The 288358-nt window shown below is 40.5% G+C and overlaps 10 protein-coding genes, 1 long non-coding RNA gene and 2 other non-coding genes across 25 annotated transcripts; 8 read left to right on the forward strand and 5 right to left on the reverse strand.

Annotated features, from left to right (window-relative positions):
* Window positions 1–42688: 42688 nt before the first annotated feature.
* On the forward strand, window positions 42689–69860 carry DRP2 (dystrophin related protein 2). The gene is made up of 21 exons (XM_031671490.2): window positions 42689–42840; window positions 44410–44566; window positions 46207–46327; window positions 47950–48218; window positions 48608–48754; window positions 49207–49285; window positions 51058–51118; window positions 51433–51494; window positions 52953–53027; window positions 53935–54136; window positions 54355–54440; window positions 56118–56275; window positions 56616–56782; window positions 58598–58709; window positions 60552–60688; window positions 61034–61099; window positions 61349–61414; window positions 62276–62419; window positions 64051–64288; window positions 65429–65549; window positions 65874–69860. Exons 1-21 carry the CDS (start codon window positions 42794–42796, stop codon window positions 65996–65998), a joined length of 2640 nt encoding a protein of 879 aa, XP_031527350.2. The 5' UTR covers window positions 42689–42793; the 3' UTR covers window positions 65999–69860.
* A 2305-nt stretch (window positions 69861–72165) lies between these two features.
* On the forward strand, window positions 72166–72238 carry TRNAK-CUU (transfer RNA lysine (anticodon CUU)). The gene has a single exon. It is a non-coding gene; the product is annotated as a tRNA-Lys (tRNA).
* A 1656-nt stretch (window positions 72239–73894) lies between these two features.
* Window positions 73895–91456, reverse strand: TAF7L (TATA-box binding protein associated factor 7 like). 2 transcript variants are annotated; one of them, XM_072956061.1, is made up of 13 exons: window positions 91107–91456; window positions 87744–87811; window positions 86839–86917; window positions 85371–85504; window positions 84591–84714; window positions 84291–84346; window positions 81879–81920; window positions 80949–81096; window positions 80501–80614; window positions 79855–80067; window positions 79539–79651; window positions 78258–78317; window positions 73895–74742 (listed from the first exon to the last, which is right to left on the reverse strand). In XM_072956061.1, exons 1-13 carry the CDS (start codon window positions 91435–91437, stop codon window positions 74698–74700), a joined length of 1527 nt encoding a protein of 508 aa, XP_072812162.1. In that variant the 5' UTR covers window positions 91438–91456; the 3' UTR covers window positions 73895–74697. The 2 variants fall into 2 exon arrangements, with proteins under 2 accessions (XP_072812162.1, XP_031527352.1); XM_031671492.2 differs by lacking the exon at window positions 91107–91456 and adding an exon at window positions 90411–90532.
* A 20844-nt stretch (window positions 91457–112300) lies between these two features.
* TIMM8A (translocase of inner mitochondrial membrane 8A) lies at window positions 112301–115284 on the reverse strand. Its single transcript, XM_006210268.3, has 2 exons — window positions 115035–115284; window positions 112301–113355 (listed from the first exon to the last, which is right to left on the reverse strand). Exons 1-2 carry the CDS (start codon window positions 115164–115166, stop codon window positions 113194–113196), a joined length of 294 nt encoding a protein of 97 aa, XP_006210330.1. The 5' UTR covers window positions 115167–115284; the 3' UTR covers window positions 112301–113193.
* Window positions 115285–115957: 673 nt separating this feature from the next.
* On the reverse strand, window positions 115958–144144 carry BTK (Bruton tyrosine kinase). The gene is made up of 19 exons (XM_006210269.3): window positions 144014–144144; window positions 135918–136084; window positions 135282–135380; window positions 133353–133421; window positions 131778–131859; window positions 126190–126318; window positions 125810–125877; window positions 124799–124986; window positions 124308–124370; window positions 123659–123713; window positions 123298–123377; window positions 122992–123119; window positions 122103–122177; window positions 121429–121600; window positions 120691–120907; window positions 119612–119676; window positions 118888–119006; window positions 118219–118376; window positions 115958–116440 (listed from the first exon to the last, which is right to left on the reverse strand). The coding sequence occupies exons 2-19, from the start codon at window positions 136056–136058 to the stop codon at window positions 116369–116371; spliced, it is 1980 nt and encodes a 659-aa protein (XP_006210331.1). The 5' UTR covers window positions 136059–136084; window positions 144014–144144; the 3' UTR covers window positions 115958–116368.
* Window positions 144145–147402: 3258 nt separating this feature from the next.
* Window positions 147403–150158, forward strand: RPL36A (ribosomal protein L36a). Its single transcript, XM_006210270.4, has 5 exons — window positions 147403–147460; window positions 147872–147977; window positions 148186–148253; window positions 149579–149701; window positions 150079–150158. The coding sequence occupies exons 1-5, from the start codon at window positions 147458–147460 to the stop codon at window positions 150097–150099; spliced, it is 321 nt and encodes a 106-aa protein (XP_006210332.2). The 5' UTR covers window positions 147403–147457; the 3' UTR covers window positions 150100–150158.
* Window positions 150159–152046: 1888 nt separating this feature from the next.
* On the reverse strand, window positions 152047–159988 carry GLA (galactosidase alpha). The gene is made up of 7 exons (XM_006210271.4): window positions 159620–159988; window positions 156931–157105; window positions 155707–155884; window positions 155046–155137; window positions 153461–153622; window positions 153047–153244; window positions 152047–152679 (listed from the first exon to the last, which is right to left on the reverse strand). The coding sequence occupies exons 1-7, from the start codon at window positions 159811–159813 to the stop codon at window positions 152389–152391; spliced, it is 1290 nt and encodes a 429-aa protein (XP_006210333.1). The 5' UTR covers window positions 159814–159988; the 3' UTR covers window positions 152047–152388.
* Window positions 159989–160138: 150 nt separating this feature from the next.
* HNRNPH2 (heterogeneous nuclear ribonucleoprotein H2) lies at window positions 160139–166015 on the forward strand. Of its 3 annotated transcripts, none has more exons than XM_006210272.4 (2): window positions 160139–160270; window positions 163762–166015. In XM_006210272.4, the coding sequence occupies exon 2, from the start codon at window positions 163815–163817 to the stop codon at window positions 165162–165164; it is 1350 nt and encodes a 449-aa protein (XP_006210334.1). In that variant the 5' UTR covers window positions 160139–160270; window positions 163762–163814; the 3' UTR covers window positions 165165–166015. The 3 variants fall into 3 exon arrangements, with proteins under 3 accessions (XP_006210334.1, XP_015099911.1, XP_072812183.1); XM_015244425.3 differs by having other exon boundaries at window positions 160155–160258; XM_072956082.1 differs by lacking the exon at window positions 160139–160270 and adding an exon at window positions 161611–162931.
* Window positions 166016–169069: 3054 nt separating this feature from the next.
* Window positions 169070–192118, forward strand: LOC140692002 (uncharacterized). Of its 2 annotated transcripts, XR_012067601.1 has the most exons (4): window positions 169070–169100; window positions 181843–181910; window positions 189686–189900; window positions 191939–192118. It is a non-coding gene; the product is annotated as an uncharacterized lncRNA (long non-coding RNA). The 2 variants fall into 2 exon arrangements; XR_012067600.1 differs by lacking the exon at window positions 191939–192118 and having other exon boundaries at window positions 189686–190027.
* On the reverse strand, window positions 172982–173055 carry TRNAL-UAG (transfer RNA leucine (anticodon UAG)). Its single transcript has one exon. It is a non-coding gene; the product is annotated as a tRNA-Leu (tRNA).
* Window positions 192119–205450: 13332 nt separating the features above from the next.
* ARMCX1 (armadillo repeat containing X-linked 1) lies at window positions 205451–244687 on the forward strand. Of its 9 annotated transcripts, XM_072956884.1 has the most exons (10): window positions 205451–205595; window positions 206098–206167; window positions 206912–206989; window positions 207324–207407; window positions 207693–207783; window positions 208127–208263; window positions 217340–217521; window positions 227946–228081; window positions 241543–241645; window positions 242787–244687. In XM_072956884.1, exon 10 carries the CDS (start codon window positions 242920–242922, stop codon window positions 244288–244290), a length of 1371 nt encoding a protein of 456 aa, XP_072812985.1. In that variant the 5' UTR covers window positions 205451–205595; window positions 206098–206167; window positions 206912–206989; window positions 207324–207407; window positions 207693–207783; window positions 208127–208263; window positions 217340–217521; window positions 227946–228081; window positions 241543–241645; window positions 242787–242919; the 3' UTR covers window positions 244291–244687. The 9 variants fall into 9 exon arrangements, with proteins under 9 accessions (XP_072812985.1, XP_072812983.1, XP_072812982.1 ...); XM_072956882.1 differs by lacking the exons at window positions 207693–207783; window positions 208127–208263 and adding an exon at window positions 242424–242538; XM_072956881.1 differs by lacking the exons at window positions 207693–207783; window positions 208127–208263.
* On the forward strand, window positions 208272–215428 carry ARMCX4 (armadillo repeat containing X-linked 4). The gene has a single exon (XM_072956880.1). The coding sequence runs from the start codon at window positions 208272–208274 to the stop codon at window positions 215094–215096; it is 6825 nt and encodes a 2274-aa protein (XP_072812981.1). The 3' UTR covers window positions 215097–215428.
* A 16598-nt stretch (window positions 244688–261285) lies between the features above and the next one.
* Window positions 261286–263657, forward strand: LOC102546060 (armadillo repeat containing X-linked 6). The gene is made up of 2 exons (XM_006219657.4): window positions 261286–261316; window positions 262482–263657. Exons 1-2 carry the CDS (start codon window positions 261286–261288, stop codon window positions 263036–263038), a joined length of 588 nt encoding a protein of 195 aa, XP_006219719.4. The 3' UTR covers window positions 263039–263657.
* The last annotated feature ends 24701 nt before the right edge of the window (window positions 263658–288358 follow it).

A 288358-nucleotide genomic window follows, 5' to 3' on the forward strand; every position in this document is an offset into this window, starting at 1 on the left:
CTGTTTTGGAAAAGGCTGAGATGAGTAATCTTAACGATCTCATGTTTGCATACTAATTACCTTAATTGTATAATAACGAATTTGGAAAAAATATAGTCATAAAATCATTATTTACTTCTCTTCTGTCTCATACCTTATCCTCTTCCAATCTAGGAAATTAGGAACACGCAAAGAGAATTTTCTGTGGTAATTTTGCAGCTATCAAGTATTTTTAAGAATTTTTAAAGGTAAATACCAGATTTACATAATTATTTGAGATATTTTAGGGTCAGCAAGGAAAACAGAATGCTGGAATAATTTTCTGAAGTACAGATAGATAAGTGGGAGTAGGTTACTAAATTGTGAGTAAAAATTGCCATAGTATTCTTTCTATTAAAAAAGTTTTGATCAATTTTAGAGGCATTTACATATTTTTCTACCAAGAATAAAATATATAATGTAGCTATAGTGGCTGTTTTCAAACGAATAAAGCCCAAGTGGATTTCTAACAAAACATTTAGTTAATTTCCCCTATTCCTGAATGAAGATACAGCCAGAGTAAATGATATTTTAAATAGAATTGGGACTTTTTCATGTTTTTAACTGGATAATCTTAAAAAATTATTAATCTATTTAGTTTGGTGAGAATTGTAAAAATTAGGATTATTTCAATTATTTAACCCAGTTTATAAGATGCTCTTAGAAAATCTAAGTCGTGTTTAGAATTTTGTGTTACTGCAGAATCTAGGCTAGCCTACCATCTCCCCCTGCTGGACGTTTACCCCACTACAAGAAATTAAGAATTCAATCTCTGCTATCTAGCCTCTGCAGGCGGAGAAAGAGTAGGAAAAATGAGTGTGTTGAGTTGAATGGGGAACTAGAATACAATTCTTCTGATTTCTGCCCTTCCAGACTTCAAAGTTCCATTTCCCTAGTGTTTGGAAATGAATTGAGTTTCCCTCAGCTTGAGGATTCTTGGCCTATGACTAAGAGTCTCGGGGTCAGACAGTAATTGAGTCTTGCTGGGATTTATACTTCTCGAAAAACCCTACCCCTATTAGCCATTTACATAAGAGCAGACATACTGGCTAATAACTACATTAGCTCTTTTTAGCTTAGATCTCAGATTTTTCTTGCCATTAGTGAGGATTAAATTTTTTTCTTAGCATTTTGTGTCTTATTCTGTCACCAATAGGTTTAACTATGACAATTTAAATGTTTCATATTTTGCATTTTTGTGTTATTAGGTTTCTTTATGAACTTCGTAAGACTAGACTTGGTAAGATGACTTTTTTTTTGGTAAGAACTTTTTCATTACCCAAAAAGAAAACTTCACGCCTGTTAAGCAGTTGCTCCTCAATTTCCCCCTTTTCCCAGCCCGATATGCTGGATATTTCATGTAAATAGAATCATAGGATATGCTGCCTTTTGGGTCTGACCACTTTCATATGCATAATGATTTCAACATTTATGCAACATGTATCAGTACTTCATTCCTTTTTGTGACTGAATAATATTCCATTGTATGTACACACCACATTTTGTTTATCTATTTATCAGTTGATGGACATTTGAGTTGTTTCCACCTTTGGCTATTGCAGATAATGCTACTATGAACATTCACCTATACGAATTTTTATTTTAACACCTGTGTTTCAGTTCTTTAGGGTGTATACCTAGGAATAGAATTGCAAGGTCATATGGTAATTATAAGTTTAACTTATTGAGGAACTGCCAAACTGTTTTCCAAAGTGCACCGTTTTTCATTCTCGTTAGCAATGTATGAGGGCTCCATTTTTTCCACATCTTTGCTAATAATTGTTATTTTTTATTTTTAAAAATGATAGCCATGATAGTGGGTGTGAAGTGGTATTTCATTGTGGATTTGATTTTCATTTACCTAATGACATGATGGTGAACATCTTTTTGTGTCTTGTTGGACATTGTGTATCTTTTTTGGAGAAGTGCCTATTTGAGTCCTTTGCTCTTTTTTAAATTAGGTTGTTTGTCTTCTTGTTGTTTAATTGTAAGACTTCTTTATATAGTCTGAATTCAAGATGCTTATCACATATATGTATGATTTGCAAATAAAGGTTTGCCTTTACACTTTCTTGATAGTGCCTCTTAATGAACAAAATTTAAAAATTTTTGATGAAGTCCAATCTATTTTATCATTGGTTGGTTGTGCTTTAGTTGTGATGTCTAAGAAACTGTTGCCTAATCAAAGGTCATTAGAATTTACATCATTGTTTTCTTCTAAGAATTTTATAGTCCTAGCTTTTGTGTTTAGATCTTTTATCCATTTTGAGTTAATTTTTATACTGTGCGAGTTAGAGGTTCAAATTCATTTTTTCATGTGGAGATAGACATTTGTCCCAACATCATTTATTAAAAAGGCTTTTATTTCCTCCATTGAGTTGTTCTGGTGTCCTTGTCAAAAATCAGTTGGCTATAGAAGTATGTTGAAGTTTATTTGTTGACTTTCAGTTCGGTTCCAATGCTCTTTATGTCTGTTCTTATGTCAGTATCACATTGTCTTGATTAGTGTAGCTTTGTGGTAAGTTTTCAGGTGTAAAAGTTCCAACATTTTTCTTCTTTTTCAATATTGTTTGGCTATTTTGAGTCCTTTACATTTACATATGAAGTTTAGAATTAGCTGGTCAATATCTGTAAAGAAAGGTAATTGGAATTTTGATAGGGAATGCACTGAAACTGTAGATTAGTTTGGAGAGTAGTGCCATTGTAACAACTTTAGGTCTTCTGATCCACGAATACCAGATGTCTTTCCATCAATTTAGGTCTGCTTTACTTAATTTCAAAAATGTTTTGTAGTTTTTAGTGTGGAAGTCTTGAATTTCTTTTGTTAAATGTATTCCTAAGTATTTTATTCTTTTTGATTCTATTATAAATGGAATTATTTTCTTAATTTCATTTTTCATTGTTCATTACAAGGATATAGAAGTACAGTGTATCTTGTTTTTTGTTATTAATTAATTAATTAATTTATTTATTTATTTTTACTGAAACTTTGACCTCCCTGTTCCTCCTCCATTCCAGTCCCTGGCAATAGCATTATATTTTCTGCTTTGAAGAATTTGACTATTTTAGATTCCTTATAGATATCATGCAGTGTTTGTCCTGTGCCTGGCTTATTTCAGTTAGAATAATACCCTCCAGGTTCACCCATGTTGTCATAAATGGCAGAATTCCCTTATTTTTTGGCTAATATTCCATATTTTCTTTATTAATTCATCAATTAATAGACATTTAGGTTGCTATTGTGAATAATAGTGCAATGAACGTGGAAGTGCAGTTATCTCCTCAAGATCCTGATTTCAGTTCCTTTGAATATCTACCCAGAAGTGGGATTGCTGGATCATACAGTAATTGTATTTTTTTAAATTTGAAGAACCTCCATACTGTTTTCTACAGTGGCTGCACCAATTTACATACCCACTAACAATTTCCAAGGGCCGTCTTTTCTCCATATCCTTGACAATGCTTGTTATTTTGGGTTTTTTGAGGGGGGAGGGTGAGTTAATAGCCATCCTAAAAGGTGTGAGGTGATATCCCACTGTGATTTTGATTTGCATTTCCCTGATGATTGGTGATATTAAGCACGTTTACATGGTTTTTTGTTGTTGTAGGGAGGGTTTTGATTACTGAGTCAGTGTCCTTACTTATTATTGGTTTGTGTAGAATTTTCTATTTCTTCATGATTCAGTCTTGGTTGTATGTTTCTAGGAATTTATCTGTTTCTTCTGGAATATCCAGTTTGTTGCCATATAATTGTTTATGGCAATCTTTATGATCCTACATATTTCTGTGTATCAGTTGTCATGTCTCTTCTTTCATATCTGATTTTACTTGAGTCTTGTCTATTTTTTCTTTTTGTAGCTAAAAGTTTATTTTGTTCATCTTTTCAAAAAACAATTCTTAGTTTTGTAGATCTTTTCTATTATTTTTCTGGTCTGTATTTTATTTATTTTTACTCTAATCTTTGTTATTTACTTTCTTCTGCTAACTTTGGGCTTAGTTTGTTCTTCCTTTTCTGAGATCTGTATGCCTATTACCTGACATACAGATGGTGTGAATCCTCCCAAATCCATTGCCATTTGGTGCTGCTGACAGAACGAAAGCTAAATGGTGTGGTAGTCAGATCTTCAGGTTTATGGAGCTGTTTCTGGGTCTATAGCTAGGGCTTTGGTAGGCAAGTCAGCAGCCTGAGTACAGGCTGATCTTCTCAAAACAGCTCTCTGCAATCTTAGACTGTACCAGGCTTTCACAGTCTCTTACTTGGAACCTACAGCTCCCACAAAGGCACTTTTGTCTGTAGATAGGTGCCAAATTGATGTTGAGGGGGAATATGAGCTAAGAACATCTTAAGTGGCCATCTAGCTGATATCACTCCTCCCATTGCTATATTTGACTGTCATGACACAAATATCACACTGTCTTAGTTACTGTAGCATTCTAAGACAAGCCTTGATATCTAATAGTGAAAGCCCTCCAGCTTTGTTGTTGTTGAAGATTGCTTTGGTTCTTCTAAGACCTTTGCACTTCCATGTAGATTATAGAATCATCTTGTTGATTTCTACAACAAAACTAGTTGGCATGTTTATTGAGCTGGTATTGAGTCTATGTATCAATTTAGGTAAAATTAATATATTAAAAGTAATGAGTTTTTTTAATCCATGAATGTAGTATATCAAGCCATTTATTTAGCTTTTCTTTTTAATTTTAAGGCTATTTTTTTTAGAGCAGTTTGGTTTACAACAAATTTGGAGAGAGCCTCTGCTCCCACACATGCACAGCTTCCCATATGATCACCATCCCTCACCAGAATGGTATATTTAGCTTTTTAAAAAATTTTCAGCAATATTTTATAATTTTCTGTCTTCTGCAACTTTTAAATAACATTTTTATTTCTATTTTGTCTTTTCATTTTCTCTAACCTCAAAAAGAAATACCCAAACACATCTATTTGGTTTTTCTATTAGATGTGAATTTTTCTTAAGTATTCTGTTTTTTCTCCATCTCTATTTTCCCCCAACACATAGGTACAATAAGGTATTGTACTATGGCTAATGGTAAATTGAGAGAGGTATAATTGAAATCATTGTACTTGTATTATTACAAATGACTGAAATTCTCCACCAAAATCTTTAGAATTTGAAGGCTGTGAGAAAGCCTTTTGATCCTACTGTTAACATCAGTTTCCATATCCCTTTCTTCAGTACGCTTAGGTTAGCGGAATAAACTTTAGCAATAATTTGGTTATCAGTCTCTGCAATTACTGTTTAAGCAACGCCTTTAGTCCTTTGGCCAGTCTATAAAACGAAAACCTCTGGTAGTGTATTTAGTGAGGTGGTAGATTAGAAGAGGCTTTTTTTTAGCAAAATTTTGACCTGAGGGCCTAATGTATAATGGTACCCTTTTGTGTTTATTCAACATTCATAAAATTAACTCCCTCTCTAGAGGTTAATTCTTATTATATCTTTAATTCTGTTCAGAATCTCATCAGGAAAATTTTAGGAGTCTCATTTCTGAAAAATTATTCAGACTAAACCCTGGTTTAGAACTTCAGTCTGATTCTTCTAAGAGTTCTTTGAAACCTTGTTATTTTTATTTTTTAAAAATTTTAATTAAAATTTTTGATTCATAATAATAAACGATCCATTTATTTATATTATTTTCTAAGGTTTATGTACAATGTTATATTTTTACTTCTGTATACCCTATAACGTGCTCACCACCAAAAATTTAGTTTCCATTTGTCACCATACAGTTGATCCCCTTTACCCGTTTTGCCCTTCATCCTGCCCCTCCTCCTCTGGTACTCACTACTCTCTTTTCTGTATCTGCGTATTTGTTTTTGTTTTAAACCTTGTTTTTTTTTTTATAGCTCATCTTCTAGTTTAGTGCACCTTGGACTTTATGAAGTGCATTATTTACTTTGTCTCGTTTGAATTTTATAACTCTGTAAAGCAGATAGCATTTGCACACACACACACACACACACACACAGATGATCCAAGAAATTTCATCTGTCTTTTTCCTCTAACTTCATATATTTGGGGTAGCTTTTTGGTTAGAAAAATTCTCAACATTACCTATTATAGGAATTTATTTTTAAGAGTAATATAATGTAAAACTCAAATGGCATCCTAATTTTCCAACTCAGAGGTCTTCACGTTATTTAGTTTCTGTGATTCATATGGTCAGTATCTTCTACAGTTCCTAGCCTATCTTTCCTATTGATTTGACTCTGTTTGCTCCAGTCGAAAAGTCTCTCTCGACAGAAAGTTTGCAGAGAATGCTGAGATGAGGATCATTTCTATAACTATTTTATTGCATTTGAAAACCCTGAACTCAGGCAACTAGCCATGCAGTTCACTTAAGTTTATCCATATTTAGATAGGCTGCTATGGTCTGCTGATCTGACCAAATTATCACCAAGAACTTTACGGGATGGTAAGGACAAGAATATAGTGACAAGATGGCTGAAATATACTTATTTATACCATCTACCTATTGGTCCTAAAGTACAGAGAATAAGTTCAATTCCTCTTTTATATGGTAGCTTAAAAAAAAAACTCTTAAGGACGGCTGTGGCTCCTTTTCTTCTATGCCCAAAGCCTTCTCTTTTTCCAGACAGGTATAAACAACTAGACCTTTAATGCCTCGGACATCCTTCAAGCAGGACTTCTAGTTCACTGATATGTTACCTAACTTACCTACTTTATTAATATATCCTGAAATCACACTATGTTTGGTAGCCATGTTTGTTCATACAATAGAATATTATACAGCAATGAAATGTATAAATTATTACAGTTTCTTGTTTCAGAATTGGTGAATTTCACAAATATAATGTTGAGTTAAAGAACCCAGACACAGAAGAATAACTATTTTTATTAAATGTATAACAGTTAAAAAACAGAAAAACTAAACCATTTATGTTCAGGTATACATGCTTAGGTGGTAAAGCTATAAAGAAAGATGTGGACATGATTCTCATAAAAGTCAGGTTGATGGTTACTTTTGCTGAAGAGAGAGGACTTAGTGATTGGCAGAAGGATTCAGGGGGTGCTGGTAATGTTCTGTTTCATGATCTGGGTGCTGATTACATGGCTGATTCTTGGTAAACCATTGAGCTGTGTGGTTCTGTGTGTTCATTTTTCTGTGTGTGTTATTCTTTACAATACAAAAAGTTTTTAAATTTTTATTTATTTATATTTTCCAGTTTTATTGAGACATAATTGACATACAGCACTGTATAAGTTTAAAGTGTACAACATAATGATATGACTTACATCATGAAATGATTACATTGTCTCATATAGATTCAACTTTAAAGAAATAAAGAAATAGAAAAAAAATTTTCCTTGTGATGAGAACTCAGGATTTACTCTCTTAACAACTTTCATACAGCAGGGTTAATTATCTTTATCATGCTGTACATTATATCCATAGTACTTAATTTATCTTATGAGTAGAACTTTGTACCTTTTGACTACCTTCATCTAATCCCCTCCCCCCACCTCTGGTGGTCACAAATCTGATCTTTTTCTATGAGTTTGATTGTTTGTTTTTGAAGTGTAATTGACCAACAACACTATGTTAGCTCCTCTTACATAACATAGTGATTCACTATTTCTGTACATTTCAAAATGATCATCAGAAGTCTAGTTACCATCTGTCACCATACTAAGATATTACATAATTATTGAGTATATTCCCCACACTGTATATTTCATACCCATGACTAATTTATTTTGTAACTGAAAGTTTGTATTTCTTAATCTCCCTCACCTATTTCTCTCCTTCCCCCACCAACCCCCAAAGTTTTTGTTTTAAGTACAATGTTTTGCCAGTTTCAGTCTTCTAATGCTATACCTGTAACCATCAGTTTCTCAAAGATCATTGATAGGGCTCCTATAGTCTCATCTTTAAATTCTTCGGAGCTTTAGGTTCCATCCAGGTAAAAAGAAATTACTCTTGATGTTTCAAACATGAAACTTAATTTAAAAAAGAATTAGTTACAAAGATTTAGAAAGGAATTGCAGAGCAAAATGGAGAGACATCACAATCACTTCTAGCTCTGCCAAAGCAGTATCACCTTAACCAGGGCTAGAAACTACTGTTGCTGCCACCACAGCTGTTAACTACGACCCATCAGAGCCAAAAGCAGGAAGCATCTTTCTTCCTCCACCTTCTGATCTCCTGTCACTGCCTCTTATTGGCAGACCCCAACAGCAAGTTGGGAAGAGAGCCTGGGAAATGCACAAATTATAGAATGGTAGGAGTAGAGTTGAGGGGCAATGATAGGTCCCTAGAATTTAATTTTTACAGATTGTTGCAATGTTGTTTTAAGTCTTGCTTAATTCATCTTTGGATATAATATTCATAGCAGTAATCATTCTACATTTCCAGACCAATGAATAATTTTCTAACATAGAGAAAAATAGATACTAATTCTGCATTTTCTATTCCATTCTTTAAAGTTTGAGTATCTGGAAGCGTTGAATAAAAACTTGACTTAGTAATATAGTGGTTAAGAGAGTGGACTCTGAGGCTAGATTGCCTAGTTTAGAATCTAGACTCTGCTATATTCTAGGTGTGTGGTCTTGGGCAAGTTATTTAATCTTTCTGGGTCTCAGGTTTCTTATCTGTAAAACATGGGCAATAATATCACCTTCCTTTCAAGATTGTTATGAGAATTATATGAATTAGTACTTAGAATAGTGCTTAGTATAAAATGATCACTTGATAAGTGTTAACCATTATTATTACTACTTCTTCACCCACTTTACCACCATTAAGTTCTAATATGGAAAAGGCAATCAACTTTCATTGTTTCTACACCCAGTTAGTTTTGAAGGAAACATTTTGCTTAACATGATAGCAGATGGACTCAGGATTCTTTGCCTAGCAATTTTCCTTTGAAGTAAAAATATTTAATCAAGAAGATGCTGAGAATTTACAGGGAGGAGTTGTGAGACGGAGAAAATAGTTAACTTTGTTCTTGTTAATGGTTGCCATTGATATATATTGTCAGAAAAACATACCAAATGAAAGAAAAACTGACAATTCAGTGACTAGACACTAAGAAAAAAGGGAAAGGGAAGCATTGGAAAAGAAATGGGAGTAGGATGTCTTGTTAAGTACCTTTCTATTGCAAACAGAAGAAGGATTTGCTCCTGGAGATCAAGTGTAGTGATAAAGATGTCTGTGGGTTCTATACTTAACAGTAGAAGAGTTCTAGGATGGACATTTAGAGTTAAAAGAAAAAATACCCAGCCATCACTTAGGATGAATTTCAGAATATTTCATCATAAGCCTACAGTTACTAAAATCCTATGATCAATAATATTCCTAATTTTTAAAACATCTAAACGAGTATATTCAACCTTTTAAAGAGAAACTCAGATCTACAGAAGATGTAGATTAAGGCTGAGTCATCTAGGTTAGTTTCTCTGAATGCTTGTCTTAGGTGGAAAAATTTGTTAGACTCAATGGTAGTATGACTAGGAAAGAAACCTCAATCCTACAACATGAGCTAGTTTACCTATGAGAACTTTTTTCAGACACAGGGTGGAATGAATAAAGTGTTCTGATTATCTCTTGTTGTGTAACCAACCACTGCAAAGTTAAAATTTTTGTCTCTTCACGTTTTGTGGGTTAACTAGGCTCAGCTGGGCAATTCTTGACTGGGATTAGAGTCATCAAAGGCTCGATAGTACTGGATGTTCAAGGTGGCTCATTCATATCACTAGTGGCTGATAGTGGCTGTGGGCTAGGAACTCAGCTGGGGCTGTCAACTGGAGCACCTGCCTGTGCCTGCTCCGTGTAGCCTGGGCTTATCACAATATAATAGCTGGGTTCTGCAAGGGAGTGGTCCAAATGACCCAGGTAGAGGTTGTAAGACTTCTTCTGACCTCGCCTCAGCATTCGCACAGTCACTTTTACCTATTGGTTAAAAGAAAGTCACAAGACCTGTCAAGATTCAAGGGGAAGGGAAGGATATGGAAGAGGTCACATAGGGTGTGAATACACAGAGACATGGGCTCACTGGGGTCCCACCAGGGAAGAAAAGACAGTAATGTCTACATTTTGGCTTGTACAGAAGAGTCAAAGCAAGAAAGAAATAGAATGAAATTATACCACTGAGGAATTACTGGGGAATATCCAGCATGGGAAAAAGAGCAAAGGAAATTAAGTTTTGTGTGTCTACTGTGAGTAGGCACTGTACAAAGATGAATAAAATATGGTCAGCCCCCTCCAGGAGTTAAGGTCTTTTGGGTGAATATTTTGAAAATATCTCCTTCCTAGTGGTTTGTATTGTGTGTGAGGTGGGGGTGGCAGTTGAATGTTAACACATAAACAGTGGTTTTATTTTATCTTTTATTCAAGAGGGAGACTTGTTGGCAGGGACTTAGTCATAAATGCCTTTTGTGCTGAGCGAAGGAATTCAAACTGATACTAAATGGTATGAGGAACCACAACAGGTATTAAACAGAGGAGTAACATGATCAGATGTGGGTTTTCAGAAAGCAAGAAGACCAACTAAGAGGCTTTTGCTGCAGTTAAGGTTAAGATGGGGCCTGAATCAAGGCAGTACCTATAAAAATAGACAGACAGATTAGAAAGATTCAAAGAAGTAGACTCAATATCAGACTTGTGACTTGTGTATAGCAGTATGTTATTAGCCCATTAGGTTTCTGACTTAAGCTATTAGGTAAATAAAATGGTACTGTTCACTGAGTTTGGTTTAATCAAAGTCCTTTGATTGCAAACAGCAAAAAAATTAAAATTAAAATTAAAAACAAAGACTCCAACTGAAACTTAAACAACAACAAGAAACAAACAAATGGAATTCATTGGAAGGATACAGGTAGGATAGGTCACAACTGAAGGAAGAGCTGAGCTACCAGAACTTAAAAAGGATACGATCGCAACTGTGGATTTCTGTGCAGCAGGAAATTGTGAATGTCTCTTAAGGGTGCTGTCATTAGGTAACCAAACCCTAGCCAACTTTCATCTTCATATTCACTTGACATTTAGATTCCTAAGAGAGAGAATTCGATCTTGCTTGGATCGCACGCCCACCGCTGCAGTGGGGACGTGGAGATACTGTGATTCATAATTCCATAAGAACCAATGGAATGAGGGAGGGCCAGTTTCCCTAAAGAATGATGCATGCTTTTTCCAGAAGCAGGGTCAATAGGATGTTAGGCAGACAAATGTCTACTCAGGGGAGCAGGATGTGGGGGAAGGGTGGTTGTGTGGAACGGAGCTTTGGGGAAGAAGTACTCAGTTTGAAGCATGTTGAGTCTGAGATGCCTATGAAAAACTCCAAAAGTTACAGTCAGTAGGTGTATTTAAAATGCAGATAACAATAGTTGCTCCCTCATTGTGTTGTGGAAATTAAATGAGTTATTGCATGTAAAGTATTTAGAATAGATGCTGACCCATAGAAGACTCAATACATGTTAGTTTCTACTATTATTACATGGTCATCCTCCCAGAAAGTATTTATTGAATACGTACTACGTCCTAGATACTGCACTAGATGTCTAGGGTTGTCGTGAGAATGAAATTAAGACGATACATATAAAACAATTGACACAGTTTCCCCTATGGATCTAAGCTGAGAGGTAAAGATCTATTGAGCAGAGAACGCACCCTGCTGGTTAGTAAGGGTAAAGAAAGAGTGAAAATAATTAAAAAAAAAAATCAAACACAGGTTTAACTATGTGATTTCACTTACAGTATAACCTTGAGCAATTACTTAGCCTCTGCTAACCTCAATTTTCTCATCGTAAAAATGGGATAATATGAACTACCTCCCAGGCTTACAGTAAAAAAATAAATACCATAATGGACATACTATACAACATAGAAGATACTCAATACATATTTGTAAAATTAACAAATATTTTTCTTATTTCCCATTGCATTCCTAATGTCACAAGTAAATAAAGAAAGGAGGAAGCAGAATATGAAGATCCTCAGGAAAAGATATTTCTTATTTTAATAATTTTTTTTCTTTTTAAAAAATTTTTATTGAAGTGTAATTGATTTACAATGTTAGTTTCAGGTGTACGGCAAAGTGATTCCGTTATACATATGCACATACATATATATTTTCTTTTCAGATTCTTTTCCATTATAGGTTATTACAAGAAATTGAATACAGTTCCCTGTGCGATACAGTAATCTTGTTGTTTATCTATTTTATATGTAGTACTTAGTGTCTGTTAATCCCCAACTCCTAATTTATCTCTCCCTGCCAATGAAAAGATATTTCTGAGGCTGGTTAGTAATATTGCTGTAAAACCCTGGCAAGAAATCCCTCACCAGCCCCACAGAAAAACTCTCATCAGAGAAAAATCCTCCACCATAGATCTCTCATGTGGAGCCTCTTTTTACTCCTATTTCTTCCTTTTGTCCTACTAGGTCTTATTTCTGAAAAAAAAAATAGTAATTCCAATATAAATATTAGGATCAGTCCTCAGTTATTCAACAATTGTTTAATGATCCTGTACTTGTGTATTGGTCAGCTCAGGCTACTATAACAAAATACCATAGACTGGGTGGCTTAAACCCAGACTATTTTCTGGAGGCTGGCAAGTCCAAAATCAAGGTGCTGACCAATTAAGCTTCTGGTGAGAGTTCTCTTCCTGGTTTGCAGTTGGCTACCATCTTGTTCTGCCCTCACATAGACTTCCCTCAGTGCATGTGAATGGAGAGAAAGACAGGCAGAGGAGGGGTGGGGGAGTCTGGTCTCTTTTACTTTTCTTAGAAGGACACTAATCCCATTGGATCAGGGCCGTATGCTTATCATCTCATCTAACCTCAGTCACCTCTGAAAAAGTCCTGTCTCCAAATACAGTCACCTCTGCATTTTGGGAGGACACATTCAATCTATAACACTGTGTATAGGCACATTGATAGACTAGAGTTAGAAAGATAAAAGAGAAAAGGTCCCTGCCATGGTTTGTCTCCACAGCACACATGTATAGTATAGCAGAGTGGTTCTGAAATCACACAGGCTTGAATCTGAGTCCCAGCTGTATGCCCTTTTATAAGTTAACCAACTCGTATCTCATTTCTCTTATTTGCAAAATGAAGAAAACAAGAATACTTCATTTATTCACTTTAAAGATATTTCTTCTGCCCAAGGCAATCTACAGATTTAATGCAATCCCTATCCAATTACCCAGGACATATTTCACAGAACTAGAACAAATCATAATAAAATTTATATGGAACCATCAAAGACCTAGAATTGCTAAAGCATTACTGAAGAGAAAGAAAGAGGCTGGAGGAATAACTCTCCCAGACTTCAGACAATACTATAGAGCTACAGTCATCAAGACAGCATGGTATTGGTACCAAAACAGACATATAGACCAATGGAACAGAATAGAGAGCCCAGAAATGAACCCACAAACCTTTGGTCAACTCATCTTCGACAAAGGAGGCAAGAATATACAATGGAATAAAGACAGTCTCTTCAGCAAATGGTGTTGGGAAAACTGGACAGCAGCATGTAAAACAATGAAGCTAGAACACACCCTTACACCATATACAAAAATAAACTCAAAATGGATTAAAGACTTAAACATAAGACAAGATACAATAAACCTCCTAGAGGAAAACATAGGCAAAACATTATCTGACATACATTTCAAAACTTTTCTCCTAGAAGAAATAAAAGCAAGAATAAACAAATGGGACCTAATGAAACTTACAAGCTTCTGCAGAGCAAAGGAAACCAGAAATAAAACAAGAAGAAAACCTACGGAATGGGAGAAAATTTTTGCAAGTGAAACCGACAAAGGCTTGATCTCCAAAATATATAAGCAGCTCATACGACTCAATAAGAAAAAAATAAACAACCCAATCCAAAAATGGGCAGAAGACCTAAACAAGCAACTCTCCAAGGAAGACATACAAATGATCAAAAAGCACATGAAAAAATGTTCAATATCACTAATTATCAGAGAAATGCAAATCAAAACTACAATGAGGTATCACCTCACACCAGTCAGAATGGCCGTCATTCAAAAATCCACAAATGACAAATGCTGGAGAGGCTGTGGAGAAAGGGGAAACCTCCTACACTGCTGGTGGGAATGCAGTTTGGTGCAGCCACTATGGAAAACAGTGTGGAGATTCCTCAAAAGACTAGGAATAGACTTACCATATGACCCAGGAATCCCACTCCTGGGCTTGTACCCAGAAGGAAATCTACTTCAGGATGACACCTGCACCCCAATGTTCATAGCAGCACTATTTACAATAGCCAAAACATGGAAACAACCTAAATGTCCATCAACAGGTGACTGGATAAAGAAGAGGTGGTATATTTATACAATGGAATACTACTCAGCCATAAAAACCGACAACATAATGCCATTTGCAGCAACATGGATGCTCCTAGAGAATGTCATTCTAAGTGAAGTAAGCCAGAAAGAGAAAGAAAAATACCATATGAGATCGCTCATATGTGGAATCTAAAAAACAAAAACAAACAAAAACAAAGCATAAATACAGGACAGAAATAGACTCATGGACAGAGAATACAGACTTGTGGTTACCGGGGGGGGGGGGGGTAGAGGGTGGGAAGGGATAAACTGGGATTTCAAAATTGTAGAATAGATAAACAAGATTACACTGTATAGCACAGGGAAATATACACAAAATGTTATGATAAATCACAGAGAAAAAAATGTGACAATGAGTGTGTATATGTCCATGAATGACTGAAAAATTGTGCTGAACACTGGAATTTGACACAACACTGTAAAATGATTATGAATCAATAAAAAATGTAAAAAAAAATAAAGATATTTCTTGTGCAACTACTATTTGTCAACCCATAGGGTTGTGGTGTAGCTGAAAGATCATAAAAATACATAATGTGCTCAGCAAAATATAAATATTCCATTAATGTGAGTTATTGTTTTAAGGCAGAGCCTCACTGAAAATAGAATTCCAAGGCTAGGACTTCCAACTCACATGTCTAAAAGGAAAATTCTAATTCTCTTACCTCTTAGTCCTTCCCCACCCCAGACCAAATGACAAACAAAGTCTGTTTTTCTTCCTGGTTTCCCTTTCTCCATTAACTTAACATCTAGGACTTATCCAAATGAGGCATGTCCATCACCTTTGATGTTTTCTCTCTTCCCCTACATTGAATTGGTCACTTCCTAGTGGTATGCTGGCTCACACTGGGTTGAGAGTGCCGACTGAGCACACCTCTTCCTAACTCCACATCCAATGACGTCTAGCTGGTAGCTTGAAATCAGCCATGGGGAAATAATTACACGGAAATCAACAAGCCCTCTAAATCAGGGTTCTTCCCCCCCCTTTTCTTTTCCTGGAGAGTCAGTTGTTTACTGCTTCGTAGTATGTTCAAATCTGCCACGTTTCAGTTCCCACTGCCACTGCCACTGCCCTAGACATGGCTCTCATTTCTTAGCTAGCCCTTTGCTAGCGCCTCCTCAATGGTCTCTTTACCTCTGCCTATAAAGCCTCCTTACTTCCACAGAGCTCTCTTGGTAAACGTGGACTGGATTGTGCTTTATCTACTTAGACACCCCATTGCCTGGAGTAGTAATCCACCCCCTTAACCTGGCACTCAATGCCCTTCACGTTCGGCCCCACCCTACTTTGTTCCAGTCTTTTGGGCATCATTCTCACTTCACTGCTACCTTCCACTGCAGCCCCGCTCAGCTGTTCTTGAACTATTCACTTTCTTAAACCCGCCATGCCCTTACATACCTCTTCACCCTTGGTCTTGTCACTCTTTCAGCCTGGAATGCCCTGCTCTGCCTGGTGATCAGTTTAAATATCATCCCCTCTTAGCAGTCTCATAGACTCTTTCCCCTTGTGGTCAGAATTCGTTTCTTAGTCACTGAGCTTCTCCAAGAGGAGGAAAAGGTGATAAAAAGTCCTAGTAATAGCAGTAGGAGCAAGCTTTCAATAACTAGAGATCCTTCGGGTAGCTTGGCTCTTGGTAGATTTGAACAGAAAAAAAGACTAGACACTGTGGGTGCTAAACGTGGCTCATCTCTGGGAGGGTCAGGAAGTATAACCAGATATTCATGTGGCTGGAAGGGGCTGTCTCTTGGCTTTCAGCAGAACTACACCTAACCCACCCCGACCAGCAGAGGAGAACTTTTTGAGAACGTTTTGTAGAAGAGAAAAATAATCCTAGAAAATTACTTGCCTTGCCTGGTCCCTCCCCCTCACTGTGAGGCTTCTTACCCTCAGTGGGAGGTGTGAGGAACTTGGACACAGGAACCTGGAGAGTGTACTGATGTGTGGGTTTGTGGCTCCTTGGAGCTCTGGGTTCATTCTGCTCAGTCTGCCATTGCCCTGGTTCCTGCACAACGAGATTGTTCACAAATGGCTGTTCACCACCCCCACGGTTTCTGAGGTTCAGCCCTTCGGGAGTGGAAAACAAAAACAGGGCCTTCAAATGGCAAAGGAACTTGAGAGGAAACAGCAGAGCCGGCACAGGAATGCCCAGTGATGCTAACCCAATGATGTGTATGCCCTTGGGGCCCACCAGCCCTTCCCTGGGAGGGCCAGAGACATTTCACTGGGTTTGTTATTGTTTAAAGACTATGGATGGCCAGTCCAATGAGAGACTAGTGCAACAGAGAATATAAGCATAGAATTTTATACAGTTCTGGCTGCCGTCCTATAACAAACAGAAGTGCCCATGCATGGTTTTATGTCACTGTGTGAATTGAGTTAGTGCAGCTGTTACCATTGTACTCTCCAATCTGGAGACCAGTTACAGGCAGAAAATGCGGACTATTTTTCCACTGCAGTTTAATCACAGTTTGGAAGTAGGAAGTTCATTTGTTGCTTCTTTTGTATTCCTTACAATGCTCAGCACTACTGTGCACAGAGTAGATGCTCAATAAACATGAAAGTCAGGCATGGGGTTAAAGACTCCTGCTTGACAGCCATTAGCATGGTCAAAACAGTATTCTCACCTTCACTTCCTTTTGAGCCTTGTCCCAGCAAAAGACCCTCTACCCAGTCAAGGTCATCCTAAATCAATCCTCTCCTCAGTTAGCTCATCAGTTGGATATTCTCACCACCATATTTTGCCTTTTTTGGGGATCAATTGAGGTACCCCAACTCACAGGACTAATCCAACAAAAGTGCTACTGGGAGAAAGTTGGAATAATTTGTTAGGTTCCGGGCTTTTCACCTAACAGTCACTTCCCTAAGTCTGCATTGGGCTCTTTGTTGTATGATAGAAAACAGGACGGGCAGAAGCTTGGTTGTGTTAGTAGGAATCATTTATCCCAGAGCAGGATTTATTGATGTTCAATAATTTCCTGTTTGGTGTTAATATTCTACAGTAGTGCAACATGTGGCTTTCTGGCATCCAAGTGTCATTTCTATGTTACCTCCTCCAATCACAACACCTTTCCTACCACTCTTCTCAGCATATGCTTCTTCCCCAGAGCAGTTACAGCAGTGGGCCCATGAAACTGGCCAAAGGGCTGTAAAATTTTACTCCTGTTCATTGATCCCTGATGGATATGGTCTGATCCTGCATGAATAGCAACATTAGCTAGCGTTTATTGAAAATTTCCCATGCACCAGGCAATGTGCTAGGCACTTCCTGTATGAATCTCATTTCATCCCCATGTCTACCCTATGGCATGAGTAATTTTATTATTTTCATTTTGCCCAGAGAGCAACTAAAGTCAGTAAGCAGACATTAGAGTCAGAATTTGAGCCCAGGAAGTTGGCCTTTCTGTGCTGGTAACCACTATGCTATTACTACTCTGAAATATTAAAATTAGTAAGGGCTCAATAAGTATTTGAAGAAATAAATAAATGAGTAGAGGTCTCTATTTTCCAAAGGGCTTCCTCCAAGGCCTCCCTCAGGCAGAATCATGTGTTTTTACAAAGCCCTGGCCCATTGCTCAGAGCTGGGTTTAGACAGATGGTTGAGGCCAATTAGGTTGTGCTTGACTTTTTCAAGCACAATTGAATTGCACTTCAGAAAAGTAGAGAGCAGTTCAAAAGTGAAATTACCTTCTCTGGTCTGTTGAAGATGAGTTAGCTGTGCTCAGGCAGACCACTTACTCTTAGCTTCTCTCAGGAGAAAGTCTTGGGACCTGGGGAGTAGGTACCCCAAACCCACATCCTTAATAGCTGCAGTTTTCTCATGGGTTGAAGGGGGCATAAGAGAGGGAGGACACACAGAACTTCATTCTGATAACGTAATTTCTTCATGTGCCCTGCTCTGGGTCCAAGTGACAGAAACCTTACCTGGCAAGCATTGTACAGAAGCTGGTGCTTGAACTTCTTGATCCCAAGAATGTTCTGGAACATTTCATAGAGTTGCTGTTTGCTCAGAATCAGCTCGGAAGCTGCACTGACCGTCATCCTGGCCTGCTGCTTCCTGGTGTCCTCCTCCCTGAGGTAAATGGCATCAAACCTGGCTGTCCAGGAACTCAGCACCGTCTTCTTGCTGAGATCATCAGTCTCAGGCAGGCTGCGCACCCTTTTCTCAATGTGCTTCTTGAAGACCACCTGAGAGTCGTCAGTGGGGCAGCCCCCACTCTGCACCACGCAGGCCACACGGTCGCTCTTCAGGAACACCTCATAGTAACGCTCATAGGTTGTCTCTCCGTTATGAGATGGGAGCAACCTCTCTGGCTTGGTTCTATTTCCTAAGCAAAATACTGAATCAAAGTGCTTCTAAGATTGCACAGGCTCTCTGGAGGCTTGGCTTGTTGCAAGCATTATCTCCAGAAGTTGGGAAGTACTGATGCAAAGATGTGTAATGGGAATAATTCAGGTAAAATGGTAGATTAAGGAGAGGGCAATGAGGACCTACTGGAATAGGATTTGGTTGTTGTTGGTAAGCAGATTGCAATTATTATTTATAATTCACTTGAGAATTACAGTATATCTCTAAGAGCCTTATCCCCTGCTCTTATAACTGTTTCCAAGAAGACTCTGGATTCATGCTGTGGCTGGGTAGGGGTGGAAGCCAGGCTGCTCTGTTGATGTTTGGGGCTGCTTAGCACTGTATTTTGAGAGCACTGCATCTGGTTTGCCCTGATTCTCCTGCGTACGTCCATTGCCTTATTATAGTGCTTCTCTCATTCTACTTTGTAGTTGTTTGAGTAGATGACTGACTCCCCTAATAAACAGAAAGTGTGGCTTAGTCATCTTTGTGTCTTGGTTTGGTGTTGGAAATGTTTTACATAATAGACCCTCCCTGATGTGCCCTCTGACCCCAGGAAACAAATCAATTCTAGCTGATCTCAGTCCTGGATGGTCTAATAGGCAGATCAAGCATATGGTTAGGAAACCAGCTAAATAGAGGCATTAAAGTTTTTTTTAGAAGAACTGGATATTTGATATTTCAAAAAAGGCTTGACACAGTGAAATACAACTTCATACCCTATAGGATGGCTATAGTCAAAAAGAGAGACAATAACAAATATTGGTATGGTCAGAATGTAAAATGGTACAGCCACTTTGATAAACAGTCTGGTAGTTCCTCAAAAGTTAAACACAGAGTTACCATCTAACCCAGCAATTCCATTCCTAGGTATATAAAGAATTGAGAACATATGTCCATACAAAAACTGGTACACACAGGTTAATAGCAACAGTACTCATAATAGCCAAAAAGTGGAAATAACCCAAATGTCTACCAACTGATGAATGAAGAAACAAAATGGGTTATATCCATACAAGGGAATATTATTCAGCCATAAAAAGGAATGAAGTGCTGATACATGCTACAACAAGGAAGAACCTTGATAACATTATGCTGAGTGAAAGACACCAGACACAAAAGATATAAAACATATTGTAGGATTCCTTTTATGTAAAACATCCAGAATAGGAAAATCTACATAGACCAGAAGTAGATTAGTGGTTGCCTATGGCTGGGAGGGAGTGAGGGAAATAGGGAGTATCTGATACGGGGATTGTTTTAGGGGAGAGAGTGATGAAAATATTCTAAAATCGATCTTGGTGATGGTTGTACAACTTTGAATATACTAAATGCCTTTGAATTGTAGGCTTTAAAAAATGAATTGTATGGCAACAAAAATGAATTGCAGTAGTCATTATGGGAAAGATCAGATTTTGTTGAACCATTTTATGCTTAGTTTACAGGTTAGTATTATTTTTTATTTTGAATGATATATGGGCATATAGGGTTTGTAACATTATGTCTGTGGTACTTGGGGTTTCTAAGTGTCTTGATCTGAACTTGCTGGACTCTAGCTGCCTGTCACACATCACAGTGAAGCTTTCTCTCTGCTTTCCCCTTCAGCATGATTTTCCCTGTATCCCATACCTGTCTGGTGATGAGAATGAAAGTGATGAACTAATGAGTATAATGTATAGTGACTGAAGATAGCACTTACATTTTGACAGATGCCTTAACCTGAAGTAAGTGTTTAGTAGGGAATTACAAACCTCATAGCAGGGCCAGCAGGGGAAATCATTTTGATTAGTTATAGCATTTCAGTCCTCTCAAATCATACCAAGTAGATATCTACCAAGTCTATTCACCCTTAGAAGACTGAATTTAAAAGTGACTTTAAGCAGGGACCAGTATGGTAGCTCTGCGTTTGATTGGTTATTGGCCAGAGAATGTGGTGTGAGGCATCCTCTTAACATGAATAGATTCTCACCTTGAAGTTTTCACTTTGCCTCTGTCAAGTAAATATCTTGCCTGTCTTGCAAGATGTCTAGAGCTCACTACTCAGTATAAAGGATAGACAGCTCTTGTCTATTAGGCCCAGGATTGCTTTACATTCCAAAATAACTTCAGGATTTAAAGGCATCCCTGAAAGGGGCCTCTACCTGTTGGTGGCCACGGTACTTGCCAGATGATATGTCAGTGTGTGCTCTCCAGTGCAACAAGAAATGGTCATTTCTAGGAGGTGCCCTATTTGGAATATTGAGGTCCTGCCTGAAAGGAGAGAAGTGAGGAGAGCATCAACATTGAAGTCAAATGAATTGGGGATGGGATTCCAGCTTGCGTGTCATACTAGCTTTATGAACTTGAATAAGTTACTTAACATCTCCGGGATGCAGGTTTTTTTTTTAACATTTTTTTTTATTGAGTTACAGTCATTTTACAATGTTGTGTCAATTAGATGCAGGTTTTTTTGTGTGTGTAGAGTTGGGAAAAATAATCTTTACCTTGCCTAGTTGTTGTGAGCGTTACAGGAGGTAACAACTGTCAAGTGCCTTGCACTGTGTTTGGCATAGAGGCTGAGCTCCAAAAATGTTAGTTCCCTCCTCCTCTCAATGAAGTTATCGGCAAGAAATGCCCGACTTGCCCCAGCAACCTAAACACAGTGAAAGTACAAATCAGCAGCAGCTCTCGTTCACCTAGAAAACCAGTAATTCTTATTGTGGTGTGCATCCTATCCTAGAATCTCTTATGTGAAGGTTGTTATGTGTGTATGTTACCTTCTGGACTGGAAGAAGGATGAGAAGGTTGATAATGTGAAGGATGGTGAATAAGAGTCTGACTGCTTTGTTGGTGTGTCTACTTAAAGCGCTATAGTATCTGATCTGTCATGGAAACGGGGAGCTAATTACATTCCTGGCTTGGCTTCCTTAGATGCTAAAATTTGCTCTGTGTCTTTATGTCTTCTGCAGATAGGAGAACCACCAGGACCTTGAAGCAATGGAAATAATAATCTCTTGCATTTGAATAGCCCTTTATAATTTCAATATATTCCACATGTATTCATATTCATTATCCTGTTTGACTCTCAACTGAATCAAGTGAACAGGGTAGATATTACCCTCTTTCTGGTGAAGAAAACAAAAACCCCAAGGCTCAAAAAGAACAGCAGTTTAGTAGCAAAACTTGTACTAGAACCTTTGTCTTCTGACTCCTAATTCAGTGCTCCTGCCACTATACCACTTTTACTGGAGCTTGAATGGTTTGAATCTAAATGGAATAGATTTAAAAACATAAATAGAACATAATATTTGGTTATATAACATCCCAGCTGCTGGGTCTGGCTTAGCAGAAACTTGAAAACCAGCAGAAGAGGGTGGGAGGCAACCAAGTGTGTCAGATGAGCTCCACATTTTGAGTATGCTCAGAACATTGACTGGGACAACACTGATTCTTCAACCCTGGTCGACCGTGGCTTCGCCTTATTCCTTATCGACTCTAATGACAAAATCTAGCCTTTTCAGCCAGTGTACCCTACATTCCTAACAAATTCCTCCAGCTTACCTCTCCATTTCCTCCATATCACACACACTTGGTGACACTCCCTCCCTCCTACTGTCTGACCCATTCTCACATCCCAACTTCTCCTGAGGCATTTCACCTCTGTCTGCCCCTTGACTTAACCCTTTCAGTTTTGCTGCATGAAATCCCCATTCATTGGAACCGATCTCTGCAACATAAAACAATGTGGCAAAAACACTCTGCAAATAACTGGCAAAGGTGTATTATTCTTTTCCTCTGCATTTTCTTAGTGCTGCTTTTTACTTCCCAGTCATACCTGAAACCTGAGAATTCTTTGCCCTGATGATGTGACGTCCCTCCAAACTTTCTCCAACTTGTTGGTAAATCTCGACCTGGTTGTGTGTGTGAGGTGGGTTGCTGTGGGCGGGGGCCTTTCTCTAGTGGGGAAACAGTCTTCCCACCTCCCAGCTCACAGAAGTCAGCAAACTTCCGGCTCCTCACATGTTTTTAGACAGCAGGGGAATGTGTCATAAGCAAGGAAAAGATTGAAGATAAAAGCGAGAGAAAGACCAAAATTTATGGGGAAGGTCCCAGAGGAGATAGGAAGAGGTGTGAGGTCATGAGCCGAGGTATTGACCTTGGTGAGGAAAAAGGCGGTGGGAGGGTTCCTTTGTCAAGAGATGATGGAAGGGGAAGAAGACTGGAAGAAATTCTGAGGTAGAGAAGACTTCTACAGGGATAACATCCACCTTCTCAGCCAAACAAGAACAGAGGTTATTTGCTGAGGTAAGTGGGCTTGGGTTGGGTGTCTGAGAAGAGTAGGAATGATCTGAAATAGTACTTTTGGTAAACATGGTCAGGGAGCCAATGAACAAGGCTGTAGAATGACAATGCAAATTACCTACACCACCTCTCCCCAGGACAAAAAAGCTATTCAGGGTTTATTTCCCTTTCAGCAACTCATCAAGTAGTAAAGCTAGGAAGAAATGATAAAAAGGAAAGGATAATTTGAGGAAGACCCATTAGGGGTGGGGGCAATGTTCTGCTCTCACCACCAAATGCCCCCTCAGGCCCGCATCTGATGAGGACTACAGCTGCCTCCTACCAGGTGTCCAGACTTCCAGCCTTCCTCCCCTCTAATTCATCCTTTGTTGCATGCGATTGTATTTATGTTTCATGAGTTATAGCCATTAGGCTATAAGCAACTTGAAGGCAGTTTCCAAGTTTTCTCTGTGCCCCTGGGGTCTAGCTGGGGTCTAGCACAGCATGCAGCAGGCATGCAGTAATTGTTCTTTGCAAATGTTGGCGAGGATGTGGAGAAAAGGGAACCCTAGTACACTGTTGATGGGATTGTAAATTGATGTAGCCACTATGGAAAACAGTATGAAGGATCCTCAAAAAACTAAAAATAGAACTACCAAATGATCCAGCAATCCCACTCCTGGGTATATATCTGAAGGAAACAAAAACACTAATTAGAAAAGATACACGCACCCTGGTGTTCATAGCAGCACTATTTACAATAGCCAAGACATGGAAGCTTCCTAAGTGCTCGTCAACAGATGATTGGATAAAGAAGATGTGGTACACACACACACAGACACACACACACACACAGGAATATTATGCAACCATAAAAAGGATGAAATAATACCATTTGCAGCAACATGGATAAACTTAGAGAATATTACACTTAGTGAAATATATCAGAGAGAGACAAATATTGTATGTTATCACTTGTATGTATATGGAGTCTAAAAAATAAAACAAAGTAGTGAATATAACAGAACAGAAACAGACTTAGAGAACTTAGTGGTTACTGGTGGGGAAGGGAAGCAGGAGGGGCAACATAGAGCTTGGGGATTAAGAGACAGAAACTACTATATGTAAAATAAATAAATAACAAGGATATATTTTACAGCAGAACCATTATTTTGTAATAATTTTAAATGGAGTATAACCTATGAAGAAATTTAATCACTGTGTTGTACACCTGAAATATTGTAAATCAACTACACTTCAAGTTTCAAAAATTGTCCTTTCAATGAAAGCCACTAGAATGATATTTCTAAAACATAAATGTGACAGTGTGGCTTCCCTGCTTGGGGAAAAAAAATACAAAAATGCAAATGCCCCTTAGTGTGGTGTTCTAGAGCCTCCGGGTGTGCTTCCAAAGCTTCATCTCCTGCCCCCTCCTCCCGTTTCCCACCTGTAACCCTGCCTTAACTTAGTCACACTGAGGTAGTACCTATAGTCCCTTAGCAAGCCGTGCTCTCTCAGCATTTTTGCACAGGCTTTCTCTTTGCCTGAAATGCCCCACATGTTCTTGTTCACTTAGCAAGGTCCTGTTCAGTAATGCTAGGGTGGGTCTCAAACATCCTCCTGAAGCTTACCAGGGTGGAGCTACAATCAAAGCTTCTGGCCTGACCTCCTTTGATCTTTCTTTGCTCTCTTCAGGAAAATAGTTGAAGCTAGCCTCTGTACTTGCTCCAGTTTGTCCTGATGTCTCGTGGGTGAAAATTAGTCTCCCCGGGGTTTAAATGTCAGAGTGAACTTTTCTATCGAGTTGTGATGTTAAGCAAAGATGTTACCTCTCCTGAAACACAACTAGAGACTCTTAATCCATCCTGACAACCTCCAGGAAACAAAAAACAAACCATCCTCTTCCAAGTACCCCAGAAGACCAGTAACAGTAAGGAATGTACCTTTGGTAACTTATGGGATGGCACCCACTGAAAAGCCCCAGGAGCCAAACAGGTAATTTAAAAAAATGTTTTCTTTATTGAAGTATAGTCAGTTTACAGTGTTGTGTCCATTTCTGGTGTGGAGTATAATGTTTCAGTCATACATATACATACATATATTCCTTTTCATATTATTTTTCATTATAGGCTACTATAAGATGTTGAATATAGGTCCCTATGCTATACAATATAAACTTACTGTTACCTATTTTATATATAGTAGTTAGTATCTGCAAATCTCAAACTCCCAATTTATCCCTTCCCATCCACCTTTCCCCCGGTTACCATAAGTTTGTTCTCTGTGGCTGTGAGTCTGTCTGTTTTATAAATAAGTTCATTTGTGTCCTTTTTTAAGATTCCACATATTAGTGATATCATATGGTATTTTTCTTTCTTTTTCGGGCTTACTTCACTTATAAGGATGATCTCCAGGTCCATCCATGTTGCTGCAAGTGGCATTATTTTATTCTTTGTTATGGCTGAGTAGTATTCCATTGTGTGTGTGTGTGTGTTTATACACATACACACATACACACACACACACACACATATATCTCACATCTTTTTTATCCAGTTATCTAAACAGGTAATATAAATCAGAGTACAGAGGGCAGTGTGCGGACCATAACAAACTGGAGAGCTCCACCCCACATCATCTCAAGGTCAAGGTCATTTGTCTTTTCCCTTTTATACTCCATTCATAGCTAAAGGGAAGGGAGACATTTTGAGTAGAGGAAATAGCCTGAGAAAAGGCACAAAGGATTAGAAAAACTATCGAGGGAATTCTTCAGCCCTTGTTACGTTTGTCTCAATGAACTACTTAGGCCTGACATCTGATCAGGCCACTACGAGATGGATGGAGGCTGTATAGCATAATGGTTAATCACGCAGGCATTGCTCAGAGAGACCTAGGGTAAGTCTTGGCTCCATAATGCATTAGCTGTGCGACCTTGGGCAAGTCATGTAACCTCACTTTGTCTATGAAGTGGGGGTAATAATAGAAGCTATTTTTAATCTGCTATGAGGATGAAATGCACTAATAACGTGTGCAAAGCACTTCAGACAGTGCCTAGCCTGGAGTAAATGTTCAATAATGTTAGCCATTATTATAATCTACTAATTAAATCTTAGGTGTTGATAGCTGATAATAGCTTAATGTTTTTTGTCTTGTTGGTAATATTCTCACTTTTCACAGGAGCTCTTAGTGCCTTAAGCAAAGCAAAGAAACGAGGAAGGGAGGACATTTCCACCATGGTCGGGTCAGTGGGAGAGAGATTTGGGGAAAGACGTTGTTGTACGCCTCAAAACAAACTCTGAGGCTTTATTTTCCTGAAGGCTGGTATTCTCTTTTTGTACCTGCAGCCTGAATGCTTTGTCTAGAGATAGACAAAGAAAAGTAAAGGAGGGTTCCAAGTGCTCCTTGTGATCTGAGCAAGTCCAAGGGCAGTCAAAGTAGGGAGCAAATACCCATCCAGTTCACTCTCCTGCCTCCTTCTAAACTCAGACTCTGGGCTCGGCGGGCCGGCAAGCTGGCGAGCTGGTCCCAGGCTTGAGCAGTGAGTCAGGTCCCCAAGTGTTTGGTGTGTGTTCTGTGCTGTGCCAGCCCAGAGGAGTTCTCAGAGTGTTCCTCTGGTCTTTCTTCTGGCCAACTCCCCCCTCCAAGTCATTCTGAGTCAGTTGTGAAGGACTCCTGGGGCCCTGGGTCTGGATGGTGCTGAGAAAGCCAGCACGCTGCCAGGGCTAAGACTGGGGCCGACTCGGCCAGGCCTGGGCTGGGCTGGGGAGCTCAGAAATGCTCAGTTGGGGGTGTGTAGATTGAGAAGCCGGATGTGCTTCCAAACCCCCTTAGGCAATCAAAGGCCCTTTCTGGGCCTGCCTGGGGGCCTGGCTGCTGCTGCTTTGGCCAGGCAGGAGGGGCCCCTCCCAAAGCTCTGAAAGCCTAGCTTGGGGGAGGGAGCAATTGGTTCCCATTTTGTTTGCTTGTTTTAAAGAAGAGATCAGACCTTATGGCTAACCTTTTACTGAAACCAGCAGCTTAAGTTTTTACCATTTTATCTCAAAAGAAAACACATACATGCTAGTTATTTCCTAGCTGAGGGTTTTCCGTAACAATGATGATGATGGTGATAATAATTCTCAGCCTCTGTAGAAACTTTGTAAACACTAGTCCCAAGTCCTTTGGGCCAGGAAGTATTCTCTCTCCTAAATTCCAGTGCCATCAAAGCTTATAGAGTTTTTAGAGGCAAATCTGTGAAGTTAAGCAACCCACCTAAACCAATCTGTTACTCTCGCTCATACACACCCTGTTCTCACAAATGGAGAGAGGAAAGAAGAATGCTTCTCTTATCCTTTGCCCTAGCCTGGAGCTGCTGGGGCTTTGAGTATGAGTATGTTTGTGTAGGAGGATGGGGATGGGGGCTTCCTGGCTGCTATCCATCCATCTGTCCATCCATCCATCCATCCATCCATCCATTCAACTTACTCAACAAGTATTTTTTGAGTTAATGTACTGTGTGCTGGGCACTCTGTAAAGGGATATAATCCCCTCCATCTCTATAGTGGCTTCTCCCAGGTCTCTCAGCATGTTTGGATTTCCTACCCTCTCCTCTTTAACAGGAGTGACAGTTAAAGGAGTGAGGGCTGGGATGGACAGAGGAAAGGAGAGTGACAGTGGTAGCTGCTGAGGGGAGGCATGGAGGAGCTGTATTTTCTCAAATCATTCAAGGTCCATTTTGGTTCCCTCACTGTCCTCATTGTCTATACATGTAGATCTAAGAGGAGGTGAGGATGGAACTCACTGGTGACTGGCAGACTGCCCTGGGCCCAAGACTGTACCTTGGGTACCAGTGACGATTCTAGAGCAGAGTGTTTCAGCCTCTAACACAGAAACTGAATCCTGGACTGGCTACCGAGGGGCCCTGCCAGCTGCTGGCTCTGAAGTTGGCTTTGGCTCTGGGTTGGATCTGTGGAAGTTGGGGCCCAGGCTCCTAGCTCAGCAGCTTGTATTGATCTCCCAGCCTCTTTTGTCTCCTCCTTCCCAGTGGAAGCCTCTCCCCCTCTCCCCCTCTGCCTCTCAGCCTCTTCCGCTTTCCTCCTCTGCTTCTAATGAATTGAAATCTCTGAGAGCCGCCAAAGCTCTGGTAGTTTGACAAAACTGTCCTTGCTCTTTCTGCATTTGCCCAGTCAAGGGTATCTCTGCCTGAGTTCGGAGGGAGCGATGCTGTGAGCCCTGGTGATATGATGGCATAGCAACACAGAACGGCTGGGAGAGGGGAGGAGGAGCAGAAGGAGGGCAGGGAGGTGGGGGAGACGGAGGGAGAGTGTGCACACAGCAGCTGTCGGCATCCCTGTCTCAGGGACTTCTTTGCTGATTCACAGAGGCAGCCTAGCCCCGGCCACCCAGCTCCCAGTTGCCGCCTGCTCCTCAGACTTGCCGGAATCAGAAGGTAGGCCACAGAGAAATGATTTCCAAGCCTCGCCCTTTTTCAGCCGGCTAAGGGGAAATGACTGAGGGAAGGGAAGCTCCAGAGGTACTCTGTGTGCGCCTGTGTGTGAGCCCGTGTGTGTGTGTGTCTGTGTGTGTTTGTGTGTGTGCACCTGCCTGCCTGCCTGCCGTCTGCTTGTGCCTTTGGGGGGGAAACTTGCATTAAAAAATGCCCATAATGAAGTAGCCACCGCTTGGATTTGTAGAAGGGAAAAAAAAGATACCCAGGAATAGAAACTCCAGCCAATCTGAGCAACTATGGTCTAAAAATGAATAAGAGGAAGGTCCATAGTTTGCAGCTTTGAGAAGAGAGGGGCATTTATATATTTACTTGTTTATTTATTTATGTCTGTTCTCAATGACATGCTTTTTGTCCACGGATGGCTTTCCCAGCGGGAGGGAAGCAAAGGGGTGTGGAAAGCCTTGGCTGAAAAGGAAGGAGAGAGGAAACCAGGACCTCGGAGCAGGCTTCCTGAACAAATGAGTGTCTGGCCAGCAGACCGGACACAGGAGCGCTTCCCTGGAGTAACCCAGGCTCTGACCTAGGAGCCCGGGGCTGAAGCGCATCCTAATCTCTGCATTTACTTCCTGGCTCAGTCCGGCTTCCCTGTTGCAGTTTTCCCCTTGCTGCTTCCCTCGATTTCCTTTCTAGCCTCTGTAACCAAGAGGCACCTCTCCACTCTTGAGAGCAGAGCTGGGAGAGCTTTGAAATGGGGCTTTTGCCCCTCGTGGAATCCAATACCCCTTTCCTTCTGCTCTCCTCACCTTTCCCCAGCATCAGGCCCAATGCCCCAGTCTGGTAAGTGAGCCTGAGGCTGTGTGGGGAGTTCAGGCTTATTCTGCCTTTGGGAGGGAGGGGGAGCCAGGCCTCATAGGTGTTGAGGTCGGGGTTGGGCACAGGGCTGGGCGGAGTGGGGTAGAGAAAGAGGAGCAGCAGCTGCGGCGTCTGCCTGCTTCCACCGAGAGCCTGGTGCCTGGTGCCTGGAAAAGAACATACTTTCCTCTTATGTTTTCTTTTTGATTGTTCAAAGGAACAAAAAGCTTTAAAAATCTCTATGTTGAGTTCACCTTAGTGCCTTACTTTTCCGAAGGAATCTTTGTTTCTAGATGAAAGGACCTCAGGTAAATCACCTTTTAAAAGGCCCTGTGGGAGCCACAAACCCCAGGAGATTTCCCCTCTGGGATTTGGATGGGGAGACAGTTCCAGAGAACCTTGGGACCTTCTAAGGAACCCCTCACCCCAAAAGGCCACGCTGTCAGGGGAAGCGATGAGTGTCCTGTCCCTGAAAGAAGACGAAGCCCTCTTTTCCTGGGTGGGCTGGCCTCAGCTCTGCAGTCCTGCCTCCTGCAAACCAGTGCTGGAGGATGAAGGCACTTAGATGGGGCTCCTCTTCTTGTGAGAGTGGTCCTCCCAGGCTGTCTGCCCTGAGCTCCGGTCCAGAGCACCCTTCAGCTCCACAATCACCCAAAGGAGGGAGGCACAGCTTGAAGCAGCAAACTTAGCAAAGGCCCAAGAGCCAGATGCGGAGAGCACATCTGGGATGCAGCACTTCTAATCATAGGTACTCAGAAGTTTCTAATGTTAAATCCACAGTGTCAGCTGGGATGGGCTCTCACTCACGAAGCCCAAAAAACACAGCCTTCTAAATTGGCCAGGGACACTCCCTCAAAGGAAACCCACTCTATGGAAGTTATACTAGGAAACTATTCTCCTCTCTTACAAAGAATTCTAAACATACATCAGCAACTGAACAAGTAAGCGAGATAAATCCTTCTAGGACGACATTTACCAAATGGATGTTTCACAGAACACTGTTCTGAGAGAATGTTAATAGATTCTGTTTTAAAATAAGGAATGGTGGTGGGGCGGGGTGACTTCTATGGTCCAAATAATTTTTTGAAAACACTTCGTAACTGAATTCTCCTCTTGGAGAGTCAGAATGTATGTAAGTGTAAATAAAGCTGTTTAATTTTGACGACCCAGTGTATCCCAAATGGATTTGACCAGGGAACACTCTTCTCCGTGGAAAAAAAAGTTAGCATCTTGCATACACAGTTTTAGGAAGTGCTGTTTATAAACTTAAAAAATAATCGAATCCAGTTTTTAAAATCACAATACATTTTTAAGCGTGAAAAAATTGAGAGGTTAATGAAATTGTCCTTTTTAATATCTGAGAGAGTGGAACCTTACCTCCTGATTCTCAGTTCCCTGTGCCCAGTTGTGGCTTCTCTAACAAGTTCCCTCCTGAGAAACTAGTCCCAGGAAAATGAAGTAGGTTTAAGGAATAATCCTGTCTTTTTGAGTGAGACATTTGTATCATATCCATTTCTTTAGTTCTTTTGTTATATCCGAAAATTATGAATTTCCCTTTCAGCGTGGGATTTGTTACATTCTTTAAAACATTGAGTTATGAAAATTTTTAGACATTCAAAGAGGTATAAAGAATAATAGAATGAAAATCAGGATACCTACCCACCACCCAGCTTAAGAAAAAACATCATCAGTAGAGTTGAAACCTTCTGTCTCTCCTTCTGTGATTAAAACTCCCCCCTTTCTTCCTTCCAAAGTAACCAGTCTCTGTGGATTTTGTGTTTATTATTCTCATGCATTTATTTTTACTTTTACTACATATGTATGTGTCTTTAAGCAGCATATGCCACTGCTTTATGTATTTTAAAAATGCATATCGGTGGTATATATTCTTCTCCAGGTTGTTTTTTTCTAGTCAATGTTATATTTGTGAAATTCATCCATGTTGTGACATGTGGCTCTAGTTCATTCATTTTTCACTATTGTATAGCATTCCATTTAATGAATATGCTATGATTTATTTATCCATTCTTCTGTTTATGGACATTTAGGCTATTTCCAATTTTGGATTCACAGTTAGGGCCACTATGATCATTCCTGTGTAGATAGTCTTATGTGACTATATACCTAGGAGGGACTGGTCCCATCAAAGGGTATGAGAATTTTCACCTTTGGGAGATAACTGTCAAATTGCTCTCCAAAATGGTTTACTAACTTATACTCCCACCGATGTATTGCATTAATTGGTTCTTAGAATAAAATTCTCCTCGTGAGAATACATCTCTGATTTTTTTTTCCCTCACTGGAAAATAAATTTTATTTCTCAAAGTTTCTTAACAGCTACCTTCTCAGGAACACATTTCATTGCTTCCGTTTGTAAATGAGCGGGTTGGCCTAGATAATCTCTGAGGTCCCTACCAGCTTGACAATCTGTGTTCCCATGATTTATTCATTAAGTGAGAGCATCTGGAGCAGAACCTTGGTTTTTGGCTACATTGCAGGAATTATTTTAGGAGCACATAACAAGGATCAGTACAAATGAAATGTATGTCTTGTCTCTTAGTGCCATGCTGTTAGGTAGAAAGGCAGTGCAGTGTGTTGCCTTGGATTGAAGAGAGGAATCTCTAGCTCACGGAAAGGAGTCTTCTTTTCACTGCCCTGCTCTTTCCCATGCCTCTTGTGATTTAGAAGTCTTCCCTATTTATTTTTTTCTTCCAAGAATAATAAATGCTTGTTGTAAAAAATTATATATATATGTGTGTGTGTATATATATATATACACACACACACAAAGTGTATAAAGTCAAAAGGAAAGTCCTGCTCATACAACTCTAGAAGCAATGTTACTGAACAGTTTTGTGCATCCTTGCAGACTTGCTTTCTGTGCATACACAGAAAGAAAAAGGTTTTTTACAACACTGGATTTCTACCAGACATATGAATTCTGACACTTGTCTTTTTTTAACCTAAAATATATATCTTAGACATCTGTTCAAATCAGTGAGTACAGACCTATCTCTTTCTTTTTAACAGCTATGTAATATTCCTTTGTGTGAGTGGCTACAGTAATAGAAAAGATTTGAGTACCTACTAGATGTCAGAAACTATGAATTAACTCCTTACAACAAGGCTATGAAGTAGGTCTTTTCGTTATCCCCGCTTTACAGATGCAGGGACTGAAGCATGGAAGTCAGGGAGCTTGTCCAAACCTGTGCTGATAGGTGGCGGAGCCAGGATGCAAACCCGAGCGTGCTGGCTCTGAGCCCACGCCCTTCACTGTCAAACGGTGCCACCTCTCCGACACAGTCCACTTAACCAGTCCCTCGCTGATGGACATTTGAGTTGATTGCAGAGTTTTGCAATTGCAAACAATACTGCAGCAGACACCCTAGTCCAACTTCTGCAAGTATTTCTGTAGGATTGGTTCCTAGACTTCTCCATTTTATAGGTGGAAAGAGCTTATCCATGCATCCAAAAAAAAAAATTTACTGAGCTCTAAGGCACTGGGGAAGCTCTGAGGTCAGAGTAGGAGAGCTGACCAGAATTTTACTTCTCAGATGTCCTGGGAAGGTCATTTAAATGCTCTGTAAGATTTGCCAGCTGGGTGACACCCCAGAATCACTGCATCCTGTCTGTTCTTAATTGCTTGTGTCTTTGCCTGGTGGTGGCACATCTGAGTTGGCACTTGGGCTCCCAGCTGGCGGGCCACAGCCAGAAATCTTCTCTACTTTCCAGGTGTCAGTGACCACAATGCCTCAGAGTCTGGGTTCTAGAATTTACAGAGGCAGAATAGTGTAGCTTTGAGGAACTTGTATTGTGGGACACACCTGCCTGGATATTAATCCCAACTAGTTCCTCACCTCATATTCACAGTATCACTTTGAACAAGTTACTTACTGTCTCTGTGCCACCGTGTTCTTATCAGCATAATACAGACAACAATAATAACTACTTACTAGTGTTGTCTTGAGGATTAAATGACTTGATATATACAGACGGACTAGTTACTATGTGTGAAATGTGGAATACAGTAACTTTTAACTGTTATTATTTATTTGGTTATGGAAAAGCTGCTATGCCAATCTTTCCAAAAAACAGTTGAAGATGCCCATGGCACTGGGGTGAGGAGTAGGGAAGGAGGGAGAAAGTAGCTGTTAAATAGCAAATATATTTATATGGTTCAAAATTCAAAAGGTACAAAAGGATAGTCAGTAAAAACTTCATCTTATATTGGCGACATGGGACTTTTCTGGGTGTGAGTAATTATTCTATTTCTCAGTCCAAGCAGTGATTATATGGAGATTCGCTTTATAATAATTCAGTATATTTTACACATATGTTTTATGCACTTTTTGTAAGTTATATTTAAGTTTTTGAAAAGAGGGAAAATAAGGAAAAATCCCAAAGGAATATTTTTAATAGCTGTATAGAATTCCATTATATGGATGCACCATTATTTATTTATTTAGGTTATTTGCAGTTTTTTGCCATTTCAAGCTTCAAATAGTAAAGTTCCATATACATCAGTTCACATAAATGCAAGTAAATATGTGTGTCCAAAGCCTTACTCTTCATGCCTCCTGGGCTTTGTACCTCCAAAGTTGAGAACCTGTACACCTACCTAATTGGAGTTCAATTCAATACATCAAATCAGTTTGTGTCTCTTAATCCCATACCTCTATCTCGCCTCTTCCCAATTACGTCTCGCCACTGGTAACCACTAGTTTTTTTCTCTAGATTTGTGAGTCTCTTTCCATTTTGTTATACACATTTGTTTTATTTTTTAGATTCCACATATAAGTGATAACATAGAGTATTTGTCTATGGATAAAATATATGAGCAATAAGGGTATTTTGTAGAGCACAGGGAAATATAGCCATTAGTTTGTAATAACTTTAAATGGAGTATAAAAATACTGAATCACTATGTTGTACACCTGAAACTAATATGATATTGTAAATCAACTATACTTTAATTTAAAAGATCAAGTCAGGAAACATTTACTGAGTGCCTGTTCTGTGTCTGGTTCTGTGTCAAAAAAAAAAAAACGTAGGATTGAAATAAGTATCCGGCCCGGACCTTGTCCTCCGTGAGCCAACAACCTTGCTTTTGTGCTGGAATCCTGATATTTCCCACACATTTTTAAAGCTTTTATCTCTGCCCAAGAGAAACAGTGAATCCTCCTGGAGGGGCCTGTGTGTGATTTTGAGAACCAAGAAAAAAGTATTCTTAGTGGGAAAAAGCCATAGCTTAGTATCTAGCAGGATCCCTAGAGGAGAGCACAAAAGAGTTAGTGACACCCCAAAAACATCCTCCACACTACTTTGTGTGTCCAAATCTTCTCTGTCACCTTAGCTCAAAAACATCTCTTCTGTAAATACCTCTGAAATCCCTCCGACTTGAAGTAAAGAGTTTCTGCTCTTATAGCATGATTTCTGTGGCCCATGTAAGGTATGAATCATTTTCTCCCTTAAGTGATACTTTTTTTGTTTAGCTGTCTTATTCCTTATGCTTGACCAACTCACCTCCAATTCCTCACAGCCTCTGCAAGTTAAAAAGGGAAATAAGAAGAGAATCAATATGTGTAGGTAGTAATTTGGGATAGGATGGAGATAACTAAAGAGGCAGAAAGAAGAATCTTTGTGTAGAGCAAAGAGCAGTGGCCAGGGGTCAGGAGGAACAGGTTCACTTGTGTCTCAACATTTTCATCTGTCAGATGGGATCATGATTCTTGCTGGGAGAACCTTATCAGGTTGTACTGAGGATCAAGACAGGCAGTATAGCAGACTACAAAAGCATGCTATAGAAATACAGGGAATGCTAGCGTTTTGATGCGTGGCAACTGTTTAACATTTTACAGCTTAGCAAACCAAGGTCTAGAGAGGTGAAATGACGTGAGGTTACAGTCAATGACAAAGTCTGAAAATAGCAGAGGATAGTTATGCTAGGACCAGAATGATCTGAATTCTCTGATTCCTGGGTTTGTTGTATTTTTGTTTTGTGAAGTGTCAACCTGACATCAGGCCGGTAGAGGAATAAGAAGGAAGGAAGTTAATCTGTAGAAATGTGAACCTCAAAAGAGAAAAAGTTTATGAAAGAAGAAATACAACTGGCCACTAAAAATGTAAAGAAAAAGTTAAGCACTTCTAGTAATTAAGGAAATACAAAGTAGTCTTTAAGATGCCATCCTCACTTATAAAACTGGAAAAAATACTTTAAAAATAAGAGTACTCACTGTTGGCAAGTGTGCTGGGAAACTGTCACTCTCATACATTGCTGGTGGTAGTATAAAGTGATCTGACTTTTTCCTAGGGCAATTTAGAAGTATGTATCACAAGTCTGAAATTGGCTCATACCTTTTGATCCAGGAATTCTCCCTTCTAGGAGATTATCCTAAGGAAAGAATCACAAATATGCATAAGGCTGGCAAAATAAATTATGACATATCCATTCAGTAAAATAATATACAACAATAACTGCATGTAACATTTATTTAACAGTGTACTATTGCCAGACACTGTGCTAAGTCACCTTAAAACATTTTAAATTTTAATCATTAGAACAAGTCTTTGAGGATAGTCATCCTTATGTTACAGATGAACACACTGAAGCTCAGAGAGGTTAACTTGCCCCAGGCCACACTGTTAATAGGTTGAATAGTGTGGGTTTCACCCTATGTCTGTCTGATGCCAAAGCCCATGGCCTCAATCATAGCAGTCTACCATCCTTGCAGCCATTAGAAATCATGTTTTAGAGAAATAGTGATATTATAAACTGATCATCATATAAATGGCAAATAAAAAAAAGCATGATACAAAATACATATATATATAATATGATGACAATTTTATTTCCAAAGTGTATGTATATATTTTTCATAGAAAAACTACTGTAAGGTTCAGACCTGTTAGTAATCTCTTGGTAGTAGTACTATTGATTATTTTTATTTTCAGTTGTGAGTTTCTGTATTTTCAGTTTTTCTATAAAGAATATGCATTACTTCTATAATCAGCAAAAATTAAAATATGAATATAAAAAAGGTCTGAAAACAAGCCTTTCCTAGCCTTCATACTTACAACATGTCCATAGCAATACTTCAGTTTTGATCTGAGTGATTAATTCTTTTATGTTGGTGTTGGATCAGAGGGGATCCCTCTTTTCAACCATTCTTTGGGGGAATCTCTTTGGGGATGAGAAACTATGTAGCTGTGTGATCTCCAGGGACTTTGACTACAATAAAGTGTCATTCAAACCATAGATTTTTGCACCTTAGTGATCTGTAATAGTCCCCAATCTTGGGAGCGCGGACCCATGAGGAGGAGGGAAGTGTGCTTAATGCAAGGAGTCCACAGATCTTTAAATGTGTAAGTGTTTTTCTCACTCTGTAGGTACAGCTACTATGTAGGTGTGAGTGGGTGAAGTGAGATATTTTTATTTTTATTTTAAGAAGGGGCCCTTATACCTAAAATGTTGGGAACCACTGAAATAGAGACCAAACATGTTAACAACTTAACCATCAGCATCAGGAATCGAAGATGCTCACTTCCTGCTGTTTGGATCAGGGTTTGCATGTCTCTACCCAGCACTAAAAGATAACACTTTGATCATTTTCAAGCATTGTCTTAGCCATCCATTCCCATCAACTTTGGATACATTCACTAAACTGTCCATTGCTTTGGACATTTAATTTTTTCACTCATATCTTTCCTAAGCGTAGCTCTTGACATCAAAAACTGAACATGCCTCAAGCATAGCTTATTACAGAACATGGCCCTCATCCTCTACTACACCAAGTTTGCTTCTTCTCCTGTCTTCCCTCTCTTGCTGTTGGCAGCATTATCTACCCAGCTCCCAAATTAGAAATCTTTGACTCCTTCACCTCCCTCGCCCTTCACACCCAAGTGATCACAGAGCCCAGTGAATTTTACCCCTTCAGTGTATCTCAAAGCCATCTTCTCTGCTCCTTCCTCACCGCAACTGCCTGCCTGTTAGAACAGCTTCTCAATGGGTTCTTCCCTTGGGAGAATCACTCCACAAGGCAGCCAGAGGGCTCTTTCAAAATTGCAAATCTGGTCGTGTCACTACCCTGCTTAAAATCTTCAGTGCCTCCCTATTGTCTACAAGATAAAGCCTAGAATCCTCTGCTTATCATTCAAGACATGACCCAATCTGGCCACAGCCTCATCTGCTCCTCCCCACAAGGCACCTACCTTATATTCTGGTCACACTGTACATTTATTTTTGCGCTGTTTGAAGTGGTCTCTTTTGTTTTATTTTCTCTGCCTGATGACAATCCGATTTCTCTTTCATGACTCACCTCAAGCATATTTCCTCTAGGGAGACTTTTCCTGTCATGACCAGGTAGAACTCACCTCATCCATCCCTTCACTCCATGCCATAGATACTTCTATTATCAATGCAAGTAACACTTTCTGGCTTGATTTTCCCCATGTCTGTTCTCTTTGTGTGTGAACTCCTCAGGCACAGGCACCATGTCTTTTTCATCTCTGTGCCTCCTAAACTCTAGCCATACTGAACTTACTGTTCTCTGAACATGCTGTGCTTTTTTTGTGCGTGTGACATCTGCCTTTGCACAGGTGGGTCCTTCTGCTTGGAAGGCATTTCTCCCTTTTCCCCCTTCTCTGCACAGGAAAACATCTACCTGTCCTTCAAGACTCATCTCAAATACAGTCTGTCTGAAAACATTGTACATTCCCAGATAGAGTTAGTTCTTCTACACTCTGTGCTCCCCCGGCCTTTTGGTCAAACCTCGATTATAGCATTTGCCGCAGAAGTGTTTTATTATCATTATCAGCTTACCTGACTGCCCCCCTCCATCTCCCACACCCCATCCCCAGGCTGTGAGATCTCAGGCAGCGTATTGTCTTTGTGTCTCTAGCACAAAGCACAATAGAGAAACAATAACTACTTCCTTGATCAATAATTATATCAAGTCTTTTATGGTACATGATGGCCTGGGAAAAGCTATTGGGTAGGTCTGTAAGCTTTGAATTCTTATTTCCATAACTGGTCAAGGCACCTCTGTGTTAGTGCTGGATTTACAGACCTTCTTCTAGATTTTGACTTTAAATCTCTCTTTGTTACTATTCCAGGTGCCTATGTTCAACGGTTGGTGCACTGCTCATCCTCACCCCTCCATGAGCCTTGATTCTGATGCAACCTATGGTCATGCAGGGATGCCCTTACACCCTCCCACGATGTCATGAATGGCGGGCAGCTGACCTCTTCCATCACAGCAGCAGCCTCAGAAGCACCTGCCCCCAGGTAAGAGGCTGATAGCAAAAGAAAGACCTGTGTAAACAGGGTGGACACAGGATCTGTGTGTGATCTTGTGTGTATCCATGCTTCTGAAGGCTCAGGGATGCTCTCCACATACAAAAAACCCTTTGGATAGCACGAGGCTTCCTCTGGCCCATCCCTGTCACTCATGAGGCCTTGTATGGGGGCGTGCAGCAAGGAAATGTGTTGGGCTGGGCCAGCCAAAGGGCCCACAATGGCTGAGGGGGCTGGTTTCATGTTAACCTTCCAAGGGAGGTCCCAGAAAAGCGTGATCCTTCAGGGCATGGCCTAGGACAAGGCAGAACATTCCTTTGTCTTGTCTTGTTTTCTCTGTTGCTTACCTCATATTCTGCACCTGCAGAATATTCTCTCTCCTTCCATTGGTTCTTTTTATTTTGTTTTTGTTTTTGTTTTTGTTTTTTTGCTTGGGGAATGGAGGTAATTAGATTTTTATTTATTTATTTTTTAACAGCGATACTGGGGATTGAACTTAGGACCTTGTTCATGCTAAGCATGCACTCTCCAGTTGAACTATACCCTCCCCTTTCACTGGTTCTTGCTCTCAAGTACATAGTGTTACTTGCCACTCCTGGGTTAGCCTCACTGAGGATCCCCTGAGCTTCATACTTGCCTCTCCTCTCTCTCTCCTCCTCTAGGAGTGGAGTGGAGTGCTGGGTGTGTGGCCACCTGTGTATTTCGCTAGGTGGGCAGAGGATGTGTGAGAGGCAGTAATCACAAGAGTGCAGCTCCCTTTCCTGACAATGAGGGAGGTCCACGGGGAAGTTGACTGGACAAGGGAGAAGTGTAAGCAGACTTTGGCCTGCCCTGCAGTGCCTTGGGGTCCAGAGGCAATGGGAGTGTGTGAAATTACTATGTTCTTAGTATCACACAGACTGGCTGCGGTGCTGACTTACTGCCAGGGGTGCAAAGGGCAGCTGAATATACAGGGATGGAGAATGTAGGTGCTGGGGAGACCATTTTGGGGAGAAAGAGGAGGGAAAGTGAAGGTCCAGAGATACATAAGATCCAAAGATCCAGGTCCTCTCAAATTGTTTTGCACGTCTAGCCAGAGGGAATTTGCTGCTTATAACACATTCTCAATGCCAGTGTCAACTTAAGAGTTCCCCTGTGCAACTCCACCCCTTCCCTGGGGTGGGGCTTTCATAGGGTCGAGGGATTGAGAAGCATGGATCCTTCCAGAAGGCTAGCCCTGCTCATTGCCCACCCTCTCCAAGCTTTACCACCTCAGCAGGGGGACCTGAGGGCTTCATTTCATGACTGAGAATGGTGAGACCAAGTCCTCCCCTCCGTCACTGTCTAGTTTCTTCTCTTCCTTCTCTACAGCCCTGATTTTGTCTTAGAGTTTCAAGAGATGAGGAGAGAGCCCTGTGGGGATTGGGGGTGAGAAGCAAATATCTTGGCCACAAAAGCCAGAAGCAGAAGGCCAGTGATAGGGAAAGAAAACAATGATTATTCATAATTTGTCTATTGTGTGCCTGACTCTGGTACTGGGGACTTGTGAGTATCAGGGGGAACTCAGAGGGGAGAGCAGGGAGCCTAGTGGGCAGTCAGGAAACGAAGAAGAAGGCTTGAGGGAGTGAAAGGCTAACAGAGATGGAGCCCAGCTGATCGTGGGCGCTTCCCTCCGAACCAGGACAACTTGGTTGTGGCTGGGTCACAAGAGGCTGCTTCTAACTCAGCGGCATTCCCAGTCCGGGAGACTCTGTGAGACTGGCTTGAGCCCGATTATCCCAGCAGAAGCCAAGCTGCGACCCAGGGTTAGAGCCACTCCCTGCTCTTGACTTGCCATCCCCTGCCATCCCCCATCCAGCCCGGACCCCCAGAAAGCGTCAGGCAGCTGCTCTAACTATTCCTGTAGGTGGGCCTCAGCATGGAAACAATGTGGAACTGTGGAAAGCCCAGAAGACTCTGTGGGAGATAAAGGAGGATGGGAACAGAACTCTTTTTGGTCAAAACGAACTGTTTTTCCTCAGTGCTCAGGGGTGGGGGGCCCAGCTCTGGAATGTTAACCTTTCCCCAGGCAAGTCTGCTGGGAAAGGAGAAGAGTGGCCACTTCCAGAAGGGGTCCTGCCCCTCAGGCCAGAGGCCCAGGACAGTACAGGCAGGGCCCAGGAGCCTCCCTGGCACTGGGTCCCTGCACAGAGCTGCTGACTCCATGGTTCCATCTTGCCTCCTCCCCCTCTGCAGAAGTCCATGTGGGATGCACATAGGCCACCCGTCTCCTCTTGTCCTTAGAGCGCAGTGGGAGGCCTGGGGGAAACAAAGCTCTCCCACCTCTCCTCCCAAAGGCAGAGCACCCCCTCATTTCCACTGTGGGCTTGGATCAGTCTTCTGCTGCCCAGCTTTCCAACGCTGCCATCCCACGGCTCTGTCCCCAGGTGTGCCACACACATTTCTCACTACCTCTGGGGATGCTAACTTAGCCAAGGACAAGGCTGATTTTCAAGCCTGGCATCGTCTTGCCAGGCCTTGAGGAAATTGCTTACCAGAGGTTTGTCACCAAAGTGATCTGATCCTTTCCTCCACCTCAGGTGGGGAGGGTGGGCCTGGAGGCAGAGTGAATTCTTTGTGTCTCCCAGGGAAAGTGAACAGCAATCAACAGCAGCTCCCCTCTGTGTGCCCCTCCTCAGCACCATGGAATGCCCAGTCCCACTCCTGCCATCCTTGCCAGCCTGGGAGGGCCCTCCTGGCCCCAGTGTGGCGGGCCCAGTGGGGAGCGACGTGGAATTCCCCAGGGACAAAGCCCTGATTCACCATCGAGAGCCCTGACCTAGCCGCCCCCTCTGGATTCCTGGGGGGTCAGTAAACAAACAGGGTGACCGATCCCGCCTCCTGGCCTGGCTCAGCTCTGACCGCCCTCCCCGAGGGAGTCTGCTCAGAGCCTGTCAGGACTGCCTGGGGCTCACCAGGCACTGAGTCCGGATTTGGATTCATGCTGAGCGATCATCATGGGGCTGCCCAGTCCCGCGACCGGGTCCCCAGGCAGTACAGGTAGGGTCAGCTCATGGGGACTCAGGATGACTGACCTCAGAGCCTAGATGCGCCCTCGCTTCTCTTTCAGTGTGTGGCTGCGAGCTGTGGTTTTAATGGGATGACTGGTTTCCTACCTTGCCTGGAGAGTCTTATGTGGTGAGGAAATTTGGTTTGGAGGGAAGGGGAGGCTAGAGGAGGCTCCGCCACCCAATAAGACCATGTTCTTTCCAGAGGAGGCAAGCAGGTAGATAGGCAGGCAGGCAGGTGGGTTCCTCCAGGCTGAGATTTCCTCCTTCACACTCCCTGCCCTCCACGCCCTTCTGTCTCTGACTGGGCAGGTCTGGCACTGCGCTGGAGGTAGCGAACTTCTGAAGGGCTATTTGGCACAACCCCCACTCCTTCAAACCCCACAGGACCCGACGGGGTGAGCAAGTGATGGGCTCTAAGCTTGAGGGCCAGCTCTTAACTGTCGACTCTGGGCAGAGCTCTTTAGAAATCAGGGTCCAAAATGCTGCTTTAGCCCTTTCTCCACCCATGGAAGATGAACAGGGCTCCTTAGGACTCTTTCCTGACTGCGGTGGGAGATGCAAGTGAGGAGGTGGGAGAAGGGGCACTAGGCCTAGATTCACTTGTGAAGCAGGACCTCTACTGCTGCTGGCTCTCTCTGGCTTGTTTTCTCTCCCTCCTTGTGTCTCTGAAACTTTATGGGGCAGCCCTTCAGCTTCTTTTTCTGGAAGATTGGGCAAACTGTGGGACAGTGAAGTCTGAGTTTACAGCTCCCCTTGAATGCCATGGTTGCCAGTGTTTGAGCAATTCTGAGCATCTCTGACCTAACACGACTCCTTCCAGGATCCCATCTGGGCAGTCATCCTGGCAGAATTGATGATAATAAGAGGGGTAATGAAAGGAGTCAGCAGTTAAAAGTGACCGACCTGTCCCAAGAGAGGACCTTGCCATGCACAGAGCCACTGAGTCTTCCTTCAGCTCACCACCCGCCCCAACCCGAACATAGCCTGGGACAATCCCTTCTCTTCTCTTGTTTGCACGTGGCCCACGCTTGGCTTGGTGCAGACCAGGGCGTGGCACGCTCCAGGGATCACAGTGTGTCTGTGTTTCTGTCCAGGTTAGAGCTGCTGCCGCCACCCCTGCGCCTCCTCATGATGGTGCTGGGGTGCCCTGCCTAAGCCCAAAGCTATTCAACGGGTCTCTTGGTGCCGCCGGACCCCTGGAACCATCAGCCATGAATCTGTGTTGGAATGAAATCAAAAAGAAGTCTCACAATCTCCGGTAAGGCCTGGCGCCTTGAAACTGGGGCTTGAGGGAGTTGGCTGGGACGGTGCTGGGTTCCTCTTGCTGCTGCAGCTCGTCAGCCTGTGCATCACCGTCTCGTCAGCCTCGCCTTCCACTTCCCCTCCTTTTCCTCCTCTGGCCCTGGGGCAAGAACCGTGGGTCAGAAGTCAGGAGACTTGGATTTCAGCCTCAGTCTTGAGGAAGCTGTGTCACCTTGGATAATTGGTTTGAGAATCTCTGAATTTTAGCTTCTGCTTGTTTGGATGTTTTTTAAAGAAAAAAAAATGAGTGGAGGACTAATACTTGTCCTAACTACCTCACAGCGTTGTTGTGAGGACTCAAGTAAGATATGAAAAGGCTTTCTGAACTTAAAAGAGCTGACGGATTAATGAGGGCTGTGATGACTCCCTCCCTCTCTTCCTCTCATAACTACCCTTCATCTCGGCAGATACCATCTGCTCTCTTTCCCTTCTTTTTATCCCTCTACTCTCATGCATTGCTTATCCCCCAGCCATGCCTCCCCAAACTAAAGGTGAATCAGTAAGAGCCTGACAGCAATTTCTATTATCAGTTGTTCCTCTTTCCCCTACCCCTCTCTATAGCTACACCCACACACACACACACACACATACACTTTTCCTCTCCACCCACTATCATCAAAGACCAAACCCCTGGCTTCTGGTGGGCTCTGGTAGGGAAGGAGGCAGTGTGGAGAAGTTGAAAGAATGCAGGCTCTGGAGTCAGACAAACCTGAGTTTAAATCATAGCTCTACCAGTGACTCAACTGTGTGACCTTTGGCAAACTACTTAACCTCTCTGGGCAATAGCAGTGCCTACCTCATGAGGTTGCTCTGAGAATCAGTGGAAGCAAAAATTTAGGTAAAGGCCTGGTCCAGATGGTAGGAAAGCAATGACTAGTTATCCCTACTGGCAAAGGGGAATGGGCCCGATGGCTGCACACAGTCTGGGCTGGCCTCCGGCTTCCTATTACTTGGACCTCAGCTCCTGGCTTATTTGTGGAAGAAGGCAGACACAAATGCTTATGCGGTACAAGTTTTTCTCCTTCCGTATGTCAAACTTTTATAGCCTATGCTGCCCTCAGCCTTTGGGACCCCTGGGCTGCTTGTATTTGTATGAGCTTCACACACGTGCATGCCTACCTCAGCCACCTGTACGCGCCCTTTCCACCTACTGCATCTGCTCCTGCTCAGAGGCCAGGTGCCAAGGAGCCTCTGCAGATGAGCAGTTTGGTATGACTTGAGTTCCTCCAGGACAAGACGACAACCAGACATCTCCCACCTCTAATGCCCTTGCTCGGTTCACTACCCTTCCCAGCCTAATGCCGGGTGGGCACCTGAATAAACTGATGTCCGCCAAGTGTTTGGTACCATGCTCCGTGTGGAGGTGCCTTGGGAGCCTCTGTGGGTGGCTCCTCCCACTTTGACCAGAGCAGCACCTCTTTCATGTGTTTATATATTGAGGTTCCACACAGGTATTTGTTGGGGGAAAAATGCTTGGCCACTTAACAAGAGGATGGAAAATCACTGATCTTCCCATTGTGTGCAGAGCCCGCTTAGAGGCCTTCTCAGACCACAGTGGAAAGCTTCAGCTCCCTCTCCAAGAGATTATTGACTGGCTCAGCCAAAAAGATGAGGAATTGTCGGCTCAGCTTCCCCTCCAAGGGGATGTGGTCCTGGTGCAACAGGAGAAGGAGACGCATGCGGTAGGTTAGAATTCCAGAGGCCGTGGTGTGTAGCCTCTCCGCTGGGAAGGGATCTCTTCTGCCACACCCTGATGGATGGATGCCCAGTCTCTGTTTAGAGGCTGAAAGTCACGGGAAGCTGTATGCAGTCCCACTGGTCTGAGGCTAGCACTTCACAGACTAAGTCAAGTCTTTCCCTTCTAGTCTTCCCATCAATATTGGGTGCCCTTAAAACCTTGCCCTGATTTTTAACAGGGACATGGGAAAATGACATAATATAATACTAACTGAAAAATAACAGGGTATAAAACTATATACAGGTAGATCTCAATTATATAAAAATCTATATAGATTTGTGTGCATATATACACACATACAGAAACATAAGAAGGAGCTATATCAAAATCTTCACAATGGTTAACTTCAAGTGATGATATTAGCATTCTTTTTAATTTTTTCTTCTTCACACTTTCCTGAAATTTCTAAGATTTCTGTGACAGATATTACCTCTAAAATCAGAAAATAGCAACAGATGTTTCTTAGAACAAATACAGAATACACTGGAAGAAATGATGATTATGTGACATGACAGAGGCGTTAGCTGCCACTACAATGGCAATCATATCGTATAAGTGTCAAATCAATATGTTGTACACCTTAAACTTCCACAGTGTTATATGTCTATTCTGTCTCAATTTGAAAGATGATTACAGAATGGAATACAATACAGCAAGAAAATAAACTGTTACAGTGTGCCACAAGGGTGAATCTAAAAGACAGTATGTTGAGGGTTCGAAATTTATAGATGCTGACAGGCATATGTAGAACAGATAAATAAGATTATATTGTATAGCACAGGGAAATATATACAGGATCTTGAGGTAGCTCACAGTGGAAAAGAATGTGACAATGAATATATGTATGTTCATGTATAACAGAAAAATTGTGCTCTACACTGGAAATTGACACAACATTGTAAATTGACTGTAACTCAAAAAAATGTTTAAAAAAGACAGTATGTTGAGTGAAAAAAAGGCAGATACAAAAAGAGCACATACAGTATGATTCCATTTATATAAAGTTCAAATTTGGGCAAAACTAATCAGTTACAAGTGGTGTTACAAGTCAAGATAGTAGTTACCTTGGTCGGGGGAAGGATGACAGAGTGACTGAGAGGGGACACAAGAGGATGCTGGTGGAGTTCTTTTCTTCATCTCAGTACTGGTTACAGAGATGGAATCACTTCCTGGCAGTCCATCGAGGTGACTTTTGATTTATTTACTCTTCTCAGTGTATATTTCAACAAAAATGTAATTAAAAATTTAATATAAATCTTGCCCATCCCAGCTTTGATTTCTCTAAGCCCCTTACAGAGGACTTTCTGAGTCTTCCAGAGAACCAAGATTCCTAGCCCCAAATCCTCACATTTCTCTCTACCTTGTGGCATAGTCCTATTTCAGACTAAACAGACATTCCAGGGTCAGAATTATTCTTCTTCCTATAGAAAAGACTGCACCTCTTTTAGTCCAAGTAGCCCAAAGATAGAGGTTAATGCCAAAGGATCAAGTTGCACGGAGAAGACAGATTGTCAATTGCAGGATGGAATTCAAAACAATTGAAAGACATTCCTTCCCCATTGACCATGTTGCTGAACTTCACAGGCCTTTATGGAAGATGTCAAGTCTCGGGGCCCCTATATCTACTCTGTGCTGGAGTCAGCTCAGGCCTTCCTGTCCCAGCACCCATTTGAGGAATTAGAGGAGCCACGTTCTGACAGCAAAGGTGGGTGGTCTTCCTCTCTTCCATCTTCTTCTTGAGCTGTGAACCATTAAACATTTTCCTGCCCTCCCCAAACTCATTTTCTCAGCTGTTATCTTGGAAGATAATTTTCTCCTAGGACTCCAAAGTTGGGAAGAGCAAGATTCACACTATAAGAAAAAGCAAAGATAAGAGAGCCTGGAGCAGGGGAGATGAGCATGTGGCCCAAAGCTATATGTGGCTCTCTGGAGCATCATGTGTGGCCGTCTAATGAGGCACGAAAAAGAAAAAACAAGACTCAAATGCATTAAACTGATTGAGTGAATAAAAACAGTAGTATGTCCTCTAAAAACATCCTGCCTTATTCTAACATAGAGAGGCATTTGGCAATGCTCTAATCAACCAGCCAATAAAAAACATTTCTAAAAAAATCTAAAAATTAGATGATGGCATTTGAGAAGAAAATTAATGGTGGCTCTTTGATTCCGACCCTGGTGCCTTCTGGCCCCCTTTCCTCGATAGGATAGGTCACTGTAGGTCTAGGTTTAAATAAGGCAGCAGGGTGGGATCCATGGTGCTTAGGTCTGAGTGGTGGCCCAGCAAGAGGCTTCAACCCTCTGAGATTGGCTGTGAATAGCCTGAAAGATCCCTTAGTTAATGGAGCCCTTTGTTATGCTGTTTATCCTCTCATTTTACCTTAAGGCCCTCCTACTGAGTACTAACTGGTACTCAATTTACTGCCCGATGGGCCTCAGATAGGACAAGCTCAAGAGAGGAAGACAATTCCAGTTAGCCTGGAGTTTGGGGCCTCTGAATCTACTTCTGAGGAGAGGTCTGAGGGAGGAAGAGGAAGCCTACAATTTAGGAGCCTTGGCAGAAAGGCTTTGCCAGTTACACTAAGCTTTCCTGTGCTGGGTCTTCATAAAATGTCTCCCTCCTTTGGAAGAAAATGAGCAGCAGACAGTAATGCAAAATTGCATTCCAGGGTCACATGAATAGGACTCTGGATGATTTGCCTCACTCCTGCCTCTCAAAATATTTTACTCACTCTTTATTTTGCCCATTCTTTAATAATATGCAGAAATCTTCATGATATACTGTGGAAAACACCAATATGGTCTCTTGACTGGTAATGGATCCATGAACCTACACACATGATAAAATCACATACAACAAAATATACACACACACAAATGAGTACAAGTAAAATTGGGGAACTCTGAACAAAATCGGTGGATTTCATCGATGTCAGTATCCAGGTTGTGAAATTGTACTACAGTTTTGCAAGATGTTACCATTTGGGGAAACTGAATAAAGGGTCCATGCGATCTCTGTATTATTTCTTACAATTGCATGTAAATCTATAGTGATCTCAAAATAAAAAGTTTAATTTTTTAAAAACCTGAATCTGCCAAAGGAGCCTCAACCATGAAAAACTTTGTATGTGTGTGTGTATGAATATATATATATATATACACACACACACACATATATATATATATGCACGCACACACATATATACATACATACATATATACATATATAGACACATGTAGACACACACGTTTTACAAAGGGCTGTCTTGGTCTTTCCGTAGGCTGACCCTGCCTAGCTGACCTGACTTGACTTCCTGCCTACCTTTGCAGATACGTCTCCCAGACAGCGGATCCAGAATCTTAGCCGCTTTGTGTGGAAGCAGGCAACGGTGGCCAGTGAACTATGGGAGAAGCTGACAGCCCGCTGCGTGGACCAGCACCGTCACATTGAGCGCACTCTGGAGCAGCTGTTGGAGATCCAAGGGGCAATGGAGGAATTAAGCACGACTCTGACCCAGGCTGAGGGAGTCCGAGCCACTTGGGAGCCCATTGGGGATCTCTTCATTGATTCACTCCCAGAGCACATCCAGGCTCTTAAGGTATGCAGGCCCCCTCCCCTGGCTACCGCCCACCCCGAGACCAGGTGCTCCTCCCAGACCCTGACAGTGTTCCTGCTACTGAGACTCTATTGTTGGCTTGGACTTCAACAGAGCCTCTCCCAGTTTATCTGCTGGATTTGGGAGCTGGTTTCACTGAATTTTCCCCCGTCCTTCTACTGTCTTCTCTTTCCCTGGTGTTTTCTGAGACTAGAAAAGGAAGAGGATAAGGAAATGGCCACCCACACCCTAGTCTGGCTGCCCTAACAGGCAAGCACCGAGGTTGTGCTATTTAACCAAAATCTCTGGGTAAGGAGGGAGGAGTTGAGCTGAATGACTAATGGTTCCTTTTTCCTACCGTGTGCTGTGGGACTTGGGTCCTGGTTCTATAGCTCTTCAAAGAAGAATTCTCCCCCATGAAAGATGGAGTGAAGTTGGTAAATGATCTGGCCCATCAACTTGCCATTTCTGATGTACACTTGTCGATGGAGAATTCCCGGGCCCTGGAGCAGATCAACATCCGGTGGAAACAGCTCCAGGTAGAAGAGAAGCCTGGAGTGAGCCTTGGGGAAAAGGCTTGATATAACCAGACTTGGGGGGAACTTCTCCAGGCCCAAAGGCAGTGAAGGGGCATTGAAATGGAACCTATGTGAGGAAAGAGTTGTAGAGAATTGGGGACCAGGGAACAGGCTTCTCAACCGCTAAGCTGCAAGAAGTGATTAAAATAATCTGAGAGGGCTCTGTCTATATTAGGGCACTCAGGGTAGACAGGGGCAGGTGAAGAGTGACTGTGGTCTGGAATTAAGAATGCTCTTCTCTGACCCTTGGGAGTGCCGTGGGGAGGCTGGGAGTTGGGTGAATAGTAGGAGGTGCTGAAACTGGAGAAGAGGCAGCCTCTGGAGGAAGTCACAAAGATTGCCGGAGGCATCTGGAAATCTCACACTGGGTATCTGGAACAAGTCCACTGACTTCCTGTGTGTTCTGTTCATAGGTGTCAGTTGGCGAGAGGCTTAAGCAGCTCCAGGATGCCCACCGGGACTTTGGACCTGGGTCACAGCACTTCCTCTCCTGTATGTGAGACAAACTGGACTTCATTTGTTAGAACCTCAGCCACCTTCCAAGAGAGTCTACTGTTGTCCCTCGGGGGCTGGTGGGAGCCCAGTATACTTTGGCATCCAAGAAGCAGTAGATTAAAGCAGTCTAGTGTAGTGGTTAAAAGGACAGTTTCTTGAGTCAGAGAGACCTGGATCTGAGTCAGTGCTCCTCGCTTTTACAGCTGTGCAAGCTTGAAAAAAAAAACTTAAACTTTCTGAACCTCAATTTTCTCATATGTAAAAAGGGGGAAAATGTTACCTAGCTCATAGAGTTATGGGAATTAAATGACTTTATTGTTCCAGCAATATTTATTGATGGCCTACTGTGGGCCAGGTATAGTTCTAGGCACTGGGGCTACATCAGTGAACAAAACAGCCCAAAATCTTTAGATTTGTAGAGCTTACATTCTACTGGAAGAAGCCAGACCATAAACAAATAAGTAAAATGTATATCAGGTCAATTGGTGACAAGTGCTGTGGAGAAAAAGGAAAACAGAGAAGGCGTGGGTGAGGGAGTGCTGGCCTTAATGGGAGAAACATTGCAGTTTTGATTAGGGTGGTCAGGAAAGGTGTCACTAAGAGCTTGGCAATTGAGCAGAAACCTCAAGGAGGTGAGGGAATGAGCCCTGTGGTTATCTGAGGGAAGAAAAAACCGGGTAGAGGGAATAACAACTTCTGGGACCTTCAGGGAGGGGCATGTCTGAGGAACAGCAAGGAGGCTAGTGGAGAAGTGAGCGACGAGGGGAGAAAGCAGAAGGTCAGAATGGTAGCAGGAGCCCCAAGTGCAGAGGGCCTTGTAAGCTATGGTCAGAACTTGGGATTTTATTCTGAATGGAATGGAGAACACTTGGAAGGGTTGAGCAGAGGAATGATATGATCCAACTTATGTTTCGGCGGGATCAGAGCGCTGGAGTAGGAGCAGGGAGACCTGTTAGGAAGCGTATTGCAATAATCCAGATGAGGGCTTATGATGACCCAGAACAGGATGGTAGCTGTGGGGATGGTGGGAAGATAGAGATGAAAATTAGATATATACAGGAAGCATTCAACAGAGCATCTGGCACATAGGAGGAGCTCAATATATGTTCACGGCAATTAGAACTATTGTATTATAATCACTGGCATGCAGCTATACCTGCAAAGGACTCCTGTACCCAGGGAAACGGCAATGAGGAGGTTGACCAGGTGACTGAGCCTCTCCTGGGACTTCCAGAAGTTAAAGATTTGGAGCAGAGAGAGATAGCCTTTTCCAGGGTTCCTTACTAGAGGGGAATGGGCAGTACCATTCCCCATTGTCCCACAGGACTGAGAAGTTTGACCTTCTGGGGAAAGGGCTTTGAGCCCCATGAGGAAAGTTGGGTCCACTTCTTATTCAGATAACCAATGTGGTGAATTTGAAGTGGACCCTGCTTTCCTCATGGGGCTGCCTGAGCTAAATGGATAAAAATGGCAGGGAGAAGATTGCTAGGGTGGCCAAGGCAAGTATTCCTGTTCATGCCCTTGTCACGACTCTGGCCCATGAGAGCATCAGAGACTCCCTCTTCTCCTTCCCTTGCCTTAACATCAGGGAAAGAAGTGTGTTCATTAAAAGTGTTTGCCCCACCCTTAGGGGCTGTTCAGAGTTGGCAACGAGAGTCAGGCATCTCCTCTGGAGCTTGACTACTTCCTTGGGAGGACAGAGCAGGGGAGTAACTGGGGGCCTGAAGAGCATTAGTGGCCAGCTTTCTCTTTCTCTTCTCCCTTACCAGCCTCTGTTCAGGTTCCCTGGGAAAGAGCGATTTCACCCAATAAAGTTCCCTACTACATCAAGTGAGTGACCATCTGAATCAGAAGCGGGTCAGTCACCTGCCCAGCCCCTCCCTCACCTACTTTTTTTCCCTACCTGTCCTTCTCACCCCTTATTTGTTGGGATTCCTCCATCCAGTCCAGTTTTAACTCCTATTCATCTCAGGAGCTCAAGAGTCTACCAGGGTAAAGGTGAACCCTAGTGCTTTGGGATCTTCAGGGTTCACCCTCAGATCCTGCTGCTCCTTGCATCCAACCTATCGCTGAGTGGTGCACGCATGTGTGTGGGAGGTGGGGGGTGATATGGACACTGGCTCTCTTAATGCTTTTGTTTGTAGCCACCAGGCTCAGACCACATGTTGGGACCATCCCAAGATGACTGAGTTATACCAAACCCTAGGTAAGAACTCAAGGTTTCTGTATAGGGTGGAGATCTATACAGTTGCCTTTGTCCTATAAGAATAGAAGGGTGTAGTATCCACTGTGTGTGTGTGTGTGTGTGTATATATATATATATCATCTTTATCCATTCATCTGTAGATAGGCACTTTGGTTGTTTTCATGACTTGGCTACTGTAAATAATGCTGCAATGAATGTAGGAGTGCATATATCTTTTTGAATTAGTGTTTTTGTATTCTTTTAGTAAATACCCAGAAGTGGGATAGCTGGATCTTCATATATATATATGTAAAAATTAAGAAGTAGAAATATTATGTTGTACACATGAAATGTATATAATGTTATAAACCAATGTCACTTCAATAAAAAATAAATTTTAAAAAACAATAGAAGGGAATTCCATTCAACAAGCAGGTGACAGTGAAAGTGAGTCCTTGTGCTTTTTCCAGTAACCTTCCTTCCTTTCTCCTATGCACCTCCCTCAACTGGAAGTTCTATACTCCCCCTGGACGATTTTATCATCACGTTAGGGAATTATGCTTACAGATATGAACTAGATCCCTTTTGAAAGACACTGTCCACGCCATGATGAGTGTGACTATCATGTGCTTTATCTTTACTACTAAGACAGATTCACTACTATGTTGTAAATTTTACCCATGTTGATGCATGTGACGATAATTCATTCATTTTCACTGCTGTAGAGTGTTCTGTTGTATATATCACAGTTTCCTCATCCATTCTACTGTTGATGAACATTTAGGTCATTTCTAGTTTGGAGCTAACAAGACCAGTGCTACTAAGGAGCTCTTGCTCATGTCTTGTAGTGCACGTGTGCATGTTTTTCAGTCTATAGCTCATAAAATCATTTCAGTGTGTTGTGACAAGCATTACAAAAATTAAAAATAGACTAGGAAATATGAAAGTGCAACAGATCCTTAATGAGAGTCATAACTGATACTAATTTTGTTATGTTTCTACTTTATCAAATTTGGTAAGGTATTCCTTCCTGAAATTTTTTTAAAGGTAGTCAAATTTTGATAAGATCCTCTATACACACATGTATTTGCTACTGAAAATTCCTAAAATTTTTGATTCAGTTATTTATACATATGCACATTTGTGTATGTATACTGGACTGTAATGTAAAATGAATTTCTTACTGTGTGTCTTGGTTCAAAAAATGTGTGAATATCACTGCTCTAGGATATATAGCTGGCTGGGTTTTAGGATGTGTGACTGTTCAATTTTATTAGGTCACACCAAGTTGTTTTTCCCAGGTGATTGTATCACTTTACACTTCCACCAGCAGTTCTCATTCATCCACATCTTTGCTAACACTTGCTATTGTCATACTTTTTTTTTTTTTTGCCAAGCTGGCAGGTGTAAAATTGTATCTTGTTGTGGTTTTAATTTGCATTTCCCTGATCTGCATGGGTTTCTTTCCATTCTTTGCAGCTGATCTGAACAACATTAAGTTCTCAGCTTACCGCACTGCCATGAAGCTACGCAGAGTCCAGAAGGCACTGCGTCGTAAGTCTCCCATTGCACTTCCCTTATGGCCTTCATCCTTATTCTTCCTCATCTGTTTCCCAGTTTCATCCCACCTTGGCCAGGGTTGTTCATTGGCTTGGTGGGACCTCTCCAAAGCCTGGAAGATGCTGGCTGTGGACACCTGCTCTTTCCAGGGCCCTTCTACGCTCTCCAACCCCCAAGCTTCCTTCCAAATTAACCTACAGCTATCCTCTTCCTTGTCCCTTCCTCCCTGTTCAACCTGGATAATCAAACAACTGGCAAGAAGTATGCAGCGAATGGTTTGGAGCCACTGGGGGCTTGTGTTCTTTTGCCATCTTGGGGTTATTAGATGTAGCAGCAGAACTGTTGAAGCAAATGCCAGTGGTTAGGGGACAGCCTGGCTGCAGACATAATGTGCCTTTCTCAGAGATAGTGTCCATCCAATCTTCCTGGCCCAGGCGTGTCTGGCTAGGCTGATTCCTGCATTGGAGGCAATTAAAAAGTTCTCCTGAGTTATGTCACATTTACCCAGGCATAACCTAGCCTTTATAACTAAGTGTCTAGGTTCTCAGAATGAGGTTCATGGACAAACCTATTTGTAGCTGAAACATATGTAAAGTCAGAGAAACTTAAAAAAATGGTATATGACCCCTGAGAGTTTACCCAAATTCCTCTATCTTCTTGAAACTGATGTTAAGGAACAGACAGGTATAGAAGAATTTCGGGCCAATTTAAGCAGCCTTTCCTGCCTTCTCCCTTCTTGGGATGAGGGGTCTTGGTAAAAGGCAAGCTTGCATCGTACTTACAAATGGTTAGTTTGGAGATTGAGTCTCAAATTTGGTGATCCTGGAGGCCATATCTCCTTGTCTAGTCCCTGGGGTTCTACTTTTGGCTGTATTTTCTCCTTCTCTCCTTCCCTTCCCAGTGGACCTGGTTACCTTAACCACAGCCCTGGAGATCTTCAATGAGCATGATCTGCAGGCCAGTGAGCATGTGATGGATGTGGTGGAGGTCATTCACTGCCTGACTGCCTTATATGAAAGGCTGGAGGAGGAAAGAGGCATTTTGGTCAACGTGCCGCTCTGTGTGGACATGAGCCTCAACTGGCTCCTCAATGTTTTTGATAGGTAAGGGCTCGCAGCCCTGGCAGCCTCCAGGATGAAATTCAGTGGGACATCTAGAGTGGGCATGGTGGCCAAGGAGCTGCTCACATGGTGAACTCAGACCCAGCTCAGCTTGGGGTTGGCACAGAGCCCTGCGGGGATCAACTCTGCAAGGGAAATGACTGTCAAGAAGTTAACCCTTTACCGATATTCATATTCTCAGTCTCCTCTTTTAAATCTAGTGGTCGCAGTGGAAAGATGCGGGCATTGTCCTTTAAGACTGGCATTGCATGCCTGTGTGGCACAGAAGTGAAAGAAAAACTGCAGTGTGAGTACAGCTCCAAAGTCTGGAGTGGAATTGGGTGGAGGGAGAGGTGTGGCGGGAGAAAGAAGGGTGTAAGATAAGCAGAAGGTTGGTCTTATGACTCAGCCGAGGGTTACTCGGGCTACCTTCTAATGCTTCCTGGTCCAGGCTATTGCAAAGAACCCACAACAGCCAAAGGCCAAGATGGGTCTAAGACCTGTTATTATTCCCCGGGTCACTCCAAGGGCGTTGGTTTCTTCTGATCTGATGTAATTATTTGACCAGGATCTGAGTTGGCATCCTGGGGTACCAGAACCTGGACTTTCTAGTTCCATTCCCCTGTGACCTATCAAGTTTAGCCCTCTCCCAATCTGAACCTCAAGCCATGTCACACTTTCTGCTGGAGACTTCCCATGTGATAACATGGGCAGTGTGCCATAATCCCCATTATCTAACAGTATGCAGTGCTGTAGGTTTTAACCTCTGTGGTGTAAAGCACCTTTGCTTTCCCCTGCATCCTCCATCTTTTGTACAGCATTTTGTAATTTTCTGAATCAGCATCATTAATTGTCAAGTGCTTAATGTGTGTTGACCACTGTGCTAAATGTGATGAGTACAAGGTCCAATTAGACATAGTCCCTGCCTCGAGTGGTTTAGAGTCCAGGGGAAGAGACAGAAATACACAGAAAGAATTTTTGAAAGTGCTAATTAGAATAATTTGAGTGACAAAGGATATGTGCTGTATCAGATCACAGAAGAGTGATGACAACCATCTAGGAAAACTTAACAGGGAAGAAGACTTTTCAAAGCATGTTCATAGCTATGATATAATTTATTACTCCCAACATTCCTTTAAGATGGGATAGACACTGATGATTTAGTCTTAGTTTACAAATGAGAAAACTGCAGCATAGAGAGATTCATGACTTACTCAAGGTTTTACAAGCTAGTCAGTAATGGATACACAACTAAAACCCAGGTCCTCTGCCTTCTACATTTGTTTATTTTGTGGCCATTAGGTGAGGTATGAAACAGGCAGACAAGAACCCCTGGTGGAGTTTTTCTAAAGTTGGGGTGGGATAGGGGAGTTCCCACAAGAGTAGATAGTGTCCATATTCAAATATAAGTACATAGTCTGCCTCACGTAGCTCAGTCATTTAGAGCTAATTCTTAAATGATCAAATGTGTTGAATTATCTCCTCTTTTTGGATCATCTGTGCCAGTGTTTCTTTCCCTTTGCATGGATAACTGAGAGATTACTGCAGTATCAGACTACCTGGGCTACATGAACAGGAGGGGATAGAGCAGACAGACTGCAACTCGTGTTCAGGCAACCTTGAACTCCACACCCCTTCATCCTGCTTCTTGAGAATTTGTTTTCCCAGCAGTGTCATTTCAGTGTCTGGCACTGCTCCCATATGCAGCTTGCTCTCTCCCCTTCACTCTTCTCTCCCGTTCTCTTTCTGTTGCGTTCTCTCTTTGTGTCTGTCTCATTTTTTTCTCTCTGAATCTAGAAGGTGCTCTCTTTAGAACTCCTGGGTTTCTAAAAGCTCAGGGATGGACCTTTACGTTTCCATTTTCAAAAGTCATTAGCTAAGTTGATGTGCTCTTTCCCTGTATCTGTTTCTGCTTTTTCTCCTCACATCATTCTCTGGCCATTCCTGTATTGGGCTTGGCCATGACCTATGGTGGGGCCAACAGACCTCTTCAGCCAAGTGGCCACCTCAGGCAGCCAGTGTGACCAACGCCACCTCGGTGTCCTGCTTCATGAGGCCATTCAGGTGCCCCGTCAGCTGGGGGAAGTGGCAGCCTTTGGGGGCAGCAATGTGGAGCCCAGCGTTCGTAGTTGCTTCCGCTTTGTGAGTATGGAACTAGGGAGGGAGGAAAGGGGGGATGATGAAATGGAGGGTGGTAAGGAGGGAGGGAGGACTAGGAGCTGGGCTTTGGATCTGAAGTACTCGGATGTAAGGGGGTTTGTTGGTATTGAACAACAGGACAGAGGGTTCTCTGGGCTTTTGGGGTCAGAGTCCTGTGGGGACAGGGACACCAGGTCAATTAGTACAGGGCAGATGGTGGACATCTCCAGAGAATAGGCCAACCCAGGCCTTGCTGTTTCTCCTCCTCCCCTGAGACCTGCCATTCTAAGCACAAGACACTTTGGGGCCTCAGACGTTGTCACTGGGCTTCTTGTTTCCCTAGAGCACTGGGAAGCCAGTCATTGAAGCTTCACAGTTCCTGGAGTGGGTCAACTTGGAGCCCCAGTCTATGGTGTGGCTGGCTGTTCTGCATCGGGTCACCATCGCTGAGCAAGTGAAGCACCAGACCAAGTGCTCTATCTGTAGGCAGTGCCCCATAAAGGGCTTCAGGTAGGCAAAGCAATACCGGCCAGAGTGATAATAATAAATAGACCATGTCACATATAAGTAATATATCATGAAACAGTGCATCACATAATTATATAATTACAAGGAACCTATTGTATGTTGTTATATACTGTTATAATCCTTCCTATTGCAGAATGTTTAACCTTTTAAAAAATCGAAGACAATGAAATATTTTCTTTTGTTTTAGTTATATTATGAAGTACTTGCCTATAAAAACATATAGAGGAGCTAAAGGGGGTAGTGAGGGGGGATCAGCACAGAAGGAGAAGTAATTTGCTCATTGTTCCCCAGGAAGCATTAAGTAGAACCCAGAAGCCCCAGCATCCTGACATGTAAGAACACCTATGTACCAAAAGGTGTGCTGGCAAATGATTCACAACCTACTCTCCACAAAGCAGAAGAGAAACCTGATTTATAGCACTGGCTAATTTCCATGATGTAAATACTCCCACCGTGCCAGTGTCCCAGGTCAGGAAGAGATGCACTCTTGCATACCACTTGTAATATTTCCGCCATCAGGTACAATGATGTAGACAAACTCAAGAGCGTAGATAATAGTGAAATAGTTGAGAAATGATGAGTTGGAGTATTTATTACCTTTGTTTTTAATATCATTTGCTTACCTGTGAGTTTATATGATTTAATTTTTAAATAATGGCTATATTTAACAACTGACTTGGAAAACTCCTGAAATTTTAACTGGCTCTCGTGGGGTGGTATGAGCTGGCTCCAGCGTCCCACGGTGGGCACCCACAATCAAACTTAAGAAATAAAACAATATTTTATTATATATTTATGTATATTATATAATATATAGTATATGTTTATAAATTTATATATACATTCTATATAATATATAAAAAATGTATTACAATATATTTGTAAGTTCATTGATTACATGCCTCTCCATTCCCCACAGAGGTAGCTGCTATCCTGAATTTGGCTTTCATCATAAAATGCTCCATTGTTTGACTTTTTAAAGCACTAGCACATACTCTCTTTACAACAAGCCTGCTTTTTATAAGCAAATGAGGCACAGAGGTGGAGTTCACACAGCCGGCTACTGCGGCTCCAGGACTAGATGTTGGATCCTCTGACTGCTCTAAGTCTAGAAATCTCACTGTTCTATGCTACTAGGTCTGGGCAGTCCAACCAGGCTTTTTGGAACTGGATCTGAAGGGCTAGTCTGTATTCAGGCAAAATAGAATTATATTTTATAAATAACTTGGGGGGAATAGCTTTTAGCCAACTTGCCCGCGGCTGGTAGAATCAGTTGTCTCCATATTGAAAGTGTAACTTCTCCAAGGTGACACCTGTGAAACTGGACCCTTGGGGCCATCCTTGTTTAGAAGGCTATTTTGGGGGAGGGTAATTAGTTTTATTTATTTATTTTTAATGTCGGTACTTGGGGTTGAACACAGGACCTCGTGCATGCTAAGCATGCGCTCTCCCACTGAGCTATGCCCTCCCCCCAGGAGGCTGTTTGATATAATGAGCTCTTTTTACCCCTGCTCCACCCTCCCTTTTAAAAAATATGGAGACAATGCTATTTCCTGAACTTCTTGGGACTCTGAGCGTGTGATTTCATGGGGATTTATGGCCTCTAGAGTAAGACTAGTCATCTAGTGAGGAGTCAGCCACTGCTATGTATAGGAGGTTAAGTGCTCCATATATATAGTGGCTATGGCTCCGTGCCTCACCCTCTTCCAATGTATGTGTATATTTGGATGTTAGGGGGTGGGGGAGGTGACTATGGTACATTGGATCCTCTTTTTTACCACCTCTCCTCTCCCCAAGGTACCGGAGTCTGAAACAATTTAACGTGGACATCTGCCAGACCTGCTTCTTGACAGGCAGGGCCAGCAAGGGCAACAAGCTGCACTACCCCATCATGGAGTATTACACCCCGGTATGGGGCCTCTGGGCCAAGTGGGAGGGGTGGGCAGCTCTCAGCTTCTGGGCCGTTGCTCCACTTTGCCAAGCATTAGCTCACTGTATTCTGCTCTCTGTTGGGGAGCATTCTCCAAACAGTCCCGGTGATTCACTGTTTGGGAGATTCAGGCCTCTGTGTCCTTCCAGCAAAGCTTCTCCCTCACTGGGGCTGTAGCTGGCTAGAGCAGCCCAAGACACTCTTGGTCATTTAAAAGACACTCCCTGTTCTCCTGCAGAGAAAACTCTCAGGAAAAAATAGAGCAAGGCCATTGTAGGTGACTAGCTTTCCCTTACTCACTTTAGTTTTTCCTGCTTAATTTTTTGAATTGTTCCTGTCCCCTGGTCTTCACCTGCTACTTTGCCATTGCTCCAGTCCCTTCTAGTCAATACCAAACTTTGTGCTCAAATTCATTATGCAGCCTCTTGCGGGGGAAAAAAGGGTATTTTCTTTTTTTTTCCCTTTTTTCTTTTTTTTAATTGAAATATAGTCAGTTACAATGTGTCAATTTCTGGTGTACAGCATAATGTCCCAGTCATACATGTACATACATACATTTGTTTTCATATTCTTTACACCATTTAATTCTTTTTTTTAACTTTTTTTTTATTGAGTAATAGTCATTTTACAACATTGTGTCAAATTCCAGTGTAGAGCACAATTTTTGAGTTATACATGAACATACATATATTCATTGTTACATTTTTTTTGCTGTGAGCTACCACAAGATCTTGTATATATTTCCCTGTGCTATACAGTATAATCTTGTTTATCTATTCTACATTTTGAAATCCCAGTCTGTTCCTTCCCACCCCTCTCCCCGCTGGCAACCACAAGTTTGTATTCTGTCTATGAGTCTGTTTCTGTTTTGTGTTTATGTTCTTTTTTTTTTTAGATTCCACATATGAGAAATCTCATATGGTATTTTTCTTTCTCTTTCTGGCTTACTTCACTTAGAATGACATTCTCCAGGGACATCTATGCTGCTGCAAATGGCGTTATGTTGTCATTTTTATGGCTGAATAGTATTCCATTGTATAAATATTTCTTTATTACGGTCCCCACATTCTACTTGGTTTTCATTGAAAACTATTCCATTCATAGCCTCCTGAGCCCAGACTGGTCAGTATTCCTGAACTCCAGCCAAACAGTTTCTCCTCTGCTGTGTTCAGGACCCATGGCTCCAGGCTAAGCTTTCTGAGCTGCCTCTGCTCCCTAAAATCCTTTATCCCCTTCTCTCCACAGACACTCCCAAAGTCCCAAACATATCCCCAGGCCCCCCACTGTCTCCCACCCAACCTCCATAATCCAGCTACCTGAGCTGTCATCTTTGCTCCAAATTCTGTTGGCACAGAAACATGTGTGGCCCAATGGAAGCAGGAACCTAGTTCTTTATTTTTCTTTTATTATCATTTTAAAATAAACATATTAAAGTCATACAGGGGAAACTGGCTCGAGATGGTAGATAATCCTCTAGCTCCTGCTCATCTTGTACATCCCTAGAATTTATGTGAAAGATATTTAAAAATTTAACAAATATATGATCATTGTAAAAAGGTTCAAATTATATAGAGGTGTTTAAAGTATAAAACAAAGTTGCCTTCTTTCCTCAGCACATTCCCCACCCCTCCAGTTCAACTTCCTAGAGGCAATCAGTGTTCACAGTTTGGCATGTGTCCTTCTAGATGTTTTTCTAGGAGCAGGGTGTGGTAAACATGAACAAGAGTGCATCACCAGTCATGGTCCCTGCTCTAGGGGAGCAGTGACACATCCCTAGAATACCCCATTACAGTGAGTCCCTCTATCTTGTCTCCCCTCCAGACCACATCCAGTGAGAACATGAGGGACTTTGCCACTACCTTAAAGAACAAATTCCGCTCAAAGCATTATTTCAGCAAACACCCTCAGCGAGGTTATCTGCCTGTGCAATCAGTGCTAGAGGCCGACTACAGTGAGACGTGAGTACCAGTGGCTGAGACAGGGACTGGGGGCATCCTCACTGAGCCTAAGGATGTGCTGTGAAGGGCCTGAGTCCCATGTGGGCTAAGGGAGTGTTCCAGGGCAAACCCAACTTGTGACAGGACAGTTCAGCTTGGGCCTGACCAGGAATCTGATGTGAGAAATAGACCAGAAGTCTAGAATCCAGTCTCTGTATCTCATTCCCATCAGCTCTTGCCCATTTCTCTAATATGGTGATGGTGGTTGCAAGTGATGGGGGTGGGTTGTGGAAGGATGGTGGTGAAGAAACAGGCTGCCTGGCTGCCCAGTCTTTGGTTTTCTGAGTCTTTGCTGCTTTCTTCTAGGCCGGCTTCTTCCCCGATGTTGCCACATGCTGACACACATTCCCGCATTGAGCATTTTGCTAGCAGGTACCACCAGATTTGGGGGAGGGAGATTGTAAGGAGTCCAAGGGAGAAGGGTCTTTCAGCTGGGGCAAAGAGATTAGAGTCAGGGATGGGCAGGGCATGCAGAGTGGGGTATGCAGCAGCCAGCCCTTGAGGAAGAGGGGAGTTGGGACAGCCCCCAAAGCTGATTATACTATTGTGGGATTAGAATCCTTCAGTTGAAAGCAGACTCCACATTCTGTTTTCCTTTCTCTTCCTACTCTTTCTCCCCAGGCTTGCTGAGATGGAAAGTCAAAATTGCTCCTTCTTTAATGACAGCCTATCCCCAGATGACAGCATGTGAGTTTTCACAGCTGCTGATTTGCCAGGAATAGCTCTCCTTGGGATCCTTCTGCCACTGTTTGGGAAGGGTATATCCTCAAGGGGAGAGGGGGTGATGGTTAGTGTCCTTGACACCCCAAGGAAGGAAGGCTGCTTTCTAGGCAGTGTTTAATAAGAGAAGCAGTCGATCTTCTATCAACTGAGCTGGAGCATGAATGATGTACTACCTCCCCGCCATCTGCCCAGGTCCCTTCCTGTTGCAAGATCCCATGTTCCTATGTCCCACTCTGAGGGAAGAAGACTATGCCTTCTTCTAAAGTTGCAGAGATTAGCCATTATCCTACTCTCAAAATGCCAGAGCCCCATTTAGTGCCACATCAACCCTAGGGAGACACCAGGGACTTGACTGAAGTGTGGCCAGAGAGACTCCCTGGTGTTACAGCCCAGAGAAGGGGCCCTTCATCTCTAGGGAGGTCCCCGGCCTCCTCAGAGGACCTAGGAGCTGTTGGGACAAGCCCTGGGACTGGGACTCAGGCAGGCAATGACTCCCTGGGGGTGGGAAGCAAAGAGGGTTGGGGTGGGGAACATCACAGGAAGGGAAGGGATTTGTTCATTTTTTCCCAGATAAGTAGAACCCAGAAGCCCTGGAATCCCAAAAACATTCTCTTCTACTACCCCCAACCACGACCTCTACCACTTTTGAACCCTTTCATCCCTCATAAGCCTGAATACATGACCTCTCCCTCTTTATGTAACTTAGAGGTGAATACTCCAGCATGTGTCTCTAGGGGCTTGAGTGGGGAGCTGAGAACTCACTCCCTGAGCTGTTTCTTGGTTCAGTGCTTGGCCACCTCCTTTCCTCTCTCCACCCTCACACAGAGACGAGGACCAGTACCTGCTGCGGCACTCCAGCCCTATTACAGACCGGGAACCAGGTTTCGGACAGCAGGTTCCGTGCAGCATGGCCACAGAAAGCAAGGGGGAACTTGAGAAGATCCTGGCCCACTTAGAGGATGAGAACCGGTGGGTGTGGCAGTGGCACAGATCTGCGTGGGTTCTAGAGTCAGGCAGCTTAATTCAAGTCCTGGATTTCCACATCCTAGCTATGTGGCCTTGAACAAGTTACTTATATTCTGTGATCTTACATTTCTTCATCTGTAAAATGGGGATGATGATAATAGTACTCACCTTTTAGGGTCACTTGTGAAGATCAAATGATCAGGCATCTAATGCGTTAGACAGTGGCTGGCTTATTGGAAAGGGCTCAATTAAAGCTAGCTATCCTAATAATTATTTGAATCCTTGTAACTCAATCCAAATATTTCCAAGTACCCAGTAGATATGAGCAGAGAGAACGCAAACACAGAGAATACAGAAGAGATGATGCACGTCTCTGACCTCAAGGAACTTCCAGTTGTTGGAAATGGAAAGAAATGCTTATCATTTAGTGAAAGTAATAAGGGGAGAATGATACTGTGTAGATCATTTGAGGACTGGAAGAGGGAAGGTGAAGTGGATTACGGGGATGGCATTGATCTCTGTAAAGTACAGAGGGCAGTGGGAGTCTGAGGAGCATCCAGGCCACTTTGAGGGTATGTTTAGAATCAACAGCATCCCCAGAACACTGCTTCTAAACATTAGTGTGCATACGAGTTGCTTGGGAAACTCGGTAAAATGCAGATTCTGATTCGCAGGTCTAACCCACTTCCAGAGGATGCCCATGCCACTGGCCCGCAGACTGTATTTGGAGTAGCAAGTCCTTAGAACAAGGCCTAACTGCAAAGTATTTTTTACTGGAACAAGACAAGATGAATACCTAAATAGAGAGTCAGCTTTTAGAAACTTTTCTGGCAATTTGACATTGCCATGACATCCAAGCACATCATTAGTAGGCTTGCCTTCATTGAATAGGATGTAGGCCAGTTTGAGTGTTGTCGAACTTGTGTTGCAAGTTACACATAGTGTGAGCTGTGTACTAGCAAATTCGTACTAGCAAATTCAGACCATGTATTGATCCACAAAGGACTGAAAAATCCCCCTGGTTTTTTGCTGTGGATAGTTTGAGAAACACTGCATTAGAGCAGCAGTCGGGAAGCCCTGGGAAACACTGGGAAAGAGAGATTCTACTACCAAAAAAAAAAAAAAGTAATGTCCCCCAAAGTAAAGCATCTCTTTGGAATCTGGTTCCTTGATGACTCAACATGGGTGTTTAAAATGGGCTGAAAAGGGGGGTAGTGGAGAGAAGAGGAAAGATGGGTGATCTTTTGTGTATGTTATGTCTTCCCCTGGAATCTAAAAATCTAAAATCAGAGTAGATGAGTCAGTGGCCCTAATGCCTCATTTATTTGCAGACTGTATTTCTGCCTGATTTTAAGGTCAGAATTAATCCCCGAAGCGGCACATCAAAGCCCTGAGACATTTGTTATATGAAATGTCAGCTCTCTCTGCTCTGAGGCCCGAGGATGGCAGAGTAAATGACATATGTGCTGGAGAGGAAGTGGATATGGCCATTCAAGCACGAGCTTAGCTGGGGCGGGGCAGGATGGGAGAGCAAAGGGATTGCTCACACCTACGTATGAGGAGACATGGAGCCCTGGACTGGACAGTCAATACCCCATTGGGGCCCTTGATCTTGACTTCTCCACCCCCGGCAGGATCCTCCAGGGAGAGCTGAGGCGCCTGAAGTGGCAGCATGAGGAGGCTGCCGAGGCACCCCACTTGACGGAGGGCTCTAGTGACGTGGCACAGGACCACCGCAACGAGGAGCTGCTGGCTGAGGCCCGGATCCTTCGGCAGCACAAGAGCCGCCTGGAGACACGCATGCAGATCCTTGAAGACCACAACAAGCAGCTAGAGTCCCAGCTGCAGCGCTTAAGGGAGCTGCTCCTGCAGGTGAGGCTGGGGTCAGGGGAAGGACCAGAGCAGCCTCTGGGCACAGGAGGGCGGGGGAGAGGTGCTTCTTGGTGGTGGCTGTTAGACTTTCTGAAGAGAACTGGGCTGGCAATCAGGGAAGGTGGGGGAAGGGAGGGGCTGGTATGTCACATCGCTTGGCCAGTCCTCTTGCACCTAGCTTCTACTCCATCCTTGTGCGTTACTTTCAAGCCACTGTGGGGCTTGGGGCAGAGGGAAGGCTTTTGAGGACTCACTTCCCCACAACGCATTTGAATCTGGTATTGAAAGAACGGAGTTCAAAGAATCCTTTGAAACGTTGATTTTGCTGCTTTGCTGCTTGCCAGAAAGAAGAAGGTTTGGACACGTTTGGCAAGAGAAAGATTTTTGCTGTGAAGGGATCATTTGTTACTTTTTGTCCCTTTCCTCTTGGAGAGGTCATGTGTATGATGCAGTGTAAGTCTGAATTTAGACAGTCCTGGGTTTGAATGTAGCTCTGTCAATTAGTGACTGTGGGATATTAAGAAGGTTACCTAGCCTCACGAAGCCCCAGTTCCCTCATCTGTAAAACAGGAATAAGAATATAGCAACTTCATGGAATTGTGGTGAACATAAAATGAGATAATGCGCTTCAAGAATTTAGCATGATGCCAGGAATATAGCAAACACTTCATAAATGTTACCTATTATTGTCATTATCCATACCAGGTAACACCACATGGGGCCTCTTCCCAGATCCTCCAAAGGATGGTCTCTAGATGAATTCCCGGAGGTCTTAACATATGATATTATGTCATGAACCAATGATCAGGTGTGCAACTCTACATTGCCAGAGGGAACTGGGTTCTAAGTAGCTTAATTCTAGCTGAAATGACAGCAAGATATCTTTAGGTGCAATGCCATCCTAATAAGAACTAGGAGCCTTCGATACATGCTGTTGAAGGAGGAAGGTATTCGGTAATTGAATATTCTAAGAAGTTTCCTGAAAGGGGAAGCCACGGTTTGGGACACCACCAAAGCTTCTTGAAGTCCAAGGGCAAAGGGATGGGCATGAGGCCTCTAAGGATCTTTCTAAGCTCAGGAGTCTGTCAAAGTAAGGTCACGAAGGCAAAGTCACTTAAGTTATGCCTTACCTCTTGCTAGCCACCTACTGAATCAGATGGCAATGGCTCTGCAGGCTCGTCCCTGGCTTCCTCGCCACAGCAGTCAGAAGGCAGTCACCCCCAGGAGAAGGGACAGACTACTCCAGACACTGAGGCTGCAGGTGAGTTCCCCTAGCCTCTTCCAGCCCCTTCTTCCATGGCTTTGTCTTGCCCCAGGTCTTCTGCCCAAGGTTCTGCTAGGGCTTGGACTGGTTTCTCTTCATGGCTCTGAGCTTAGTCAAGGATGATTTGCTTATTGACTGATTCATTCATTCATTTCTTAATTCCACAAATGTATGTTGAGCACCTTGTATGTACCTAGGCATTGTGCCGGGAAGATACAAATGCTATTAGGTGGCCCTTCAGCTGGCAGCATCCTACTTCAGCCCCTTGGCCTCATCAGGGAATTTCTACTTCTCTTTCCAAATCTCTCTTTTCCAACTCAGATGATGTGGGGTCAAAGAGCCAAGATGTCAGTCTGTGCTTGGAGGATATCATGGAGAAGCTCCGCCATGCCTTCCCCAGTGTGCGAAGTTCTGACGTGACTGCCAACACTCTGCTGGCCTCTTGATGGAGCCAGATCCCCGTCCTGTAGTCTGGTCTTCTCCCATTTCTGGTCAAAGCCTTCCCTCAGCCTTCACCCAACCTTTCCAGTCCCCACTGGCCCCACATTCCTCAGCCAGAGTTATTTGGGCTACAGGCAGCAGGAGGGATTTGGTGATATGTGAGGTGGGAGTGTGGGGGCCAGGGGAGGGAGAGGCATCATTTCTCTGACTCTAGAAATGAGCCCTTTAATCTTCAAGTTTGAGATCAGTCCCTTAAGTATGCTTCTGTTGCAGCCCAGGTTAATGTCACTTGGAGGCCATTCAGATGGGGAGGAGAGAAGCTGCCTTGCGGAGTGAAGCAGTTCCCATTGGCTCCTTTCCATTCTCCATGGAATCATGGAGATGGGGGAGCCTAATGACCCCAGGGCTCTGGCACTATGAATACACAGGAGTTAGCCCTACTCTGTGGCCCCCAGCTCAGGGAGGCAAAAGGGTATCCTGATGACACTCCCGCCCCAAAAGTGCCCCAGAAAAAGTCTGGGCAACATGTGTCGTATTACTTCAGCTCAAGGGCATAGCTCTAGTCATCCTGATGCTACCTAGATGTTGCTTCCTCCTGAAATATCTTCAGTTCCTTCTGCCTCAGTCCCTGACGGACCTTTCTTAAGGGGGGAACAGTTCATTCAGGTTCTTACTTTCTCCATAAATTGAGAAACATTAAAGAAATACTTATGGGCTTAGATATTTCCCTCAGATCCTCCTCTTTCCTGAAAGCCTCAGCATCCTAAGAGACCAGCTGAGTTGCTCTGGGAACCCAGCTGAAGCCACTCTTGGCTCTTCCGGGTTGACCCTCGCAGCCCTGGGGGAGGGGCGGCAGCTGCTCAGCAAAGGGGTCTTCTCCTGGGGCGAGGAAGGGGAAGTCACCCTCTAGACTGGAGGCATGTGACTGCCCAACACCCTTACAGACTGTGACCCTTCTTTCTCGTAGGCTGAATCCGATGAGGTGGCTGATGGCCCCCAATTAAGCATAAGGCAGACACAACAGGCCACCCTGAAGAGTGGCCCTTTCTTAGGAGCCACTGGCCACAGATCAGGAAGTTGGCCACTTTCCATGCAGACAACAGCAAGGCCTTCCTTTACATAAAACTATTCTAACTCTGAAAGGTGAACCCAGTCCTCAAACCGAGCTAACTATTCCTAGGCAACATATGCCATGATCCCAGAACCTGTTCAGAGCAAATAGCAGGGGGTACGGGGAATGAGCTTGGGAACTCTGAACAGAGCCAGAGCCCACTTAGAAAGCTTTTTATCATAAGGAGCTTTATAACTTAGAACCTTGCAATTGACTGAATATGCCTAAGTTTATATACATACATACCTACCCTACATATCTACTGTACATCAGCACTCTCCTGGCCTCACTCACACATTAAATTCTAATACCTCTTGAAGCATTAATGTTCTGCCTTGCTCTTTGTTAGCCCCAGCCTCTGGTTGGACAGGTAGATGCATCCCGGCTGCTCCCCTGGGATGTCTCTCCATTCATTTTGGAGGTGAGCTGTCCTCAAGACCAAAGCAGCAGAAGCCTGTGGCCACAGAGGAATCTAACAGGAACAGTCACTCTGTTCTCTTCATGCATTCCAAATCTTGTTCCCTTGAAACCTGGGCCTTGGGTGAATCTTCCTGGGCTCCTCTAAACAATGGTTCAGGGGCCAAAATAGAGCAAACCTAAGCTCCACTCACCCTGTGCAGAAAGGGAGGAACACAGAGGCGTTTATCAGCCTTTGCCAGGCTAAGACACAGAGTACATCCCCTTGCTCCTTCTAGTTCCTAAGTCTGGCTCAGGGCCTTAAAGAAAGTAACACTTGCCACCAAGGTCAGGAGGCTGTGAGAAAGCTGGAGGCTGTTTTAATCAAGCAGTGGGCCGGTGGCTACAACTGCTGGGAAGCTAGATTTATCTACTGCAGGGGAGGGAAGGCAGTGGCTTGGGTCCAGAAGCCTAGGATTGCCTCCTTCTAGAATCACCAGGGGGCACTAAGCCACAGGTCCAGGATGTCAGACTTCAACACGACATCTGCCTTAGTGCTCATGGGGGTCTCTGGGCAGGAGAACTGGCCATGTGTGGTGAGCAGGTGGCAGGCAGGCATCAAACACAGAGCCTTGGTGTCAGTGAGTGGGTTGGGGGCGAGCTCTATTTGTGGGAGCCTAGATTGTAGGCAGGACTAAGATAGAAGAAATTTGCTATAGGACAGAGAGCTCAGGGTCTGTTAGGCATATGCCTGCCTAAGCCTTAAGAGGGCAGATGTTATGAAACCATCTTACCAGGAAAGTTCTGGAAAATCCTTTCCATCAACCCTACTCCATCCAGGAGTTCTTGGGCTGTCAAGGGCCTGTGGCAACTGCAGTGGGCCATGGTAGAGAAGATGCAGATCTTGTTATGTAGGATTTGTGCTGTGGGTGGACCGAAACAGCAAGTCAAGAGTTGAATTCTCGTGAATGAGGTCACTGACTCTTTGTGGTCCTGTGTTTACCTTAATGCCCAAGGTGAGTATATCACTCGAGGGTCCGATGACAGTCACTGCAGCACGTGTGGGCAGTTGGCCTGCAGTGAGGTAAATGGATCTTTGGGCACTGTGAATTCAAATTAGGGTGGGATTTACTGAGATGTGTTGCATATTGTTAGGCATCTGTCATGTATCGTGTCTCCTAGAGGTACTGTGTGTGGTGCTGCATAGTTTGTGGCCCTGGACCGGAAGGGTGGTGAAGGGAGTTGCTGGGTAGGCAGCTTAATGAAAACCTCTGATTTGTGGGATTAGCACCAGTGATAAGGAATGCATTTGCTGAGGTTGTTGTCAAATAGTATCAGGCAACAGTTGGGATTGATAGGTGATGTATTCTTGACAGAATCTGATAGAGGCCAAAAAAGCCGTTATGAGGGTGCCTCTGCTCCTCGTGAGAACAGAGTGGGGTCAGGGTGCCTGGGAAATTATTAAGGAAGGCTGACTGGCTGGAAGACATCAGGCTGTTCGTTGTATGGTTCCCTAGGGAGGGTCCTACCAAGGAGGATATGTGCCCTTCCCTCCAGAATGGAAAAGCTGAGATCAAGGCCCTCAAAGGCCCATTTCCTTCAAGGCCCAATGATATCTCCCTGTAGAGAAACCTGTGTGAGTTTGTTGTACTTTAAGAACGGGACTGGCAGGTCATGGCAATGAGAAAACGTGAGGCCCAGCAGAGGCCAATCCTGGGAGCTGTTTTCCTTCCAGATGGATTGTAAGGACTACCCATGCTGCCTCAGGTGTGGTTGGAATCTGGGCTCCGTATCCAGCTTCAGGTCAGAGCATTCCCTGAACACACATTCTCAATGGCAGACTTATGGCTTCTGAGACCATTTCAGGCCACAATTCTCATCAAAGTTCCCTTGACATAGATGACAGATAACTAAGAAAGTAGCTGCTCTAACACGAACAGTCCAGGAGGAGAAAGTGGGGGCCCTGCCTGGGGCTGTGGCAACTTAGCTGCTCAGCTGGGCCGCTCTATCTCTGGGCCTTCCTGCCAAAATCCGACCCTGGGAACAAAGGGATACTTCAGCCCCTTCTTACTCTTTAAACACAATGGCTGTGGGAGAGGGAGAAGCTCAAGGCCAGGGCTCAGCTCCCAACCTCCTTCTGCTCCCATAGCTGCCGCATTTGGAGGGGCACGTACTGAATGTCCTTGCTGTCCCCAGGGCAGTCTTGAAGCCAGACTGAAGCCTGCTATGCTGCTTGCTGGCTGCCAAGGACTGACTGGTCACAAGGATCGGGAAAGTGGCAAGAGTGGCACCCAGGTCTAGAAAAGTTTGGGACAAAGAAGCGGGGCTGGGAACAAATTGGTTAACTTTGCCACTCACTGTGGTGCTTTTCCCCTTTCCCTTAAATTCTGCTTTGAAAAGAATAAATTTGTATTTGTTTACTTTATTTCCTCTGGTTATACTGACTCTGACCCTCCACATCTTTCCCTTATTTGGGTGTGGGAGAAGAGGGTGGGGCCAAGAAGCCACAGGAGTACTGCAAAACAGAGGCAACCAGATGAGTCCAACACCTGCAGGACAACAGAGACACGCCCACTAACCCCATCCACCGCTGTTACCTGGAGTGGTTGCCTCTCAAGGCCTCACACAAATTAGCTACTTATCTGCTCATGGGATGAGCTCTTTATAGCAATGCTTCTTCAATACCATCCTCATCAATCTGAGGAATTCTTCACCAGCCTAAAGCAATATGAGAAAAATCTGGACAGTGCAGTGAGTTTCCATAGAGTTATATTTACTCAATTTAAAAGTATACCCCTTACTCTGAGATTATGGCTATATCGTTTGAGAGGAGTGTGTGTCTTAAAATGTCCCTGTGAATTGATGGTGATAGTTTTTTAAAATGCCATTTTTCTGGCAAAGTAAAACCCTGTCTGTCCCTCTTCCCCACCACCAGTTTTTCTTTTCTCACTCATCTACAACAGTGCTGTCTGATAGAAATATAATGTGAATTAAAATTCCACAAATGATAAATGCTAAAAAGGATGTGGTGGAAAGGGAACCCTCCTACACTGTTAGTGGGAATGTAGTGTGGTGCAGCCATTATGGAAAACAGTATGGGGGTGGTCCTCAAAAAAATAAAAATAGACTTACTTACCGTATGATCCAGCAATCCCACTCTTGGGCATATATTCAGAGGAAACTCTAATTTGAAGAGATATATACACCCCAATGTTCATATCAGCAATATTTACAATAGCCAAGACATGGAAACAACCTAAATGTCCATCGACAGATGACTGGATAAAGAAGTTGTGGTGTATTTATACAATGGAATACTACTTAGCCATAAAAAAGAATAAAATAATGCCATTTGCAGCAACATGGATGGCCCTGGAGAATGTCATTCTAAGTGAAATAAGCCAGAAAGAGAAAGAAAAATACCTTATGATATCACTCATATGTAGAATCTAAGGAGAAAAAAGACACAAATGAACTTATTTACAAAACAGAAACAGACTCACAGACATAGAAAACGAACTTATGGTTACCAAGGGGAAAGGAAGAGGGAAGGGATAACTTGGAGTTCCAGATTTACAGATACCAACTACTATATATAATATAGATAAATAATAAGTTTCTTCTGCATAGCACAGGGAACTATATTCAATATCTTGTAGTCACCTATAATGAAAAAGAATATGAAAACGAATATATGTATGTATATGTATGACTGAAACATTATGCTGTACACCAGAAACTGACACAACATTGTAAACTGACTATACTTCAATTAAAAAAAATAATAAAAGAAATATAACGTGAGCCACTTAAGCAATTTAAAATTTTCCAGCAGCCATATTAAAAAGGTAAAAAATGAACAGGCAAAATTAATTTTAATATTTCACTTAACCCAATATATCCAAAATACTATCATTTCAACATGTAATCAGTATAAAACCATTATTGAGACATTTTATATTCTTTATTTTTTACTAAATTTTAGAAATTGTCAAACGGGCTGACAGATTCAGTTGGTAAAGAAACAAAGAACCCACATAGATCCACTTTATTTCTTATAGAGACAGCAAAAGCAAGACCAGCAATGGTATCCATTCCCTGTGTCCCTGTCCCACAGGATGACACTGGAATAAAAGGGGCCAGGTGACATGCGACATGAATGGCAGGACACCGTATTGCTGAGTACCAATTCCACACCACTAAACAACTTCATGGCCTCCAGCTTTACCCTTTAGGCAGGGTGGGGAAGGGGTGGGTGGGATTGAGGAGGGGTGGGGTTGGGGGAGGGGTGTTGTGGGGAGGAGTGGGGGTGGAGGGGTGGGTGGGTGGGTGGGGTTGGGGAGGGGTGGTGTGGGGAGGAGTGGGGGTGGAGGGGTGGGGTTGGGGGAGGGGTGGTGTGGGGAGGAGTGGGGGTGGAGGGGTGGGGTTGGGGGAGGGGTGGTGTGGGGAGGAGTGGGGGTGGAGGGGTGGGTGGGTGGGTGGGGTTGGGGAGGGGTGGTGTGGGGAGGAGTGGGCATGGAGGAGTTGGGGGTGGGGGACCGGGAGGGTGGGGGCTGGGTGGCAGGGCGCCGCAGTGAAGCCGAAAGTTCCATTCGTCACCTGAATGAGGGAAGCATATGATACACCAATTCATAAAAGGGTTCTGGAACGCAAAGCAACAAGGCAGCCCAGCTAGCTCAGTCGGTAGAGCATGAGACTCTTAATCTCAGGGTCGTGGGTTCGAGTCCCTCGCTGGGCGTGTGTTTTTTTTTCTTCCTGAGAAAAGAAGTATATGTCTGTGTATGTATTTGTATGACTGAAACATGCTGTACCTCACGAACTGACACAACATTGTAAACTGACTCTACTTCAAAATAAAATTGTGAGGTGAGTGAGAAAGTCTTGTAGCAACTCGTCATGAGACTGCCTATCTTCCTAGCTTCCAGGAGGATCTCGGGACATTCTGCCAAGGCCTGGGGCCACCTGCAGTTGATCCTTGCCCGCGTGGACCATGTGGAAGGTGCGAGGTTGTCAGGAAGCCTGCGCAGAGCAGTTCCTCTACGGAAACCCAGTGTCTGTCTTACGCTTAATGACACATCTCTGTTTGGGCTAGCCATACATCAAGTGCTCAAAAGCCATTCATGGCTAGTGGAGACCATATTGGATAGTGCAGTTCGGTAACACGCAAAAGTCAGAATCATTGGGTTACAGAAAAGGAAAATTTCATGAGTTATCACGAGTGCGTTGCGGGGGTGGGGAGGAGTCTGGGCGGCCATAAGGCTTGGGTTACTGGAGGACAGTGGTGAAGCAGTTCCCTGGGGTTACAATGAGACATAGTAGTAGAGAGAATGGAAGGGCACCGCAGATGCATGAATTTACCCTTGGCCCTTCCGGTCGTCTTCCCGTCCCCACTGCCCCTCAACAGAGCTCTGGCTGCTCTTGGACTACAGTGTTGGACAGAGGCTAGACTAGGGCTCTTTTATTTCTCTCACTACTGGATGCCACCTGTGGCATGTGTGCCACTCACTGGTTTCAGTCTGCCCAGCCATGTTCCCAGGATACTTTTATGTTTCTGCCCCATTCCCCCACCATCATTCACCTGGAAAGATCTATCTTTTTAAACCCTGCCTCTTTCCTCACCTTCTGCTTCTGACAATTCCTTTTCCCCTTTCTTTCTAATCCTTTTTTAAATTCTGGGTTTCTGAAAAAAACTGTTTTTATATCATAGTGGTTTTTCAAGCTGTCCCTTAAATTCTGTCCTAATCTTGGCTTCAATTTGTTTATTTCTCTCTCTCTTAATCCCCACTTCTTCCCTGCATTTGCACCCAGCACTCCTTGTCTTCATCCTTCCTCCATACATATTGACTTCCTCTTCTCTAAACTTGGCTTATTACTTTCAACTTGGAATGGGAGCGCTAAAAGTGACAGAGGAAACTTGGAGGTACATTTCCTAGAGCGGAACCAGGTTCATTAATTGGTACCAGATCGGGGTCTAGTTGGGCTACTTTTAGAAAACCCTCAGATGTCTCTTGATGAGAAATAGTATCACTCTTGATTTCCAGTTGAGGAAACAGAGGCTCTAAAGAGGTATAGGGACTTGCTAAGGTAGGTAGCAGAGCCAAGTCTCCAACCTTGTGTTCCTTCCACTGCAACATAATTCAGTGCAAATACTGCAGCTGCCATTTTTATCACTTCTCTGTACCCTCTCTCAAATCCCCGATGCTGTATGGTGAATATGATATGATTTGCTTAGTTCATTAAAAGTTATCCTAAGAGCTCTTTAGAAGGATGCCCCAGTACTGACAGCATCTTCTGTCATTTCCTAATTGTAGAGTTTATTGCCTGTCTCTCCAGTTTGTTTTGGATATGAATGTACTTATCATGGGAGCTGTTTCATAAAATGACAATAATCCACTTAAGATAAGGAATTTATTTATTGCTCAAAGAATATAGACTAGAAAACCTTAATACAGCTGAAAAAAAACAAACTGACCTATGTTTTTTTCCAGGAAGTTTTCACAGGCATCACAGATATCTGGTTTTTCCTAACCTTTTCTGATGGTGGTTAGGATGAAGAGGCTCAGAATAAGGATAACAGCTCAGAATTTCATCTCTGCTCTGACTATTCCCATAGCTGCCAAATAACAATGAGACACTGCCCTAAAAACACAACAATGGAACAAAGATAGCAGCAGCCAGAAATCATCCCTGAGCCTCTAAATGCCTGAAAAGAGACAAGACACAACCTAGTATCAACGCTGCCAAGTAGGCAATTAAATTCACTGCTGCAGGTCCTAGCCCTTGGTAGATATGGCTTAATTTGTTCTATGTTTCAGGAAATACTTAAACAGAAGAAAAAGCTAAAGCATATGCAAACCAGCTGTATGGTCTTCAGGTTAGTCTGTCTGCCTTTGGCGAGCATGGCTGAATCATCTGATGGCACCACAGAATAGAAGCAATGTAAGTAACTCTGCAGTTGATAAGAGAAGAAACGTCCCATAGTTGAGTTGGGTCTTTAGGTCTACTACTTTTTTAAAATCTTTTTTTTCCTACACAGCTACAAACTTTGAATATAACTAGCAAAAAAAAAAGGTTCAGAGAAACAAACACGAATGATTCAATATAAGGCAATGAAAGGAGTAGAAACAGGCACAATTTCAACTAGTCTTCAGTCTGGATGGTGAATCCAAGGTTTGTGTGCCAGCCTTAGGGCTCTCTTCACTTCTTCAGAAAATTGTTCAGTTGTTCCCGTAGGGAAATGAGCTGTAGGGAGAGATAAGAAAAAACATGAAAAATTCACTTGAAATCTTAAGTTCTGTTACTTGGTCTAGAAGTTACTTACACGAACCAAAAAGAAAGACTGTAACTTGGTATTTATAAGGTTATCTTAGTCTTACAATGTTCCAAAGAAGAGTGCCACGGTCAAGAACACAAACACAATGATGTCCTTCATTATGCCAAATTTATAAAAGGAAGTTTTAAAACTGAATGTGCTTAAATATGCTTGCTGTTAAAAATTTGTACTTCTGGGAAGAGATACAGGAGTCACAGCTCACTGTAGGGTAGAAAGAGATGGGATCACTGTAGCCATAGGCTAAGAGCCAGAAGATAAGGCAGTTGAGATAACCTCTTGCCTCACTGAACACAATAGATCTTAAACTGAGCCTTAGCTGCTGCTTCCTGCCACATTATGAGACACTTGAAAACCAGATCAGAGTCCTAACCAATCAGGTACCTGATGATGCTTTACTCATCCTGATGCTTTCTAAGTCAGAAGCCCTGAAACTTTTGTGATATAGGATTCCTTTTTTTTTTTTACTTGAAATGGCAAAGTGACCAATAACACGCAGAGAGATATACTGTCTTTGAGACAAAGACTGTTTTTGAATATTATTCAACTTCGGTCGCCCCATACCAGTGTGGATTTTATCCTGTAAAATGACAGGAATGGAGCATTATAAAACCATCCTGTGCTGTACATCAGCTACCGAACTGCTATCATTGCTACCTGCAGTAATTTACAGCATGTTTTCACTCAAATGCTAACCATGATTACAACCACTGATTTCTCCAGTTCTCTCTCCTTTGTGGGCTCTTTCTCCTCCCACCACCTCCTAAAGGGAGGTTTTCCCCCAGGTTTAGACTTCTTGCCAAACAGTCAACCTGGCTAACTCATCTTATCCTCCCAGCTTCAGTGATCATTTCTATGCGAGAGGCACTCTCCAATCTCCCATTTTAAAAAGTGCTTCCAACTCAACTCAGCATCTTCTCCATCTCCCACCCTGCAATAATCCTCTTAAAGTTGTCTTCATTTCTGTTATTGTCACACCATCTTCCAGTTATCCAGGCTCCAGACTCCTCTTTGTTCCCCTTTTTGTCTTGTAAACCTAATCAGTTTTTAAGTTCTGATTTTTTCTGTCACTTGCATCTTCCTTTAGTCTTTCCCCATTCCAATTTCTAGATACTGCTGGCAGAGAAATCTTCCTGAGTTACTCCCCAGGTAAAAAGAGCTTTTATGGCTTATTATGACCTACATCAAAAAATCTAAACTCTCAAGTCTGGCAACACCACCTCTGAGCCATTGTGCATGCTACTTTCTATATAGAATGCCTTCATTTCTCTCTTTATTAAAACCCTACCTACCTCTTAAGGCCCCAGTCAAATATCATCTCTCTATGAAGTTTTCCTTAATCTTCATGAACAAAAATGAGTCCTCATTTCTTTAAATTTCTATCCCTTTCATGGATTTCTTCCCAACTGGAGGCAGAGACTGTGTTGCAAGCATTTTATAGCTCCCTGTGGAACCTAGCTTAAAGTAGACACCCAATAAATCTATGTTGAATAAATGAGCTAACAAAGAGGGCTCTGAGTGAATAAAGTTTAAAGCTGTATTTCTATGTTGAAAATAGCACTCCCCAATACTAAGTACTTACATAGAGGAAAACAAAGATGTTTAGTGGGTGCTAAAGCAATCCTGGCATTAACTGTTCACATGGCTGTTTATAAGCAGTACCTGGGTGAGTGATTTGCTGAGGGGAAGGGAATATATAGAACATAAGAATTCTCCTGGCCTTACTAGTATGGGGATGGGCATGGGGGATGGAATCACTACCTTAAGAGCCCTATGCTAAGTCCATCCTCATAATACGACCTCCAGTCTCTTTAAAATTGTTACCGTCAACAGTACAGGGCTGGAATCAGCATACATTTCAAAACAGTTACTTGGCCTTCACTTATCCTACATTGCCCTCTTCTCTTTTCACTCTGCTCACTCTCTTGTGACTTTAAACAATACAGTCATTCAAGTTAGAAATCTGGCATACATCCTTACCACTCCTGTCTCCTTCAACACCCAGTAATTGACCCAAGTCCCATCAATTCTGCTTTTAAAATACATTCTCTCATATATAAATGTTCATAGCAGCATTATTCATGATAGCCAAAAAGCAGAAACAACCCAAATGTCTACTGATGGATGAACGGGTAAACAAGATGTGATATATCTGTACAATGGAATATTATTCAGCTGTACAATGGAATAAAGTACGAATACATGCCACAACATGGGTTAACCTTGAAAATATTACACTAAGTGAAAAGCTTGATACAAAAGATTATATATTATGTTTCCTTTTATATGAAATAACCAGAATAGGCAAAGTAGACTAGTAGAAAGGAGACCAGTGGTTGCCTAGGACTAGGGGGTGGGAGGGATTCAGAAGAAACTGGAGTAACTGCTAATGGGTACAGGTTTCTTTTTGGGGTGATGAAAATGTTGCAAAACTGACTGTGGTGATGGTTGCACAATTCTGTGAATATACTAAAAGCCACTGAATTATACAATTTAAATGGATGCACTGTATGGTATGTGAATTATATCTCAATAAGCCTGTTATAAATACATCTTTATTGCAGTTGAAAATGTGTATAGTCTTTCCATCTCCGCTGCTGCCTCCTTAGTCCAAGTCACCACCATCTCTTCTTAGACTACTACACAGCCTCCTAACGGACCTCCCTGCTTCCAGTCCTCCCCTCCCACAATCCATTCTCCAAATAATCAAAGTGATCTTTAAAAAAGTTTAAATTAAATGTGACTCTCCTGCTTAAAACTCTCCAAGGACTTCCCATTGCACTTAAGACTACATCCCATCCTCCTTATCATGGCCTGCAAAGGCCTATACAATATGGTGTCTGCCTACTTCTTTAACTTCATGTTAAGTCACTCTTCCTTGCTTTAAATACTCCAGAGGTCCTCAAAGAAGCCAAGCTGTTTTCCAAAGTGGGAACTGGCATATGCTCCACCCAAGAAGCTTTTCATACACTTTTTGCCTGGACTTATCCTTCACGTCTCAGCTTAAATATCACCTCCTCAGAAAGGTTGACCATGTTCCCCCCAATTTAATTCAGAACTCTCTTTATTCAAATAGCACCACTGACTTTTTCTCCTTCACAGCTCTTCTTTATGATTTGCACCTTTCTATTTGTATAATTTGTTTACTGCCAATCTTCCCTGCTAGACTGTTAGCTCTATGAGGACAAGTACTGTAATCTCTCTTATTCAACATTGTGTGTACATCCATTGCTTTTCACTCAACAGGCATTCAGTATCTGCTGAATGAGTGAATTTTCACAAAGATTGTTCCAAACTGCTACCCTCATTTAGAAGATTTATCCACTACTATGCCTGTGAAAAGAACAGCCAGAGATGAGATTGGGGGTGACATGGGGGATTCTTTGTATCAAATGTTTTCTGGTTGATGTGAAAACACACTTCTCACCTGCTCAGTTTTTTGTTTTTCCTGTAGCTTAAGCTGCTCCAGCACAGACTGTAAGTGATTCTGGAAAACAAATTGTATAAATGGTAAATGCGGAGTCTCAAAGGAAAAGAGAACCAAGAGAGACAGAGTTTGGAAAATAATTTGATAAGAAAGAAGACCGTCAGTTGTAACAAAAGAGTACTTTTAAAAAAAATTTAGAATATAAAAACTACATCCCCCAACTACAGGGCCATCCAATTTGATTTTATACACCCTACACAGCAATTTTTCCTTGCCCTAAAACAAATAGTTGGAATGCCTTCATGTTAACCCTTTTCTAGTTTTGCACAAATCCGCTGACTGTGGTGAATTATTTAAAAAGCTGGCTTGGAATTTGGTGGTGACTCCTTCATTCCCCTGCACTAGGGCAGAATATTACCATTCTTAATTAGTACTGCATGCAACCACAATCATAATAATGCCATATATCTGTATCTTTCAAAGTATGTCCACATCTATTATCTCACTTGGTTATTCTGAAGGACAACATTCTAAATAAATATAGTCCTGTGTCAGTTTGCTCCCCTTCAATGACTATAGCTCTACAGAAAAAGAAATCTAGCAAGGGATTCTCCAGATGCTTCAGAATTTCCCTCACTATAAAAAGGGAAGCAAACATTGCCTAATCATACATTTTCCTTTTGCTAAAATGTGTACTAATAAAATATGTATTAATAAAAATAAGCACAATATTAATTCTTATTCAAGCATGCATCACAAAATTTAAAAATTAATTTGATTAATTTTCTTTTACTACAATGAATACACATTGGTACAGAGCAACAGGGTTGAATCTATGCCTTACCACTTACTGTGGTTCCTGGCAAGTTACTTAACCTCTCTGAACTTTAATTTCTTATCTATAAAATGGGAATAGTGACAGTACATAGGTTTCAGGGATGTCAGGATGAAATGAGGTAATACATGTAAAATGCTCAGCTCTGTATGCACCTTTCACATAGTCAATGCTCTTACTGGCAATTATTTTTTTTAATTTTATTGAACATATTGGCAATTATTATCTCAAGTTTCCTGGTCCCTTCCCAAAAATGCATATATGAGATGATCAAAACTACTTAGGTAAAAGAAAATGGGCTATCTTTTATTAGTGGTTTCTAAGAGGTTGTTCAGGATCACAAATGAACAAGAAAGCTGCACAGAGATGACATGAGTGGAAACACAAAGATGGGATTCTGAAAGTAAGATATCAAGATATCTTTATATCAGCCAACAAGAATTTACCTTGAGAGTCAGATTTTCCAGTTTCATGATGAGCTCCTTCTGTCTTTGTGCCCTGCATCGAATCTCGTGGAGCTTTTTCTCCATGTAATAGGTCTGCTTGTGAATTTCCATGACTAACAGAGATAGAAAAAAACTTCATGTATCTAAACATAGCCTTAATTAATGGACCAAAATCCAAATCAACTAAGAAAAACTCCACTACACAGTTGAGCAACAGCTTCTCAAACTTTGCCTTGCATCTAATGCGTGTTTAGAGTCTGTCTTTAGCACTGCCACCCACTCTGTCCCACCCCTTTGTTTTTCCCTCTTAACTTACTCATTGAACTGGCTCCTTCCTTTGCTTCATACTGGCCAGATTCAATGAACTTGGCCTGTAGTTCCCTTTCCAGATCCTCCTCATAATAATATTCTTCCTCTTTGTCATCTTCATCCTCATCATCATAGTCATCCTTCTTCTCATCATCATCTTCATCCTCATCATCACTGTTACTGCTAGAATTACTGAACGTCTTCGGAAACACATCACATTCTATGGGTTTTAAGCAAAAGGAAGGTGAAACTATCTGAAGCTTTTCAAATGACTCCCACTCCAGCTGCAACTATACTTCCCCTCAAGTTTACTAGGCAACTAATGAATTTTATAAATAATTTTTCTCACAGGAAGATTATTCCCTTTATAAAACAAGGATAGGAAATACAAAACATTGTAGCATTCATGCTTGTATTCAATGATCAAATATTTAGAGAATCCAAGGGCCCACAGGAATTTAGAATAGCAGGAGTGGATGGGATATTAAAACCCCAATCTAAAACCCCTCAAGTTGAGGGGCCAGTAAGAGGAAAGAAGAGAAAAGGCACCTTTTTCCTGTTATTGGTCTGTGAGTCTATGGACAATGGTCCTACACACAGTCAACACCTGCCCCCTCTGAAGCTTCTGCCTTTATTTGCCTTTATTGATGTACCTGGTGAGATATGACCCTGCTTACAGCCACTTATTCCTGGAGCTATCTCAAAGCCTGGAATGGAGCCTTGACATTCTATTTCCTGGGTTTCACCTTCAGCAATGACCTCCCATCCTGAAAGGAGAGGCAGTCAAGGAAAAAGCAGAAAGAAAGGAGAAGGCAAAGTTGAAAGGAAATAGGCTCTCTGGCTGAAGTGTTATTTAATTTAGTCCAACTCCAAGCCATTTGTATCCGGATTTCTAGAATGGAGAAGTGCCTTATATTGAATTATACAAGTAAATAATTTCTATCACATGAATGTACTGTTCCTAGCTAGAAAGTAACATTTCCCCAAATCCGAAGTTCTATACATTAAAATCAGCACACAAATACCAGAAGTGAGGGCTTGTCACCAAGTGCACATAGGATGAAACAGACTACACAGAACATATTTAGTATAAAAGGATACGGGCACAGATAGCTTCAGCATCTGAAGACAGCAATCTTTTCACTTCCTTTTCCACTTCAGGAGATTCAGCATACTGAACCAAAGTTGGAGGAGAGGGGACACCAGGAACGTCATTTAACACCCTGTGCTTTGCAGGAATGCCCTTTTCCTACATATAAATGGAGTCAAATAATTAGATCTCTTTAAGATACATTCAAATTTCTACTCTAAATAATACTATTTATAACAGAAACTTTGATCAGAGTCTATATTTTTGCACAGTAAACTTATTTTTTCCCAAATTACATGAGACATTTAATCTTTTCAATCTGCAACTCTGTATTAAAGACTTCTCTCAAAGGCACAACCCTTAAGCCTCAGTTATTAATTATTTGCCCTGACCGACATTGGCAAAGAACTGTAATTCTTTATTTGTTAGTTAGAAGTAATTTTGTTTAAAGATCTAAATTCCCAGATTTCACTTCCCCACATCTATATTATTAGAGAGTTTCCTATAAAACTGGGTCTTAGCCACACGTTCTCCCTTAAATCCAGTTTTAGACAGTTATCTCCACAGCAACCAATTCGTCATGCCACAAATAGAAATTAGAACTTTGAGGGGGAATAAGCGATTGCAAACAACTTCTGGTAAAAGTGAACCCTGGCTTCCAAGAAATGTTTTTTAAATAAATATGAGAGAAAAGAAGCAGATTAAAACACACAGGGTCACTGATCAAATTGTATCTTTTGTTTCTGAAATTATCAGAAATTAAACAATGAATTCATTTCCAATGAATCAAATTCAGGGTATGTGTATGCAAGTGGGGATTACAGGTGAGAAGGAAAGCTTGAAAGTCATCTTTACGATTTTTTGGATTTGTTTGAAATTAATGAACTATGAAATAAAACACAGTATAAGTAAATAATATAGTTATATTGTGATTGCTCTACCTTACTAACGCTGACTTCTTTGGTTTGTTTGACATCAACGACCTACGAAATAAAACAATAAACAATGAAGTTATATTACAATTGTTTTACTTTACTATAGCTTAAAGACTTTCAGAACTATTCTTAATGTAGTTTTACACTCAGTAGGCACTCGATAAATCTGTGGACTGACAGTATAAAGCCAAAGGGAACATGTTCATAGATTGAAAGACTCAACATAATAAAGCTATCAATTCTCCCCAAATTGAACTATAGGTTTAATGCAATTCCCATCAAAATTCCAACAAATTTTTCAACAGACATAGACAAACTTATTCTAAAATGTATATGGAAAGGTATAAGCTCTAGAATGGCTAAAACAATAAATATAAAATAAAAAATACAGTGACAAGAGTCTTCTTGATTTCAAGACTCACTGCGAAGCTACATTGTGGAATCGGTGGAGTGAACCACACATAGATTAATGGTACAGAATAGGGAACTCAGAAAAAAAAAACTCACACAAATATGCCCAACAGATTTCTGACAAAGATGCAAAAGCAATACAGTGGAGGAAGGGTAGCCTTTTTAACAAGTGGTGCTGGAGCAACTGGACATGCAAACGTAAAATAAAAAACGAACAAACAAAAAACAACCTTGAACTAAACCTTACACCTTTTACAAGAATTAACTGAAAAACTGATTGTAGGCTTAAATGTAAAATGTAAAACTTTTTGAAAAAAGAGTTATTTAGGAGAATTCTTCAGGATCTGGGCTAAGCAAATAGTTCTTATACTTTATGCAAAAAACAAAATACTTAAAAGGAAAAATCAATGCATTGGACCTCATCAAACAAAAAACTTTTGCTCTTTGAAAAACCCTGTAAAGGAAGATAAAAAGACAGGTTACAGACTGAGGGAAAATATTTGCAAATCACGTATCTGACAAAAGACTAACATTTGGAATATGAAAAGAACTCTCAAAACTCAGCAATTAAAAAATCCATTTAGAAAATGGTCAAAAGACATGAACAGAGATTTCACTGAGGTGGATATATAGATGGCAAAGAAACACATGATAAGATGCTCAACATCATTAGCCATCAGGGAAATGCAAATTAATACCACAGTGAGATCACTACACATCTATCAGAATGGCAAAAATAAAAAATAGTGACAACATCTAATGCTGGCAAAAATGTAGAGAAACTGGATCACACATAAGTTGCTGGTGCAAATGTAAAATGGTGCAGCCACGCTGGAAAACATTATGATAGTTTCTTTTAAAATGAAACATGCAACATATCCAGCAATTGCATTCTTGGGCATTTATGCCAAAGAAATGAATACTTATGTTCACACAAAAACCTGCTGGCAACTTTATTTATAATAGTCAAAAACTGGAAACAACCCGGATGTCCTTCTATGAGTGAACAGTTAGGCAAACTGTGGTACATTAATAACATGGAATACTACTCAGCAATAAAAAGGAAAGGACTACTGATACATGCAACAACTTGCATGGACCTTAAGGAAATTAAGGAAATTAAGCCAAGTGGGGAAAAAAAAGCCAGGCTCAAATGTTATACTTCGTATGATTCCATTTATATGACATTCTTTAAATGACATAATTATAGAGATGGAGAACATATTAGTGATTACGGAGGTTAGAGACCGCGGGTATGGAGTGGGAGGGAGGTGGGTGTGGCTTTAAAAGGGGAAAATGTGGGACCTTTGCAGTGACAATACTGTTTCATAACTTGACTGTGTAGATGATACACGAACACACATGGATAAAATCGCACAGAACTAAATGCATGCACACACATACACAGGCGTGCAAGTAAAACTGGAGAAATTTGAGTAAGATTAGTGAATAGTAATAATTTCCTGTTTGTGATAGCATACTATAGTTTTGCAAAAAGTTACAATGGGGAAAACTAGGTAAAGGGTACACAGTATCTCTCTTTTACTGCTTACAACTGCATGTGAATCTACAACTATTTCTAAATTAAGTTTAATTAAAAAAAAGGCCAAGCCATAGTACTCCTGTAGCTTGCCCAGGATTCTGCAAAGTCTGAAGTGAGGTTAGGAATACAACCATAATTCCCAATTCTCAGGTTCTGAATGGGTTCATTTTAAAGCTAGATCTTGCAGTTGAAAATGAAAAGTGTTAGCAGAAGTTTCAGATTCATGACACATCTAGATCCCTAAACAACTAGCCTACAACTTCAAGGATCAAGTTTGGTTTTGTTCATTAAATATTTCCAATTGTTAGCACACAGTGCCCAGGATTTAGCTCACACTCAACAAATGTTTTCTGAACACATAAATGAGTGAACAAATGAATAATTCAACTGACTGTCTCCCTTTCCCCCCACTCATAATCCTCTTCCAATCCACCCAGTAGACACAGAGATAGCATGCAACTAACCTTTTTTGTTGTTTTGCGGAATCTCTTCTTTTTGACATTCTTAAGCGGTGGAGTAACTAAAATAAAGTCAACATGGTGAAATGTATGTATGACTGATGGCAGTCCCATATCTATCTGAATCTGATAGAGAAAGGTGATGCTGTAAGCCACTGGCTCATGACATGACTCATTCCTTTAAGAGTCTCTGGATGCCTACTGAGCCAAATACCTAAGTGTGGTAACACATCCCTTGCTCACAAGTAACTAGAATTCAGCAGATAAATGTAGTCAGCCAGAATGAGCTAGGGGCTGTTGACTTACTGCCATGCTTCCAGGCATATTTTTTTGGTTTCTCCTTTTCAGTTTTCTTGACTGCTTTACGACCAGTAGAGGTAACTGGTTCCTCAGAAGAGCGGACACCACCAGCAGCAGTGCACACAAGCATCTACATTTAACAAAGATAAAGAAGTTGACTATGGCTACACATCTTGGGTTAGTAATGAATCATGATCATTCTTGCCATCAGAAATCCTGGATCATAGAAGTAAAGAGAATGTTACTTGGCATTTCCAGAAAACCCAAGCATTATACACGCTCATATTCATTCTCTCCCTGTCCATCTTGGCAGCACTGCATATATGGACTCTGAGGGGTTTTGTTTGTCTTTTTTACCTTGAATGCTTACCACTACAGAAGGAATATGTTGAGAACAGATATATCTTAGCAATTTGATTTAGAAAGGAAACAAACAAACAAAAAACAGTGGAGACGATGAATAAGAACCAATGTAAACCTCCAGAGTTAACAGCGCCCTGCTTTAGTAGAAAGTTCAGAAGATTCCAGATGCTCATATTTTTCAAATAATGAAAATCACTATAAATGGCAAACAGGAGGTTCTGAAAGCTATTTGGATAAAATAAAGTAGTGAAAAGTTACGAATCAAACACCAAACCAGAACATGACACTGTATTCCTGTGCAACTGAGCTGGAAATTAGAAATGACAAGCAGCTGAAAGGAGAACTGAAAGAAAGTGAAAAGGAGGGAGAAAGGAATTTCTTGAAAGATGTGAGGACTAGTAGATTAAGAAAACTTGTCCATACCTGGGAAATATCCGCCGTTTTATAAAAAGTTTTTTTATCCACAGTTTTCAGGCTTCCAATAACACAAGGCAAATCAACCAGCTTAGCAGCTAGTGAGACATTGTCTACCTCAACAACTGCATGACGTCCATCAGCTGAAGAGAAGTAGAAAAGATTAAAGTTGACATCTTCCCAATGCACTCCTAAGACCCCCAGGGTTTGAATAATGAAGACTTACGTGGAACAGACTGGTCTTTCATTGAAATTTACTATTTCTCATAATGCTAGAATCGCATACACCATTAGTAACTCCCCAGAGAAAAGAAGGCAGCTCTTTTTCCCCAGTTTATGTCACTTGACCAAAAGTAGCTAAGTTTCTTGGTAATGGTTGTGAAATAAACGTGGACGAAGTGGTAAATGTTTCATTTTCATCTTGAAAGGCCAATTCCATTCTTTCAAACCCATTCATTTGGACACCATTAGAAGCATTCAATCTTGTCATTGTACATGGATGTTTTTAAAGGGTTGGGTAAGGGAAGGTTTGATTCTAGAATAGTGCTAATAATTCTCAAGTTATACTCTCTAGTTAGCTTCACAAAGATAAAATTCTACACAATCGCCATATATATTATGTATGTATATAAAATATATGTATGGAGAGAGGAAGAGTCATATACTGACAACTCTAAATCCTTCCCAAATGTCTCAAACATAAATGTCTTTTGATACAAGAGTGTTCAAGTGTAATATTCTAATATTAAGTGAAAAAAGAAAGATATAGAACCATGTTTGACACCATCCTTTCCGTGTAAATTATCTTTAAAAATAGAGAGATTATTTAAATGTTGGTGTTATGCATAAAAGTTTTGTCTATAAAGAAACACAAGGAGAAACGGTTAATATTAGTTATCTTTAGCCATTAAGGTTGGGATGCTGTTAAGGAGAGTTTCACTTCTCCTTTTGAACCTTTGTGTTTTATTTGAATTTTCTAGCCATGCACTTGTATTCCTTTTTTTTTTCACGTCAATAAGGGCTACCCGAATGCTGGGATTATGGGCCATTTTAAATTTTATTCTTTATATACTTCTCTGTATTTAAAAAGCCTAATAAATACTATTTGAAAGAAAGAAAGATATGTCACTTTTGTAAACAAAGAATAGTGCATTTACGTGTCATTCCCCTGGACAGTCAGAAATCACAAAGTTTGCATTTGGAGACAATCAGCAGTATGCAAATCCTGCGGTTGACCCCCAAGTTCTTCCTTATATACACCATGATCATTACCTCAAGTTGCGTAAGTTCTGCTTCCTTTCTTCTTAAAAGAAGAGATGGGAGTGACCAAAGCCTCTCTTAAAAGCATCAAGGCAGAGACCATATTCTATTCTTTTGTCATATCCTTCATCCTTGGTATCTAACAGAGGGTGTGGCACATAGCAACCCTTTAATAAATTACTGTTCAATGTATGGCAAATGGATATTAACTACTTACAAGACAAGTCAATTTTTAGTTTATCCTTCATGGTGGCACTTTGAGAATGTATTATCTTCCTGACAGTAGAAGCCTGTTCCTAAAAAGGAGGTAAATTGAAAAGTCAGAAGGTGAATTGTATAATTAGCAGCTAATAGAGTAGGTAGCCAGACACAGTCCTCCCTTACATAAAACCTTAAACTTCCCCAACGTTAGGAACAACGCTATGTACCAGGAGCTACTGTGTGCTGTGTAAGTCAGGTCAGGATGGGCTGACTCTAATCTCATTGTTGTCTTTTAGTAGCTATAGAGAATGCCTTTTCCTAGTTTTAAATTCCTGCCTCTCATTGTTACCCTTCAGTTCTAGTTGCTAAGGGAAGGCTTAGCTGCAGCTTACTGAGTATATTAATTAACCCTAATTGGAGAAACACCTTTCTGAAGCCTATTCTTAATATACCTTTCTTAGATTAAATAATACTTGAATACAGGTATCAATAGGGGAAAAGACTCTAACATGATGCTGAGATGAGCTTCAACAGCCTTGTATGGTGAGGAATTTAGGGAGACAGTCCCTCTCACTGCCCCTTTAGAGGTGACAGAAAGGAACTCTCTTTCAGAAGAGTCTTATCTTGGCTGTCCAGTGAGCAAGGCTATTAGCATCTGTGATAAGTGACTGAACCCATCACCGTTCCATCTGTTTGCCAGGAAATCAACCCACACGATAGGTGGCATGTGCAGGACAAAAGAAATGTTGCTTAAAAGAGTATACCCTAGGACAGGACTGCTTAATAGGACATGACTGCTGGGAAACAAATGTTCTCGGTTTTCCTAGCCTACCTTAAATAAATAGAAATGCTACAGCATCCAAGCAGAGCTAATAATTATGCACTGAAGATTTCTGGTCTGAGACACAAAGGGTTTCTTACCGGAGGCAGACGCAATATAAACTGGTTTTCAAGTTCGTGAGGAGGTTCATCCTGGCTTTTACTCATCTCTTGTTTTTGAGTTCATGAAAACAAAAACAAAACCAACAGAAAGTTACCAAAAACTCCTCTTGCTCCCTCTACTGACCACTTCTGATAGTACTGGTTTAAATTATACAAGATCTTGCTGATAACCCTCAATGGAATGTGCGGACAGCTCTGAAATATCTTATTTTACCATAACTTGATTATTTCTAAAAGTCACCTTATCTCCTCTCCAATATGTGCAGATTTTCCAATGGTAATCATAATTACATGACAACAAATGAAGTAAGAGCTGTTGCGCATGATTTAGTCTTCTTAATATTCTTATATTCTCAGGTAAAAGACTATTTGGTGACTACCAAAGCAGGCTACATACCTCTGCAGAGAAAGTGCCAACCAAAGGCTGAAATCAATCCAAAAACCACTGGCAGAAATGCCCTATGATGATTTGAAGGAAATAGCTTAATTTTCATGATTTCATTCACCTTAATGGGAGGAATTAAACAGTCTGTGGGAGAACAGGCAGCATTTTATGACACTAGAGCTAATTGTTGAGTTCTGAGCCATTTTGGGGAAAAGTTAGGAGTCTCGATCTTACGGCTAGGCTATCTACATAAGTACACCTAACTTCATGGAATAGATGCATTTCCGAAAGGATATGAAAGAACGTAAAATCCAATTTGATTTATTCATTCTTAACATTTCCTGCATGCACTCTATGTGTCAAGCCCTACATTGAGTGCGTTAGGTCTATTATTTCATTTAATCCTCACAACCACCACTTATTTGAAATACCCCTAAAAGCTATCCGTGGGAATCCAAGATGGATCCCTTTATATATATAAAAAATACACCTCTGTAAAGCAAATCATCTCCAAGTTAATCTTTATTTTTCTTCTTATTTTCCATCTATTCTGGGTATATCTGTAGCAGCCTGCATTTTCGGTTTTAGGGTGCACACTACTTCTGAGGAAATTTTTTTCTCAAAGATGGAAAGAAAGCAACGTACATCTGTGAAACTGACAAAGTTTTCTTAGGTTCAAAGGACACTATGCTGTACATTAAATTGTAAAATCTTATACTTTAGATGAAAAGTTCCAGATAATGTACAACTTCTAATATTCCATAAACCCATCCATTGAGTTCTGAGATTTGAATTAGAATCTCACTTAAAATCACTGAAACCTTAAAATATCACATACAAAGAAGCAGGCTCACAGATATAGAGAACAAAGTAGTGGTTACCAGTGGGAAAAGGGAGGGGAGGGACAGTTTAGGGGTAGGGGATTTAGAGGTACAAACTATTATGTATAAAATAAGGTACAAGGATATATTGGACAACACAGGCAATATAGCCAACATTTTATAATAATTATAAATGGAGTATCACCTTTAAAAATTGTGAATCACTCTACTGTACACCTGTAATGTAATACTGTACATCGACTATACTTCAGCAAAATAAAAGAATTGAAAAAAGAGGGGAACAAAGCATATTAAGCATTACCAGTTAAAATAGAGTAAAATAAGAGTAAAAACAGGGAAAAATGAAAAACCAGCAAAAACACATACAAATGCATCTGAGACCCTATTACAGGTAAGTTATTCACCAGTTATTATTTCAGTCCTTTAGGTTGACTTCAGAAACTACCAAAAAAGCACAAGAGAAATCAGGAGTGAAAAATTAGACACCCAGGATGAGAGAGAGAGATAAGGGGAGAAAAAGAGAGAGATTATTTGTGATAGTCATTTCTTCTCTTTTTGCTTCATACAGTTATACAAACACACATATAAATACAGAAGCTAAATGTAAAGGTAAGGGGAAAAATTAAACAAAATAAATTAAATAAAGACTCTTAGGACTGGGTACATTGCCTAACACGAGAGTAACAAACACTTAAGGTTGGGAGTAGAAACACAGATTTGAAGAACTAGCTGCTAAGCAAGATTTTATCAGATCAATAGTAACTTTTAGATTTCTCAGCAGAACTAAGACTAGAGCATTCTGTTCATTTCCATGCCTTTCTGGCAACTCCTCTCTTATGAAAGAAAGAATGTAAGAACCAAAACTATTTTAGAGAAGGAGGACACCCCTGGTTGAAATGACTTTTAATGATTTTTTTTAAGATTTGTTATGTGCATTTATACAATGAACTGGTTGTATTATACTTATTTTAAGAAAAAGCATCCCCTTTCTTCCAGCAAGCACTCTTTGATAATTAAAATAACAGGACCACTCTCCACTATTCACCCCCACCCCCAGCTCCATCTCACTTCAGGGGAATTAGGATTGGAATTGGAATTATATACAGTTAGACGGAGGGCGCTTGATAGCACGCTCCCAGCAGCACAAGTCAGCACAAGCCTAAATTGGTACTTGCTCAAGTTCATAGCCGCTGGCTGCAGTTCGGAGGCAGTGACACTTTCATCCTTATCCCAGGGGCACTAACCTCCCAAGGGAAGCGTGCAAGCTCCTAGGCTTTGATCCCATTTCCCTAGAAAACCTCCCGCGGGGCCAAGGGGCCCCAAGCCTTCGCGCCACCCCGGAGGACCGGAGAGGGAAACACAGCGCGGCGCCGTTTGGCGCTGACTCGGCGCCGGGTGCCCTCGGACGGCCGGACTCACCCGCTCCTCCGCTGACTCGCGCCAGGACCGCCTTTCTCCCCTAGGGGGTTCCGAACGAAGGGGGCGAGTGGGCTCCCGGGCGGCCGGCCGCGGATGCGAGCTGCGTGCGGACTTCGCGGCGACAGGTAGGAGCCTCGCGCGCCACTCCTCCCCGCCTCGCCACGCCTCCACCACCGCCGGGCGGAGCGGACAGGCAGGTGGCCTCGAGGCGGCGACCAGCTCGCCGCGTGCCTAAGTGGGGAGGCTCGAAGAGTACTGATAGCGGCGGGGACGCGGCCGCTCAGGGACCTCGCGGAGCAAGGCTTCAGAACAAATACCCTTTTCACGGGCCGACCTTCGGGGCGGCCACGGGAGTTTTAGCAGTACACAGTGGTATCTGTAAAAGGGGCGGCACAAGCGGTTGCTCCGCGAATCCGTTAGGTCGGACCGGCGTGTTTTCTGGTGAGGCGACCTCGTCTGGTGACAACTACACCCCCGCACAAACCCATTAAGTAACTAGAATCCGCGCCCAAACTACCCTAATAGAATTAGTCTCTCCCTTCTCAACAGTCACTATTTTACATCTTTTGGTCGGAGATACAAGTTACTCAGCTAATTTCTCCTAAATGGGGGTCACAGTTTAAATAAACTTTTGGCAGTTCGCTTCTCCCAAAGATCCTTAACTTACGGGAAAAAAAAAATCTTAAGACCACTGACCTTTTCCTTCTAGTAAGTTTTCCAGAGGGGTTTTGGCAGCAGCCTGGGTGCCGATGTCGGCAGCAGCCTGGGTGCCGATGTCGGCAGCAGTCTGGGTGCCGATGTCGGCAGCAGCCTGGGTGCAGATGTCGGCAGCAGCTTGGGCGCCATTATCGTCAGGAGTTTGGGTGCCTTGGTTGCGGGTAGTTTGGGCACTGAGATCGCCAGCGGTTTCATCCCCATGGCCAACAGGAGTTTGGGACTCTCGAAGTCTCGTTACTTGTGATGTTGAGGTTGTTAGTGTTAAATTATTTCCTGAGGAACTGGGGCGTCGCTTCTTAGGGCGCTCCATGGTCTAGCTCTTTGAGGTCTTAAAATGGCCTCCAGTTTGGTCATGTGACCTCGAAAGATTCCAGAACTTTCATAAAATGATGTCAAAGGTGCCCTCCTTAAAGGCACAGGGATAATATTAGAGACCTTACGGGATGCCTGTTAGAGATTATGGCCCTTACGTCTCTATTGCCTTACACTTATCAAAATGTAATGCTACGGAGTAAATATTTTTAGGCGACTAATGTACAATGATTTCTTCTGGATAAGTGATTTTTTTTTCATTCAGTGAAACAATTACCAGAGTTTCAGACCGAGACAAAATCACTTTTGGTCCTTTTGAGATTTCATCCACTGATCTTTACTTTGGCGCTATGTCGTGGGGCTGCATCGAGGATTGTAATACAAAATAGATCTATGAAACTCATTTTTCATTTACAGTAGAATATTCTGGACGGCATTTATTATATGCAACATAATTCTTTAATAATAACTCAAAAGAAAAATTCTGTTTTCAGTAACTGAAATAGCTGAGTAATTGTGTTTTAAATCATGTGCACAATGTGAATTATGTAATTAACTTTCCTTGCGATGGCTGCTAGGAAGCTCAGAACCAATTTTACAACCCACCTCTAACAACTGTGTACCTTATTGGTATATGTTGATCCTCCTCTTATCTTACATAACCACATTTTCTTCCAATTCCCAATTATTTTTATTTTGTGTGGCAGGTAACACTGAAAACTGCTTCAAAACTTTTTTGGGGGAAAAGGATCAGATATAAATATTAGATAAATAAAAATAGTGCTCTGACAGAAGTGTCACAGGGAGCATCCTTATGAGTGGAGGGGGGGAGCATAGTAAGTAACTTCTCATTTATAAATTCAATCATTCAACAAATGTTAATTGAGAATCTAATATACCAGACTTGATTTGAAATATTTATTAAATGCTTAATATATGGTAAGAACTTTCATGGGAGGAGGCAAAAATTAAATACAGGCATACACATATGTAATGTTTTCCTTTATTGCCAGATTTCCAGCCCCTTCTTAACAAAGAAGGGAATGAAAAGTGAAAAAAAGGAAAGGGTATGAATTATGGTTTCTCTTAGTAAGGGAGAGCTGATCCAAGAAGTAGCACTTATGTACAGGTGAAAGTTTGTCATATACATACTATCATAGTGTCAAATACATACAGAATATTTTTCTGGGTTTTGTTCTGTCATGTTGTTGCCTTTCCGATAAGTTCTTCTGGACCTCATCCCCTCCAAAGCCCTCCTCCCTCTCCCCTAACTGTGGCTTCAATCAGTTTCATCATAATAGCAAGTGTGCAGTTGCATGTATTCCTTTAACAAAAATTTGAGTTATGTGCCAGGAACTGTTTGAAGGTTAATAATAGCTAACATTCATTGAGCGCTTATTAGGTGCTAAGCTCTTTATTAAGTGTTTTGTTTGCATTATCTCATTTAACCCTCACAATTGCTTTGTGAGTTTTGTGTGACTATAATCCTGTTTTTGTTTTTGTTTTATCAGATGAGTAAACTGAGATTTTAAAAGGTTAATTATCTTGACTCATGTCCAACATGTAGTAAATGGCAGAGCCAATATTTAATTTAAGTCCAGTTCCATTTGACTCTGTGTCTATGTGTACATATTCAGGTTTCCCCTAAACAATTGGTTGTGCAGTTATTCCCCATTCCCTCACTCCCCCCAGCACCTGGAAACTTATATACTACTTTCTGTCTCTATGAATTTGCCTATTCCAAGTACCTCATTATAAATGAAATTATATAATATTTGTCCTTTTGTGCCTGGCTTCTTTTGCTTAGCATAATATTCTCAAGGTACATCCATGTTGTAGCATGTATCAGACTTTCATTCCTTTTAAAGCCTGAATCATATTTCATTGTATGTATATACCACATTTTGTTTATCTGTTTGGGTAAATGGATGGACATTTGGGATGTACCACCTTTTGGCTATTGTGAATAATGCTGCTATGAGCATTGTTGTACAAGTATCAGTTTGAGCCTCTGTTTGCAATTGTTTGGGGTATATATATACCTAGAAGTTGAATTGCTGGATTATATGGTAAATCTATATTTAAAATTCTGAGGAACCATCAAGCTATTTTCCACTGTAACTGCACCATTTCATATCCCCAAAACAATGCACACGGTTCCAATTTCTCCACATCCTCACCAACATTTATTATTTTCCATTAAAAAAAAAAGCAATAGCTCTCCTAACAGGTATGTAGTGGTATCTCATTGTGGGTTTTTTTTTTAGCACTCATACGCATCCTTATTATATGCATTTTTGAACAAACCCCTAGAGCTTTACAGAAGAGCAATGACAACCATTCCCTGAAATAACACTCTTGTCAAAGTAGCTTGCACAGAACATTTATATAGCTATTATTATCATTATGGTTTTGATTTGCATTCTAATGATGTTTGATTTGAGCATCTTTTCATGTGATAATTGGCCATTTGTATATTGTCTTTGGAGAAATGTCCATTCAAGTCTTTTGCCCACTTTTAAAATTGAGTTGGCTGGGTTTTATTTTTTGCTGTCATTAAGTTGTAGGAATTCTTTATATATTCTGGAAACTAACCACTTATCAGATATATGCTTTGAAAATATTTTCTCCTGTTTTGTGGATTATTATTTCATAATCATGATATTATCTTTTGATGCACAAAACTTTTGATTTTGATGGCATCCAGTTTATCTATTTTTTTCTCTTGTTCCCTGTACCACTGAAGTTATATGCAGGAAATGATTGCCAAAACCAATAACATGAAGATTTCCCCTATGTTTTCTTCTAAGAGTTTTATAGTTTGGGGTCTTATATTTAGGTCTTTGATCCATTTTGAGCCAATTTTTGTATATAGTGTAAAGTAAGGGTCCAACTTCATTCTTTTGTTATGTGGACATCTTATCCAGTTTTCCCAAAACCATTTGTTGAAGAGATTGTCCTTTCCCCTGTTGAATGATGTTGGCACCCATGTGGAAAATCAATTGACCATATATGTAAGGGTTTATTTCTGGGCTCTCTATCCCATTGGTCTATATGTCTATCCTTATGGTAATACCACACTGTTTTGGTTACTGTAGCTTTGTAATAAGTTTTGAAATCAGAAAGTGAGTCCTTCAGATTTGTTCTTTTTCAAGATTATTTTGGATATTTGGGGTCCCTCAAGATTCCATATGAATTTTAGGATAGACTTTTCTATTTCTACAAAATTACCACCGGATTTTGACAGGAATTGCATTGAATCTATAGATCACTTTCAATAAGATTTCTATTTAACAATATTAAGCCTTCCAATCCATGAACATTGATGTCTTTTTATTTATTTATGTCTTCTTTAATTTCTTTCATTAATGTTTGTAATGTTGAATGCACAAGTCCTTTGCCTTCTTTGTTAAATTATTCATAAGTATTCTATTCTTTTTGATGCTATTGCAAATGGAACTGTATTCTTTTCATATTGTTCATTGTTAGTATATAGAAATGCAACTGATTAATGTGTGTTGATTTCATATCCTACAACATTGCTGAATTCATTTCTTAGCTCTAATAGCTTTTTTTTGTGAAATCTTTAGGGTCTTTTACATATAGGATCATGTTATCTGTGAACAGAGGTAAGTTTACCTCTTCCTTTCCAACCTGATACCTTTTTGTTTCTTACTTAACTGTTTTGGCTAAAATTTCCAATAATATGTTAAATAGCAGCAGTCATTCTTATCTTGCTCCTGATATTAGGGGGTAAACCTTCAGTCTTTCACCATTGAGTATGATGATAGCTATGGGTTTTTCATATATGGACTTTATCATGTTTTCTTAAATTGAGGTATAGTTGATTTACAATGTTGTAATAGTTTCAGGTGTACAGCAAAGTGATTCAGTTATACATATACATATATATTATTTTTCAGATTCATTTCCATTATCAGTTATTACAAGATAATGAATATATTTCACTGTGTTACACAGTAGGTCCTAGTCAGTTATCTGTTTATATATAGAGTGTGTATATGTTAATCCCAAACTCCTAATTTATCCCTCCCCCTTTCTCCTTTGGTTACCATAAGTTTGTTTTCTATGTCTGTGAGTCAATTTCTGTTTCGTAAATAAGTTCATTTGTATCATTTTTAGATTCCACATGTAAACGATATTATCTGATATTTGTCTTTCTCTGTCTGACTTACTTCACTTGCATGATAATCTCTAGATCCATCCATGTTGCTGTAAATGGCATTACTTCATTCTTTTTTATGGCTGAGTAATATTCCATTGTATATATATACCACCTCTTCTTTATTCATTCATCTGTCAATGGACATTTAGGTTGCTTCCATGTCTTGGCTATTGTAAATAGTGCTTCTATGAACATTGGGGTGCATATATCTTTTCAAATTGGAGTTTTCTCCAGATTTATGCCCAGGAGTGGGATTGCTGGATCTTATAGTAACCTTATTTTTAGTTATTTAAGGAATCTCCATACTGTTCACGATAGTGGCTGCACCAATTTACATTCCCACCAAAAGTGTAAGAGGGTTCTTTTTCTCCACACTCTCTCCAGCATTTATTATTTGTAGACTTTTTGATGATGGCCATTGGACTTTATGATGTTAAAGCTTCCTTTTATTCCTAGTTTATAGAGTGTTTTTATCATGAAAAAATGTTGAATTTTGTCAAATGCATTTTCCATATCAGTTGAGATTGATCATGTGGATCTTTTTTCCTTCATTCTATTAACATGGTCTATTACATTGATTGATTTTCATGTTGAACTATACTTGCTCTCCAGGAATAAATCTCACTTGGTTATGGTATAGAATCTTTTTAATAATTTGGTGAATTCTGCTTGATAATATGTTGTTGAGGATTTTTGCATCAATATTCATAAAGGATATATATTGGTCCATAATTTTCTTTTCTTGTAGTATCTTTGTCTGGCTTTGGTATCAGGATAATTCTGGCCTCATAGAATGAGTTAGAAGTGTTCTATCCTCACATATTCTGGAAGAGTTGGAGAAATATAGTAGTTAATTCTTCTTTAAATGTTTAATAGAATTAATCAGCAAGGCCATCTGGTTCAGAGCTTTTCTTTTTTGGGAGGTTTTTGATACTGACTTAATCTCCTTATTAGTTATGAATCCGTTGAAATTTTCTATTTCTTCATGATTCAGTCTTGGTAGTTGTGCGTTTCTAGGAATTTTTCCATTTCATCTGGGTTGTCTAATTTGTTGATGTACAATTGTCAATAGTATTCTCTTATAATCCTTTTTATTTCTGCAAAATTGACAGTAATGTTTGTGCTCTCTTTTCTGGCCTAATTAATTTTTCTCCTTTTTTTGTCTTATTCAATCAAGCTAAATATTTTCCAATTTTGTTGATATTTTCAAAGAGCTATTATCGGTGTCATTGATTTTCCCTATTGTTTTTCTATTTTCTATTTTATTTATCTCTGTCCTAAATTTTTTTGTGTTCTCAATCTTTTTTACTTTTATTTTTGCATGCTTTCCCATGTAACACTTTTGTAGGAATCCTTATATTTTCTTTTTAAATTTTATTATATAAATTTCAGGTATACAATATTGTAGTGCAACTTCTGAATATACTAAAGAGTGATCATCACCACAAATCTAGTTACCGTTCATCACCATAGAATTGATAGCCTTCACCCACGTTGCCCACTCCCAACACTCCTCCTTTCTGGTAACTGTTCCCTGTATCTATTAGTTTGTTTTTGTTTTATTTTGTTTATTTGGTTGGTTGGTTTTGTTTTTGTATGCCACATGGGTGAAATCATATGGTATTTACCTTTCTCTGTCTGACTTATTTCACTTAGCATTATACCCTCAAGATCCATACATGTTGTCACAAATGACAGGATTTCAATCTTTTTATGGCTGAGTAGTATTCCATTGTATATACATATATACAATATCATCTTTATACATTCATCCATTGATAGACACTTAGGTTGTTTCTATATCTTGGCTATTGTAAATAATGCTGCAATGAACATGGGGGTGCATATATCTTTTTGAATTAGTATTTTTGTGCTCCTCAGAAATACCCAGAAGCAGAATAGCTGGGTCATATGGCAGTTCTGTTGGTATTTTCTTATATTTTCTATCTCTTTGTTGAGGTTCTCACTGTGTTTGTCCATTCTTTTCCCGAGTTTGGTGAGCATCTTTATGTCCATAACTTTGAACTCTTTATCAGGTAGCTTGCTTGTCTTCACTTTGTTTAGTGCTTTTTCTTGGGTTTTGTCTTGTTCTTTTGATTAGAGAAATATCTGTTTCCTCATTTTGCCTAATTCTCTGTGTTTGTTTCTAAGTATTAGGTAAATTAGCTAGCTCTCCCAGTCTTGAAGGAATGGCCTTATGTGGGGCTCAGAAATGTAATCCCACCTGGCCACCAGAGCCAGGCATGCAAGGGGTATGCCCTATGTGGGTTGCTTGCACCTTCCTGTTGTGGCAGGGCCATGGCTGCATGTGAGCCTTTCAAGAGTAGGTTTTCTGTTCCCTATAGTCCTACAGTTTTTCCGGATGTACTACCCATTGGTTTTCAAAGCCAGGTATTTGGGAGTCTTGTCTCTCTTGTGTAGGATCTAAGGGTTGGGGTGCCTGATGTGGAGTTCTGAATCTCTTACTCCTCAAGAAAAATAAATTATTTCTGCCATTTTGCTATTTTTTTCTACATGTCTTATAGTTTTTTGTCCCTCATTTACCTTTGTGTTTAGTTGACATTTTGTAGTGACACATTTAGGTTCTTTTCTCATTTCCTTTTGTGTACATTCTATAGATATTTTCTCAGTGGTTACCATGGGGAAGACATTTAAAATTCTAAAGTTATAACAATCTAAATTAAATTGATATTTCTTAACTTCAATGCCACACAAAAACTCTACTCCTATGTGGCCCTGTCCTCCACTCTTTATTATTAACGTCATAAATTACATCTTTATACATTGTGTGTCCAATAATATAGATTTATGATTATTTTAGGTGTGTGTCTTTTAAATGCTGTTAAAAAAAAGAGGAATCACAAAATAAAAATGGAATTATACTGACCTGTAAATTTACCTCTGCAGCTACCTTTGTGTTGTTCATTATTTCTCATACGGCATTGAGTTATGGTCTAGTGTCCTTTCATTTCAGCCTGAAGGACCAGTTTTAGCATTTCTTGTAAGACAGGCCTACTAGTAACAAACTCCCTCAGTTTTTGTTTATCTGGGAATATCTTAATTCCTACTTCATTTTTGAAGGGTAGTTTGACCAGATATAGAATTCTTGCTTGATAGTTTTTTCTTTCAGCACTTTGAATGTGTGACCCCACTATCTTCTGGACTCCATGGTTTCTGAAGAGAAATAGGCTATTAATCTTATTCAGCCTCTCATGTACATCATGAGTCACTTCTTTCTTTTTTATTTCAAAATTCTCCCTTTGGCTTTGGCTTTTGACTATAATGTGCCTCAGTGCAGATCTCTTCAATTTATCCTGCTTGGAGGTTGTTAGCTTCTTGGTGCATATATAGATTCACGTCTTTCATCAAATTTGGGAAGTTATCAGTTATTACGTCTTCAAATTTTTTTTATTCCTCTTTCTCTCCCTTCCCTCCCTCCAGGAATCCCACTATGCATATGTTAGTATGATTGATAGTGTCTCATCCATCTCTTAGGTGCTATTAATTTTTCTTCATTCTTTTTTCTTCCTGCTCCTCAGGCTGGATAAGCTGGATTAATCTATCTTCAGTTTCATTGATTTTTTTTTCTTTTCTTTGCTCAAATCTTGCTCAAAACTCTCTCTAGTGAATTTTTTATTTCAGTTATTGTACTTTTCAACTCCAGAATTTCTTTTTCATTCCTTTTTATAATTTATATCTGTTTATTGATATTCTCTGCTTGGTGTGATATTGTTCTATTGTTTCCTTTAGTTCTTTGTTCTTGGTTTCCTTTAGCAATTTGGGCATATTGCAGACAGTTAATTTAAAGTCTAATAAATTCAATGCTTCAGTTTCTTTAGGGATAGTTTCTATTAATTTCTTTTTTTCCTGTGAATGGGCCATTCTTTCTTCTTCCTTTGCATGCCTTGTAATTTTTATTGAAATCTGTATATTTTGAATATTATAATATGGAAACTTTTGAATTATGACTCTTCTCCTTCCCCAGGGAGTATTTTTGCTTCCTACTGTGGCTTGTGTTTGTTTGTTTGATGAATTTTCTAAACTATTTTTGTGAAGTCTCTACAGTAGCCCCCTCCTTACCCGCAGTTTCAGTTTCCATATTTTCTATTACCAACAGTCAACCATTGTCTGAAAATATTAAGTGGAAAATTCCAGAAATAAACAATTCATAAGTTTTAATTTGTGCACTGTTCTGAGCAGCATGATGAAATCTCATTTTCCCACTCCATCCCACTTGAGACATGAATCATCCCATTGTCCAGCATCTCCTACCTGTTAGTCACTTAGTAGCCATCTTGATTATCAGATCAACTGTCATGATATTGCAGTGCTTGTGTTCAAGTAATCCTCATTTTACTTAATAATGGCTCCAAAGCCTAAGAGTAGTGATGCTGGCAATTCGGATATGCTAAAGAGAAGCTATAAAGTGCTTCCTTTAAGTGAAAAGGTGAAAGTTATTGATTTATTAAGGAAAGAAATTGTTTGCTGAAGTTGCTAAGATCTGCAGAAAGAATGAATCTTCTTTCTATGAAATCATGAAAAAGGCAAAATAAATTCATGAGTTTTGTTGTTGCACCTTAAACTACAAAAGTTATGGCCACAGTGCATAAGTGTCTAGTTAAGATGGAAAAAGCATTAAATTTATGTAATATGATATTTTGAGAGGAAGAGATCACATTCACATAACTTTTATTACAGTATACTGCTATAATTGTTCAATTTTATTTTTAGTTATTTTTAATCTCTCACTGTGTCTAATTTATAAATTACACTTTATTGTAAGTGTGTATGTATAGAAAAAACATAGTATATATATAAGATTTGGTACTATCTGCAGTTTCAGGTACCCACTGGGTGTCTTGGAATACATCCCCTGCAGATAAGGAGGGACTACTGTGTTGTGTAATGTGGCTAGTAAGCTTTGTATTCCATTAGCTTAGTTAGTATTTTGACAGAATTTTCTTAAGTACCTGGAGCCAAGAAAAGAAATACAGAAAGGAAAAAAGAGAAAGAAAAAAGTACTCTCTCAATGTTTGCAGATTGGCTCTGTGTTGGAGGACTCTGTAAATGTTTAGCCAGTCCACTTAAAACTCTGCCTTAGCCTTCGGTTCCTGCTTGCACAAATCCTGAAGGTCAGCCAGAGGTGAAAGCTTAGATCTTTTCAGGCCTTTTCTGAACATGCATCCAGCTCTTGGCATGCATGTGGTTTTCTCAATTCCCCAGCATACTTGAGTGCTGTTGGAAGGTTTCCTTCCCCAACTTCTTTTTTCTTGGGCTTTTCAGTCTATTACTTGTTCCTACTGTTACCCCATTCCCCAGGCTGCTCCAGATAATACTTTTGCCTTTAAATGCTTTTGACAAAAGCTGCCCAGGAAGTCTTGAGAATGCTCCAGTTCTGGTGAAATAAAGGCAGACCCTTATACCCATCCTTGAGGGAGCCACTAGTCAGGTGGAAACATGCAAAGTCTGTTTTGCTCACTCTGGCAATATCAACTTGTGCCAAGAGTGCAGGATGTCACCTTCATGGCTGCCACTGACCTGGAGAGTGAGGAGTTGGCAGGCAGATGATTAAAAATACCACAACACACTTTTACTGCAATGTAGACACCTTTTTCTTCATTAAGCTTTAACCTGCTAGTGAATTTTGTATTAGATTCTAGCAGTCTGCAAAAATGGACACTTTTTGCCCACTTATTAGTTGTTTTTGTGGAGAGACAAAACCCTAGAGTTCCCTACTCTGCTATTCTTGGTGGTGTCATTCAAACTATTGATTTGTTTCCAGAATTCTTATTCCAGAAGTCGATTTTGACAGTGTTTGCCAGTTTATTTTCTTCTTTTGTGAAGGGAAGGACTTTTGGTGTTTCCTAATCTGCCATTTTCACTGATGTAATTCAAACACAGGAATTTTTTTAATCTGTACAAATTGTCCATCTCAGTACTTTATCCTACCAGAGAATCATTGCTGGAAGGAGACAATGTCTGGCCACTCTGACTTCTACATGGACCTAGTCTTGGCTCTCAGCTTCAGCATTTTCATTGGAGGAAGCATTATCTTAGAGAAGATAGGTCTTATTAAAATGACCAGCACCAGTTTTATTAGAGCAATCACAACATTTTAAAAAAAGATTGATTGTTTAGTTTTTCTCTTACTCTTGCTTTTTTTCCATTAGCACATTTTCTTCCTTGTACTTTTCTGTATTTTCTGATTTTTCTTGCAGTTAACATGCATGTTAATTTTATAATCAGGAAAAAATTGAGCTTTTCAAAAACAGGTAAATTTCTTGTTTCACCAATGGAATAAAAGAAATTTCACCAATGTAATAAGAAAAAAAATCCAAGCTCCTTACTAAAGCTTATAAAGAACAGTTACATTTTTCAATTGTCTTTTCACCTGAAAAACATGTAAATAGTTGCAGTGTAAGTTTATTATATTACAATGTTTTAGAATTGATAGATTAATAATTTTTCCACCTTTATTTAGGTCATGGTGGCCATACATACCTGAAGGAATGGTCCTGGTGGGTTGGACTAATATTCAGTAAGCACTCTTTAATTTACAGCCTATTAGAATTATATTTAACCCAATGCTCATATAAAAACAGTTTTCTTCATGTATCAGTCAGGTTTAGAGTAAGCCAACAAGCATTTCTTTGCTCTTTTTCCCAGATATTTTCTGTAAAGCCTCATTTCCTCCAATAATTACATGAACACTCACATACACAGACGTAGTCACATAAGCATAGATACATATTTACTTACTTTAATATAAGAAAAATTATCTCAAGGGTATATTTCTGAAAAAGAATATGAAAATGAATATATGTACATATATGTATGACTGAAACATTATGCTGTAAACCAGAAATTGACACGTTGTAACTGACTGTACTTCAATAAAAAAAGAGTATATTTCTGTCACTGCCCTACTTTCAGATCTGTTTCTGTGTGGCTAAGCAAAATCAAATTTAACTTCAGCTCCTGTTGCCTTGGCCTAGAGTTACAGTTGAGTCTCGCTTCTCAAGGCCTGCACTATAAAGAAGCAACTTTGCTAGAAAAATTATCCAAATGAGGGAGGCATCCTGGGGACAAGTAACAGAAAGAGATAAGGATATAGTTAATGTCAGACTCTAGACACTGAGACTGCTGTGAGCCTTTCAGTAAAATCCTGCCTTTTTGGTCTTCTGTTCTGGCAGAAGCAGAGCTTTCTTAATCACAGCAAAATGGAAGTGCTTCTCATTTCTCTGGAAACATCATTCATTTGCTCCTTATTTACCAGTCATTTGTGCATATTTACTGATACTTTGATTAGGGGGTCATAACATATTAGAAATTATCAGCTTTTTAAAAAACGATCAATTGGCTCACTGGAATAATGATAAAAATTACTAGGGCATTAGTAAGAACTGTCCTGTTTTATAGCTGCCGTGGGATTTATTTAACCAAGAAAAAAAAGGTAGGGCTCAACTGGTATTTGGTAGTGCAGAGTTTATACAGCATAAGTGGATATATAAGAGCTTTTGATTCTTTAAGTGGGCTGGATTAACTTTAAGAAGTGTAGTATATGTAAAAAATAGTACAGGTATGCCAAGTTTTGTTTATAGTCATGTTCCCTCATGTAACCATGAACTTTGTGTCTCCTTTGAAGTGGGAATTGAAGAAGCTGCCAATCTTGTAGCTTGTGTCTTTTCCCTAGCAACGCTTGGATGCACTGAGGGTATTAGTCAGGTAGGCAGAATTAAGATGCTTTACCTGGGACTTCTGTTTGTATCTTCATAATTTTTACTCTTTCTCATTTTTTTTAATTCTTATACTCTCAAATTACTTCTAACTGATAGTGTTTTACTTCTACTGAAGATGGTCTTTTTTTTTTTGAAGATGGTCTTTTATTTCATTTATTTCTTCCTTTATTTGGGAGAAATTTTAATGTGTAGACTGTTTAGAAGATACTGTATATTTCAATGAATATCTGCCCACATATAAAGTCCATTAACTATAACATTGCTTAAATTGTTACTTCTGCAATAATTTTTCTTTAATTTATCTGTCTTACATGTCCCTTGCTGCCTCTTACTTTGTTCCTGGGAACTGCCCAGTAGAATTAAACTAATCAGCTTTTTTTTTTATTCCTGTTGACACACTAGAAAAAAAATCTAAATTAAAGGAAAATAATTTTAGGATGGCAGACAGCATTGTCTTAGATGTTAGATACAAATTACTATGCATAAAATAGGTAAGTAATAAGAATATATTGTATAGCACAGGGAATTGTTATTATAATTATTATAATTTGTTGTTATCTTGTAAGAACTTTCAAAGGATTATAATTTATAAAGATACTTAATCACTATGCTGTACATCTGAAACATAATATTGTAAATCAATTATACTTCAATAAAAAAGTCTTATTCAGAAGGCCATCCTCCTTTCTTTCATAGAATGTAAATGGGGTTTTTCTGCTCTATTTCACCATCTTTAAATATTTTTGCTTACCTAAAAAAGAAAACAAAACTGTCAACCTACCAGTTACCCGAGGACTTCTGCCTCTTTATTTTTTTTATCCTAATTATGGGACATTTGGCAGAATATCAGATTTCATGCCAGTTTCTTGAAAAGGATTATAGTGAGGGTGAGGAAAAGGATACATATCAAATATATAATATAATATAATATAATATAATATAATATAGATATATACAAGATTTTATTGTGGATGAGTCACTTTTATAAGAGAAAATTAATCAGATTAATGATTCTCAAGTTTTTTGGTAAGCTTTGCTACAAAAATAAAAGTTGCTTGGCATGCTTCTTTAAAAGGAGAGTAATTTATTTTCCTCACACATTTCTAGAACAAACATTTAATATGGATACAGAACAGGTTGTAAATGGGTGAATCTTGAATGGTGGGTCATCTTCATTTTTCCCCATTTGCTCCTCTTATTTAGTCATCAAAACCTATCCTATGTACCTCAGAATTACACTTCTACCTTACAAATCTATCAGGTCTCTAATTCCAGTCTTGTCCTTTTTCAGTCATTGGCACTGGTGTGATTGTAATCTTCCCAAAACATATGTTTAAAATACTTTAGAGGTTTCCTGTCACATTTAAAATAAAATCCAAACTCCTTAGCATGGCATAACTAAATAGTCCAGGTCCACCCTGTGATTCTCATTTTCAGAGATTCTCCAGTATTTACCTTGTATTTAAGTTGCACCAGATTACTAGCACTTCCCCCAAATTCTACATATTAGACCTAAGAAAATATTTAATGACTATATTATTGGTTTTAATGAAAATATGATTGATAAGTTTGCTTCCATTAAAGCTAGGAAAGTAAAATTTAATTCTGCTTTTTTTGTAGATAAAATATTTCAACTTAATGATGTGACTTTTAATGTATCTACTTTTCAGTGTTTTCAGCTGCTTTAATGTTCTGGAGAAACATGAACCATTCAAGAATACACAAAAACATGTATATGGGGCCTACGTTTTTCCTTTTGCCTCACACTCCAGTATGGTTCGGTATGGCATTGCTTTATTTAAAATTTTGGTATTTTGTTCATCATGGATTTTTGCACTAATTTTTATTTTTAAAACAATTGCATTAAAATATTTATAATGATTACTGAGTTTTTTGGCATCCTCTTAAATTTTGCACACAAGGTGAATACCTTACTCACTCCACCCTTATTCCATCCCTATTTGAGGTCCTTAAATATGTTAATTATCTATTTGCAACTAGTGGGCATCTGAAAATATTGTAGTTGAGATATAGGGCTTTTATTTCTGGAAGTGGTTTCCACCACCTCTCTACTTCTTAGTGTAGAGTTCAGAGTTCTGAAATGGGGACAAATTTTATTTTAAAAATAATATTTATTTTTTGAATAGGTAATATAGTCACGATTCAAAATTCAAAAGGCATAGAGAAAAGATATATAGGAAAAAGTCTCCTTCTCACTCGCAACCTCTAACCACCTAGTTCCACTCCCCAGAGCCAACCAATGTTAACAATATCCTTCAAGAGACAGTGTATTCTTATTCAAGCAAATGTGTACAAATATTTTACTCCCTCCCTTTTACACAAATGGCAGCATATTGTCTTGAATCTTGCTGTTTTAATTTAACAATATGCATTTGAGCTCACTCCATATCAGTATTTAAAGAGGTTCCTAATAAATACATAAATAAATAAAATAAAGAGGTTCCTCATTTTGCACATGTGAGTATATCTGTAGGATGAATTCCTAGAAGTCAGATTTCTGGAATAGGTTTACACATCTATAATTTGGTAGGTATTGCTAAACTGCTTTCCATGAAGGTGGTACCAATGTTTACAGTCCCACCAGTAATGCAAAAAGTACCTGTTTCCTTGCACCCACAGAGATGGTATCTCTGTATAGGTTTTAAAAATTTCTCTTAAACATCTTTTCACACGTTCAAGAGCCATTTGCATTCCCATTTCTTTGAGTTGTCTCTTTATATCCTTTGCCCACATATCTTTTGAATGATTAGTCTTTTATTATTAACTTGTAGGTGACCTTTATGGAATAAGGAAATTAGTCCTTTGTAGAAAAGTTTCAAATATTTGTCCCCCATTTAATTTTTCTTTTAACTTTGCCTATGGAAGTTTTTGCTGTTCAGAATTATTTATGTAGACAAAATCAATAACTTTTTCTCTTTTGGCTTCTGAGTTTTGTGTGAAGTGGAGAAGTTTGATGAAAGCTCACTGAAAAATAAAGACCGAAAGGGATCTTGGTAATCACTGCATCAGTAAGGAGGAAAATTAGAGTTGATTGTCAGAAATTTGTAAAATTCAATAACCTTTCAGTTTCCCCACATTTATTCTGTGTGTTGTCCCATGTCTATTTCCTCATGGTGATTCAAAGCAAAACTCTTAATACTAAGAGCCTATATGCTTGTCTTACAGAGAATGGGATGAATTAGGAATAATAGTTAATCGGATGGGAAGAAGAACCTGAGGGTTGGCAGCTCTAAGAAAAGAAAGAAAACGAAGCATCCCTGGGACCTGCCTTTGGGAAAGAAAAAGAAGAAAGTGCTTGAAAAGTGAGGATCAGCTGTTTTGACCTGGTGGTGTATCCTGCCACAAAATTGGTGTTGAAGCATAGCTGTTCAGAAAAAGAACCAGGCCGTGCAGATAATGTTCATCTAGCAATATCATGACTATGTGAAATTTTAAATTTGAACAACAGTGGTTTAGTACACAGGTCAGTCACATTATGTAGCAAAAGGTTTAAGCTTTAAGGAAATAACTTTAGGTCTGAGATATAGTTTAACAAATACCTTTGGCCCTCAGTATCTGCAGGTTCCGCTTCTGTGATTTAACCAACTGTGGATCAAAAATATTAAAAAAATTCCAGAAAGTTCCAAAAAACAGAACTTTCATTTCTTGCACTATGGCAACAATTTATGTAGTGTTTACATTGTATTAGGTATACAGGAGGATGTCTGTAGGTTATATGCAAATACTACATTTTATATAGGGACTTAAGCATCTGAAGATTTGGATATCTACATGCGGTGGGGTGGGGGTGTCCTAGAACCAGTCCTCCTGGAAGGATGACTGTACTGCTGAGTCCTGACTCCCCACTGCTTCTTTTCCTTTTTGTCTTTCTAATCCTTCCTTCTTACCTGATCAGAATACAGTGTCAAAACTCAAATATTTTTTTTCTTGGCTTCTCAATTTTCCTGTGAAACGTTTACAGAACACTGTATCTGTGAGTCATCTTGTAACTTTAAGGATTCCTTAAATTGTAGGGCAGCAATAAATTCCAGGGGTTACCCAGACACTGTGGATGGTTATTTGTGTAACTTCCTCTCTGCGACTGTTTCAATGTGATCAGTTATCTTCCACTCTTCTCAGTCACTGTTGCTGCCCTTGAATCCCAAGGCATCCTCTTATTCACACATTCTATACCCTCCGTCTTTTCCCATCATCTGTTTTACTACCTCTCCACTTTACCCCAGATTTCTCTCTCACAGCTCTCTCATCTTCCCAACGTGTCTCCTCCTGTCCATCCTCACTTCCGCTATCAGAATTCAATCCTCCACAGTCTCTTTCCTAAACTAGCAAAATATCCTTATTATTATTCTCTGTCTTAACCCAAGTACCATACAGCTGCTAAAATGATCTTTCTAAATGCATATATGAGGGTAAGGGGAAGAGCTTCATTTATTTAAAGCAATTCTATATTTTTTGGAAGTTTTAAAACATGAATGTAGTATTTTAGTCATGAAACAAGTACAGATATTACTCCACTGTTTAAAATCCTCTAACAGCTTTCCACTGATTGCAAGATAAAACTCAAACTTCTTAATATTGCATGATGTTTTAGCTTTGCCACTTCATCAGTTAGCTTCATGAAGTGACTTCTTGCCTTTCTCTTGTTCTCCCAGACAACTCTGTCAGGGTTATCAAAGATGCTCAGTTCTGAATAATAGTAACAAATATTAGCTACCTAAAGCATCTGCAGTGTGCCAAGTGCTTTGCATGTAATCTCATTTTTCAACCCTAAAAGGCACTACCATCAAATTTTTTTTTTAAAGAAACTGAGGATCAGAAGTTAGGTGACTTCCCTAATGTCACACAGTTACTGGCAGAGTCAGTATTTGAACACAGTTCTGCCTAACTCTAAAACTTAGGCTCTTTCCAGACTCAGAGACATAGAAAACAAAGTTATGGTTATCAGAGGGGTAAGGGGGAAGGGTGGGATAAATTGGGAGTTTGCAGTTGGCTGATACAAATTACTACGTACAGAATAGATAAATAAGATCCTACTGTATAGTACAAGGAATTATAGTCAATGACTTGTAGTAACCTGTAATGAAAAAGAATAAATATATATGTATGTATAACTAAATCACTATGCTGTACACTGGAAATTAATACAACATTGTAAATCTAAATAAATAAATAAATAAATAGGTCAGGTATAAAAAAACAAAAATAAAAAAATAAGTCATATAGTCTAACCAAAAAAACAAAAAAACAAGAAACAAAAACAACCAAAAAACAAAACAAAACAAAAAAACAGGCTCTTTCCATTATACCATGCTATCTCCAGAATGAAATGTTTCAGTCACTCTGGCCCCACCTTTTAGAGAAACATTACTTCTTATCTTTAAATACATTAGAAGGCAGGTTAGTAGAGTCATTCAGGCCATGAGCTCTGGAGTCAAACTGCCTGGGTTCAATTTCCAACCCTAAAACTTATTAGCTGTGTAACCTTGAGTAAGTTAATTTCTCCAAGTTTCATCTTCTCCATCTGTAAAATGAATATGATAAAAATAGTTCTCTTGCACAGAGTTTTAATTCTTAAAAAGATGATCCACTGTAAAATACTTAGTACAATGTGTGACAAATAGTATGTATATCCTCAATAAAGCATAGCTACTATTATGAGATACATCTCAAAATTCTGTTGGATCTTTCGTTCATCTGGAGTTCCTGATCAGTACATCTGAATCCTGGTTTGCCATATTCTAAATGTCCCTTCTATGCATTTCTGCATAGCAGAAAAGTACCATAATTATATTGTATAGGCTTTGCCTTCTTGAGAGTGATTTTTCCAAGATAGAGCTTTGGCTGCACAACACAAATTTTATTAGTTCATACACTAAATGGCTAATTGCTCAAATGCTGCTCACTTAAGGTGTTACAGAAGGTAATGACTTGATTGTCAAATTGCTTTAGCATTTCTTATATAAGTGCTAAAAATAGCAATTCAGTTATTTTATTGCAGGATTCATCGTTCTTGCCCTCTGTGTAGTGATCAGTTCCACTTGCTTGCCTTCAAAGTGGGACCTGGAGATGGCCAGAGTAACCTCCTGGTATATATTCTTATCTGCTCTTCTGTTGGTTCATTTTGTGTCAGGTATCAAGTTTGGACATTGCCTTGAAACTACTGTTTTAGAAAAGCCAATCACAAAACCAGCCCAGGGCTGGATACTCTTGTGATTTATTGTATAAGCATAAAATAACTATCTGAATGGGGCCTTGGATAGTTTCAGTACCTATGCAGTCATTCCCATGTAGTATTTCTTTTTCCCTACTGCTGTCACGGCCTACTATGCCATTCTTTTCAAGGAATGGCAGCATATGGCCCTCACTAACTTAAGTTACCACCTGTGGTTTCCTTTCCATAGTTGGCCTTTTTAGCTCCATACATTTTGAGATGTCCCTTTTGGTCTGTACCTGTTGCCCTTTGACTTGAGATCAATAAATCTACACAATACCCTTACTCCTCCATGGAATGAAAATGAGGGTTACCTGACTTTTCTCCATCAACCTCTTTTGAGTCCAGAAGATGCCAACAAAAGTGAGGCTGAAAGAGACTATGAAGAGTCTTAAAAGAAGCACTATTGGGAAGATTTTGGGTTAAAATCTCCCACAGGCCAAAATTTTGGACTAAGGTATTAATACAGGGAAAATTGGTTTAAAAAGGACCATCAATTGCTTTCCATGTAAAGGCTATTTTACATTCGGTTTATTGATTTGTTATGTTTGATTCAAACTTCTCCTGGAGATTTGTTAGCATAAATGTCAAATTCCTGCTTGATTTCCTTGTATCTGTTATCCCGGATGTTCATTCGTGGACTCATGGGCAGGGGGCCTTAGGGTTAGTCTAGTTCCAGTTTTCACAGTATGCCTGAATAAACCCTAGAGGTCCTGAGACAGTGCCTTAGGGACCAGGGAGGGTGCAGGGGGAGGGGGAGGAGACTATAGCAAGCAGGCCTGGTCCAGATACCCTCCGCCACCAGAGCAGCTTTGCTTTTCTATTTTATGTCTTAGGCTTCTTTTCACTTCAGAAGTCTGCTAACCCAATCCTTTTGTTTTACAGTTGTCTTGAATTTTCTACCCTGAATATTGAAACAAGGACTTTGAATGTCATGAGGGCTGATAGTACCCTTTCTATCAAGGTTCTGGAAATAAATTTCTGAGATGGATAAAAAAACAAACAAGAACTCAAATTGTTGCTCTGGTACTTAACCTCTTAGAGGATGTGGGCAAATGGTCTACCTTTTCTTTCCCCTTATCGTGTGTCTAGTAGTGTCAAACACATACTGGGTGTTCGGGCATATTGCATGAATCTGACAGACCCTCTTTCTCACTATGTACAGTAGCTGAGCAAGCATAATGCTTTATAAAACAAAGACAATATAAATTTGTGTTTAAATATAATGAGAATACTTTAACAGGTAATGAAAAATATGGGATAATGATATAGTAAAAATATATAAAATAATATATAATAAAAAGAGTGAAGAATAGAAGGAAAAGACTAAAGGATCCTTCCTTTATGACTTGAGGTTTTACATGAACACACTCAATTTTAAAGGGAAAAAAATCAACAGGGGCATATAGATCCAAGGCATATGCCAGATGCCCATGCTAAAAGCCTGGTTTCTCCTGGACTTCAAAATGCCAGTATTCTTACTACCCTGCTGCTGCTGCTACTACTAGTACGACTTCTTTACTATGTACACGTTATCCAAACAGCAGCCAGGTACTCCTAAATTCATCGTATCACATCACTTGTCTGCTAAAACCCCTCAAGTGGCTCCACATCTTGCTTGATAAAAGCCAAGTCCTCACAATGGCTTAAAATGCCCTACACAACCAGTACATGTTCCCACCCATCCCTAATCCTGTTCTGTTTTTTTTTTGGGGGGGTGGTAATTAGGTTTACTTATTTATTTTTTGGAGGAGGTCCTTGGGAACTTGTGCATGCTAAACAAGCGCTCTACCACTTGAACTATACCCTCCCTGCCCCTGTTCTGTCTCTGACTCTATTTCTTACCATTCTCCCTATTCATTTTACTCCAGCCACACTGACTTTTGACCCTTCTTCTACATTGGCATCATAGCATGTGGTTCCCACCTTGGGGCCTTTGGACTTACCCTTGTCACCCCTCCCTGAAATGTTCTCCTCTCAGATACCCATGTGGCTTGATCACTTAGTTCTTTCATGCCTCTGCTGAAATGCCATCTTCCCAAGGAGGCCTTCTCCAACCATCTTTATCTAAAATAACAGTGCCCCGGAAACATTCCCTGACACCCTCACTCTGTTCTCCACAGCACTCATTATACTGACACACTGGTGTGCTGCCTCCTTCCCCTCACTAAAACATAAGCTCCACATGGGACTGTTCCTATGCCCTGCTGAAATCCTGGCACCAAAAACAGTGTCTGGCTGAGGAAGTACTTAAATGTTTGTTGAACTGTTTTCAAGAGTTTACAGAATTCCCTTGTAGTGGCTATCTGGTGGGAAGTTCAACAGGGACTTGAGGCTTCTAAAATGTTTATTTCCCAACTTTCATGAATGTGCACTAGAGGCTCCTAACAAGTAGTTCCTTTCACTTTAGGTCTACAATCCAGTCTAGTAGGATCTGATGAGGAGGGGGATCCAGTCACTATAATCTCTTCTGCTACATTCAGGGAATTGACTGTCAGCACTGAATTCCTTTCCTCCCCCATCTCATCTCAAGGTTCTTTTCTCACAAAAAGGACCCCTGGGATCTGGGATCCTTGGAATACAGGCCATAACTTGCACAGAACAGGCACCCAGGCTGACTACATTTCAGCCTTGGAGCTAGCCCACACCAAATCTCTCCTGGGTGCAGGTGATAACCAAAACAGAAAGCCTTCTCAATCACAGATTTCAATCTTGTAGAAGCATTTATTTCAGTGATTAAAAGAATGCAGTAAATGGAATCTATACTGATGTACATTAGGCATGCACCTCTACCTGAAATTGCTGTTAGTTTTTGACAGGCCTAAATCTTTATAACTTATTTATTCATTTAGGCACATCTTTGAATTATTTTGGATGGACCCTGATATACAGGGTAAGTTAACTTCTTCCTTGTGGCAGTTTAGTATGAGAATTACGTTCACTGGCTAGATTCCTTTAACTAAAGGCCTCTAGGCTCTCAGGCTACCTGTACTACCTCAAGAGCATACTTGATACAGATATTCAAGTAAATCACAGTATAAGGGAGGGAGATAATCTAGAAAGCTGAAATGAATATTTTATACATCTTTTTCCAGCACTGATAGTCAAACACTAGATAAGGAGGCCTACAGTTATGTACCAAATTACTCTTCCCCCACTACTGCCCTTTCTGAGACCCAAAGATGTATATCAATCTCCCCAGAAATCTGAAAGGAACCCACGCAAATCATAGATTTTTACCTATGTGGTCCCGCTATCAATCTATAGAGCAGTTCCACTATTAAAATTATAGGAAGCAATTAGTGGGACTTTGAGAAAAGCATCATCCCACATACAGTGATTATGCATTTAGTAGAGTTTTCTATTCATCTGTCAATTGTTTTCACATGATTAGCATTAAAAAACACAACTCAAAACACATTTGACCCTCAAATCCCACACACACAAAAATTGGTCTTTGTTCATTCTCAGATGACAGGATGTTCCAAGAGTGACAAAGGTGGGAGCCAATCTCCCCAAAGACTTTTCTTCAACCATCCCATCAACGGCTCTTCATTTCTTGAACTACCTTCCTTTTCCAAAAAGGTAATGCTGAGATCAGTCAGAAAGGCTTTCTGAGAAGACTGGCTTGGATTTCTGGGTCTGTTCCAGTCGATTCAAGATGAACTGGCTTGTATCAATGAAGCGCTCAACGCAGTTCACAAAACAGGCCTCAGCCCGACTGTCCAACTTTGGCCCAGGCTTGTCCATGCACTTTTCCTGCTCAGGACAAGATACAGAATCACAAAGGGAACTTGGCAAAAAAAAAAAGGGGGGGGGACTTCTTGTTGCTCAGAGGAAAAACTTCACTTAAAAACAGTATCTGATATGTTAATAGTTCACATTTGAGTTCACCTTTGGCAGCTTACTCTGAGGCAATTTTCTATAAGCCTTACATTAAATTCTCACAACAACCCTACAGAATAGATATTATTAATCTTCGTTTTACAAAGAGGGAAGCTGTGACACAGAGATAACTTTGTCCTAAGTCACAGGGCCAGAAAAATGGTGGAGCTGAGATATTCAAAGCAAGATAAACGGCAAAATACAAGTGAGATTATAAAAATGAAAAAAAAGTGTAAAAGAAGAAAAAAAGAAATAAAAAGAAATACAAGTGAAGTTAACCCTTTGCTGAATTTGGTTAGAACTCTACAATGCTGCTTGCATTAAATGCCTTTAAATTAGCTGCAGAATAAAAGGTTGAAAGGATAAATCACTGCAGCAAGACACCTTAAAACTTACCAAAGGAAAAAAAAAATCTATGACCCAAGATTCTGTAACCTTGTCTACTTAAGCCAGAGGCGCTTGAATCCTCTCAAAATGAATGGAAAATTATATGAATATACCTAAAGGGCCCACAGCTTTCAGATTCTTAAAGCAGTCCTTAACCACATCCCATCCTGGCCCAAATGTAATGAATCAGATTTAAAAAAAAATTGGGGGGAGAGTAATTAGGTTTATTTTTTTTAATGAAGTGCTGCGGTATTGAACCCAAGACCTCGTGCATCCTAGGCATGCGCTCTACCACTGAGCTATACCCTCCCTCTGTAATGAATCAGATTTTTAAAAAGAATCAAAGGACTCTGGTTCAGGGCAGACAGGAGTTAAGTAAGCATTTGTTAAGGGTCAGAGTCCGACAATACTTATGGTTCGAATGAATTTTGTTCATTATTCTCTATCGTGCACAGAAGCCTTAGACTCTCCACTTCCAAGGAATATTATCCTTGCTTCTGAATTCTGTGAATTTTGTATGTCAAGGCAGGGCAGTTATGCTGTCCTTGGCAGCCAGAGAACACTTTGATTCCAAGCTGCAAATAAATGCCTTCTACCCTTTTGCCAAAGTCCCTTCACAGGGCATACTCAATTCTTCAACCTTCAGACCTGAAACAGTTTGGTATTACACAACAATCCAACAAGAAGGCAAAAGTGTGTATGTTGGTAGAAATTACACCACTTTATAGTTAGAGGATTAGAGCCACTCACTTCTCACGAGAGACGGTTAGAGCAACAGGATGATCAAGGTAAACCCTGAGGGGTACAGGGTCAGCAAATTCACTGACTCCCTTGGGATTCAGGGTGCCAAAAATAAAATCTCAGTAGTGGGTCTCTTAGTTTTGGTGTACAGCACTAGGCAGCTTCAACCTTAGGTGCCTAAGGTGCCTAAGTCTTCTGTGACCCTGGGTCCTCTGGACTAACAAAGCCGAAGTCCGGCGTGACAGACCGCTGAGAAGCGGAGTCACCCTTTCTCCCTTCCGGCTGGGTCTGAGGAGCCTAAGGAAACCAAGCAGTGCTGCTAGGTCTCACCCCTTCCCCGAATCCCAGACGTCTTGGCTAGTAGCGCGGGGCAAGGACGGGGGAAAGTAGGTACAGTGGCCAGGTCCCAGCCCCAGGCTCCTCACCCAACAAAGTTCCGTCATCTGGTGCACCAGCTGCTGGAAGCGCTGCTTCTGAGTCTCCACTTCTATGAAATGCTGCAGCTGCGGGTCGACCGAGCCCAAACCCGTCGCGGAGGAAGAGGAGGAGGAATCCATCCCAGCGCGACCACGCGTGCCGAGACGAACTCCGGACCAACTCACCGACCTTCACGTGTCTCCGTGGCGGAACCGGAACCACAACCCGCTGCCTCCGGGACAGCCCGGTGAGCGCACGGCGCCGGCGCGCGGCCCTACGCGCGGGCCCGCCCCTCGCGCCCCACCCCCCGCGCCGGGCGCACCTCCCAGCAGTCCATGCGCCTCGCTCCCGCCCACGCGCGACCCCGCGGCGGCGCCCCAGCTGCACCCTGAGGTTTCAGAACTCGCGGCCTAACGCCCTGGTGCTGTCAAGAAGTTATTTCAAAGAGAAAAGAAAAAAAATAAGGTAAAATAAAAAAAGGAAGTTACTTCAGACCACATGGCCCGTTCCTGGCCTGGCCCAACAGCCCCGCCCCTTCCCGTTTCCAAATTGGCCCGCGCTTTCCCAGCTGCCGAGCTAGTGGTTGGCCAGGCTGCTCAGTCGATCAGTTAGCGGTCCTGGGCCCCTGGTTCCAGTTCGTCGGTGGAGTTTATCCCGCCTGACGTGGGGAAAAACGGGCTCCTGCAGAATTTGTCCCCAACTGTCAGATTCATTCCGGTAATATCGCATGCCTGCTGTGTGCTTTGGTTTGTGATCACTGTCTCTCATTCAGAAGCAGAACTTTCCAAGAGCCAGAGGGGTTAAATGCAGAGGATCCTGTCGAGTTCTCAAAGTAGTAATATGCCAAACCAATGCTACACAGCAGTGTTCTGGAACACTGAGGGCGCTTCAGGAAGGCTGCATGATTAATCAAAGTAGCAAGAAAATGTCATGCTTTCTAGTAATTTTATTTTATCAAAACAACCCCCCTTCCCAGTTTTAGGACACTGTTTTATACTTGCCAAATTCTGCTTCCTTCCCCCCAAGCTCTGTTGCCTACCCAGAGAGCTGTGGGATCCTTTGTGAGGCTATTTACATCCCTCCCTCCCCCTAAAATGTTTCCATCCCAAATTGAGTCTGTCTTGATACTCTTGGGATATTTCACAATAGTTCCTTGCCCTTTACTCAGAAGGTACTATCCCAGGGAAGAGACAGACAGGCATTGCTAGATATAGAGAGGGGCCTTTGTGTATTCAGTGAGAGGACAAAGGCTCCACGGCCTGTAAGCCTGGGATTTCCTCAGAGAAAGTGAAATTGGGGCTTGTAGAGGAGAGGAGTAGAACCAAGAAGCTTATTGGTGAGCTCAGGATTCTTCATCCATGACATCTAGAATGTTGCTCAGAAGACTTTTGAAAGTGGGCCGTTCATCCGCTTTCTAAAACCAAGGAAAAAAATACAGTGTTATAGTGGCTAAAATCTGGAATTCAAGGGAAATGTAATGAGTAAACAGCAAATGTTTATGAAATTTTTACTATATGCCTAATAGCATACCCTGTGGATTACAAAAAAAAAGGAAAACATAGAAATGCTTGATAAAGTCCTCGTGTACTTTAAATCTTTAGTAACTCAGGTTATTAATGTGGTGAGGACAATTTGAAAACTCCACTGACAAACATTGACTAAAACTCAGGGCAAATTCATTACATAATTATACATCAATGCATTCTTATTTTGGATCCTCAAGTAGGAAAAATGGCTACCAAACAAGTTTAAGTGGTTGACAGAACTAACATTCTGTAAGCTGTGATAATTTTTAGTTTAGTTTCAAACATTTACTTCTATCATCCTGTAGCCAAAGTTAACAAAGGAATGAACATTTTGAGGCCACAAGCTACATCAGTGGGCAGGGATCCTAAGAACCTAGGACCTCTTATTACCACCATCTGGCCTCTAGACTAAGGACCTTTGTGACAGCCATGCTCAATAAGCCCCTGGGGTATTTAGTGATTCAGGGTATACATATTCAGGCAAGAAATGTTTCAGTCCATCAGAACCAAAAAGGCATCAGTTTCTTGTTCCTTTGAATTAGTGGTTCTCAAACCTAGCTGAGTATCAGAATTTCCTGGGAAATTTAAAAAGATTTCTGAGTTCCACTCCAGACATACCTAATCAGAATCTCTGGAGGTAAGGCTCAGTTATCTGTAGTTTTAAGCGCTCCCCAGGGATTCTGATGTGACTCCAGTTTGGTGACTACTACTTTAAACAGGCTGTGGAGAAAGTGCCTGTCTGTAATACTTAACTAGCAGAGGGAGGATGTCCTAGTTGGGAGGGAGCAGAGCCAATCACCCTTAATCCTGGACAGCACAGGAGAGAGAAGGGAAATGGCTCCTAGCGGTTCTCCCTCTCTCCACGCTTTCTTTGTGACCTCAGTCATTTGTCGAAGGAAGAAGAGCCATGCTCTGATTCAGATGCCCCCTTTTCACCTCACCAAGAGGACTCCAGATTCTTATATGTGCTTATTGGACACTGTCTGTCCTTCCCTGTTTCTAGTGGGGCAGAACTTAGAGCTGAGTACTTGTTTCCTATTAGAGATTAGGTTGCCAAATTAAGGTTGCCAAGGATCTACTGAAAGCGGAGAAGGCACCCCTGGAAGAACCCAAGGTGAGAGCAGCAAAACATTTTAATAATAGTGGGACAGGCTCTTTATTTTCAAAATACCACGTCTACCCACATATCCCATAATGCACTGTATTAGAAGAAGAAAAAACCCACAAGCACTACCTGTTTTAGTTCCCTTTCAGGCTTTAGGGTTTAAAAAATGTCATTGAGGACCACAGCCTGAAAAGGTCCACAGTTAGTAAGGTAGAAGAAAGGACCATTGACTCCCAAAGGAATGAACACAAATTTTAGTGACTTTTCTTTTTTAATGTGTGTATACTTGTCTGAGTGCCTTTGGTTGCCTGTTTATGCTAGGTGACATGGCCCCACAACACCCCCTCTCCCTAAAGCCAAGTTGGTATTAGGGTCTGCTAATGATACTCTAGTGACAATTGTAGTGGGCCTGGGAAATTCCACCTCTGGCCATGAAAAGATTGGGATGCAGGCCAGGGCCTGAGAGCATATGCACAGCTATGGGTCTGTGCCCAGCTGCTGTGTGGCCAGGGATGGTGGGGAAAGTAGGTTCGAGGAAAGAGATCCTAATAAAACACTTACCTCATGCCAGCAGCTGTACATGATGGTATACACCCTCTCTGAAGCTAGATGAGGCCTGTAGAGACGTAGGCCTTGGGCAATGTGTTCAGCCATTTCACTGTTAGTAAATCTCTCATATGGCATTTTCCCCAGAGAGTAAATTTCCCACATCAACACCCCTAGAAGATGAAAACAATGTGTTAAGTTGTTTTTGGGTAGCAGGGATCCTAGTCTTCCTAGATCAACTTCAAACATTACCTTCAGCTGGTTCCCCCCTCTGCTTTTTTTCATTTTCTTCAGACTTCTTATGTACTGACTACACTGGAGGGCAACAGGGTTGCCCTGGACTATTAGCTCCTCTAGGAGAGAGCATCTCATTTGTCTTTGTAGCGATAGGGTCTGGCAGAGTCCCTGGGACATAATCAATATTCAGAAGCTGTGGAATACTGAATGAATTGTTTGTTTCCCTCAATGTATTGTAAGTTCTGAGAAGTCAGGGATCATGTCTAGTTTACTGTTTTTATCCCCAGAAACCCTTGTGGTGCCTGACATAGTGAGCAATCCCTAAGGATTAGGTGAATAAAAGTAAGAACAAATAACAGTCTCTCTGTGCAGGTTGCAAAGTGTGAATTTCCCCACTGCATTCTTTTTCCTTCGAGTTGTATAATCCATATACTCTTATTCACTTACCAAAAGCCCAAATGTCAGATTTGCTGCTGAACTTGCTATACATAAGGACTTCCGGTGGAGACCACCGGACTGGAAATTTAGAGCCTACTGAGCTTGTGTATTCATCATCCAGAACATACCTGCAAAGGATTCAGGATTTGTTACTGTTAGGATTTGGAGAGAGCTTGATATTTGTTTCCATTTTCTTGGCTCCATCATAAGAGTTACACAAACACAGCTACAGGCCAACCAGTGTCTTTTACAAATGTTATTTTTAACATATCCCTGTTTTGATATCTGATTTAGCTTCCCTGGTTGACAGTATGGTTATGACAAGGATGAAGTGAAATAAGATCTAATAAGTACTCCCTTCCTCTTCTCTATCCCTCTTTCCTTTCTCTTTTCTTTTCCTTCCCTTCCGTCTATTCTGCACTTGTCAGTGGTAATTAGACTGATTAGGAAAGAAGAGATGGAGTAAAGTCAACAGAATTAACAGGTCAAGATAAAGTATTGGGGAAATTAGCTTTTAAAAAAGAGGGAGGGAGAAAGGAGAAGAGAGGGCTATAACAATAAAACAGAAGGATGAAAGAAGTGACTTAAATCATTCAGAGAAAGAAAAGATCATGATGGTGGAAAAGACTAGAATTAGGGAAAAGAAGGGGAGAGGATTAAAAATTACAGTGTCTCCTCATTTGTACCATGCTATTTTTATTTTTAGAAGGAAAGATGGAAAAGGCACACTTACCTGGACAGGCCAAAGTCAGATACTTTAACAACTCCTCGGTCATTTACCAAACAGTTTCGAGCTGCCTGTAGTGCAACAGATACCAGTGAGACTCGGTCCTTGGCACAAAGGTTAAAGGCACAAAGCTTCTGCCCACCAAGGGAGTGAAGCCAGGAAAGCCTCATCTCCTTCAACCAGAGACACCTTCCCACCTAACAGGAGTCAGTTGATACCACTGAGAAATTTGTTGCAGTTCCACCACATGTAGAGCCATCTGCTATGTAGTCATAAGTAAAGCACTGAGGAATTGCAGAATGATTTCACTCACATTGGCAATTCCACTACATCCTTCTTGTATTGAAATGCTGAGAGAATTAAGGGAGAACAGAAGGCAAGTGTGTTTTGTTTTCTGCTTGTCTGCCAGTGGTTTTAAGGTGATTTGAGCCTTGGCCTGGCAGAAATAAACAGGGCACAAACTCGGCCACCTCCAGAGGCCAGGCAGGGAGAGTGATAGAGTGAAGTGGGTGGGTGGAAATGGCAGGAAAGTGGAGAGCATGTGACTGGTCTAAAGGAGGCAGCTACTCCTCATCTCCAGCTGACTGTTAGCATGGCCAGTGAGAATGTGGGCCTGATGTTACAAGATGGTCTAGATTTTCAAGAGAAGCTGTAAATTCATTTTTTAAAAATGTGAAATGTTTCTTTTTAAGTGTTTGCTAAATAACATTAAAAAAAAAACCCAAATGCACCAACAGGCCCTCAGTTTGTGACTCTGATGTAACCAAATGATGGTTCTGTGCCAGGAGCAGTCCCATTGGCACCCAGGGCTGCCCTTCTGCTCCTGAAGGACCCCAGAATTTCCTTGTCATGGTAGGGGTCTGGGGATGAGTGCTCTGGCTCCCACCATGGCAGAACTTGTGGTGTTGAGGCTGGAGATCCTTGACTGGCTGTCCACTGGGGCAGAGGCTCACCAAACTTGGAGTGTTTTCTAGATGAAGCTGAAATGATGGCTCCAGCAACCCTCCTCATCCATGCGTGATATGTCTTCTGCAACTTCCACCCCCTCAGCCCTTGGACCCAGGCCAATCCTTCTGAGGTCCTACCAGGTCTCGGTGGAGGAACTGCTTTGACTCCAGGTATTCCATGGCTTCACAGACATCCTTGCACATCTCCAGCAGCTGCTGAGTCTGGAAGCGGTGGCGCATCTCCCTCAGGTAGTTCAGGAGGCAGCCATTGGCCATGTATTCAGTGATGATGAAGATGGGGCGCTGTTTGGTGCAGACGCCGTACAACTGAACCAGCTTCTCATGGGAAAGATTCCTATAGGAGAGGCAATGAACCAGTCCTCCCTTTCTGGCTCTGCATGCTAGTCAGAAAGAGGCTGGGGAGGAAAGGAGTTGGCCTGGGAGTAGAGTGTCAGATAAGGTACAATCGTAACAAGTTGACTTTCCTCCTTCCCACCCTAAACTCCAAAAGTGCCTAATATGTGAGGGCAATCCAGGATTTGAAGCCCATCAATAGAACAGGAAGCAAGCCTAGGACTGAATGAACATGACAGCTACATCGGAATCACTCTTCCTTTTGAAAGTCTCACTTTCTACATTTACCCCCAAATGCTACTGAGGCAGTACTCACCCATGATCAATACTATTCTCAACCAATATCTAAGACACAGAAATGATTACCTTAGCAGTTTGGACTCCCACCAGTCAAAGGTTGACCTCAGGCCCTGGTCCCAAATCTCTCTTATTGCAAATCACCTTAAACCACAGTGGGAAACATCCTGATAATTCCTAGACTCCAGCAACTGGATTGAGAGTTGAGTTTGGACTGTAACTCACATCATGACTTTGGCTTCTTCAATGAACTCATCCTCGGACATGGAGCCTTCTTTGATCATCTTGATGGCCACATCATACTGGCCTCTCCATTTTCCATACTTCACCACGCCAAATTGTCCAGTTCCTAGCTCCTTCAAGAAGGTCAGGTCCTTTGGATCAATTTCCCATGATCCTATAACAACAAAGACTTGATGTGATTCTTTGGGAGTCATGTATGTATAATTCCTACAATAGATAAGAATCCCTACTGCAGGTAGAAATAGGCAAGCAGAAAATGGAAATTCTCAGGAATACTAATCCGTCTTTACTCAGGTAAATCTTAGGGCCGGGGGTTACTGGTTGGAGGAATCTGAGAATTTTAGGTGGAAGTCAGCCATAAAGCAAGAAGATAAACTAGAAAGCCTTTTAAAATCCCTTTATGATGATTATGTTGTTATTTTAACCACACTTAAAAAAAAAAAATCCCTTTATGAACCTATATTGCAGTCCCAGTAGGAGCCACCAGAGGGAGAAAAATCACTGAATAACTTCTTTAGCTGTCTTAACTTTCCTTGGGGCAGCTGGGGCAGAAGAGTGTACTGTAAGGACACTGAGAGGCAAGGTCTGATTGGGTTTGCCAAACATAGTCCTTGAAGCTGGCCAGCCTACCCTACCCTAGAGAAATAAGCAGTTACCGTAGCCCAGGCCTGCAGTGGAAGGCGCGTTCTTGTTTTGTTGGGACACTGGATATTTGAGCCTAGAGATGAGTCCTGAAACATACAAAGAGGGTCATGATGCTAGTGCAGCACAGGGGAGTGAGATGCCTCACACACCCTTACTTACATCCTCACACTTCCAATGTTGATCTTTCCAGTACATTGTGTATCCCAGAAGATCTCCACAAACCCAAGTTTTTCTGGAAGTTTCTCCTCTCACAAACATTTGTTAGGGACAAAAAAGAATGCTAACTGAAATATACTCCCCAACTAAACGTATCCCCAAGTCCCAGCCCAGGCTTAGCTCACATCCTGCTTCTGCTTTTGATACTGAAAAGTGTAATTGGGACTCCATAAAATAACAGCCTTGACACTGCCTTGCCTGGAGACAGTGGACAGCAGCAAGCCTTCTTGATGAAGCTTTTCCCATGTATTCATGCTGTCACCAGTCTCCTAGTTTTTAGAATGTCTGCACTGCTTAGAAACTCTCTTCTTATGTTTTTGAACCTGTATATTCTTTGAGGACGAGGACCTCAACTAATAATTTTCCCATGCTACTCCTCTAGTATCAAAGAAATTGCTTATTACACACCAAGAACTCAGCGGATACTGCTGATTGATTAATTACTGGTCTTTTCTATGTATTTCCTTAGAACTGAGCATCAATCACCAAATAAGTCAGTCCCTACTGGGTGTAAGGTCTGCCTTTGACCACCTCTTTACTTGATCGCTACCAAGCATCGCATGGGTTTATTTCACAGCTAATTCCCACTACCCTGTGAGGCATATTCTTCATGTCACCACTTTGTCCTGAATTGCTTCTCCAGGTACTTGTCACACCCTTCTTTCCTGGTGCCCTGATACTTACCAGCAGAGTTATGCTGATGGTAGTTAATGAGCTCAGGGATGGTGCTGAAAAGGTGCTTCTCAGCCAGGTAATACTGGCTCTGAGGTGTAGAACACACAACATAATGGCGTATCACCCCTTGAGGTTCCCTGAAGAAATAGATGCTGAGTCAGCAACTTGGGAACAAGGGTCCAAAGGTCCCATGGAGTGAAGTGGGACAAGTTTTGAGTTTAAAGGACAGAGGAAGTGGGAGGAGCACTCCATTAAGGAGCTGTTGTGTGTGCATCCCTGTCCTTTGTACCAAGGCCTTGAAATAGTAGCACTCACCCTGCAGATTTGGCAAACACAGAAACAGTATACTTTCCAGCTTTGCTGGAGTCTCTGACAATGAAGCCTCCTTCTTTCCCCTGAAACAATGAAAAAGAAGCTGACTGTCAGGAGGAAGTGGTGCTCACACCTGCATCCCACCTGCTCAAACCAGAGAGAAAATAGAAGCCCTGATTTCACTGTCAAGTTCCATGTTTGAGTTACAGCCTCACTACTTTTGACACTGAAAATTATAATTGGGACCCTATAATATGATGGCCCTGACACTGCCTTGCCTGGAGGTGGAGGACAGCAGCAAGCCCTCAATTCAGGATCCTTGTTGTGGAAGAAAAATGCCATTTGCTTGTGTTTGCACACTTACCTCTTGCTTTAGCAGTTGCTCAGCTTGACTCCGAGTCATGTGTTTGGAATACCACCTGTAAAGAGAGAGGGCTTGCATGGCTCCTAGGCCATAGTGTAAGCAGCTCAGAGACTAGAGTGCCCTCTGCAGCTCATTCATGTCAGTGAGTCAGTCAATTCACCCAATCCCTATTTACTGAGTGCCTATCGGGTGCATAGCACACTGCATCCCTTTCCTAAAGCCCGCTTAGCACTGAAGGTTCATGGGGATGGAGAGTAGAGGGCAAAGACAGGTGGCAGAAGTTTGCAGGGAAAGGATCAGAGACAGGGCCTTCAAGGACAACCTAATTCCATGATTAGGTAGAAAGGACAACTGCGTAAGTTTGATATTTTCACACTTTCAGATGTTTACCATCAGATTGCCAATTCTTTCTGATTGTGGTTCTTCTGGATTTGGGGGGCATAGTGACCTCTCCAGCTCTCACAAACAGAGGGTGTTTGAGTGAAGGCAAGACATAGGCACTAACTTGGGGTGGTGGCATCATTTGACCAATATGACACTGATTTTAGTAAGTATCTTGAAATAAAAAATTTGTTGAAGGTATAAAAAATTTTATACTATGTTTAGTTCCTCTGGGAAGATTGTGTGCTGGGCACGTAAGCATACTCACTCATACATTTCTATGGAGTCTTCTGCTTCAGTTACATAGTTACTAGGGATGTAGCCTTCCTGCCTGTAGAGGAGACAACATGGCAGATCATCCAGCACTCCCCATCCTGGGGCAGAGAGAGATTTGGATACCCTGTATCCCTGGGCTCAGAATCAATCTCAAATGGAAGTATATAAACCATGCCCCTCCCTCAAAGAGGATCATGTTGCTGATGCATGGGCTAGGCCAGTGAAGTGTGTAGCTTCTTCACACTGCACATACGGCATTGATAATATGTGTACGACAACATGTGAGCCAGACTCTACAGGCTCAGAGAGGTGATCACCCGTAGGACTGCACTCCAGGAAGTACTCGGAGGGAGACTATATTCACCTTGGTGTGGAAGAACAATTTCTGATCAGGATACAGAGTAGGCGAATTAGGCTGCAGCATTTTGCATGTGTATAGAGTGGCGGGGCGTGCAGGCTCAGGAAGGGCAGGTGTGGACTCACCCATTTTTATCCCGGGCTCGCCACCATGGTAAGTTGCTCTCCTCCAGAATAAAATACTCATCGCCCTTCCGAAGCTGTAGATCATTTGCATTCATTGGCGTGTAATCATAAAGCGCTACAACCTTTTTCAGCTCACTTGTCGAGGCGGATGCTGCTGTTGGCTCAGGGGGCAGTGGCTTTTTTAAGATCTGTGTAGTTAAGAGAGAAAAAGTAGGGAGATTTGGCTAGATATCAAGCAGTCTCCTATTCTCCCCCAACTTTCTGGCTTACTAGAGACACCATTCTAACCCAAATCAGGCAAAATAAAATGTTTATTAAGCATTCATTCAACAACCACTTTTAAACATCATCCAGGTGCTCTCAGCCTGGAATGCACATGAGAACCATCTAGAGGGCAGCTAACAATCCTGACAAACAGGCAGTTTTGAAGACTATGTCAAAAATCTCTGGGGGTCGGACCCAGGCGTCAGTATTTTTAAACCTTCCTGGCCAAAAAGCATGTATGGCCATAATTAGGAAAGCTTCTTGGCACTAAATGAGTACATGGATCTACTAAATGTCTCTGAACCTTGTTTTCTTTGTTTATGCAATGAGCATAATAATTCCTGCCCTGTTTATTTACAATATATGAGAAAGGGCTTTCTAGATCTCAAAAAGTAACCCCCCAAAATCAAGGTGTAAAGTTATATATTAGAGGTAAAATCAAGATATTGGGTATATGGGTATTCGCTGTTAAAATTTTTCAACTTCATGTTTGAAAATATTTTTCATTAAAAAATCAGACTTGTTTTAAACAGGTAATTGGATTACACATTTGCCAAGAGCTTCTTAATAGCCCTCTATCTTTCCCCTAAAGAGGAAGTCCTAATTAGAAGGAAAAATCCCCTGTCTCAGCAAGAATACCAATTTATACTGCCAAATTCCAGAGGAATTCTAAGACTGTGGTCTGTTTTCAGGGTGTGACTATAAGCTTCTATTTAAGCAGTAGCAGCACCCAGTTTCCATGTATACCTGGTCCTCCTCAGGTGTGGGAGGAAGAGGCTTTTTAGTCTTTCGGTGTGAACTCCCAGGTTTTAAGCCTGCAAAGTAAGAAACCAGTGATGATACAGAATGCATCTTCAGAAAGGGTCCAGGGATGGGTTTGGTCAGGAACTTTGCTCTTGTACACAGTGACTTTAGGTAAGTTAGGAAAAGTCTGGATAGATACAGCCCACTGCCAGGTCGCCCAGCTAGGAGAGCAGAACAACAGCTGGATTTTGACTCCCGCTAATCCCCTCTCCCAGGCCCCTTTGAACACTGACCAAAATGTACAAACCTGGGTTTGACAGACCTCTGAGAAAGTGATGAATAGAGTCAAAGAAGGGACAAATTATATTAATGAGATCTCTTACTTCCATTCCTGTTCTCCAAAATTTGACAACCCATAGCATTTTTGGCTGTCTGAGAGCAGCAGAGATACTGCCCATCAATCCAGAAGCAAGGGTGGTATTTCTGTACCAGATCACTGTTGTACCGGATTACTGTAACAGGAGAGAAGAGAGAGAGAGATCATATCTGACATGTGGAGGAATCCACCATAGGCATGTTTTCTTCTTTGAGTTAAGTGGTGAGCTTCAAACAACTGCCCCTTCCTCAGCCACCCTGAAGGGAAGCAGACAGACACAGGACCATTTGGCTCACATGCTTGGCCCCAGCGTTCCTGTGCAGTTCTCTTCAGTGGTCTGTCATGATGACTATCTCTCAACGAACGACCAGCGTGATAAGAATATCTGTTGTCTCCAGAGCCCCAGCACAAAAATATGTTATCTATGGTTTCCTGGTAGCCATTGCAATCTTCCTATAAGGCAGGTGTCAATTATACTGGTCTTTTCCAGATAAGGGAAACAATGTGCCCAAGCCAGAGACTCTCATTTCAGCTGTCAATATACCAATGTCCCAGCTCTTTGAGTGATCTCTTAGAGTTGTTTGCCTTAGTGAGAACCTTTGCTTCAGGCTTTTTGTGTTCATAGAATAGTCAACGGAGCAGAGCTCAGTATCAAATGAAGGTGATTCTGCCTCTAGAATAAACTTGGTTCTAGTCTTCTGAGGGCCCAGAGGTGGGTTAAGCTCATTGCAGGAGATAAACACAGCAGTTCCATTTCCCTCACAGGGTTGCAAAAAGATCTCCCAGGATAGAGAATAGAGTGGTTTGCAGATAGGAAGAGTCAGTATTACGGTTTTTAACACAATGACACTGTAAGAATTTTAACTTGAAGTCCATTAGACAACTCATCCTGGGATCACGTTGCCGGATAACAGAAGCAAAGACAACTGAAATAACTGACAATAGCTAGCATTGGGATAAAGACCGAGGCTAGTCTAAGAATATGCATATTTGAGGACATACAGATTTCAGCATTTAATGCTAAAAGGAAGCCCTGCATAACTCCTTTTAAAAGATAAAAACAAAAACAAAATCTTCCTCTGTAGAGATCAACTTAAGTCCTTAAGACCTTGCTAGTCACACTTCACTCACTTAAGACTTTGGGGGAGGCCTAGGAGCTACTGGTGGCGAGGTGTATTTTACAAGCAAATGAACAAAAAGTGCTGTCTTTTCTTTTAAAGTGCTATCGTGATGCTGTTCTAAACATGGATTTGGGTGGTGGGAACTGTTCAGATGGGATGCAGGTTTATAAGGGGCTACAGTCTGTTGAGAATTTTAAAACAATAGAAAAACCAACCAAAGTCTGTCTGACTTTTGTTATTACCAGGCAGTGGCAATTCTGAGCAGTGCTCCAGATACTCCTCCCAGCCAGGACTGATTGCTCCCACCCTCTGCCCTTCCCCCACCCCCATGCCATTACTCTTCACCCAAGGATTTGAAGATCATCAGGTGCAGGTCTGAGCACCAGTAAACATGTCAAGAATTCTTAGAATTCTTAATCAACAACTAGCTGCTCTGATAAGCTATGCTAATATGCTATGAGAGGACATAGGCCTTCCTGTCCTCCCCACCTCCAGCACATTCATTAAGAACCCACCCTACATTCCCAAATAATGTGTGCTTCTTAAGAGGTCTCTCAAACATGACCCCCCTTCTTTAGTTGGTTAATGCAGAGCTGGTATTTTCAGCAAATTAGGAGAGAATTGCAAAAGCAGAGTGTCTGTTATGGACTGAATGTGTCCCTCCCCCCACCAAATTCAGGATGAAGCCCCCCAGAGTAATGATATTAGGAGATGGGGCATTAGGGAGGTAACTGGATCATGAGAGTGAAGCCCTCATAATGGGATTAGTGCCCTTATAAGAAAAGACTGCTATGTGAGAACAGTGAGAAAGTGACAGGTCTGCAAGCCAGGTAGAGTTCTCACCAGGAACTAAATTGGCCAACATCTTCATCTTGGACCTTCCAGAATCACTAGAAGTAAATGTTTGTTGTTTAAGCCATCTGGTCTGTGATATTTTGTTAGGCAGCCCAAACTGATTATGACAGTGTCCAAGTGGGAGGGCTAGAGGAAGACTGCTTACTTCAGCAATGTGTGGGGCCAGCCCTGTCTGGGAGGCATTAATGGTTGGTGCACATTCCAAGTACTTGATAGACTGGTCTCTCATGTTCATATTTACTAGGGTAATGACTAAAATTCTATTTCAGGCATGAATGAATTATTCCTCCCCACATATGTCATTGGAGTTTAACCAGTGACACTTTTATTCATTTTGGTGAAGTTAGGTCATTTGCTTATTTTTGAAGTTGCAGTTAAGATAGGCTCTATTGGGCTTGAGCAAACAAAGATTCTTGAATGGATGTAGACAAATATCTGGGGTGCTGTAACATTAAAGTGCCCACTGCCACATTCAAGGAAATAGAAGGAGAGAGCCTGTGGCTAAGCCCTCGGGTATACAACCTTTGCATGGAAAGTACCACTGAAAAAAAATGGAAGTTTGATATGAGGTACCCCAGGCCCTACTTTTTAAATTGGGGTATAACTTACGTATAATAAAGTGTGCAATCTAAGGTAGCCAGCTAGCCACATTTGTCTATAACCATTTAACCACCACTCAGATCCAGCACTTCAGAAGGCTCCCTCATGCCCCTTCACAGCCAATACCACTGCAGAGATAGCCAGTATTCCAGTGAGGTCCCCTTCTCATGTGAGTGATTTCCAGTTGGTGCATTTTACCCCAGAGTGGGATAACTTATCACTAGAGTGGGATTTTTATGGCTTTAGAGTATCTCACTGTTGGTATTGCCAGCACCTGGGCTGTTATAGGATCATTAGGATTTGCACCTAAATCTCCCAGCAACTGTGATATTTGTTGCAAAATGCCTAATTCTGAGCTTGTCAGCCCAAGCAGATTCCACAAGACATACACCCAAGTCTGGAATAACTATGGGGGAGGGAGTGCCTTCCATAAAACACAAAGGGAGAGAAGGCAAAATTGCAACTTACTTGCACTAAAGACCCAACTGAAGTGGTGGTAGTTTCTGTTGTTTTGGCTTTATTTTTACTATTGTAACTTTACTTACCTAATACACTTTTATAGCAGTGCATAATCAATGTAGTAAGGTTAACATCTGAGTCAATAAACCAAGTTTACAAGCTGGATATTCTTATCCTCGGTCATTACTTATACCTTGAAGATAGTGGACACCCAATAAATATTTGTTGGGCTAATTTACAAACTGGTTTTGAAATTAGCATTTGAAGTGTTATGGGAGTTACTAACTTGTACATGCCACTTTTCACTCCTTTTGTTTCCCCTCAGCTGGTATGTACCACCTTTCCCTGTCTCCAAACTAAATCCTAGCTCTCCATCAATGTGGAGCACAAGTTGATAGTGGTGGTTTACTCTTGTGGAAAAGTCAATTAACAACCACTTATCGGCCCTTTCTGTGTGCAAGACACTGTATGAGGCACTGTGGAGAGAACTAAATAAGTACAAATATATATGCCTCCTGGAGCTCCAGCTCAGCCTCTGCATATATTTCTTTGCCTTGGAAGTAGCATCTTGGTCCAGAGCAGAGACTATGGAGCCTGAGTTCAAAGCTTGACTCTGCTACTTACTGAGTACCTTTGGGCCAGTTACTTAGCCTCTCTACATCTCAGTTTTCTCATTTGTAAAATGGGGATGATGAAAATTACTGCCTGACTTGGTTGATATGAAGAAGAAATGAGTTAATATATGTAAAGAACTTAGAGGAGATTTTGGATCATAATAAGCACTAGTGAAGTGTTTGCTTGTTTTGTAACCTCAGGGCTAAAGCAGACCTCTTACTTCAAAACATGGCAAGTACTGGAATGTGTGGTGCAAGATATCACCTATTTGTAATTTCAACGTGGACTTTCTCTAGAATATCTTGCAACAAGGTACAGGTTCAATTTCTGGTCTTAAGAACCAAGCAACATAAAACTATGTAATAACCTTAGACTTTGGAGCCTAACAGATCTAGGGATGTGGTAAGAACCCAGGCTCCACCACTCACTAGCTGTGTGCCCTTGAGTAACTTACTTAATCTCGTTGAGCCTCAGTTCCCTCATCTCTAAATACATACTTCATAAACTTATTGTGAGGTTTAAATGAGCTAGTACATTTGAAGCACTCAGAACAGAGCCTGGTACAGAGTAAGTGCTCATTAAGTGTTACTACTGTTTTTAGCCCAAGATTGCTGAGAATTAAATGAGATAATAAATATAAGGTATCTAGCTCAATATCTGTCACATAGCAAGAATTCAATAAATGATTCTTCTCTTCCTTTCTCCTCTCCTCTTTCAGCTTGAAAGATTCGAAGATTTTTATTTTGGCCAATCAGACTTGCATTCAGGGAGTGAATAAAGCTGGTATAGTCAGCCACCGAATATCAGAATATAAATGTTTATTAAGACAAAGAGCTGTCATGCAATAACCCAACCATGCCGTTATCAGTCTGCCATCCTTCCTGTTTCTCTAGGCAGCCTTTCCTGATGTCAACTCAACCAGTTAATCTCTCAGTCACTTGACATGTGGCTATATATACACACAAATATGTGTGCATGCATCCTGTGCTGCAGCATTTACAGTTGAGTTTATCTACGGACACTGTACGGTCTATGTGAAATGCTGAACTATGTTCAAGTTGAGGTCCTCACAAAGCAAGGAACATGAAATAGTTCCTTGGATAATATTTATCCACAATGAAGAGATGTACAGTGCTTTCTTGTACAATGCTTTACGGTTTTCCATGTGCTTTCACATACATTACCTCATTTGATCCTTAGGACAACCCTGGAGGTATGTACTGTAGGCATCATTATTATTCTTTCAGAAGAAGAACCTGAGCCTCAAAGAAGCTTGTTGGCCTACTTACCAGAGGTCACCCAGTTTATTAGTGGTAGAAGAGGGCTTGGAACCAGTTCTTTACTCTGATCCCAAGCACTCTCATAATGATTTATTTAATTTAGGGGAACCAGATATTTCATACCTAGGATTCAAAATATTGAAATAACCATTGAATACCATACCACTCCAACCTTGTAATTGGTGTAAAGAATGGGACTTTTTTTTTAATAAATAGGGAACTGGAGGGGCCTACAATTGCAAAATTGCACTGTAGAGATAGTGGTAGAACTGGGTTCAAACTCCTAGTCTGGCACATGATCTTTTATTCATAGTATGGAATATTAAACTCAATTGTATTACTAATATGGAAGAAAATGGAATATTTCTTGCCCCTCCCAGTTCTCTCTCCTCCTTCCTCTCTCCCTCCTTCCCTTCTCCCTTTCTTCTTTCTTTCACCTCCCTCCTTCCATCCATTCTTTGTTCCTCTCTCCCTTCCTCCCTCTTTCCCTTTCTCCTTCCCTCCCTGCCCTTCTCTCTTTCCCTTTCTTTCTTTCATTTCTTTTCTTTCTTTCCCACTTTTTTCTCTCTCTTTCCTCCCTCTCTGCCAATTTCTCTCTTTCCTTCCTCCCTTTCTTCCTTTCCTTCTTTCTTTGGAAACTAGTTTATTTTCCAAATAATTCTCACCATTTTTGAGCTGGTGAATCCAACGCTTCCTCAGTTCTTCAGTTGGGGAGAAGACATAGAGAGGCCCTTCGTCATATACAACCTGAGGCAATGGACACACAGACTTCAGCAGTTAGGAGTCAGAGAAAAGTATGAAGACCTTGAAGGAACTAACATTAAGCTACAACTTTGTATATTGATAGCAGAAAACAAACAAACAAACAAAAAGGAATGATCTTCAGTGAGCAGTGGGGCTGGGGTCATGTGAACCATCTGAAGAATTCCTGAAGAATTTATAACCAGGGATGTAGGACTTAGAAAATCTTAGATTTTTAAAATACTCTAGGTCCTCTTGACTTGTGTTTCAATTCGTGTGTAAACTTAGTTCGTAATCTTCAGCCTTTGGTGGAAACAGTTTTGTGTTTATTCAGTGAAGGATATTTTATGATCTTATTAAACCTTAAGTTTGTATAGAGGATAATTGAAATAATGATTTATGTAACAAGTCTTGAATAGGACACGTGGATTATACACTTCATCAATATGGAGCAAAATTTTAACTCATGGATCATTTCCCCCTCACACTGTCTAGTGGCCTCCCTTTGCCAACATTAGCCAAAATAAACCAAGTTTGGAACTACTTCAAAAAGAGTGAAGTATATATTAAGCATTATCATCAAATCAATCAGTATTTTTTGAACACCACATGTGTACAATGCATTGTACTAGGTGTGATGGAGATGTACAAAACATATAAGATGTGGTTCCAACCCTCACAGGCTTAATAAACATCACATAATGGATTCTAAAATCAAATGTAAATTAATTTTGAATTATCTGCTGTTTAGCATTATGCACTAGCCCAGCCAAACAACATCAACTTGTTGAAAGACAATGGTGGTAAAAACTATGTCTAAAACACCCCTCCTTCACAGGTTTTATAAACTTTGATACAGTTAGGGACATGAACAGGATCCTTTTACATTTTTCTTTTTGCTTGTTGGTCTTACTGTGCTCATAAATCCATGACAGAAAGCCCCCTCCCCTGAGACTTTCCACTTCCTTTTCTGGCTTTCACTGTTGCAGAGGCTGCTATATTCATGAAATGTGGCCTACAGAGTTCTCAGGACATAAGCAAACCAAACTGAAGTTCAAATCTGAAGCTCTTGTTCTCCCTTATGGCTTACGTTTCATCAACCAAACAGATGTCTGTGTGGTTCTTCAATTATTCCAGACTAGAATAGAATTTAAGTTTATGTGTAAGTCTAATAAGTCTTCCCCATAGTGAACTTCCTAATACTACTCCTTCCCTCCCCTTTTCTGTCTTTTCACCCCACATGACCACCGTTAGACAGATAGGCAGAACCAGAAGGAAGTGAAATGTTCACTCAACAAACAGAGCATCTTTCTCAATGCATTTACCATAGACAAGACACACTGTAATAGAATTAGTGCCATTATGGATTCTCTTTGAGGTGTAGAGACTAAAAGAAACTATGTTTGATTGGAAAATAGAAAAGCAAACACTCTCAACCCATGCCAGCCCTAACAATTATGTTATAGATAACTTTGAGAACTACTGAGAAAACACCTTACCTGGAAGGGATAAGGGAACCTTTCAATAATTGAAATCTGCTCCATTTCACCAGACTCTTCACCCCTTCTCTGCAATGAAAGAAGAAATCATAGTTATTGGTTGATGCGATTCTCTTCTGGATTTCCCTGGGTGCTGGGAATCATTTGCAGTGGCTCCAGAAGGTTCTCCTGCACAGACAATGCTAATCTTTAGATATTGCTTCCTGTATCCCAGTAGGGACACACATCCATAGAATCTTACACATACTTGTTCAAAAAACCCCTCAGACATCGCAAATTACTGAGGAAAGGGAGGTTACTCAATAAATGGTGCTGAAATAAACATCTAACCACTAATATTGTCAAGGGTGGGAGTGGGTGGGTAGTTACGGTAGCTATTTCACGTCACACACCCAAATAAATTGTGGATGGATTCAAGACCTTTTTATTTTAAAGAAAAATGAAGCTATGAATAATAGAAAAAAACTGTAAGTGATTATATAATTTTGTGACAGACAAAGTCTTTCCAAGACCCTAGAACCATAAAGAAAAAGATGAACTAATTTGACAACATAGGCTTTAAAACCTAGTATGGTTAAAAAAAACACCATAAACAAAATTCAAAGATAAATGAAAAACTGTGAAAATATTTTAACATATATTATAAAGTAAATATATCTAGATCTCTTTAAAAGTTCTAGGAATAATGTAAAAATTTCAATAGAAAAATGGGCCAAAAACTTAACAAGTAATTCACAAATGGAAAAATATAAATGAGCTGCAGATGTATAACTGTTCAACCTTATGAGTAGCAAAAAATTTGCAAAATAAGTCGGCAATAAAATACATTTTTCTTCACTTTTAAATTAATAAGTATTTAAAATATCTGGTGTTGAAAAGAATGTACAGAAATACTCTCATGCACAGCTTGTAGGAGTGGATGATATTCAAATTCTACTTCTACAAAATAAAACAATAAAAATAGAAAAATAACTAAGCGCACAGATTTGATAAAGAAAACAACAAAAATTACTCCTAGGAAGTTATTATAAGGAAAAGAATAAAGATGTATGCAAAGATGTTCCTATCAACATAGTTTATGATATCAAATCACTGCAGACAGATGTGTTGATAGGAGATTGGTTAAACAAATTACAATATATCCATGATAGGGAATACTATACAGTCATCAAAATCATATTATTAAAGAGTATCAATTGTCATGGGGAAATTTTTTCATATATTGTTAAATTGAAAACATAGGTGGCAAAGCAAGATGTGGAGTATGATTCACTGTTTTAAATATGTAATATATATATTAGTGTGAGTGTATGTGTCGTTAATGGAGAAAAAAATCTGTTAAGTCCATACACTAACATATTAATAGTTGTTTTTGCTGGATAATGGGATTATGCATGATTTCATCTTCTTTTTTGGGCTTTTTTGTATTTTCCACAGTTTCTATGATAAATACACATTACTCTTGTCATCAGGGAAAAATGACATTAAAAAAAATCAGCTATGAAGTCAGTAGATGTTATGCCCTGGAGAGGCTCTTGGAAATGAGAGAAGAAACAGTGAACTATTAAAGAATCTCATGACTCAGAACCCCAGGGTTCTAGATTTCAGACTAACTCAGGCCTGTAAATCTGATCCTGGTGACTGAGGGAGTAAAACTGATCAATTTAGATCTGATCAATCTAAAAACTTGATATGATATAATCTGAAAATTGGTATTACAAGTTTTCCAGGTTAAGTGAATTTTTCTGCATTTGGACAAAAAATGCTGAGTCTCAGTATTACCAATATGTGGCAGAATGAAGAATCTATAAGGGAGCTTTACTGTGTTCCACACTGCACAGCATCACCGTTTATTTATAGAGAATTGAAGTGTTCCAAGTTTCTTAACTGCCCCCACCCAGCCCTGGCTCTGACAACAGCTCTTCTTACCGGAATCTGTCTTTCAGGGGGAGGATTTTTTTCAGGAACCACAGTTTCCACGCAGGTGATCTTCTCAACATCTATTGAACCCTTCTTACTGCCTCTTCTCTGAGAAAGACAGTGAGGAAGAAAATGGAGAAAGATTAAGAGCTATTAAGCAACCAGATGATTAGATTTCGTTATCTAACTTTGTGAGATGACACCCATGCTCTATAGCAGGACCTATCGTTTTGAAACAAACAAACAAACAAACAAAAACCCAAACAACTTCCAGATCTATCGATCTAACCATTTTTGACTACCAGATGGAGGGAAAATACTATAGAAGAGTGAATGATTGTGTTTTTTATCATAAAAAATAAGGAAGCAATTTCCAAGTCTTGGATTTCATGCTTATCCATCATTTAATGAGTACTCACCAACTGCAAGAATCCGTAGTAAGATTTCCTCCATGGCTTCCTAGCACCTTTGAATTTTTGCTCCTGTATGACTAGCTAGTTCTAGACTAGGAAATATTTTGGTGAGTTTGAAGTGTACTTGGGTCCCTTCTACCTCCTTCTTCCAACCAGAAAGGGTCTACCTCCTCCCCAAGGCAGATCTGAGGCCAGGTCTTTAAAACGCAGGTTTCACCACAAAGAAACTTACCCCACGTTCAAAGTCATACTCATAGTAGGAAAGTTTTTGCACGGTCAAGAGAAAGAGGCGCTTCTTGAAGTTTAAAGGTGAGGTTTTCTTCTTCTGCTGGGATCGCTTCAGAAAGATGCTCTCCAGTATCACTGCAGCCATAACTTCTTTCCGGAGCTCACTGTGTGCTGTTGACAATGAAAGTTCTCGAGGACCCAGCACTCCTGGGTTGATCCCCATCCCTCCTGGTTCCCCCTCAGCCTAGCCACCTAGTTTCAGATGGAATAGAAACGTTCCAATCTAAAAAAGAACCTTCTTCTTACCTTGATGCCCCCCTTCCACAGCCCCTATCTCTGCCAGTTTTCAGGTATAATAGATGCACATTGAATTGGGGGGTGGTTAGTTCTACATTGTGAGTTCACATAAATTGGATTCTTGTATAGGCAATGGAATGCTATGGATATCAAGTGATACTGACCCTTGTGCTTGGTAATGTCTAGAGGCAGCTTTACACTAACCATCTTTTTATGATACAGGCAGAATCTGTGAACAGCAAAAGTCTCTGTGCTGCTGTTGACCCTGATATCCCCAGAAGGGATAATGCAGGTGCCAGAACTCCACTGAGGCAGATATTGGACTTTCAGTTCCCAGTGTCCTAGACAGTAAGTGTAATTTTTCATACATTGTCTCACTGGGGTCTATAGCCAAGGGGTCTAATAAGGATACGGAGGCTGCACCTGCAGTTATGGACATCTACTAACTGCCACCCAACTGATTTTGCCCATCACCCTCTGGCTGAGCTACAAAGGATAGAAGCTTGTTCTAAAATTGAAAAACAATTTTTGAGAGGCAGCCATTTTTGTTTTATGGCTTTTCCTTTCCTTTTTGCTTAGATTAGTTTTTTTGGACAGCATCACGCAAAAGTGATGCAACTGTCTTACTCTTACAGATGCCATCTCTGATCATTTATGAAAAGTAACTTGTTTAGCCTCTCCAAACTTACAGTACTCCAGAAAGATTCAGTTTAGGTAACAGAAATACAGAAAGACAAATTTACAAAAAGTCACCACTGTTTTTTTATTCATACAAAACACACCTCATATCAGTTATTCACTTAAATGCACAATCTTATATTACTAATCCCATACCTTCATTAGAAAGATAAAGTGAAAATATAAATACTGCCCACAAAAATGGAAAACTAAAAGAATACTAAAAAAAAAAATCACTAGTCCCTTCCCCCTCAAGTTTTGCTAGAGGCGGGTTTTTTTCCTGAAGCGGAGTAGGGTTGTTTATTATTATTTTTAACTAAACTCCTTATGCTTTTGGTGGCACCAACGAAGCAGAATAAATAGCTCTGCAGTTTTTTCTACTTGTCAAGCATAGGTTATTGCTCACACCAGGAAAGCAAGGGAATGGTTTTTATTGAAGCCTGAGGTTATTTTGCTCTTTCCTGTGGTGTAGAAGATTCTATTATCATACTGGGGAGACAAAAATAGGTTAAAGGAACACCAGGGATGTTCAGAATGATTGCTTTGCTACATATCCACCATGTGGATGCCACTGTTTTCTGGTGGTGGATTAGTTTAATGTTTTGTAAATGATCTTTTGAGAAAAATTGGGCAAAGGAGCAAACCTTTCACCACACTCTGCCACACGGCTCTCTTCCCTGACTCCCCGGTTTAAATGGTCTCTCACAGGAGTGACAAATTGGTAAGAGTCTACAACCAACTAGAGTCCTATCTAACATTCAGATTCAGCTCAAACCCCAAAGAGATTTCTTTTAACATGAAGATTTTTCATTTACTCAGAAGTAGCGGTAACCAAGTAATAATAGTCTATTCTCAGGAACTGCCAACTCATCAAGATCCCTGTACTAATATCCCATTTGTTCCTAAGGTGAGTTCCAATTAAGCACCTTCACAATCAAAGACTCAACTTACAGAAGACAAAATAAAACCCTAAAGAAGCTGAGTAGCATGACCAGTAAATTGGATCAGAAGCATCCCAACAATCCATGTCCAGTTGTGCTTTTTTAGATAAGTAAAGCGCAGCCATCATTTTACCTTTACTTTTGTTGCAAACTCTTGGCGGATACACTCCCCACTCAGATCCAGCATCTGCTTCAGGCTTGGCTTCTGCTCTTATTTCCTATGAGACAGGTCCTTCTGGAAGCTGCCTCTGTTCTTTTTCTTTTTTAGAACAAATCCAGTTTGTCAAGAGGAAGCCTTCCTCTCTTTCAAGTGTCTGTGTTGGGGTAAGGTTTAGTGCTGGTCTAATTATGAGGAAGTAAGTAAGCCTCTCACTAGCCATCGCCCCTCTGAGCAAGGGGTGAAATATCCTCTACCTCTAGATCTTGGAGCTGGAGGACTACTGGGAGTTCCATGGTCTGGTTGCTCCCTCTTTGATTGCTTTGCCTCTATTCCTTGTGATCCATTCCAGACACACAGCCTGAAAATGTGGTAGTTCTTCCTTGGTCATCACTGGTCCATCCACCACTAATGTGAAAGGAGAGGCATCTGTCTGTATGTCTTTCTGAAAGTTGGGTAGAGGGTAGTTGCAGCTTCTTTGGGTACTTGTGGAAGGTCCTAATTTTTTTTCTAACAATTTCAGCAGCCCAGAGAGTCAATTCAACCACAAAAGATGCATGGGGAGGGCTGACCCTGCACCTCACTCAAGTGGTGGGGGTGGGGGTGGAAACGGAAGTGACATGAATGTTAAACACACACACACACTTCATATAAGGAAAGAGGAGGAGAAAAAAAGAGTAGAAACACTCACAAAGCTCTTCATTTACAATATAGAGTTCCAGTGTTATAATGTTCTCTAGGATTTTAAACTACAAATGCAAAGATTTTCACACGGCCACCTCTGCAGCCTCCCAGCTCCCTGTGGTGCAGTAGAATTCCAAAAGAGAATGTTTATTAGTATGAGTTCAGTCATTTTACAAACTGCACTATGCCAAAGAACTAATATAAATAGCACTTGCAAAATCAGTGAACTAAACCACCTTTGGTTCCTATCTTTGCTCATGCTAAGATCGAACACTATTAGGGACGACAACAGAGCAAAAATCAGAAAATGACACAGCCTATCTATAACTGGGAAGGGTCCAGAAGATGCTAGTTAGAAATACTCAGTCATAGTTCAAATAACTACTTAGCTTAAATATCCAATAAGCAGGGATCTCTGTTCATTTCTCCTCTAAAGCATTATTTAATTGCCCAGGAAAATTCTGGCTGTTCCCTTTTCTCCCCAGGGGAATGGGAGGGCATTCTTGTTTTTATCAGTGCACTCCATCCATCAGGCATTTTATATGCATTATTTCATTTATTCCCCCCAAAAAGCAGATGAGGAAAGTGAGATTCATGGAGGTTATGTGACTTGCCCAACCTCATCCATCTGTGACTCCACAGCCCTTGCTGTTTCTGTTGTACCTCATTGCCTCCCAGAGGGATTTATTATTTTTTTGCCTTTAGTGAAGTGTGATGCCATCCACCTCAGCATGCCGTCATTCCCCATGGCTATCATCAAAGAGCAGTTGGGACAGACCCCTCTCCATCTACTAAGAACATTTGGCAAAGGAGGAAACAGTGGTAAGTACAGGATAAGTAAGAGAGAATTCATGTTCCAGGGGCACTTTTCTCTGCAATATTCCTCTAGGCTGGAAAGGATGATCTGTCCTTGTCAACTGACAATTTTACTTTTTCCCACAGGAGGACTCTTCTCAGTCCCACCAGGTTTTCTTACATTTTCCTTCAAATCCTCTACAAGGAGATCTTGTTTAACTGGTGAATGCCTAGAGTCACTGGCTGTTTTTCTCCTCAGGATTTTTCATTATTAATGGGATAAAAGCATAAGTTTTAGGTGAAACATCCACTCTCTATTCTAGTGTTGTTATTGCTTACTGTGCATATAAAACTTTGGTTGAATGTACTTTCTTTTACATTATGAAATACTGCAAATAGGCAGAAAGTGCAGAGAATAACATTACTCTCATGTACTCACCATTTAGCTCCATAGAATCCTAATATTGTGCCATATTGTTTCTGGTAGTTTTTTTTTTAATAAATACAGTCAAAACTCCCTTGTGTACTCCTCTACAATTTTATCCCCTCCGTCCGTAGAGGTTACCAATATCTGGAATTTGGCATTTATCATTCCTAGGCATGTTTTTACATTACTACATATGTAAGTACAAAAATATATTTAGTATTGGTTTGCATGTCTCACTTTTTAATATAAGTGGTACATACTCTTCAGCAACTTGATTTTTTTCTCAATGTAACGTTTTATGATTTATTTATCTTGGTAGCTCTAGTTCATACATTTCATTCATTTTTATATGCATCAAGTATTCTATATGATGAATGCATCACAATTTTTTATCCATTCTCCTACTGATGGATATTTAGGTTGTTTGTTTTCAATTATAAATAAGACAACCATGAATATTTGTATCATGTGATCATAGTTTTCCACTCTCAGAATGAATTCTCAGCTACTTAGACAAAGTGGCAAACCCAGGTCCAGCTTTTGTGTTGGATGATGCACTTCATGTTACCCCTTGTTCCCTTTTTAGCCTTATCTTCCTGAGGCTTTACTATGAAATCTGGCAGCATTATCAATGGTCTCTAATTAGACTAGAGTATAACTGATAGGATAAATTCTCTTCCCAGTCCCAAGAATCATCTCTCAGATTTTGATTGAGACTCTGATTGAAAATTCTCCAGTCTTGGAACCAGAAGAGAAGTCTTCTTTAAAATATCATAACCATAGCAACAAAGAGCTATAATTACTCTTGTTAAATTCCCAAGAAGCTCTGTTGAGGCCCTTATGAAACCTAATTATTTGATGATAAGCTTCATGGTCAGTGCTATAGGTGATCACATTTGTGAAGATTTCCAGCCAAAATCAGTTGTCTGGTTGCTAGCTAACCAGAGAAATTCTCATCTGCTCTAGTCATTTCTAAGGAGCCTCAGCACTCTGGTTCATCTTCATCATTTTATATTGTTAACATTTTACAGTTTTCTTCTGTGGTTTTAGAAACTTCTGAATCTGTGGTTCGTTATCTCTTTTGCCCTGCACTAGAGACAACAGATTCTCATCAAGTAATGATGAAAGGAGAGCCAAACAGCCAATCTGCAAGTTTACACTCAGCATCAGACTGGTGGTGATACTTTCAGCATTGTCCCTCTGGCCCTGAGGGTGACTGCTGGGGTGTCTTTCACTCTGGACTTGTGTGCCCCTTTGGCCTTTTTCAGTTTAGTTTTTGTTTTCCCTGGTTTAAACATTTTATTTATTTTCCTTCAATATCACTATAACACATGTTCATTATAGAAAATATTTTAGGCACAGGGGTGTTAAAAAGAAAATATCAATTATAAGCTCATTATCCAGAGGCATTAATATTTAGGCATATTTCCTTCCATTATTTTTCTCTGCATTTTTTCTTATCATATTTGAGATCATATTGCACATACTATTTGTAGTTTATTTTTCTTAACATTATCAATCTAAGTATCCATTTATCCATCCACCCAACATACATTTCCCCCCAAATATCTAAAGTTCTTGTTTATTCCTGATTATTTTCCCATGATATTAGAATCTCTATATAAACACTATTTGCCAACTCAAAAAGTATGTACATTTTGCATTTTGAAAAATAGTGACAAAATAGTTTCCAGAAACACTGTAACCAGTTTTCACTCCAAATGGCAGTTTTTGAAAGCCTGCTTTCCCCACACCTTTGTCTCTTTTCTGCTCCATTTCTAATCAGCTTTTTTTTACTCTGTTTTTATTGCAGGAGAATCTGTAGGGGTGAGCTAATAGACTCTAGTTCATTTTGATTTCCAGGAGCCAAGATAGTGAGATGAGCTTCTCCTTGTAGTTCAGCTGAGGTTAACCCGAAGGGCATATGGCGATGGCTCTCCGAGAGTGAGGAGGAAAGCCTGAGATTAAGGCTTTTGTGTTTCAAATATTCTCCCAACACCCTCAGGCCCAGCACATGAGCCTCCATAGAAACTGAAAGTCACACGTGGCCCATTTGTTTCAGGGTCCTCAGAGGAGTTCTCTCTCCCCCTCCCCTGATGGCTCTATTTGCATAACCAGGCAGCTTTGGAGTGAATTAGGTCAAGGTCTGTCTCTAGCTTGTTGAGCACCGCCTCACTGAAAATTGTGGCTCTCCCTTATTCCCAGGAGCTAGCCATCAGTTATCTGCATGCTATCATTGGGCAAAAAGCAGCAGATAGCTGATGACTCTTTGGAGAACACCCAAACTGGTTTTCAAAAGCCATATCTTCTCTTTATACCTAAATCACTTCCTGGTATGGGTCTAGTCCCCAGAAAGGAAACTCTCTATAGGAAATTTGCTCGAATGGAAATAGTAAATCATAGTGATGTTAATTTAAAATTACACCAAGACCCTAGAAGCAGATGGAAAGTTGCACTAGTTCTCACTATAAGGAGTTTACAAAGGATTCTAAACAAACACATCACTAGCCAGAAGCAACAGAAATTTGGACTTTAACACAAGCAGATAGTTTAAATAGTCTGAATATAAAAGGGGTCAAAATAGGTAGGGCTAACCCTAAGGGATCATGTTTCAGTAGAACGCTTTAGATTATTTAGGGTATTTGCATCTTGTGGCTTATTTGGAAGGTGACACTTTATCAAATAACTGAGGTTCCAAGAGGCTGTAGCACCCTAGGTTTAGGGGGCTTGGCAGGCAAAATGAGGGAAGGAGCAGAACTAGCACACAGCTAACAGCACAGAGGACAGCCCCTGACCTGTACACACCCCTGCCTCTGGGCTTTGCTGCTTCCCTGCCTCTGGAAACGAAACAGCACGAGATAGAGACTTTGAGCTTGGAGAGCTGGGTGGTCGGGAAACTGGAGTGGAATTACATTTGGAGGTTCAGCAGCTCATCCAAGGAAGTCTTGGTCAGGGCCAGCAATCCCTTTTATTCTAAATGCTACACTATTTGTTCTAGGCAGGCCGTCTGGGGACACTGGCAGGTCTCAGGCCGAAGAAAAAGAAGAGCAAACACTGAGATAGGAGCACGTACTATTGCTGGGCCCTATTTTACCTGCTTTACATAGCTTAACACGCTTAAAGCTCACAATTCTATGGGGAAGGCATCAGGCAAGTAGGGGAAAGGGAAAAGGGAAAACAGCAGGGTAAGAGAGGGGCAAGAATTCAGTGCAGTTCCACAAATATTTATTAAGTGCTGACTCTTTTCCAGGAGTGGTAATGGACAAAATAAAGGAAGGGATAAAGAAGAGGGGATACAGGTAGAGAAAGGAGGAGGACGGGAAGGAGAAGGGGAGGAGGATGGAGAAGAGGAGAGGAAAGGAGAGCAGAAAATGATGAAGAGCAGAGAAAAGAGAGCTGTGCACATGGCAGGCATTGGTGATAGGAAAAAGCTTCCCCACGACCTCAGGGGTTGGCCACACCATCTGGGCTGAGGCTGAGGCTGCTTTCCTCTGGCCCCGTCTCTTACCCACTGTTACCACGAGGTTGGTGCACACAGTCCTTCCAACAAGCCAGCTCTGATCCCAGCACCAGTGGCCCGATGCGGCCGGAGGCAGGTGGCTTTACACCCTAGTTTAGCCAGTGCTTTTCCTCAGCTTACAGAGGTCAAAGGCCTATTGTGGCATGTGACCTTTCACCACTTTTTCAGACAATCTACCTCTTAAAATTTCTTCTTCTAAGTGTCTCATTGACACAAGCACCCATTTGGAGGCTTCCAGCAATATTTGATCAAACAGCTTATTTTTATCCTGGCTTTTTTTGCTGCTGGTAATGTTACCTTTCTGCCAAGTTTTTCCAAGGTGCCTCTTTTCAACATTTGCTACTTGTTTAGATGGCCACCTCATGTCACTTTTTTCTTTTCTTATTGCCCCCCACAACGCTCCTGAGAAAGGACCCTTACAGCCCCCTCTGATCATCGGAAGGGACTGCCAGGGCCTTGTGCTGATGACACTCCCACCCTCCGCCAGCCTCCTACGCCAGCAAGACTATATGGCACCAGCCATGCTGTCTCTCTGGCCTTCAAGGGTACCACTGAAGGTACTAGCAGCTGCTGCCCAGCCCTTGCCATGCCCCAGACCCACCTCAGTCCTGACTTTAATGCAGGTAGCTTCCCAGATGCATTGAGATGCCAGGACTTTGAAGGTGGGACTCGATCTCAGAAGACACTGGCCCTGGAGACATATTCTTACAGTCCAGAGAGGAAGGACAGTCTGAGCAAACCCCACCCTTTCACAGCCACTCAGTTCCCTTTTTTTGTTTCCTGACTTAAACCAATGTCTTTTTTTTCTTCTTCTCTGCAGCATGGTATCTGGTTCCCTGCTGCTGTCCCTATTCTGCCCCCCGCCCCCCAGCTGTCCCCGCCCTTCATTTGCTTGGGACCTCTGACACTGCTATCTTGAGTCTGCTCTGAAAGAACCCTTCTCAACATTACTGGGGCCACTGAAACTCGAGGCAGGGCTGGATTGAGCCGACAGGTCCTCAGGCCGACCTCCCTGAGGTGAAGGGATGACTTCGCTAAAGGACTGTGGGGGTGGTCAGCACAGGGAGTGGAGACAGACAGAAAAGAGGAGAAATGCAGACCTGTGGAGACAAAACAAAGGGACTGAGGAGGAAGGGCGTCTTTAGTGTCTCATGTCCTCTAAGGCAGAGACTCAAAGCCACACAGTTAAACTTGATGGTGAAGGATGGCTCATGCTCGCAAAGGGACCCCAAAGTATAGATCCTGATAGAGGTAGAGACAAGACTTCCCCCTGCTGAGTCATTTTCTAAGAAAGCACTTTTTTCCTGCAGATAAAAATGTCCGAATGTAAGCCCACACACCGCCTTGTGCCCTTCCTATTTTCTGTAGATGTTGATTTTCTCCATTTTAGATTCAGCCTCAGGGATTAACTCTTAGTTTACACTTTTCTCTTTAATCCTGTAAAGCAATAAATCAGGCTAGATGTCTTACTTGAAGGCTGAATGTTTCCTCAGCCACCTCCTAGCCTATGTTCTAGCAACAAACTTCTGGAGGATTCTCCTAGGAAATGCAGGCAGTACTGGCCGTAGATTGGGATGGTGGCAGAGCCTCTGGTGACTGAGCTGCATGTCGATCTTGACACCTCAAGCACTGCCATATTGACTTGCCTCAGGCGCTGTGCCCTAATGTAGAAACATCATAAATCCCACTAGCAGGAGTCCGTCAGAATTTTTAAGGGAACAGGACTTAAAAAAAGTATTTGTAGGATAGTAGAATAGTTAACCAGCACATCTGCACAAGATAAAGGAGAAGCAAGTGTTACATGATTTCCCTATTTTATTGACAGTTTATATCTTTTCACTAGTCACCCCTGAAGAGCTGCTCCAGTTGCCTGCCTGAAAGTTGGTCACAGACATTGGCCTTCCCTCCCCTTTTCTTCAGTCAGATGCTATGTGTTGTCACATGCCCTGTCCCTTCTCAAAGTCCTTCTTGTGGTGGAGACTGGGCATTGATATGGGGATCTCGACAAGGGAGAGCAGGATGAGGGGGATAAAACTAGGCACTTCTTCACCCTCTGCCCATGCGCACTCCTCTAACATGCTTGTCTGGATGACAGAAGGACCGTACCCAAATAGTGCCAATATCTCAACAGAGGAAAGTGAACAGATCACGTACTCTGCAAGACCAGGCTGCAATAGAGTCCTGTGTTCAATTATGAGTGCCTCATCTTAGGGGAGATCAATGAGCAGGAGTGTGTCCAAAACAGAGACCAGGATAGGTGAAAGGAAACTAAACCAAAGCCAGGCTACCCAAGGTGTGACAGAAAGAAATACGGTTGATTAGACGTAGAAGTACCATGTTCACTGTCTTCATATTTCCATGTTACTAACATCAAAAACCTCTAGAAACTCCTCAAAGGCCAGTGAGACTGCATAAGAGCCTAGAGAGAAGAAGGAAATGCTGTGAGTCTACAGGCAGGCTGTTTGGCAAAGAAACTTTTAGGAAATGTAGCAGGCGGTGGTCATGTTTTTATTATCTCATTCCAGGAGACTATCCAACAAAATGAGGATGATGAGAGAGTCAGCTCTGAACCCATGGGTGTTCCTGGAGAGTTATGCAAGCAGGAGACCCCAGGCTTTCAGAGTTCCTTAGCCCCTAATCCACTGACATTTCTTCCTGTGTCCTTGCTCAACTCTCTCTCCTCATTATTTTCTGCCCTGCAGACACTCCTGCTTCCGCTGTGTGATGTTGTGGTTAAGTGCAGGGCTGTGGTGTTAGACTACCTGGGATCAAATTACAGCTCCACAAAATAGCCACTGGTGTGACTTTGGGTAAGTGAATTTCATGTCTCTTGTGTCTCAGTTTTCTTATCTGTTAAACATTACTAATAGTACATACCACCTGGGTTGTTAGAATTGAAAGAGATAGTATGTAAGGTAGTTCAGAAAATACCTGGCACATAATAAGTGTTCAATAATTGTTAGCTGTAATAATTACCAGGCCACAACAGCCATATTGAATAATGGTAAAGGAATCCAAGCTCTGGTGGCAGATCACCTGTGTTTGTATCTTGGTTCCTCCAAATACTATCAACATTGGGCAAATCATCTAATATCTTACAGTCTCAATTTACCTCATCTGTAAAGTGGGAATAATAGTATCACCTACCTCCTAGAATTACTGTGAGAATTTTATGAGACAATCCATTTAAAATGCTCAGTATCCTGCAGTCTTTCTTTCTCTGCTGGACACTCTTGAAACCTATCATGTGCCTTCTGCCAGGTATGCAGTGAAGGGAAGAGCTGCTGGATACTTTCTGGCTCTTGGCTTGATTATTGCTATTTCTGGAGCTGAACAATTTCATCCTCACTTTTCAGAACCTAGGGCAGTCAACTTGCTCCCTCAACTTAAGGAGGCTGTTTAATGCTGATCATTGTTCATTTTTACAAAGTACTTTGTAATTATGTATTTATGACCGTGATTATTTGATTACTGTGTCCTTCCCCTAGAACTGTGCCAAACACATTTATTGAATTTACCATGACCAACTGGCCATGTGGTAGATGAACTAGAGCACTGGTCCCCTCCAAGCCTTCGGTGAACCAGCAGTTCACTGTGAAAGATGTTGTTCCCAGCGTCCTTGAGGTGGAACAGGAATGGGACATGGAGGTGGAGGGCTCCTTCACTTGACCTTAGTCCCGGCTTCCCTTAAGGATATGGACAGGGAAGCCAGAGGGTCTGGAAGGAGCACTGCTTCCTGCACTTAACGCTGCTACGTAGCAGTGTCTGCCGAAAGTGATGAGGTGTGAAAAATTTGCAGAGCTAGGGGGTTGGGGCGGGAGGAAGTTGACGAGAGTGGATCAGCCTCAGGCAGCTCCCTTCCTTAAGCTCGCGCTCGCGGCTCCGAATCGAGTCCTCTCGGCCGCCAGAGGGCGCTGCGCACAGAGCCTTAGACTCTATGGTCGCTCCCACCGACTCCCATGAGGAAGCGCGACCAGAAACCTCCTATATACTTCCGTTTCCGGCCCGGCTTTCTTCTTTCCGTTCCGATAGCGCTCTAGCAAACATGGTAGGACTTTGGAGAGGGGGCCGGTAACATCCAGTTTAATCTTTCTCTTTCCTTTGATGATGCCGTCCGGGACGGGTCCGGGCACCTGCGTGGACTCGTTGTTCCAAAGAAACTCAATATTGCCGGGATCGAGCCCAGAGGGACCGGGATTCGGGGCCAGGAATTGAAGTGATAGAATCAGACGTAGACTTAGTTGGGGGTAGAGTGAATGTTACCGTTCCACTTAGCGGCTCGATGGGGGCCACAGTATTTGAAGCACATGGCGCTGGACCACCTTCTAGTCAGTGTTTTGTGTTAGCGAGAAGTTTGAGAGTCGAGTCCTCGTGGGATGCCTTAGCTTCAGCTGGGTCGGGTGGGGCGTTGTGCCAATGGTCCGATAACACCGCACGTTCTGAACGATTTATTTCCCAGGTGAACGTTCCAAAAACCCGTCGGACTTTCTGTAAGAAGTGTGGCAAGCACCAACCCCACAAAGTGACGCAGTACAAGAAGGGCAAGGATTCTCTGTATGCCCAGGGTAAGACGATCTGTATGGGGTTGGTTTTAATGCGGCATTTGTGTAGTAAGCGGAATGCACGAGCCCTGTCCCCCTTCCCTCCCCGATTTGGGCATTTCATTGACGTTTCTCCTGGAAAGCCCAAGATAAAACCGTGAGAAGACTTCCATGTGGCTGTTGTGATTTATTATGTTTGATATACCCTGACAAGTGACTTTCATTCCCCCAGGAAAGCGGCGTTATGACAGAAAGCAGAGTGGTTATGGTGGGCAGACTAAGCCGATTTTCCGGAAGAAGGTTCGTAGTGATCACTCTTTGATATGCTTCCCACTTACTGTGGCAGAGAGTTTGCATTTATTTTTAGCCCACACATCTCTACAGTATAGGTACGTGTTCCCATAGTTCTAGGAAGGTGTTTTCAATTACCTGCAGTGACATATCTAGTAGATAGTGCAGCGGGGAGTGCAGTCCATGTCTGACTCTCGTCTACAGTTCTGCCTCTTATTATTTTATATATATTTTTGTCTTTTTTGAAGAGGCGAACATTAAGGAACGTGCCTTGTCATTGTAAGGACTGAAGTTTAAGTACGCAAGTAAATCCTTTCCTTTGCCCTGTTCCTTACCTGGTGTCATGTCCAAGTGAATCCTCAGCTCATGTTTGTAGTACGGTATTTTGCGTGTCAGTTCAGAAGCCTGCAGTCAGTCTGCTACCTATCTCATGAAGCCTTAAAGCTCTTTAAAATGGCCATGTAGATCTTCCACTGGGCTCCTGAATCCCCTTTCTCAGGCTGAATTTGTTGTACCCCAGGTGTCTGCTCCTGAAAGTACACAGTCTTTGGAGCATAGCATTCCCACGAACACAGCATTACTTTTGGCACTTAGTTCCTCATTCAGCTTGGTTCCAGAAAGTATTAAGAAATGATTTTAATGTTCATTTAGATGCAATAAATGGTTTGATCTCAAGGTGGTAAATGAAACACTTGATTGTCTTTTCACATTCAGCTAACTTGTTTAGGACACCGGGGAGATTGTTGTACCTAGGTTTTTGCTCTTTTGAGAACTGCAAACTAGCAGTAATGGAATTTTGACTACCAGGAGCAAGCTTTAAAAATTGTTTATTTGTGGGGAGCGTACTCTGACTTAAATAATACAGTTGAATGCACGTAAGATCTAGATGTAATTGTTGGTAGTCTCCAGAGAATAGATCTTAAGTAACAATTATTAACCCTATTTAATGAATTGCAAAAGTTGTATTTATTTCATAGTTGCATGGACTAGTTGCTTCATTTTTGGTTGTCTGGAATACTTAACTGTAGAACTGCTGAAAGCCCACACTGTCAAGGTGGTATGATGAGTGCCTATTTGGTAAACCCTTTAGGATGTTTTCTGTGATTGGAGAACTTGATGCCAATTAGATAACCTGCCACCTTTGCTAGTACATTATTCATTAAATCACAATTTTCTTCATATTCCCACTTGCTCCCTATAGCTAAGGACAAATTTTCACAACTCTATCATTCGCAGAGCTTTGCTTTGAATGGTACTTAATCCAACCATAGCCATATTTTTGAAGGATTTTCTGTAGTGATTTATGAAGGCTTTGACTTAATTCTTTTCCCCAGGCTAAAACTACAAAGAAGATTGTGCTGAGGCTTGAATGCGTTGAGCCCAACTGCAGATCTAAGAGAATGCTGGCTATTAAGAGATGCAAACATTTTGAGCTGGGAGGAGATAAGAAGAGAAAGGTATATAATTATGGGTGGAAGGTGCAGTTTTTTCCTGTATGGCTTTATTATGCCTAGAGAGGTGAATATTTCTGCCTACTCGTTTTTGTGGCATCAAGATGGGAGGGGAAAATTGTGCTGAACACTGGAATTTGACACAACATTGTAAAATGATTATAAATCAATAAAAAATGTTAAAAAAAAGATGGGAGGGGAAAAAAGATCAGGGGGAGTCCTCAAAACAGCTAAATCCATAGCTCAAAGTATGGGGTTTTTGGTGTTGGTTTTGACATGATTAGGAAGGGGAGGAGAAGGATGGTGATCCCTTCAGGAGTAGACATTGTTCTTGATGGAATACAAAATACAAAACTTAACCTTTTTTGTTTGTTTTATTGCAGGGCCAAGTGATCCAGTTCTAAGCTTCAAATTTTGTGTTTTATTATGAAGACAATAAAAACTTGAGATCATGTTTACTTCATTTGGTTTCAGTTGTTTTTTGGGGAGGGAAATAAACTAGGACCATCAATAAAATTCTCCTTGTGGGGAAATTTATGCGTGATGGTTCAGGGTACTTGATTCATTAGGGGTGGACTACTGGTTGAACTCGCATCAGATATTCTAATGGTCTAATTTGGCACTTTAAACACTTGGGGCTTCTTGGGATTCCTTTTGCTGTTAAAAAGCAGAAGTTATTGGTTACCATGGGACATAGAGACCTGAAATTCAGGGCCAATGGGATGAGATCAGTGAATATGAGGTTTACCAGGAGTGAAATAGTCTCAGATCCCTTTACTAAAATCATTGAATGAGGAATTGTGACCCAGTTCTAGGCACAGCATAGAACTTATGTGTCCTTATGCTTATATTTCATATATATATATATATATATATATATATATATATACTTATTCTGATATTTACTAACAAACATTTTTATATATTTCCTCAAATTTTAAACTGACTTACTTTCATCATGTTCAAATAACTGCAAAGGACAGAATTTCTAGTGAATTAAACTCCCCAATGAAATCTGAGGGATTTCTGTCCAATTTTAAAATGCCTAAGAGTTGCAAATTTTTACATCCTGTTCCTCTTTGTATACTATTGTATGCTTCATTTTTATTGATGTTGAGCTCTTTATAGTTGTGCAGCAAAAAACTCGAGGAGAAGCAGATAATGCTACACATTTTGGTAACTAGAAGCACACCTCAACGAGATAAGATAGTTTTCTTTCAAGTTAGTTTCTGTGGATGAATTAAGTCTGGGTTTACCAATTCCATTTTTTATTAACTGAATGATTAGTCCTCCGATTTTATTGAAAATAATTGATAATCACCTGACAGGCAAAGGAATTGTTACAACTCGCACTTTGTATTTTGAGCAGGCTTTTTGTGTCCGTTTTTGTACTGTAGTGCATCCCGGATGGGTGAGATGAATACCCTTTTTTGTTTGTGTGGGGGAAGGGTGATCGTCAAAGGGGAGGTGGTAAAGGAGCAGGCCTGAAGCACTAACTGCAGGTTGGTCCTCAGGTAAACCAACTGGAGGAAAAGGGAGGAATTGGAATATCCGGAAATTCCCTTAAAATGACTCTCCATAACCTCCAGTTTGAAGTTCATTGCATCACAGGACCTCAAGAGAGAAGGCAGTTCTTAAAGTGGAAGGAGTCTTCTGGCCCGAGGTTTGGTATTTTAGGTCATAATGTACCAACTATTGTTGGTGAAAGTAAGCTATTTGCATTTGTTGGATCTAGACTGCAAACATCGGATTTGGGAACCTAGGTGGTGGGGTGTTTCTTGACAAGATTCTTCCATAAAAATTCGGTTGCCTCTAAATCTTTCATTTATGAAGGTTATTACTGCTGGGGTTTCTTTTTTTTTTTTTGCCCTTCAAGTGAGGAAGTAGTTTTTTTATATTCCCTTTGGGCTAAAATTATAATTAGTGTCATCTAAGCACCTCAGTAGGTGACAGTATAAGGGTTAAAAACCTGAGTTTAAATCCTGGCTGCAATTAACAGTGAGTAAGTACCTGTGTCAGGGTTGTTGGGAGGATAAAACTGAGTCACTACACTTTATGCATCTGGAATAGGGCCTGGCACACAGTTCCAATACAGGCATACCTCAGAGATGCTGCAGGTTTAATTCCAGTCCATCGCAATAAAGTTACTCCCACAAATTCTGCGGTTTTCCAGTGCATGTAAAACTTATGTTTACACTATAATCTATTAAAGTGAGTCTAAATCTATTTACACTATATATATTTACAGTTTACACGATAATGTAATCTATTAAAATATATCTAAAAATGTACACACCTTAATTTAAAAATACCTTATTTCTAAAAATGCTAACCATCATCTTAAGCCATCGGTGAGTCAAAAATTTTTATTTGCAATAGTAACATCAAAGATCACAGAGCACCATGATAAATATAATGATAATGAAAAAATCTGAACTATTACAGGAGTCACCAAGATGTGACATAGAGACATGAAGCGAGCAAATGCTGTTGGAAAAATAGGGCCAATAGACCTGCGATAGATGTAGGGTTGCCACAAACCTTCAATTTTCTTTTTTAAAGTGCAGTACTTATGAAATGCAATGAAAGTAAATTATTATTTTACTTGTATGGAAAATATTACTCAAGGATATCAGAGAACAGATGAAGGTGGACAAAAGTGGAATACTCACTTCAGCAACAAAATATACATTTTAAAGGGAGCTTTTTGATGCAATCTTGCTTGCACTTTCTAGCCGAAGCAAAACAGTACCTGTGGGATTTATCTGAGTTTTTAAACTTTTAGTCCATTCATAAAACCCAAGCTTTGTCTTCACAGGGAGGAGCTGTGTGATCAGGCACGCAGGATTACAGGCCAGTCCTTTACCCAGGGAAGCAATAGGGATGGTATAAGAACGAGGTCCACCAATATCCTGCAGGTTTACTACAGCTACAGCCCAGGCTAAGTTCGAGAGAGGGCGTTCCCACACCTCAAAGTTGTCACTCTGAAAAGTAAGCCAAGAAAGTAGGTGTGATAGCTTGGTAACTGGCAATAAGCTGCCTTGCTAGTTGTGGAATTCAGTCTTATTTATAATCAGAACCATGGAGAACTTCTAGGAAAAATTAGCAAAAAAAAAAAAAAGAGCCTCAGTATTGATTATGATATCAAGATTAAAAAATGTATGCTCAAAAGATCAGTGCATTTCCTCCAACGTAACAGATTTAGGCCCAAGACAAAATTGGTACTTGGGTATTAAGCCATCTTAAGACACATACCCCAAACATACATCCGGATGAACTGTAAGCTAGAAGGCAGGAGAATACGTTCCTAGCCAATTCCTATTTTCTCCCATAGAATGTTATTTACCATACCTTTCTAAGCCGGTACCCCTGCTTGCCCAAGGGGTCCTGGTTGATGGCAATTACATCCTTATTCTGAAGAAGGCCTTTGGCTTCAGGGCTGATGTGTCGGAGGTCATTGGACATGAATAATGGAGCAGCCATGATAGCCCAGAGGGCCATCTGAGTTACTTGCTGATCCTGGCTGAGACCAAAGTTGCCAATCACCAACTGGAACAAAGAATGAAGTAAGAATTCAAGTGAGGTAAGACAAAATATTGTTAAAATTGCCCAGTCACAGAGAGAAGTCACATTCCTGGGCACCCTGCTCTGAGTACTTTCACAAAGAGCCTGCCCTCAGGAACTTCTCCCTTCTAATTTACCTGGAGTGTCAAGGGAGAAACAGGTCCACTGCAGGAGCCTGAACAGGAGGGCTCAGATTCTTACCATATCAGGGTCATTCCAACCCCCTGGTCCTGCGGCAGGAACAACTGACTCCTGGTTAGAAGATGTCCAGTCTAAGATGCTCCTTACACTTTGCCAAGAATCATAAATGTCAGCAGAATTTCTCCAGTGATTGCAGTACTGTCGGATTTCTGTGTAATTGGGCTATAAAAACAGAGAGAATGCTTCTGTTTACTTTCAAATAACATTCTTGTGAGATGAAAACAGTGAAGTTTAAAGAAGGCACTCGTAGCCTTCTCAATTTAGTTTACAGATGAAAGGTCTCCACGAAGAGAGCTAATTACTTTCTAGACTGGAATTTCATTGTAAGAAGTTTGCTTCAGAAGTAGCCATATAACTTAAAATGGCTTTAACACTGTTTTGGCTGGAAATTTACCAAATGGTAACTAGGTACAGTAGTCCCCCCTTATCACAGGGGATACATTCCAAGACTCCCAGTGGATGCCTGAAACAACTAACAGTACCAAACTCTATCTATACTATATTTTTTCTTATACAGGTACTAATGGGTCGGTAGCATCCACAGCGTGGATAAGCTGGACAAAAAGATGATTCATGTCCTGGGCAGGATGGAGTGGATGGCATGAGATTTTATCATGTTACTTAGAAGAGGGTGCAGTATAAAAACTTATAAATTGTTTATTTCTGGAATTTTCCATTTAATATTTTTGGACTGCAGTTGACCAGGGGTAACTGAAGCTGTGGAAAGTAGTACCGTGGATTGGGGCGACTACTGTATTGGGATTATGGAAGATTTTAGTTTTTCCACACTTCACTATATTTCAAACTTTTCCAAAAGGAACATGTATTACTTTGATAATTAGAAATAAACAGAATGATCTCCTAATGTAATATTGTAAATCAACTACACTTCAATGGAAAAAGAAATAACTAAGATGATTTTAATAAGTAAAAGCAAAAGCTGCAAATGACACAGGACTTGGCAAGCATATTAAGCAATTTGAACCCTAGGCATACAATCTGTTAAAGGAATGAATAAAAGCTTGTACATAGGCAGGTGGGATATCTGACGTTTAAGATGTTGAGACAGAGGTGAGAGAATTTTGCAGATTAGAAGGAAACAACAGGGATTCATTCTATAAACAATTACTCAACACTTACCACATTGAAGGGATACAGTGATAAAGTCAGACAAGGTCCCTGCCCTCCTGGAGCTTACATTCTAATGGAGGAGACAGACAGTAAGCAAGTCAACAAATAATTGCACATAGTGCTAAGCTCTTAGAAGGAAACTGAACAGGTTAACACGATAAAAGAATGAAGTAGGCTGATTCAGGATATATTTTGTACTGAGAGGACTGCTGATGGATAGGTTGTGAACCATGAGACAAAAGAAAGGATCAAAGATGCCTGGCTTCCCAGTTGATGGCAGCTTAGACTTCAATTACAGCAGTGGGGTTGTGAGAAGTAGGTGGATCCCAGGAGAGATGTTAGGATGAGACTGTTAACTAGGGTTTAACTTTGACAGGGACCTTTGTCTCCTTTGTTGTCAAGTTCTAAAAATCTATCGGCAAGGCTCTGGTGGATTCTGGGCTCACTAGCTCACCTTAACAAAGGGCCATGCATAAAGGGGCCACTCACAGGAGTACACAATGCTTCTGCCAGTCCTGTTCAGGGCCAAGGACATTTGCTTATAACCTGTATGAGAAAACAACGTGTAAAATAATGAAAAGAAGGGAATTTCCAGCTGGGGCTGTATATTTTAAAAATAGGCTACGTGGAAGGGGCATGTTTATATTTTAAACCAGCAGCAGAGACAAGTGACTGCTCTGTGCTTACGTTGTATCTAGTACCGCCCAGACTGTGGGATTGTTCTGAGGACAGTGCGGGATAGTGCACATATTGAGGAAAGGTAGGAAAGAAGATGCTCTTTTCTCTGTGACTGACATTCTGGAGGCTTTTCCAAGTGATGGATGGAGAGTTACAATTACTATCTGTAAGTAACTCAGAGCCCTCTTGAATTGAAAGTCCACAGTATTAGTTTTGGTTAGGCATACACGGATTTTACATGCCTGAATGAATAAATGCATGGAGAAACTGAAAAAAAAGAGAAGAGGCAGGAGCTCTGGCACATTAAGAGTAATTATTATTTCCAGTATTGTGACTGGGTATTTCAAATGTGAGGATTAGTTCTTCGGATGCTCAGCTACCTTGGCCTCAAAAGTTCTGCCCTTTGCTCATGGCTAAATTTTTTGAATGAAACCTACCATCTGCCAAATGTTTTACACTGTCACAGTAACAACCATCAAATTTTAGCAGATCTACTCCCCAGTCAGCAAAGGTCTTGGCATCAATGTCATAGTATCCATAACTTCCAGGGTAGCCTGCGCAGGTTTTATTTCCGGCATCTGCATAAATCCCTAGCTTCAGTCCTTTGCTATGGACCTGAAATGAGAAAAAAAGAGTTACCTCAATAGAAGGGCAATCATGAAGTAGAAAGAGAGAACCACTCCAGGCTGGAGGCAGAGACCAGTACACTTCACCAGTACTTCCCCCCACCCCACCGCCAAGTTCCGAAAATTGTCCAGATGACTTTGTTGGGAGATAAAGAGCAAAGCCTCCAATTCTGCTGAGTTCAAACTGTACATGTAATTACAGCACAGAACTGAAGTTCCCTGTCCATGGCTCTAATCTTCTTCTGATGGGATCCTTAGAGTTACCTTTTCAGGGCAATGATAGATATAGATATATCTGGACAAAGATGCTCTCCTTAACTAAACCTTAGATCCCTCTGAGCCCTCTTCTCAAGTAGGCCTCTACTTTGGCCTTCCTTGCCTAGTTTCAGCAAGAATCCTGCTAAATTATCCCCCTACCCTCAAAATCTGATCAAACTCCTTATGACCCACCCTTGATGTCTAACCCCAGGGCCTGCCCTTAGCAAGAATATGCCTCCTCTTAGTCCCTTCTAGTAATTTTCCATCCGTTGATCCTCACAATCTACCCATTGGCTATAAAACCCCACTTGTCTTTGGTGAATTTGGAATTGTGCTTGTCTCTTTCCCCTAATACAATAGCACTGAATTTTATTCAGTTTCTGTCTTCACTGCCTTTAACTACTGTCCAGCTCTATTACTGTTTAATAATCCCCAGAATATATTCCTTTTACCTTCTAAAATTCTAGTTTATAGCACAATTACAATAATTGCTCAAAGCTTATATAAAAATATGTGCACATATGTCAAGAACCAAGTTCCTTTTTCCTCCTAGAGAATTTAGTGGTTTCAGCAAAAGGAGAACTTCTCCAAGATGGGCCTCAAGAGCTATTGCAAAATATAGATGTGCTGATGGGATGAACATTCTATCTGATAAGCCTTACAATTCAATACTCAGGTAACAGCAGCTATTTTAGTTTCTAAATGTTTTTGAGCAAGCTTAGGTACAGAAGTGCTTACAGTTTCCTGAAAGAAAAAGAGAACTATCTATAAACTCACAAAATCAGCTAGATGGCGGATCCCATTAGGAAAGCGGTTAGAGTCTGCCTGAAGTCTGCCTTTTGAATCTCTCTGAGGAGCCATCCAACAGTCATCAATGCAGAGGTACTGATAACCCGCATCCTTCCAGCCATCTGAGACCATGAGCTCAGCCATCTGCAGGAAAAGCTTCTCGCTGAAAGAGAAATCCCAAGAATCGTTACAATTCATTAAACAAATACTTGAGTACTCCTATTTGTTAGACATCTCGGGGTTTTACAATTTATTTCTCAACCCAGTAATAGTTTGGTAGTAACCACAACCAATGCAAGGTAACACGGATTGGGCCATGTTTCTTCTCCCTCCTCTCCCCTCTTAATAATACCACCCTACGGGCCCCAAACAATTAAAATATGAATGAGAAATACATGAAATGGAAAAGGCTATTAGAACTAAGAAGAAAGTACAGTAAAGTAAAAAGCTACCAAGTTAACATAATCAACAGCTTCCTTAGATATCCACAGTAACCTATTCAGAGAAAAAGACCATTCACAAGAGCAACCAAAAAAGTAACAGACAAAACCTAGAATACCTGGAAACAACTTTAAGATATGTGCAGGGTTCATATGAATAAAATGATGCTGTTTCCAAATTATTTAAGTGGACAGACATTATTTTGCCCTCGATTAGGAAAACGCAATATTAAAAAGCAGCTAATTCTCCCTATACACCTTTATACATTTAATAAGACCCTGAACAAATCCCCAAAGAACCACTGTATTCACAACATACAATAAAATAAAAACAAGTAAAACAACCCCCAGCCCACATTCCAGTTGAAAAACAGGGAACTAACAAACAAGCAGTCCATAACAGAAACCATGCAAAGAGCCAATTTAACATACAAAAAGATGTTCAAGTGTATCAGGAATCAAACACATGACAATAAAAACACCTACCAGACTGGCAAAATTTAAAAGAATGACAAAAAAGCACTGTTGGCCAGGCTGTGGGGAAACAGGAATTCTTCATACACTGTTGTTGGGAAGGTGCATTTATAATACTTTTGGGGAGGATAGTTTGAGAAGAAACAGAATGAGCATACATTTGGATCTAGTAATTAGACTTTTAAGGAAAGAATCGGATGATGTACAAGTGGGGTGAGTGGAGCTTTGGTCATAATAAAGAAAAATTGAAGAGCCTGAACAGCTTTCAACAGGAGATTGCTTAAATAAATTATGGTATATACATACAATTAGCATTTATGAAGCTCTTATTCTGTGCCAGGCAATCACTCTATTTACATTTAGAAAGGGTAATTAATTTGCTGAAGGTCACCTGGCTAAGTCATACTTCACTAGAATTTGAACCTGGGCAGACAACAGAGTCTTGTGGTTAACTGCTCATGATATAAACATGATCTCATTTTTACTGAAAATAATTTTTAAAAGAAATTTGTGTTTGTATTTACACAGAAAAATTGGCAAGGTTGTAAATCTTTATTTTCATTATACCCTTCTTTACTATCTATATTTTTTGCCATGATCATGCATTTTTAATAATCAGGTACAAAAATAAGATAACCACCACTTAGAAAAAAAGGAAAAGACAAAAAAAGAAATATGTGATGGGCACAATTTACCCTAGGGTCACGATGGATTTAGTCTGAAACTTAGAAGGCCAATTAATTGTCATGTTTGACCAACACTCTGACTTCACCTGTAAAGACACTAATAGGAATAACTTATGACCACTGGGGTGTAACATGACCAAGGCTTATGGAGGGGCCTCTGCACCAAGGGTATCTTTACTGTTTTTTTTTTAACAACATCTATCGGCGATTCCTAACCTTTCTAGATCACAAATCCCTTTGAGAATCTGAACAAAGCTCAAGATCCTCCCTCCCTAAAAACACACATACTTATATTTGCAGCTATGCATTACTTTTTCCATCAATTCCAGGTTAAGAACATTTCTTCTCTATGCCTCATTGAGGGGTCTGGTACCGCACTGTGCTATGTACTTCAAATGGGTTATCTCATTGAAAGTCCACCTGTGTGAACTACTTTACAGATCCTCTGAGTTGACTCTCTTAGGTAGGAGATGTTATCTAGATTTACAGATAAGGAATGTATGGATCAGATAGGATCAGCACCTGTTTCAGCCAGCCTCAACCCTCACCTTCGACAGATAAGAGTTTCTCCACGTCAGCCTTCCAAGGAGACGCCATACTCAAGGGCTATTGGGTGGGGAGATCTCAGAGACTAAATTCTCTCTAAATTCCCTCAAGTTACAGCCAAGGAACCCGTGACCCCAAAAGGAGAAGAAGTGGCATGCGTCTTAGTCCTCTGCCTCTCCTACTCACCACAGCTGTCCTTACTGCGAGTACCTGGCAGGGACAGCAGCTCTCAATAAGGGTGTGAATGGAATTGGATGGTAAACGGAGAAAGTCCTTAGGTGGGTGATCAATCAGAGAGAGACGGAGAAGCAGGGGCGGCTGGCGGGACTCCCACCCCACAAGGGGTCAAATGGAGAAAATGTAGGGCTAGTCTCCATTTGGGGCAGTTTGCTGTGGGTGAAAAAGAAGCAGCAGCAATAGTGGAGTTCTCCCCCGGCTCAAATGTTCTCACTGAGCCCCTCCATCCCTCCAAACACAGCTAGACAGATACCCGGATAGCGAAGGGAAGGGGGTACCCAATGTCTTTAATACCTGATACAGGAATCTGGCTCTTCTTGGCAGTTCACGTTGCACATGAAGCGCTCCCAGTGCAGCCAGCCCATGGTAGGGGTCATCGCTAAGCCGTTGTTCAGAGCCCGGGTCCCAGGGACGCCCCAGAGAACCAAGGCCAGGCAGCAAAAGGCCAGCGCGCAGCCCAGCCGTGTGACTCTGCTCATCAAGTTCATCGTCGCTGTCACCTGTGCGACACAGGTTTCCCCGAGTCACCTGAGCTTTTAAGTTTAACCTTAAGGGCTAAAAAGGCGGAGGCGGCCCGCGGAATCCGATTTCAGCCTCATCACCAATCACCGGTGAGTTATTAAGCAATGACGCGACTGTTTCTCCGGCAACTGGGACGGTTATCCCCAGAGGCGGACCAATGACCAGTCACAGAAGACGCACCGCCACCAATCACGCGCTGCCTTTCTGGATATCGACCCGCCCTATTTTCCTACAGAAGGAAGTGCTGCACTTTAATGATCCCCAGTTAAAGCTGAGCGGCGCTCACGTGACCGAGATCTCACATGACGTAGATCCTCACGTGATCAATCGCTTACGTGAGCAGAAGTAGTTCTGGTCGTCGTCTACCGTCTCGCTATAGCCGTTTGAGGGAAGAAAGAGGAAAATTATCCGGTATCGTTAGAGGTTGGTGTGTGGGTGGGATCCGGGGACCCGGGGGTGGTGATGATGAAGGCCAAAGCGGGGTCCGCGGGCCGCCTCCGCCTTTTTCGTTCCCTGCTTTCCCCTCCCCCGCTCCCTCCTCCCCCCCATCTCAGTGCCGGGAAGCCGCCTTTGCTGCGCCTGGTGGGGAAATGGTGGACGTTCGTGACTGTGTCTGTGTTTTTGTATATCTGTCTGTCTGGGCGGGTCTCAAAGGACCCTTAAGAGAATCCGTAAGCAGAAAAACGTTTGAAAACCACGTCCCCGGATTAGGAAAAACAGATCTTGAGACCAGTGGTCTGAATGCAGGTCCATCCATTCAGGCACTCAGTCTCCAGTGCCTAATTGTCTGTCTGTTTGTAGGGGGAGGCACCAAGCGAATTTGATCTGTAGAGTCACATCTAGGCAAATGCTGCGTGCCTGACAGAGGCGCCCAATGAATGTTTTTACTGAATTAAATATTTAAATAATGTTTATTTCTCTGCTCATAACAATCTACATGTTCAATTTTGGACATTCGCAAAAAAACAGTATACTATAAATTAAAAAAAATACATGTAATTCCTCACCCGGAGATAACTACTCAGCATTTTGGTCTGTAAAAAGTCTGTACATAAGACACACATAAATACACAAATTCTTAATTCACAAATGGAATCCTGGTTCCTTCAGGCAGCGGAGTCCTCGTGGCCTTCCCAGGAGACACAGTCATGAAGCAGAACCTCCCTGCCACTACAGAGGGGACGTGGAGGCCTAGCGTGCAGCCGGGACATTGAATGGGATGGGTGATCCAAGAGATAAGGCAGGCAAAAAGCAGAGCGTGTATCTGTCACTCAGACCTAAAGATGGTCTATAGGGAGACAGTTATCGCTGCAGATGCAGCGCTCCAGGCACATAATAGGCAACTAGTAAAAGTTGACTTGAATCCTCAGTGTAGTTTTAGGGCAGTTATTACACTTTGTACTTTCTCTCGCAGAAGCCCAGTGTTCCCAGACCATGTCAGATAAGCCATCCACATACAAAATTAGAAAATTTTATAAAATTTGCTAAACCAAATCCCCGAAAAGTAAGCATTTTGTTTTATGTATTATTTTTTGCTGAAATAAAAGTAATCACTCTCAATAGAAAATTAAGAATGCACAAAAAATTGAAAAACAAATTGAGAAAGCCATAAAACTACCACTCATTAATTAACCACTATTTATTAACATGTGACAAATTCCCCACGCATGTACTTTTTCTAACATAGTTTTTTTTATTCCAGTTACAGTGGTTTTTAAAAATTAAAACTATATAGACTCGTATAGGTTAAAAAGTGAAAATCCACCTCACACTTCCTACCCTCCAGTTATTTTCTCAAAAACAACTTATATGTTTCCAGAACTTCTATGCATCTGCATACATGTATGCATGCCTGCTTATATTTTAAAATAAGTATGATCATACTATGCATAGTCCTTCACTTAATATATTTTGGAAATCTAGGTCAGGGCAGATCTTTATTTTTCAAACAGCTGCATGGCATTCCATTTTAAGGATAAAGTATAATTCATTCAGCCTTCCCCCTGTTGATGGGTAATTAGGTTCCTAATTTTCTGCCATTACTAACAGTGTTGCAGTGAACATTTATGAGTATTTCTGTTGACCAGTTTCCTGGAAGGAATTCTAGCAGGGTCAAAGGATATGTGAACATACGTCTTTTTTATTGTTGAGACTATAAAATAGCTATGATCTTGGGTCACTTAAGATTATAGCATAAGTAATTTCTCATGCTATTAGATATTTTTATAATTTTTATAGTGTGTAATATTTTATCTTTCTTAATAAAATACCTTTCAAAGAATATATAGTTCTATAAATCTCCATCTGAATTTCAGATCATCTCTTTATGGCACATAACTGGAGGTGGATTTACTGTATCAAAAGGCGTGATAAATATTTCCAATTGCTTTCCAGAAATACTATCTCAACTTTCACTCCTCTGGGAGTGTATTAGTTTGTGACCCTGAATATCAGCATTGACTTATCCTCCCTGTTTAATTTTCACTGTCTTAATGGGTGAAAAATGGCAATTAATTCTGGTTTTAGCTTGCATTTCTGATGATTGATGAGGTTTGAACATTTCCCAGACTCCTCTTCTGTAGCCTTACATCTGTACTGCCTCTGTATTTAATGTTACGAAGTCCCACAGGGTCCACTGCTTTGAATACATTGATCACACCTTTCTTCCCGTTTTTAAAAACTGCTGTTGTCTTAGGTGAATCCCTTTACCTATCTCTTAAGAGGCAGGGTTCTAACTGATCTTGCTAGCGTCACCCCGCCCCCCCCACCCCCGCGGGGGGGGCTCTCATTTGAGAGCTACACTGTTGCCATGGCGATCTTTCTGAAAGGTTCTGATTACTTCACTCTCCGCCCCTCACTCTCCGCCCCTCACTTCCCTCCCCTCACTTCCCTCCCCTCACCTCCCTTTCCTCTCTCTTCTCCCCTCAGTCCCCTATTTAAAACCTCCCAAAAGGCCCATAGCCCCTTGTCTACCAGTTAAGACCTTCGGGATCTGATCTCCACCTAGCCAGCCTTCTCTCCTGCCTTGCCGCCTTCTATTTTATGCTCCATCATAATTTTTGAAATTTGTGGATCCCTGAGCCGGTTAGTCCTTTTCATTTAGCCATTCTATGCCAACCGATAGAATTGATCAGCCAGTCCCTGCTTTATAACGCCTTTTCACCCTGCACAGAATCCTGTCATAGCAGGGATAATGTTTATTTGTCCTTTTGTCTTTAGTAAAGATGTACTGTGCCCCTGTAGGACCATGAGCTCTTTCAGGGCTTATTGATCCTTGTGTGCCAGAGCTAACTTTCTGGACCTGGCAACTGAAAAATGTAAAATGAAGGCGTGAGTTCCCCATAATGTCTTTTTCCCATTTCTCTCTTAGGCCTTTTTATTTCCCTGATTTTATTAATTTCTATGAGGTTATTTTTTGTATACTAAGGATAGTGATGTACTTGTTGTAGATATCACAAGTGTATTGTTTGTCTTTTATGTTTAATCTTACTTTTGATGTAATGAAGTTTTTCATTTTTATGTAATCAGACATAGCTATCTTTTGTTGATAATCTTCCACTGATTTCGTTGCCATTAATTTGTATATCTTTTCATTTTCTGACTATGATGTTTATGTGTGGTCAATGTGGAAAACTTAGAACATACAGAAATGTCCAAAGAAAACATTCTTTGAGACAGAAAGCTCCCATAATCCTATCCCCCAGAAATAGCCACCATTAATGGTATCCAACACATAATAGGTATTGAGTAAATAGTTGTTGAATGAATGACTTGAAAATTTGGTGAAGTCTTTTTGTTTATACATATGTCTTACAAAAAAGCTATCAGTGTAATTGAGTTTTCTATTAATAGTTTGCTTTCTTTTACTGTATCATGAACATTTTTCCATGACAATAGTCTTTATCTTTTTTCAGCTACACCGAAATTACATTGAGCCGATCTTGCCACCAAGAGCCCAACAGTCACCATGATGCTAGGCACAGAAGGCAGGGAGGGGTTCGTGGTGAAGGTCAGGGGCCTACCCTGGTCCTGCTCAGCCGATGAAGTGATGCGCTTCTTCTCCGATTGCAAAATCCAAAATGGTACATCAGGTATTCGTTTCATCTACACCAGAGAAGGCAGACCAAGTGGCGAAGCATTTGTCGAACTTGAATCCGAAGATGAAGTGAAGCTGGCTTTGAAGAAGGACAGAGAAACCATGGGACACAGATATGTTGAAGTATTCAAGTCCAACAGTGTTGAAATGGATTGGGTGTTGAAGCATACAGGTCCGAATAGTCCTGATACTGCCAATGATGGCTTCGTCCGGCTTAGAGGACTCCCATTTGGCTGTAGCAAGGAAGAGATTGTTCAATTCTTTTCAGGGTTGGAAATTGTGCCAAATGGGATGACACTGCCGGTGGACTTTCAGGGGCGGAGCACAGGGGAGGCCTTTGTGCAGTTTGCTTCCCAGGAGATAGCTGAAAAGGCCTTAAAGAAACACAAGGAAAGAATAGGGCACAGGTACATTGAGATCTTCAAGAGTAGCCGAGCTGAAGTCCGAACCCACTACGACCCACCTCGAAAGCTCATGGCTATGCAGCGGCCAGGTCCCTATGATAGGCCAGGGGCTGGCAGAGGGTATAATAGCATTGGCAGAGGGGCTGGGTTTGAAAGGATGAGGCGCGGTGCCTATGGTGGAGGGTATGGAGGCTATGATGATTATGGTGGCTATAATGATGGGTATGGCTTTGGATCTGATCGATTTGGAAGAGACCTCAATTACTGTTTTTCAGGAATGTCTGATCATAGATATGGAGATGGTGGGTCCAGTTTTCAGAGCACCACAGGGCACTGTGTGCACATGAGGGGATTACCTTACAGAGCCACTGAGAATGATATTTACAATTTTTTCTCGCCTCTTAACCCCATGAGAGTACACATTGAAATTGGGCCTGATGGCAGAGTTACTGGTGAGGCAGATGTTGAGTTTGCTACTCATGAAGATGCCGTGGCAGCTATGGCAAAAGACAAAGCTAACATGCAACACAGATACGTGGAGCTCTTCTTGAATTCTACCGCAGGCACAAGCGGGGGAGCTTATGATCACAGCTATGTAGAGCTCTTTTTGAATTCTACAGCAGGGGCAAGTGGTGGTGCTTATGGTAGCCAAATGATGGGAGGGATGGGCATATCCAACCAGTCTAGTTACGGGGGTCCTGCTAGCCAGCAGCTGAGTGGTGGCTACGGAGGTGGTTACGGTGGTCAGAGCAGCATGAGTGGATATGACCAAGTTCTGCAGGAGAACTCCAGTGACTATCAGTCTAACCTCGCTTAAGAGAGAAAGAGCAATAAACAACTGCAACAGAAACAAAAGCTGTGCATTTATGGGAGTTGAATGGAGTGGGAGAGATGTCAGGCATATCCAGTGTGATTGGTAAACGGGAAATATCATTGATTCTGATCACTCTTGGTCAGCTAGCTTCTTTCTTTCTTTCTTTCTTTCTTTCTTTCTTTCTTTCTTTCTTACTTTCCTTCTTTCTTTCTTTCTCTTTTTTTTTTAAAGAAAACAAGCAAAAATTATGTTTAACAGTTTTGCATTACAGGCTTGTGATTCATGCTTACTGTAAAGTGGAAGTCAAGATTGTTTTAAAACTTCAAGCTCAGTAATTTTGAACACTGAAACATTCATCTAGGATGTAATAACAAAGTTCAGTATTGACCATAACTGTTAAAACAACTTCCAGCTTTCCTCAAGTTAGTTATGTTGTAGGAGTGTACCTAAGCAGTAAGCATATTTAGGTTAAAGCAATTTCACTTATGTTAAATGTTGCTCTTATACCACAATCCATTGAAAACTTTGGATGCATGTTGAGAAACATGCTTTTCTGTAAAACTCAAATATAGGAGCTGTGTCTACGATAATAAAGTGAAAACATTTGGCATGTTTGTTAATTCTAGCTTTTTGGTTTAATATCCTGTAAGGCACGTGAGTGTACACATTTACTTTTTTTAAAAAAGCTCCAAGACAATTTTGAGATGTAATACCAATACTTTAGGAGTTTGGTCATGTTGTTTGTATGAAATTCTGAGGCTTTGATTTAAATCTTTCCTTGTATTGTGATTTCCATTAGATGTATTGTACTAAGTGAAACTTGTTAAATAAATCTTCCTTTTAAAAACTGGAAATATCTTGTATGGCTTGATTTTTATTATGTTCTATTGTATGAGCTATTTATTTTGTACAGTCCTCTGCTGCTGAAATTTAAATTGTTTTTAAACTTTTAATTATTAGAAACATACCTTAGTGTCTTTATACACACATCATTGCATATATCATTAATTATTTCTAAGATTCCTGGAAGTGGAATTGCTATGTCAAAAGTTCATACATTTTTAAGGCTTTTGATTTATATTACCAGAAAGATCATAGTGCTCTTTCCACTAGGAGTGTATGTTTTTTTTTATTTTCCTCCAGAGCCGCCTCAATGATGCACATTATTCTGTTTGATCTTGCCAAGTATGTTAGTTGAAAAATGGTGTCCGATTATTATTTTAATTTGTATGTCTTAGATTAATATTGAGGTGGAGCATGTTTCTGTTTCTATGTTTATCATCACCACATCCATAGGACTCTTGAGCTACTCTGGAGACATGCTTTATCAAGACAGCATTTTCCAAAATCCAAAGAACTAGAAGCACATAAATAATCCTCTCCCTTTCATTTAACCATAGATTAGAAGATAAAAGACACTTTTATATGTTTAAAAAAATAGGCCTATGTTATAGGAATAATTCCATCTCTTCCGTGGATTCAGTAAGAGAGTCTCCAAACAGCCTTTAAGGTTTTTCCAGGGCATTTAAAGCTTGTTTTAAACCAATGGTTTTCAAACTTCAGTGCACACCGGAATAATCTTCAGGGCTTGTTAAAACATTGGTTACTGGGCCTCACTCCTAGAGTTTCTGAAATTCGGTAGTTCAGGGCTGGTGCTTGAGATTCTGCTGATGCTGCTGTTCTCATGACTGTTTTGTGACCTATCATAGTCCTCTAATGGCCAATGGCCTATAAACACTAAAATGGAAACTTTAAAAAGCTGCTTCCTTCCTGATCCCTGATTGCCCTATTTTCCTGTAACAAGTAGTTTAAACTTCGTATTAAAGTAAAAATTGCATATGATTATTGACAATAGCTTGCACTTCCCTGGAGTACTTTGAAAGCCTGTGACATCTGGGGTATCTTAGACTTCTGCTCATATCATAGTGGCCATTAACAATTACACCTCCCAATGCCCTTCAGACCTGGACACCCTCAGGTTAGTACCAGCTGCATCTGAACTAATACAGACTTTTTTTTTTGTAGATCTCCTGACTAGCCTGCAAGTGGATTGCTATCCTTGGTCTGTTTAGAGCTTGAGGCCCAGAGAAATGCTCTGAGATAGGAAGCAAATACCAAATTGGTATTACCTGACACCATTTTATTAAAGGACACTTTTTAACTGAAAACCATTCATGCTGAGAATACAGTAGGAGGTGATTTGAGATTCTTCGGTGACGTCTAATTTCTGTCACAGCTTCCAAGAGAGCAAGAAACCCATTTTGACTCATACTGAGCCATTTACCTTGCTCTCCTAAGTCCTTCAGGAAGCCTTTCTCAGAGAGTTCACAAATGGATGTTTTTGCTTTCCAGGCTGCTCAGTTAATTTTCCAGAAAGTTCTGTTAAGTATGAGCAAAGATTCTCCAGTTAGCCACTAGATGTCACTAAATCGCAAGAAAGGATTGGCTGAGCCCTGCAGTTAATGGTGTTTCCTTCCTCTTTGCTGGATAAGAAAACTCAGAAAGGCTAAGGGAAGCAGTTAAAAGAGGGAGACCCTGGAGGTCAGTGGTCCGCATAAGAGGTGTGGAAAGTGACAGCAGTTCTTGTGGAGACAGCAGCACAGATGCTTGTGTGCACACACACACACAAAACCACCTTTAATTCTCAAATCTAACACTACTCAGGAGAGTTTCCTGGGAGGTAAAGTGGGCAACCCACATATACCCCGCAACCACCAAATCCGGATTCATTTTAGTCTGCACCGGGGGGCTGCTTGGCAAAATCAGCCTGAAAGTTTGCAGCCACAACAATCATGGCATAAGGGAGTCTGCACTGATGGCTTATGCCAGTGTTTCCCCAAGTGCCATTCCTGCCAGTAGCGTCAGCAGACCTAGGAACTTGGTATAAGTGCAAATTCTCAGGCTCCATCGCAGACTGACTGACCCAGAAAGTCTGCGGGCGGGACGCAAAAATTTGTGTTTTAACAAGCGTTACAGGCGATTCTGATGCTCAGAACCACTGGCTTATGTATGGATTTCCTTATTCCCCCGTTCATTTATTCCTACATTCATTCATCCAACCATAAAGGAGGTCACTAAACCAGAGACAATCCTATCTGTAAGCATGTCTTACCATCTGTACCTCAACAACCTCCCATGCTGCAAATTGATACGAAAATCCACTGCAATTCTTTCACTAATCAAGGTCCTTTTCCTTCAAGGAAAATTCCTAATCTGTCAGCAAAAAGTAAAGGTTTCTTCAAGATGAGCCTCGAGGGCTGTTGCAAAACAGATAGCTGCTGATGGAATGAAATTCCACTCGCTCTGATACCAGGCTTGGACTGTCACGAGGGCCGTTTCACAACCTGCTCCCACATTGACCTAAATTCAGTCTTGTGAATGGAAAACACGCATGTCTTTGGGGTCACGAGGTTAGCGCGATGCAGGACCCCATTCGGGGGATGAGGGACGGTTAGGTTGTGCCTGGAGTCTGTCTGTGGAAGGACCTTTTCCAAGGGTCCTTTTTCTCACTCTCTCTCTCCCCCTCTCCTTCCTGCCCCCTCTCCTTTGCACAGGGCTTGTTTCTCATACGCTTCTCATACGCGCAATGTCATTACGTGTCAATGCCGTGCCCACTTTAGAGATGAGGAAACTGAATCTCAGGGAGGGTAAGCATCAACCTTGTCTTTGGGAAAGAAGCAGGATGCTGGAGAGGAGGAGGAAATGACGGCTGGCAGGGAAGGAGAAGGAAATGGCTCAGATCCGCAGGGGATGGTGAAAGAGTAGCTGTGTCCTGGGACCTGAGTGGGGAGGGTGGCGGTGACCAGCGCTGGGTTCAGCTCCTCTTCTATCGTTCCCCAGCCAGCAGTCCCCTTTTCCGCGCCCCTCCCTCCGCAGTCAGCCAAGGGGGCGGGGAAAGGGTCGGGTAGGGGCGTCTCCGGAGGGCAAAGGGAGAATCTGGTAAGAACGCGTTCTTCCTTATCCCCTCCTGCCTTCCAGAGACCCTCCATCCCTCATCCCGGCCCTCCCAGTGTATTTTCTCTCCCGAGTGGGTCGGGGAAGAGGCCAGGCAATGGCGGCTGCGGTACCCGGGCTGGCCGCTGCCGAGGCGGCGTGGTCAGCGTGTTGACCGAGTGCCCAGGCAGCGGGGAGGAAAGGGAGGAAGGGGAGGAAGGGGAGGAAGGCGAAGCCGGTGTCCTCCCAGCTCTGAGAGGGGAGACAATTATTTTGCTGTCTGGGTCATGTTAAGGCTGGCTCTTGCAGATGAAAAAGTTAATAGTCAATCTAAGAAAGAAATAGAAAATTTTATTTGAGCTAACCTGAGGATTAGAACCTGGGGGACCATTTCTCAGATAGTTCTGAGCACTGTTTCAAAGAGGTAAAGAGGGAGATTTTAGAGAAAGGAAAAGTGAGAGCTGTGAGTTTCAGTTTTAGGCGGGGACTTATTGAGAACCATAGCTCTGGAGATAACCTCTCAGAGAGCTCTGAGGAACTGCTCTGAAGAGGTTAAGAGAGGAGGTCAGCATATAGATGATTTGGCAAAGGGGGCATGTGCAAACATGCACACATCTTGGCAGACGGTTGCTGCTAGTCACGAGGAACGGGATATCTTAGTTAATAGTTGCAATGCTTTTCTAAGTAGGGAAGATGCAAGAATCCAGGTTCAAAAGCAGTTTCTCCTGAAACATCTAATTATGTGAACTATCTAAGTATCTATGAAAATATCTAACTATGCCAGTTTTGTCAGAGCAGAGTTTCTCATTCCTGATCTCTACCCTGAATTCCTTTCAGGGTGTGTTAAATGTCAGTGACTGCAGTGGCTAATAACTCAATCTTTGTAGAAGTTGGTGGTAAGTGACTTTAGTTCTCACTCTTCCTCCCCTCCCACCATGATCATCAATTCAACCAAGATTTGGGAGGCATTTCATGACCATTTTGTCTCACAGTGTTAGGAATGCTTATTCCCAGGTCAGACCAGGATTTCGTTGATAGGCCACACTCAATGTGCTATTACTGGACTAGGCCCTATTAACAGTAACCAAAAGCCTCTGGACCACATGTCATACTAGTCTGTTATGGTCCAGGAAAGGATCCCCTCCTGTTGCTTCTTCCCATGTCTAGAGTTACACTATTACAATCATTGGTCTTATAGAACTATATTTGGTCAATTGTTTCAAGTCTCCTAGCCACCATTATTGTTATCAGAGGCTCAGTCATGCATTTGGTAATGCAAGAAACAACAATCCTGTAAAACTGGCAGAACATAAGTAACATAACTAATAACATTAATAGTGTTATAAGTAAATATTTAAGCCAAGAACTTCCATTAGGTACGGCACAGTATATCTCCAGGTCATCTGACCTAGTCTGTTCCATACCGATTTCTATCTTTAAGGTAATGATATACTGGCATTTTTCAAGCTCAATTACCTATTGTTATTAGGCTGATTATCTTTAGCATGGTTCAATTATTCCCAACATTAGGGGGCTTTAAAGTTAGATGACTATAGCCTGGTGTTAACCATATAAATCCATCCCATAACTGAGGGAGGTTATATTCTTTGAAATTTAGCTCATTGCTTTGATTGAGCTTGAGTAACTTTAAAAGAAAAGTCATACTTATGGTCATGGTCAAAGCAAGTATGATTCATTGGCCCAGTGAGGGGGTCCCATCTAGTAATATCAATAGTGGCCTGAGCGGAACTATAACTTCTTTCTTCTAGAATAAATTTCCTACGGGCCATCAAATTAGAGCCTTAGAGAGGAGAAATCCACCAAGGTAACCTAGAAGTACTTGATGTAGGTAATTACCATAAACCCCCAAATTGGATTAATTTAAAAATTCTGCATAGGATTTGTGCCCATGACAGAAAAGCATTGATTTATGCAGAAGTCCAAGAAATTAAGAAAGTACTATAATCACATGGGTTGGGTCCAGCATCTTGGGATAGCTATCTACTTCTAATGTCATCTTCTCATCCTGGTGTGGGTGTAGTTTCTCCTCTGAGTGTTGTTTTAAGGTGATTTTGAGGTCAGCAGTCCTCTCTATAGACCAGTCCAATACAGGAGCACTTTCTAAGTGGGAAATATGAATCCAAGAGTCAATTCCCTTCAGTTTTGCTGTGCGTGAGCTAGTTAAGAGTACCTGTTGTGGGTCCTTCCACCTGGGTTGGAGATTGTTCTTTAAATGATGTCTTTTCCAGTATGTATAATCTCCTAGTTGCAGGCCACAAGGCATCTGATCTTCACTCCAAGGTAGATTACTGTGATAAGCTTTAGAAACAAACTTAGAATGCCCTTTTAATAATTTAATTGGACTTTACAATAGTGAAACATTGCAACAAGGAGCCATCTAGGAAGTGAGTCTTCGGTAGTAAATACCAAACGTCAGCACTGGAATTTAATATCTACAAAGGTAAATTATTAAAATATATTTTTTTCTCTCTATCAAATACAGCCAAATTGAGACTAATTTGTTTGCAAAATAAGTCTGGTTTCAACAAACTTGGCCTGATTATTTACATATGTGTAACTGATCATGCAGGCTTTAAAAAAAGGCACAAAGATCTAATTATAATGCAATTGACAAAGAAATTTGGTTACTATTTTGACATACATTTTAAGATAATAACTAGAATTATGACTGATAATATTTTACCAGGACATACCAGATTTTTAGGAATTCCACATAATTTCTACAATATCTATATTAATAACATTTACCCATATAATATTACCTAAGAAGGTTTATCACTCATTTGACAATGCTTCTTATGTAATTTAACATACCAAATAAGCCTTATTTTAATCTCTCAGGGGCCCTCTTAAGTATCCCAAAGCTAGCTAGGGGTCAAAAGACCTTCAATTAGAATTTTATCTTTGGAAAAAAAATAATTTTATCTTTGGGAAGTTTTTTTAAAATATCAAAAAGGCTTTAAAACTTTTGGTCAAATAGGACCATAGGTCACTGTGAAATAATACTTATTCATCTAACCAAGTAACAATAAAAGATTTCAAAGGCAAATACAGAAAGTTACAACAGATTACTCAAAAGGTAAAGAAACTTACAATTAGTTACGAAAAGCAGCTCAAATTTCAAGAAACCTTTGTTTTCTTAACAGAGAGAGAAAACAAATTCAGGTTTTGTACCATCTTACCTTTAATATTAAAATTCATTCACTAAATTAAATTTATTCTAATCTTAGTCCTGACCACACAGATATTTTTTCTAAAGATTCTTCATTTTTTTTTTGCATATCTTCCTTTTATAACTTTCTGTTTTCATATTTAGTTGTCCCCTTTTTTCTTTCCCATTTAGAAATAACCAGCTTTAGTGGGTGGGGAGTATAGCTCAGTGGTAGAGTGTGTGCTTGCAATGCACAAGGTCCTGGGTTCAGTCGCCAGTGCCTCTGTTAGGGGGAAATTTTTTAAAAATAATAATACATAAAATAAAAATATGTTAAAAAGACAAGAAAATTAAAAAAGGAAATAACCAGCTTTAAGACAAAATTATTCTTTTCCTTTAACAGAATGCATTTCTATTCCTTACATCTTGTCTTTTCTTGCATACAAAGATGTTTTCCTTATTAATTTTTAGTAGTTTTAGTTACATATATTAATTAGAATTTTCAACTCTTAAAAACCTTAATTTCTAGTGAAAACTAAGACGTAAGCAATAATGCAATGTCTTTGACATTAGCATTCTGTAGATTGGCAAACTTATAAACACCATTTATAATTTCTAAAGAATATGTGCTTTTTAAAAATTTTTAAAAAATTTATTTTTTATTATTTTTTGGGGGGTGAAGAGAGGTGATTAGGTTTATTTATTAATTTTTTAATGGAGATACTGGGGATTGAACTCAGGACCTTCTGCATGCTAAGCACAGTGCTCTACCACTGAGCTATACCCTCCCCTCCAACATGTGCTTTCTTATAGAAAATGTCTCGGTGTAGCACCAAACATATTTATTAATAGTCTTAAATATCTTTATTTTCTCTGTAAAAGGAAGCCCGTGTTCAGTAATTAATGTTCCAGTATCTTATTTTGTTTGGAAATGACCTATATAGTTAATAAATTTCCATCATTTAACTTAATTTAGTAAAACTCGACTTTCAAGTTATCAAAATCTGGCCAGACTATTTTTAACTAGATAGTCCTAAAATATAATTATTCCTAAAGAGTTTACTTAAAGCTTTTATCTCATTTACATTTAATTCACTTATAATAAATTTCATCATACCAAGTTATTTTTCTTGCTGAGAAATTTTGCAACAGATATATTACTTGACTTCTAGTAAACCTAGGTGCAATAAAAGTATTACATTTAATGTTGCTGAATCTCAAGAAATGTCTGTATTAATTAAACCAACAAGCTTAAACTAACTTTAATACCATATATTAATTTAATACTTAATATTTCCCAGGTCACATGAACCTCAAATTCATTTGGTTAATTTCATTTATATTTCTAATAATTTATATAAGTTCTTAATTTCTTTTAAGTCAATTAAATAGAACTCATTACAAATTAACTTAGGTAATACTGTCCACAGGTAGAGACATATCATGTTTATAGTGTAAACACATAGACATACATTCAGACAGGGATCTCACTGTTTTATTTTTTTAAACTTAGTCATGAATCGGGTATTGTGATATAAAACTCACTAGTTTATAAATAACAGTTGTAATAAGTTTTTTACTCACTTGAGTTTAAAAAGATCTCTTTTCTTAGAGATGGTCTAGATAAGTGTTCCTGAGAGCCCTGGTGGGACACTTACTTCTCAAGGCACAGGGAAAGAAAAACAAATTTTTCTAGGAAGACTTGTTCTCTCAGGGTCAGAATTCTGAAAAGATGTTTTACCAATTCAGCTTTCTCTAACTTAACTGCATACACAATAAAAGAGCCCCATTTTTTTTTACCATTTTCAGAGTGAGATTTCCTTTCATTCCCAATTAAGTAAGTACTTGTGTGTCTAAGTTTTGTATGTACATTAACTTGAATGGAGTGTTAGTTGGAGATCGGCCTTTTGATGCACTTTGTTTAGGAAAGATGTTAGGAGGGCCTCCCACTTAATCACACAGTCCAGACTGCTCAGTGCCTTTCAACTGAGCAAATCCCAGTGCCTTTCAACCAGGTTCCCCCAGTATCTTTTAACTGGGGGACACTTTTTTTCCCAGTGTCTTTCAACCAGGCTCCACTAGTATATTTCAACTTAGGAGCCAAGGTACCTGTTATATACTGCCACGTAAAACTCAGAATCATCAACCAATTATCAGGAGAAGGTTACTCAAATTCATCTGGACTCACCGAGAAGGTGGACAGGCACAAGGGTTCCTTCTAGTACCAGGATTCCAGATCCTTGTAGAGTTCAGGCTAAGGAGAGAAGTCTGCTCTGGGTATCTTCATGGTTGCCAGAACTGTCAGCTGAACTAAAAACACATGACGTGAGAGCTGTGGGTTTCAGTTTTATGTGGGGACTTACTGAGACTATAACCTGGAAGGCAACCTATCAGAGAGCTCTGAGGAACTGCTCTGAAGAGGTTAAGAGAGGAGGTCAGCATATAGATGATTTGGCAAAGGGGGCATGTGCAACCATGCACACGTCTCGGCAGAAAGTTGCTGCTAGTCACGAGGAATGGATATCTTAGTTAATGGTTATAGTGCTTTTCTAAGCAGGGGAGGATGCAAGAACCCAAGTTCATAAGCAGTTTCTCCTGAAAATACCTATGTGAAGGCCTGTTCTGCCAGTTTTCCCAGAGCACAGAGTTTCTCATTCCTGATCTGTACCCTGCACTCCTTTCAGGGTGTGTTAAAGGTCAGTGACTGCGGTGGTTAATGACTCAATCCTTGTAGAGCCAGATGGCTAGCGACATTCTTTAGTTGACAAAGGGTAGATGCAATCAAGCCCACATCTTAGTAGAAGGTTACTGCTGTTTGTGAGGAATAGATGTCTTAGTTAATGGTTTTTTGTGCTTTTCTAAGCATGGGAAGGTGAAAGAAATTTCTTCATAAAATTTTCTCCTGAAAATATTTAACTATCTGAGGGCCAGTTTTGCCAGTTTTTTCAGAGCACAAAGTGCCTCATCCTGATCTCCGTCCTGAATTCCTTTCAGGGTGTACTGTAGGTCACTGACCGCAGTGACTAATAACTTGATTTTTGTAGAATTGAATAGTGGACCTTTATTCTTTATTTTATGATCCCCTCCCTTTTGGTCTTAATCTTGACCAAGGTTTGGGAGGCATTTCATGACCAGTGCAAGGATTGCTCATTCCTAGGTCAGGCCAGGATTTCATTGATAGGCCACTTAATGTGCTATTATTGGACTAAGCCCCCTTAACAGTAGCCAAAAGTCTCTGGACCACTTGTCTTACTAGTCCATTATGGTCCAGGGAAAGATTCCCCCTTGTTGCTTCTTCACATGTCTAGAGTTACACTATTACAATCATTGGTTTTATAGAACTATGTTTGGTCATTTTTTCAAGTCACCTAGTCATTATTTTTATCGGAGGCTCAGTCATACATTTGGTAATGGATGAAACAATAGTCTTGTAAAATAGGCAGAATACAAGTAATATAGCCAGTAACATTAATAAGGTCATAAGTATTTTTTAGCTAAGAACTTCCATTAGACTTGGGCCAGTATCTCCCCGGGGTGTATGACCAGTCTGTTCTGTGCTGTCTTTAAGGGATATGATATATTTGCATTGTACATAAAGTTCACCAAAAATGTCTGTACATACAGAGTAAGTGGTGAATCATCATGATCGCTTATGAGATTGAGAAAGGAATATTATCTCCTAAGGAGTTACATGGCCGGCACCAGAAGAAGAAAAATTGACCTCTATGGTTGAGCAGGTATTTCTGCCACTGAGGATGTTTGGTTAACACATAAAGTAGGTGCACACCAAAGGGAAGGGAGGAAGCCAAAGGGCAGAGAAAAAGTTCTATGTTTAATTTTTTCTTGTCTTGTCTTAAAATGTGAATTTTTATTTCATCACCTGGGAATCTCGCTTGCCCTCCCAAGTTCCTCTTGCTCCTTTCAGTCCAGCTGGGCACTGGGATCAGGAGGACAAAAGACAAACCAGCCTACAGGACAGGGACAGAATGGCCCTGGAGCCTCCCTGGGTGCCCCCTCCATGAGTCAGCTTGGGCTGGTTCCCTGGGGAGTTGCACTTCTCATGTCCAGTGCTCTCCCATCCCAGAGCAGCCCAGGGAGCAGGTGTGAGGGGGCCTCTGGTGGGCTGCAGGAGGGGGCTTTTCTCTACACGGAGCCCCTTGCCTGGGACATAGTAGGTGCTCAATATATGCTTATTTTTAGTTGAGTGCCTGTGGGGTGAGGACAGGAAAGTGACTGCAATGGGCATGAAGGGTCTTTTAGAGATAAATGTCTTAAGCTTAGATTGTGGTGAAGGTTTGCACAACTCTGTAAATTTACTAAAAACCATTGAATTGTAAACTTAAAATGGGTGAATTTTATGAGTATAAATTATATCTCAAAGAAACACTTAAAATGCCTATGGAGTAATAAGTAAAGAATAGTGGGGTATGATATATTTTGTTGGGAGACTAACAGAAAAGGTAGGTCATAATGATAAAAATACAATGGCTTGAGGAATTGACAAGGACTCTGTCTTTGACCAAACTTTAGACAGGCTCTTCCAGGCCCCCTTTGCAACTTAGGCCTCGTTCTGGGGCCCTGTCCTGTGGTCATGCCCTCTGCATGTCTAGCCCAGTTTTAGCAAGAATTCTGTGTAGTCATTTCCCTGCCCTCGATATCTGATCATCTTGGCCTGCCTTTAGCAAGAATTCCATTAAGTCCGTTTCACAAGCATCTCCCTCCCTTTGATGTCTCCTCTTAGTAATTTTTCCACCTGACTCTCACATTCTGTTTCTCGGCTACAAATCCCCACTTGTCCTTGTTGTATTCAGAATTGAGCCTAGTTTTCTACTGAGGTCTCTTCTCCCCTGTTGCAAAGTACTGAATAGAATCTGTCTTTACTGCTTTTATCTGGTGTTTGGCTCTGCTTCTCTTTGACAGAAGGGATTCTCAGACAGTGTGACTAGTAGTATGTAGCAGTCTGGCCTGCTTGAGGAGGGCAATTTAAAAAAAGACCACCTAAAATGCCTACTCATTCATTCAAAAAATACTTACTGAGGGGCTACTTATTGCCAGGCACTGTGCTGGGTACTGAGGAAACAGATGTGAGCAAAGATCATCTATAAGGTCTCTGTCTTCATGGAGCTCAGAGTCTAATAGGGGAGCTAAGAAGCATGCAAATATCCATACAAGTGCTCACTTGCAGTAAGGACAAGTACTAGGAAGAATGGGTCCATGATGCAACAAGGGCCTATAAAATAGGGAGATTTGACTAGTCAAGGTGGTCAGGAATGTTGCTCTGAGGATGTGATTATGGAGTTGAGAGGTAAAAGAAGAGTAGAGACTAGTTAGGTTGGAGCTTGGGGTCAGGGAGCAGGCTTAAGGCTATGAGAGATAGTATGGTGTGTAAAAGGGACTGACAGAAAGGCTAGCAGGACTGGAGGGAAGAGGCAGTGGGAGAGCAGTGTGGTCAAACATTCACCTACCTATCCATCCATTGTTCATTTATTCAAAAAATATCATTGAGCACTGATATGTGCTAAGCCTTATGTGAGGTGTGACTGTTAACTCCCAAATGGAACAATTTACTTTCTACAAATGAAGCATGACCCCTATAGGGTCCTGTGTTAGGAGTGAGCAGCTTTGGGATTAGGGTAAAAAGTGGGGATATAGTCTCAGAAGGAAGAAAAGTCATATTTACTGAGCATGGGTTGTGTAACTGCCATGGGATCCTGGGACGCTCATTAACCCCCAAGAGGATTCCTGAAGCTGGCTGTGATCTCATCACCCAGACACTCTCAGAAGGCATCCCACTATCAACAGAAGGACACTGCTTACCCTGCCTGTCACCTCCCTCCAGCTCCCAAGGTCTTGGAATAACATTGCTGTCACAAAGTTGTGGGTAAAATGCAAATGTTATATATGTATACAGCTTCATTTGAGATGAAATTTAGGAGACAGGATTCTAGAAAATAAGACATGATGCACATTAACCACAATAAATAACATCTTGAAATAAGTGGAAGGAGACAAAAGATAATATTTCTATATAACTGTCTCTTGAAATAATATTATTTTTGTTGACATCCTTATGCCAAAGTATCCCCACCCCTGCCCTAGCCAACAGCACATTATCTGAACTGGATTTTCTGATTATTTGTAGAATCCTGAGCTGGCATTTAATGTTCCCCACTCCATGGATCCAAACTGCATTTTCCAGTCCTCTCTCCCAAGCCCTCTGTGCTCTTGGCAAACTGCACCATTGTCTGTTCCGTCAGGAGACTTCTGCATTTTCCACACCTCTTTAACGTGCTAGAGTTCAGTTTTAACAGGGCTTGGCCCTCACACACACATACAAATGTCATTACACCCTCAGATCAACCCTGTGAGGGAGCATTGTTACTGTCACTTTAGAGAAGAAACCGAGTCTCAAGGAGAGGGGGGAACAAGCCTTGGTAAAGAAACAGGTTGCTGGAAATTAGAAAGGAATAAGGAAGTGAAGTTGTTTTTACATTAAATGACAAAATGAATAAATATCTTTAGTTTATATTCATATTACATAAATGGTGTTTATTATGAAGTTTCATTAGAGGCAGTGACAAGAATTTGCCCCTCCCCTTCTAGCTCTATTTCCAGATTCCTTGTCCCTACTCATCTATTTTGTGGAGGAAGAGAGGGAGAAGAGGAGGGGGTGGTCCTGGGGTGCCAACTCTGGGGAAAAGTCAGTACTTGGGTTGCAGCTCCCAAGTAGGGGTGGTGAAGGTAAGTCACATTTCCCCATGTAGAGTCCCTTGCCCAGCACACAGTAGGTACTCGGTATGTTTACTTCCAGTTGATGGTTGGCTTTAATGTTTATGGATTGTGATGACACACTTTCCTGCTGTTTTAGAAGCTCCCATTGCTAACTAGATCAAGGACAAATAGCTCACAAACTGTTACAGCATTGTCTTCAAATTTACAGAAATGTATTTGAGCTGGATAAGAAAATTTGCTACATATAGTGTTGGCTCTTCTATTTGTTCCCTATTTAGTATCTATCAATTGATATTAGTTTACTTTTTTGGTTAGAAAAACAATTTTATTATCTATAGAATATACTGTAAATGTTTTATCTCCTGTTTGAAATTACTTTTTTACTTCTCCAGCCACTCTGATTTCTTGTCTCTTCGTTCTTTTTCAGCAGATTTTAAGACCTCCTTGGTTAGTCTGTTATAGTTTCAGGTGTCCTCATTTTGCTCATTCAGTTTTACCCTTGAACAAATGCTATGGCTTCCACAAAAGCTGATTGAGTAATACATGAAGAAGAGCAGATATGCGATATTCTCTCCTATAGGGAGAATTGTTAAACAAAACCAGGGGACAGAGAATGGCAACTTCATATATTGCTCAAGTAGCATGTGTAAGTCTGCCTTTTGAGGGGAGCAAATTATTCGAAAAGTCCCTTACTAATTATATATTGATGCGTATCTATTTATCCCAAATGTAGCAGCTTAAAACAACAAACATTTATTATATCACATATTTCTGAGGATCAGGAATCTGGGAATAGCTAAGTTGGCTCCAGGTCTCTCATGAGGTTGCAGTTAAGATGTCAGCCAGGACTGCAGCCATTCAAAGGTTTGACTGGAGTTGAAGGATCCACTTCCAGGTCGGTTCATGGAACTTGCAAGATGTCTCAGTTCCTCACCATGTAGATAACTTCTAGGGTTGGTTGAGTGTCCTTATAGCATGGCTACTGACTTCCTCCAGAATGAATGACCTGAGAGAGATCAAGCAGGAAGCAGTGAAGCCTTTTGTGACCTAGACACCTACTGCCACTTATGCCATATTCTTTTAGTTGGAAGTGAGTCCAGCCCACACTTAAGGGGAGGGGAAGCTGCTGCTGTCATCATCGTGTTGTTTCCTCACAGCAGAAGTAACAACAACAAAACCTTGAAAAACTTGCTTCTGGTATTTATAGAGCAAGGTGGGAGATGGGAACAAGGGGATCAAAGAGCAATCAGATAGTGGAACAAATGTGAAGAGAAGAAGCTTTAATGGTGGTGGCCCTGGATTGGGAAAGGCTGTGTGGGACCTGGGCTGCCAACCCAGTACTCAGTATTTACTCCCTCCTGTCTGTCTGTGCTTGTGTCTGTGTTTTGAAATGTAGACACCATGCTGAAATATGATTGCCAGAGAGCATGGATGAATACAATATACATCTCTACAAAATCCCAAAACTGAAAGGAAATTCCAGCAATTCACTTGAAAAGAATGCAATGGTTTTTCTTTCAACTCTAGTTCTATCAGACCAATTCATTGCACCACACAGAAATGGTATTGAATTTATCACAGAATGTACCACATAGAGCTTATTTTCCTTTTTGCTGTTAAATTTCTAAAGGCTCTCCATGCATGATTGGGCTGTTTATTTTATTCTGAATTGATTTCTTTTCAGAAAAGAGGTAGCAGCTAGGGAAGGAACTTACATTTAATGAGCAACCACCATACACCAGACACTTTGTATAGGATTTCTCATTTAATTCTCACCACCACTCTGAAAATAAAGTACAATTATTATTATTATCATTTTATGGATGAAGAAATGGATATTTAGAAAAGCTAAGTAATTCTTTCAGGATCATTCAACCAGTAAGTGAAATAAGCAGGACTCCAATCCAGTTTTTGTTTAATTCCTAAGCCTATGGTGTTTCTTAGGGTGCTTCTTTTTCAGATGGTGAGCTTTCAAGCTTCTACATCAGATTGATTTTAATTGGCTAAGTAGTAGAGTTATTTTTGAATCAATGACAGAATGAATGCAAATATTTTCATGGTGCGTAAATAGTATTTATTAATATGGAGTGCCATTAGCATCAATATTCTAAACTCCATGGCTCTAAGGACCTAATTGTTTGGTTACAGAAAATTCAATGTTCTATAGATCAGTGCTTCTCAAACTTAAATATGTATATAGATCACCTGGGGGATCTGTTTAAAATGGACTGTAATCCAAAAGTCTGGAGTGGGGTTTAAGATTCTGCATTTCTAACAAGCTCTCTAACAAGGTGATACTAATGATGTTTGGTCTCATATCATCTTTTGAGTAGCAAGACCATGGAGTATTCCTCCATAAATATTTTTGGAATCCCCAAGGATGCTTCTAGCTACCTAGTAATTTGTAGTCACAGATCAAGGATGGCTAACTGAGAACTCAAGCTTCTGATCATAGCTATTTTAGAGAGGTTCTCCTCTACACCAGAACTCTGCCTATGGTACCATTTCTGTCTCCTGCATGTGGCTGGATTTGGAAATCTGCTATGCCAGATATTACTGGTTCTGCATGCTACTGCAGTCCCTTGATGTTAACCACAAGTGGTGGCTGATGAACAATGGCAACCAAGAAGAGGGTGAATCAGACAGGCGAACACTACAGTCTTTTCTGCTGCTTGATAGGGAGGAAAGAGAGGGAGCCTCAGACCACGGCTAGCATGGTTCACTCTGTAGGGCAGACAGATATGTGTGGTGTAGATGAAATATCTGCATCAAGTCACAGCTTGATGGCACAGGCCATGAAAAGTATCCAACTCACTCCCCTTGCTCTGATTCCATGTTTTTCAGGCAAATAAGTGATCACTGAAGATGGCAGCCAGGATCTATCTTCTCTGCTAATGTGTCTTCCAGGATTGGCAAGTATTTAACAAGCATGCATTCTAGTCATTTATTCAGATAAACTGTCAAAGAAAACTAGTACTAAGTAGTACCTTCTGTGAGCCAGAGGCTGGATAAGATTCTGGAGATACAGTATCTCTAATCTCAAGAAAATTTAAGCCTGGAGGGAAACACAGACAAGTAACCTAAAGCACATATTGATGGATGTTAGGGAATTATCAGAGCCCAAATCAAAGAAATATAACCCAAATTTGGGATGGATCCGGAAAAGGCAAGACTGTGGTATGCTGTTAAATGTTTAACAAGCAGTTCTCTGAAAAGAAAAAAAGCCCTGATTGTTAGTGTTTCTTGAGCTTCATGGTTTACATGCTTCCATCATGGCTAGTTTCAAGCTACCAAATTGACGTCACTGGACATGGGGTTGTGGGTAATAGTCTCTTGAAAGTCAGGGTAAGTTATTTCTAGTACACCATTGGAGTAGAGAAGGCTTCCCAAAATAAATTATGTCTAAGAAGAGATTTGAGGAAAAGCTGAAGGTCCATCAAATGTGGAGGACAGACAAGGGAATTTCAGGTAGAAGGCACAGCAGATACAAATGACTCCAGGTCACAGGAAACATGTTGCTTTGGCAGTGAGATTCAAGATTCAAGAATTACTCTAAAACTTTGTCCTTTGTGTCCTGAAGCCGCCAGGGCTCTGAGTGCTCAAATATCCCTGGGGGCTGGCACTTGATGCTCCCCAGGGTATTGCTCAATTTCTATACAATGGACTGTATTATTTATTTATAAAATATGTATATTTACCATTATAATCTTTAAAAAGTGTACAATTCAGTGGTATTCAGTGCATTCATATTGTACAACCATCAGCACCATTTATCTCTAGAACTCTTTTCATCTTGTTTCATGTTCATTAAGCAATAATTTCCTGTTTCCATCAGCCTCTGGAAACCACTATTCTACTTTCTGTCTCTATGAATTTGACTACTCTAGGTGCCTCATATAAGTGGAATCATAGAGTACTTGTTCTTTTGTGTCTGGCTTCTTTCATTTGGCATGTATCAGAATTCCATTTCTTTTTAAGGCTGAATAATATTCCACTATATGATAGTCATTCATTGGTGGATATCTGGGTTGTTTCCATCTTTTGACTACTGTTGTTAAAGAAAAGCAGAGCTGTGTACTAGTTAAAGCGTTAAAAACAGATTTTACTCAGGAGCTATTATAACAGGAGTAAAGAGACCTAAGATTATAACTGAGCTCAGTTCTGAATACAACATGGACAAATTCATAGCCAAGGAGCAGGGTAGGGGTCAGTGGGTGGGAACAGAAGTTATGGGGAAAAAGTGGATTCCCTTTCCCTCAAAGCTGCTCATCTTCTAGTCTTCTCCATCTTAGTAAGTGAGGGACTCATTCCTCATTTATCTCTTCCTCTTACTCTACCCTCACATAAATATATTCAGTTTCTACTCCAAAATACATCCTATAATCATTCACTTCTCTCCAGCTTTATTACCATCACCCTAGTCTAACTAACCAAGCCCAGACAAGTTCACATATTCCCTAACTAGTCTCCCCACTGCCACTCCTCCCTTCTTTATTTTTTCCTTTTTTTTTTAAAAAAAATTATTTCCTTCCTTCTTTAAATACAACTCCACATGGCAAACAGAACACTCCTTTTAAAATGCAATTCAGATCACTTCACTGCCCTTCTTGAAATCCTCCAAGGGCTTTCCCTTTCCCCTGGACTAAAATTCAAACTCCTTAATCTAGCTACAAGCCTTTCATAATCTGGTCCAAGCTCACCTCTTTAACTTCATCTCCTTCCACACTTTTCATCTTTCTTCCATGCTGTGGTAGGCATAATAATGCCTCTCTCCCTAAGATATCCACATCCTAATCCCTGGAGCCTATTAATCCGTTACCTTATATGACTACAGGGAGTTGGGGTTGCAGATGACATTAAGGTTGCTAATCAATTGACCTTGAAATGGGAAGATTATCCTGGATTATCTGGGTGGTCCAGTGTAATCAGAAACGTTCTTAAAAGTAGACTAGAGAGGCAGAAGACTCAGTCAGAGAATGAGATATGACCATAGAAGCAAGGTCATCAACATGATGCAATGTGGGAAAGACTCAATCCATGTTCCTTTGAAGATGGAGGCAGTGGGCCATGAGCCAAAGGGTAGGGGCAGCCTCTAGAAGGTAGAAAAGGCAAAGAAATGCATCCTTCCTTAAAGCCTCTAGAAAAAAATCACAGTGCTACCGATACCTTGATTTTAACCCAGTGAGACCCATTTCAGACTTCTGACTTCTAGAACTGTAAAGAAAGTAAATTTGTTTTGTTTTAAGCCACTAAATTTGTGGCAATTTTTACAGAGTAATAGAAAACTAATATACTGCCTCACTATGGACCAGACACACTGGCCTATTTCATGAACAAACTTGTTTCTGCCTCAAAGCTTTTATTTTTATGGTCATCAGTACCTGGAATGCTCTGTTCCCATATAGTTAACATAGCTTACCTGGCTCCCTGTTGTCATTTTGAGCTTGACTTCAAACAGTGGTCTTCCTTGACCACCCAGCTATAAGTAGCTAGTCATCATTTTCTTTCTCTCATATTATGTTTTATTTTCTTTGTAGCATTTTTACCATCTGAAATTATCTCTGACGTTTATTGGTATGGCTGCTTGGAGTCTAATTTCCTACTCTAGAATATACTTTCCATAAGAATAGGATACCTTACTTTGTTCACCATTGTATCCTTGGTACCTGAACAGTATTTGGCACAAGGTACATGCTTAATCATAAATGCTGACCAGAATAAATGGAACCCACTATAGGTGGAGTATAAAGAGTACTGGACAGAGGAGTGTGAGAATAGGCTGGAGAAATGGACAGAGGCAGATCATATGGTATCTTAGAGTCTCCCTTAAGGACTTTGAGCTTTATCTTAATTGAGAAGCCATGGAAAAACTGTAGACAAGAAAAGCAATGCATTTATATTTCTGATTTTAAAAGATTATTTGGTGACAGACTGGAGTGGGGGAAATAGTATATGTGGATGTAAGGAGAATAGATGGGAAGAAAGCTGTTGGGTAGCCTAGGCAAAAAAAAAAAAAAGATGGTAAACTTGTACTAGGGTAGTAGCAGTGAAAAAGCTAATGTAGTGGAGATCAAATTTGGAATTAAAATGAACAAGACTAGGTGACAGATTGGTATATAAGGAGTCCAAATGAGTAGAGCTCAAGAAGGACTTCCAGATTTATATTCTAAACAACTTAGAAGACTATGATGCCAACTTCCAAGATGAGAAACCCGAAGAAGTGTCAGGCCTGAGTGTATGTACATCGAGGAGAAAGATGGGACGGTCAGTTTCAGCTTTGTTAAACTGGAGTTGTCCTCAAGCCAAAAAAGTGGGGATACGGTATGTACAGCAAAAATTTGAGCCAAGAACTCAGATTAGAAGCAATGTGGTACATAATGTGTTTTGAAGATAAAACCCCTCAAAGCTGTGGGATTGGATGAAATTATCGAGGGAGGGAGAGCATAACAAAAGAAGATTCAGAACACTGCAAGTTCTCCTGTACTGAGAAGCCCTATCAATGTTCCTCACTGCAACCAAAAAGCTGACCATGGTACAGATGGAAAGATGCCTGCCTGTACTTTGAGAATTTGCTCAGTCCATTCAAACTACCATGGGTGGGATTCCCTCTTTTCCACTCCTCTCTGCACAGTTAGGTAAAGAAGGAGCTGGCAAAGGATACAGACAAAGAGCAATTAAGCAGGTTGAGCGAAACCATGAGAATTTCATTTCGCAGAATCTATAATAATACCCCAAATTAAAAGAACTGACAGGAAAATAGTGATTTGTGTGGAATAAATGACTCCTCCTTTAGCAGAAAATTATGAAACCAAAGCCTCTCATCTTATACTAAATTCTTGCACTGGATGAAAATTTAGGGAATATGTATCTCAGGGAAACATAATTCTTGATACAATTAGTTATCCTATAACAATATTATCAAAAGGGTGATTTGTCAAAGAACCCTAATCTCTAGCTGTGTGCTACAGGCGGCAGCCAAATTAAAGCACCCTGATCTGTTTCACTGTGGAGGTCAAATGGCACCCCCACCCATTCTGTATTCCAGAGGTTCTCAAAGTGGGGACCCTGGGGTTCCCAAGACCCTTTCAGGCAGCCTGCAAGGCAAAAACTATTTTCATAACAATACCAGGATGTTATTTATCTTTTCCAGTGTCATTCTCTCTGGGGTACGCAGTGAAGTTTTCCAGAGACTACATGGCATGTGATAGCACAACAGATTGAATGTTGAAAGAGACAGAATACATTAAAGAGATTTGCAAAAATGTAAAACAATGCAACTCTTTTTTTGTTTTGTAGACAGTTATTCTTTACAAACATGTTAACATGTAAGGGGTTCATTATTGTGAGTTTTAAATAAATTGAAATAAAAATTTCCCTGTTTTAATTTCTGACAGTAAATATTAACCAATAAAATCGCTGTGAACAGAAGCTCTTTGGGCTCCTCAGTCATTTTTAGTTGTGTGAAGAAGTCCTGGACCACACTTTAAGGAGCACTGTTCTAAAAGGCCACAAGAAGGATTCTGAAAACTGGGACAAAGGTAGCAGGTTCCCCATCCCTCCGTCTAACCAGCAAAGACTCATCTGTTACGGAACTTTGGGATGCTTTCTCCCAAAGCCCCTGCCTCCGCCAGGGGTTGACCTCTGACTCCAGACCTAACCTGAAAGCCTCGGCTGTCTCGAGCCTGGTCTGCCTCTCAGATCCTCATATCCTCAGATCCGTTTCCAGTGGGCCTCCAGTCGCAGGTCCAGCCTGGGTCTCTGCACACGTTCAATTCCTGGTCATTGTCATGGGGGACATGGGTATCAGTTACTCTTGAATGGAAGGGTGCAAATAAATGGGAGGAGGAAACGCGGTGGGCGACTGGCCTGGACCGTGGCTGGGCCACAGGGGCGGGAGTGGCCGGAGCCTGGGTACCTCTTCCGACCAGGGGAGCGTCAGGCCCCTCCCTCGGCCAAGGCCGGGCCTCCCGGACGGGCCTGCTCACGGCTCTGGGTCTCAGGAGTCACAGGAGCCGCAGTTTTCCGTCAGAGGCCTGGCCCTCACCTGTCCCAGGAAGGCCGTCTTAGTGTCTTGAAGGAGTATTTGGCTCCGCCGCGTTGGGCAGTTTCATGGTTCTCTGGGGCCCTTACCTCTTTTCAAGCAGACAGGACAGGAAACCATGGGGCAAAGTCCTTCAAAGCCTCCTGGTCCGGGTCAACGTGGTGAGGCTTGTGCAACACTGTGGGGCGGGGAAGCGTAGTATTTCAGGCCCATCAGGTGGGTAATGGCGGACTCTGAGTCTGCGCAGTCTGAATAGCTTTGATTACATGTAACTATACGTTAATAAATTACATACAGAAAAACACTCCTGAAGAATAGACATCTGTCTATTTTCAGTGACTACCTTTGGGTCAAGGAGTTAGGGTCAGGCAGATGGGATTATAGGATAATTTCGATTTACACATACATGTTTTTGTGTTGTTTGAAATTCTGTAATTGGGAAACTTTATTAAGATAAAAATGTTACCCAATTGACAAAACTTATGTACACATGTGTTTTGGAAATGTGCTCACAATACACTGGTTTGTTGGGAAAAGAGTAGATGAAAACAACTGATCTGACAGTGTTACCTGTGTATGATTTGTTTCTATGCCTCAAACTTCTCCACCCCAGATAATTACACACTCAAACGTGCAGCTTTTTCTTCAGCTCTGGCAGGCGACTGATGTCTAGTTTTAGGGCTTAGAGATCATTGACGGTCTTATATTTAGAGAAACTGCTGCCATCGGGTGGTAAATTCCGGAAAGACCTGGCTGAAGCCAAGTCCAAGTCCTGCCTCCATTCTCTCCCTTGCAAAGCCTCCTGTGCTATCTTCAGAACTGCAACTCTGATTCTGATCACCAGGTGGCATCTGTCTTCATATTTCTCTCTTTTTAAATGAGAAGGCATTTTTTAAAGAAGAAACAAATTATTTTATATTTGCTTATTAAGCAGTACTTATGCTTATTGTATATGTGCTTAAAATTGTGCTTGAAAAAAGATTTTTAATATAAAAAGGCTAAAAGGATATCTATTTGGTTTCATACATACATTATTCATTGATCTATCAACCTCTTTCTTGCCCCTCCTTGAATTCTCCACCCCATGGAGCCAGACTACAGTTTTGTCTCCCAGGTGCTCTATGTTCTGGACAACCTGCACTGTGGGATACTCCCTAAAGGATGTCTGTGTTCGCTGTGTACCTCTTTAGCTGGATAGAGAACAGTGCACAGAGCTTGGCTCTTGCACCTACATGGTGGAGTTACACACTTAGATCAACCCTTTGAGGGGGAATTGTTATCCTCATTTTAAAGATGTGGAAACTGAGTCTCAGGGAAGGTGAGAATCAGCCTTGTCTTTGGGAAAGATCATGAGTTTACAGAAGTTAAAATACCCACTGATAGCTTGATAGCAATAATGAACTATATTATTTTGCTCTCTAACGAAGAGGAATGGATATGGTGTTCACCACTATTAAGTGCCTGTTATGGGTAATATTAATTTTATTTTTCCTAGAATTTAAATGATTTTTTTTGTAGAACATTTGGAGAATACATTACAGAAAGAGAATAGGAATGAACACCCCCAGTCCCACGCTGAACAGCCCGTCCTTTTTTAGGATTTGCTGACATCTAGTGGTAGAACCAAGAATATCACGTGACCTATAAACGATGATCGGTCAAGATAGGGCAAAAACATTTCCACGTTTCCAGAGTCCAGTCTGGAGTCTACCCTGGCTTGATATACATAACTTCCCAATTTTACCACATTGTTTCCATTTTTAGATGTTGGAATTCTAGGGATTAATGTCTGACTGTGTTATAGTTGCTTGGAATGGTGCACATATATTATTAAATGACACATACATATGGGTACCAGTTCATCAACTTCTCTTGATGAGGTGAGGAAAGGGAGATAAAAATCCCTTCCTTGTGTTAAAGGGCCAAGGTGTAGGACTGCCATTCTTGGGTTTCCAAGGCAGTGATATGTTGAAGAAAAAGCACAGGTTTTGGAATCACAGATGAGAGTGGGGAATGCAGGCAAGGGATCTAATACTTACTTAGGAGCACTTTATGTCGGATACTGTGCTAAAGTATCTGAGTTTTCCTGTGTATTTGTACATATGTGTATATACCTATGTATTGGAATAAAAAATAAACCATAATATAATATGGTCTTGTTACTTATTTTTACTTAAAATAATATACATATATAATTTTATTATATTTATTTATATTTTTATTATATTTTATTATATTTTCATGTAAAAAATTAGGTTCTGTTATAATTTTCAAAGGCTACACTGTAGTCTATTGTGTGAAAGTATCATGATTTCTTTAATCTATCACCTGTTGGATATTCAAGTAGTTTAGCATTATAGAATTATAAATAACACTACAATGAACATCTGTATGAATACATGTTTGTGCATCTGCTTTATCGTTTCCTTTGGGTGCTTTTCAAGAAATTAAGTTCTTGAGTTCAAAGGCATACATATTTTTAAAACTTTCTAGTACACATTTTCATACTGCCATTCAAAAAATTATATTAGTTTACACTCCTGACAATCATGCAAAGAAGTATCCATTTGTTTACCTCTACACAAATACTGAGAATTATAATTCCAGTGAGAAAATATAATATTTCACTGTTGTTTGAATTTGCAGGACCCCAGCCCAGGTGGCCTTCGAAAAGATGCAGGAGCAGTGGCAAATAGAACGGGTCCTGAAGAAAGCATCCAAAACCCACAAGCGGAGAGTCGAGGACTTCAACAGACACCTGGACACACTCATGGAGCACTATACATCCCCAAAGTCAGCTGGATGAAGTAGCCTTCCCGCCCAGAATATGGAGTGGCGTCAGGGGCAAGCAGAAGGCGAAGGTGGGGTTATGCTTGGTGCCTTTGTTTTTTTCTAGAAACATTCTTTTACACACACCCTGGCATCTTATGCCAAGGTGGTGCTTTTCAAAGCAGTGTGCCCTCAATCTGGAACTTGATTAAAGTAAGACTGTCCTTTAAAAAAAATTGATTGATCACTTGTGAGGTTTTTTTTAAGCAAGGCTTTGGAAGTATAACAGACCGAAAAGTGCACAAACCATAAATGTGCATCTTGATAAATTTTCACAAAATGAACATATTTGTGTGGCTAGAACCCAGATCAGGAAAGAGAACATTACTAGCACTCCTGAGGCCCCACTAGTGTCCATCTCTAGTCACTAAACCCTCTCTCCCTACCGAGAGTAACCGTTATTCAGACTTTTAAAAACATAGATTAGCTTTGCCTGTTTTTGAATTTTATCTAAATAGAATCATTCACTACTTGCTATTTTGTGTCTGCCTTCTTTCACTCAATATTACATTTGTGAGATTCATCCATGTGATCGCATAAGGTTTCAGTTTGTTCATTATCATTGTTGCATAGTTCAATGGCAAAAAATATAGTAGGAGAGTTTTAACAGACTTCTCTCAGTACTGATAAAATAATAAAGACAAGAAATCAGTAAAGACTATAAAGTATTTGAATAGCACAATTAATAAGTTTAACATAATCAACAAATATAGAACCCTGCACTCTCAAACTGCAGAATGCACTTTCCTTTTAGGTACAAACAAAACATACAAAATTTGACTACATGAAGGACATAAAGCAAGTCTTGACAAACTGTAAAGATTGAAATAACAGAGTATGTTCTCTGACCATTGTGAAATTAAGCTAGAAATTAATTTAAAAAAGTAAAGCAGGAATTGTTATATGTTTTGAAATTAAGAAATACATTTCTAAATAACCTACGTGTCAAAGAAGAAATAAAAATGGAAATTAGAAAATATTTTGAACTGAGTATTAATGAAATTATGACATAGAATTTGTCGGGTACAAAATCCTAGGAGACTTTTTCTTGGATTAGAAATTGAGAAGCTGATTTAAAAATGTATATGGGAAAACAAAGGACCTAGGATAGCTAAAACAACTTAGGAAAAGAACAAAATTGGAGGTTTCACACTACCTGATTTTGAGATTTTCTATAAAGCACAGTTATTAAAAGACTGTGGTTATGGTAAAAGAATAGTTATATAGATCAACAAAGCTGAATAAAGAGTCCAGAAACAGCCCCCCACACATGGTCAGTTGATTTTCAGCAAAGGTGCCAAAGTAATTTAGTGGAAAAATAGTAGTCGTCTCAACAAATGATGCTGGAACAATTGGGCGCTCATATGGGAAAAAAAATAAACCTCACACCTTACACAAAAATTAACCCAGAATGTATTATCTACCTAAATGTAAGGGCTAAAAATATAAAGTGTCTAAAATAAAACATAATAGAAAATTTCTGTTATCTCGTGTCAGGTGAAATTTTTTTTATGATAGGAAACAAACAGTATAGACCATAAGGAATAAATAGATAAATTGGATTTATCAAAATTAGAAACTACTGCTGTCTGTAAGATGCTGTTAAGAAAATGAAAAGCCAAACCATATACTAGGATAGAATATTTGCAAATCAGCATAGCTAATATAATTCTGGCTTGTATCCTGAATATATAAAGAACTCTTACAAGTCTATAAAAAGAAAATAAACAACCCAATTTTAAAAATATGGGCAAAAGATTAGAATAGCCACCCTACTAAAATAGATTAAAAAAATTGAAACCAAGCAGGAGCCTATGGGGCCTTCCCAGGACAGAACCCCCACCCCTGCCATGTCCACTACCTGCCTCTTGTTTGCAGAAAACATTTAGTCTCCTAGGCCCAAGTTCTAAACAAAAATTTAATCAGAAAAATGAGAAAATGCAGAAACAAAGGAAAACAGTCAAACAAGACAAAATAATAATAGTTTAACCATCAAAGTCAAGGACTTCTAGTTCCTTCTCAAAGGCTATAGATAATATTCCAAGCCATATCTTTTGAGCTGTTTTGCAGGTACTAAAAGCCCCACCAGGTGGAAGAAGTTAACTATATGCTGACCACAAGCACATAGACTCCAGATGTGTGGAAACTGGAAGGTTGACGATCTTGACTTCTGATTACCTCACCACCAACCAATCAGAAGAATGTCCATGAGCTGATCACACACCCCAGCCTCTCCATCACCCTGTCTTTAAGAACCTTTCCCTGAAAACCATTGGGGAGTTTGGGTCTTTTGAGTATTAGCTGTCTGGATTCTTTGTTTGGTGCCTGCAATAAATGCTGAACTTTCCTTCACCACAACCTGGTGTCAGTAGACTGGCTTTACTTCGAAGGCAAGTAGACCCAAGTTTGGTTCAGTAACAAGATGATAAAATCAAGTACAGATGAGGATCAGAGCAACTGGAACTTTCACATAATTCTGGGGGGAATGTAAAATAGTACAGCCACTTTGGAAAATTGGTTTTTTAATAGACAATCCAACAATCCCACTCCTAAGTATTTACCCAAGGAGGAGTAAACAAAGACTTGTACGAAAATGTTTATAACAGCTTCCTTGATAATGGGCTTGACTTGGAATCAACCAAATACTCATCAATTGGTGACTGGATAAAAAGATTGTGTTATATATATACAGTACAATGCTAAGCAATAGAATGGATTGAGCTATTAATACAAGTAACAATATGGATAAAGCTCAAAGACACTATCTTAAAAGAAACTCAGATGCAAAAGGCTTATTTCATTTTTATGGCATCCTGAAGAAAGCAAAACCAGAGGGACAGAAATCAGATGAGTGGTTTCCAGAGTCTGAGGTTGGGAGAGAGGATTGACTATAAAGGGCACAAAGGAACTTTTTAGGATGATGAAAATATTCTATATTTTGATTGTGGTGGTAATTACATGACTGCATACCTTTGTCAAATCTCATAAAACTTTACATCTAAAAAAAGTGAATTGTACTGTGTGTAAATTTTACTTTGATAAGCCTGACCCAAGAAACAAACAAAAGACCTGTGAAACTGAGAATGGCCAGAAATGAACCATCAAAACATCTGTCTCAAGAAGCTAGAGGGAAAACCCAATTAAATTAAACTGAGTTAAGTTGGTGATGATATAATTCCTCTTTTGTAAAGTTATGTTTTTTCCCCATGACTAGCATCTGATGATTCAAGTATTTATCATTAATCCTTACATAAATCAATTATTTCACTGGGGATCACAAAATGATAATTTTTGAATCCTATCATTAAAAATTTTTTTATTGAAGTGTAGTTAATTTACAATGTTGTGTTAGTTTCAGGTGTACAGCAAAGTGATTCAGTTATATATATATATATATATATATATATATATATATATATATATATACACACACACATATATATATATTCTTTTTTCAATTCTTTTCCATGAATCCTGTCATTCTTATATGTTAACTAATTAACATTCTTCTAATCTGAAAGTGTTTTCCTTCATTAACTGGGATGCTTGGTTACTTGAAATATAGTTTCTACTGTTACGGAAATGACAGGCCAGCCAAGAAACAAGCACCACTCAGAGGGTTGGAGTACTCAGATGTATTATGCCGGCGGGCTCAGAGGGGCTTCTGCTCCGAAGCTCTGAGCACCTCCAATACGTGTGCATGAAGTTTTATAGGTAAAGTACAAGCTTGGAGTATTCGGCCAATAGGCATGGAACAGCTTTAGCAGCATCATTGTCACAAAAGTGGAGGCAGGGAGGCAGCAAACCAACATTCCAAAGCCAGATATATATCTTTGAAAATCCAGCCGGCTAGCAAAAAATACATGAACAGCAAACCAACACTAATTAACTTAACATTTACAAGTTAGTCCAGAAGAACTCAGATCAGTATTCCGATACTTAGATTTGTGAGTTATCTTGTTAGCCCAGCCCAGCCTCTCCTTCACATTCCTAGACTTGTGAGTTACCTTGTTAGACCAGCCCGGCTTTTCCTTCACACTACTATAAAGGTAGGCAAATGCCTAATTCTTTTCCCTTAATGAGGCTGATTGCTCCCAACAATGCTCGGCCTTAGTTTTGCTCAGTTTTAGTTTTGATCAGTCCAACAGTTTTAGAAAATTTAAGAAATTCTGTTTCAGGTCAAACTCTTGTTTCAGGTGTTATTTTAAAAAAATTGGTTTGACTGGATAGTGCTAAATTTATAAATTAATTTGAGGAAAAACATGGTACACAATAGTATGTACAATATGATTCTTGTGTTTTACCTATATATTCTCATATAGATCCAAGTATATATGGGTATTAAATATATGATAAAGGTTCTACTTCAAATCAGTAGGAGAAAGGATGGACTCTTCAATTACATGCTTTTGGGAAATTGGACAACCATTTGGAAAAAATAATATGAGATAACTATCTCATGCTGCTTATTAAAGTCTAAATGGATCTTAAAACTTATAGTATTATAAAATATAGGAAAATATTTTTCATAACCTTCAGTTGGGGAGGAAAAAAATCCATAAATGACTCTCTCACACCACACAAAAATAAATCCAAAATGAATTAAAGACTTAAATGTAAGATCTGAAACCATAAAACTTCTATAAGAAAACATAGGCAGTAAGCTCTTTGACATCAGTGTTAGTAATATTTTTATGGATATAGCTCCTCAGGCAAGGGAAACAAAAGCGAAAATAACAAATAGGATCAAACTAAAATTTTTTTGCAGAAGCAGAATGAAGGAAACTAGCAACAATATGAAAAGGCCATCTACTGAATTGGAGAAGATATTTGCAAATGATATATGCAACAAGTGGTTAGTATCCAAAATACACAAAGAATACATATAACTCAACATCAAAAATACAACCTGATTAAAGAATGGGCAGAAGACCTGAATATGATTTTTTCCCCAAAGAAGACATACAGATGGCCAACAGGCACAAGAAATGATGCTAACCATCACTAATCATGAGGGAAATGCAAATTAAAATTATGATGAGATATCATCTTACAGCCATTAGGATGGTTATTATCAAAAAGAGAAGAAATAACAAATGTTGATGAAGATGTGAGGAAAAGGAGACCCTCATGCACTGTTAGTAGGAGTGTAAATTGGTGTAGCCACTATAGAAAATAGTATGGAGATTCCTCAAAAAATTAAAAATAGAACTACTATATATGTGATCCAGCAATTCCACTCCTGGGTATTTATCTGAGCAAAAGAAAAACACTAATTTGAAAAGATATATGCACCCTTATGTTCATTGCAGCATTATTTACAATAGCCAAGGTATGAAAGCAACCTAAGTGCCCATTAATAGATGAATGGATAAAGAAGACCTGATAGATATATATTTGTTACTCAGCCATAAAAAAGAATGAAATCTTGCCATTTGTGACAACATGGGTGGACTTAGAAGGTATTATGCTAAGTGAAATAAGTCAGATAGAGAAAGACAAATACTGTATGATTTCACTTATATGTAAAATATGAAAAACAAAGCAAATGAACCAACATAACAAAACAGAAACAGAGTTACAGGTACAGAGAGCAAACAGGTGGTTGCCAGAGGAAAAGGGGTTAGGCGGAGGAAAGAAATAGGTCAGAGAGATTAATAGGTACAAACTTCCAGTTGCAAAATAAATGAGTCACAGGTATAAAATGTAAAGTGTGGGGAATAGTCAATAATTATGTAATTTTTCTTTTTTAAGTTTAAAAAATCCATAAATGAAAAGACTGATGCATTTGACCACATCAAAATTGAAAATCTTCAGTACATGAAAAGATGGCATAAGCAATATCAAAACAAGCTACAGACTGGGAGAAATTATTTGCAACATGAAAAAACAGAGAAACAAGTCCTATTCACAGTAAATACAGCTCTTCTGCAAAGACAATAAGATAAAGATAATATAACAGAAAAATAGGAAAAAGATGTGAGCAGACAATTTTCAAAGCTACAAATGACCAATAAACATGTGAATCGATGCACAACCTCACTACTTAATAGCAAAATGGAATCTACAACATTGCTATACCACTTCTCAGTCTTCTGATTGGCAAATTTTTCAAAGATAATTTTTGTAGTTTTGTTTGTTATTACTAAAAATTAAAGAAAACGCAAATGTCCATCAGTAGAGGAATAGCTAAATAAACCATACTATAAGCCATAGTATGGAATATAATACAATTAAAAAGATCCACATTTACTGACAAGAGAAGAGTTCCAAGATACGTTGATGAGTAAAAACCATCAAGTTGTGAGATATATGTACAATATGATGCCCCCTAACAGTATTTCTGTACATACATATATGTGTATTAAATTCATAGGAAAAGGTCTGGTGTGCTGTATCAATCTAATAAAGCAACTCTATCTGGGGAAGAAACTGGTGCGTATTGAGGTATAATTTATATGCAATATATCACACATATCTTAAATGTTCAATTTTAACAGTTGTGTATAACCATGTAACTACCACACAAAACAAGATAGAGAATATTTCCATCATTCCAGAAAGGTCCCTTATACCTCTCTTTCCAGTTAATTCCCCTCTATTTCCCAATCACTTTCTCATTTTTATCGTCACAGATTAGTTTTATTTGTTCTTGGATTTCACATAAATGGAACCCTACAGTACTCCTTTGTGTCTGGCTTCTTTCATTCTGCATATTGTTTTTGAGATTTATCAATATTGTTGCATGTATTGGTATTTCATTACTTTTTATTACTGAGTGGTATTCTATTGTATATACACACAACAATTTGTTTACCTTTTCTCCTGTTGTTCCCTGTTTTAAGCTATTATAAACTTAGCTGATACAAACATTCACAAGTACAAGTTATTGTGTGGACATATTTTTTTTTCATTTTTTTTGACTAAATACCCAGAAGTGAAACTGCTTATTCGCATGGTGAGTGAATGTTAAACTCTGTAAGAAACAGCAGAAAAGTTTTCCAAAGTGCTTGTCCCATTTTATACCCCTAATGGCAATATATTAGAGCTCTGGTTTTTCCATTCTCATCAGCATTTGGTGTTGTTAGTCTTTGGTTTTAGCCATTCTAGTGGGTGTGTGGTGACATCTCATTGTGGTTTCAATTTACATTTCCCTGATTACTAATGATGTTGAGGATTGAATATCTTCCTTCGTAACGTGTCCATTCAAGTTTGTGCCCAATTTTACACTAGGTTTTCTTTTGATTGTTGATTTGTATATCTTTACATGTGCTGGATAAAAGTCCTTCATCAGATGTATGTACTCCATGTGTATATATACACACATGTATATATATACATATATATTTACATATATATGTATATATATTAAATATACATATATATTTCCAAGTCATGGCTTGCCTATTCATTTTGTTAATAATGTCTATGGATAAACAGAAAATTCAAATTTAATAAAGTCTAATTTCCTCTTTTATTATTAATGTTTTTTTGTATCCTGTCCAATATGTATTGTTTACTCCAAGGTAATGAAGATATTCCTACATGTTTTATGTTGGAAACTTTATGATTTTGCTTTTATTTTTAGTGGAAAAGTTTAGAAAGTAAAGCTTTTACTTTTAGCTAGGAACGTGGAAAGAGGCAATGGTCCCTCTGAAAGAGATGATATGGAACAAGTTATAAGATTTGGAGAGAACGAATAGTGGAAATCAAGGCTTTTTCGTGAGTATCTGCAAAAGGAAAAGTTATCAGAAATGATAAAAGTGTTGGAATAAAAATAGACTGTGATAACCTCCATACTACTATAGGTAAAAGAAATTGATCTAATATAAAGCTTGGGGGGAAAAAGGAGCAAAAAAGCATGGTGAATAGAAAATGTAAAAAGAAGTGACAGAAACAAGTCCACACATATGATCACAATGTGAATTGATTAAACTCACTTAAAAATAGACAGATTCTCAGATTGTGTTAAACAAAAAGATAAAAATCCACCACTATATTGTATTAAATAAAAAGGTAAACCAGGCAAAAACCAATAAAAAGAAAGCAAATGTAGCATTGTCAATACAAGGCAGAGTAAATTTTCAGACAGAAAGGATTAAAAGGAACAAAGAGGGATATTTAATATTATTAAGTATGGTTATATTACTTAGAAAACATAGCAGTTAAAATCTTTTGTATAATTAATGATATTGATTGAAAATATGCAATGCAAAATATGATATAAATATAAGGAAAATTACTACATCCACAATCATAGTGAAAGGCTTACCATATTTCTTTCAGTAATCCACAGATTAGCAAGTATATAAAGGATTTGATTACACAATCAACAAGCTTTAACTAATCTCTCAAACAAAAAACTTTGCACACACAGAATATAACATTCTTTTCAAACACACTTGATTCATAAATTTCTCCCGTGCATTAGAGAATGCTCATTCAACAGTTAAATCCCACCAATTTCTTTAAAAAAGTAGAAATAATAATCATAGGGTTCACAATTTATTTATTCAGAAATATTTATTGTGTGTCCCTGAATCCTAGGCCTGTTTTAAGTACTGAAAACGTGATGGTGAATGAGAGACAATGTCCCTATTTCCCAGAAGCTTACATCCTAGAGAAAAGAATCAAATAATACATAAACAGGCGATACATCCTTTAATGAAAATTAAACTAATGATGTTATAGAGGTTGGGTAGATATTTTAAATTGCATAATTAAGGAAAGCCTTGAGGAAGAGGTGGTACGATATAACGAAATAAAATTAGACATTAATACAAAGAACTCCCACCCAATCCAAAATGAAAAATGACTTTTCTAAATGACTGTTGAGTTAAAGAAGAAATAGAGAATCATTACTTCAAATTATGTAGCTGAGAATGAAAATGAGAACACCAGATGTAAAACCTGTGGAATGTGGTTAGAGTAATTTCAAGAAGGTAATTTATAGACTCAAATACATATTAGGAAACAAAAAATATTTATGATAAATGAACTCAAGAATATAGAAAAGGAATAATAAACCAAACCTAAAGAAAATAGAAGGAAGGAAAAGATAGATAAAAATAAAAAATAATTGAAAACAAGATGAGACAAAAACTCACAGTACCATTGATTGATAAAACCTGAATTTGTTCTTTGAGAAAAAATTTTACAAATCTGATTAAGAAAAAAGAAGAGAAAATAAACATTAAAGATCATAATTACAAACATAGAAGGAATTTGGAAAAATATAGAAAAATATGTCACAATTTTTGGCCACTAAATTTGAAATTTCAGATAAAATGGATCATATAAGTCATCAAAATTGGCTCAAGAAGAAGTAGAAAACTTGAAAAGACCAATAGCCAATGAAGGATGTCAAAGGATAAAGATCCACTGCTTAAAAACAAACAAAAGGAGGGAAAAAGACAATTCTCAGACTGTTTTCTAGCAAAGTTCCTCTAACCTTCAAGGAGCAGAAAATTCTCTTGTTATATAAACTACTTCCAGAACATGGAAAATTTCACAATTCACTTTACAGGACTAGTATAATACTAACACCAAACACTGAAAAAGGATAGTGCACAAAAAAGAAAACTATGAACTGATCTCATCAATGAACATGTGCAAATTGGGAAATCAAATATTAGCAAATTGAAATCCAGTAGTGGATTTAAAATCTTCATTAACATGTGAAGTTTATCCCACGTCTTCAAGTGTGGTTCAATATTTGAACAGTTTTATTGTAATCCACTATATTAAAATAGTATTAAAATTATATTAAAATATGATCATCCTAATAGGTACCATGAATTCATTTGTTGAAATGAAACATCTATTCCTGATAACAATTCTTAGCATTCTAGGAATAAATGAAGTTTCCCTTAACTTGACAAAGGGTTTGTGCCAGAGATGTAGAAAAACATTGTGCTTAATATGAAATACTAAGCATTCTCATTATAGTCTAACTATAATGATGTCTGTTTTCACCTTTACCATTCAACATTTTGAAATTCTTGTTCTGTGCATAAACTAGAAAGATGAAGTGGGCAGTATAAAACATCAGAAAGGAAAAATATTAACTTATCATTTATAGGCAATGTAATTGTCTCTCTAGAAAATCACAGAGAATCAACTGACAAAATTTTAGAACTAATAATAAAGATTCATTATGTTGGCCTGATATAAAAGAAACGTATAAAGACGGTAGCCTTATCTTGCACCAGCAATGAATAATTAGAAAATGGATTAGAAGAAGCTTCTATGTTAGAATAGAGGAAAAGACATTGCCTCACAGAATCTCTCCTAATACTTAACAGAATGCAAAAAAAAAAAAAAAAGAAAAAAGAAAAGAAAAGAAAGAAAAGGGGTGAAAAACCAGTGGGAGTGGAGTAGGGGTCAGCAGTAGCAACCAGACAAGGAATGGGGTACATCCCAATTATATAAACTTCAAAAAGTCACAGGCAAGTAACAGAAACAGATTCCAGATTTGAGCATAGTGGTGCAATGCAGTCAGGTTCTTAACCTTGTCTTGCCCCTCAGAAGCCATATAAGATCTAGCATGCCAAAGACAAAGTACCTAAACAAAAAGAAAACATACCCAAAGGACAGAAGAACATTTCAACAAGTACTTTAAGCTGTAAAGCAACTTAATAAGAATATAGACTTAATTAAACAAGAGCTCAAAGATGAGATCATAAACAGCAGAATCAGATAAAAAGGAAGATTGCAAACTATGGAACCATTTAGGCATAAATAACATTATCATAGAAGTAATAAATTATAAACAACTGAAATAGAAAATTGTGGCTAAAAGTTGAATTACAGACAGAGGAAGGGCTTCAGATAATCAAATTGGAGACGAAAAAGACAGAAGAAATGAAAGGAAAAAGGGAGATATGTGCATACACATATTAATAATTATCTTCTTTAAGACAGAATGAAGTGTTCAGATCTAAAAAATATAATATTTCAGGAAGTTTGATTGTTTTTTAAAATTTTGATAGTTATTTCACGGTGCTGGAATCTGACTAATATTTTATCTTTCTTCTTTGTTCTTTACTGTATTGCATTGCTTCATTATAATGAGCATGCATGATTTTTATTTAAGTTAAAACTATTTTCCTAAAGAATGAGGAAAGAATACCATGTGCAAAAAGCCACCATCCACAATGTTAACAAAAACTATGAAATATCTGGGAATAAAGCTAATAAGGACTATATAAAATCTACATGAAGAAAACTATATAATTTTACTGAAGGGCAAAGAAGATATGAATAAATTTTTAACATACTACATGACCCTGGATGAAAATAATTATTTGTTACTATGATTTTAACTATTCCTCAAGTTAATCTATTAATTCAGTGCAATCTTAATGAAAGTCCAAATGAATTAAAAAAAAAGAAACATGGAGCTTTGCTTCAAATGCCCAAGCACATCCAAAAATAGTTTGAAAAAGCAGAGCAATGAAGGATTTGTCCTCGCAGACACCAAACTTGCTACAAAACTATACCAACTAAAAATGTGCTATTTAAAAGTCTTGATGAAAATGAATTTTGGAAAGAGCAAACCATAGAGGGGGTGCAGGGTGAACTAAAGTGGACCCTGGGCAAAGAGTCCAGACTGTGACTTGTTTCCAGCAAAGGCAGTGGCATGTAAAGAGGGATAGAAATGAAAGGTAAAATAAAAGAAGAAATTCAAAGGAAAAAATATGCTATTGAGGCAGTAATATATACATATATCAGTAGAACAGAAAAGTCAATCCATGATACATATCTGAATATAAATGAGAATTAAACAGATAAGTCAGTTTTTAAAATTTGTTGGGGAGTAACGGACTGTTATATGAATGGTACTGGAATTTGGCCATATATTTGAATAGGTATATATACACATACATAAGTGTATATACACACATACATACATATCATAAACATATATACATATATATATGAATATAATATATATGTTTAACACAACCCAGAAGCTATACAGGAAAAAGTTAATGTAATGAAGTTTAACTTCATCAAAATGTAAAAATTCTGAGTTTCAAAAAGATACTATAAAATTAAGGTGTCAGTGATAGACTAGGGGAATATATGTGTAACTGATATAACAGAAAATAACCAATATATAGATATGCATAAGGAACTACAGATCACTGAGAAAATTACAGATGAATGGAAAAATACTCAAGGATATTAGCAACTAATTTTCAAAGAAGAAAGCAAATGACAAATAAGCATATAAAATGATGCTCAATCTTATAGATACTTAGGAAAATGTGAGTTAAAAGGCCAATCTCTTACTTTTTTTGCCTCTTATATTGGCACTAATTACTAGTTTATAGTGTGCATGAGAATGTGGGGAAAGTGGTCCTGTTACGTGCTTGACAGGAGTGTAAACTGCCCAGCCTTTCTGGAGGGCAGTTTGATGGTATATCCACTAAATATATAAAATCTCACATTCTTCTTTTGGCAGTATCAAATGTATAAAATCTCATACCCTTAGCTGAACAATTCTTTTTATATTAGAATGTCCTAAAGCAATTCTTCCACCTGTGGCCAAAGCTGTATGTACCAGGATGTTAATTATAGCCTCATTTTTATTAGCTCCTGACTCAGAACAATTTCATGTTTATCAATGGGAGTGGGAGGTGGGGCTAGAATTAAGTAAACAACAGTGTAACCAAGCTGTGGAATAGTATGCAACAGTTAAAAAGAATGAAGCGGTGTTATATGTTCTGGCATGTAAAGATCTCTGAGATATAATTTTAAGTGGAACAAAGTTTGCAAAACAGTATGTTAAATATGATCCTATATATGTGTGTGTGTGTGTGTGTGTGTGTGTGTGTGTGTATATACAGATACATAAACAATAGACTTTATTCTTTTAGAGCAGTTTCAGGTTCACAACATAATTGAGCATAAAATACAGAGAGTTCACACATAGCCCCCCCACATATATACTCCCCTACCCTCAACATCCCTCACCAGTGTGCCATATTTGGTACAATTGATGAACCAACATGGGCACAGTATTATCAACCATTTATTTATTTTAGTAAGACATGTTTGTGTAAAGTATACAAAAGCATTTAGCACAGAAAGTTTATAAAAAGGGGAGGTAACTATGCTTTAATGAGGATAGTGGAGGTACAGTGGTACGAATGTTTTTTCTGGGTTTGACTCACATACTAGAATGTACTCTTGTGGAATTTGCACGTGAGTAAACAGCAAATAGTAAAATACTCTAAGTATCTTTCCATCAAGATACATAGACCTAAACCTTTTATCAGTCATATTGGATAAATTTAATCTAATTTATTTAATGTCTTCCCTATTGATGGACATTTTATGTTGCTTTAGTTTTTTAACCTTTGCAAGCACTGCAATAGATATCCTAGTATGTATATCTTTATGAAACTGTGTAGGTATCAGGCCCCTAGGAATAGAATTACTTGGTCAAAGAATTTGTGGGATATTATACTTATCATATAATAGATTTTGCCAAATAGCTCCCTGTAAAAAGATTGTATCAAGGTCGCATCACAGTATATTTGCCTCCAACAGAGTGAGAGAGTGCCCATTTCTCCAGAAACCAGTCAACAACATTATCAAATTTCTAAATTTTGACACTCCTAGCTGAAATATGGTAACACACAGTTGTTTCTATTTGCATTTCTTTGAAGTTGGGCTTTTTTTCATATGTTTTATGTTTATCCATCTTTTGTGTTTCTTTTCTGCAAACAAATCCATTTGCCTCTTTGACGCATTTTCTATTGGGTTGTTTATCATTTCATCAATGATTTGTAAAAGTTTTTAGATTATGACAAATTGGCTGTTTGACATCCTATGCTTATGGATTTTTAAAAATTTTACTAAAGTTTCAAATGTCTAAATATTTCCCTTTGGTGGAGAACATAAATTGGTCACCATCAATTGAGTTCTGAAAAGCCATTAGTAAGGTTCTATGAAACTCTGGGCTTCCTGGTCCACCTCCCAGAGGGGCCTCCTCGACACTGAGGCCCCTCACACAGGGAGCTTCCTGCTGGGGTGTCATATTTCAACATTCTAGAAAAAGGCTGACTGAAGGATCTATATTTAGAGTATGACTCCCTAGCAGGGACAGCTGGATGTCTGGGGACTAACTTCTGCATACTTTGTCCCTGAGTTCTGGGATTATTCTGAGGGGCTTGTAAGGGCTGTGCACTGAAATGGTAACAGAAGGCAGGGAATGAAAAGACCTCTTTCTCCTGGAGGCTGCTTGGGATCCTGTAAACTGTGCTTTTAGCGACAGAAAAATGACATGGATCTCAAGGGTGTTGCAGTGATTCAGTCTCCCACAGACCCTCCACCACTACCTCTACTGGAAGAGGCTGGACACTAGCCACTGCTAGGGGGACGCACAGTGCAAGAGTGACAGATATTGGAGATATCTCACTAGTGTTGTGATCAAATGAAACTGCCACCTGTTAAGCCTCATTTCCATCAGTGGGATAGCAGTTGGTCCCTCCCTGGGTGTGATGAGACTGATTTGATTACATGTTTATGTAAAATCCCAATAAAAACACCTTGAATGGGAAACAGGTTAATCTGGGAAGTCACTAGTTTTCAGGCACTGGGTTCATCAGAAGTTGGGTCTTCATTCCATCATCCAGGAGTCATCTATGAAGACGTTCTCAGACATCTGACACAAGATCATCAATAAGTTCAGCCAGAACTTCAAAAAGTTGTAAATCACTTGTGTAAAATTGCCAAGATTGGACAACTGAGTGTCTTTCCAATGATTAATTTATAGGTCACATTGAAAACCTACTGGTTTTTTTTAGGGAAATTTTGTATTTAAAATGTTAATAAGAAGGGGGTATAGCTCAGTGGTAGAGTGTGCTGTTAGCATGCATGAGGTCCTGGGTTCAACCCCCAGTACTTTCGTTAAAAAAATAAATAAAAATAAATAAATAAACCTAATTACCCCCCCTCCCCAAAACAAAAGATTCAATAAACTTCAAAAAAAGTAAAATGCTAATAATTATTAGTCTGTTTAGAAAGTTGTGAGATAGTTTATAGCAACTCGAAAACATTTTAATGTGGTACAAGATAATGTAAACGAATGAGTCTTCTGTTATTTTTAGGACCTAATTTTTAAATGTCGAACGAAAATGGCTTGACGACATTACAAAAACAATGAATGTGACGTTAAAAGGAACAAAAAGGAACAAAAATTAAAAAAAAAAAGAAAGTTAAGCCTCTCATTTCACTCTGCTTCCCCTCCCTAGCCCGTTTTGGTGCAGCAACGTACCCAATGGGAACATTAGTCATATAGTATAAGAGCCCTCAAAGAAGCAGCAGGAAAGGCTGGAGCCAAGGCTTGGGGTTGGATGGGGGATGCAGACCCTCCCTGGTAACCAGAGAAGGGCAAACTCCAACCGCAGGGAGGTGATGCCACTTGTGGGCCCTCAGATTGGAGAGGAGCGAAATGAGTGACGGGGCCTCGCGCACAGCTGGGTGGAGGGGGAGATCATGCGTGCGGAGGTGGAGGGGAGGGTCCTCTTGAACTCCCCGCCGGCTCGGGGGAGGGGGGTCGGAGGGCGAGCTCGGCGGTGACGCGAGGCCCTCACGTGACCGGGAGCTGCAGAGCGACGCAGCCTTCGGTGCAGTCGTCACTCCTGTCTGGGTACCAGCTCCCCCAGGCCCTGCGCGCGGCGGGCTGGCATCGGGCCCAGGGAAAGCGGAGCAGGTAAGGCCCCCGGGGCCCGCGCGCCGAGGCCAGAACGGCAGGGGATTGCGACCCCGGGAGCGGGTCCGGGGGTGGGGGACTAAGCGGGCTCAAGTTCCTGGAGCCTTCGCTCTCATTCTCCCGAGCCCTCCTCCTCCTTGCCTACGACTGTGAGGGGGAACCGTGGCCTTTGACAGGGCGGATGGTGTGGGGAGTGTCTCAAGAGGGAAATGCAGAGATTGAGATACCCCATCCTTTCTGACTGTAATCACTGACCACACACGTCCGCTCCTCTTCCTGCTCGCTTCCGTGGAAGGGACACGCCACGGTGGCGTTTGCAGAAAAAATGGTGGGCCTTAGTGACTGGACGGTGGGGTTGGTGCGGGTGGCGTCTGTCTCTCAATGTGGGGAGGGACGTTTGATAACTGGGTTCCTGAATCCAGAAAAGCGAGTTTGCGGATCTGTGTCCTGGTGTGCTGGTCCAAACACTCAGCGCCTTTACTCTCTTCTGTCTGACGGACAGTAGTTCGGTGTGGCACTGTTTGTGGAGAGGCGAGGGAAGGAGAGGAGAAAACCGCGCAGGATCTGCGGAGGTTAGTTTGGGCACGGGCACTCTCTGTGAACCGCTGAAGTTCTGTATGAATTCTCTATGACAGGAACTTAGGCGCCGCTATCTGGTTGGGATATGTGGTGGGGCTGCCTAGGGGACTTTCTCTAAACTGTGTTCCCAAGCTTAGGATTTTTAACTTAAATTGTATATTGAAGACCAGTAAAGATAGAAATTTTTCAATGGATTCTTTTATTTGCACTTCAGATAATATTGGGAAAATACAAATTGGTGTATCAAAGAATTCCTTTTTTTTTTTCTGGAGCTAAGCTTTGCAGGGGTGGGGTGGTGATTTTGCAGAAGCAAAAGCCTTCCCTCTCACACCTTGTCTTTTCTGCTGGTGACTCCTAGGGATGGGTTTAAAGGGAAGTAGATGGCAGTAGACTGTGTTCTAGAACATGGGATCTGGGGGCCTCCATCTTGCCTGAGGTTTTCCAGTTTTCCGTGCTTCCTCACCTGTCTGTACATCTTGGTGAAGGAAATGATGGACTTCGGGGAGAAGCCCTAGAGTCCTACAGGTGGTTTGAAAATAATTTGCATCTGTTCCTCCGCTTTTCCCTGCCTCCCTTTCCCATCCTGCCCATTTCAGTGATGGAGAAGCCCTAGGTTTTCCTTGCCAGAGAATGGGTCTCTAAATACAGTAAGGCAGGTTCTGGGACTCACATTTTAGGTGCTGGGATATCACAAACACTCAACATTCACCTTCTGCCTTTTCTCTGTTTGTTCTTAGGTCTTCCCATAGGCTGACAGCAGGGCTGTTTACCACTGAAAGCAAGGGAAAGTGGGAAACTGGCCTGGAACTGTGGAGGTTGGTGTGAAGCTGGGAAGTGCCTGGGGATAACAAGAGAGGGTGGGCACATAAGGTGGCTGAGAATTGAGAGGGTCTCAGTGGAGGGTATTTCCGCCTCTCCTACTAGATTTCCACAGTGTTGCCTCACCTCCCCCTCTCCAACTGACTTCAGTGCAGGAAATAGGAGGAATATTGGGAGGCTGGAGTGTGACTGAGAGAAGACTTGAGTGAAGGGACCATGAGATGGGACATATTAGCAAACTGGACATGGGCTCGGGGGTCAGGGAACAAGGTGCCTGTCTGTTCTGTAAAGGGCTCAGTCTCTATGACCTGTTTGTTTACTTGTCCATAGGTCTGTTGGCAGGCCTGCTGAAGGACTTGAGATCACTGGAAGGAAAGAAACAAGGAGGAAAGTATCCCTGATCAGTACAGACTGGTAAGAGGATGGGGACTGCCTGGGCAGATGTCTTGGGTGGGTTGGTGGAGACCAGTGTCCATTTAGTAGGGCCAGTGTCCAGACTGGAGGATCCTCAGCCTCTCCCTTCTCCAGCCACCTTTCCCACTATCCTTGTCACTTACCCTAGACCTTCACCTTTATTTTGGTAGAGGGAGTGGGGTAAACTGAAGGGGATAGAGAGGTAGTTCGCTAATAATTTATCTGTCACACCAAGAACAAAACCTCCACTCCGGTCTGTCCCTCCATCTGTCTGTCTGTCTCTAGGTCCACAGAGCTCATGAGTTTATAGATCTACTTTAGGGTATATCTCCGATCAAGAGAAGGAAAGAGGCGGAAACTGCCTTGATCACTACAGGTTGGTATGAGGGTGGGGACCTGTGGGAGTGGTGACTAGAGTAGGTCCAGTAAAAATCAAGATCTGAGGGCTTCTCACTCTCTACCATTCATAGTCAGCGCTACCATCATCCTTCCCACTGTTCATTTGGTGTAAGGAAACATGTATGGGAGTACCTTGGGGAAAATTGTTAGGGGAAGATGGGGAGGAGATAAAATAAGAGGGATGGAGAGACAACTTGCTAATCATCCTCTTCTCCCACCAAGACATCATTTCTACACTTTCCTGTCTTTCTGTGTATCTATCTGTATGATGCACAGAATTAGAAGAGAAATTTTAGTCCATTTCCTTCCTCCACTTCCAGGTCCACCTCCAGTGGCAGCTGTAGTGGCCTTTGAGTGGCTGAAGACCAGCGCCCTCACAGGCCTACACCCAGACCTACTACCCTCTTTTCCCAGCCTGATTGAGCCCCTCTGTACCTTGTTCGTGCCTTCAGCAGGGGTGATTACATGGGTCGTGTGGAGGTGGGCTGGGTGACTGCAGGACTGATGATCTGGGTTGGTACCTGCTACTACATTTATAGATTAACCAAGGGAAGAGCCCAGAGTGTGAGGAGACTCGCCAGAAATGGGTCCAGAGTCAAGATGGAGACTGTGGTTGGGATACAGAACCAGACCTTGGCCATGAATGAAGCCATGGCTGGGACAGAGATTGAGACTAGACCCAAGGCCAAGACTGGAGCAGAAACTGGAGCAGGAAGTGGGGCTGGGGCTGAAGTAGAGACTAAGGCCACTGCTAGAGCCAGAACCAGAGCCAACTCTCAAGTCAAGGCAATGGCTGGGGCAGAGACAAAGACCCAATCTGAGGCCAAAAGAGTGGCTGGAACAGTGGTCATGATAGAGGCCGTGACTCTGACTGAGGCCAAAACCAGTGAAGTGGCCATGAAAGAGGCAGTGACCCAAACTGACTCTGAGACTGGGAGAGTAGTTAGGAGAGAGGCAGTGACCCAGACCAAGGCTAAAGCTTGGTCACTTGTTGCTAGGGCAGAGGACAAGAAAGAAGCAAAGACCCAGACCAAAGCAGAAAGTCATACGTTGGCTGAAAAAGAGACAGAGATGAACAGAGTGATGGTGATACAAAATGAGGCCTTGGCAGTAACCAGGGAAGTGGCCAAGATGAGTGCCATAAACAAGAGTGGAATTGTGGATGAGACAAAGGCAAGAGCCGTGGAAGAGACTGTGAGTGTGGCCAAAACTCAGTCTGAGGCCAGGCCTGGTACCAGAGTTGATGCTAAGGGAAATTTTAATACCACATCCAAGGCAGAAGCTGGAGCAGACATGGGGTCCTGTGCATTGTTTCAGGCTGTTGCCAAGATCCAGGTTGATGATGGGCCTGGTACTGAGGTTGAGGCCAAGGGGAATTGGAAAACTGTGTCTCAGGCAGGGTCTGTGGCAGTCATGAGGGCTTCTGTTCAGCCTCAGATTGTAGCCAACGCCCAGACCGAAGCCATGCCTGGAGCAACAGTTGATGCTGGGGGTAATGTCAATGCCATATGTAAGGCAGGGGTGGGGGCAGATACGAGTGATTCTGCACAATCTCAGACTGTGACCAAGAAACAGCTTGAGGCAATGTCCGGTGCCAGGGTTGATGACAGGAGAAATACCAATGTCACATCTAGGGTGATGACTGGAGCTGACATGAGGTCTGCTGCTCAGCCTCAAGCTGTAACCAGTGCTCAGGCTGATGTTATGCCTGATGTCAGGATTGAGGGTAGAGGCAATCCCAGTGCCACATCTAAGGTGGAGACTGGAACAGACATTGAATCCTATACACAGCCTCAACCTATGGCCAATGTCCAGACTGATGCCTTGCCTGATGACAGGATGAAGGCTCAGGGCAATGCCAACACCAAGTCTACAGAAGGGGCTGAGACAGACACAAAGGCACAGTCTCAGATTTCCACCAAGAGCCAGGTTGAGGCCTTACCTAGCACTAGAGGTAAATCTAGGGGCAAAGCCAAAGGCAAGAGTAAAACAGGGGTCGGAACAGACGTGAAAAACTGTGAGCAGCCTCCAGCTGGGGCCAAGACCCAAGCTGATGTTTTGCCTGATTCCAGGGTTGACGGCAGGGGTGATACTAATGCCAATTCTAAGGCAGAGGCTAAGGTAGAACTGTGGGCCTGTGGTCTGCCTCAGGATATAGCCAATTCCCTGGGCGACGCCTTGCCTGGTGCCAAGAATAAGGTCCAGAACAATCCCAATGCTATATCTAAGTCAGGGTCTGGGCCACATACAAAGAGCTCTAACCAGCCTCAGGCTATGGCCAATACCCAAGGTGAAGCCTTGCTTGGTGTCAAGAATAAGGCCCGAGGCAATCCCAATGCTGTGTCTAAAGCAGGAACTGAGCCAGGCACAAAAGTCTCTGCCCAGCCTCAAACACATACAATGGGTTCTACTCAGCCCCAGGCTGTGGCCAGTGCCCAGGATGAGGCCTTGTGTGGTACTAAGAATAAGGTCCGGGGCAATCCCAATGCTGTGTCTAAAGCAGGGACTGGGCCAGATACAAAGAACTCTGCCCAGCTCCAGGCTGTGGCCAGTTCCCAGGGTGAGACTTTGCCTGGAGTCAAGAATAAAGTCCGGGGCAATCCCAATGCTCTGTCTAAGACTGAGACTGGAGCAGATACAAAGAGCTCTGCCCAGCCTCAAACAGATACAACGGGCTCTGCTCAGCCCCAGGCTGTGGCCAATTCCTGGGGTGAAGCTTCACCTGCTACTAAGAATAAGGTCCGGGACAATTCCAATGCTGTGTCTAAGGCAAGGTCTGGGCCAGATACAATGTTTTCTGCCCAGCCTCAAACAGATACAGCAAACACTGCTCAGCCCCAAGCAGTGGCCAGTTCTTGGGGTGAAGGCTTGCCTGGTGTCAAGAATAAAGTCCGAGGCAATTCCAATGCTGTGTCTAAGACTGAGACTGGAGCAGACACAAAGGGATCTGCACAGCCTCAAACAGATACAGCAGGTTCTGCTCAGCCCCAGGCTGTGGCCAGTTCCCAGGGTGAAGCCATGTGTGGTACCAAGAATAAGATCCGGGGCAATCCCAATGCTGTGTCTAAGGCAAGGACTGGGCCAGATACAAAGGGTTCTGCCCAGTTGCAGGCTGTGGCCGGTTCCCAGGGTGAAGCCTTGTGTGGTACCAAGAATAAGGTCCGGGGCAATCCCAATGCTGTGTCTAAGGCAGGGGCTGGGCCAGATACAGCAGATTCTGCCCAGCTCCAGGCTGTGGCCATTTCCCAAAGTGAGGTCTTGCTTGGTGCTCGGAGTAAGGTCAGGGGCAATCCCAATGCTGTGTCTAAAGCAGGGACTGGACCAAATACAACAGGCTCTGCTGCACTCCAGGCTGTGACCAATTCCCAAGGTGAGGCCTCACTTGGTGCCAGGAGTAAGGTCAGGGGCAATTCCATTGCTAAGTCAAAGGTAGAGGCTGGAGCATGTATGGTGGGCTCTGGGCAGCATCAATCTGTGTCCCATTCCCAGAGTAAGACCTTGTCTGGGGCAAAGGACAAAGCTATACCTAAGTCTGAGGCAGAAGCCACAGATGTCTCTGTAAAGCCCAAGGCTAAGGCCACGCTGACTTCTGAGAGTGAGGGTGGGGCAGGTACTCAGGCCTGCAGAAAATCTCAGCCTAAGGTCCATGACTATTACTGGAATGGGATTGGTATTGAGGACTGGATTGCTTCTGAGCGATGGATCAAATTTAGGTTTCAAGCTAGGGATGGCTACTGGGAGAATAGCATGTCCTGGGCTGATGATGAGAATGAAGCCAATGTTGAGTCCTGGAGTGGGGCTAGGAGTGAGAATGAGGTTGGTATTCAGTCCTGGACTGCAGCTGGGGACCAGGCCAATGGGGGGCTGTGGGCTGGGAATCACACCAGTGACCAGTCTTGGGCTGGGGGCCAGGCCAGTGGGGGTTACTGGGTAGAGGCTGGGGACAAGGCCGTTGGAGGGTCCTGGACTGTGGCTGAGAACCAGGCCAGTGGGAGTTCTTGGGCTGGCACTGGGACCCAGGCTATTGCAGTGCCCTGGACTGGAGGTCAGACCAGTGATAGTTCCTGGGCTGGAGGCCAAGCCAGTGGGCTGTCCTGGACTGGGGGAGACACCATTGGAGTATCCTGGGCTGTGGTTGAGAACCAGGCCAATGGAACATCCTGGGCTGGGACTGAGGGACAGACTAGTGGAAGGCCCCAGGATGGGGCTGGGATTCAGCCTAATGCAGGGTCCTGGGCTGCTGCTACACCTGGGAATGTGGTTAATATTGGGTACTGGGCTGTGGCTGTGGACCAGGCTACTGGAGGGTCCTGGATTCTGACTAGTGACCTGTCTGGTGGTGCATCCTGGCTTGGGACTAGTGATCTGTCTGGTGGTGGATCCAAGCCCAGACTTGAGGATCAGACTAATGGGAATGTGTCCTGGGCTGGGGCTGGGTTGGGGCCTGAGGATCAGTCCAGTGGAAGGTCCTGGGCTAACACTGTGGACCAAGCCAGTGGAGGGTCTGGGCTGGGGGCTGTGGATCAGACCACTGGTGGGTCCTGGGTTAGGACTGGAGAACAGGGCAATGAAGGGTCTAGGGCAGGGTTTGCAGACCAGTCCTGTGTTGGGTCCTGGACTGGCACTGGAAACCAGGCCAGTGAAGGATTCTTGATTGGGACTGTGGACCAGGCCAGTGGAGGTTCCTGGACTGCGACTAGTGATCAGTCTGGTGGTGGGTCCAAGCCTAGATTTGAGGACCAGGTCAGTGAAGAAGGGTCTTTGGCTGGGGCTGGTGGCCAGGCCGGTGGAGAGTCTAGGTCAGGACCTGAGGACCAGTCCAGTGGAGGGTCCTGGGCTGACTCTGGGGACCAAGCCAGTGGAGGGTTCTTGGTTGGGGCTGTGGAACAGGCCAGTGAAGGGTCCTGGGCTGTACCTGGGCATCAGGCTGGTGGTGAGGCAAAGCCTAGATTTGAGGATCAGTCCAAATCTGGGAGAGTGTCTTGGGCTGACAATGGGGGCCAGGCTAGTGCAGGGCCCAGGGACCAGTCTGTTGGAGATTCCTGGGCTGCCATTGGAGACCAGGCCAGTGGAGGATCTAGGCCAGTGCCCGAGAATCAGTCCACTGGATGGTATTATGTTTGCGGTGGGAGTCAGGTCAATGCAGGAGGGTGCTGGAGTGGGGCTGGTGGCCAGGCCATTGCAGGGCCTGGGCTTGGGCCCATGAACCAGTCAAGTGGCAGGTCCTGGGCTGGTACTGGGAGCCAGGTCAGTGGAGGGTCTTGGGCTGGGGCTGGGGATCAGGCTGGTAGCTGTCCCAAACCTGGATTTGAGGATCAGGCTAGTGGAGGAGGGTTCTGGTCTGGTGTTGAGCACCAGGCCATTGGAGGGTCTAGTCCAGGGCCTGCAGGCCAGTCCAGTGGTGGGTCCTGGGCTGGCACTGGGAGTCCGGCCAGTGGAGGGTCTTGGGCTGGGGCTGGGGATCAGCCTGGTAGCTGTTCCAAACCTGGATTTGAGGATCATGCCAGTAGGGGAGGCTCATGGGTTGGCACTGGGGATCAGGCTGGTGGAAAATCCTGGGCTGGGTCTAGGACTGGAAATGAGGCCAGTGGAGGGTCTAGCCTGGGGCCTGAGGAGCAGGCAAGTGGAGGGTCTTGGGCTAGGGCTGGAGACCAGCCCAGTGGAAGGTCTCAGGTGAGTGCCAAGACAGAGGCCAATGAAGGATCCTGGTTTGGGGCTGGGAGTGAGGCTAGTACAAGGTCCTGGTTCTGGAGGGGGGAAGAGGCTGCTATTGTGTCTAGTCCTGGAGGTAAAAATGAGGCCAGTAATGAATCCAGATCAGGGGTTGGAGAAGAGGCTATCATTAGTTCCAGATTTGGGGCTGAGGAGAAGGCCAATGTTGGGTCCTGGATCAGATCTGATGAGGCCGCCTGTATGGATTCCTGTGTAGGGGCTGAGGCTGGGGCTGGGATTGGGGTTGAGGCCAGGCAGGAGTCTTGGCTCTGGGATGGAGATGCAGCCACTACAGGGTCTAGGCTTGGGGCTGGGGAAGAGGCTGGCATGGGGTCCTGGACTTTGGCTGAGGATGTAGATGAGGATGAGCTAAGTAGAACTTCCAGCCCTGATATTGAGGAGATCAGTTTAAGGTCCTTATTTTGGGCTGAGAGTGAGAACAGTAATAAATCCAGATCCAAGCGTGAGAAAGTTGTTAATTTTGAGTGTGGGGCTGGAGGTAAGTCGAGCACCAAGGATAAGCTTCAGACTGCTGATGGAGTTGATGTAAAGTCTGGGTTCTCAGATGGTAATAAAAATAGAAGTGAGGACAAATCTGCACCCAAGACTAAAGGCAAAAAGTCAGCTGAGTCAAGAGTCACATCCGTGGTCCCTGGGGCAGGAATGGGATCATGGGCGGGAGCCATGATCTGGACAGAAATGAAATTTCCATACCAAAATGAGTCCTCCTTCCCACCTGCAGATGAGCTCAGAAAGCAGATCAGGTCTGGGGAAAAAACTCAGGCCTGGGCCTGCCGCTGTAAACGTGAAACTAATATGGATCCTCAAGAGCTTGAAAAACTCATCTGCATGATTGAGATGACCGAAGATCCTTCTATTCATGAAATAGCCAATAATGCTCTCTATAACAATCCTGATTGCCCACTTTCCCATGAAGTCATTCGTAATGCAGGTAGAATCTCAATTATTGAAAGCTTGCTCAATAATCCCTACCCCAGTGTTAGGCAGAAGGCTTTAAATGCACTGAATAACATCTCAGTGGCTGCTGAAAATCATAGGCAGGTTAAAACATACTTAAATCAAGTATGTGAAGACACCGTCACCTATCCCTTGAATTCAAATGTGCAGCTGGCTGGACTAAGATTGATAAAACACCTGACTATTATTAGTGAATATCAGCATATGGTTACAAACTATATTTCAGAATTTCTTCGTTTGTTAACTGTGGGAAGTGGAGAAACTAAAGACCATATTTTGGGAATGCTTTTAAATTTCTCTAAAAATCCATCTATGACAAAAGACTTGCTTATTGCCAATGCACCAACATCATTGATTAATATCTTTAGCAAGAAAGAAACAAAAGAGAATATTCTTAATGCTCTTTCACTATTTGAAAATATAAATTACCATTTTAAAAGAAGAGCTAAAGTATTTACCCAGGACAAGTTCAGTAAAAATTCTCTCTATTTCGTATTCCAACGACCTAAAGCGTGTGCTAAGAAACTTCGAGTCTTAGCAGCAGAATACAATGACCCTGAGGTGAAAGAAAGAGTTGAGCTATTATTAAGTAAACTCTGATTAGTTGTAATTTTCCAAACAAATTTGAGTAATATTTTGATTTTGCAGCCTGGAAGTAATGCACATTGTAAATTGCATTATAACTTCTAAACTGATGTTGCTTATGATGGTCTATAGCTGGGCCATTTTATGAACACCAAATGAATTCAAACTTGTACTAAAAATACATGTGTTGATTATTTCCTTGTCTGGATTGAGATATTTTTGGTATGCTTCATGAGCAGAAACTGAACTGATTCTTCATAAGTAAGGTAATCTTTGGTCCTTTGTGTGGACTTATGTTTATACATTTGAGACTTTATTTTTATGTCATCAATAAAGTTGTGTGTTTTAAGCAGAAAAAAGACATGTCTTTGTCTATAAATTTATGATCTATTTGGAAAGGCAAGATGTGTGTAAACAAAAGAATACTGACAAAACCTGAGAGCCTCTGATCGTTGCCAGCTGTTTCCTATTAGTTCTTAGAAGCAGCAGGAACTTCTGCAGGCAACAGCATTCAGGGAAAATTTTACAGAGGAGGGGACACTTAAGTAAGTTGGGCATGAAGGATAGGGTAAATATAGGGCAGGAGGGTACTGGAGGAAGGAGGAATGATGGGAAGAAAGGCATGGAGGTGGGACTCCTACCCCAGAGAGAGGAGGCTGGCCTGCCTAGTAGTGTCCTGAGAGGAAGTGATGGGAAATACAACCCAGCAGTTGGGTTGAGTCCGATTCATGGAAGATCTTCAGTTTATAAACTGAGGTGTCTGTGTATTACTCCACCCACCCCTGAGAGACACCAAAGCCTTTTGTGACCAGAGGAATAACAGAATGAACGGAAAATGATGTGGCTGACTTGTGTGCAGAATGGGTCAGAGTTGGGGTGGGGACTGGAGTGGCCCCTGGAGAGTGGAACACCAGTTAGGAAGTTACCACCACAGTTCAGGCATAGATGCTAAGGGCGTGAAATTTCACTGCTGGCCATGGGAGTGGTAAGGGGAGGAAGGAAGTGAGAGGCGCTTTGACCAAAGAAGTGCTGGAACCTATCCTGGGGACATACAGAGAGGGACAGTTTTATTTTAGGATCCTGAGGACATTTGATAGGAAAACATCCTCTTTCTTGTCCAGCTCTGGTATGTATGTGAGTGAATACATTAGTTATTATTTTGAAATAATAGGAAAACGTAATAGAAGAAAGAATAAATTTTCATGCTTCTATCATATTTCTTTTATAAAGTTGGTTGGGGCAGGGCCTTTGCAGAGTGCTCTTTGACCCAATAATTCCACTTGTAGAAATGTGTCCTTAGGAGATATAATTGGCTTGTACAAGGTTGTGCATCTTTGCACTGTTTTGAAGAGTGAAAAATCGTAAATGATCCATGTGCCTTGAAATAGGCACTTGGCTAAGAAATTAAGGTATGTCTACAGATTAAAGATTATTCGGCTCTTGAAAATGTTGATGGGCAACTGCACTTATTTGCATGGAAAAAATTCAGCATATAATCTTAAATGGGGAAAATAGGCTGCAAAAGCACATGTTATACTTTTTATGAAGAAAAATATATATTTAAATGATCTCCATATATGAACTTTGATGTGTATACTCTGAGAATGTGAATAATTCTCTGTGGATGTTAGATTAATGGGTAATTTTATCTGTTTTTTTTGCTCATCTATATTTTCTGATATTTATATAATAAACCAGGAATTTCTGCATAATTTACCAAAAGGAAATGGATGAATTCAGGCTAAGCAGCCCTGTCAATAACATTTCAGGGGACTAGAGTGAAAGTATAAATGGCGATTCACATATTTATGTCTGAATATTTGGAAGGCATAAGTTAAAATTTTAAAATAAATATTATTTAAATAAAACCATTAATAAAGGCATAACTGTTTGAAAATTTAAATCTTATTAATCGTTTTGACGTAAAACTTTTCTCAGTTCTAGCACTTGATGGTGACTAACTTTCCAGTGGAAAAAATGATGTCACACTTCTGAATTCTGCAATCTACTGCCCTAATCCTCCTTTAGGAATAAAGAGTTTGTTATTTCAGTTGCTAGGAGTGCTGCCAGCAGACAGCCCTCAGCTGTCAGCCCACTTCAGGTATTGACTGAGCCAGAGAGCCACCTCTCCCAAGGTCATACCTACTTCCTGAGGTACTTCACATTCAGTGACTGATCTACATGGGCTTCTTGCCCCATATGGGGCAGACTAACTTCTCCTTTTGTCCAATCCTGCTTCCTTTTTTTCCTTTCCACAGGTTTTGATCCCAAGAGCATTCCCTAATAAAAGCCCTTCATGCTGAACTCTGAGTCTTCTCTCCAGGAAGCCAACCCACAACAGTTGGTACAAGAAGAGATTCAGAAAAGCATACACTGTGATGAAATTTTGGAGATGGATTCCCCTGCTGCCCAGCTGGCAATGAGGACCCTATCATTCGTGGTAGGTGGAATAGATAAGCACATGGAATAGGTGGCAGAGGAGTTGTTAGCGCTTTCACTGGTGGTGAACTGGAATAGTACTGGTGGCTTGTGGTAGACCTTTGAGAAATATGTGAGAACTATTAAATATAAGGAAGGCCAGAATATTGGGTGGCTCTTGCTAAGCTTGACTGACCTCTAGAAAAAATAATGAAAAGCTGATATTGAAATCAAGCTTCAAAGAAAGTTAAAATCCCAACCAAGACAAGTCTGCTTGATCAGTGCTCTGGTTAGCAAGAAATGTGACCCTGACACATGGAATGGGGACATCTGGATTGATGTCCCTTATAATCTTAAATCCTCAGATTTTCCTGAACCTCTTGAGCATTCAGAATTATCCCACTCCTTCCTATTATGGGATAGTGCTTCACCTGACTTGAACATGCAGAATCCTTTCCTCTGTAAGATAATGTGTGTTTCCTGCAGAATCTGCCTCCACTTCCCATACCGACCACTGGGCCTATGTCTAGGGTTAAGTCAAAGCATAACTTCATTAGTGATGTGCTGGACCTCATAACAAAGGAAAAGGAATACCCAAAGAAGGAGCTGCAAGACCTAGCCAGCATGTTCTAGCAGGTGCTGAGGGAGTAAGCATGGGACTGAATTCTGAAGGCCTTGATCAGAGGAGCTGTAAAATATAATTGAATAAGGGAGAATTAATTGATTTGAGAGTTCTTTCCTAGATACAGGAGTTATCTCCTGTAAAAAATTAAAAACTTTTTGTACAATTTTTAAAGTTGCATACCATTTACAGTTCTTACAAATCGTTGGCTATATTCCCTGTGATGTATGATACATCCTTGTAGTCTATCTTACACCCAATAGTTTGTACCTTCCATTCCCCTACCCCTAAATTGCCCCTCCTAATCCCTAGTGGTAACCACTACTTTGTTCTCTATATCTGTGAGTCTGCTTGTTTTTTGTTATAGTCACTAGTTTGTTGTATTTTTTAGATTCTACATATAAGTAATATCATACAGTATTTGTCTTTCTCTATCTGACTTATTTCACTAAGCATAATGCCCTCCAACTCCATCCATGTTGCTGCAAGTGGCAAAATTTTATTCTTTTTAATAACTGAGTAGTATTCCTATATATATATATATATATATATATATATATATATATACCACACCATGTACAGAATTTAACACCTTCAAAGTATGGAAAAAAACAATGGCCCACATAAAGTGAGGTATAAATGCTAGAAATGCCATAGCAGATTGTGGGAGAAGGGATTAAAGGCTCAGGAAAGTGAGGATGATAGAATAAATGTATTATAAGGCCACAAAACCCTTCAGAGGGCTATGTTCTGCAGGAGGATCCGAAGAGCACACCATTCACTAAAGCTATAAGAAAGGCACTGGTTAGAGGAGCACCAGCATCACTAAGAAGTTCAGTGGTGGCTTGCCTCTGCAGACCAGGGCTTAAAGTAGGAAAGAGTGTTATAGAATAAGGATCACTGATTGAAATGGTGATGCCGCTGAAACAATAGAGACAGGATGACTGTACTTAATTCTCAAAAGTTAGGTGGATGCAAATACCACAATGCACAACAGCGTCAGAATAATAGGCAGGGAGGCCTGATCTGCAGAGAGTTGTGGAAAGGGTTAATAGAAGACAGTGCTCCTGATGGATAGATGGTTAAGTGGTAGTTAATGGAATGTGGGTGGTCCATATAACACATTGCCTTAGGGAAAATAGGCATCCAACAATTTGTATTCAATCTATACAATAAAAAAATTCAAAGATGCTCAGGAGTCTGAGGAAAGGCACCTCAATGAGAAGTCACACTCCCTTGCTCAGCTTCTGGCTTTAAGTCAGTTTTTGTAGTTTTTGATCCAGAGCACACCATTTGAAGGAGTGGGATACGCAAGAAGCAGGACCATAGAACACTAGTGTAGTAATGATTCCTCCAGTCCTTCCATTTACTAAGATAACTGTGTGCTGGGGAAAGAGGAATGTGCAAGCATCTTGAGGACTGATGACCCTGGTTGTGACTTGATACCCATACCCAGAGACCTAAAGTATCATCATGCCCCACCTTCTCCATTAGAATAGGGGCAGATGGGAGCCTGGAATTAAATGGGCTTCTGGTCTATGTGGGGTTTACAGTGACTCCACTGGGTCCACAGACCCACCCAATGGTTATTTTCCTGGTTTCTGAATGTATAATTGAAATAGATATTATGACAGTTGGTTTAAGCCTCATATTGGTTCCCTGTCATGTGGAGTCAGAGCTATTTGTAGATGAGGCCAGGTGGAAGCTTCAAAGTTGTCCTCCTCTTCCTCACTGAAGATAATAGATGAAAACATATAGATAATATCTTGGAGGGGATGGCAGAGGTTAGTGCCATCTTTAAAGACGTAAAGCTTGCTGGGATGTGGTCTCCATCATATCTCCATTTAATCCACCAGTTTGGGCCCCTGCAAAACATAGACAGAGTATGGTAGATGACAGTAGACTACTGCAAACTCAACCAGTTAGTGACACAGTGAGTTGCCATGTCAGATACAATATCTTTGCTAGAGCAGAATGACATGACCTTAGGTACCTAGTAATCAGTTATTGATTTGGAAAAATTTTTCTCCTATTCCTATCAGAATGGACCATCATTAAATGTTCACATTCCCATAAAATAACAATATACATTTATAGTTTTTCCTCAAGTTTCTACTAACTCTTCTGTCCTCTGTCATAATATAGTCTGACAAGAGCTGGACCATCTAAATATAATACTAGTCCACTATGTTGATGACATCATGCGAATTGGACCAAATGACTAAGAAGTAGATAGCATACTGGAGGCCTTGTTAAGACATGTACTCCTGAGGATGGGAGATAAATCCTACAAAGATCCAGGGGCTGGCTACATTAAGTGCAGTTTTTAGGGGTTGAATGATCTGGGGCATACCAGGAGATTCCCTCTAAAGTAAAAGACAAATTACTGCATTTTTCCTTCCCCACAAAGAAGGAAGCTCAATGTCTCATAGGTTTTTGGGGCGGATTCTGGAAGCAGCACATTTTACATATGGAATTACTGTTTTGACCCATATATTGGATGACACAAAAAGCTGCCAGCTTTGACTGGGACCTAGAGCCAAAGAAGGCCCTGTAGCAGGTCTAGGCTGTGATTACAAGCAGTCCTGCCACTTGGTCCATGCAATAAATAGACCCTAAGTTATTAGAGGTATCTGTGTTTGCAGAAGATGCCATGTGGAGTTTTTGGTAAGCCTCAATGGGAAGGTCACAACTTAGTCCAGAATTAAGTTCTGGAACAAAGCCATGCCACATGCAGTGGAGAATTACATACCTTTTAAAAACAGCTCCTGATAAGCTACTGATAGATATGAAATGCCTGGCCATAGGACATGAAGTGAACATGCAAGTGACCAGGCAGCCAGAACTGCCCATAATGAGCCGAGTTCTGTCAGATCCACTGAGGTATAACAGTCGGCAAGCTCAGCAGCAAGATGGGAGTCTCAAGCACAGTGAGGACTGGAGGGTGTAAGCAACTGCACAATCAACTAGAACTGACCCTCCATGATACCACTGTTGTGCTAACACCTTTTACTTACCTTACAACTGTGGCTTCATGGGGGAATTTTTTTTGACAAGCTGACTGAGAAGGAAAGACCCAAGCATTATTTATAGATTGGTGGGCTTGATATGTGAGTATCAGCAAGTACAGTAACTCCAGCCTGAGAAAGCCACAGTGAACAAGAATGAGGGTCTGGGTCATACCATTAGGCAAACCACCAAGACACTAAGAGTGATGGGGATCTATAATTGTTAGTGGAAGAGGAATATTATCATTTGCAACTTTGAGACCAGCCACAGTGTTAGGAGCTATAGTTTGTCCTAAGTTTCCCCCAGGAAGAGAAACCCAACAGGCCCCTGGAAGAACTGATCCCAGAATTTACATAAAGTGAATCTGGGAGATACAAGGGGTGGACTGTGGTGGATGCTGCATTGCCCTGATCAGAATTCCCTTTAGCAATAAGGGCCTTATTACTTCAATTGTTAGAAATATTGCCATCAGAAAGCCCTTAGCTGCCAGCCCTCTTCAGGCATTGCACCAGCTGAAAATTGTCTTGTTTGAGATCCATTCTCAGGGTCCTACATACAATGCCTCATTGATGCTGTGTATAAAGGCCTGGCTCTCTTGCCCCTACTTCAGATAGCTTTGATGTTTCACTCTATCTTCAGAATTCCCTACAGGGTATGTCAAGGCATTCTATTGATAGTCTTGACTGGAATTTGATTTCTCTCTTTTCACTCCTACTTCTTTCCTCCCTTTTCTTCCATAGGTGTTTATCCCAGAAGCATGCCCTAATAAACCTTCTATACTCCAATCTTTGTCTCAGAATCTGTTTCCTGGGGACTTAATCTGTGACAATGCTTTATACCTCTCTCTCTCTCCAAACGTCCCAAAATCAAGAGTAATATGAATTGTTTAATATTGTGAAATGTTCTCTAGCCTCCAATGTGGCACTGGTACAAATACTGCATTAATTTTTAAAAATTTTTTGGAACCACACACTAAAAAATAAATACAAGCGAGAAAATGTACACTACTGGGAAATGAAAGTTTGTTAAGCAAAAACCTATTGCATTCATGTATCTGAGAAGAAGGCTCTGACAATTTAGCCTGTTTTTTCTCTTCCCTAAGTGGTTCACTGCTAGAATCTTCCCTGCAGTCTGAAATAATGTCTGTCTTTTATGTCAGCAGTGACACAACCCACAAATCTTTATGGCATTTGGACATAGTCGCCTTTTGCTTAGAGGGGACAGGGAAACAAATGTGGAGAAGCATTTTCCTGGAGCCTAAACAGTGTTAGTCAAAATGCAGATGTTTAGGATTATAAGCTGCAGTGTGCTGACAATGAGCACTAGATCCCATGTGACACAGGTACCCATGTATTCTTTAATAAGTGTGTGTGTGTGTGTGTGTGTGTGTGTGTGTGTGTGTGTGTGTGTGTGTGACATGCAGGACCTTTCAAAGAATGGGGTTTAGGGGGCCCTTGTGCCCAGTTCTAGGGGCGGCACTGAGTCTAGGATAGCAGTGGATAACATTTCCATGTGGAAAGTGGTCTTATAGCTAATTCTCGGTCTGACTATGGTCCCAGGTCCCCAGATTCTTACTCTAGTGTTGTTACAGCATACTCATGGCCCAGGGGTTGGTTTAAGGGTTTGGGTACAGTGGCCTTGCTGGGTCATGCACATATGAAGTATAATTTAACATCGCTTTTTGAAGATAAAAGTACAGTCCTTCTTCTTGGGGAAAAAGGCCCATTTCTGGGAAACACATGAACTACTTGGCCCTGAAGGGAGTGTGGTGTGGGAGAAAGAGTACAATCTGGAGTAGGGAATGGAGGAAGGTATTAACATTTCTTTTCCCTTTCTATTTTTCAAACATGAAGGAGCAGAATTGGGAGAGGAAGGGGATGAATCTGATTTAAATTCTTTGAATTTGAGATCCTTCTGGGACTTTCCAGTGGAGATGCTCAGTGTTCATTTGAAAAGTATGGATATAGAACACCGAAGAAAGGTCTGACTAAAGATATGTATTATAGATGATAACTGAAGCCAGGAAGTGAATCAGGTAGCCCCAGCAAGGTATACAGATTGAAAAACTGAAAACAGAATGCTGAGGAAACTCAATATGCGTAAGACTTTGGCAAGGAGGAATGCAGAACTGAAACCAAGGGTACAGTCTTTCATCTATGTTACAATGCATATCGCTATATGTTCTTTTTTTCCCTTAAAAATCGTGGTAAAGTACACAAAACATTTACCATCTTCACCATTTTAAAGTACACAGTTCAATGACATTAAGTAATACACCTTTTTGCATAGCCATCACCACTATCCATCTCTAGAATTCTTTCCATCTTCCCAAACTGAAATTCTGTACCCATTAAGCAATAACTCTCCATTATTTCCTCCTCCTGGCAACCACCATTCTACTTTCTGTCTCTATGAATTTGACCTCTTGAGGTACCTCATTTAAGTGTAACCATACAGCATTTGTCCTTTTATGACTGGCTTATTTCACTTAGCATAATGTCCTTGTGTTAGTCTGCTTGGACAGCTAGAACAAAATACTACAGACTGGCTTAAAAAACAGAAATTTATTTTCTGACAGTTCTGGAGCCTGGGAAGTCCAAGATTAGGTGCTGGTAAATTTAGTTTCTGTGAGTTTTCCTCCTAGCTTGTAGACAGCTGTCTTCTCACTATGACCTCACATGGCCTTTTCTTGGTGCATTTATGTGGAGAGAGGGAGTAAGTTTTCTGATTTCTCTTCTTATAAAGACACTAATCTTATAGGATCAGGGATAAGGATCCACCCTTAAGGACTCATTTAATCTTAATTACTTCCTTCGAGGACCCATCTCCAAATACAACCATCTAGGGGGTAAGGCCTTCAAGATATGAATGTTGGGGGGACATGTACATTCAGTCCATAATAGACCCCAAGTTATATGTACAGAATTGGAATCCTAGTCTATGTCAGTTTCAGAACCTGGTTTTTAAAAATATAATTTTTGTAATTATAGAATACCATAAGGCTTATAACAGCAATGACAAAAATCCATCAGAACTTTGCTTCATCCTTCCCCACCCCAGATTTCTGCTCCTCGGAGACAATCACTTTCAAATCTTTTAACTATTTCTTCTGGTATCACCTCCATATTTATAAATAATCTGTGTATACTTTTATTTCTTGACTCTTAATTTTTACACATCAGTTATGACTTTCTACAATGGAAACATTCAGTTACCTTAAACTGCCCATCCCATATACAACCACACTTCTCCCAGAGTCTCCCAATATATTGTTATATCACTATATTGTATTAAATAAATATTCTATGTTTATATTATGGCTATGTAAATATTATTCACAGCTGAGCTGTGAGAAAGAGTAGTTGAGAACATAGACTCTGTCACTAGACAGCTTGGCTTCAAATCTTGGTTTTGTCACTTAATAACTATGTGATGTTGGGCAGATCTCTTCATTTCTTTCTGCTTCACTTTTCCCATTTTAGAATGAGAATGAAAATAATACCTATTTTATTGTATTGCTGTGATGATTAAAAGATTAAGCACTCACAGTAGTATGTGGCGCTTATTATGTATTGTTTTTATGCCTTGTATACATTTTTGTTTTCCCTTCAATTCTATTTTTGCTTTATGTATTTTGGAGCTTTAGAATTAGGTGCAAATCTGTTTATAATTGTTATATCTTCTTGATGGATTGACCCTCTCATCATTATAAATGGCCCTTCTTTGTTTCTAATAACAATGCTTGTCTTAAGGCCTAATTTTTCTGGTATTAGTACAACCATTCCAAGTCTTTTTGTTACTATTTGCGTGGTATATCTTTTTCTACCTTTTTGTTTACAACCTATTTGTATCACCGATTCTGAATATCTTTTGTAGACAGTATATTTTTGTGGATCATATTTTAAAAATTGATTCTGCCCATCTTTGCCTTTAAATTGAAGTGTTTCATCCATTTATATTTAATGCAATCACTGATAAGGTAGAATTTATATCTGCCACTTTGCTATTTGTTTTCTGTTTGTCTTATGTCTTTTTTGTTCTTCTATTCCTCCATTTTGCCTTTTTTATGTTAAATAGGTATTTACTAGTGTGCCATTTTCATTCCCTTGTTATTTCTTTTACTATATTTAAAAATTTTTTTTTAGTGGTTACCCTGGGGATTACAATTAATAACTTATAAAAATCAAGTTCAGATCAATACCAGCTTAATTTCAAATCATTGCTCCTAATATCTTTATTCCCTTCCCACTCCTTTGCATTTCTATTATTATACAAATCACATCTTTATACATTATATGTACATCAACATGGATTTATTCATATTGTTTTATGAAGTTGTCTTTTAAATCAGATAGAAAAAAAGTAGAGTTACAACAAAATACATTTATACCGTCTTTCATGTTTACCTATGTAGCTCTTATATGTATTTTAACTTTTTGTTGAGTTGGACATTTTAGATAATATGTTATAGCAACCCTGGATACTCATCCTCCACCCAATGATTGTTGTTGTTTTCTGTCATTTGTTTACTATTTGTTGAGTTGGTGGGATTAATTCTGTGGAGTCTATTGCCCCCACCCCCAAATAGTGCACACCTCTGATGTCCCAGCTCAGATTTTTCCCCTTATTTTTATTTTTTAGCCTGTCTTCTTAGGTTTTGACCCTGGGTTAGCATAAGTTACTTATTGGTCAAAGGTTGTGCTTAAACCCGATTAGATATTTACCCTTTATCATTGGATATGTGTGTAGCTTGGAGGCTGCTCTCACATTTCAGTGAGTTTAAATATTTTGCCTCTCCGCCATTCAGCCAGGGACCATTAGAGGTTGGAGGTTCCTTTTCTGATTGCCCCTGAAAGAGTATAGCCTTGGGCATTCACACATTCTTTCAGACTGCCAAGGATGACTGTGATTTTATTTTTAATCTTGGCTTTCTAGGATTTGTCCCTGGGTCAGAGTAAGATGTGGGTCAGCCAGTGCTTGGTTAGAGGTTGTATTTAAGCTCCTTGTTCCAGTAAGGCTTTTGCCCTATGTTTATGGGTCTGATTGTGGCTTGGGGAATTCTTTTTCAAGGGGAAAAAAACACACACATAATATAAGATCTGTGAGTTAAGTTTCATTCAGGATTTTACTGAGGAATGTATCCCAGGAAACAGCATCTCAGTACCTCTGAGGGGAGTGCTCCAAAGGGGTAGGGGGAGAAGCCATTATATATATGATTTTGCCTAGGTAATATATGTAGTTAAGCATACATCTCAGTAAATGTTACTGCTAATCATGAAGAACAGAATCTCACGTAGTGATTTTAGTACTTTTTTGTGTATGGGAAGATGCAAGAATCTGGATTCATTAAAAATTTTCCTGAGATGTACCTAGCTATCAAAGGGGCTGTTTTTCCAAAGCACAGGGTGCCTCATCCTGTTTTCCATCCTGAATTCCTTTCAGGGTATACTGACGGTCAGGCACTGCACTGGCTTATGATTTAATCCTTGTAGAAACAGATGATGAACAGCATTTTTTTTGTTTTACACCTTTCAAGTCTGTTTCATGCCTTTCTCTGATTCTCCTAAGTGGATTCAGCCTAGCATATGCACACGGTCTTCCTGACCCTCACAATTGTATATGATCCCAGGAGGGCTCTTATTGGTTGCCTCTTTCCCTGGTTCTCTTCAGTAAACTTGTGACTATTCTGGCATTTTTCTTGTGTTAGTGCTACCAGCCTCATCTTAATTATTCTCGAGCAAGATCTGCATTGTTTTTGACAATGCCTGTAGGCATGGAATTTTCTACTACCTTTTCCAGAGTAAGTCAGTTCCTTTAGGCAGAGCTGCAGAGTTCTTCATCCTTATGTCCTGCCTTTTCTCCTGGAAAGAGCCTGGACCACTGCACCAGAGCTGAAGACAGGGACCTGCTTTTACCTGAGCGATATTCCTGCCTTGTGAGATGGTGCTAGGCAAGGGTGGCAGCTCCTGATCTTCTTGGTTTGCCCCTCCTGGGATAGAAAAAATATTTGTGGAAATAATTGTTTAAAATTTCCCAGATTTGTTGAACATCATAAATTTACAGATTGAAGAAGCTTAATGAATCCCAAGCAGGATGAATTCAAAGAAAATCATGCCTAGACACTTTTTTTTTTATCAATCTGATGAAGACCAAAAGTAAAGAAAACCACCTTGAAATAGAGGAAAATAACACATCATCTGTAGGGGAACAACTATTTGAAAGATCACGGTTTTCTTATCACAAACAATGAAGGCCAAAAGACAGTGGAACAATATCTTTAAAGTGTTGAAACAAAAGATTTGCCAACCCACAATTCCATATCCAGCAAAAATATCCATCAGGAATGGAAATGAAATAAATATGTTCTTAGATGAAGAAAAACCAAGAGAATTTTTGCCAGCAGATATGCTTTACAAGAAATGTTAAATGGCACCAAAGGGAAATATGGAATTCAGGAATGAAGGAGAAGCAATAGAAATGGTAAATATTTGGGTAAATATAGAAGACATTCTCTTCTGTTCTTTAAACAACAACATTGTATTGGTTCCCTATTGCTATTGTGAAATATTACCACAAACTCAATGGCTTAAAACAAGACAAATTTATTATCTTATAGTTCTAGAGGTCAGAAGTCTAAAATAGATTGACAGAGCTGTGTTCCCTCTGGATGATCTAGAGGAGTATCTGTTTCATTGACTTTTCTAGTTTCTAGAAGCTGCTTGCCTTCCTTGGCCCATCACCTCACATCACTCTGACCTCTGATTCTATCATAGCATCTTCTTTGACTCTTCTGCCTCTCTCTTTCCTTTTGTTAGATCAGCATCAATGTTATGGAGGCTTTGCATGTGCTCAGAAATATGGACTTCCACTCATCAAGGCTGATCTTGTACTAACACTGCTGAATGCCCAACCTGACAACAAAATGAGGATGAACAATTCCAATGCAATAAGGTATTATTTCCTGGGGTACCAGTCAGCCTCATGGTGGTAGGGTTATTATATGAGACACCTTTCATTATGGTGAAAAAAGAAAATTTTCTTCATGGAAATAAATATACATTCGAGACACATTTGCTCTCTTTGCTCATAATAATTCTGCCAGTGCCACCATCCATGGACTTCCAGAATGTCTTAATTATCATCATCATCAGGTACCCAAACAACATTGTCTGTGACCAAGGAACTCACTAAATGATAGATGAAGTACAATAATGGAGTCATATCCCCAAATTCACTAGTCTTTATCACTTACTCCATCATGCAGAAACAGCTTGCTTGATAGAAAAGTGAATGGCTTACTTAAGGCTTAGTTATAAGATGAGCTGTTCCAAGTTGGCAGTGTTGTACTACAAAACTACAACAGCTAATTTCAAACCAGTGATCAATATATGGTGCTATTTCCTTCATAGTGAGAATACATAGTCTGGGAATGAAGGGGTGGAAGAAGGAGTGGTCCCTCTCAGTATTACACCAATTAGCCCGATAAAGACTTGTTTTTTCTCTCTCCTCAACCTTGGGCTCAGCAGGTTTGGAGGTTTATTTTTTAAAGGAATAAATGCTTCTACCAAGGAATAAAGCCATGTTTCCAGTAAACTGAAAATGAAACTGCCCCTGACAATTTTGGTCTCCTCATGCTATTGAACGGATAGGTAGAGACAGGGGTTATTGTACTGGCTAAAGTAATTGAATTCTATTATCAAGGGGAAACAGGGTTACTGCTATACAACGAGAACAAGGAGAAGGATGCTTGGAGCCCAAGGATTGTCACTGAGACACCTCAATACTCATGGTTAATGGGAAAGTGCAGAAATCCTATAAAGACAGTATTGAGTTAGGATCACTACATCAGGGAAAGAACTTTGACCAGCTAAAGGGAATATGAAATGAGTGGTGGAAGAATGAAGTTATGATTATTGATTTTGGCCTCATGACCAGCTACAGAGGGAAATTGTGGTAGCTAGATGTATCTTTGTTGATAATTTATTATTTTTCTCTTCCTTTCTCTAATATATAAAAAATACTGGAAATGGTTGTAATAAATTAGGTTTCACATAGAGAGTATGAATTAGCATTACTCTATGACAGTACAGTGGCTGATGGGACTTTTTGTCCCTGCCTCCTTGTTGGAGATGAGAGTTTCTTCATTGAAATAAAGACAAGAATGGATGCTGAGTGGTAAGAGTACTACCAAGTATAGCCCTATGGGGCCTTCCTGGGACAGAACCCCCATCCCGTGTCTTCTGCCTGTTTCTTGTTTGTAGAAAACATTTAGTCTCCTAGACCTTTCTCGAGTTCCAAAGAATAAATTTAATCAGAGAAGTGAGAAAACACAGAAACAAAGGAAAATAGTCAAGCAAAACAAAGTAATAATAGTTTAGCCATTAGACAAAGTCAAGGACCTTTAGTTCCTCCTAAAGGGCTATAGATAATATTCTGAGCCATATCCTTTGAGCTGTTTTGCAGATACTAACCCCCCTTCCCCAGGTGGAAGAGGTTAACTGTATGCTGACCATATGCACATAGACCCCAAACTAGTTAGAACCAGAAGGTTGATGATATTGACTCCCAATTACCTCACCACCAGCCAATCAGAGGAATATCCATGAGCTGATCATATACCCTACAACCATTTCCTTCACCTTGTGTTTAAAAACTTTTCCCTGGAAGCCACTGGGGAGTTTGTGGTCTTTTTAGCATTAGCCACTCATACTCCTTGCTTGGTGCCCTGCAATAATAAATGCTGCAGTTTCCTTCACCACAACCCAGTGTCAGTAGATTGGCTTTACCGCATGAGGACAAGTGGACCCAAGTTTGATTTGATAAAACTTTGGAGATCCAGATGGGATGGAATTCCAAAGTGAGCATCTTGCCCAGGGCACATTGGCCCCTGGCCAGTGGTGGCTCTTGGATCCTGTCCAGCAGCTGCTTGACTACCTTTGTCTCAAGGACAGTCCTGAGTGCTTGCCACTGACCAGGTGTTGCTGGCCCATGGTGTTTTCAGTTCTGTGGTGAAGGAAACAAGGCTATTTTTGATCTGTTGGTCTGTTTCTGCTGATATGCCCTCTTGATCAATAAACCTTGTTCTGCAATCGGGAGGTATTTGGGAGTTGATGAGCTGGATGCAATGGGGTGAGTCTCATTGGTATGTACAACTGAAAACTCTCTTCCTCGATGAGCTGGATGCAATGGGGTGAGTCTCATTGGTATGTACAACTGAAAACTCTCTTCCTCTTTGGAATAAGCCCATTTGTTTTTTTATTTGTGTAGGGTACCCTGTTGGAGAGTGGAATAGTAGTTGTATTTTTATCTGATTTGTGAACCAGTTTGTTATTTCTTTGGGTGCCAGTGTTTGGTTTTGGGGGTGCCATTTGTGTTTTGTCTCTCTGTTTTTAAGGGATAGGGAACATTTTATCTATTCCTAAGGAAAGCCTTCTGGGGCACATTTTGGAAAAATTGTCTGATTATAGCTATGAACTAAGACTAAGGAAAAAATGATTTTTTTTACACTGTGTGGCCACAATATTCTTTAGACTCTGGAGAAAATTGGTTAAGATGAAACTCTTTTGAAATTCCCAAACTGGTTCTTTTTACATATGCAGTTAGAGAAAGCTAGTTTGATAAAATACTCTTTGCAGAATTTTAACCTTGAGAGAACAAAAATATTTTGCTCCACTTCCTGATCCATTTCCTGCCCTCTTTGATCCTATTCTATGCCTTAGGAGGCTGATCCTTATAGATTGTATCCCTCAGTCTCTCTTTCTGGTTGGAGTCTCTTTGGGTTTGGCCAATGAAGTGCACTGACAGAACTTTGGAGGGCATGTGAAGAGAGAGAAAAGACAAGGTATTTCTTCCTTGCTCCCTCCCTGATCTGGGCTGTGTTTTATTAACAATGACTGCCAATAAATTTATTGGTTGTCATAGGCCAAGGCTTCATCTCCTGCCAGAAGGTGCCTCCTCTATATCTTTAGCTCTCTCTACGATCCTGTTTTTTTTTTTTTTATTCTTCAAGGCTCTTGCCTTTTTAGGAATAGGATAGCCACTTCCTGCTATTGCTAGTCTCTGGGTACCTTAGAGTCCCTTATTTGTTCTCTTAACCTGTGTACACCTCTTTGAGTAGTACCTACATTCAAGTCTCTTGAACCAGCTGAGCTGGATTCTTTTTTCTGCTGGGACTATGAGCTGATAAAGATGTGCTGATATAAAGCTTAGGTCTGTTGCAGCTATTTTGGTTCCACCAGACTGGCCAGCCCAAGGATGAAGCTTATATGTAACAAAGGGCCTAGCAGAGGGTCTTAATCAAATTGTACTTGAAGCCAGATATCTTCTGGATACAACTTATTGAAGTAAGCATAGGTAGATACTTCTTTAACATGATTAAAAATATACAAATTTCTAACAAGAGGTCCTTCGTGCTTGAGGAATAAACATGAAAGTATTCTCATAAAAATCAGGAAGAAGACAAGGATGTTAATTTTTACACAACTATTTAACATTGTTCTGTAAATACTAGTTAATACAATCATCTAAGAGAAAGAAATGTGATATTAATATTGGAAAGGAGGTAAGATTATCATTACTGCAAATGAAACAAATCTGAGAGAATCAACTAAAAACTATTTCAAACTTTAGGAACTCCATAAAAAGGCTCAATATGCAAAGCCCAATCACTTTCATATATAAAAATAATAATCTGAAAGCATAAGGTAAAGAGTCAATTTCTAATAATAATGAGAAAAGGTAAGCAACTTACAAATAAACTTTAAAAATCTGCAAGATATATTCATTCATTCAACAAGTATTTATCAATAACCTACAGTGTGCCAAGCAATGTTTTAGGAGTTATATATTTTAACTTAGAAATTCTGCTGGAAAAATAAATGAAGACAAATAACTAGAAAAACTGGGTTCTTGGGTAGAAAAAATATTCTTTTTTCCCCAGCTTTATTGAGATATAACTGGCATATAATATTGTGTAAGTTTAGGGTATACAATATGATGATTTGATACATCTATATATCTCAATAAGATTTGTTAACACATACACCATAATTAACATTTTTTGTAGTTGTGCTGAGAACATTTAAGATCTACTCTCTTAGCACCTTTCAAGTATACACAACAGTGCTATTACCTATAGTCATCATGCTCTTCATTAGAGTCCCAGAACTTATACATCTTATAAATGGAAGTTTGTACACCTTGACCAACATTTTCCCCTCTGCCAGCCCTTGGCAAGCACCATTCTATTCTTTGTTTCTATAAGTTTGCTTTTTCAGATTCCACATATAAGTGATATCATACAGTATGTGTCTTTCTCTAACTTATTTTAGTTAACATAATGCCTTCAAGATCCATCTATGTTGCCATGAATGGCAAGATTTTCTTCTTTTTATGGCTGAATTATATTCATTATATATATCAAAGGTAAGCTACTTAAGAATAAACTTAACAAATAATCTTCAAGAGATATTTATTTATTCAACAGGTTTTTATTGATAACCTACAGGGTGCCATATATACATGGCACTTGCTTTTAATCCATTCATTCAACAGTGGACACTTTGGTTGTTTCCATGTCTTCACTATTGTGATTAATGTTGCAAGGGACATGGGGGTACAGATATCTCTTAGAGATAGTGATTACATTTTCTTTGGGTATATACCCAGGAGTGGAATTGCTAGGTCATATAGTAGTTCCATTTTTAAAGAAACCTCCATATTGTTTTCCATAGTGGCTGCACCAATTTACATTCCCACCAAGAGTGTACAAGGGTTCTTTTCCTCCACATCCTCTCCAACACCTTTCCTCTATTGTCTTTTTGGTAATAGCCATTCTAACTGGTGTGAAGTGCTAACATATTCTTATAAAGATGCCAATTATCCCTCAGTTGACCTAAGAATTAACTATAATCCAAATTGAAATAAAAATAGGATTTTTAAGGGAATTTAACAAAATAATACATTTTATCTCTAAATAAACACATGCGAAGACATTATGAAAAAAGAGGAGTAATTAGAGAGGCCTTACTCTTCCAGATATTAAAACATATTATAAAGATAATATAATTAAAACAGTTTGGTACATAAAAAAGAAAAAATAACAGATTAAAGGAATATAATAGAGAATCAAAAAATAGATCCAAATATATGTGGATATTTTGTTTATGATAAAGGTGGCACTTAAATTCAGTGAGCTAGAGAGAGATTATTTGATAATTAACATTAGGACAATTTGCTAACTATTTGGAAAAAAAACTGTATACTCAATAAAGCTGGAAAAATATATTCATAGTAACACTGAGATGTTATTTGCTTTTTTCACTATGTTGACATTTATACAAATGGTGCAAAAGCAATGGTGGATCAGATTTCTGGCTTACTGACAACAAAGGCAATGCCACCAAAAAAAAATTCTATATGGACCAAAGTTTAAATATTAAAAACACACACATAAAAATTAGAAGAAAATACAGGCCTTCCTAAGCAGGACACAAATCCCCAAAATGTAAAGAAATAATTGATAAATTTTGTATCATAAAGATTTAAAAATTCTATATAGCAGAAGTCCAAAGAAAATTATAAACTGGGAAAATATTTATAACTCTTATGACAATCAAAGAGCTCATTTACTTATAGAAAGTTTTTATGTATTAATAAGAAAAAGATGAAAAGCCTAATGGGAAAATGGGGAAAAGCAGGTCATAGAAAGAGAAATATGAATGGTTAAACCTATGGGAAGATGTTTAATCTCATTTATAATTAAAAAAAATTGACTAACCAAGGAGGTGAAAGACTTATACATGGAGAACTATAAAACACTCATTAAAGAAATTAAAGAAGACTTTAAAAAATGGAAAGATATCCCATGCTCCTGGATTGGAAGAATCAATATTGTTAAAATGGTCATACTGCCCAAGGCAATCTACAGATTTAATGCATTCCCTATCAAACTACCCAGGAAATATTTCACAGAACTAGAATAAATCATAATAAAATTTATATGGAATCACAAAAGACCCAGAATTGCCAAAGCATTACTGAAGAAAAAGAAAGAGGCTGGAGGAATAACCCTCCCAGACTTCAGACAATACTACAGAGCTACAGTAATCAAAACAGCATAGTATTGGTACAAAAACAGGCATATGGACCAATGGTACAGAACAGAGAGCCCAGAAACGAACCCACAAACTTTTGGTCAATTAATCTTTGACAAAGGATGCAAGAACATATGATGGAACAGACAGTCTCTTCAGCAAATGGTGTTGGGAAAACTGGACAGCAGCATGTAAACCAATGAAGCTAAAACGCTCCCTTACACCATACATGAAAATAAACTCAAAATGGATCAAAGACTTAAACATAAGACAATATACAATAAACCTCCTAGAAGAAAACATAGGCAAAACATTATCTCACATACATCTCAGCCACGTTCTCCTAGGGCAGTCTACCCAAGCAATAGAAATAAAAGCAAGAATAAACAAATGGGACCTAATTAAACTTACAAGCTTCTGCACAGCAAAGGAAACCATAAGCAAAACAAAACGACAACCTATGGAATGGGAGAAAATTTTTGCAAGTGAAACCGACAAAGGCTTGATCTCCAGAATATATAAGCAGCTCATATGACTCAATAAGAAAAAAACAAACAACCCAATCCAAAAATGGGCAGAAGACCTAAACAAGCAACTCTCCAAGGAAGACATACAAATGATCAATAGGCACATGAAAAAATGCTCAATATTACTAATTGTCAGAGAAATGCAAATCAAAACTACAATGAGGTATCACCTCATACCAGTCAGAATGGCCATCATTCAAAAGTCCACAAATGACAAATGTTGAGGAGGCTGTGGAGAAAAGGGAATCCTCCTACACTGCTGGTGGGAATGCAGTTTGGTGCAGCCATTATGGAAAACAGTATGGAGATTCCTCAAAAGACTAAGAATAGACTTACCATATGACCCAGGAATCCCGCTCCTGGGCATATATCCAAAAGGAACCCTACTTCAGGATGACACCTGCACCCCAATGTTCATAGCAGCACTATTTACAATAGCCAAGTCATGGAAGCAACCTAAATGTCCATTGACAGTTGACTGGGTAAAGAAGAGGTGGTATATTTATACAATGGAATACTATTCAGCCATAAAACTGACAACATAACACCATTTGCAGCAACATGGATGTCCCTGGAGAATGTCATTCTAAGTGAAGTAAGCCAGAAAGAGAAAGAAAAATACCATATGAGATTACTCATATGTGGAATCTAAAATAAATGAACATAAATACAAAACAGAAACAGACTCATAGACATAAAATACAAACTTGTGGTTGCCAAAGGGGAGAGGGACGGGAAGGGACAGACTGGGAGCTCGAAATTTGTAGATACTGACAGGTATATATAGAATAGATAAACAAGATTATACTGTATAGCACAGAGAAACGTATACAAGATCTTGTGTTAGCTCACGGTGAAAACGTATGTGACAATGAATATATGTATGTTCATGTATAACTGAAAAATTGTGCTCTACAATGGAAATTGACACAACATTGTAAACTGATTATAATTCAATAAAATAAAAAAATTGAAAAATTTTGGAATACATATATATATATAAATATATAAACTTGAGATGAAAATTGGCAACACGGATAAAATTTAAAATGAACATCCACTTTGACCCAGTGATTTCATGATTTCATTTATAGGAACTTATCCTAAGAAATAATGCCACAATTATCAAAATATATATGTACAAAGGTCTCCATTATAGCATTTTTGTAATAGACAAAGATTGGGAAGAGGCTAAATATCGATTAGTAAGAGATTGGTTAAATTTTGGTAAATGCACACTACAGAATAGGATTGTAGCTGATACAATGATGTACATGGCATATTAGGTGAAAAAATAGTTTGCAGAATAGTTTGCATTGTATGATCTCAAATTACTTTAAAAAGATACACATGTACACACACCTATGTATGATGTATCTACATTATTTTTGGTTTGGGATATATAAAACAGCAACAAAACCTGAAAGAGTCAATTGAAAAGCTACCAGTGGTTTTCACAGGATTTAACCTAGGACTGAGGTAGATGGCTTATCATAGTGGTTATCAGAATGGTGGAGAAGTTGAGACATTTTTATTTTCTGTTTCCCTCTTTTCCTAGTTAACACCTGCTTTCCTTAATCTCAGCTCAAAATTTCATTCCTTTTCTCCCTCAAGAAAGCCTTTGCTGATCCAGACTCTGCCATTTCTTTTACTGTATTAACAGTGTCCTTTCCTTTAAAGTGTTTTTCTCACTTTGTATGTATATCTGATTATTCCATTAAGGTCTTGTTTCCAGTATGAGAACAGAGTTAGTATCTGTTTTTGCTCATCAACATATTCCCAGTACGCACAGCACTTTGGCAACTCTCCCTTGTTCTTTCCCTCTCCCAATATTATAATGTGGACAATTAAATTTTTCTGTCTTACATAAAGGATTATTATAAGTGTGGCTTTTTAACCATTCACTCACTCTGAAGACACACAGACACAGATAAAGAAAAACACAACAGAAACAAACAGCAAACATTATATTATGTGATGAATATTAAAGGCATTCTCATTTACTTCAAGAACAAGATCAGGAGGCTCTCAGTTATCACTATTATTCAACATAGTTCTGGAGGTTGATGCAGTACATCCAAAAAATGAAAGAATAAAAGATATAAATATTTGAAAAGACAAAATTTAAAAATCATCATTTTCAGATGATTATGCATGCATACCTAGAAAAACCAAAGCTATAACTGAAAAACTATAGGCATACCTCAGTGATATTGTGTGTTCGGTTCCAGAGCACCACAATAAAGTGAATGTCACAATAAAGTTAGTAACACGAATTTTGTGGTTTCCCAGTGCATATAAAAGTTATGTTTACACTACACTGTAGTCTATTAAGTGTGCAATAGCATTATGTCTAAAAATAATGCATCCCTTAATTAAAAATATTTTATTGCTAAAAAATGCTAACTATCATTTGAGCCTTCAGCAAGTCGTAATCTTTTTGCAAAAGTAACATCAAAGATCACTGATCACAGATCACCATAAAAATATAATAATAATGAAAAGTTTGAAATATTGTAAGATTTACCAAACTGTGACACAAAGACACCAAGTGAGCAAAATGCTGTTGGAAAAATGGCACTAGTAGACTTTCTTGATGAAGGGTTGTCACAAACCTTCAATTTGTAAAAAAGAGAAAAAGCAATATCTGCAAAGTGCAATAAGGTGAAGTGCAATATAATGAGGTATGTCTGCAAAATGTCACTAAAAGTAAGTATATCATAATTAATTCTCTCTTTAGACAGGCAATAACCTGGTAGAAAATATAATCATAAAAGGAATATCATCCCCCAAAGCAACAAAACAATAAAATACCTAGGAATAAACTTAACAAGTAATGAGTATGTTCTACCTAAAGAAACATAAAATTTATTGAAGATCATAAAAGTTGACATAAAGAGAAAGACCCAATTTTTAAAGATGTCAGGTCTCAAATTAAAGTGCAGAATCACTGCACTTTGTATCACTTAGTGTTAACCTTTCTGTTTTGTATATTGTTGTTAACTTAGAACTTGATACATATGCATACAACACTTCGCATTTGCATGAAGAAAGGGGGAAAATGTTAAAAGTGGTTGGTGGTGGAACAGGCACTTCAGGGAACTTTCACGTTCTAGTTTATACATTTCTGTGTTGTTTGCACATTTGGAAAAATAAACAATGTGTATAGTATGTGAGCAAGAAACAGTGGCAGATATTGATTTCTACTGAGGGGTTATATCTTTTTTTCTAGGTGAGTAGTTGTTAGTAACTTTAAGTCATAGATACCTGTGAGAATCTGAACAGAGCTATGACCTTTCTTCCCACTAAAATGAACATATGCATGCACATGACTTTGATATAATTTTAGGTAGAACACAGAGGTGGCCAGCTGAGACCGCCTTCTCTAGGTTAATCACATGGTCAGTGGGGAGACTCCCTTGGGCCCAGGCATACAGTTGGCTAGGGGGACACCAAGGTGGGTGTGGGCTGTGGGCAGTAACCCTGAAGCAAGGCTAGTTTCTCCCTGGGTGCCCTGAGGTGAGGAGGCCAGAGGTGAGAGGCCAGCAGGCTGTACCTCTCAGGCCAGGTAGTAGCAGCAGACAGTATCAGGAATAAGGTGAACTCAGCCACCGTGAATAAAGGCAGGGCGAGCAGGCCTGGGAGTTTCCCCCAGCAATCTTTGTGGAAACCCCGCAGCTGCAAGGGTAAGTGGGAACAGCAATCCCTTCTCTGGACCCCCAAGTTACCTCTGTGGGGGTCTGAGGGAGGGAGGGAAGGAAGACGGAAAGAAGCCAAAGGCATTTACTCAGGTTGGTCATCTGAGTAAAGGTGGCATTTACCACCTTGGTCACCTGTCCATGTATATTTTTGGAGTGAGCAAGAGAGTCAGGTGCCAGAATGCAGCAGATGAGAGACTCTGGAATATACGAGAGGGAGGAGGGCGGCACCTCCTTCCTTCCCGTTTTGACAAGGTGAGGAGGATCAGACTATTTCTGCATCCTCACACCCTCAGCTGCCTCAGCCTTAGTAGACTAAAAGCTAATCTGGGGCAGGTGTTCAGAACAGCCATTGAATCACAAGAAAGTAATGGAAATTAAAGCAAAAAACAAACAAATAGGATCCAATTAAAATTAAAAGCTTTTGCACAGCTAAGGATACCATCAACGAAGTGAAAAGACAACCTACAGAATGGGAGAAATATTTGCAAATGATGCGACCAACAAGGGACTAATTTCCAATATATACAAACAGCTCATACAGCTTAATATAAAAAAAAGCAACCCAATCAAAAAATGGGCAGAAGACCTAAACAGACGTCTCTCCAAAGAAGACATCCAGATGGCCAACAAGCACATGACAGATGCTCAACATCACTAATTGTCAGAGAAATGCAAATAAAAACTACAATGAGATATTACCTCACACCAGTCAGAATGGCCATCATTAAAAAGTTCACAAATGATAAATGCTGGAGAGGGTGTGGAGAAAAAGGAATCCTCCTACACTGTTGGTGGGAATGTAGTTTTGTACAGCCGTTATGGAAAACAGTATGGGGATTCCTCAAAAAACTACAAATAGACTTACCATATGATCCAACAATTCTACTCCTGGGCATGTATCTGCAGGAAAATATAATTTGAAAAGGCACATGTACCCCAGTGTTCATAGCAGCACTATTTATAATAGCCAAGACATGGAAGCAACCCAAATGTCCATCAACAAATGACTAGATAAAGAAGATGTTGTATGTATGTATGTATATGTGTGTGTGTGTGTGTGTGTGTGTGTGTGTGTGTATAGTGGAAAAGTACTCAACCATAAAGAAAGAATAAAATAATGCCATTTGCAGCAACATGGATGGACCTGGAGATTGTCATTCCAAGTGAAGTAAGTCAAAAAGAGAAAAAAAATACCATATGATATTGCTTATATGTGGAAACTTAAAAAAAAGGACACAAATGAACTTATCTACAAAACAGAAACAGACTCACTGACATAGAGAACAAACTTATGGTTACCCGGTGTAAAGCGGGTGGGAAAGGATAAATTGGGAATTTAAAATCTGCACCTCTTGGGGAGTGATGGAAATGTTAGCTATCTTGATTGTGGTGCTGGTTTCATTGATGTATACATTCATCTATCAAAATTCATCAAATTGTACATTTGAAATAAGTGAAATAATTTTAAAACAGTTTACTATGTTTTGAAAGCTGCTTTTTAACTGTAACCCGTGAAAACATTTTCCTTGTGTTATAAATAAGTATAATAAAATTAATGAGGCCTTTGGGTTTCCCCTCCCACTTAAATTCTACTCCACACAAATGAAAATAGCATCATTTTATTTTCTCAGTGTAAGAGTAATGCATCGCTGATTTTTAAAAAAGTAAACAGAAAAGTTTAAGAAAGTAAGGCATTCCCACTACCCATCTTTTTTGAGATCTTGACTCATTTTGTATGGAGGTGCAGGGGAAATGCTGGACCTTTGAGGCTGGGTTGGAGGGAGTGGAGGAGAGGTGGGTGGACAGGGAGTAGAGAGAAAAATTATTCCTCAAAGAGGAAGAAAAGACCAATGGATATGGGAGCAGATGCAGTCTCCGTTAACCAAAGAAAGGTAAATTCCAACCACAAGAGAAGTATTTCTGGTCTCGGGTTGGCAGAGGAAAATGAGTGGCAGAACCTGCCGCGGAAGGGAAGGAGAGGGGTGGGCCAGCTCCTGCCGCACTGCTGGTGGGAGTGGTAATTGGGGTCCTGAGCTCAGGAGTGACGTAGCCCTCACGTGAGCAGGAGCCGACGTGTGCAGACGTTTTTCTAATCCCGGTCTTCCTTTGGTCCGGTTGCCATCTCCTTATTGCCCGGAGGTCGGGCGGGCCTGTGGCCAGGAGAGAAAGAGGAGATAACTGCTTTGATCCCAGCAGGTCTGTGTGTGGATGGGCGCTGCCCCGGGGATCCCTGCAGTGCGGGTGGCGGAGGGCGGAGACCGAAGAGGGACAAGGCCCATTTTCGCCACATCCTTGCACTACCTTCAGCCTTTCCAAGAACGAAAATGATGGACATTGGGGAGGAGGGGCTGGATTCCAGGGAAGACCCCAAACCAGGAGGGGGAAACCTGAAACCTTTGGCATCTAGGGTCTTGAATCGGGAAGGGCAGATATTAAGATTCTTGTTCTGAGTGCTGGTACATCTAGCAAGCCAAAATCTTGGAACTGTGCGTCTGTCTTGTCATTCCCCAAGTATTTCAGTAGGGCCCTGTACCACTCGGAGAAAGGAATAAACAATCCGCCCCGAAACCCTGCAGGTCCGTGCAGAGGTGGGATTGCCCCATGGCCCCCAGAAGGGAGGGGATGACGGAGGTCCTCGCCTTTACTTGGGCGCATTACTAACTCTCTAGCAACCTCCCTGCTATTTCATGCAGCAACTTGGCTATGACAACGCGTGAAGGAAAAATGGTTGTCGTTGGGGCTGGGAATGCGCCTGGGAGGGGGATCAATGAGACCTTTGGGTTTTCTTTCTCTCCTCCGGTTTTCCGCACTCCTTCTCCCCGCTTCCCCTCTTTCCAGTTGTTCGAAAGGGGTGTGGTTTTTGCTGGGAAAATGGCTGACCGCTGGGGCTGGGGCTGAGGCTGGGTGGTGGGGATGGGGGAGGGGGAGGGGTGGATGGACGTCCTTGCAGGAAGAGGGCTGCTGTCAGCGGACTCCTGATAAGTGGGAGTAGGGTGAGAGACCAAAAGGTGAAATCCGTTTGACAAGCAGAACCTTACATTTGGAAAAGCTGGTATTGGGACTGTCTGAAGTGCTGTTCTGTCCGCCTAGCCATCCGTCTCTGCCGTGTCGCCTGTCTGTGTCTGTGGATCTTGCGCCTGAAGGCCAGTCCAACCCTAAGAGCAGGAAGAAGAGGAAAATTGTCCAGAAACAAGTAGGTCAGAGTGAGGGTGGTGGCATATTTAGGGATCCCTGGGGTGGAGAATGGTGGAGACTGCAAACTCCAGGGAGCCATGGACCTCCTCTGCATACCCCTCCTTCCTTCCTCTTCATACCATTGTGGAGCTTGCAAAAGTACTCTGCAGGTATGAGACCAGGAAGCAAGTGGCTAGAAGGACGAGGGTGTTACGAAAGTCCGGGGGTGGGGAGGACCTTGCTGCAGATTACTCTTTCCGATACAGTGTCCTTGGTGTTGGTCTGTCTACTAAGCACTCGGTTCCAGAGTTGTCAGTCCTTAGGTTTGGTGGAGGCGGAAACTGAGATGAGGGAGGAAGGAAATTCCTCCCGAGCAGTGGAAGTCAGTATAATGGGTGGGGGTGGGAGTATCCTGCTACCTCTGAGACGGTGGGGATGGCAGAGGCATTGGCCGAGTTGGAGACCTTTGTGTATCGCCTGTCTGACTTCTAGACACCCTCGCTCCACCACCACCCATTTTTTCACAGGAAAGGAGTTATGTCATCACCTTTGAAGGAAGTGACTTTCAAGGGTGAGGGTGGGATGGAGGCTTGAAGGTAATTGAAGGAAAAGGGGGAGGGTCATAATGAACTTAAAAGCCGCAGCTTAATGAGAAGAGGGGGATAACCAAAGGTGGGAAATATTGGGCTACGTGGGACTAGGGTTAGTGATTCTGGAGAGTGACGTGTGTCCCGTCCCTGGTGAGGTCTATATGTCCTGAGCGCTCAGCACCACCCTCCTCATCCCATTGTATTCAGGTTTGCAGAACGCAGTGCACTTCCAGGCAAGAAGTAGAAGGAAGAAACTGCTGGGACCCGTGTGGGTATATGTGGGGGTGCCACTGCCCCCAGGACATCTGGAGGGGCAGGGGAGGTAGGGAACTGATTAGATATCTTAAATTTAATATACCGGGGTGGTTGAACATGAGGTTGGAGAATCTGGAGGTGGGGAAAATTTTCAAAATTACCTTCCCAATTGAAGAAAGGAATCAGTGATCTAGCCCTGAGTCCCTGCCATGTTCCTGTATGTTTGGTCTGTTTGTTAGCCTGAAGTTCAGTCTGTCTGCATTCAAAGGCACAAAACGAGGAGGCTGAAGTCTCAAATCTTTCTTTCATTCTTAGGTCCTGCAGCATCTGCAGCTGTAGCAGAGCCTGCCAACTGTAGCTGAAGACTCCGCCCTCAACGTGGGAGCACTCCTCTGGGCCAGAGCAAGCCCTCTGTGCCCGGGTTAAGAATTCAGACATTCACCCCAGTATGGGTCGTACTCGGGAAGCTGGCTGCGTGGCCGCTGGTGTGGTGATTGGGGCTGGTGCCTGCTACTGCGTATACAGACTGACCTGGGGAAGAGATGAGAGTGGGAAAATCTGGAATGATGACAATGAGGATGAGGAGGAGGAATCTAGTGATATTGCAGAGACTGGGAAAGGAGCTAAGGCTAATGCTGGGGCTGGAGCTGGAGCTAGAGTTCAGGGTGACTCAAAGGCCAAGGCTGAGGTGGGCGTGGAACTCAAGAGTGGACCTGATGTAAAGGCAGAGGCCCACTTGAAGGCCCAGAGCGGAGGTGGCCTAGAGGCCAAGGCCAAGGCTCTTTTCAGCATCCTGAAGGAACAGGCAAGTGCAAGAGCGGGCAGAGGGGCCAGGTTGAGTACCATCTCTGGGACCAGAATGCTTGCACCTGGTTTACCCTGTCCAGGAATCAGGGGTGGAGGCTGCCACCCTGTGAGGAATGGGGCTAGGGCTGGGGGCAGGGCAAGTAGCAAGTCTAAGGGAAGGACCCGAGGTAAGAGCACCAGGACTCCAACTACAACTACATCATGGTCTGTTCGAAGGGGCAAGTTCAACTTTCCCTATAAAATTGATGATGTTCTGGGTACTAATGACCTTCAAAAGGTCCTTAACATCCTTGAAAGATCTAATGATCCTTTTACTCAAGAAGTAGCCTTGGTCACTCTGGGTAACAATGCAGCATATTCATTTAACCAAAATGCCATTCGTGAATTGGGTGGTCTGCCAATTATTGCAAAACTGATAAAAACGAAAGATCCCATTATTAGGGAAAAGGCATACAATGCCCTTAATAACCTGAGTGTGAATGTGGAAAATCAGGGCAAGATTAAGACTTATATCATACAAGTGTGTGATGACACCATGATCTGTCGTTTGGACTCAGCTGTGCAGATGGCTGGACTAAGGCTGTTAACCAATATGACTGTGACTAATCATTACCAACATTTGCTTTCCTATTCTTTTCCAGACCTTTTTGCTTTGTTATTCCTGGGAAATTACTTCACTAAGGTTCAGATTATGAAACTAATCATAAACTTTACTGAAAATCCAGCCATGACAAGAGAGCTGGTCAGTTGTAAAGTACCATCAGAATTGATTTCCCTTTTTAATAAAGAATGGGACAGAGAGATTCTTCTTAATATCCTTACCCTATTTGAGAATATAAATGACAACATAAAAAATGAAGGGCTTGCCTCATCCAGGAAAGAATTCAGCAGAAGTTCACTTTTTTTCTTATTCAAGGAATCTGGAGTGTGTGTTAAAAAAATCAAAGCATTAGCAAATCACAGTGATCTGGTGGTGAAAGTAAAAGTCCTAAAAGTATTGACCAAACTCTAACTGGGAGTCTGTCCCAAACAATATTGAGATTTTTTTTTTTTAGTTTGCACTTGGGAACAATTTTGTAAATTCTTTCTTTTTCACTGTGCTTGTATGGCAAAGAGATCCTTTCAGCTGCTATTTTGGGATAATGAATATCACGTATCAACAGTGATGCTGGCTATGATGATGGGTTTTAGGCTGGACCATTTTAAGGACGTCAAGTGAATACTAGGGGTTGTACAAAGAAAACATTTATTGATTTCATGTTGCTACCTAGATTGAGATATTTTTACTCTTTCCTCTACTTAAACTGACAGCAAACTAATCATGAATAAGCTACACTTTTGTATTGGTTTACATTTGTTAATCTTAGACTTGTGTTTCATCAATAAACGTGTATGTTTTAACAAGCAAAGAAAAAAGTTATGTTCTTGAATTTATGATGTATTTGGAAAGGCAAGATGTAAGGAAACAAAAAGATACTGACAAAACTGAGAATCTCTAATCATGGCCAGCTGTTTCCTATTAGTTCTTAGAAGCAGCAGAAACTTCTGCAGGCAACAATGCTCCCCTCAAAGGAAGGGACACTTTAAGCTGGGCTTAAACGACAGACTAAAAATGGGATAAAAGGGCATTGGAAGAGGGAGGAGTAATGGGAAGAAAGGCATGGAGGTAGGACTCCTACCCCAGAGAGAGGAGGCTGGCTTGCCTGGAGTATATAGTGTGCAGAGAGGAAGTGATGGGAAATACAGTCCAGCAGTTGAGGTGAATCCCATTCATGGAAGATCCCCAATTTATAAACAGATGTCTGTGTATTACTCCACCCACCCCTGGAAGACACCAAAGCCTTTTGTGACCAGAGGAATAACAGAATGAAAGGAAAATGATGTGGCTGACTTGTGTGCAGAATGGGTCAGAGTTGGGGTGGGGACTGGAGTGGCCCCTGGAGAGTGGAACACCAGTTAGGAAGTTACCACCACAGTTCAGGCATAGATGCTAAGGGCGTGAAGTTTCACTGCTGGCCATGGGAGTGGTAAGGGGAGGAAGGAAGTGAGACGCTTTGACCAAAGAAGTGCTGGAACCTATCCTGGGGACATACAGAGAGGGACAGTTTTATTTTAGGATCCTGAGGACATTTGATAGGAAAACATCCTCTTTCTTGTCCAGCTCTGGTATGTATGTGAGTGAATACATTAGTTATTATTTTGAAATAATAGGAAAACATAATATAAGAAAGAATAAATTTTCGTGCTTCTATCATATTTCTTTTATAAAGTTGGTTGGGGCAGGGTCTTTGTGGAGTGCTCTTTGACCCAATAATTCCACTTGTAGAAATGTGTCCTTAGGAAATATAATTGTTTTAGGAGAAATAATTGGCTTGTACAAGGCTGTGCATCTTTGCACCGCTTTGAAGAGTGAAAAACTATGAATGTCCCAAGTGTCTTGAAATAGGCACTTGGCTAAGAAATTAAGGTATGTCTACACATTAAAACATTATTTGACTCTTGAAAATGTTGATGGGCAACTGCACTTATTTACATGGAAAAAATTCAGCATACAATATTAAGTGGAAAAGCTAATTACATGACTATATACATACTATATCCCATTTTTGAGAAATACAAAATATTGAAAGACTAGATACCAAAATAAGAATAGCTATGAGTAATAAGATAATGCATGAATTTAATATTTAAATCTTTTTCCTTATCTATATTTTCTTATCTGTAATGTATGTTGATTTTTTTTGTGTAATTGTTGGGAAAGAAAAATGTTGGATATAGGCTAGGTTAGAAATGAAGATGATAGAATGGGAGAATGGGCAGGGTTTATATGGATATGTTTGGAGCACATATTGAGTGGGAAAATATTTAGACCAAAAAGGGAGATGTGTTAAAATGAGTTGTCAGGATGTGGATAATAAGAGTCCTTATATCATAGGATTAGATGAGGTACTATGAGTAAATTGCTAAAGTAGTGCTGGAACATAGCAGTTGATTGATAAAAATGAACACCCTGAATTAGCTAAAAGACAGGGTGGATCATTTTTGGTTCACCTTTTTTCTAAGGTGTCGTTCTGCCATACACTAGTGTTATTTCTTTCCCTGGCTTTATTGAAATATAATTGATATATAACATTGTATAAGTTTAAGGTGTAACACTTGTTGATTGATACATTTATCTATTTTCTCTATTTTTTATTAAAATATAGTTGATTCACGATGTTGTCTTAGTTTCTGGTGTACAGCATAGTGATTCAGATATATATATATACACATATCTATACATATATATATATCAAGATGATTAGCTACCACCTCCATCTTGTCACATAATTACCATTTCTTTTTTGTGTGATAATATTTAAAAATCTATTCTCTTAGCAACATTCAAATTTACAATACAGTATTGCTAGCTATAATCACCATGCTGTACATTAGATCCCCAGAACTTCTTAATCTTATAACTGGAGGTTTGTACCATCTGACCAATATCTCCCCATTTCCCCCACCCCCTTGTCCCTGGTAACTACCATTCCACTCTCTGTTTCTCCAAGTTTGTCTTCTTAGATTCCACATATAAGTGATATACAGTACTTATCTTTCTCTGTCTGACTTATTTCACTTAGCGTAAAAGCCCTCAATTTTCACTGAAGTTGTTAAAATAGCAGGGAACTGGCAGAGGGTTGAGGAGGGGTCATCAGGCTCACCCTACTGAAGGAATGTTTAAATCAAGAGAATCTGTGTTGTTGCCTTGGGTATCGTATTTAATGTTGCAGATTGCAATTTAGAGCCACCAAAGCAATATTATCCATCTCATGGAATTAGTATTAATTTTAATTTGTTTAGTTTTGTTAGCTTGATTTATTCTTAATTTGTGAGTTTGTTTTATACTTTGTATGAGAGTGAAGGGTGGCAGAATATGCCACCCCAAAGTATGTCACTTTGGCATAAGGATTATTTTGTGCTAAAAGCACTTGAAAAATAGCAGGTACAAGAAGAGTAGTGTGACCTCCTTTTCTCCTGAAAACAGGAGATTAAAATCCAATGTGAGATGCCCTTCCTATACCAGGAGGAAAGGCATTATTATCACCAGAGATGGGAGTTGAGAGAATTCTGTAAAACATACCTTGTTAAAATAAGTTTTATCTTCCTGTAGTCTCCACATATTTTATGCTCTTTAAACTTTTAAAATTGAAGTATAGTCAGTTTACAATGTTGTGTCAATTTCTGGTGTATAGCATAATGTTTCAGTCACACATACACATACATATATTCCTTTTCATAGTCTCCACATATTTTACTTACTTTTACACAATTGCCTGTCTTCCTTTAATATAATATATAAGCATTTAGGTTTTGCCATTCATTGAGGTCTCCATTTCCTTATGAAGTCTCCTGTGTCATAAAACTTACATTAAATAAATGTGTGTGCTTTTCTTTTTCCTAATCTGTCTTTTGTCACAGAGTCCCACCCCAGAACCAAAGATGGATAGAGAAAAGATGTTTTTCTCTTCTACAAGAGCTACAAGTAAAGTCATTTATGCCTAGTTTTAGGTATGTAAATATTTAAATAAGATTATAATAATACTAATTTCAAACAATACTAGAAGCCTTTGAGTTTTCTCTTTTTCAGAATTATCTTACTCAATTTGATAAGCAAAGTATTTATGTCAAAGACATGTATATTATAGAAGAAAAGTGGTGGGTGGTACCTAATATTTGTCAGACATTGTTTGACATTTTATGTATTCTCCCATTCCCCCTCCTCCACTTAATCTCAATAATCCTGTCAAGTAAGTATTATTATATCTTTACTGAAGAAGAAATGGGACTTGAGTAAGTTGGGTAAAATTTCCCAGAACACTCCGTTACTTAATAAGAGGCAGATGCATTGGTCTTCCAAACATGAGCAATTGGTTGCTTTAAAATTGCATGGTATGGAGCCAAACATCTGTATAATGCCTCCATAGATACTCAACACAAAACTTCCCTTGATGAAGACAAAGATGGAAATGAAATTCTGTATGTTGATTCCATAACTTTGTAGATACCTACACAGCAAGGTGTAGAAGAAAGAGTCAAGTCTTAGGAGTTGCCAATAGGTGAGGCTTGGGCAAGAAACAGAGAAACTGATTATTTGTCCTGCTCCTATGTGTCAGGTAGGATGAGCTCTTTGGGAATGGAGCAAATAATAAAAACTTCTGTGTTTATATCTTGAACTTAGGTTGCTGAGTGACTTTTCTACATGGGATGAAAATGTGGTTAACTTGGGTAATACAAAGCCACCGTGTGGCAGGGGCACAGACCTGACCAGTGTCCATCTACTCCTGCAGGTCTCTTCTCATCCCCTCCTTCCTTCCCATCCTTCTTCCCTCTCCCTCCCTTGCACTTCTCCCTTTATTTCCCCCTTCTGGGAGACCATTGGCAGTATTCTCTTTGTGCCTCTGTGTCTTTTGGGGGTGACCATTTAATTCCCATGACACTGGGTCATGCACCCATGGGCACTGAATACAGAATAATAATTGTCACGGTGGTAATACGGTGACCCTGGGTGTGGTTGGATGCCAAGACTTTTTGGACCTCTGTTGAACAGAGACTGAGTAGGCACTAGTCTTAGCGTGGCACAGCCTGATGTGCACTGCATGAGATTTTGATGTCTCACACCTGGTATTATTTGGAACAGAATCACCCAGACTTTGGGAAGTGCTGTGTGAGACAATGTGTGACTGTCTGGTCCGGGGAGGCCACTGGACTGGCCCAGCCACATGCGGATGTCCAGATGTTTTCACATCAGGGGTTGCCACTCTCAGTCATTTTGGGAAGGGCACAGTTCTGTGATTGTGGCAGCTCATGGGGGCAGGGAGGAGGCAATGTCCTCTCTTTAGAGAGGATGGCAGCATCTGGGAAGCCAAGGAAATTAGAAACTCAGAAGATATCCTGAAATTTGGGTTTGACTGTCCTCTTCTTGTTATTTATCTCAGTTGGAAGCTCTGAATATTTCAACTTTAACTATGATGTTTGTTTGTTTCTGTGGATAGTTTTTAATCAAATTATAGAGGTTTCTTTTTATTTTTGGATGGCTAAAAGTTTTTAAAATTTTTTTTGGTTAAGTATAGTTGATTTACAATATTGTGTTAGCTTCAGGTGTACAGCAAAGTGATTCAAATATATATTATATATATTCTTTTTTGATTATTTTTCATTATAGGTTATTACAAGATATTGAATATAGTTCCTTGTGCTATATAGTTGGACCTTGTTTTTTAATCTATTTTATATATGGCAGTTAGTATCTGCAAATCTTGAACTCCAAATTTATCCCTCCTCCCTTCCCCTTTGGTAACCATAAGTTTTTTTTCTATGTCTGTGAGTCTGTTTCTGTTTTGTAAATAACTTCATTTTTACTATTTTTTAGATTCCACATATAAGTGATATCATATAATATTTGTATTTTTCTGTCTGACTTACTTTACTTAGCATAATACCCTCAAGGTCCATCCACGCTGTCACAATGGCAAGATTTTATTCATCTTATGGCTGTGTAGTATTTCATTGTGTGTATATATGTATCAAAATTTCTTTATCCAGTCATCCTTTGGTGGACATTTAGGTTGCTTCCATATCTTGGTTATTGTAAATAATTGCTGCAGTAAACATAGCAGGGCATATATCTTTTTGAATTAGTGTTTTTTCTATGGAAAAATATCCAGAAGTGAAATTGATGGATTATAGTAGTTCTATTTTTAATTTTTTGAGGAATCTCCTTACTGATAGTGGCTGCACCAGTTTATATTCCCGCCAACAGGCATGAGGGTTCCCTTTTCTCTACATCCTCACCAATACTTGTTGTTATTATTTGTTTTAAAATAATGGCCATTCTGACAGGTGTGAGGTGAGAGCTCATTTTGATTTTAACTTGCATTTCCCTGGTGATTAGAGATGTGAGTATTTTTTCATGTGTTTGTTGACCATGTGTATGTCTTTGGAAAAATGTTTTTTCAGGTCCTCTGCCCATTTTTTGAGTTTTTGTTTTTTTCAAAGTTGATTTGTATGAATTCTTTGCATATTTTAGACTTTAACCCCTTATTGGTTATATCATTGGCGAATGTCTTCTCCCATTCAGTAGACTGCCTTTTTGTTTTGTTGATATTTTCCTTCACTGTGAAAAAGCTTTTTAATTTCATGTAGTACCATTTGTTTATTTTTGCTTTTTTCTCCCTTGCCTAAGGAGACATATCCAAGAAAATATTGCTAAGATTGATTGAAAGAACACACTGTTTATGTTTTTTCCTAGGAGTTTTATAGTTTCAGGTCTTACACTTAAGTCTTAATCCATTTTGAGTTTATTTTTGTATATGGTGTGAGAAAGTTGTACAGTTTGATTCTTTTATATGTAGTTGTCTAGTCTTCCCAACATCATTTATTGAGAAGACTATCTTTTCCCCATTGTATATTTTTGCCTCCTTTGTCATAGATTAATTGTCCTTATAAATGTGGGTTTATTTCTGGGCTCTCTATTCTGTTCCATTGACCTATGTTTCTGGTTTTGTGTCAGTACTATACTGTTTTGATTACTGTAGTTTTATAGTATAATTTGAAATCAGGAAATGTGGTACCCCAAGCTTTATTCTTTTTAATCAAGATTGCTTTGGCTATTTTGGGTCTTTTGTATTTCTATACAAATTTTAGAATTACTTGTTCTAGTTGTTTGAAAAATGCTATTGATATTTTGATAGTGATTGCATTTGAATTTGTAGATTATTTGGGTAGTATGGTAATTTTAACAATATTAAATTCTTCCAATCCATTAGCATGATATATATTTCCCTTTGTGTTGTCTTCAGTTTCTTTTATCAATGTTTTATAGTTTTCTGAGTACTCCTCTTTTATCTCCTAGGTTTTAAAATTCTTTTTTATGTAATTGTAAATGTTTTCATAATTTCTCTGTCTGATAGTTTGTTGTTAGTGTTTAGAAATCCTACAGATTTCTGAATATTAATTTTGTATCCCGAAGCCTTACTGACTTTATTTCTTAGTTCTAATAGTTTTTCTGTGGCATCTTTAAGATTTTCTATGCATAATTCCATGTCATCTGCAAACAGTGAAAGTTTTACTTCTTCCTTTACAGTTTGGATGCCTTTTATTTCTTTTTCTTGTCTGATTGCTGTGGCTAGAACTTCCAGTACTATGCTGAATAAAAGTGGTGAGAGTGGGCATTCTTGTCTTATTCCTGGTCTTAAAGGAAATGTTTGTTTCCTTCCCTGCATTAGGGAAGATTTCAGCTATTACGTCTTCGAATAAGTTTTCTGCCCCTTTCTCTCTCTCTTTTCCTGGAATTCCTCTAATGCAAATGTTAGCTTGATGTTGTTCCAGAGGTTTCTTAAACTATCCTCATTTTAAAAAATTCTTTTTTTTTCTTTTTTTCTGTTCAGCTTGGGTAATTTCCACTACTGTGTCTTCCAGTTCACTGATCCATTTCTCTGTATCATCTAATCTACTGTTGATTCCTTCTAGTGTATTTCTTATTTCAGTCATCATATTCTTCAGCTCTGTCTGATCCTTCTTTATATTTTCCACCTCTTTGTTGAAATTCTTACTGTGTTCATCTATTCTTCTCCCAAGTTCAGTAAGTATATGTATGATCATTACCTTGAATGCTTTATCAAGTAGATTGCTTATCTTCACTTCACTTAGTTCTTCTGGGGTTTTGTTTTATTCCTTTGTTTAAAACATATTCCTCTGTCTCATCATTTTGCCTAATTCTCTGTTTATTTCTATGTAATTTGTAGGTCAGTTATGTTTCCCAATCTTGGATAAGTGTAGGAGATGGGGCACAGCAGTGAACTCCCTTCTGGCCAGCAGAGCTATATGCTCTAGTGGTGCACTATACGTGGACTACATGAGCCCTTCTGTTGTGATAGAGTTGACTGTTATGGGCATGCTCATAGGTGGGTCTAGTCCCTGGCCTGGTTAGCTTCCATGCCTTGCTTCTTGTGGTGGCTGCCAGCCTACTGGTAGGTGAAACTGGGTCCTAGTGCAGCTGGTTGCATGGCCTGGGAGGGTCCTGGGGCTGGTACTGGCCAACTGGTAGGTGGAGCCAGATCTCTATATAGATGGCTACTCAGCCTGTGTTGTCCTCCTAGGACTAGTGCCTGCTTACTGGAGGATGGTTAAGCCCCTGGCACTAATAGACTAGAGGGAGGACTCCAAAATGGCACTTGGCACCAGTGTCCTCGTAGTAGAATGAGCTCCCCAAAATAGCTGCCATCAGTTTTAAGAGCAGAGTCTTTGTTTCCTATAACTCTCAGGCTCTTCTGTTTGTAAGCCCCACTGGCCTTCAAAGTCAGACATTCTGGAGGCTCATCTTCCTGATGCAGAACCCCAGGCTGGGGAGCCCAATATGGGGCTCAGATCCCTTGCTCCTTGGGGAGAATCTCTGTGATTGTGTTTATCCTCCCATTTGTAGGATAAACACCTACCCAGGGGTGTCTTGTGTCTTGGCTATACTGTGTGTCTGCCACTCCTACTGCTCTCATTGTGGTTTCTTCTTTGTATCTTCAATTGTGGAAAATGTTTCCTGCTAGTCTTCAGGTCATTCTCATTGATAGTTGCTCTGTAAATAGTTGTAATTTTGATGTGCCCGTGGGAGGAGGTGAGTTCAGGGGCTTCCTACTCCACCATCTTGGCCACACTTCCCCTTTCTCTTATTTTTTAATACAGGTTTCACCTGCTGTCCAAGAGTGGACTTTTCCTGTGAAACGTTTTATAAGCTGAATGGCTTAAAGTGAAGAAGCAATTACCTTAGGACAAATATTATTAATGGATGCAAAAAATAAATTGAGATAAATCACAGATGCTCACGGACACAATTCAAAACTATGGCAGCTTGATGCTGAGATGCTGAGTGTAGTTCACAGGGAAGGAGCTTGGCGGGGCCACTCTCCCTGATCAGGTGCACTGCCTCTATAACAGCTGGCTGCAAAACAAATGCTGAACACCGTTTTTGCTTTTTGCCCTTTTTCATAAAAGTAAAAACTATCTTTGGGTTTCTTTCAGTTAGCAAAAACAGATACTAATGTAGGTCTTTTATGAAAAAAGAAGTGGCACTAAGCAAGCTTTCAAAAAGCAGAGGAAATCTGTAGATGCATTAAATTCCATAAATTTCCTCTAAGCACTGGATATCATAATTTTTGATAAGTTGTATTTTCATTTTCATTTATTTTAAAATATTTAAAATCTTCTTTTGAGACTTTTTCTTTGACCCATGTTTTATTTAGGAGTGTGTTGTTTAATCTTCACATATTTAGAGATTTTACAGCTATCTTTCTGTTATTGATTCCTAGTTTAATTCCATGTGGTCTAAGAGAATACTTTGTATGCTTTCTACTCTTTTAAACTTGTTGTGTTTTATGGCCTAAAATGTGAACTATCTTAGTTAATATTTTATGTGACCCTAAGAAGTATGTGTATTTTTTGCTGTTGTTGGATTAAATATTCTACAAATGTTAATTAGATCCAGTTGATTAATGGTGTTTTTTTTCTCCCTTTACATAAGACAGGAAGTCTAGATGGAGCTGGAGCTGGCCAGTTGTCCTTCCCCCAGGTCAGATAAGGCCCTGGTAAAGTAGTTTCCCTTTCAGGATAGCCTTTGTTATGGAAAACACTCTGGAGTATTTCAAAATGGTTATTTTTCCCTTGGGCATAATTTAAAGTGGTTATTTTCCCTTCTCCCTGATAGAAACATAAGGGAAAGTTTCTCAGCTTCATTATGAGAACCTGTTGAGTTTTTTCAGGTAAAAATGATGAAAATGTGATAATCCCCCCAAAAGTGTACCCGCCCATAGATTTTTAACTTTTAAGCTAGTCAGCACCCAGCCTCTAGCAATTCAAAATGACCATTTAAGTGTTTTGACCAGTTACTGGCTCCCGAGCTTTCTGCTTTAGTAAGCTTATCTTAGCTGTGATTACTTCTGAATCTCTAGACTTTGGAGTTGCTGGGGGACCTCAATTCTTTGATAGATCTTATAAAATTTGTTATTTTCTATTTGTTCAGCATTTTACTTATTGTGAGGAGGGTAATGAGCACTTTGAAGCTCTTTACATGTTGGAGTTGAAACTGAAAGTCACTATTATATTTTTTTTTAGTTTGAGAATTTCCATTTGATTCTCCCCCTCACCCTTACTTGAAATTCACCCCCAGTGAAATTATCTACCTTGTTCTCTGTTTTCTTGAATGTATTAATCACAATCCTTTTAAAGTCTCTGCCTGATACCTCTAATAGCTTAATCTTCTATAGGTCCATTTCTACCATCTACTTATTTTTCTCTTGGTTTCTTTTCTCCTTTAAAAAATTCTGTTTGTCATATCTCTTGGTGTGATTTTGTTTGAATGCTAAACATTATGAATGAAAAATTCTAGAAAATTTAGGTGACATTTCTTGATTTGTAGGTTTACTTTAGCTTTGGGAAGACAATGTGAGAGTAAATTACTTTAAGCCAATCAAGAATTTAACTTGAGGTTGGATTTTAATCTTTGTCAGACCTATTCTATTTTCACTTCACCCTTATTCCTAGGGTCTAATCCTTCAGGGGTTCTAAATGACAGCCTGGGGAATTTATTAGTTCCTTTAGTCTGGGAAATCTACAAACTTTGATTTTTATCTTTCCTGCAGTATGAAGCTGCCAATAGCTCAGTTTATCTTCCTAGCTTCTTAATTGCCTCTTTCTACTTGGCTTCTTTGCTTCTAGCCCTACACTTATTAAGAATGGTGAATGCCTCAAGGAGAAAATCAGCTCAGACTTCTTGTTTCATTTCTTTGTAATTTCCTTCTCTCCAGGATCTTAGCCCATCAAATCCTGGATGTGTAGGTAGCCCTAAGTTCTAGATTTTGAATCCTTAGCTCTGTGTGACTGCTAAAAGTTCTACTCAGGTTTTTTTTTTTTTTTTTTTTTTTGCCTGTTAGCAGCTTATTTCAATCTCTCCACCCATGCTGATAATGAATTGACAAGTGCTTTAAAGAGGAAACTTGGTGTCAAACGGGTTTCACCTCTTTAAGTTTCCCTTCTCTCCACGATTTTGGTACTTCAAATCCTGGCTGTTTTTGTAGCTCTCCAATGTCTTTAAACAATTTAATTTTTAAAAATATAATTACAATTAATTTTTTCACCTTTTCTTGCCCTTCTAAGTGGAAGGAGTGGTCTATTGGCAGGTCATCATAGTTAGAAGCAGACTATTCTCTGTAACGTTGAATGTAATATTTTCATTACAGTCTCATGCAAAATATTTTCTAATTTTAATTATGATTTCTTCTCTGACTCATGGGTTATTTAGTAAATTATTTCCTAATTCAAAAAATGTAGATTATTAGTTATATTCTAATTACTGATTTCTAGTTAATTGCACCATGGTTAGGGAACATACCCTGTATGATTTTAACCTTTTGAAATTTGTTAAAACTTGCTTTATGTTTTATGGCCCAGTATATGATCAAAACATTCCTCAGAGATCATTCATATGTGGAATCTAAAAACAAAAACAAAAACAAAAACAAACAAAGCATAAATACAAAACAGAAATAGACTCACAGACATAGAATATAAACTTGTGGTTGCCAAGGGGGTGGGGGGTGGGAAGAGATAGACTGGGATTTCAAAATTGTAGAATAGATAAACAAGATTATACTGTATAGCACAAGGAAATATACAAGATCTTATGGTAGCTCACAGAGAAAAAAATGTGACAATGAATATATATATATGTTCATGTATAACTGAAAAATTGTGCTCTACACTGGAATTTGACACAACATTGTAAAATGATTATAAATCAATAAGAAATGTTAAAAAAAAGAAATTAAAAAAAAAACATTCCTCAGACATATTGTGGGTTCAGTTCCAGATACCACAACAAAGCAAATATCACAATAAAGTGAGTCACATGAATTTTGTGGTTTCCTGGTGCATATAAAAGTTATGTTTACACTATATTGTAGTCTATTTAAGTATGCAATGGAATTATATTTAAAGAATAATGTACATACCTTAATTTGAAATGCTTTATTGCTAAAAAAATGCTAACCATCATTGGAGCCTTCAGTGAGTCATAATCTTTTTGCAAAAGTAACATCAAAGATCACTGACTTCAGATCACTGTAACAAATATAATAATAATGAAAAACTTTGAAATGTTGTGAGAATTACCAAACTGTGACACAGAGACATGAAGTGAGCAAATGCTGTTGGAAAAATGGCACCAATAGACTTTCTTGAAGCAGGGTTGTCACAAACCTTCAATTTGTGAAAAATGCAGTATCTGCGAAGTACAATAAGGTGAAGTGCAATAAAATGACATATCCCTTGCATATGATCCCATATGTTTTTTGAATGTATCTTTTGTGGTTGTTGAGTGTAGTGTTATACCAATCATGGATTGAACTAATTGAGTCATGTTTGCTAATCAAGTTCAAATCTTCTACATCTCTGCTATTTTTATCTGCTTATTCTGTCAAAATAAAGACATTCTTAAATCTCCCACTATGATTAGGCACCTCTGTTATTTCTTATAGATCTGCTCATTTTTGCTCTACGTATTTTGAAGCTCTGTTGTTAGACGTGTAGAAATTTGGAATTGTTACATCTTTCTCGTGAATTATAGTTTTTCCTCATAGAGTATCCCTCTTTATCTCTAGTAATGCTCTTTGTTTTGGCTAGTGTTTTTAAGATGTATGTGTTCCATTTTTACACTTTCAAACTTTCTGTAGGTTCAAGTTTTAGATGCCTCTTTAGCTAGGTTTTGTTACTTTTATTCAATCTGGGCGCACAATCTTGCAATATTTATGTTTGAAGTGAAACATTTAATCTGTTTCATTTAATGTAATTTCTGATACATTTGAAGTTTAATCTCTTATCTTATTCAGTACTTTCTATTTGACTTGTCTACTCTATGTTCCAATTTCTTTTCTCTCTTCTTTTGGATTTATTGAATGTTTAAACTGTTCTTTTTTCCTCTATTAGCCTGAAAGTTATACTAATGTACTATTGTTACAACATACATTCTTGATTTTCTAAGTCAATTATGAATTGGTTCTTTTATTATTTTTATTGAAGTATAGTCTATTTGTTTATTTATTTATTTTTAATGTAGGTACTGGGGATTGAACCAAGGCCTCGTGCATGCTGAGCATTTGCTCTACCACTGAGCCGTACCCTCTCTCTGAATTGGTTCTTTTACCTTCTTCCCAGATGACTCACAGAACTTAAAATGCTAACTCCACTTAGCCTTACCTTAATTTACAAGCCATTGTTGTCATGTATTCCAATTTTCTGTATGTTTTCAATCTAACCCTCCATATATTTCAATATTTCAAGACATTCTTATCATTGTTTTATATAGTCAATAATTGTTTAGATATACTCACATATTTACTCTTTCCCTTGTGCTTCTTTTCTTCCTGATTTAAGAAGATAAGTTTTCATTCTGCCTGAAGAACAATTTTCAGTATTTCTTCTAGCGTGAATTTGCCAGTGATTTTTTTTTTAATTTTGGTCTGAGAATGCCTTTACTTCACATATATAGGTGAAAAATATTGTCTATGGCATATAAATCTAAGTTGGCAGTAATTTTCTTTCAGCCCTTTAAAGATATTCTTCCATTGTCTGGCTTCCATTTTCTCCTGTTAAGAAGTTGGCTATCGGTTTAATTTTTACTCCTTTGAAGGAAATCTGGGGTTTTTGTTTTATGGCTGATTTTAAGATATTTTCAACAGCTTTACTATAATGTGTACAGCTGTGATTTTCTTTAAAAAATTTTAAAAACTGAAGTATAGTTGATTTACAATATTATATTAGTTTAAGGTGTACAGCATAGTTATTCAGTATTTTTACCAATGATACTCTATTAAAAGTTATTACAAGATAATGGCTGTAATTCCTTGTGCTGTACTATATATCCTTGTTGTTGTTCCTTCTCTCCTTTAATAACCACTAGTTTATTTTCTATATCTGTGAGCCTGTTTCTGCTTTGCATATACATGTATTTACATAATTTTTTTAGGTTTCACATTTAAGAGATGTCATACAGTATTTGTCCTTCTCTGACTTATTTCACTAAACATTATATTCTCTAGGTCCATCCATGTTACTGCAAATGGCAGAATTTCATTCTTTTTTATGACTAAAATGCCATTTTATATATATACACACACACACACACACACCCACATCTTCTAACCCTATATTTTATCCTGCTTGAGATTTGAAGGGCTTCTTGAATATGTAGCTTAATGTTTTGAAGAGTTTCAGAAACTTGTCATGTTATTTTTTCAGATATCACTTCTGCCTCATTCATTCTCTTCACTCTCCCTGAATTTCAGGTACACATATGTTACACCTTCTCTCTGTATTCTCTGTCTCTTATCCACTCTTAATTGTTTCATCTTTTTCTGACTGGCAATTTTTTCTGGATACTTTCTTCCAACCTACTTTCCTTTTCAATAGTTTTCTCTTCATTTATATGTACTCTGCTGTTAAATCCCTCCATTCAATTTTTAATTGAGATTATTCTATTTTTCAGTTCTAGGATTTCTGTTTTATATTTTTTTATAGTTTCCATTTATCTGAAGAAATTCTCTATATTGTCCTTTATCTCTTTAAGCATAGCAAGCGTATTTATTTTAAATCTGTGTCTGATAACTCTGAGGCCCCAGTGAGTCTTTTTCTATTGTCTGTCATTTCTGATGGCTTTTGTTAATTTTGTCTTGTTTTCTTTTGTACTTAGTTGTTTTCTATTGTGTACTAGATGTTGTATTTTATAAAATTTCAGAAATAATTTGAGGCTGATATTATTTCTCTTCAAAGAGAATTTGTATTTGTCTCTGCCAGGCACCTAGGGGCATTAGTACTCTGGAATTACCTTAATCCAATTTCCGGTGATTGAGATTCCTCACAGTTAAACTGAAGTCGTTGTGAAAGTCTGTCCATGTCTGCTTCACTCTGACTGAGATGCAGTTCTTTCAGCATCACAATCCAAAGATTTTGGTGTTTACCAGGTTTGGATTTCAATATCTGTCTCCCTAGCTCCCAGAGGCTATCCAAAATTCTACATAGCTTCTCAGCAGTCCCCTCATAACTGTATATGCTCCATTGGGAAAAGCGGTTCTAACATTAAGCTCAACTTCCCCTACTCCTATTTTGAACCAAGTATTCTTCACCATCTTGTTAGCCCTCTAGTGCCTTCAGAGAAATGAAAAGTTATGTCTTGTCCAGCTTCTCCAGATCAGCAGGAGGATTGGTTTTATTTACTCATCTCCATTTCCCTAATTCACTACTGAGGACTTCTGGTAAATTTTTGTAGAACTATACCACATATACATAAAAGTGCACAAATCTTAAGTGTTCAGCTCAACAAATTTTCACAAAGTGAGCAAGGAACAAAACATGAGCAGCACATTGGAAGCTTCCCCCTTGTCCCCGTCTCATCAAGAATGCATCCCAAGGGTAACCACTATTCTGACTTTTAACACCATGGATTAGTTTTGTGTGTCTGTTTTTTAACTTTATGTAAACAAAGTCGCACAGTTTATATTCGTTCCTATCTTTTCTTAGCTAACATTGTCTGTGAGATGAATTCATACTGTTGCATATACAATATTCATTACCATTTATGAATATAAATCCCATTTATGAGTATACTGTATTTTATTTATCCATTTGCTATTAATAGATACTTGGGGTGTTTCCAGTTTGGGGCTAATATGAACAGTGCTACTATGAACATTCTTATTCTTGTCTTTTGGTGAACATATGTCTGCATAAGGTTATCAGTGCATATTTTTAGTCTGAAGACAAAATTAACATTTGGACACTAGAGTTTGTGAATTCAGCAAGGTAAATGCTGCATTGTGGGGGCCTGTCTGAGAAACCAGGTGGTCTTTCCCAAGAGACAAATCTGTTCCTCTCCATGTCCAATGACCTTAACAGTTGGCACTGAATCTAGAATGGATTATGCCTTAAATATATGCCTCAGAAATAACCAGTGGTGACATTTTGGCAAACATCACTCCAGAAAACTCCTTATACATATAAAACATGTATAAATCTTTATAAAAAAGCCAATATTTCCAAGAAAATGAGCAGGGACATTAAATAAATATTTACTATCTCTCTCTCCATGCCTTATCTCATGAAATCTGCTTTCTCATGGGTCCAAGAAAGGTGATGGATATAAACGGCTGAGTGGAGGGGAAGTGAAGAGATGGGCTATTGCCCTATACTCTAGGAGAAGATGAAGAAATATAAATAAAAATAGTTGCTCCCAGAGAAGATAGGTTCTTTCCTTAGAAATTAGAGAAAGGCAAATTTTGACAAAATGGAAATGCATTATCTTTTGGTCTCTAGGATTGGCAAAGATAAAAATGAGTGACAGGTCGGCTGTGCTGGGGGGAAGGGAGAGAGGCTGGCACACTCTTGCACCACTGCTGCTGGGAGGGAAACTTGGGGACCAGGGCTCATTGGTGACAGTGTAACTCAGGTGACCAAGAATTGTGGAGAGATAGTATTTTTGGCCCAGCCATCAGCTTTCTGTTGATCTTAGGAAGATGTGTTTGTAACCAACTTAAGAAGGAAGAAACTGCTCTGACCGTGTGCAGGTTGGTGTGAAAGTGAGCATTGACTGGGGAGGCTTCAGGTTACTGTGGGGTTAGGAGGCAGAGATCTGAAGGGGCAGAGTCATCTTTCCCTACACCTTCAGCTATCCACCAGCTTACTTTAATTCTCTAAATGGTGCATGGGGAGAGCTGATGTGGGATCCGGGAGTGAGAGGTGGGAATCGTTTGACAGAGTCCTGAATCAGTAAAAGATAGGAACTGTCACCTAGCACTAAATGTTCACTGACCCTTATCTGTTGGTTTGCAGGTCTGTCTGTAGAGGGCAGCACAACCCATAGGAAAGGAAGAGGACGTCCATCACCTACAGAATATTTAGTAGAAACTGAAGTGAGCCTTCCTTCAAGGAGATGTGGGACCTGAACCAGTCACAAGGTGGCGGTAGAGGCAAGACGGAAACCCAAACCAAATCTTCCACTACTATCCTGTCTTCAGAAAAGCTACTTAATTCCATTCTTTTTTGGCTCTGGGGAAGTAGTGTCTATGGAGCAGAAATGAAGGGTAGAATAGAAAAGTGGGCATGTGAAGGGAGAAAGCTAAATCAAGAGAGTGGCTGAGGGGCAAGGGAGTGGGAAAGGTGCACACCTGTGGGGGAGGGATGGAGTGATGAAAGGGTCCAGAGGGCAAGGTGGGTGGTGTGCAGAAGACCTAAATGGGAAACATTTGATAGCCAGATTTCTCACTCTGGAGAGAGGGCACTTATGTGTCAGTATCTACCAGCCTCCATTCTCTCTTGTGTGTCTGCCTGTAGACATAAATCTAGGCAAAGGAGGAAGGAAATTGCTCCAGACAATGTGATAAGCTGGAGACAGGGGTGGGGATAGGGATGTTGAAGTCACAATGCAGGGTCTAGAAGCAACTCAGTTCCCTCTCTGAGACTTTGTTCTCATCTCTTCTTACTTGGGTGCTGGAAAAAAAATACTGTACTTCTGAAGAAACAGTGGGAATGAGCTTAAGGGAGGGAAATGCCAGAGGAGAAATATTTGAAAATTAAGACCCTAAATCAGGAAAGAGACATACTGATACCATTATATCCTGAGTGTTGACATGGATATCTATGGAGACTTGTATTAAAGCTCTGTGTACTAGCTCATTGCCCCTAGTACCGTATTAGATGGCAGTTAGTGCAGTATGTGTCCAGGAAAAGAACATCCAACAATCTACTTAGAACACCACAATTAGATGGCTTTTTAAAGAGTGAGAATGTCCCATGACTTGTCACAGATATAGGATGTGTTCAAATTGGTGATTTAGTGAAAGGAGTTCTGGAAGTCATTGTTAGAACTTGCTACAGTGTTCAAGCACTAATCAGAGGAGGATGCAACGACAGTAAGAAAGAAACAGGATTGTAAGGAATTTTACATGGGTAAAGACAAGTAAGGACTCTGGTCTGTACTCAAGATACAAGAAAAGCCAAGTCCTAGGGATGAGGCTGACATGAGCCATGGACAATAAGAAGATAGGGCCTCTCAAAAGAGGAAACAGTCTGAATGAAAAATAATCATCTTTTCTCTAATGAAAATGATGACTTTTGGTGATGCTTAAGATAAAAATTTCACGTGTGTTCTTGGCCTCTCCAAGAGCCCTTTCATTCAGGGGAAACTGTTGTTAGTTCAGCCCAGGGATGCTGGTTTTTCATTTAGCCACGATATCAATAGTCATTTGGCCAGCCTCTCCATTGCTGGAAACACAATCCCTACTCCCAACCCTGCTGTTGAGGGGGAGAAGGCTTTCTGTGCCCCAGGTAACGTGAACGCGAGTGGTGAAAATCAGGGCCAGATTAAGATGTACATCAATGAAGTGTGTCAGGAGACTGTGTCACTTTGTTGCAACTCATTTCTGCAGCAGGCCGGATTAAATTTGTTAATAAGCATGACAGTTATTAATAACATGCTTGCCAAGTCCGTTTCAGACTTGAAGTTTCCTTTGATATCAGAAGGAAGTGGATATGCTGAGGTGCAGGGTTTGAAACCATTGACGGGTTTGTCTGAAAAGCCAGTGTTGGCAGGGGAGTTGCTGAGTGGCCCACTGCTGCTGTCCTTCTGGTCCCTCCTTATCAGAAATGCAGACAGACAGCTTTTCCCACACACTCTGGCCTCCTAAATGGCCCCCTCCAACAGAATGGGACGGATTCACCCCAAACCAAGACCCGATTGGTGAACACACCCTTGTGTTCTCACCCAAAGACTCTGCACTGGGTGCTATTGAAGATCTGGCCTTAACCAATCACCACCTCACGGGGTGAGAGTTACACTTGCTAGATCAAGGACCACACTCTGATTGGCCAGGCAGGGGTTCCCACAGAGCCTGGAGTACCCTCTTGGTTTTTGCAGTCTGCAGGCAATGTGCATTGTAAATTACTCCCTTGCAGCCTTCTTCCTGTGGTCAAGGGATCATTTTAGCTGCCAGCTGCGGTTAAAGAACAACATATTCTCGCCTCACAAGGGATGCCTTGCCCGTGGTGGTCTCCCTGTCTAAGCTGGACTGTTTTGTGGAGACCAGATGCATATGGGAGCTTGTGCCGAAAATGCATTGGTTGCTGCTTAGGTTGAATTCTTCTTCATTTACTGTCTCTTCCTCACGAGCCGATGGATGATAAACCTGTTCATCCAAAAAAGTACACTCCCCTTCTATGTGCTGTACTGACTTAACTCCCTCCAGCCAAGCCTGCATTTATTTGTATGTATCATCAATAAAGTTGTGTGCTTTGATTGATTGGCAAAAACGAGACATGGTTCTTGTCCTTGAATTTATAGTCTGCACGAAGAGAAAGACAAAACTACACGGTCCACGCTGACTAACTGGGGGGTTTGCTCCCTGACAAATGCACGCTTAGCAGAGCCCACAAGAGGCAGGGGTAGAGATGGGCTGCAGGGCTCCAGATAAGCCTCCAGAAGGGGCTGGGGGTGCGGGGTGGAGCGAGGGGAACGGGGGCAGGGGTGCGGGGGGTGGAATTAGATGGACTGTTGGGAGGACTAAAAGAGACAACACCTGTGAGGCAGGCAGCACAGTGCCTGGTGCAGAGAATCCCTCCCTCGATGAAGGTGTCTTTCCTTGACTGCTGGCCTCGAGATAAAGGTCAGTATTCTTGGGGTTTGTCTACACGTCCCTGGGGGCCACTGGGCAGCCCACCCCGGCACATTTAATGCACAGTTATAACAGTAGCAGTTGCCACTTGCTGAGTGCTTACTTTGTGCTGTGCTCTCTCTACTGAGAAGCAGCTGTTAAACTTACTTCCAGGCCCCCTCCCTTCCTTGGGTTGCCAAGCCCAGAATCCTGGCTGAGTGAGAAGGCTTGGCCCTTGCTTCCTCTGAGGAACCCCCTTTCTGCCCCATCCCTGGTACCTCAGTGGGATCCAGGAAGGGGACAGTGGAGGCCTCCATGAACTCCCCGAGGGGATCGGGGTTGGGGCAGATGCTGAGGGTGCTTGGCAAGGCCATGGCTGGTCCAGCCATCCGGAGACATCTCCACCCCCTCCATCCAAGCTTCCGGCACCCCTTGGAGGAAAAGCAGAACCCAGCCCTGCACACTGAACCACTCCAGGAATCTGGGCAACTCATTCCACCACCCCTCCCAACATTTCCAGACTCCTCCCAGCAAGCCTTAGCCCCTGCATCACCAAAGCCAGGTCCATGCATGTTTTTGATGTGTCATGAAATGGTCCTCTTCCTCAAAGCCCTGGCCAACACAGTGGACAAGAAGCTTCCCTTGGGCAGTGCTGCTTCGGAGCCTGGTGCCCTCTCCTGGCCTCTCTGGGCATCAGCGCTCTACCAGCGCTCTGCCTCCTGCTCTCCTCCATACAGAGCTTAGTTTTACTTCAATATTTCCTCCCTTCTCCCAGAGTTTGGGGTGCAGGTGGGTTGCCACTCACTTGCTTGAACACATCCAGCCCACGCTTTGAGCTGACTAGTGGTCACGGGTGCCTGCCAGGTCCCAGAACCATAACTGGGGAATCCTCCAAGCTGGAACAGGGACACTGCTGCCTCTTCCCAGGCCCTGGTGCCTTGGTTGGCCAGCATGTGACTTTGGCACCCCCAGCAAGGTTCACCCCTCTGGGGCTTCCTTTGCTTGCTCTGGGGCCCTGTCTTGTTTTCTAAGAGCTGCCAATGCGGCTCCGCTTTCTCCCGAGCCAGCCTCAGGTGGGCTGAGCAATCTGTCTCCCGTGCAGATTGGCTCTGCACACAGCCCCCACATCCTCTTGTCCCAGTGGAGCCTGCTTGGCCACTGCCATCTTCAGCAACACCTTATTGCTCAGCATCTTTAATCTCTGGGAAAAGAGCATTTTCTCCTTCCTCCTGGCTCAGGGTCCCAAATTAACATGCGCCTCCCTCCTCCTCTGCACTCTGCGGAATCCCCGTTTGAGTCCTGCCACAGGCAGTGGTCCACCATCTGCGAGGCAGGCAGGCACTCGGCAGCTATCAAGCCAAGATAGCTGACTCTTATCGCAGGGAGGGCCCTGGAGACGTTCTGCCCACATCTCCTGAGCAACTCTGTCACAGGGAAGCCTGCCGGCATCGAAGTTTCTCCACGGTGTGGTGTCAGCCCAAGCCAAGAGCCCCCTCTCCGTTTGCTGGCACCGCCCTCCCGAAAACACTCCCTGTGTTGGGGGAGGCTCAGGCCTCTGGTCAGCCCTTCATCCCTTGGTTGGTTGCTGTGCCAGGACAGGAGCCCAGTTCCCCGTGGATTCTGCCTAGGGATGCAGAGGGACGGGGGCGGGGGCATGCCTGCCAGTCACAGCCTGAATAAAACATTCAGAGGCTATCAGTACTGGAAAGATGATGGTGCCCCCTCCCATGCTTAATTCAAGAGTGAAACAGCACGGGGCCACCAAGCACAAAACTTACCTACCTGTCTGCTGCAACCAACAGAGATCCTTGCCTGGTTTCCCCATAGCAAACACTAGACAAGGTCATCAAAGCTTGAACTTGTCACGGTCTGTGGAGAGGGGCCCTGCCTTGATGGGGCCGCCCCAGGCGAAGCCGGCTCTTGGGAAAATCTGGAACTGCCTCCACAGACTGCCTTCCAACTCCAGAAGGGGCCCAGGTTTCCCTTCGTCATCTCATTATCGTGTTGTCATTTTGTGCCTGTAGGTACTGGCTTCTGCACCGACTCCCAGTGCCTCCCAGTCTGCTACCTCTCCTGGAAACGTATCCTGCCACCTACCTCGTCCCACCGCCACACCCTACCCCACTCATAAGTGCAGGCGAGATTGCAGACATCAGCTTCCCGACTGACACATCCAGTCCCAGACCCTGCATCCCCACCTTGGCCCTAAGTGCCACGCCCAGTGCAGCTTCAGCCACAATCCTCTCACTCTGAAGTGTCACCAAGGACCCCCACAGCCCTCATCAAGTCACTCTCTATGCTGGGCCACCACAGCACCTTTTGGCTAAGACTTTGGCAGCTGTGTGCAGCGCTGGCTGCCACCTGCCTTCTAGGGGCCACGGGTTGGTCTAGGATGCTATGGGCACTGCAGCACAGGGCAGCACAGTCCTCGGGGCACCAGCCAGTCCCTTCTCTGCTGCTACTCATGCTGCACAGATCACCTCACACTCTGTCACTTCCCTCTTTGCTCTGCTCATGGCCTCCTGTTCACCCTGAAAGCTGTTTTCCCCTTACTGCCTCTTGCTTTTCTGTGTGGCTTAGGACGAACCTCCCCACTCCCTGATTACAAAAAGGGTCTCCTATATGGCTTCCTAATTCTTTCATGCCTTTCAACTTAAAGGGTTGTCTCATGGGTATTCTTGGAATTTCCTTTCGTGCAAGATGAGAGCTCGATCCAAATTTACTCATTTTTCCAAATGGATAACCTATTAACCCAGCACCACTAATCACCCTGTCTCAGGGTATGGCTGGCGTGTTCTGAGACCTTCATGTATCCAGCAGAGAATCCCCTCTGTGGCTTCCTGCTGCTGACGTCCCTCCTGAGACACACCCCTTCCTCCCAGGAGCTCCTCACTGACTCAGGGACCCTCCGCCCACTGGGAGGCCTGTGGCAGGTGGGGTGTGTGTTGCCAGGGAGGCTGTGTTGGTGCTTGTGAGCAGGCCTCTGCCCTGGGCACCTTCTCAGGATGTGTTCTGGCCCACAGGAAACTTAGGAGCCCCCACCTCACCTGCCTGCTTTAGCACCAAGGGAAACGGGACTGGTTTCTTGCCTCACCAAAATTGCTTTATTTGTGTGACAGAAAAGCAAGTTTATTTTCTACGTATAGACTTTCTGCACAATTTATTTGGTACCCTTCAGCGTCACTTGAAATATGGTTGTTGTTACATATTGAAATCCCAGGTTGCAGTGGTTTCTTTTAACCCTTTGATTTTTTTTGTGTGTGTGTGATATTTTTGGTCAATCAGAAATTTATGCTTTTTTGTGTCTTTCAATGTTTTCCTCTTGGATTTCTATTTTTTTTATTGCATTTAGGACAGCCTTTGACAGCCCAATGTTATTAAAAAAATTTGACTCTATCTCTTTCTAATACAGATAGTTTCCTTTTCACATTAAGCTCCTTTGTTAACCTACTAGTGGTGTGTGTGTGTTTGTGTACATTTGGTTTGAGGTGGGTCTCGTACCTTAATTTTCTCTAAGTGTGTGATTAATTATACTAATGTCATTGATTGCAGAATCTGTGTTTAGTGTTTTGATTGAAATGTGCTAAGTTCATGGTTTAATTGGTAACTTTACAATTTTCCCACCAAAATACATTTATTTAGATTCTTCTTTGTCCCCTGTGAAGTGTTCTTTGTAATGATCTTTCACATTTCTTTGGGTTTCTGTTTCTGTTGCTTTGTGAAAGGTCATGGTCTTTACATCTCCTATGGTTCTACGATACTTCAACTCTGCTGTCCTTAAACCATAAGCCAGCACACTAGACATATCTGTGTTTTCTGCTGCTATGGAACAGTGGTGAGAAGAGGGGATAGTCATGTGCTTCACCATCATAACTCCGGAAGGAAGGGGAAAGGGACAAGGCATTGAGCCCTATTGTTCCACAAATGCTCTTTTCTTAGAACTCTTCCTATAGGCCCTTTAATTTCTTTCATTGTACTTTTATATTTTCTTCCGCCTTCTCCCCTGGCAGTGGGATAGTTCAAACTGGTTCTTTTGGTTTATTCAATCATGTTTCTTTAACCCTAGCATGGTCTCCATTAAGTCTAGCCATTAGTATTCTATTGTTCCTTGTTCTTGGATATCTGGATGTGGGATGATTTTGAAGGAAGGAAAGGTAGTTTGATGGCTCAAGTTATTACTACAAATAAGCACTCCAAATAACCATGTCACACAACCTCCCTCTGAATAAATAATTGCATCTTGCAAAGAACAATTGTCAATGGGTAACTATATATCCGGAATTCTGTATTTTTCACTATCCAGGCCTTTAAATTATGTAGTAGATGGATTTGGTGACTTTCCCAACTAGAGAGGGCATGTGGAGATAAGGGAAGTGATAGGAGGTGTTACCATCAGCCGTCTCTCTCAGCCTTTTCTGTCTTACCAGTTGAGCTGCCCCATGCTGGACCCCATACTTTTCAAAGTTTGTGTCTAGGGAAATGAGAAACTAATCCCAGTGCTCTGAGGTTTTTCCAGTAACTCATCTGGTCATTTCTAATACCCATCCCCCTCTAGGGTTTAGATCTAGGGTTTGATTTGAGCCAGGATAAATGTGGTTGGCTGTTCTCCCTTCTTCTCCCCTCCCTACCTCCACAAAGTTTCTCTCTGATAGACATTTCCTTTAGGTCCCGAGTTCTCTTACCTATAGTTTGCAGCAAAGATCTATGGCCAGAGTCTTCCAGTCCTGCTTTTTGATATGTGATGAGAGCTTTTAGAATTTAGGAAACTCTAAATTTGTGGTTATGAGTTTTAAAAAATGAATTTTGAGAACTGTTTCTTGATTCAAGTACACACAATAGCTTTTATCTCTTTGTGTGAAGTTATAATCCCCAACTATTTAATCTTAATTGTGAATGGGATATATGAGAACATTATTTACAGGGGGAATTAGATGTAGTTTGGTTAAATATTTTTATAACATTGTTCCCGTCACATGTTAATGGGTCTGCACCAGATCAGGGTTAAGAATGGGCAGGGACGGACACAACACTGTAAACTGACTATACTACAATAATTTTTTTAAAAGAAGAAAAAAAAGTATGGGCAGGCATGCAGGGGGCCAGATGAGCAACTGGGACACTGCCCTGATGATTGCCTCAGTCCTCAGGAGTCTAGAATAAAGAGAGATGTATGTGGAGTCAGGAAGCTCTACAAAGCGTGTATCAGTCATCTCACAAAACATAATATCTACAAGACTGTGCAAAGACAGTTCAACCAAGTCTTTAAGTTTCATCTTAAATTTAAATTTAATTTATTAAAAAAAATAAATAGCATGTTAGAGGTTCAAAATTCAAAAGATAACAAAAGGTATACATTGAAAATCTTCCTCTAATATCTCTGTCGCCACTACCCAGTTCTCTTCCAACACAGGCAATGTTATCAGTTTCTTGTGCATCATTCCAGAGAGATTTTATATATAAATAGTATTTTATTGTGTAAATATGCCATAATTATCTAGTGAGCCCCTTATGTGTGGTTATTTAGGGTTTTTCCCCATTTCCCTTGATATTACAAATAATTATTCAATGCTTATACATAATTCTTTTTCTTTTCTTCTCTCTTTACTCTTTTCATCCACCCAATTAAGTTGATTAAATTGTATTTCTTAGTGTTTATCTTTGTACTGCTCAATATGCTTAGACCCCTATTGCCAGATTTGTCTACTTTATTTTTTTTTATTTTACAGTCAATTACAATGTGTCAATCTCTGGTATAGAGCACGATGTCCCAGTCATACATATACATACATATATTTGTTTTCATATTTTTTCCATTAAAGGTGATTACAAGATATTGAATGTAGTTCCCTGTGCTATACAAAAGAAAAATTTTCAATCTATTTTTATATACAGTGGCTAACATTTGTAAATCTCAAACTCCCAAATCTATTCCTTCCCACCCCCTTTCCCTGGTAACTATAAGATTTTTAACTAAGTCTGCAAGTCTGCTTCTGTTTTACACATGAGTTCATAGTGTCTTTTTTTTTTTTTAGATTCCACATATGAGAGATATCGTGTGGTATTTTCCTTTCTCTTTCTGGCTTACTTCACTTAGGATGACATTCTCCATGTCCATCCATGTTGCTGTAAATGGCATTATTTTATTCTTTTTTTATGGCAGAGTTCCATTGTGTAAATACACCACAAGTTCTTTATCCAGTCATTTGTCAATGGACATTTAAGTTGATTCCATGTCTTGGCTATTGTATATAGTGCTGCTATGAACATTGGGATGCATGTACCTTTTCACATTAGAGTTCCCTCTGGATATATACCCAGAAGTGGTATTGTGGGATCATAGGGTAAATATTTTGTTTTTTGAGGAGTCTCCATACTGTTTTCCATAATGCACCAAACTACATTCCCACCAGCAGTGTAGGAAGGTTCCCTTTTCTCCACAGCCTCTCCAGCATTTATCATTTGTGGACTTTTGAATGATGGCCATTCTGACTGGTGTGAGGTGATACCTCATTGTAGTTTTGATTTGCATTTCTCTGATAATTAATGATATTGAGCATTTTTTCATGTGCCTATTAGCCATTTGTATGTCTTCATTGGAGAATTGCTTGTTTAAGTCCGCTGCCCATTTTTGGATTGGGTTGTTTGTTTTTTTGTTATTAAGTTGTATGAGCTGTTTATATACTCTGGAAATTAAGCATTTGTCAGTTGCATCATTTGCAAATATTTTCTCCCATTCCGTAGGTTGTCATTTTGTTTTGCTTATGGTTTCCTTTGCTGTGCAAAGCTTATGTTTAATTAGGTCCCATTTGTTTAATTTTGCTCCTATTTCTATTGCCTGGGTAGATTGCTCTAGGAGAACGTTGCTAAGATTTATGTCAGATAATGTTTTGCCTATGTTTTCTTCTAGGAGATTTATTGTGTCTTATATTTAAGATTTTAAGCCATTTTGAGTTTATTTTTGTGTATGGTGTAAGGGAGTGTTCTAACTTCATTGATCTACATGCTGCTATACAGTTTTCCCAGCACCACTTGCTGAAAAGACTGTCTTTTCTCCATTGTATACTCTTGCTTCCTTTGTCAAAGATTGACCATAGGTATCTGGATTTATTTCTGGGCTCTCTATTCTGTTTCATTGATCTATATGTCTGTTTTTATGCCAATACCATGCTGTTTTGATTATGGTAGCTCTTTAATATTGTCTGAAGTCTAGGAGGGTTATTCTTCCAGATTCATTCTTTTTCTTCAGTATTGCTTTGGCAATTCTGGGTCTTTTGTGATTCCATATAAAACTTAGGATCACTTGTTCCATTTCTGTAAAAAATGTCCTGGGTAATTTGATAGGGATTGCATTAAATCTGTAGATTGCCTTGGGCAGTGTGACCATTTTAACAATATTAATTCCTCCAATCCAAGGGCATGGGATATTTCTCCATTTCTTTAAGTCTTCTTTAATTTCCTTCATCAATGTTTTGTAGTTCTCCATGTATAAGTCTTTCACCTCCTTGGTCAGATTTACTTGTAAGTATTTTATTGCTTTGTGTGCAGTTTTAAAAGGGATTGTTTCTGTACTTTCTTTTCAGTTGATTCATTGTTAGTGTAAAGAAATGCAACTGATTTTTGTACATTAATCTTGTATCCTGCTACCTTGCCAAATTCTTTTATTAGCTCTAGAAGTTTTTATGTGGAGCTTTTAGGGCTTTCTATGTATAGTATCATGTCATTTGCATATAGTGACAATTTAACCTCTTCTTTTCCAATTTGGATCCCTTTTATTTCTTTTTCTTGCCTGATTACTGTGGCAGATTTGCCTACATTAGATGTTATCTTTTGACCCCCAGCTACTAAGGATAAGAAAATCAACATATTTACATTGCCTCCCACCTTCTTTTCTTTCCCAATTGTTGTTAATTATATAATTTCTACTCCATCTGAGTTTATTATCACCATTACATTTGTTCTGTAACCATAATTACCACATTTGTTTTGGTCTTCCTCCTAAATTTGCATAGATTTGACACTAATTGCTAGACTTTTGCTATAGTTTCTTTCTTCCTCATGTTTCTGTCACTTTGCCTTCATTTCTTTGATTGTTAAATTTCTTCTCCATTTTCCCTGAGGCTTGACAGCTGATATTTCAGCTCATTCTTGTCTTGCCTCCCCTTTCTTGAGCTCTTGCTTAATTGCTTCATTAAAACTTTCTAATTCATGGTGAAATATTTGGTGACAACTTTTCCTACTTTTTTTCAGATTAGTTTTCTTTATCTGCCATGTATTTCTCAGGTTCATTTTCTCTTTTTTGGTGCACTACCATATCTCTTCACCTCTTGTGAAGTTCCATTTTGATTCCCCATCTTTGGGGAATATCAGGTTTTATTGAACCAGTTATTTGCAGAAGGTTCATCTAGGACTAGGGCCAGGATTGTCTTCACTGATACCAAGATTTTTTTTTATGGTGCAAGTCATTAGAGAGAGGTAGCCGTGGGGCTGTTAAAAGTGCAATCTCTTCTCTCTCCTGTTGCTCAGGGCTGGACTTATCTCCAGTGTAACCTTGGGGACAGATTACTTCCTGCAAATATGACCTGCCTCTGTGACTTCTTTTTTGGTCTAATCTCCCTATGCTTCTTTTTACAGATTTTCTGCTCCGTGGTGGATCCAGCTGTCAACTTGTGCACCTTTCTTACCTTTAAGAAATACACAAATTTGTTAAAAGGGTAGAACTCATGTTAAATGTTCTTACTATAAGAAAGAAAGAAAGAAAGAAAGAAAGAAAGAAAGAAAGAAAGAAAGAAAGAAAGAAAGAAAGAAAGAAGGAAAGAAAGAAAGAACGGAAGGAAAGAAGGAAGGAAGGAAGGAGGGGAGGAAGGAAGAAGGAAGAAGGAAGAAGGAAGAAGGAAGGAAGGAAGGAAGGAAGAAAAAAACATAGCAAGATACAGTCTCTTCCTCTTCTGGAATTCAGTGTTCTCTAGTGGCTGTCTTGAGAAAGTAGAATCACAGCTAGAGATTTTCTGAAAAATTAACTGAACAGACTGTCAAGCATAAAACTAATTTACAATTCATGGAGATGTTCTCTATGAAGGAGTTAGAGCCCAGCATACTGTGAGGCTTGATTTAGACAGAGCCTCTAGTCAGGCCCAGAAAGGCAAATAACTCCATGTTCTCTGCCAGCCTTCCTGGGCTTTCTTACTACACAACACAGGGGGCAAAGTAACATACAACACAGTTTCTTCATGTCCTGGCAACTGAGCTTGTGCCAATTAAGAGAAAATTGGGTGACACAAAAGATGCTTAAATCACATCCCATTGCATTTTTAGTTGAAGTGTCTTTTCATAATTAATTTTCTTAGCATTCATCACACTCCATTGTATTTTCCATTATCTTTGCCTGTATTCCCCACTAGGTGATAAGCTCTATGAACACAAGAATGGTGTCTGTTTTGTTTACTATTGAATTTCCATCTACTTTGCACATAGTTAGTGCTCAGTGTCTGCTTAATTTGTCTAGTATTCAAGCTGCAAGTTTGGCTCTGGACTGGAGTTTGTGCTTATCTAAACATGTTTGAGAAATATCTTCAATAAATGTGCATTATGTCTGCAAAGAGAAATTTGTTTGAAAAGTGTGGTAAACAATACTTATAATATGACCCTAATTAATTTTAAAGATGCATATGCATGAAAAAGACAAGAATGTTATGTACTCTGTATCTTGAGGTCTTGTTCTTAAGTCTCTTCTCTTTCCAGCAATCTCACCCATTGCATGGCTTCACTTATCACTTATATGTTAATGATTCAGAAGTCTATATATCCTGAGTTCAAAATTAATTTATTTGATGCCTACAGATTGCATATCCTACAGATATTTCAACATATTTGAAATTGGAGTTATCATTCCCCAGTCCCAAAACTGTTTTCCTTTCTGTGTTACCTGTCTTGGTGAATACAACCACCATCCATCCAGTTGCACTTGCCAGAAACCTAGTCATTACCAACTCCTTCCTTCTCTCTCATCCCATATTGCTAGCCTATCTCAAAATCCCATTGTTTTCACTTCTATAATATTTTTATAAACATTAATATTTATCAGAACAGTACATACACATGATGGCAAACAATTAGTACAGAGTTTATGATAAAAACAAGTAATTTTCCCTCTGGCTCTTCCCTAGATTCAGGACCACTCTCTAGAGTCCAGAGGCAACTTTGATTCACTTTTCTCTTTTTTAACATTTTTTATTGAGTTATAGTCATTTTACAATGTTGTATCAATTTCCAATGTAGAGCACAATTTTTCAGTTATATATGAATATACATATATTCATTGTCACATTTTTTTTTGCTGTGAGCTACCAAAAGATCTTGTATATATTTCCCTGTGCTATACAGTATAATCTTGTTTATCTATTCTACATATGCCTGTCAGTATCTACAAATTTCAAACTCCCAGTCTATCCCTTCCCACCCCCTGCCCCCTTGGCAACCACAAGTTTGTATTCTATGTCTATGAGTCTATTTCTGTTTTGTATTTATGTTCTTTTTTTTTTTTAGATTCCACATATAAGCGATCTCATATGGTATTTTTCTTTCTCTTTCTGGCTTACTTCACTTAGAATGACATTCTCCAGGAGCATCCATGTTGCTGAAAATGGCGTTATGTTGTCGGTTTTTATGGCTCAAGAGTATTCCATTGTATAAATAGACCACATCTTCTTTATCCAGTCATCTGTTGATGAACAGTTAGGCAGTTTCCATGTCTTAGCTATTGTAAATAAAGCTGCTATGAACATTGGGGTGCAGGTGTCATCCTGAAGTAGGGTTCCTTCTGGATATATGCCCAGCAGTGGGATTCCTGGGTCATATGGTAAGTCTATTCCTAGTCTTTTGAGGAATCTCCATACTGTTTCCCACAGTGGCTGCAACAAGCTGCATTCCCGCCAGCAGTGAAGGAGGGTTCCCTTTTCTCTGCAGCCTCTCCAACATTTGTCATTTGTGGATTTTTGAATGATGGCCATTCTGACTGGTGTGGGGTGATACTTCATTGTAGTTTTGATTTGCATTTCTCTGATAATTAGTGATATTGAGCATTTTTTTCATGTGTCTATTGATCATTTGTCTTCCTTGGAGAATTGCTTGTTTAGGTCTTTTGCCCATTTTTGGATTGGGTTGTTTGTGTTTTTCTTATTAAGTAATATGAGCTGCTTATATATTCTGGAGATCAAGCCCTTGTCGGTTTCATTTTACTTACTTTTCTGATTTTAGCTTCTTCTGATGCAGTGGATTTCACCCAGGGGTGATTTTGCTTCCAGAGTGTATTTGTGAGTGTCTGGTGACATTTCTGGTTATCACAACTGAGGACAAGTGTGCTACTTGCATCTTGTAGGTAGAAGCCAAGTATCCTTCAGTGCACAGGGCAGTCCCTAGATTAAATAGTAATAGTGCCAAGACAGACTATTCTTATGGTTATCTTTAAAATGCCTAAAATATACTTGTACCCCTAATGACCTTCTAAAATGAAAATATGACACTTTAGCTCATTTATCTTACAGTCCTTCCTCCCTCTCTCTTATTCCTTATGTTTATAGTGTTATTATTATTTTAGTTTAATCATACAGTCAACAATTATTCATTGAACACCATTGTGTGCCAGGTACTATTTAAAGCATTTAGAATTCGGTAGCAAGCAAGGCAGAGACAGCCTTTATTAAGCTTGCTTTCTTATGGAGGAAATAGGCCATAAAGTCAATTAAACTAAATAAAGTAGCTAATTTAATTTTACATTATATGCATAAACCTCTATTTTGTTTCATAAACTTCCACAAGACTTGTTTATTTCTCACTTTATAAAATGAGGATATCAGCTCTGCTGTATTTTCTTCTGTCTTGTATCATCTTCTTCTACATCTCACATTCTGTCAGCTATATTTTATTAAGACTCATGCCTACTTAAAATCCCATCCCCACAGATGATATATGAATCATTTTCTAAAACTACACAAAGTAGATTCAAGTGTTAGGACAGTATTTGGCTCAGCAATGCACAGCATTTACATAGTCATAATTATCTAAATACTGTTCATGAAACATTAATGAAAGAAATTGAAGATGATATAGAGAAATGGAAATATATTCCATGTTCTTGTATTAGAATAATTAATATTGTTAAAATGGCCATACCACCCAAAGCAATCTACAGATTTAATGCTACCCCTATCAAAACACCCAGGACATTTTTCACAGAACTAGAACAAATAATACTAAAATTCATATGGAACCACAAAAGACCCCAAATTGTCAAAGCAATCTTGAGAAAAAAAGAACAAAACTTGACGTATCACCTTTCCAGACTTCAGACTATAGTATAAAGTTACAGTATCAAACAGTATAGTACAAAGTTACAGGCACAAAAACAGACACATAGATCAATGAAACAGAATAGAGAGCCCAGTAATTAACCCACACACTTATGGTCAATTATATCCTGGAAAGGAAATAAGAATATACAATGGAAAAAAGACAACCTCTTCAATAAGTGGTGCTGGGAAAACTGGACAGCTCCATGTAAAACAATGAGATTGGAACATACTCTCACGTCATATACAAAAATAATCTCAAAATGGATTAAAGACTTAAATGTAAGATCTGAAACAATAAAACTCCTAAAAAAGAACATAGGTAAATCACCCTTTGACATAAATTTTAGCAGTATTTTTTCAGATCTGCCTCCTAAGGCAAATGAAATAAAGCAAAAATAAACTAATAGGACTTCATTAAATGTAAAAGCTCTTGCACAACAAAGGAAACCATCGACAAAAATGAAAAAAACATCATAATCAAGATGGCCAGAGTCAAGGATAAAGAAATGATTCTAAAGGCAGCAAGAGAAAAGCAAAGAGTGAACTACAAGGGAACCCCCATAAGTCTCTCAGCTGATTTCTCTACACAAACACTACAGGCCAGAAGGGAGTGGCAAGATATATTCAAAGCCCTGAATGAAAAAAATATGCAGCCTAGGATACTTTATCCAGCAAGGCTATCCTTTAGGATAGAAGGAGAAATAAAGAGTTTCACAGACAAAAAAAAGCTGCAGGAGTTTAGCAACACTAAACCCATGCTAAAAGAAATATTGAAAGGACTATTTTAAATAGAAAAGCAGCAGGATGCTACAGAAATGAGAAGCTCACAACTGGAAAGGTGATAACTCATGAATTACAAATAAAATAAACATGAAATTATAAAAGAAGACATACAAATCACTGAGAGTGGGAGAGGGAGGAAGGGAAATAGAGAATTTTTTTTCTTTCTTTTTAAAATTTTTTAACAGTAGGATGGGTTTGAGATCATGTTATTATCAGTTTAATAAAAACAGGTATAGGTTAATAGATTTACAAAAAAGGGTAACCACAAGTCAAAAATTTACAAGGGAGTCACAAAAATTAAATAAAATCCATGATAATACAAAGGAAGATTACCAAACCACAAAAGGAAGAAGAAAGGAACAAAGAGGATATACCAATTCAACTGCAAAGATAAGTTCAAAATGGCAATAAACACATATCTATTATTAATTACTGTAAATGTTAATGGACTAAATGCTCCAGTCAAAAGACATAGAGTGGTAGACAGGATAATAAAGCAAGAACCTTCAATATGCTGCATACAAGAGACCCACATTTGGGAGAAGGACACATATAGATTGAGAGTGAAAGGATGGAAAAGGATATTCCATGCAAATGGAAAAGCCAAAAAAGCAGGTGTTGCAGTACTGATTTCAGACAAAATAGACTTTAAAACAAAGGCCATAAAGAAAGATAAAGAAGGACATTTTATAATGATTAAAGGAGTGATACAAGATGAAGATATTACACTCGTTAATATATATGCACCCAATATAGGAGCACCTAAGTACATACAAGAATTACTAACAGAGATAAAGGGCGATATTGATGGGAATACAATAATAGTTGGAGATTTTAACACTGCATTAACATCACTAGACAGATCTTCCAGACAGAAAATAAACAAGACAACAGAGAAATTAAATACTACAATAGAAAAACTAGATTTGGTGGATATTTTCAGAGCATTACACCCCCCAAAAATAGAATATACATTCTTTTCAAGTGCACATGGAACATTTTCCAGGATCGATCATGTACTTGGGCACAAAAGAAACCTCAACAAATTTAAGAAGATAGAAATTATCTCAAGCATCTTTACTGACCACAATTCCATGAAACTGGAAATCAACAACAGAGAAACAAAGGAGAAACAAAGGAAAGCATGGAGATTAAACAATATGTTATTGAAAAAACAATGGATCAATGAGGAAATCAAAGCTGAAATTAAAAAATACCTTGAGACAAATGATAATGAAAGCACAACCACTCAAAACCTATGGCACACAGCAAAGGCAGTGCTAAGAGGGAAGTTTATAGCGATACAGGCCTTCCTCAAAAAAGAAGAACAATCTCAAATAAACAAGTTAACCCACCACCTGAATCAATTAGAAAAAGAAGAACAAAAAGCCCCAAAAAGCAGCAGAAGGAAGGAAATAACAAAGATCAGAGAGGAATTAAATACAATAGAGATTAACAAGACCATAGAAAAAATCAACCAAACCAAAAGCTGGTTTTTTGAAAAAGTAAATAAAATCGACAAACCTCTGGCCAAACTCACAAAGAAGAAAAAAGAGAGAGCACAAATTAGCAAAATAAGAAAGGAAAATGGAGAAATTACAACAAACAAAATAGAAATACAGAATATCATACGAGAATATTATGAAAAACTATATGGAACCAAACTGGATAACCTAGAGGAGATGGACAAGTTTCTGGAAACATACTGTCCACCAAAACTGAATCAAGAAGAAACTGAACACTTGAACAATCCGATCACTAGAAAGGAAATAGAAATAGCAATTAAAAACCTCCCTACAAATAAAAGTCCAGGACCGGATGGCTTCACCGGGGAATTCTACCAAACATACAAAGAAGAACTCATACCAGTCCTTCTCAAACTCTTCCAGACGATTGAAAAGGAGGGAATACTCCCAAACTCATTCTATGAAGCCACCATCACCCTGATACCAAAACCAGGCAAAGACACTACAAAAAAAGAGAATTATAGGCCAATATCACTGATGAACATAGACGCCAAAATCCTCACCAAAATATTAGCAAATAGAATCCAACAACACATAAAAAAGATTATACATCATGACCAAGTGGGGTTCATCCCAGGGACACAAGGCTGGTTCAACATACGCAAATCAATCAATGTAATACATCACATCAACAAGAGAAAGGACAAAAACCACATGATTATCTCAATTGATGCAGAAAAAGCATTTGATAAAATTCAACACCCATTTATGATAAAAACTCTCGCCAAAGTGGGTATAGAGGGAACATATCTCAACATAATAAAAGCTATATATGACAAACCTACAGCCAGCATAGTTCTCAACGGTGAAAAACTCAAAAGCTTCCCACTAAAATCTGGGACAAGACAAGGATGCCCACTATCACCACTCCTATTCAACATAGTCCTGGAAGTCCTAGCCACAGCAATCAGGCAAGAGAAAGAAATAAAAGGGATCCAAATTGGAAAAGAAGAGGTAAAAGTGTCATTACATGCTGACGACATGTTACTATATATAGAAAACCCTAAAAGGTCCACACAAAAGCTACTAGAGCTGATTGAAGAATTCAGCAAGGTAGCAGGTTACAAAATTAATGTTCAAAAATCAGTTGCCTTTCTTTACACTAACGATAAATCAACAGAAAAAGAAAGTAAAGAAACAATCCCCTTTAAAATAGCACCCAAAGTAATAAAATATCTGGGAATAAATCTAACCAAGGAGGTGAAAGAATTATACACAGAAAACTATAAACCATTGATGAAGGAAATTAAAGAAGACTTTAAAAAATAGAAAGATATTCCATGCTCTTGGATTGGAAGAATCAATATTCTTAAAATGGTCACACTGCCCAAGGCAATCTACAGATTTAATGCAATCCCTATCCAATTACCCAGGACATATTTCACAGAACTAGAACAAATCATAATAAAATTTATATGGAACCATCAAAGACCTAGAATTGCTAAAGCATTATTGAAGAGAAAGAAAGAGGCTGGAGGAATAACTCTCCCAGACTTCAGACAATACTATAGAGCTCTATAGAGCTACAGTCATCAAGACAGCATGGTATTGGTACCAAAACAGACATATAGACCAATGGAACAGAATAGAGAGCCCAGAAATGAACCCACAAACTTTTGGTCAACTCATCTTCGACAAAGGAGGCAAGAATATACAATGGAATAAAGACAGTCTCTTCAGCAAATGGTGTTGGGAAAACTGGACAGCAGCATGTAAAGCAATGAAGCTAGAACACTCCCTTACACCATATACAAAAATAAACTCAAAATGGATTAAAGACTTAAACATAAGACAAGATACAATAAACCTCCTAGAGGAAAACATAGGCAAAACATTATCTGACATACATTTCAAAAATTTTCTCCTAGAAGAAATAAAAGCAAGAATAAACAAATGGGACCTAATGAAACTTACAAGCTTCTGCAGAGCAAAGGAAACCAGAAATAAAACAAGAAGAAAACCTACGGAATGGGAGAAAATTTTTGCAAGTGAAACCGACAAAGGCTTGATCTCCAAAATATATAAGCAGCTCATACGACTCAATAAGAAAAAAATAAACAACCCAATCCAAAAATGGGCAGAAGACCTAAACAAGCAACTCTCCAAGGAAGACATACAAATGATCAAAAAGCACATGAAAAAATGCTCAATATCACTAATTATCAGAGAAATGCAAATCAAAACTACAATGAGGTATCACCTCACACCAGTCAGAATGGCCGTCATTCAAAAATCCACAAATGACAAATGCTGGAGAGGCTGTGGAGAAAGGGGAACCCTCCTACACTGCTGGTGGGAATGCAGTTTGGTGCAGCCACTATGGAAAACAGTGTGGAGATTCCTCAAAAGACTAGGAATAGACTTACCATGGGACCCAGGAATCCCACTCCTGGGCTTGTACCCAGAAGGAAATCTACTTCAGGATGACACCTGCACTCCAATGTTCATAGCAGCACTATTTACAATAGCCAAAACATGGAAACAGCCTAAATGTCCATCAACAGGTGACTGGATAAAGAAGAAGTGGTATATTTATACAATGGAATACTACTCAGCCATAAAAACCGACAACATAATGCCATTTGCAGCAACATGGATGCTCCTGGAGAATGTCATTCTAAGTGAAGTAAGCCAGAAAGAGAAAGAAAAATACCATATGAGATCGCTCATATGTGGAATCTAAAAAACAAAAACAAAAACAAACAAACAAACAAAAACAAAGCATAAATACAGGACAGAAATAGACTCATGGACAGAGAATACAGACTTGTGGTTACCAGGGGGGTAGAGGGTGGGAAGGGATAGACTGGGATTTCAAAATTGTAGAATAGATAAACAAGATTACACTGTATAGCACAGGGAAATATACACAAAATGTTATGATAAATCACAGAGAAAAAAATGTGACAATGAGTGTGTATATGTCCATGAATGACTGAAAAATTGTGCTGAACACTGGAATTTGACACAACATTGTAAAATGATTATAAATCAATAAAAAATGTTAAAAAAATGAAAAAAACAGTCTACAGAATGGGAGAAAATACTCACAAATAATATGACAGACAAGGTGTTAATATCCAAAATACACAAACAGCTCATACAAGTCAGTATCAAAAAAAACCTAAACAATCCAACCAAAAAATGAGCAGAACCCTGAATAGACATTTTTCCAAAGACAACATACAGATGGCTGATTGGCACATGAAAAGATGCTCAACGTCACTAATTATGAGAGAAATGCAACCAAAACAACAAGATATCACCTCACACCTGTCAGAATGGCTATCATCAAAAAGCCTACAAATAACAAATGTTGGTAAGGATGTGGAGAAAAGGGAACCCTTGTACACTGTTGGTGGAAATATAAATTGGTACAGCCAATATAGAAAACAGTATGGAGGTCCCTAAAAAATTATGAATAGAACTACCATATGATCCAGCAATTCCACTTCTTAGTATATATTTAGAAAAAATTAAAATACTAATTTGAAAAGATATATGCATGCCAGTGTTCATAGCAGCACTATGTACAATAGCCAAGACATGGAAGCAACTCAGGTGTTCGTTCATGAACAGATGAATGAATAAAGAAGATTATATATATATACTCAGCCATTGAAAAAGAATGAAATTCTGCCATTTACAGCAACGTGGATGGACTTAGAAAATATTATGGTCAGTGAAATAAGTCAGACAGGGAAAGATAAATACTGTATGGTATCATGTATGTGTGGAATGTAAAAAATAATCCAATATAGCAGAGCAGAAATAGACTCACAGAAATAGATAACAAACTAGTGGTTATCAAAGGGGAGAGGAAAGGGGGGAGGGGCAAGATAAGGGTAGAGGATTAAGAGATACAAACTATTATGTATAAAATAGCTAAGCAACAAAGATATATTGTATAGCAGTGAGAATTATACTATTATCTTGTAATAACTTTTAATGTGTAAAAATACTGACTCTGTGTGGTGTATACCTGAAACTAATACAATATTGTTAATCAACAATAAAAAAGTATGCATTGTTCATGATTTTCAATGTACAGAATTGAAAGCAGAAAGCTTTAATGGGAGACTTGATTGTTGTGGGACATAATGTAAAAGTTAATTGGAACTTATTTTACAGATTAGATAGATATAGAGATATGGCTATATAAACAGCAATCCTTGGAGCATTCTCTCCATTAGAAGGGCAAGCTCCCTTTGCTTTCAAGACCCCATGAAAGTACATTTTGATGATGATGCCACCTGACTCCCTCAGGTGCTTTCACAAATTCAATCTAGGTCTTGAGATGCAGAAGTGTTGCCTTTATATCCATTTGGTCACTCCAAACTGTTCTGGAAGCCATATAGCCATGGTCCATTCATGGATTGTTTAGGTGTAAGTTATAAATTAATTCTATTAGGGTATGGATGCATCTTATCTAGGGAATATTTACTTAGTAACTTCAGAGCTAATTCAAGTCTGCACCATCCTAGGTGACATGGCCAGATCCCAGAGACACCTGGGATTAGCTTTTGAGTCAATATAGCCCACTACAGTTGCTTAGAAATGTTCTGGAATCTGAGGTCAAGGCTCTTGAGTAACTAAAAGGATACAGTTGTAAGATTCAAGACTAAATAGACTATTTTTCCTTACTCTCCTTGAAATGCTGAGCTCACTCTTTATCTCAATTTGCTTCATATTTGAAGCAAGTATTTATTTGTTTTCTTTTGTATATCTGTTGTTGATTGCTGCCTAATAAAGCACTCCAAAACTCAGTAGCTTAAAGCAGCCTTCTTATTTGCTCATTATTTTGCATATCAGGAATTTGCACTGGTTGGTTCTTCTGCTAGTTTTGCCTGAGGACATATATGTGGCTAGAGTCAGCTGGCAGATCAGCTGGGAGCTAGTTATCCTGTAACTAAGGTTGGCAGATACAGGAAATAAAAAAACAGGATGCCTAGTAAATTTGAATTCCAGATGAATAATTAATATTTGTTTTAGTATAAGTATGTCTCATGCAATATTCGGGACATACTTACGCTGAAAAATATTTAATGTTCATCTAAAATTCAAATTTAAGTGGGAGTCCTGCATTTTATCTGGCTGCTCTTCCTAGGGGTCCTCAGATGGAAGAGTTCACGTCTGTTCTACGTGGTCTCGTCCTCCAGCAGGTTAGCCTGGTTGGCACATGGTGGTTTCAGAGCAGGAAGAATATAATGCCCACTGAAAATAAACTGTTCAAGCCTCTTCAGGAATCGTGTTTTTTAACGCTCAAACTTGTCAAAGCAAATTACATATTCAAGCCCAGAGTCAATGTAGGAGGGGATTGCAAAATGGTATGGTTACCAGGAGGCATGGTTCACTGGGGACTATTACTGTAATATTTTCTTAGAGGTTCTTCTAATTGTTTTTCTTCCCTTAGTTGCCTATATCACACTCTCTAGTTTTTCTAACCTCTCAACTGATTTTAACAAGTCCTCTTTTGCTCGTAAGTTCACCCACTACTCCAAATCCTCTTTCATCTTGCTGCACTTTGGTCTGATTAACCAGAGCCTGCTGTTTAGCTGTCATATTAAAACTAATCTTTATTGCTTTCCCAAGTTGTGATCACCTTTTCCTTGATTCCATATTTACTTTTGAGTTGATTACTACCTTCTTTTCTTAGAATCCATGTTCACATAACTTCCTAAAAGAAGGTCAACAGGAGGTAAAATTTTAGTACTTTCAATCCTGAGAACATTTTTATAGTCACCACATACCTATTTGATACACAGATATGTCTGTTTAGAAATAGAATGCTAATAAAACCGTAATTTTTAAGGATCTAAAGGTATTTATACATTGACATATAACATCCAGTATTATGAAAAAAGATATCTGATGGCAATTTGATTTGTAGATGACTTTCACCCTATCCTCAGAAACCTTTAGGATCTTCTTTTAAACTTTGTTATTCTAAAATTTCTTGACGATATGTCTAGGTGAGTGTTTTTAATTGATTGTCTTGGACACAAAATGCACTTTCTTTTTAATTAAAAAAGAAAAATACAGAGAAAGAATAATGAGGATCTATGTATAAATCACCCACAATTAAGAACAAAGATTAACTTTTGTTGCTTTATAATCTTTTTATTAATGGATAAAATTAAACTACACATATTGCTAGGGACACATTTTTCGCCATCCCTTCCCAGAAGCAAGTGACAGTGTAAAATTGTTGTGCATCTTTCAGTACTCATTTTTAATTGTGCTATAAATATACATACCAAAAATAATACATACTATAGTTTCATAATCTTAAAATTATATAAATAGCATTATACCATATCTTTCTGCAAATTGCTTATTTCACTCAACATTAGGCTTCTGAGAATTGTCTAGACTGATCTCTAGAGCTCTAGTACACTCATTTTTACTGCTTTATAAATTCTTTTATATAGATATATAACATATTGTATTATTCAAAAACCTACAGGAAACATCAGACTTACTGCTAAAACATCAGCCATTAAAATCAGAAACACTGTATCATCAATACTGTTGCTCTTGGAGGTCCTTGACAGTGCAATGAGATAAGAAAAAGAAATGAGCCATAAAATATTGAATAAAAAGAGATAAAACTGTCATAATTTATAAATTATGTTTTTCTATTTAAAAAGTCAGAAAGAAAAAGGAGGCAAAATAGTAAGATTAATAAGAGAGTTCACCAAAAGCTTCAGACAGTAGAAACACTGTTACACTAAGAGCTTTTATACAAACCAGCAACAATTGTTTCCTATTAAAACTACTTTTGAAGGAAAAAATACATATAAATACAAAATTCAAAAGGCAAAAAAGACAGAAAAATAAAAACAAGTCTCTTGTTGACTTTTTCCCATACAAACCCAGTATATCCACAAGGAGGCAAAAACCATTCTGCTTTTAATTGTGTAATCACTACAAAAATAATCTTTCTGTAATTAAAAAATTTAAATCATACATAACAGAATACAATATTATAACATATAATATATTCATAATAATATGCACAACATGGTGTGCTCAATCTTGCTTTCACACAAATAAAGCAATTTTGGTGAGGCAAGAAACCAGTCCCGTTTCCCTTGGTGCTAAAGCAGGCAGGTGAGGTGGGGGCTCCTAAGTTTCCTGTGGGCCAGAACACATCCTGAGAAGGTGCCCAGGGCAGAGGCCTGCTCACAAGCACCAACACAGCCTCCCTGGCAACACACACCCCACCTGCCACAGGCCTCCCAGTGGGCGGAGGGTCCCTGAGTCAGTGAGGAGCTCCTGGGAGGAAGGGGTGTGTCTCAGGAGGGACGTCAGCAGCAGGAAGCCACAGAGGGGATTCTCTGCTGGATACATGAAGGTCTCAGAACACGCCAGCCATACCCTGAGACAGGGTGATTAGTGGTGCTGGGTTAATAGGTTATCCATTTGGAAAAATGAGTAAATTTGGATCGAGCTCTCATCTTGCACGAAAGGAAATTCCAAGAATACCCATGAGACAACCCTTTAAGTTGAAAGGCATGAAAGAATTAGGAAGCCATATAGGAGACCCTTTTTGTAATCAGGGAGTGGGGAGGTTCGTCCTAAGCCACACAGAAAAGCAAGAGGCAGTAAGGGGAAAACAGCTTTCAGGGTGAACAGGAGGCCATGAGCAGAGCAAAGAGGGAAGTGACAGAGTGTGAGGTGATCTGTGCAGCATGAGTAGCAGCAGAGAAGGGACTGGCTGGTGCCCCGAGGACTGTGCTGCCCTGTGCTGCAGTGCCCATAGCATCCTAGACCAACCCGTGGCCCCTAGAAGGCAGGTGGCAGCCAGCGCTGCACACAGCTGCCAAAGTCTTAGCCAAAAGGTGCTGTGGTGGCCCAGCATAGAGAGTGACTTGATGAGGGCTGTGGGGGTCCTTGGTGACACTTCAGAGTGAGAGGATTGTGGCTGAAGCTGCACTGGGCGTGGCACTTAGGGCCAAGGTGGGGATGCAGGGTCTGGGACTGGATGTGTCAGTCGGGAAGCTGATGTCTGCAATCTCGCCTGCACTTATGAGTGGGGTAGGGTGTGGCGGTGGGACGAGGTAGGTGGCAGGATACGTTTCCAGGAGAGGTAGCAGACTGGGAGGCACTGGGAGTCGGTGCAGAAGCCAGTACCTACAGGCACAAAATGACAACACGATAATGAGATGACGAAGGGAAACCTGGGCCCCTTCTGGAGTTGGAAGGCAGTCTGTGGAGGCAGTTCCAGATTTTCCCAAGAGCCGGCTTCGCCTGGGGCGGCCCCATCAAGGCAGGGCCCCTCTCCACAGACCGTGACAAGTTCAAGCTTTGATGACCTTGTCTAGTGTTTGCTATGGGGAAACCAGGCAAGGATCTCTGTTGGTTGCAGCAGACAGGTAGGTAAGTTTTGTGCTTGGTGGCCCCGTGCTGTTTCACTCTTGAATTAAGCATGGGAGGGGGCACCATCATCTTTCCAGTACTGATAGCCTCTGAATGTTTTATTCAGGCTGTGACTGGCAGGCATGCCCCCGCCCCCGTCCCTCTGCATCCCTAGGCAGAATCCACGGGGAACTGGGCTCCTGTCCTGGCACAGCAACCAACCAAGGGATGAAGGGCTGACCAGAGGCCTGAGCCTCCCCCAACACAGGGAGTGTTTTCGGGAGGGCGGTGCCAGCAAACGGAGAGGGGGCTCTTGGCTTGGGCTGACACCACACCGTGGAGAAACTTCGATGCCGGCAGGCTTCCCTGTGACAGAGTTGCTCAGGAGATGTGGGCAGAACGTCTCCAGGGCCCTCCCTGCGATAAGAGTCAGCTATCTTGGCTTGATAGCTGCCGAGTGCCTGCCTGCCTCGCAGATGGTGGACCACTGCCTGTGGCAGGACTCAAACGGGGATTCCGCAGAGTGCAGAGGAGGAGGGAGGCGCATGTTAATTTGGGACCCTGAGCCAGGAGGAAGGAGAAAATGCTCTTTTCCCAGAGATTAAAGATGCTGAGCAATAAGGTGTTGCTGAAGATGGCAGTGGCCAAGCAGGCTCCACTGGGACAAGAGGATGTGGGGGCTGTGTGCAGAGCCAATCTGCACGGGAGACAGATTGCTCAGCCCACCTGAGGCTGGCTCGGGAGAAAGCGGAGCCGCATTGGCAGCTCTTAGAAAACAAGACAGGGCCCCAGAGCAAGCAAAGGAAGCCCCAGAGGGGTGAACCTTGCTGGGGGTGCCAAAGTCACATGCTGGCCAACCAAGGCACCAGGGCCTGGGAAGAGGCAGCAGTGTCCCTGTTCCAGCTTGGAGGATTCCCCAGTTATGGTTCTGGGACCTGGCAGGCACCCGTGACCACTAGTCAGCTCAAAGCGTGGGCTGGATGTGTTCAAGCAAGTGAGTGGCAACCCACCTGCACCCCAAACTCTGGGAGAAGGGAGGAAATATTGAAGTAAAACTAAGCTCTGTATGGAGGAGAGCAGGAGGCAGAGCGCTGGTAGAGCGCTGATGCCCAGAGAGGCCAGGAGAGGGCACCAGGCTCCGAAGCAGCACTGCCCAAGGGAAGCTTCTTGTCCACTGTGTTGGCCAGGGCTTTGAGGAAGAGGACCATTTCATGACACATCAAAAACATGCATGGACCTGGCTTTGGTGATGCAGGGGCTAAGGCTTGCTGGGAGGAGTCTGGAAATGTTGGGAGGGGTGGTGGAATGAGTTGCCCAGATTCCTGGAGTGGTTCAGTGTG

The sequence above is a fragment of the Vicugna pacos genome, chromosome X, assembly GCF_048564905.1.
Source record: "Vicugna pacos chromosome X, VicPac4, whole genome shotgun sequence".
NCBI lineage: Eukaryota > Metazoa > Chordata > Mammalia > Artiodactyla > Camelidae > Vicugna > Vicugna pacos.

Coding starts and splice junctions, on each gene's coding strand:
- DRP2 (XM_031671490.2), top strand. CDS start 42,794: ATGAATCTGTGTTGGAATGAAATCAAAAAGAAGTCTCACAATCTCCG. Junction 48,755..49,206: donor TCCGGTGGAAACAGCTCCAG/GTAGAAGAGAAG, acceptor TTCTGTTCATAG/GTGTCAGTTGGCGAGAGGCT. Junction 65,550..65,873: donor TCCAGACACTGAGGCTGCAG/GTGAGTTCCCCT, acceptor TTTCCAACTCAG/ATGATGTGGGGTCAAAGAGC.
- TAF7L (XM_072956061.1), bottom strand. CDS start 91,437: ATGGAGCGCCCTAAGAAGCGACGCCCCAGTTCCTCAGGAAATAATTTA. Junction 86,918..87,743: donor TTATATTGCGTCTGCCTCCG/GTAAGAAACCCT, acceptor CCTCCTTTTTAG/GAACAGGCTTCTACTGTCAG. Junction 78,318..79,538: donor TGGAAAATCTGACTCTCAAG/GTAAATTCTTGT, acceptor TTTGTTTTCCAG/AATCACTTACAGTCTGTGCT.
- TIMM8A (XM_006210268.3), bottom strand. CDS start 115,166: ATGGATTCCTCCTCCTCTTCCTCCGCGACGGGTTTGGGCTCGGTCGAC. Junction 113,356..115,034: donor AGATGACGGAACTTTGTTGG/GTGAGGAGCCTG, acceptor TGTCCTGAGCAG/GAAAAGTGCATGGACAAGCC.
- BTK (XM_006210269.3), bottom strand. CDS start 136,058: ATGGCTGCAGTGATACTGGAGAGCATCTTTCTGAAGCGATCCCAGCAG. Junction 122,178..122,991: donor CCATCAGCATAACTCTGCTG/GTAAGTATCAGG, acceptor TGTATGTTTCAG/GACTCATCTCTAGGCTCAAA. Junction 120,908..121,428: donor GAAGAAGCCAAAGTCATGAT/GTGAGTTACAGT, acceptor CCTCTCCTATAG/GAATCTTTCCCATGAGAAGC.
- RPL36A (XM_006210270.4), top strand. Junction 147,978..148,185: donor GGATTCTCTGTATGCCCAGG/GTAAGACGATCT, acceptor TCATTCCCCCAG/GAAAGCGGCGTTATGACAGA. Junction 148,254..149,578: donor AGCCGATTTTCCGGAAGAAG/GTTCGTAGTGAT, acceptor TCTTTTCCCCAG/GCTAAAACTACAAAGAAGAT.
- GLA (XM_006210271.4), bottom strand. CDS start 159,813: ATGAACTTGATGAGCAGAGTCACACGGCTGGGCTGCGCGCTGGCCTTT. Junction 155,885..156,930: donor TCCGCCATCTAGCTGATTTT/GTGAGTTTATAG, acceptor TTCTCATTTCAG/GTCCATAGCAAAGGACTGAA. Junction 155,138..155,706: donor TGTAAAACATTTGGCAGATG/GTAGGTTTCATT, acceptor TTTCTCATACAG/GTTATAAGCAAATGTCCTTG.
- HNRNPH2 (XM_006210272.4), top strand. CDS start 163,815: ATGATGCTAGGCACAGAAGGCAGGGAGGGGTTCGTGGTGAAGGTCAGG.
- ARMCX4 (XM_072956880.1), top strand. CDS start 208,272: ATGGGTCGTGTGGAGGTGGGCTGGGTGACTGCAGGACTGATGATCTGG.
- ARMCX1 (XM_072956884.1), top strand. CDS start 242,920: ATGGGTCGTACTCGGGAAGCTGGCTGCGTGGCCGCTGGTGTGGTGATT.
- LOC102546060 (XM_006219657.4), top strand. CDS start 261,286: ATGTGGGACCTGAACCAGTCACAAGGTGGCG. Junction 261,317..262,481: donor GAACCAGTCACAAGGTGGCG/GTAGAGGCAAGA, acceptor GTGATGCTTAAG/ATAAAAATTTCACGTGTGTT.